We start from the raw sequence: 267,569 nt of genomic DNA, 5'->3' as shown, positions 1-267,569 counted from the left end.
ACAAAATCGGTGATGCTTTAGTGATCTCGCTAGCGATCTCGCTATGTGAGACGGGGGCTTTACTCCTTCACCATGTTTACATATGCCCTCACAGTGTTTGCTCCATTAATCCTCACTCTCCTTCGCTATCCCCAAACCCCAGCACCCTCTAACCAAATATTCATCTCCCCTTCCCTCTTTCCTCCCCACGTGACCTCCTCTGCTGACTTGCTCCTCAACCTAAAATCTGTGCTAATGAAACTTAAAACAAGCTGTCCACTCTCCTTCTCCCATCTGCTCTCCCTTTGTCTTCTCCTCACTGCTGGCAACATATCTCCCAATCCTAGACCCCTTCAGCTCATACCCCCTATTACTACCCCTTCCTACCGCTCCCTATCTAATAAGAACTACCACAATCTTTCCAATGTAAAACCCGTGCCATTGACAACCACCCCCCTGCTCCCTCTCTCTGGAGAACTTTGGAATGCCAGCTCCATCTGCAATAAGCTTCACTTGATTCATGACCTCTTTCTCTCTCGCAATCTTGCCTTCCTCGGCCTCACAGAAACCTTGCTGACACCCTCTGACACTGCCTCCCCTGCTGCTTTGTGTTACGGCAGCCTCCATTTCACCCACACTCCTTGCCCTGGCAACAGACATGGTGGAGGAGTGGGTCTTCTCCTTTCCTCCAACTGCACCTTCAACCCAATCTCACCTCTTCCCTCCCTAATCATCCCCTCTTTTGAAGTCCACTCTGTCCGCATCTACTCTCCCTCCAACCTCCAAGTGGCTGTCATATACCGACCTCCAGGCCCGACCACTGCCTTCACTGACCAATTCTCTACCTGGCTTCTTCACTTCCTTTCAACTGACATCCCCACTATCATCATGGGTGACTTCAACATCCCCACTGATACCCTTAGGTCAGCAGCCTCCAAACTGCTGTCCCTTACTTCATCCTTTGGACTTACTCAGTGGTCCTCATCAGCCACCCACACAGACGGACATACATTTGACCTGGTCTTCACCCACCTCTCTTTCTAACTTCACCACCTCCCCTCTCCCTCTATCCGACCACCATCTACTCACTTTCTCATCCCTGTTCTCTCCTGTCACCCATGTCCAGCAACATGCGCACCCCCGCAGAAATCTACCACTCGCATCCATATCCTCACTCCATGGCACAGACAGTGCCACTGCTTTCTACAATGCCACTCTCGCATCAGCTATTGACATGGTCGCCCCTCTCATTCATGGCAGAATGCGACGTACCAACAGACAACCCTGGCACAATAACACCACTAAAAAGCTCCGGCAAGTGTCCAGGATTACAGAGCGGCGTTGGAAGAAAACAAATTTGCAAGACGACTTCACTGCATTCAAACACGCAACACTCGCTTTCAAATCTGCCTTCACCTCTGCTAAACAGGCCTACTTCACAACCCTCGTATCTTCCCTAGCTTACAACCCCAAACAGTTATTAAAAACTTGTAACTCCCTCCTCCGCCCACCACTGCCCCCTCCAACCACCCTCATCTCTGCTGAGGACTTTGCCACACACATCAAAAATAAGATCAACCAAACAAGGCAAGTCTTCATTGTTCAACCACCACAACCTCTTTGTATACCAGACCAATGCCCAAACCCCATAACCTCCCTCTCCAACATCATTGAAGGGGAGCTTAATTGTCTCCTCTCCAAATTGCACCTTACAACCTGTCCTGTACACTCTACCCCATCCCACCTCCTCGCCAACCTCACCACCACACTTATCCCATCCCTAACCCACCTCTCAACCTATCACTAACTTCCGGTACCTTCCCTTCTGCTTTCAAAAATGCCAAAATCACGCTTATCTTTAAAAAGCCAACCCTCGACCCAACCACTATGTCCAGCTTTCACCCAATATCGCTGCTCCCATTCACTTCCAAACTCCTGGAGCTGCATGTGTGGTGCCCCCAGGAGTACGGTCGCCACAATGACCTTACCTCCCTCCTAGGGAGAGTGATATCATGCCTGGGAGCAAGGAAAGGATCTCTTTATCAGGTGGTTCCAACATACAACACAGTTCCTACTCCAGGCCAGCAGAGCGAGCTCTGAACCTAACTGCAGAGGAGCTGCTCTCTGTGGTCAGGAATAGGAAGTTAGGGAGTTGAAGTGTGGACAGGGAAGAGAGAGGACGTGGGAAGAGGAGCGGAGAGGATTAGAGCTAGAGCAGAGCTCATCTCCAGCTCAAGCGCAGAAATCCGGACGTCGGAGTCCGAGGTTGTGTGGATGCTAAAGGTCCCACAGCAGAAACCGGAGGAATAGAGGCTACAAATCCTCTGTTCCCAACTAAGACTAGACGACACAGCAGCACGTGTGTGAGCCGGAGATGCCATAGAGGTGCGGTCTTTGAAGGAGGCTACAGCTGCCTGTCATGCGAGTGGAGTTCTAAATAACGGACAAAAAGATGAACTTGAGTGGAGTTTACAACCGCAAGTACTTCAGAATAGCGCTAGCAAGGAGACCTTACAACCCACCTGTACAGAGAGATTCCCAAATTGCTTCCAGGCTGACCAACTCCTGTACCAATTGCAACTTGAACCCTGGACTGTACCTACAAAGCTCCATAAAAGGTAAAGGAAACTGCACTCTGTTGAGTCCTTTGACTTCTTCCTGCGTCACCTTCTCAGCTGTGCTACAATTCTTGCTCCACACTACATCACCATCTATTCCTCAACATCTTTCACCTGCCATGGGTCATAGCTCTACCTGTGGAGAACTTTACCACCTCTGCTGCATCACCATCAGTCCCAGTGGATCTGCACTGCAGTGCTGGTCACTATTGATCAGATACCACAGGTGGAGTCACGAACTCTTTACAAAAACTCTTTATTTTTCATTAACTTGTAAATACACCCCTTTTAATGGACGTCCAGGACCACGGACCGGGTCACTGCCGCTGTGACACTGCCCTTTTAAGAAGTGGCCCGTACCGAGTATCCCACTGCCCTGGTGGGCGCTCCACACGTCCACGCTGAACTTTCCTCCCACCTCTCATCTAACTTGCTCTTTGACAATCTACAATCTGGTTTCCTCCCCGCATCACTCCACTGAGACAGCCCTGACCAAAATTACAAACGACCTACTTACAGCCAAAGCAAAAGGACAATACTCTATACTCCTGCTTCTAGACCTGTCATCTGCTTTCGACACAGTTGACCACTGCCTCTTACTACAGATCCTCTCCTCATTTGGCATCAAAGACCTTGCCCTATCCTGGATCTCCTCATACCTTTCCAACTGCACATTCAGCATCTCCCATTCCACACTACCTCCTCATCCCACCCTCTCTTTGTTGGAGTCCCCCAAGGCTCTGTTCTAGGACCTCTATTCTTCTCAATCTATACACTTGGCCTCGGGCAGCTCATAAATCCCACGGATTCCAGTACCACCTTTATGCTGATGACTCTTAGATCTACCTCTCTGGCCCAGACGTCACCTGTCTGCTGTCCAGAATCCCAGAGTGTCTATCAGCCATATCCTCCTTCTCCTCTTGCTTCCTCGAGCTCAATGTGGACAAATCTGAACTCATCATCTTTCCTCCATGTCACAGATCTTCGTTACCTGACCTATCTATCACAATTAACGACATCAAGCTTTCCTCCATACCGGAAGTCCGCTGCCTTGGAGTAACCTTTGACTCTGCCTTGTCCTTCAAATCACACATCCAAGCACCTCTCCAGTCCATCCTTAACGCTCTCTCCTCACTACTCCTCCGCTTCTCCCCTCTGCAAATCTCTTCACTGGCTCCCATTCCCTCAGCGTATCCATTTCAAATTACTGACTGACCTACAAGGTCATCTATAACCTGTCTCCTCCATATGTCTCTAAACTAATCTCTCGATACCTTCCCTCACGTAATCTCCGGTCCTCCCAAGACCTCCTTCTCTCCTCCTCCACTTATTCGCTCCTCACCCAACCGCCTCCAAGACTTCTCCCGAATATCCCCATCCTCTGGAACTCTTTGCCCCATTATGTCCGACTATCAACCACATTCGGATCCTTCAGACGGAACCTGAAAACCCACCTCTTCAAGAAAGCTTACAGTCTGCAATGACCCCGCTACCTCATCACCACTACCAGGGATATCGCCTCAACCAACACCGGAACTACTGCAACCCACCAACCTACTGTCTCCTTCCCCACCATCTTGTAGAATGTAAGCCCGAAAGGGCAGGGTCTTCTTCCCTTTGTATCAGTCTGTCATTGTTAGTTTGTTTATTGTAAGTGATAACTGTAATTTGTATGTAACCCCTTCTCATGTACAGCACCATGGAATCAATGGTGCTATATAAATAAATAATAACGACTACTGTGTATGCCATGGTTGCAGCATTCGAGGACCCTGCACCTATCGCTCAGTTGAATGACATTGTGCTGGGGGTCACTAATAGTGTATGTGCCAAACCCCAACCACCACCACGTGAACAACGTTACTAAAGACCACCCAGCACATTTTCGTTCTATTCAGATTCCAATAGTTCACAAAGGCCAGGCCCCTCACCGAATGCAAGTTTTAATTCGGATCCAGCTCCCACATATGGGTATTGCTCGGACTATCAGTTTTTAAATTAAGAACACGTCTTTGGCATCTGGGGGTACAGAGACCTGTCCACAGCTTTTGCCCTGACACTCTGCAAACATGATATGGGTGCACACCATCGTTCTTGTGCCCACTCCATTCAAATTTTTCTAGTTGCATTGTTTCCTACCAAGTGTCATAAAGCCATAAAGGAGTTCAATGATTCAAAGTCTGCCACACAAAGTTTTGCATTGCCAACACAAGACCTGCTTAACCACCACCAAGAGACCAAACACCTTCTTGGAAGCAAGGCAACATTGTTGTTCTGTGGTTAAAGAATTTAGTTATTTGGCCAAAAGTTTTAACCCCTTAACTCCAGGAGCTTTTTTCGATTTTTCGTTTTCGTTTTTTGCTCCCCTTCTTTCCAGAGCCATAACTTTTTTATTTTTCGTCAATATGGCCAGGTGAGGGCTTATTTTTTGCGGGACAAGTTGTACTTTTAAATGACATCATTGGTTTTACCATGTCGTGTACTCGAAAACGGGAAAAAAAATTCCAAATGCGGTGAAATTGCAAAAAGAGTGCAATCCCACACTTGTTTTTTGCTTGGCTTTTTTGCTAGGTTCACTAAATGCTAAGTCTAACCTGCCATTATGATTCTCCAGGTCATTACGAGTTCATAGACACCAAAGATGTCTATGTTCTCTTTTATCTAAGTGGTGAAAAAAAATTCCAATGTTTGGCTAGTTTCACACTTGCTTTCTTTTGCAGCGCGTTTTTCCCGCAAAAAAACGCATTGAAAAAACGCATACAAAAGCATACAACTGTTGCGTTTTTTTCAAGCATTTTTATGAGCATGCATGAAAAAAACGCAGCGTTTTTAAGCGTTTGTATGCGTTTTTAGTGCGTTTTTACCGCGTTTGCGTTTTTTTCCAACATTTTTAGGTGGCCCCTCACACTACCCAAACCATGACTTTACTAACCCTAACCCTGACCCTAACCCTTAACCAAATCATACTTAACCCTAACCCAAACCCTAAACCCTAACTAACCCTAACCCTAACCCTGACCCTAACCCTGACCCTAACCCTGACCCTAACCCTTAACCAAACCATACTTAACCCTAACCCTGACCCAAACCCCAACCCTAACCCTGACCCTAACCCTAACCCTAAACCCCCTTAACTAACCCTAACTCTAACCCAAACCCCTAAATTCCATGGTTAAAAAAAAAAAACGCTGGTGCAAAAAAACGCATACATAAGCATGCCAATGCGCACATATGCGCACCCATAGGCTATAATGGCCATTTTTAGCGCAAAACGTGCGCATATGTGCGCATGCGCTTTTTTGCAGGGCCAAAAAATGCAACATGCTGCGTCTGGAAAATACCAACGCATACCCCAAAAAAACGCAGCGCATGAAAATCGCATACATGCGCATGGCAGCGCGCAGGTATGCGCACCCATGTTAAATATAGGGGAAAAAACGCATGCGCAGGTTAGCGTTTTTTTCCAGCGCTAAAAAACGCAAATGTGAAACCAGCCTTTGCTGAAAAAAAAAATTGCACAATTTTCTGAGACCCATAGCGTCTCCATTTTTTGTGATCTGGGGTCGGGTGAGGGTTTATTTTTTGTGTGCCAGGCTGACGTTCTTAATGATACCACTTTTGTGCAAATATGTTCTTTTGATCGCCCGTTATTGCATTTTAATGAAATGTCGCGGCGACCAAAAAACGTAATTCTGGCGTTTTTAATTTTTTTTCTTGCAACGCCGTTTAGCGATCGGGTTAATGCTTTTTTTTATTGATAGATCAGGCGATTCTGAAAGTGCCGATACCTAATATGTGTGATTTTTTTTTATTGTTTTATTTTGATTGGGGCGAAAGGGGGGTGATTTGAACTTTTAGGTTTTTAATTTTTTTTGTATTTTTAAACTTTTTTTTGTTACTTTTGGCATGCTTCAGTAGCCTCCATAGGAGGCTTGAAGCATGCACAACTCGATCGGCTCTACTACATATGGGCGATGAGCAGATTGCCCATATGTAGCAGATTTATTGCAGTGCTTTGAGCGCCGGCCACCGGGCGGCACTCAAAGTGATCTACCTGCAACAACCATAGAGGTCTCTATGAGACCTCTGGTAGTCAGGGCGACGTGTTGCCGACCCCGATCACGTGACGGGGGTTGGCGATGAGCTCACTTCCGGCCCGGAGGCCGGAAGTGCTATTTAAATGCACGTTGTCAGCTTTGACAGTGGGATTTAACTAGTTAATAGGCACGGGTGGATGGCGATTCCACTCGCGCCTATTGCGGGCACATGTCAGCTGTTTATAACAGCTGACATGTCGTGGCTTTGAGGTGGGCTTACCGCCGGAGCCCAACTCAAAGCAGGGGATCCTTACCGATGACGTACTATTCCGTATTATTGAAAAATAAATTACAATGTTTGTCATATTGTTTTTAGAATAGTTATATTTGAACAATTTTTTTATTTTTTTCTCACCATTAACATAAGGGGTATATACAAGGCCTCTTTCGCTGAATAACATACTTTTGCCACTACTCCAGATCATTTTATTACAGTGTTGGAGTGATGATACAAATGTATTTCCTGACCTAATGAACAGCCGCCATCTAAATATATTCCAGGTGACCTTCCCACCCTACACCACCATCTTTTGACCGATACTTGTTACTGAGCAGAATCAGTCACAATGCAACCTAAAATGGACGATAGCCATGTTCTAGCCTTATTATGGCTATCATAGACTTACATTAGGCCGGGGTCACACTTTTGAGTGTTGCGCTTGCCAAACTCGCAAGAGTCTCTCTCTCGTAGTGTACAGCTGCATGTATTTCTATGCTGCCGCACACTATGGTACCAAGAGCCGACGGCAGTGGCAGGTATTGATGCAAGTTTCTCACATCACACTCACAAGTGTGTTCCCGGCCTAAGATCATGGCCCACAGAGCTGAGGTGTCTGAGTCGGAGCCCATTTTGGTGAGTCGGAGTCATGGAAATTGAGGAGTCAGAGTTGTAGTGGGAGGTTTGCCTTACCGACTACACAGCCCTGATGGCCGGCATTATGGGCAGACATACCAGGCATCCGCCTAGGGCCACACCTCCTCCAGGGGCACCCATGGAGCCACTATGGGTCCCCAGAGTAAGAGGGTCACGGCACTGCTCCTCCCCCCACACACAATAGTGCATTTAAGTTATCGGCATCATAGAATCTGATACAGAAAGCAGTGATGGAGAGAGAGTCATGTGACGCTCCTTCTCCCATCATTCCTAAATAAAATCAAAAAATAATAATAAAAATAAAACACAAAAAAAATATACATTTGTTTTTTCAATACATGAAAATATAGTTAACATTTTGGTCCCAAACAAATAAACAATTTTCTTTGTTTTCTTCTTTTTGGTCAGTTTTCTTCCCTCCTCTGCTGGTCCAGCTGCACATCACCAACACAGGCATATTGCCAGTGGTCGGCACCTTCTGGACTCATAAAATAGTCAGTAAAGATTTCTCTCACACACGCACCAGAGTTGGATGGCCTTCCAAGACCCACATTGGGCCCTGGATTAAATACTGGCTTCTGTGACTCCACATCTATGTCAGTGCTGTACTCATGAGCATAGTTATAGAGTACACAGCATGCCTTAATCACAGCATCAACAGTGTCTGTATCCAACTGGATGGGTGTGTGAAAGATCCTCCACTGACTACTCATGATTCCAAAGGTGCATTCCACATATCTGTGTGCACGACTCAGCCGATAATAAAAATCCTCCGCTGGGCATCCAGGCCCCTTCGTGGGTGTGGGTACGGGTGCAGCAGGTTGTTCAGCGACCAAGGTTATTAGGGAACTGGGGGGTCTGCAATACCAAGACAGGTTATTACACTTGGGGTTATTTTATTTGGTTTGGAAAATAGAAGGCTTAGGGGTGATCTTATTACAATGTATAAATATATGAGGGTACAGTACAAAGACCTTTCTAATGATCTTTTTACTCTTAGACCTGTGACGGGGACAAGGGGGCATCCTCTACGTCTGGAGGAAAGAAGGTTTAAGCATACTCACAGAGGCGGATTCTTTACTGTAAGAGCAGTGAGACTATGGAACTCTCTGCCATATGATGTTGTAATGAGTGATTCACTACTAAAATTTAAGAAGGGACTGGATGTTTTTCTTGAAAAGTATAATATTACAGGGTATATACACTAGTTTCCTTAATATTGCGTTGATCCAGGGAGCTAGTCTGATTGCCGTATGTGGAGTCGGGAAGGAATTTTTTTCCCCAATGTGAAGCTTACTGTTTGCCACATGGGTTTTTTTGCCATCCTCTGGATCAACATGTTAGGGCAAGTTAGGATAGGATATGGGTTGAACTAGATGGACTTAAAGTCTCCCTTCAACCTTAATAACTATGTTACTATTAAGGGAAATGCCTCATCCAATACCAGTACAAAGGGCACTGGATGTGTGAAACCCAGCAAAGGTTGTGGGGCTGGAAACGTTCCGCAATCTTGAAGAATTTGCAGACCAATCTGTGATGTTCGCAACACCTGAGAGTCCCCATACTGCCATAGTAACCAACATCAATAGCAACAAATTTGTAATGTGCATCAACCACCATGACCACAGAAAAATACATCTTATAATTAAAGAAGCGTGATCCTGATCGTGGTGGCTGCTGAACCCTTAGGCTGAGTTCACACGTGGCTTTTTTTCGCGTTTCCGCGGCAGTTTTAACCTCGCGATTTTGCCGCGAAAAATAAGCATCCCATGCATTCCTATGGGATTCCGCAATGCTGTGCTAATGCTGCGGGTTTTTACCGCGGCGGAATCGCTTCGCGGTAAAAAACGCAGCATGCTCATTAATTTTGCGGAATCGCGGCGATCCCGCACCCATAGGAATGCATTGTTCTGCTTACTTTCCTCATGTGGCTGTGCACACCATGCGAAAAGTAAGCAGAACATTTGCGGATGGTACCCACGGTCCGGAGGAGAGGAGACTGTCCTCCGGGCTTTGGGTACCATATCCCTGTAAAAAATAGAATTTAAAATAAAAAATATTGTTATTCTCACCTTCCGACGTCCCGCGCAGCCTTCCCGCCTCTCTCCACGCTCCCGGTCCCAGTAAGCCATTGCGAGTGATGACGTCTGTTCTCGCGGGATCGCGAAGTCTCGCGGTCATTCGCACGTCATCGCGAATGACCGCGAGACGTTGCGATCCCGCGAGAACAGACGTCATTGCGGTAATTGTCGCAAAGGATTACTGGGACTGGGAGCGTGGAGATAGGCGGGAAGGCTGCGGCCTCAAAAGTAAAAAGTTGGTCACACTCGTCAAACACAATGTTTGACTAGTGTGACCAACCTGTCAATCAGTTCTCCAAGCGATGCTCCAGATCGCTTGGAAAACGCTAGCAATTCGGCAAGCCAATTACGCTTGCAAAATGCTAGCTTTTCCGCGGGAAAATCGCGAGAATTTAAAATGTGATTTTCCTGCGGAATGGAATTCCGGAATTCTCACGGTAATTTCTGCGAGAGTTCCGCTACGTGTGAACCCAGCCTTAGAGTATGTGCACACGCTGCGGATTATGCTGCGGATCCGCAGCGGATTTGGCCCTGCGGGTCCGCAGCAGATTCTGCTGCGTTGTTCAGTACCTTTATTTCCAATGGAAATAAAAAAATGCAGTGCACATGCTGCAAATTTTTCCGCGCGGTTTTGCTGCAGGTTACAATCTGCAGCATGTCAATTCTTTGTGCGGATTTCGCTGCGGTTTCACACCTATCCATTATGAGGTGTGAAACTGCAGGGCAAAACCGCAGATAAACCGCAGGACTTTTGTCCTGCGGATTTTTCATCAAAATCTGCACAACCTAAAAGCTACGTGTGCACTTACCCTTACATGTTTTCCATCAACAGCACCTATGCAGTTTGGGAAATTGGCCACTAACTGAAAGCCTGCTGCGACCTGCAGCCAAGTCTCTTCGGTGGGGGAAGGCATCACGATGGGCTGCAACTTCTGCCAGATCAGGTTACATGTGCACCTCACAATTTGAGAGATGGTGGATTTACCACCTCAAAATTGGACGTGTAGGGATGTATAGCTCTCTCCTTTGGCCAGAAATCTGCAAAGGAAAAGAAAAGATGATTAGAAATTTCACAAAAACATTAAACGGAACCCGTCATCATTTTTTGCCGCTATAAGATTTGCCACAGCCTTTCAGGGCTTATCTCCAACATTCTCTAATGCGGTCCATAAGCCCCCAGTCCAACAGGAAAGATAACAAAAATAATTTTTTGTATACTTACCTGCAGGGGGGTGGTCCAATCAGATGGGTGTTGCAGGTCATTGTCCGGCGCCTCACATCTTCTTGCAACGATGCCCTCCTGCTATCTTCATCGCTCTACTGCACAGCCTTTCTTATCTTCTTTGTTGCGGGCAGAGCATATTCATGCATGGCGCAGGCGCTGGGAAAAGTCTGAGAGGCTCGGCTCATGCACACCTCAGTACTTTGCTCTATCCTCATCAGGTCAGAAAGTACACCTGCACATTAGAGTGATGAAGCAAGCAGGAGGGTGGCGTCGCAAGAAGATAGGAGGCGCCAGACCTGTACCTGCGACACCCATCCCACCGGACAGCACCGTATGGCCCCACGGGTGAATATAATAAAAGTTATTTTTCTTAGCTTGCTTGTTGGACCAGAGAGTTAAATACTTTATTTAAACAATGCTGTAGATAAGCCCTGAAAGGCGGTGTCCGCATCTTATAGCGGCAAAAAATGCTGACAGGTTCCCTTTAAGCCGATTTCACGTCATGATATTAATGGTAATGGAAAAAACATTACCAGAGATATTCATGTCCGTGTAATACGTACGGAACACGTGTGGCAACCGTGTGGAGCCCATGTGCCGCATCATTACCACACGGATGACCGCCGGGGAAGAAGCGCTACAGTAAGCGCTGTTCCACAGCGGCAGGTGCTGAAGACGGATCTCTTTCTCCTCTGTTCACGCTGATTGCCGGCAAAGCAAGGGAGAATAATGAGAGAATCTTCAGTACCTGCTGCTGGGGAACAGCGTTTACTGTAGTGCTTCTTCACCGGCGCTGATGCGTGTCACATGGAGGACATCCATGTGTGTTCTCCGTGTGCGTGATGGTTTGTAGACCGTGCTGCGGAAAAAAAACATGTCAGTGTGTTTTGCACATGGACACACGGTCCGTGAAAACACACTAACATGTGCATAGACCCATTCATTTGAATGGGTCTACGTGTGTCAGTGTCTCCGGTTCATGTGAAAACTGTCACCACACATACCGCACACACTGACAGGCCTTAATGACATACAAACAAAAAAATATTTACCTACCGCAAGGTGATGAGCAGCCTTTCCTCAGCAGAGATGGCCTTCCTCATGACCGTATCCAAAAATGTAAGTTCAGATGACAAGATAATTAGAAGTCGGTCAAATGCCGGGATGCTTAGCCAGGAAAATTCCATGAATTTCTCAGGATATCTGTAAAAAAAATTGAAGTTAAAAAAAATTGTTAGGTAATATATGAATTTTTTTTGGAACACATTTTACATTGGAAATTATCTTTACATACGGTTAACTTACCAAATCTCTGCATAGCACATGAAAGTGCCCCTTCTCTGTTCGCTTTGCCACAAGTGCGTGCACCCACATCATGTTTGTGGTATGGTATGCTTTCCAAAATGGAGAATAAGAAGAGGTTGGACTAGGAAATGACATCACAATTTTTTTTCCATGAAAACTCAAACTTTTATTAATCAAATGAGTTGCCAAATGAATTTAGAATCTAGTCCAGACATTGATAAGGTTAAAAAAAAAAGATTTTTATTTGAAATAATAATTTTCTCCTTCAAAGTTTGCTGCAAAGGGTGCACTCTTTGACAAAAGCAATTACAGCATTGCAGACCTTTGGCATTCTAGCAGTTAATTTGCTGAGGTAATCTGGAGAAATTTCACCCCATGCTTCCAGAAGCCCCTCCCACAAGTTGGTTTGGCTTGATGGGCACTTTTTGTGTACCATATGGTCAAGCTGCTTCCACAACAGCTCAATGGGGTTGAGATCTGGTGACTGCGCTGGCCACTCCATTACAGATAGAATACCAGCTGCCTGCTTCTTCCCTAAATAGTTCTTGCATAATTTGGAGGTGTGCTTTGGGTCATTGTCCTGTTGTAGGATGAAATTGGCTCCAATCAAGCGCTGTCCACAGGGCATGGCATTGCACAATGGAGTGATAGCCTTCCTTATTCAAAATCCCTTTTACCTTGTACAAATCTCCCACTTTACCAGCACCAAAGCAACCCAAGACCATCACATTACCTTCACCATGCTTGACAGATGGAGTCAGGCACTCTTCCAGCATCTTTTCAGTTGTTCTGCGTCTCACAAATGTCTGTTTGATTCAAACACCTCAAACTTGAATTCGTCTGTCCATAACACTTTTTTCCAATCTTCCCCTGTCCAATGTCTGTGTTATTTTGCCCATATTAATCTTTTCCTTTTATTAGCCAGTCTCAGATATGGCTTTTTCTTTGCCACTCTGCCCTTAAGGCCAGCATCCCGGAGTCGCCTCTTCACTGTAGACATTGACACTGGCGTTTTGCATGTACTTTTTAGTGAAGCTGCCATTTGATGACCTGTGAGGTGTTGATTTCTCAAACTACAGACTCTAATGTACTTGTCTTGTTGCTCAGTTGTGCAGCGGGGCCTCCCACTTCTTTCTACTCTGGTTAGAGCCTGTTTGTGCTCTACTCTCAAGGGAGTAGTACACACCGTTGTAGGAAATCTTCAGTTTCTTGGCAATTTCTCGCATGGAATAGCCTTCATTTCTAAGAACAAGAATAGACTGTCGAGTTTCACATGAAAGTTCTTTTTTTCTGGCCATTTTGAGAGTTTAATGGAACCAATAAATGTAATGCTCCAGATTCTCAACTAGCTCAAAGGAAGGTCAGCTTTATAGCTTCTCTAATCAGCCAAACTGTTTTCAGCTGTGCTAACATACTTGCACAAGGGTTTTCAAGGGTATTCTAACTATCCATTAGCCTTCTTACACAGTTAGCAAACACAAAGTACCATAAGAACACTGGAGTGATGGTTGTTGGAAATGGGCCTCTATACACGTATGAAGATATTGCATTACAAACCAGATGTTTTCAACTAGAATTGTCATTTACCACATTAACAATGTATAGAGTGAATTTCTGAATCATTTAATGTTAGCTGCATTTGAAAAAACTGTGCTTTTCTTTAAAAAATAAGGAAATTTCAAAGTGACCCTAAACTTTTGAACGGTAGTGTATTATCTTTACTTAGCTTACAAAAATGCAGACAAATCCGCAGGAAAAAATGCATGAAAATACACACAAAAAATGCATCAAAACCGCATCAAAAATGCACTGAATTTTACATGTGTTTTCTGCCAAGAGATGCAAAAAATTCTGCGGGCAAATCTGCAATAGTGTGCACATACCCTAAGGGGGAGGAGGTCCTGTTACTGTGCAGGGCAACACTGTCGCCTTTTTTCTTCAACTGGCGTAGTGTAGAAGTTGGGGAAAAATGGGGAATGTGCTCTAGATAAACTGTGTTATTTTCTGTAACAAGTCATGGCTGGAAGAAGTGATGGCGGTCTATGCTGGATAAAGAAGCAACACAAAGATGAAAATATTCAAATAGAGATGTCACTGGTGAGTCAGTATGTTAGGCTAGTTTCACACTTGCTTTTTTTTGCAGCGCGTTTTTCCCGCAAAAAAACGCATTGGAAAAACGCATACAAAAGCATACAACTGCTGCGTTTTTTTCAAGCATTTTTATGAGCATGCATGAAAAAAACGCAGCGTTTTTAAGCGTTTGTATGCGTTTTTAGTGCGTTTTTACCGCGTTTGCGTTTTTTTCCAACATTTTTAGGTGGCCCCTCACACTACCCAAACCATGACTTTACTAACCCTAACCCTAACCCTGACCCTAACCCTGACCCTAACCCTTAACCAAATCATACTTAACCCTAACCCAAACCCTAAACCCTAACTAACCCTAACCCTGACCCTAACCCTAACCCTGACCCTAACCCTAACCCTGACCCTAACCCTTAACAAAACCATACTTAACCCTAATCCTGACCCTAACCCTGACCCTAACCCTTAACAAAACCATACTTAACCCTAACCCTGACCCTAACCCTAACCCTGACCCTAACCCTAACCCTGACCCTAACCCTTAACAAAACCATACTTAACCCTAACCCTGACCCTAACCCTGACCCTAACCCTGACCCTGACCCTAACCCTAACCCTAACCCTGACCCTAACCCTTAACAAAACCATACTTAACCCTAATCCTGACCCTAACCCTGACCCTAACCCTTAACAAAACCATACTTAACCCTAACCCTGACCCTAACCCTAACCCTGACCCTAACCCTGACCCTAACCCTGACCCTAACCCTTAACCAAACCATACTTAACCCTAATCCTGACCCTAACCCTGACCCTAATCCTTAACAAAACCATACTTAACCCTAACCCTGACCCTAACCCTGACCCTAACCCTGACCCTAACCCTGACCCTGACCCTAACCCTTAACAAAACCATACTTAACCCTAATCCTGACCCTAACCCTGACCCTAACCCTTAACCAAACCATACTTAACCCTAACCCTGACCCAAAACCCAACCCTAACCCTGACCCTGACCCTAACCCTAACCCTAAACCCCCTTAACTAACCCAAACTCTAACCCAAACCCCTAAATTCCATGGTTAAAAAAAAAAAACGCTTATGCAAAAAAACGCATACATGAGCATGCCAGTGCGCACATATGCGCATCCATAGGCTATAATGGCCATTTTAGCGCAAAACGTGCGCATATGTGCGCATGCGCTTTTTTGCAGGGCCAAAAAATGCAACATGCTGCGTCTGGAAAATCCAATCGCACACCCCAAAAAAACGCAGCGCATGAAAATCGCATACATGCGCTTACAAGCGCGCAGGTATGCGCACCCATGTTAAATATAGGGGAAAAAACGCATGCGCACATGTGCGTTTTTTTCCAGCGCTAAAAAACGCAAATGTGAAACCAGCCTTACCTGTACACTTACACTATACAGTATATACAGAGATTATGTGTATAATGTTACTGGTGATCCCTGTATTACCTGTACACTGACACTATAAACTATGTACAGAGCTCTTGTGTATAACCGCACTTATGATAATAATAGTATTGTGTTTTATTTTTAATGATCAGTATTGTAGTATTCAGTCACTATGTGGTGGTAATATGTGGTCTGGTCATGGTGTAACGGTATTTGTTCCTTGTATGTGGTATTATTAGTCATTTTAAAAAATGTATGTGACTCATTCCCTTAAAGAAAAATATAAAAAGAGTATTGGGTATTTTGACAAGTTTTTAATAGGTTATAGTAGAGTAGGGACCTGCCAAAAGAGTCTAACTTGTTCTGGTGACGGCTTAAAAAATCTTTTAACCAAAACAAAAGCTTCTGGCTATGTATGTGATATGGTGTTCGATGGGAACTGTTAGGCTGTGTTCACACACAGCGTTTTTTTAGCGGTTTTCACCGCGGTTTTCACTATAAAACCGCTAAAAATAAGCTTCCCAGTCATTTCTATGCATTTTGCACTTTTTATGCACATATCAATTTTTTACCGCAAAAAAAACGCATTGCGGTAAAAAACGCAGCATGCTCATTAATTTTGCGGATTTTTCCGCGGTTTTGGCTTCTTTCATGCGGTTTGAAACCGCTGCGGAAAAAAACGCATCAAAGCCGTGCAAAAAACACGCAAAAACCACCACGGAAAAATAGGTGCGGTTTCTGGGAAGGGATTCAGGTTTTTGAGCAGAAATTTTCTGCAACGTGTGCACTTAGCCTTAATGTGTGATTGGTGAGGATGTGGAGTAGAAGTGGCAGTTTTCCATGAGTGGGACTGTAGAAGGTTCGCGGGGTGAAAGCGGGGCTGGGGTGGAGACTGGTCGGAGTCTCAAGGGGGCCTGAAAACTTTGAAAGTATGTGGCCCTGAAATTCCTGGTGTAAGCCCTGTCTCCAGTATACCTTGTTTTCACTGGTGTGGGATATAGCATAGCATTCCTTTATCCCTTAGGATTATTGGTGTATTATGTGGGGTCCTCTATATTCATGGCTTATGTTAATTCTACGTACCATTGCTAGTAATAATTCTAAAAGATGATGTATTATTATGCTGTTATGTCTGTCTACCTTTTGATATGTCACCTTGGCCCTGGTTGTTTCATTGATATATTTTATATATATTTTTATGCTTGTACACCAATAAAAGCTGTTTTTATTTTAGGTGAGCACATCACTGGTGTATTCCTTTTTTTCTCCCTCATGTCAAGACTCAACATGAAGTGCAACAATTAAGGTTCCAACAGGTGAATCATGATCCTCAAGGTCTGCAGTCATGTCAGGTTCTCCACGGACTTGTGCACTTTCTGGAGCATATAACAAGTTGGCACAGTGAGCTTGTTACTATAAGAAATTCCTTAGTTAAAAAGTGACGTGCTGAAACCCATACACTGTGGTGATGATATATTAGGCTGCTTTTCTTTTTTTCTGCTTTACATGAGAAATGTCTTAGATGTTTGAGCAAGTCAATAGAGTTGCTCAAGGAGACTGATTTCTCTCTCTGGCATTATTGTAATAGAAATTTATGGTCAAGCAGCATTAATGCTACGAGTTTCAGGTGTTTATAGGAAACGCAAAGGGTTGCGTTATTTTACCACACACTGCATGTGTATAATTGAATAAAGCAACATCTTGCTTTTTCATTTGTGAGAGTGCTGCAGTCAAGTCATTTTTCACATGTTTTAAGAGACTTATCGGCAAAAACCTGACACTGTGTGCAAGATTACGATAACTCAGATGCAACTGATGCTCCTGGTGTTGTAATTGCTGTGCTGCTGAATGTTTGTGTTTTGTAGCTTGTAGGAACTTATCAATGACCTAAAAATGGCAATGGGAGAACCTGTGCACATGGTGAATCAGGATGGGGTTATTTTAACATAAGATGCCCATATCTGATAAACTTATGTATTATCATGATATCAGTAGACTGTTATATGAATACTATGTTAGGAGCTTTTTCCAATGTGCTGTTATTTTTCTATTATGATGCGGTGGCTACGTAGTTGACTGTTCCTTATTAATGAATTTAACAGTGTGATCGATAAAAAGCAGGTAAGATAATTGTAAACAAACACAATGTATTAATCTATTGAAGTGTGGTTGGCTTGCCATGAATCAGAAAACTATGCTGTGGCAATGCAACAATGTGCAATAATGGCCATTTTGACCAGGTAACTGTTATTGTCTGACTATAGTAAACTTATGACTCTTTTAAAGAAGCCGACAATCAGCAAACAAGCCTTGTTAGCGCATAAATAAGAATCATTTCAGAAGTTTTTCCACCATGTCACCCATAATCTTCAGCATGAGGGTGGAGTTGGGGGCAAATAGTCATCAGTACACGGCTGACATCATGTAAAAGGATTTTGATTAACCCCAAATAAAGTATAACTGTTCTATTCAGATTATCCTGACATTTTCTTAGTTGCATTGTACAGAAAAAGCCATTATCCATAAACAGCTTCCAACACAGCAAAGGGACTGCATTGTTGAAAGTTATCGGTCAGGAAGAGGATCCAAAAAAAATTTCTAAGGCATTAGATATACAGGGTGGGCCATTTATAAAGTTGCATCCAAAATGGCCAACTTCAAAATGACCGCCATGGTCACCACTAGTGTTGAGCATTCCGATACCGCAAATATCGGGTATCGGCCGATATTCGCTGTATCGGAATTCCGATACTGAGTTCCGATACTTTTAGCATATCGAATACCGGAATCGGAAGTTCCCATAATGCTATTAGCCAGTTTGATTTGATTCAGCCAATGACAATCCTCAGAAGTGTGGACACATCCTGTTAGGCATGTAGGCATGTTAACTAATGGCATGGCTGTGATTGGCTGCTGAAATGATGTCATGATGCACTATAAAAGCCGCCGCCATTTAGGGTTCACTCTGCTGTGAATTCAGTTAGGGACAGGCTGCTGTTCAAGACTCTGAGGGACAGTTAGAGATAGCGATTTTCAAAATCATATTGTGCTTTACCCAGGCTACATAATCAACCACTGTAGCTTTCTTTTGCCTTGCAACAGTGTTCACAGCTGTCTGCAAGGTCTGTGTGAGTGCAGCTCACGCTGTGTAGTGTGTCCTGCAGTCACCTCTGGTTGTAGGCCGCTCAGCGTGCGTCACTGCCTCATACATTTCTTTTATTGCTGCTCATTTTTCAATCTCCTATTAGTGTGCATCCATCCGTATCTATATTCGTTGGTTGCAAACACTATAGGAGTAGACAGCGGAGCCTCTCTGCAGCCTTTCAGTGCTAGTGCCCAGTTATTTGCACTGTTCACGGCTGTCTGAGAGGTCTCTGTGTGTGAGTGCAGCTCACGCTGTAGTGTGTCCTGCAGCTACATCTGGTTGTAGGCCGCTCAGCGTGCGTCACTGCCTCATACATATTTTTCTTTTACTGCAGCTCATTTTTCATTAAGTCTCCTATTAGTGTGCATCCATCCGTATCCATCTACATTGGTTGGTTGCAAACACTATATAGGAGTACATAGAGGAGCCTTTTTTCTGGCTTGTGCCCTGCAGTCGCAGCCAGATTAGTATTACCCTATTTTTTGGAGCCTCATCTTTTGCATTGTAGGTTACCTTCCTGCATTGTAATAGCTCCAAAAAGTTTGTGATACTATCGCTTTCAAATCTTTGGTCACATCCTTTTTGTTTTTTGAGAAAAAAAAAACAAAATAAAGTTCACCAAACACTCCATTTGACAGTTGTGTAGGCCAAATTAGCTCATATTAAAGTGTAGTCCACACACTTTATAAAATTAGTGTTTCTTATACCTGTTAGCAGCTGTTCAGGAAAAAGCACACTAAGCCCCCCTTTGTACTTTTCTGCCTATCTTTATCAGTCTACCAAGATGAAGAAGGCAGGGAGTAAGGCGCGTGGGCGTGGAGTTTCAGCAGGGAGAGGACGTGGGGATTCTGCAGGGAGAGGATGTGGGGATTCTGTGCCTGCTGTGGGCACCAGTGAGGCAGCATCCCCCAGTTTTACCAGGCAACAATCCTTTATGCGCAACTTTGTAGGACCTCGCCGTACCCCACTGCTGCGGGACGAACAAATTGAAGCCGTTGTCGGATAGATGGCAGCTAATGCATCGACTTCAATGACTTCCATGTACTCTCAGGGCCAGAGCACTGAAGAGCAACCATCTGTCTCTTCACCACCTGCCAAATTGCCCAGGCAGTCAGAGAGCCCTGTACAGGAGCCATCACAGTCTCTACTTCTGTTCTCTGAATCTGTTGGCTTGGAAAGAGGGGGCCAGCCAAGCAGCATTCAAGAATGTGAAGAAGAGGGAGTATGCAGTGATGCGCAACTGCTTTGTCCCTCTGAATCTGAAGAGGCGGGTGGGCCAGGGGCTATGATCAGCACACCTCAGTACGCATCAGATGATGACGAGACTCAGGTGCCACTTTCTGGTGCGTACGGTGCTGGCGAAACTACCCAGGAACAGGAAGGTGGTGGGAGCAGCTCTGAGGAAGAGATTCCCCGAACGGCCAAAACAGGAGGGAGAGGGAGGGGGCAGACTTGGTTGCCTGTAGCCTCCACTTCGGCACCCGTTAGGAGCATTCCTCTTCCAAAAGCCAAAACGGGCATGCCCAAGATTTGCAGTGTGTGGTCCTTTTTTGACACAGTTGCAGATTACATTTGCTTTGTCAAATGCAAGCTGTGTCATCAGAAAGTCAAAAGAGGGAAAAGTGTCAGCAACCTCAATACCACAAATATGTGGAAACATGTGCGGACCAAGCACATGGTGGAGTTACAAAGACACACTGAAGACGTAGGCCAACCTACAGCACCACCTACCACCTCTTCAGCTCGTGTTGTAGCTTCTTCCTCCAGCTCACACACAGCTGGTTTGGCTTCCTCACAGGATTGCCATGGAAGAACCTCTGGCACTATTGTCCAGAGACCCAGTGACATTCCACCCACAGCACCACGTTCCTGTTCATCCTCACACTCCCAGGCCACTCTACAGCCATCGGTAGCACAGGCATGGGAGAAAAGGCGGCCATACTTGGCAAACCATCCCCGAGCACAGGCTCTGAATGCTGACATTGCCAAATTACTGGCCCTTGAAATGCTCTCATTCAGGCTGGTGGAGACTGACACCTTCCGTAACTTCATGGCACTGGCAGCCCTACAATACAACGTGCCCAGCCACTTTTATTTCAGCAGGCAAGCCGTCCCTGCCCTGCAAAAGCATGTGGAGGGAAAAATTAAACATGCGCTACTAAACGCCGGCAGTAGCAAGGTCCACCTGACCACCGATGCGTGGACCAGTACCCATGGACAGGGACGATACCTTTCCCTCACTGCCCATTGGGTCAATGTTGTGGAGCCGGGTACAGATCTTGAGAGTGGTGCTGTACATGTTCTGCCAACTCCAAGGATTGCAGGAATCCAGGCTGTACACATAGACTCCTCCTCATACTCCAGTTCCTCAGAATCAGCGCTGCAGGAGCCTGTTACGACCGATATGAGCACAGCCGTGGCCAAACGTCAACAGGCCGTACTGAAATTAATTTCTTTGGGGAATCGAAGCCACACAGCGCAGGAGCTCTGGAATGCCATCAAGCAATCAAGCAGGAGAGCGACGTGTGGTTTATGCCAGCGAATCTCCAGCCAGGCTTGGTAGTGTGTGACAATGGCCGAAATCTGGTGGCAGCTCTGGGCCTAGGCAACCTCACTCACATCCCATGTCTGGCACATGTGCTCAACTTGGTCGTGCAGAGCTTTCTGAGGGACTATCCGGATCTTGATGCACTGCTGCACAAGGTCCGCATAGAGTGCGCTCACTTGTGGCGTTCCAGCAAGGCAAGATCGCGCACTGCAGCGCCGATTCCGCCTTCCGGAACATTGCATCATATGTGACCTACCCACCAGGTGGGTGGTGGGTTACATATGTTGGAGCAGTTGTGTGAGCAGCAGGCAGAAGTAATGGAGTACCAGCTGCATCAGGCGCAAACAAGTAGCACTGTGCGCCGGTCACACTTCAGCACCACTGAGTGGGCCTCTATGAAGGACATTTGCCTCGTTTTGCGTGCCTTCGCTGATTCCATGTGGATGGCGAGTGCAGATGATGCACTAGTCAGCATGACTGCCCCCCTTATCTGCCTGCTTCAAAAAAGCACTAAGGGAGGAGGTTTTGGAAGAGGTGGAGGATGAGAAGTCACAAATGCCATCTGCTTCTGGACAGTCTGTGCTACGTGGTTCCTCACAAAGGCCTAGGCAGGGGACACTTTGTGAGGAGGATGAGGAGGAATCAATAGAGGAGGAAGACATCTCTCCAGAGGAAGGAGGTACACAATGCTCTAGTCAGTATGTACAGCGAGGGTGGGGTGATGCAGAGATGACGCCTCAAGCAGGGAACAGCGTTTCTTGGGCAGTTGGGAGTCTGCAGCACATTGTTGATTTCATGCTGCAGTGCCTGAGAAACGACCGCCGCATCGCCCACATTCTCAACACGGCTGATTATTGGGTGTACACCCTCCTAGATCCTCACTACCGGGACAACTTACAAAGCCTCATAACACTGTTGAACCGGGAGCGTAAAATGCGGGAGTACCAAGAGACACTGGTGCATTCCATCATGTTCTCCATTCCACACAAGTGCAGTGCTGCTAGTGCTTTACAAAGCAGCTCTGTGCGTCGAGGCAGTGGAGGAAGCGCTGCACAAAGAGGGAGCAGAGGCAGCGCCTCAGCACAAGGCAAGACCAGTATGGCCCAAATGTGGCAAAGTTTTGTGTGCCCACCACAAATGTCTACACCATCACAGACGGCTCCAGTCAGCAGGAGGCAACGTTTCCGTCAGATGGTGACAGACTACATGTCTTGCCCTGTCAGTGTACTCCCAGACGGCTCTTCCCCCTTCAAGTTTTGGGTCTCTAAGCTGGATACATGGCCAGAGCTTAGCCAGTATGCATTGGAGGTGCTGGCTTGCCCTGCTGGCAGTGTATTATCGGATCGCGTCTTTAGTGCCGCAGGTGGTGTACTAACAGATCGTCGCACGCGACTATCCTCCGATAACGTTGACTGGCTTACTTTTCTTAAAATGAACAAGGCCTGGATCTCGCCAGAATTTGCCAGTCCTCTTCCAGAATAAATAATTGGTTGGCAACAGTATCCAGGTCTCCTGTTGTGTTCATGTTTCTACCACCTGAACTGTAATCCCTGGGCTTCAACACGTCAGTTGATCCCCTGATGTGTCCGGCAATGTCTCCTGCTCTGTCCACATTCCCACTACTAGTAATGGGAATGTGGAGAGAGCAGGAGACATTGCCGGACACACATCAGGGGATCAACTGACGTGACTGAGCCCCAGTAACACAGGAACAAGTGTGGATTGTGCAGACGCCACTTCTGAGCAGCAACTGGCGGTGTTGGAGGCCATGGGAAATACTAGAGACAGTGGAGCCAGAGGCCTAAGTGGAGCACGGTTACAATCAGTAGTAGTCTACAACCTATATAAAACTTGCTTCAACTAGGCCTCAGCCTGCTCCATGATTGATCCTGGGTTTCAACACAGCCAGTTGTTGCTCGGAAGTGCCGTCAGCACAGAGAAAAACATATGCTCCAGTGTTAGTGGGGTTCAGTAATGCTTGCTGCTCCCCTGCTGTGTGTACGGCAATATCTTCTGCTGCCTCCACATTCAAACTACATCACATATAAAACTTGCTTCAATTAGGCCTCAGCCTGCTCCATGATTGATCCTGGGCTTCAACACAGCCAGTTGTTGCTCGGAAGTGCCGTCTGCACAGAAAAAAACACATGCTCCAGTGTTAGTGGGGTTCAGTAATGCCTGCTGCTCCCCTGCTGTGTGTACGGCAATATCTCCTGCTGCCTCCACATTCAAACTACATCACATATAAAACTTGCTTCAATTAGGCCTCAGCCTGCTCCATGATTGATCCTGGGCTTCAACACAGCCAGTTGTTGCTCGGAAGTGCCGTCAGCACAGAGAAAAACACATGCTCCAGTGTTAGTGGGGTTCAGTAATGCTTGCTGCTCCCCTGCTGTGTGTACGGCAATATCTTCTGCTGCCTCCACATTCAAACTACATCACATATAAAACTTGCTTCAATTAGGCCTCAGCCTGCTCCATGATTGATCCTGGGCTTCAACACAGCCAGTTGTTGCTCGGAAGTGCCGTCTGCACAGAAAAAAACACATGCTCCAGTGTTAGTGGGGTTCAGTAATGCCTGCTGCTCCCCTGCTGTGTGTACGGCAATATCTCCTGCTGCCTCCACATTCAAACTACATCACATATAAAACTTGCTTCAATTAGGCCTCAGCCTGCTCCATGATTGATCCTGGGCTTCAACACAGCCAGTTGTTGCTCGGAAGTGCCGTCTGCACAGAGAAAAACACATGCTCCAGTGTTAGTGGGGTTCAGTAATGCCTGCTGCTCCCTTGCTGTATGTCCGGCAATGTCTACTGCTTCCTCCACATTCACACTACTACTGATTTCAAACTTGCTCCAATTAGGCCTCTGGCTCCACTGTCTCTAGTATTTCCCCTGGCCTCCAACACTGCCAGTTGCTGCTCAGAAGTGGCATCTGCACAATCCACACTTGTTCCTGTGTTACTGGGGTTCAGTAACGTCAGCTGAACTCCTGTTGTGTGTCCGGCAATGTCTCCTGCTCTGTCCACATTCCCACTACTAGTGGGACAGTGGAGCCAGAGGCCTAGTTGGAGCACGTTTAAAATCAGTAGTAGTCTACAACAGATATTAAACTTGATGAAATTAGGCCTCAGCCTACACCCTGATTGACCCTGGGCTCCAACATCTCCAGTTGCTGCTCAGCAGTGTCTTTGGCATGGGTACTCCCTGCTGCCCAGCCTGGTTCCAGCCCACCGGCTGTTTCCGGGAAGTGTCAATGTCACTTTGCCACCAATACGTTGTCCTGTCATGTTGCGGTCGGGTTAGCCGCGTCTATAGTGCCTGCAGTTTAGGTGCTTCCTATGTGGGCTGCGGGTTCTGGTAATAAAGGCTGGTTCCGTAGTGCCAATAGGACAAGCACCCCCTGTAAGGACTGTGAGTTTCGGTAACTGCGGCCGGCTCGCGGCCTTGCAACTTTGTTTTTCATGGGTACCTTCTGCTACCCATCGGGGTTCCAGTACCGTCAGCTGGTTCTCGGCAGTGCCTTTGGCTCAGGTGCCTCCTTCTCGGTATCCGAGTTCCAGCAACGTCTGCTGGTCCTTGGTAGTGCTTTCTAGCACAGGTACCTCCTGCTTAGACTCCGGGTTCCAGCACCGTCAGCTGGTCCTCGGTAGTGCCATTGGCTCTTGTTCCTTCTGCTGCCCCTCCGGGTTCCAGCACCGTCAGCTGGTCCTCGCTAGTTCCATTTGCTCTTGCAGCTTCTGCTACCCATCCGGGTTCCAGCACCGTCAACAGGTTCTCGGCAGTGCATTTGGCTGAGGTGCTTCCTTCTCGGTATCCGAGTTCCAGCAACGTCTGCGGGTCCTTGGTAGTGCTTTGTAGCACAGGTACCTCCTGCATAGACTCCGGGTTCCAGCACCGTCAGCTGGTCCTCGGTAGTGCCATTTGCTCTTTTTCCTCCTGCTTCCCCTCCGGGTTCCAGCACCGTCAGCTGGTCCTCGCTAGTTCCATTTGCTCTTGCAGCTTCTGCTACCCATCCGGGTTCCAGCACCGTCAGCTGGTTCTCGGCAGTGCCTTTGGCTTAGGTGCCTCCTTCTCGGTATCCGAGTTACAGCAACGTCTGCTGGTCCTTGGTAGTGCTTTCTATCACAGGTACCTCCTGCTTAGTAACCGTGTTCCAGCACCGTCAGCTGGTCCACGGTTGTGCCATTGGCTCTTGTTCCTTCTGCTGCCCCTCCGGGTTCCAGCACCGTCAGCTGGTCCTCGCTAGTTCCATTTGCTCTTGCAGCTTCTGCTACCCATCTGGGTTCCAGCACAGTCAGCTGGTCCTCACTAGTTCCATTTGCTCTTGTTCCTACTGCTACCAATCCGGGTTCCTGTACCGTCAGCTGGTTCTCAGCAGTTCCTCAGCCTTCTTGTACCTTCTGCTACTTTTCCAAGTTCAAGCTTGTGGAAATGGTTTTTGGTTCTCACTCTGGATCTCCCTGACGACGACCCTGAAGACGACAACCCTGAAGACCACACCAAAGACCAAAAAGATGACCCTGAAGAAGATGACCAAGAGGAAAAAGAACATGAAGACAACCACCAAGATGCAGAACAACAAGAGACAGAAGACCAAGAAGCAGAAGAACAAAAAGCAGAAGAACCAAAAGCAGAAGAACATTAAGCATAAGACTAAAAATCAGAGCAAAAGATATTATCTAAATTATAAGCAGAAGAAGACTAAGCAGTGTATGGGGGTGAGTCCGTTCCTCCTCGTGGTGCCCCTGGAAAATGCCTGCTGCTGCAGGCCAAACTGAACGCGGACAAATCCTGTTGTAAATCTTTTGTGACAGGCAGAACGGAAGGTGTAATCTTCAAACTTTTATAGGTAACAACTACAGGAATGCCTGTCACAAATAAGAATATGATGAAGAAGAATAGGAAGAAGATGAAGAAGTAGAATAGGAAGAAGAATCGTTGAATAAGAAGAATATGAATAATGTACAAAAAAAGAATAATAGGAATAAGGTGAAGAAGAAGAAGATGAATAAGATGAAGAAGAAGTTGATGAAAAAGATGCTGCTGCTGAGGTTCATGAAGGAGAAAGTGTGGGAGAAGTAAAAAAGAAGGTGAAGAGCATGGAAGTAGTGAAACATACATATCTGACAAAATATAAAAAAGGTTAACATAGTCAATATCTTTGTAACTCTTAAAGTCTTTAAAAAAAAAAAAATATTCCTGCTATTCCATTTGATTGGGCTAAACCTCTATGCCTTTAATGTCTCCTCCACCTCCCCCAATACATTCTACATTATTCTTAGTTGTTTTTCTTCATGTAGAATTAACCTACAAGGAAAAAAAGGGTTTTATTTAATTCCGATATTTCTGTCCCATTGACTTGAATGGGGCTTCTGGGATCGGAATCGGAGATACCCGATACTTTTTGGGTATCGGTCCGATCCAATCCGATCCGATATTTCACGATATCAGATGGTATCGCTCAACACTAGTCACCACCCATGTTGAAAAGTTTTCCCCCTCCCATGTACTAATGTGCCACAAACAGGAAGTTGATATCACCAACCATTCCCATTTTATTTAGGTGTATCCATATACAGTGTCTTGCGAAAGTATTCGGCCCCCTGGTACTTTTCAACCTTTTCCCACATATCATGCTTTAAACATAAAGATACCAAATGTAAATTTTTGGTGAAGAATCAACAAGTGGCACACAATTGTGAAGTTGAACGAAATTTATTGGTTATTTTAAATTTTTGTGGAAAGTCAAAAACTGAAAAATGGGGCATGCAATATTATTTGTCCCCTTTACTTTCAGTGCAGCAAACTCACTCCAGAAGTTCATTGTGGATCTCGGAATGTTTCAATGTTGGCTTAAATGACTAATGATGATAAATATAATCCACCTGAGTGTAATTAATTCTCTGTATAAATGCACCTGCTCTGTGATAGTCTCAGGGTTCTGTTTGAAGCACAGAGAGCATCATGAAGACCAAAGAACACAACAGGCAGGTCCGTGATACTGTTGTGGAGAAGTTTAAAGCCGGATTTGAATACAAAACGATTTCCAAAACTTTAACCCCTTAACGACCGCCGATACGCCTTTTAACGGCGGTAATTAAGGGTACTTAAACCACAGCGCCGTTAATTCACGGCGCTGTGATTTAAGTGAATAGCGCCCCCCAGTGTCGGATTTTCTCCGGGGTCTCGGCTGCCAGGGGTAGCCGAGACCCCAGAGAACATGAATCGGTCGGTTTTTACCGACCCCCGCTTTTGCGATCGCCGTTATTAACCCTATAACGGCGACCGCAAAAAAAAAAAAAAAGCCGCGATTTTACATTTAATTTCTCTTTCCTCTGATGTGATCGCACATCAGAGGATAGAGAAATAGGGTCCCTGATCCCCCCGGTCCCCTCCCGGTACCTCTCCCTTGTCCTCCGTCCCCTCCCGGTGGTCCCGCGCCCGCCGGCGTCATCCGATGGGCGCCGCCATCTTGAAAATGGCGGGTGCATGCGCAGTGCGCCCGCCGGGAATCTGCTGGCTCCGGCTGGCAGATTCCATTCATTATTTTGATCACTATGATAAACGATCATAGTGATCAAAATAATAAAAATAGTACATAACCCCCCCCGTTTATCACCCCCTTATATAGGCACACATAATGAAATAAAAAAAATATTTTTTTTTTCAGTTTTCCATAAGGGTTAGGGTTAGGCTAGGGTTAGGCTAGGGTTAGGCTAGGGTTAGGGTTGGGCTAGGGTTAAGGGTTAGGGTTGGGCTAGGGTTAGGGCTAGGGTTGGGCTAGGGTTGGGGTTAGGGCGAACTAGGATTAGGGTTAGAATTAGGATTAGGGATTAGGGTTGGGATTAGGGTTAGGGGTGTGTTGGGGTTAGGGTTGGAGCAAGAATTGAGGGGTTTCCACTATTTACCAACTTTGGGGGTGTAAAAAATCACTTTTGTGGAAATAAAAAAGACTTTATTTTCACGGCTCTGCGTTTATAAACTTTTGTGACGCGCTTGGGGGTTCAAAGTGCTCACCACACATCTAGATAAGTTCCTTAGGGGGTCTAATTTCCAAAATGGGGTCACTTGTGGGGGGTTTCCACTGTTTAGGCCCATCAGGGGCTCTGCAAACGCAACATGATGCCCGCAGACCATTCCATCAAAGTCTGCATTCCAAAATGGCACTCCTTCCCTTCCGAGTTCTCCCATGCGCCCAAACAGTGGTTCCCCCCCACATATGGGGTATCAGTGTACTCAGGACAAATCGCATAATAACTGTGGGGGTATGATTTCTCCTGTTACCCTTGTAAAAATAAAAATTTGGGCGCGAAAAGATCATTTTTGTGGAAAAAAAATGGATTTCTTATTTTCACGGCTCTACGTTATAAACTTCTGTGAAGCACTTGAAGGTTCAAAGTGCTCACCACACATCTAGATAAGTTCCTTCATGGGTCTAGTTTCCAAAATGGAGTCACTTGTTGGGGGTTTCCACTGTTTAGGCCCATCAGGGGCTCTGCAAACGCAACATGATGCCCGCAGACCATTCCATCAAAGTCTGCATTCCAAAATGGCACTCCTTCCCTTCCGAGCTCTTCCATGCGCCCAAACAGTGGTTCCTCCCCACATATGGGGTATCAGCGTACTCAGGACAAATCGCATAATAACTGTGGGGGTATGATTTCTCCTGTTACCCTTGTAAAAATAAAAATTTGGGGGTGAAAAGATCATTTTTGTGGAAAAAAAAATGGATTTCTTATTTTCACGGCTCTACGTTATAAACTTCTGTGAAGCACTTGAAGGTTCAAAGTGCTCACCACACATCTAGATAAGTTCCTTCATGGGTCTAGTTTCCAAAATGGAGTCACTTGTTGGGGGTTTCCACTGTTTAGGCCCATCAGGGGCTCTGCAAACGCAACATGATGCCCGCAGACCATTCCATCAAAGTCTGCATTCCAAAATGGCACTCCTTCCCTTCCAAGCTCTCCCATGCACCCAAACAGTGGTTCCTCCCCACATATGGGGTATCAGCGTACTCAGGACAAATCGCATAATAACTGTGGGGGTATGATTTCTCCTGTTACCCTTGTAAAAATAAAAATTTGGGGGCGAAAAGATCATTTTTGTGGAAAAAAAAATGGATTTCTTATTTTCACGGCTCTACGTTATAAACTTCTGTGAAGCACTTGAAGGTTCAAAGTGCTCAGCACACATCTAGATAAGTTCCTTAGGGGGTCTAATTTCCAAAATGGGGTCACTTGTGGGGGGTTTCCACTGTTTAGGCCCATCAGGGGCTCTGCAAACGCAACATGATGCCCGCAGACCATTCCATCAAAGTCTGCATTCCAAAATGGCACTCCTTCCCTTCCGAGCTCTCCCATGCGCCCAAACAGTGGTTCCCCCCACATATGGGGTATCCGTGTACTCAGGACAAATCGCATAATAACTGTGGGGGTATGATTTCTCCTGTTACCCTTGTAAAAATAAAAATTTGGGGGCGAAAAGATCATTTTTGTGGAAAAAAAAATGGATTTCTTATTTTCACGGCTCTACGTTATAAACTTCTGTGAAGCACTTGAAGGTTCAAAGTGCTCACCACACATCTAGATAAGTTCCTTAATGGGTCTAGTTTCCAAAATGGGGTCACTTGTTGGAGTTTTCCACTGTTTAGGCACATTAAGGGCTTTCCGAACGCAACATGGCATCCGATCTTAATTCCAGCCAATTCTGCGTTGAAAAAGTCAAACTGTGCTCCATCCCTTGCGAGCTCTGCCGTGTGCTGAAAAAGGGGTTTACCCCCACATATGGGGTATCGGCGTATTCAGGAGAAATTGTACAACAAATTTTGTGGTTGATTTTCTCTTTTAACACTTGTGAAAATAAAAAAAATTGGTTCTGAAGTAATTTTTTTCCAAAAAAAAGTTAAATGTTAATTTTTTCCATCCACATTGCTTTCATTCCTGTGAAGCACTTAAAGGGTTAATAAACTTCTTGAATGTGGTTTTGAGCACCTTGAGGGATCTAGTTTTTAGAATGGTGCCACTTTTGGGTATTTTCTGTCATGTACACCCCTCAAAATGACTTTAAATATGATGTGGTCCCTAAAAAAAATGGCTTTGTAAATTTTGTTGTAAAAATGAGAAATTGCTGGTCAACTTTTAACCCTTATAACTTCCTAACAAAAAAAAATTTTGCTTCCAAAATTGTGCTGATGTAAAGTAGACATGTGGGAAATGTTATTTATTAAGAAATTTATGTGACACATCTCTCTGATTAAAAGGGCATAAAAATTTAAAGTTTTAAAATTGCAAAATTTTAAATTTTTTTGCCATATTTCTGTTTTTTTCATAAATAAACACAAGACTTATCGAAGAAATTTTACCACTAACATGAAGTACAATATGTCACGAAAAAACAATCTCAGAATCAGCAGGATCCATTAAAGCGTTCCAGAGTTATAACCTCATAAAGGGACAGTGGTCAGAATTGTAAAAATTGGCCTGGTCATTAAGCTGCAAACTGGCTCTGTCGCTAAGGGGTTAAATATCCAAAGGAGCACTGTGCAAGCGATCATATTGCAATGCCACTGAAAATCTACCAAGACCCGGCCGTCCCTCTAACCTTTCATCACAAACAAGGAGAAGACTAATCAGAGATGCAGACAAGAGGCCCATGATCACTCTGGATGAACTGCAGAGATCTACAGCTGAGGTGTGACAGTCTGTCCATAGTACAACAATCAGTCATACACTGCACAAATCTGGCCTTTATGGAAGAGTGGCAAGAAGAAAGCCATTTCTCAAAGATATCCATAAAAAGTGTTGTTTAAAGTTTGCAACAAGCCACCTGGGAGACACACCAAATATGTGGAAGAAGGTGCTCTGGTCAAATGAAACCAAAATCAAACTTTTTGGCACCAATGCCAAACGATATGTTTGGCGTAAAGGCAACACAGCTCATCATCCTGAACACATCATCCCCACTGTCAAACATGGCAGTGGCAGCATCATGGTTTGGGCCTGCTTTTCTTCAGCAGGGACAGGGAAGACGGTTAAAAATGATGGGAAAATTGGATGGAGCCAAATACAGGGCCATTCTTGAAGAAAACCTGTTGGAGTCTGCAAAAGACCTGAGACTGGGATGGAGATTTGTCTTCCAACAAGACAATGATCCCAAACATAAAGCAAAATGTACAATGGAATGGTTCACAAATAAACATATCCAGGTGTTAGATTGGCCAAGTCAAAGTCCAGACGTGAATCCAATCGAGAATCTGTGGAAAGAGCTGAAAACTGCTGTTCACAAACGATCTCCATCAAACCTCACTGAGCTCGAGCTGTTTGCCAAGGAAGAATGGGCAAGAATTTCAGTCTCTCGATGTGCAAAACTGATAGAGACATACCCCAAGTGACTTGCAGCTGTAATCGCAGCAAAAGGTGGCGCAACAAAGAATTAAGTTAAAGGGGCCGAATAATATTGCAGCCCCACTTTCAGTTTTTGACTTTTCACAAAGTTTTAAAATAATCAATAAATTTTGTTCAACTTCACAATTTTGTTCCACTTGTTGATTCTTCACCAAAAATGTAAAATTTGGTATCTTTATGTTTGAAGCATGATATGTGGGAAAAGGTTGAAAAGTTCCAGGGGTCCGAATACTTTCGCAAGGCACTGTACATGGCCCACCCAGGTGTATCTATATAAATGGCCCACCCTGTACAATGGAAAACTGTGAAGATAGCTATTAAGAAGTGGCATAAATTTGGATCTATTAGTGATATTACTTAGAACTGAATGTCCCTAAAAAATAGATGAAAAGACTAGAAGTAAATTGGTCTTGGAGGCTGCCAAGAGGCCTATACCAATATCAAAGGAGCTGCAGGAATTTCCAGCAAGTAATGGTTTTGAGCTTCATATGACAACAACTTATCGTATTCTTCATATGTCTGTACTGTGGGGTAGAGTGGCAAAATAGAAGCCTTTTTTTTTTACAAAGAAAAATATACTTGCTCAGCTATGTTTTGCTAAAACCTAAATAATCTCTATCAAAAGCATGTGAGAAAATATGTTATGGCCTGGTTCCCAAATGTATCTTTGGACCAAACCAGCACTGTGCATCAACAAAAGAACACCATACCCACAGTGAAGCATGGTGGAGGCAGCATTATGCCTTGGGGCTGATTTTGGCAGTTCTAACTGGGCCTTTAGTCAAGGAGGAGGGAATTATGAACAGTTCCAAATATCTGTAAATTTTACAATAAAATCTTTAGGACTCTGTTAAAAGCTGAAGATGAATTTAATCTTTTTGCAAGACAGCGACCCTATGCATACCTTCAGAACAACAAAAGAGTGGCTTCTCCAGAATAGGATCAAAGTTTTAGAATTGCCCAGCCAAAGCACAGACCTCAATTCAATTGACAATTTGTATGTAACATAGTATTTAAGGTTGAAGGGAGACTTTAAGTCCATCTAGTTCAACCCATAGCCTAACATGTTGATCCAGAGAAAGGCAAAAACATCATGCGGCAAACACTAAGCTACATATTGGGGATAAAAATTCCTTCCCGACTCTACATACGGCAATCAGACTAGTTCCCTGGATCAATGCTCTATCAAGGAATCTAGTATATATACCCTGTAACATTATACTTTTCAAGAAAGGCATCCAGTCCCTTCTTAAATTTTAGTAGGGAATCACTCTTTACAACATCATACAGCAGAGAGTTCCTTGGTCTCACTGCTCTTACAGTAAAGAATTCGCGTCTGTGATTATGATTAAACCTTCTTTCCTCCAGACATAGAGGATGCCCCCTTGTCCCCATCACAGGTCTAAGAGTAAAAAGATCATTAGAAAGGTCTTTGTATTGTCCCCACATATATTTATACATTCTAATAAGTTCACCCCTAAGCCTTTGTTTTTACAAACTAAATAACCCCAAGTTTAATAACCTGTCTTGGTATTGCAGACCCCCTAGTGCCCTAATAACCTTGGTCGCTCTTCTCTGCACCCGCTCCAGTTCAGCTATGTCTTTCTTATACATCGTAGACCCGAACTGTGCACAGTATTTTAAGTATGGTTGCACTAGTAACTTGTATAGAGGTAAAATTATATTCTCCTCATGAGCATCTATGCCTCTTTTAATGCATCCTATTATTTTATTTGTCTTTACAGGAGCTGTCTGACACTGGCCACTAAATGTGAGTTTGTCGTCCACCCATACACCCAGGTCTTTTTCAGTGACAGTTTTGCCCAGTGTTTTACAATTAAGCACATAATTATACATCTTGTTCGTTCTACCCAAGTGCATGACCTTACATTTATCCCCATTAAGGCTCATTTGCCATTTATCAGCCCAAGCTTCTAGTTTACATAAATCTTCCTGTAATATAAAATTGTCCTCCTCTGTATTGATTACCCTGCAGAGTTTAGTGTCATCTGCAAATATTGAAATTCTACTCTCAATGCCCCCCTACAAGGTCATTAATAAATATGTTAAAAAGTGGGCCCAATAGTGACCCCTGTGGTACCCCACTACTAACCGAGACCCAGTCCGAGCATGCTCCATTAATAACCACCCTTTGTTTCCTATCCCTGAGCCAGCTCTTAACCCACTTAAACAAATTTTCCCCTATCCCCATTGTTCTCATTTTATGTATCAACCTTTTGTGTGGCACCGTATCAAAAGCTTTTGAAAAGTCCATGTACACCACGTCCACTGCATTCCCTTGGTCCAGTCCAGAACTTACCTCCTCATAAAAGCTTATCAGATTAGTCTGACAGGAATGGTCCCTCGTAAACCCATGTTGATATTGGGTCATGAGGTTATTCTTCTTCAGATACTCCAGTATAGTATCTCTTAGAATACCCTCCAGGATTTTACCCACCGTAGAGGTCAAGCTCACTGGCCTATAATTTCCAAGTTCAGTTTTTGCCCCCTTTTTGAATATTGGCACATTTGCTATACGCCAGTCCTGTGGTACAGACCCTGATATTATGGAATCTTCAAAGATTAAAAATAATGATCTATGACTGTACTTAATTCCTGCAGTACTCGGGGGTGTATCCCATCCGGGCCCGGGGATTTGTCAATTTTAGTGATTTTTAGATGCTGCCGTACTTCCTGCTGGGTTAAGCAGGTGACATTTAATGGAGAATTTTTATCCCTGATCATGTTATCTGTCATGGGATTTTCTTGTGTAAATACTGTTGAAAAATAGTCATTTAGCCTATTGGCTTTTTCCTCATCCACCATTTCACCCAGACTATTTTTAAGGGGACCAACACTATCATTTTTTAGTTTCTTACTACTTATGTGTCATGATCCAGGACGGGGTTTCGCTTTGGCCCGTCCTGGTCAGACAGGGGGTTAATTGTTTCTGCCTCTCTCTGGCAGAGGGCGGCTATTTCATGCTCACTGGACCTGGGCCTGGTGTCAGTTATACTCCTGCCCTCGGCTGAATTAGTTGACCTCTTGTGTACGTGTGCCTTGTGCCTGATAACTTGTTGCTTATTTGGTTGTGATCCGGTTCTGTCCCTGTTACGAGTTCTGCCTGTCCCTCTTGTACCTCATTGCCCTCTCGTGTATGACCTTTGGCTTTGTCTGACCTCCCATCTGTATATCCCTCCTGTACTGCACCGCCCGTATTGTGTATGACCTCCGTTTTGCCCGACTCTGAGTTTTCTACCATCTGTGAAAGCAGGACACTAAGCCCCGCCCCCTTGCAGTCACACGACCGTATGTCCTGTGCCTGCTTGCTAAAACTTCAGCCTTCAGGTCCTGTGCATCAGTACTTTCCGGCTGTTCCTGTCCCTGGGCCCCCTACAGTGCGGGTGAGTCCCTGCTCAGCGGAGGCTGTACGCCGGCGCTGTCAGGATCCTGACATTATGTAGTTAAAGAACATTTTGGGATTATTTTTACTTTCTCTGGCAATGAGTCACTCCGTCTCAATCTTTGCTGCCTTGATTTGCTTTTTTACAGAATTTATTTAATCTTCTGTATTTATTTAATGCCTCATCACTACCTACTTGCTTTAATTCTTTAAATGCTTTATTTTTATCTCTTATTGCCCCCCTTACAGCTTTATTTAGCCATAGTGGTTTCCTCCTATTTCTAGCATGCTTATTCCCATACGGTATATATTGTGTACAGGTCTTATTTAAACTTATTACATTTCTTTTCTATATGTTTCTTAACATTTTGTATGTACTTTGCAGGTGTGATACACACTTAACATGACATAGGGACAGAAGGAGATCACAAACCCTCTTTCGCACTGGCTGAAGTAGTAGAGGGCAAGTGATCTCAGTCTGCATCACAGCTACAGAAGTCTGCTTTTCGCATACAAGTTTTATCCGTATTTTTTCACAGATAGTGCTTGTACCTAGTATAGTCTATGGGGTTATTCACATGTCCAATTTTTAACAGACAGATTGGTCCAAGCAAAATAGCGGTGACATGACCAATTCTGATTAGAGTGGCGCCCCAAAATCGGCAATGCAATTCTAATGGTCCATAAATAAAAAAAAAAAGAAAAACAAACAGTAAGCTCTTGGATGCCATTTGAGTGTAATCTTCTAGATAAGAAATGCTTCAGAAACGTTTGTTTCTCATCTGAGAAAAACTGCTGAAACATGGACCAATCTAGTATGAAACGCTGATGAAAATCTGATGTGACTCTGAACTTACTCATTAATGAAATTTGAATCGATTTTCTCGTACAATAAAATCATTGACGTGTAAATGAGCCCTTAGGTTGAGAGTCAGGAGTGCTAGATGCAGTCAGCACTTCTTGCTTTAAACCCTAGTATCTCAGGAGTAGGACAAGTGTGACATTCCCTCATGGTGAAAAATTTCAATAAAAAGTATTAATAACAATAGTAATAATAATAAAAAGCTTAGATTTCCTGACAGCAAGTGTTGAAAAGAAAATATACCTACAACAAAAAAAAAATATATTGTAATAGTGTTGCAAGTAAGCCATATTTGTATGACGTTCATCGGAATGAGCTACATGCTGTAGAGATGGGAAGATTAAAGGAAATCTGTCACCAGGTTTTTCCTATGTTATCTGACAGTACCATAATGTACGAGCAGAGACCCTGATTCCAGCGATGTGTCACTTACTGGGCTGTGTTTTGCTGTTTCAATACAATCAGTGTTTTATCAGCAAAAGATCATGAGAGCACAAGCGGTTTTGTGCATCCTAGTCCAACCACATCGCCAGCACTGATTAGCAGCTTTCACTATACAACATACACAGAAACATGGAGTCTGCATTAACTGAGCTCTGCTAAATTTGCAGCAAAGAAAAGTGTGACTCTATCTGAACTTCTGCACCCAGTAAACTAATGCTGCATCACTGGAATTGGGGTCTGTAGGATAACATAGCAAAAACCTGCCTTTAAGAAAATACTCCTGCCCTAGGGCGGCACAAGTGGCTGTCATCACCACAGGGATTATATTTTTTTTCCTTTGAATTATCCGAAAGCAAATAACTTGTCTACCTTAGTCACCAGTCCACTTGTCACCATTTGGATGACAGATTTCTTACCTGTGTTATTATTCAATTTTGAAGGGTTATACTGCAGCTCCTAACAATTATCCTCGGTCTCCCAGAAATCCCAGGTCACAAACTCTTGGTAAGAATGTTATAGTTTCAGACTATTTTCTGCATATTTTTCAGATGAGCATTTCAAACTGGTTCTTCAGAGCCTTACTGTCATATATAGGTCTAAAGATGTCCATGTTAAAATAAAAAAAAAATGTTTAATATAATTATTATCATTATCACTTGCAACTACTGAAACCAGGGAAAAGAAGCATAAGGGTAGCAAAAAATCTGCTGCAAATACTGATGTGTTGGCAGGAAAAAAGGAACATAAAATACATGCGTTTTTGACACATTTTTGATATTTTGACGTGGTCTTTGAAGTGTTTTTCCCATTCATTAGTAAGAGTGAAATTTGCAACAAACGCTGAAATAGACATTGTGCAAGGATAAAATAAGCAACATGTGCATGGGACTTCAGGGATCTCATTCACTTTGCTGGTACTTGGACATCCGTCAGGTTTTTTGGCAAATCTGCACAGAAAAAACACGACAAAAGTGCACTGTGTGCACAGACCCTAGGGTTCAGCATACAACCAGTTCAGTCAATCCTCACTAACAAAGGTGGAGGCACTTTGCAGTTTGACATGCACTGCAGTTCTACTTTGAGCTGCAAAAATAAAACATAAATTCTTCCATGCCAGTTAACCTATTTGTAGAGATCACCATTGTTGTACACCTTTCTTCAGTCTCAATTTGTAAAATGGGTTCAATCTATCACCATGGATGACTAACTCCAATATCAGAGAGCTTGGTGTAACTGAGACGCTCAGGAGCAGGCTACTGTGACGCTCAGAAGCAGGCTACGTCCGAGAGTGGACCCTCTGGGTCGAGGCTCTGGAGCCCCCGGGCCGAGCGCAACAGGTGATGACCAACCCCTGTACAGGGATCGTTAGGGGCAAGACCACAGAGGTCAGGGCCGCGACAGCCGGTACCAGGAGGGACTGCTCGAAGGACGAGCAAGGCAAGAGACAAAACCAGGATAAGGAACAGAAGCTAGGGTACCGGAACCGAGGGTATCAGAGAGGGAAGGAACCAGGCAGCTATACCCGTAGGGACGGCAGGAGAAGGTACAGAAGTCGAGGGAGTGCAGAAGGGAAACCCCAGGTGTATGTGTGTGTATATATATATATATATATATATATATATATATGTGTGGGCATAAGACAGGGGAACCAAGAAGGAAGGAAACAGGGGCAAGTAAGACTGGCGGCAGGCTAGCAGAATACGGAGGAGAATGTACAGACAGGAGGGACGGAGGCAGGCAGGGAGGGTAGGAAACAGCACAGGAACAGGGAGACAACAGATATTAGCGCTAGGAATAGGAATGCAGGCCAGAGTAGTGCAGGATACCACACAATCACCAGGCGTCTTCCTCATAGGGAAGACGCCTGAAATACTTTAGGAGCAGGAAGTGCGTCCCCAGCCCTGCCCCTCAGTGATGCCCACAGACAGACGAAGAGAAGGGGCGGGCGCGACCTAAGACCGGCGCGAGTGCCAGCAGCAGGAGGGAAAACAGGACGGGAGCGTGGACGGACGGGGGCGCGCAGGTGAGGGTCGAAGGGCATGGCCGCCGATGTCACAGTAACTTTCGGTGTAACCGTCATGACATTGCACGGTGTGAGGTTTCTGGTGTTCAGACAATTTTTTACAAAATTTTTTCAAAACAACTGGTTTCTCATTTTGAACCAGAAAATTGATTCTACTCAATGTGAGTTCTCAGATGTCTCTCAAGAAGCCACTTCCGGTTAAAACATCTCCCACATTCTGAACATAAAAATGGCCTCTCTCCGGTGTGAGTTATTTGATGTCTCTCAAGGTGCTGTTTGGCTATAAAACGTTTCCCGCATTTTAAACATAAAAACGGCTTCTCTCCTGTGTGACTCTTTTGATGTTCAACAAGAATTGACTTTCTAGAAAAACATTTTCCACATTTCAAACACGAAAATGGTCTTTCTCCTGTGTGAGTTCTTTGGTGTTCTACAAGACTCCATTTCCTGGTGAAACGTTTATCACATTGCAAACATGCAAATAGTCTCTCATTTCTGTGCATTCTCACATGTGTGGAAAAGTTAGAGCTGGTTTTATATGGCCTCCCAAATTCAGAAAAAGTAAATGTTTGATCCTCACTATGGCTTGAATCTTGGATCGCAATCTGTGATTGGTCAGATGAAGGTTCCAAGTGGTGATGTTGGTTGGATGACAAATTTCTGCTGTGATAGACTGAGGGTATATTTGTGGTCATAAAGTCTGAAAAAGTATCGTAAGAGATCTCTTTAAGTTCTGCTTCATAATCTGGAAATAAGGGATGTCCGTCCGAGAGGATGACACAGTCATCTGCAGGAAGAAGAAGCAAATTTAACATACATGTTATAATAGAACAGATTTCATCACTACACGATAGGGGTGTTGGTGAATGGTAAAATGAGCAAGATGAACTCAGAACCTTACATTGGAAAATGTTGCGGCTCCAAATACACCAACTTCACAAACTAAAGACCTGCTTCATGAAAGGTGTATTTGCCAGAATTGTGCCATAAAAAAAACTATAAACATTGCAACATTTTCTAGAACTTTTGCAAAAAATGTAGCACCTTGATATGAATACCTAATCAGAGCGCCACATGAGGACCCCCCATAGGCTGCCCCGGAGCACGAGCATATCATTAACTCAAAACTGAAAATAAAGATTAAACAACCACAAGACGGATTTCATCACCCAGGTATCATTTTATTCAGTATAACGGAGCCGACCAGACACTGTCTGTAGGTTACTGTGCACAATCATGCTGACTGGTTCCCTTTAACATTTGCTATTGCATTGTGATAATAGTCCAGGCTGGGAGCTGGACACTGATCTGCCTGAGAATCTGCCTCCAGAGCTTATTATAAATATGAGGAGGTTACCAGTGTGAAACAATTAACTAACACAGAACAGGAGAACTGAACTTTGTCTTTTTCCAAACACAATTTTTGCAGCTCTCACAGCTCTGCTGCATTGCAACAATATTGCTACACTGTTGGCTTGTGAGATGGAAGCTGAAGCTGAGAGGATTACTACCTTGCTATGCTTCTATCTTAAACCTTGTCTGTTCCCTCTCCCACCCAAGGAGGTGTGAGGTTGAAGTGCATAGGATTACACTAACGAGACAGACAAGGGTAGACAGAAAGAAAACTACAATCATAAAAATATACTCACAAAACAACAGAGTGGAACACAGGTGAGGGATAGGTAGGAGAAACCAAATAGGAGAAGATGAAGATAAGCATGCAAACCAACTCCACGCAGAAATCTCCTGAACAACTCTCCCACCGCTTACTCCAAACACTGAATTTCTCCTCCCAAGTGACAGTGGCTAGTATATAGGGGAGTGGTCAACACAGAACACCTGAAGCAATTCAGGATGGTGAGCCCCAGGAGATCAACTGACCTGATTAACCCTTGCAATGACAGAGCTAGAGAAGCATCTGCACTGTTTAATAGGATAGTGAACCATTTCTAATCAGTATTGAAAAAAAGGAATTCCCTTTTCGGTGCTTCCGGAGGACAAGGATAATTCATAAAACATTTTTTATTAAAACACTTTACTGAGATAAAACAATGCGTTTCAGCCTGCAACAGCCTTCATCAGGTATGTTATGCATTTAATTTTTTTTTTCTGTTTTGGAAAAAAAGTTTATCTTTATAGACTAGTGGTGTTAACACATATGACAGGGGCGTGCCTCAATCAAATGAGGTTAACACCACACCCGTTAGGTCAGCATGATCTTGAATCAAATTGGTATCGCAAAAAAAGAGAAAAATTTCGGATATTTTTTATCCAAAAATTTTTTTGTCAAAATTTTGGATTGTTCTACATAATCTAAGTCTTCTGTATTACTTTTACGGATGCGCAAATATTGACTGAATGGTATGTTCAGCTTCCATTTGGAATAGAGTGCGCTCTGGAAATCCAAAAATTCATTGGAGTCTGTTTTTTTAAAAAAAGGTTTTAATTATATTTTTTTTTTTATCTGAGTGACTGATTTCTAGGTCTAAGTAATGGATTTGGGGAAACCCCTCTCCTCTTCAAATTCTAAGAATACATAAATCAACATCTCACTTGTGAGGGTGATTATGTCATATATACGTGAATACTTGTGCCTGCGGTCTCCAGTATGTGGGTCGCATCACACAGACCATGCGATCGCATATGAATGGCACAGGCACAACACTAAAAAAGGTTGTTTTTTTTTAAAGCACAGTCTGTCCAGACATCTCCTAGTCAAACATCACAAAAAAATTGACATAAAGGTAACCCCTGTAGAACAAATATCCCAGAATGACACAAATAGGATCCAAAAATTAAATAGAAAAGAGTCTTACTGGATTTTTCTATTAAAAACCTTATACCCTGATGGTCTTAATGAAACAGTGGAAAATGTATAGAGGGAATTATAACAGAGTGGGGAGAGAAAAGAAAAGATGAAAATATACACAATTTTTATCATAACAATCACAATTTCATGCTGCTATACATTTTCACATATTCACTGTTGTGCAATTTTTGCAATTGTCATTGTGGACTGTGTACATCTCTTTGTGTATGTGCTTTTTATTTCTGCGTATTTTTATATACCATTTTTAACCCCTTTCTGCCATGAGACGTACTATACCGTCCATGCGCCCTGGGCCTATTTGACCATAGACGGGATAGTACGTCATAGCGATCAGCCGCGCACACTGGTGGTGTGCGGCTGAGTATCGGCTGATTCTCACAGCTGACACCGGCACTAAGTGCCAGGAGGGGACAGAGACCGCTCCCGGCACTTTAACCCCCGGAACACTGCGATCAAACATGATCGCAGCGTTCCGGTGCCGGCAGAGGGGCAGTGCATGTCAGAAAGTCTCTCAGGTCAGTGTGCACTGATAGCTTCTATAGCATGCTGCTTCATCTGCATGCTATAGAAGCGATCAGCCTACAAAAAAATAAGTGTCACATAGTAGACCAAAGTGTAAAAGTTAAAATGAAGAATAAACTTTTTTTTAAATAATTGTAAAAATATTTAAAAAAAATAAAACTAAAAAAAAAACAATATTTATTCTACCAATAAATATTTGAATGAAAAAAATGTAAACAATAAAAGTACACATATTTGGTATCGACGCATCCGTAATGACCCGACCTATAAAACTGTCCCAGTAGTTTAACACCTTTATTGAACACCATAGAAAAAAAAACAGTTTGTTTTTAACCCCCTTATGACCTATGACGTGTAGGTATGTCATAGGTGGCCTCCCCCTCTTTGGATCTGGCTGCAAAAATGTGATCCCAAACCTTATGTAAACATTCCTAATAAAAGCTTCAACTCAATCCAGAAAAAAAGCAAGTCCCCACTCAGGTCTGTCATACGCTTCTTTCAGCACGGGTATTATACAAACGTGTGAAGGGGGCCCTACACAGTATATAGCAGGGGCACATTTATAAGATTCTCAGGACAAGAACAATTTTTTTTAACACATCCAGTTGTGGAACTTATGTGCATTTTTTCTAAATAGTATACATAAAATATGTGGTATTGCCACGTACATAAAAGTTATATCAAAATACAAATATAATAAACCCAAAATTCAAAAAAACAACAATTAAACTTTTTGGCTGCTTCAACTCTGCATAGAATGGCTGTTCAAAGTCATCAAAATGTCATATCTATTACAAAATAGTATGAATTAAAGATTTGGCTCGCCTTGCAAAAATAAGTTCTCGCACAGCTCTACTGACCAAAAAGTTAAAGTGTTACGGGTTTCGGAAAATGGTGACACAATCAAGAATTTTTTTTTTTTTTTTACAAATATCTGATTTTTTTTAACACTGAAAACTTGATGAGTTTGGTATCGCTGTAATGCTACTGGCGGGGAGAATCCTATTTCCAGGTCATTTTTATGAAACAATCACTGACCTCAGGGAGACCAGTCAAAGAAAACACTGCGGCAGCCGGCAAAGGCACTCAATCAGTGAAATCCTAGGTGCATTGCTCCCTGGGAAATACGAATATGCAAATGAAGTCCGTGGAGCCTCATTTAAGAGTCTCAAACATGGGACTAGCCAGATCTTCCTCCAGGGAAGGACCCAGCCAAGGAGTGGCTCCTTTTGGAAACTACCATTACCACCATATTAAGTGGCCCTTTAGGTCAATATCCAGCTCTGTACGAGTTTACAGATATGACAAGGGAAATACCAAGGCCAGGTATCCATCCACAGACAGCTGTTTTGGGGTGTTGCCCCTCATCAGTGTGGAGTAGGATTCTGGCTAGGTGGGAGCAATTAAAAACACATGTGACATGCACACATATGAACAAGTCGGTAAGACACTGTTCATACCACCCACTGACTCAAACACAAACAGAGAGCACAGAATGACAATTGTGCAGAAATATCCTGCAGTAAAACATATAACAGTAGTCAGCAAGTGCTGATGAAAAGATGATAACAAATACAATATTTAGTCGATACTTTTTTTTGCAAAAAAATGTATACCAAGCTGCTTCACCGCGTCAAGGTAACCCTATTGAAGCAGTCCCTATCTAATGTATTTAAAACCTGAACATGTGAACAGTGTCTAAATGAACAGGATGAAGATAGGCCGCTTCCTAGTATGGGCACGTGGTGTAAGCCAGCTCCTTATGTGCAAGTTACACAAGAGAGGGGTGGGGTCTCTCAAATCATACATAGGCACGGAAAAAACTGGATTAAAAACACATGTGACATGCACACATATGAACAAGTCGGTAAGACACGGTAAGTGTCTAAATGTTTTTAATCCAGTTTTTTCCGTGCCTATGCATGATTTGAGAGACCCCTCCCCTCTCTTGTGTGACATGCACATAAGGAGCTGACTTACACCACGTGCCCATACTAGGAAGCAGCCTATCTTCATCCTGTTCATTTAGACACTGTTCACATGTTCAGGTTTTAAATACATTAGATAAGGATTGCTTCAATAGGGTTACCTTGACGCGGTGAAGCAGCTTGGTATACATTTTTTTGCAAAAAAAGTATCGACTAAATACCCTGTATTTGTTATCATCTTTTCATCAGCACTTGCTGACTACTGCTATATGTTTTACTGCAGGATATTTCTGCACAATTGTCATTCTGTGCTCTCTGTTTGTGTTTGAGTCAGTGGGTGGTATGAACAGTGTCTTACCGACTTGTTCATGTGTGCATGTCACGTGTTTTTAATCCAGTTTTTTCCGTGCCTATGCATGATTTGAGAGACCCCACCCCTCTCTTGTGTGACATGCACATAAGGAGCTGGCTTACACCACGTGCCCATACTAGGAAGCGGCCTATCTTCATCCTGTTCATTTAGACACTTTCACATGTTCAGGTTTTAAATACATTAGATAGGGACTGCTTCAATAGGGTTACCTTGACGCGGTGAAGCAGCTTGGTATACATTTTGCAAAAAAAGTATCGACTAAATACCCTGTATTTGTTATCATCTTTTCATCAGCACTTGCTGACTACTGTTATATGTTTTACTGCAGGATATTTCTGCACAATTGTCATTCTGTGCGCTGTTTGTGTTTGAGTCAGTGGGTGGTATGAACAGTGTCTTACCAACTTGTTCATATGTGTGCATGTCACATGTGTTTTTAATCCAGTTTTTTCCGTGCCTATGCATGATTTGAGAGACCCCACCCCTCTCTTGTGTGACATGCACATAAGGAGCTGGCTTACTCCACGTGCCCATACTAGGAAGCGGCCTATCTTCATCCTGTTCATTTAGACACTGTTCACATGTTCAGGTTTTAAATACATTAGATAGGGACTGCTTCAATAGGGTTACCTTGACGCGGTGAAGCAGCTTGGTAAACATATTTTTTGCAAAAAAACGTATCGACTAAATACCCTGTATTTGTTATCTTTTCAACAGCACTTGCTGACTACTGTTATATGTTTTACTGCAGGATATTTCTGCACAATTGTCATTCTGTGCTCTCTGTTTGTAGGTGGGAGCAATGCCTAGTAGACCAACATCACCAAACAATCACTGACCTCAGGGAGACCAGTCAAAGAAAACACTGCGGCAGCCGGCAAAGGCGCTCAATCAGTGAAATCCTAGGTGCATTGCTCCCTGGGAAGCCAGAATCCTGCTCCACACTGATGAGGGGCAACACCCCGAAACAGCTGTCTGTGGATGGATACCTGGCCTTGGTATTTCCCTTGTCATATCTGTAAACTCGTAAAAAGCTGGATATTGACTTAAAGGGCCACTTAATATGGTGGTAATGGTGGTTTCCAAAAGGAGCCACTCCTTGGCTGGGTCCTTCCCTGGAGGAAGATCTGGCTAGTCCCGTGTTTGAGACTCTTAAATGAGGCTCCACGGACTTCATTTGCATATTTGTATCTCCCAGGGAGCAATGCACCTAGGATTTCACTGATTGAGTGCCTTTGCCGGCTGCCGCAGTGTTTTCTTTGACTGGTCTCCCTGAGGTCAGTGATTGTTTTGTGATGTTGGTCTACTAGGCATTGCTCCCACCTAGCCAGAATCCTACTCCACACTGATGAGGGGCAACACCCCAAAACAGCTGTCTGTGGATGGATACCTGGCCTTGGTATTTCCCTTGTCACATCTGTAAACTCGTAAAGAGCTGGATATTGACTTAAAGGGACACTTAATATGGTGGTAATGGTGGTTTCCGAAAGGAGCCACTCCTTGGCTGGGTCCTTCCCTGGAGGAAGATCTGGCTAGTCCCGTGTTTGAGACTCTTAAATGAGGCTCCACGGACTTCATTTGCAGGTCATTTTTATGACACAATGTACACCGTTAAAAGCAATTCCCCAAAATATTTTTTTTTTTTGTAATTTCACTATACTTGGATTTTTTTCCTTGTATTCCAGTACACTATGTGGTAAAATGAATGAGGTCATACAAAAGTACAACTTACAAAAGTCCTCATATGGCTATGGCAACAGAAAATTGATGGCTCTTGGAAGAAGAGGAGAAAAAAAATGAAAACGAAAAATGGAAATTAGCCATGTAAGGGAGGGGTTAATTATGTTATACTTTTAATTGACACGACTGTTTGCACTTTTTTGATTGAAGGTTTCATGAAGCTGAGTTGAGAGACTATGCTAGTTGTCATTTTTGTGTTGTAGTTGTCACCGCTAGGTTGAAGCTCAAAACTCTAAGGCTCTGTGCACACGCTGCGGATTCTGCTGCGGATCCGCAGCGGTTTTGGCCCTGCGGATCCGCAGCAGTTTCTGCTGCGGTTTACAGTACCATTAAAATCAATGAAAAACAAAAAACGCTGTGCACATGCTGCGGATGTTTCCACGCGGATTTGCTGCAGTTTCTAATCCGCAGCATGTCAATTCTTTGTGCGAATTCCGCAGCGGTTTTACACCTGCTCCATTGTACAGGTGTCAAACCGCAGGGCAAAACCGCAGGCTAATCCGCAGATAAACCGCAGGTCTTTTGACCTGCGGATTTATCTGCGGATTTTGCAAAATCCACACGGAAAAATCCGCAGGACAATCCACAACGTGTGCACGCACCCTAAAGGACTGAGTTCATCATTTGCATTTTTAAAATCACTTTTCCTTTCTACTATATGTTCTGCTAAAATGTTGCAAAGTTTGCATAAAAATTCCAGGTGTGCATAAAATTACTCCATGGGGGGAATAAACTACATTTGCTCAAAAAATTTGCAACAGTTTAAGAAGTGGCAAGTGATAAATCAGTCGAAAACATCTGGAAAACCCAAAACAATTCCTACAATGGCAAACAGTAAAAAAAAATGCAAACAGATAAAATAAACTTAAAGGGAACCTGTCACCCCACCGGGCGGTTTTAACTAAAAGAGCCACCTTCAGAAGCACTAAGGCTGCACTCTGTGAAGGTGGCTCTTCAGTTTCTGACCCCCAGTAACACCGAAATATTAACTTTTATAAATAGCTCCTCATACGTGTAATGCGTCCCATAGGTATGGTGTGTCCCCCTGAAGCAGCCGCCTCCCCGCCGTCTATCATGTCTCTGTAGCGTTTGGGCCCCACTTCCCATAGCCGTCCATCATGCCCCTGCTCTGCCGTCTGTGCCCCGCCTTCCATAGTCGTCCATCATCCCTGTTTTGCCTTTTGTGCCCCGCCTCCAACAGCCGTCCATCATGCTCCTGCTCTGCCGTCTGTGCCCCGCCTCCCATAGCCGTCCATAAGCCCCTGTGCTGCTGTCTGTGACTCGCCTGAAGATAGTTCTTTCAGATGGCTAAAAAAGCTAAATTTGCTTGATATATCTTTATATGCTTGAAGACATTGGTTAAGAGAAGCGATAAACTGATCAATGATAGGCAAGAACGTTTCTGTTCTGTATCTTTCGGAAGGGCTGAGTTGTGCGTCTTCCATATGGCCATAATCCAATGGATTGAGACACACATTTCGGCGCCTGTGTCAAATTATCATCTGAACATACTCAGATGAACCAGACAGCTCTTCGCCTTGTTTCTCATAAATTTTGAAGGAGTCACGCTTTGATGCAACATAGTTTTTTAAGCTGGTCCGTGACGCCACAGCAGTGTTTAGATCGAGTTTTGCGTGTTGTAGATTTTTACTAGTAGCATCTGTTCTTTGCAGGATATCATTCCAGAAGGTGGTGTTAATACCAATTTCAAACTGATTAATTTGTCTTAACAGTCCTTCTGCTTCACACCATACACAGCTTTTTTCTTCAAAGTCATCAGCAATCTGTTTAAGTACATCTTTAATCTGCTGATAGTCATGCTTAAGGGCCTTAGTAACGTCTGCTCTGCAGGACCAACGCGTTGTTGTGACACGTTTGAGAGTCAATGCAGTTGCTGAGTAAAAATATTTTTCAAAGCCTCAGTCAGGAGATGATGCCGATGCATTGAAACTGTGAAGAAGAGAAACAGCCTTTCAAGGAAGTCAAAAAAATGTACAGCACTCGAGCAGCTTTCTACAGTATTTTTAGCAACCAGATTTAAAGAGAGTGCCATACAAGGAATCCAGGATGCAAGATTTTTTTTCTCTCTCACTTTGGCTTGCAGGCCGTTGTATTTGCCACTCATTGCAGATGCATTGTCATAACTTTGACCACGGCAATTTCCCAGGTCTAGGTCATGTCTCTTCAAAAATTCCAACAAGGCATTGAACATGTCTTGAGCGCCATGGCCTTTGTTTGCCATGAATGTTACAAGAGTTCCACAGGGCCATCTTTCTCCATATACCTCAATACAAGGGTTAGTTGGTCAACGTGAGCTGCATCGGGTGTGGATTCCAAAGAGATGGAGTAGTATTTTGATTTGTTAACTCGAGAAATAATTTCTCTGAGGACTTGTTCTTCCATTACATTGATCATTTCTTCCAAAATTGTAGATAACAGGTAGTTTGCATGACCCTTGCCGCGATTGGCTTGAGCTTTGATATGCTGTGCAAGAAAGTCGTCGTACTGGGCGATGAGTTCAAGAATACCCAGAAAGTTTCCATTTCTCGGTGATCCAACCAATTTGTTATCTCCTCTAAATGCTAAGCCACACTCGGCAATAAACTGAATAATTACTACTCGTTTCAATGCTGACCTGACCTCCAATAATGCTCCTGAGCCTCGACCTGTTGTGTTAGCTCCGTATCAATTCGCCCAATCGCTTTTAACCTCATATTGAAAGCAATTGTAGAGTTCAGATGTTCCGATGACTTTTTATACGTTCTTGTGAATGTTTCCAATCACAGAATCCATAAGACGAAAGTTGAGAAGACTCAGATGCTGTAATAAAGCACATCAATTTGCACGTGAAGCAGTAAATACATCCTTTAGAGGGAGAGAAGCATAATCAGTTCCTCGTTATGACTTCTCCATTATGATTTTTACAACGGGAAAGCCCAAGTGTGCACATCCTTGGAATATTGCGGTCCTTTCTAGGTTGCTGAACCGAGTGTGCAATGAACAAACTTTCATTACAGTGCTGGATTGTTGATACACTCCTTTTCAGCCAGTAATCTCGCATCTGTTCCGAAATAATGGATGGCCAAAGTCCAATGTCATCGCCCCCTGGAGGGCCCTCAACTTCACCTTCATAAGATGTGCCACTAGCAGTCTCCTTTTCTTTATGTTCTTCAGTTGTACACATTACTATTTCAGCCTTTTCTTTGCCAGGATCAACAACTATTTCCACTGAAGCATTGTCAGGTTGATGAAATTCTATAAGGTCATTACTCCTTTCCGACACTTGCCTTGAATGAACAGTGAAGAACTTGTCCAATTTTGTTGTCTTCGCTATCTCTTCTGTTGATTTTATTGTTGCTTCTTTTGCCTTACGTCTTTTAGAAGCCCCAGACTCCCAAATTCTTGGGCGATGTCTGTGCCTATCTCCTTCACGATTGTCCATGATGGTAATCTAAAAGTAATAAAATGACCTTGTCAACCCTTGAAGTCCTGAAAAGGAATTAAAGATAAAAATATGTACATATGCATGTATGTATATTGTAGAAATTTGGGCTGTCTATATCAAAAACTGCTGCGGGGCTCTATATGTCAGACGCTGCACTTGGGCCGTATATGTATGAGAGGCTTTTGCTGGGCTGTATATGTATGAGAGGCTTCTGCTGGGCTGTATATATATGGGGCTGCTGCTGGGCTGTATATATATATATATATATGGGGCTACTGCTGGGCTGTATATATTAGAAGCTGCTGCTGGGCTAGTGGGCTGTATATATATGAGGGGCTGCTGTCAGGCTGTATATATCAGAGGCTGTTTACCTGGCTGTATATATCAGATGCTGTTGCTGTGCTGGCTGTATATAGAATAGAGGCTAAGAGGCTGTATAAAGTGTATACACTGCACTATACTGTAAACAGGTCCACACTATATACATGCAGTATACAGACACACTGTAATTCAGGATATAGTGTGGACCTGTATATACAGTATGGTACTGTGTAGGACAGGAGCTGCAAGAAAGATACACAGACACACACACTCACAGACAGATCATACTCACCCACCGTGACACTGTGAAGGCTGAACCACTTCATTCTGGATCTTCAGTGACTGAAGATCCAGAATGAAGTCCTGCCGCGCTCCGCGGTGGAGAACCCTCTTCTCGCGCCGACATTGTGGCTCCGCCTCCTTCCTCGAAGGTAGCTGAACTGAACAAACTCTCATCTGATCTAATCCGAGGGAGCGATATAGCTGAATAGGTAGCGCGGAGTGCCTAGAAGCTTCTGTTGGGATCGGAGAAGGCTGCAGCATGCCATAAGCTAAGCATTAGGTACAGGTACTAAGGAAGTCTGGCTAGCCAGGTCAGTGGATGCTGACGCAGGTGCCATGACTCAGCCACTCTGTGCCAGCCACTGAGATGTAGGACCGTAGCCAGGTCCCTACACTTTCAATAGTTTCTCTTTTGTTTCTTATCCTTAGAAACGGTTCACAGCAAAGAGAGATGTGTATTTTACATGTTTTGAGATATTTATCCCCATATTGGTGGGAGGCCCTTGGGCCCCCAACTAAATCTGGGCCTGAGAATGGCGATGTTAGCCAAGCGCTAAATTCAGATGAATTTCTGAATGATGTCCAGGGTAACCAAGCTCTCATATATTCGTATGAGTCCAAGTTCAGCCAACAGTCAGAGACTATGAGCTCTTCCATGTGAATAAGGTTATCTACCGTCTCAATCAATTCCAATTTAGAAGGAATGGTGCTTGATCTCCAATGTCTGGGGATAATCTGTGTCATTGCAGCTAAAATACTCTAAATAGTCCCTTTTTAATGGTAGAAATGGATATAGGGAATATTGATAGTAAAGCTGTTTCTGGAGCGTTCAGAAAGTTAGTGCAGAATAATTTATTGAAGAGATCAAACAATCCTGTCCACAATTTGGATATTCGGGGGGTAAGACCACTAAATATGGATCATATCACCTACAGTGGAGTCACATCTCCAACACTTATTTGTGATACATGTGATAAATGCGGTCTGGTGTCCTTTACCATCTGGAGGCGATCTTCTAATTAGTTTCCTGGATGTGACATGATAAATAATTTGTGAGTAAGAATGAAGGAATCAGAAGTACAGATGTTTATACCTAGCTCCTTCTTCCATTGGTCTTGATAGGGAACACGGATCCCCAGCACCTCATCCCTCTTCGGCAGCCCGCATAACAAAGAAATACAATGCAAAGGAAGTCTCTTCCCAATACAGATTTTTTTCAAAATCAGTTAAACGTCGGCTCCACGCTTCATGGCCAATAATTGAATAATATCGACTATGGATACGGCGGTACTCCATCCAAACCTGACCAGATGAACGCCCTGGTGTAATACGACTCTCTAAAGGTTTTAAGCCACTTGGGGAGACAACCTGTCTCATCTGGGACAATGGATTAGTGTGCCTAAGAAACGGAAACCACTATTATCCTGAGGATTACAGAGTATAGGAGACAACCAACAGACCTGGAGCAGATGATATTTTATATTTATTAATTCATTATCTTAAGCTCCTTGATCACCTCCAGGATCTCCTCCTCTCTGACTTCATCTTCCAAATCTTGGGACTGGGAGTCAGTTAGGGGTGGGGGAGAAAAGCAGTTCAAGTACTCTTTAATATTTTTATTTTCTATAGATATATTTTCTCTCTTTATATGATATAGAGAAGCATAATATGATCTAAATTCTTCCACGATATCCGAATGGGCACGAACCAACCCTTTAGTTGGGGAATTAATGGATTTGATATGTGAGGAAAAGACTTTGGAGTGAAGTGCCCGAGACAGCCACTTTCCACATTTACAGTGGTTACAGAAAGTATTCAGACCCCTTTAAATTTTTCACGCTTTGTTTCATTGCAGCCACTTGGTAAATTCAAAAGAGTTATTTTTTTTTCTCATTAATGTACACTCTGCACCCCATCTTGATTGGAAAACAGAAATGTAGAAATCTTTGCAAATTTATTAAAAAAGAAAAACTGAAATATCACATGGTCATAAGTATTCAGACCCTTTGCTCAGTATTGAGTAGAAGTACCTTTTTCAGATAGTACAGCCATGAACCTTCTTGGGAATGATGCAATATTTTTCACACCTGGACTTGGGGATCCTCTGCCATTCTTCCTTGCAGATCCTCTCCAGTTCCTTCAGGTTGTATGGTGAACGTTGGTGGACAGCCATTTTTAGGTTTCTCCAGAGATGCTCAATTGGGTTTAGGTCCGGGCTCTGACTTGGTCAGTCAAGAATGGTCACATAATTGTTCTGAAGCCACTCCTTTGTTATTTTACCTGTGTGCTTAGGGTCATCGTCTTGTTGGAAGGTGAACCTTCGGCCAAGTCTGAGGTCCAGAGCACTCAGGAAAAGGTTTTCATCCAGGATATCGCTATACTTGCCAGCATTCATGTTTCCTTCAATGGCAACCAGTCGTCCTGTCCCTGCAGCTGCAAAAAACCCCCATAGCATGATGCTGCCATCACCATGTTTCACTGTTGGGATTGTATTGGGCAAGTGATGAGCAGTGATTGGTTTTCTCCACACCTACCGCTTAGAATTATCACCATAAAGTTCTATCTTCATCTCATCAGACCAGAGAATCTTATTTTTCATAGTCTGGGAGTCCTTCATGTGTTTTTTTTTTTTTTTGCAAACTCTATGCAGGCTTTCATATGTTTGGCACTGAGGAGAGGCTTCTGTTGGGCCACTCTGCCATAAAGGACCAACTGGTGGAGGGCTGCAGTGATAGTTGACTTTGTGGAACGTTCTTCCATCCCCCTACTGCATCTGTGGAGCTCAGCCACAGTGATATTGGAGTTCTTCTTTACCTCTCTCACCAGGGCTCTTCTCCGACGATTGCTCAGTTTGGCTGGACAACCAGCTCTAGGAAGACTTCTGGTGTTTCCAAACTTCTTCCATTTAAGGACTGTGGAGGCCACTATGCTCTTAGGAACTTTGAGTACTACAGAAATTCTTTTGTAACCTTGGCCAGATCTGTGCCTTGCCACAATTCTGTCTCTGAGCTCCTTGGCCAGTTCCTTTGATCTCATGATTGTCTTTTAAGGCCCCGTTACATTTAGCGATGCACGAGCGATCCCGACCACGATATGACCCGGTCAGGATCGCTGGTGTATCGCTACATGGTCGCTAGTGAGCAGCCAAACAGGCAGATCTCACTAGCGATGCAGCAGCAGTCGGCGGTCGATACTTACCTGTCAGACGCGGCGATGATGACTTCTTTCGCCCGCGTCCATGGCTCGCGCGATCACCAATAACCAGCGGGGGAGCCGGTCGGAGGTGAGTGTCACATGTAGCGATATCGCTAGTGATATCGCTGCTGCGTCACAAAATCGGTGACACTTTAGCGATATCGCTATGTGTAAAAGGCCCTTTAGTCTGACATGCACTGTGAGGTCTTACAGAGACAGGTGTGTGCCTTTACAAATCAAGTTCTATCAGTTTAATTATGTTGTATAAAAAGGTGTGAGGTGCACCAAATAATCAATGGGTTCTATATATGAGGGTGCAAAAGCTTTGCATGGAGAGAACCATGAAATGTAAGAGAAAAAAAGACCAAGCAAAGAATGGCCTGCACACCAATTAAATCTGATAACACATAATAACCGTAGAAAAAAGCTTTATTGGAAACCACAGCACACGTGTTAAAAACAATTAAAAAGGACAAAGGAAGTCCATGTAACACCCCTGCATATAATAATCACATACAGCCATAATAGGTATAGAGCCCCTTTTGTACCATTAAGAGCACCGACAATGAAAAGCCATCACAATACACCATATGTGCAGAGTTTTTTCTGAGACATATGTAGTCTCCAAATTGATTCCTATATACCAGCCCAATGTACAAACTTTCCAGGACCACAATTCAGGAGCCTGCAAACAAATAAGGCTGTTAAGATGTAAGAGAAGTTGTAGCTACATACTCACTGAACCACCTAATGAGCAAAAACTCTGAAAGCCAGCTCAATATTGCCAGATGATGTGCTGGTGGATGGCCAGGCACCCATGAAGTCTGTGGATAGCCAAGGGAATAATGCCCATAGGCATCCAAAATAAAGCTAACACAGGGCTGAAGACATGGAGCAGGGGTGTATTGGTGTATTGTGATGGCTTTTCATTGTCGGTGCTCTTAATGATACAAAAGGGGCTCTATATCTATTATGGCTGTATGTGATTATTACATGCAGGGGTGTTACATGGACTTCCTTTGTCCTTTTTAATTGTTTTTAACACGTGTGTTGTGTTTTCCAATAAAGCATTTTTCTACGGTTATTATGTGTTATCAGATTTAATTGGTGTGCAGGCCATTCTTTGCTTGGTCTTTTTTCTCTTACACTATCAGTTTAATTAAACAAATCTGGACTCCAATGCAGGAGTAGAACCATCTCAAAGAGGATCACAAGGAAATGGACAACATGTGACTTAAATATGAGTGTCTGAGCAAAGGGTCTTAATATTTATGACCATGTGATATTTAAGTTTTTCTTTTTTAATGAATTTGCAAAAATGTCTACATTTCTTTTTTTTCAGTCAAGATGAGGTGCGGAGTGTACATTAATGAGAAAAAAAAGAACGTTTTTGAATTTACCAAATAGCTGCAATGAAAACAGTGAAAAATTTAAAGGGGTCCGAATACTCTCTGTACCCACTGTATTACCATATTCAAAATATCCTTTGTGAATTTTGTCACAAATGCTTAAGGATTTATGGTCTAATATTTGGAGAATTTGTTTCTGGGTATAAGATATCTCAGTCTTTGTATTATGAGAGGGCTTGGATTTATTTAGATTTTCCAATGAAGCTAAGGATGAAAGGAGTTTTTTTCAAGGTCTCCGCCTTTTCTTTTTTCGATTCTAGAACCAAGGGCTATGAAAATACCTCTTAGCATGCATTTCAAGGTTTCCCTTTTATGGTAGGACTAGTACTTTCATTTTTCTGGGTTTCTACAAATGTGGCTATGGTTTCTTCAATTCCTTTGGACCAAAATGGTCACATAATAAGTGATCATTAAGTCTCCATGAGAAATTTTTAGAAAGTTGTAATATTAGGTCCAAGGATCCCAGGACTGGGGTGTGATCAGACCACAAAAAAGATCCAATGGAACAGATGGAAGAGAGGCATCTAAGAGGGATTGCAATACGAATATATAGTCTATACGGCTATATGTGTTGTGTATGGAAAAGTGATGGCTGTAGTCTTTTAGGCCTGGATGGAGTACATGCCATAAATTTACCAGGTGAAGCCGTTGTAATTTTCTTTTGATTTTGCGCACCGCCTAAAAGGGAACAGATGACTTACCGAATGATAAATCAATTGAGGGATCTATAGGAATGTTGAGATCCCTGCCCAAAATGATACAGTACCCTCCAGCAAACCCATCCAGAGTCAGCAGTGTCTTCACACCAAATGAGCCCTGATCCCAGGATAGGAAACCTGGTTGAGTGTGCGGTGCTGGAGTTGTTCTGGAGATCTTGTGGTCCACGTGGAGCTGTAGGGCTACAGGATTCGGCAGAGCTGGGAGTAGTGTGGAGACTGCGACCAGCTGGGACCGGTGTCTTTCTGTCCTCGTGGAGCTCCGTGCCTGGTTTCAGCTGGGAGAGAGTGAAGCTGCTGGCTGCCTGCCAACTTTCCTACAACTTGTACCCATTTCCAGCATGCAGATGATCCCGGGATAGGAAAGCTGGTGGAGTGTGCGGTGCTGGAGATGTTCTGGAGATCTTGTGGTCCAGGTGGAGCTGAAGGGGTGAGCTGGGCAGGTTTGGACTGACTGTTGGCGTGTCTTGTTGCACCCATGCCCTCCCCCCCCAGCAGTGCTGGGAGCACCCTTTATGGAAAGTTGTACATTTAACTCTGCTAAGCTGTGACTGTTCAGTCTTTATAGCTACAGGCTGAGTGTAATCATGGCCACTGCACTCTGTAAACCTACTCTTATGATTTCAAGGGACGATTTATTATTCTGGAATTATCCGCAATTTCTCATGGACTCCCCTTTTTGGAGCATGATTGCTAATTCAACAATTGAGTACATAAAATCCATTACTTCTGTGAAACCTGTGGAGGTGTACTGCAAGAGAGGTAGGAGAGGAGGCGTCCTGGCACGCCTTCGGAGGAGAGGGTTCAGAACAGCTCTTCCTTCACTCCACTTGGCTAATGTCTGTTCCTTATCTAACAAAATGGAGGATCTGAGCTTACTTTGTAACATGAGATCTGATATGGCCAATTCAGCTGCTCTTTGTTTTACTGAGACCTGGTTGAATAAGACCATCCCTGATTGTAGTCTGGATCTACCTGGTTTTGTTATCTACAGAGCTGACCGTGATTGTGTAGCTTCAGGTAAACAAAGGGGGGGTGGGGTATGTCTCTACATCAACACTAGCTGGTGCTGTGATGTTAACATACTGGGAAAAGGTTGCTCTCCAGATCTAGAGTACCTTGCACTCAATTGTAGACCATTATACTCTCCAAGAGAGTTTTCATCTATGGTTCTGGTTGCAGTATATATTCCCCCTCAAGCATCTGTTAAAGCTGCTATTGGTGAATTAGCTTGCAAAATATCAGAATGGGAGGAAGGATCTCCAGAAGCATTTGTGATCGTAATGGGGGACTTTAACAAAGGAAAACTCAACCTGGATCTCCCCAAATTTACTCAACATATAAACTGCTTCACGAGAGAGAACAATACGCTTGATCACTGCTATACAGTCATAAAAGGGGCCTACAGGGCAGTGAGGAGAGCAGCAGTGGGCTTTTCAGATCATTGTCTAATTCATTTAATTCCAGCCTACAGGCAAAGGTTGAAAACATCCAAAGCTACAGTTTATACAAAGAAGACATGGTCTGAGGAGGCAAAATTGCAACTGCAAGCATGCTTTGAATGCACGGACTGGGAGGTATTCCAGGAAACATGCTCGGGTCTGGATGAATGGGTTGATGCAGTGTCCTCATATATCCGTTTTTGTGAAGACATGTTTATTCCATCCAAATCTGTCCACTTTCGGGGAAACAACAAGCCGTGGTTTACAAATAAAGTCAGGTTGATCCGTAAGAGAAAAGAGGAGGCTTATAAAGCAGGCGATATTACTGAATTCAAGAAACTTAGGAACTCGCTATCTAAAGAGATCAAGTTAGCCAAACACGAGTATGCAAAGATTCTGGAGGAAAGGTTCTCATCAAAAGATACTAGATCTGCATGGAGAGGATTAAGAGAGGTCACCAATTATAAAAGCCACCCCACTATAGTGAACCCCAGCAGAAGTCTGGCAGCAGAGTTAAATGAATTCTACTGCAGATTTGAGGCAAGCTCTACACACAGTGGCTATTCATCTCTAAGCTCCTCAGTCTGTTCATATAAAGATCATTCATTGTGCAACACCCAAGTAGTGATCTCCGAGGCAGAGGTGATACGCATCCTGAAGGGACTTAAGGTCAAAAAGGCACCTGGCCCTGATGGTGTATCTCCAATGTGTCTGAAAGTATGTGCTACCCAGCTTGCCCCTATACTGACAAATATATACAATGTGTCACTGAAAGAGTGCGTTGTACCTCAGTGTTGGAAAAATTCCACAATTATCCCTGTCCCCAAGAAAGTGGGATCCTCTGAGTTGAACGACTATAGACCAGTAGCACTCACATCTGTATGATGTCCCACCTGATAAAATTCACGCAGAAGCTATGGGACCCACTTCAGTTTGCCTATAAGGAGAATCGTTCGGCAAACGACACTGTCAATCTGGCACTGAAGTACATTTTGGATCATACAGATGAACTGCACTCATATGTCCGGATTCTTTTCATGGACTTTAGCTCAGCGTTCAATACCTTTGATCCGAATTTACTTCATAAGAAAATGGTAGCTCTTGGAGTCCCTCTCAACTTATGATTGTGGATTTATAACTTCCTGACAGCCAGGATACAGAGTGTAAAAGTTGGACCATTCACTTCGGACACCTTGGTCACAAACATCGGGGCACATCAGGGGTGTGTTTTGTCCCCGTTACTGTTTTCTCTCTATACGAATGATTGCATCTCTTCAGCAGACTCAGTAAAAATCTTGAAATTTGCCGATGATATGACACTGATTGGTCTCCTCAGGGGAAATGCTGAAGACTTGTATTGGAGTGAGGTGAAAAGAATATGTGACTGGTGTAAAGCCAATAATCTTGTACTCAACACTAAAAAAACTGCTGAGATGGTTGTGGATTTTAGGAAAGATCAACATGAGATACTTCCAATCTACATCCATGACGAAGTGGTTCTTAGGGTCACAGAGACCAAATTCCTTGGTGTTATCATCTCTCATGATATTAAATGGGGGAAAAACGTGGATGCTGTTATAAGAAAAGCACAACAGAGGATGTTCTTCCTGCGTCAGCTGAAAAGATATGGTTTGTCTAAGAATCTGCTGATCTTATTCTTTAACCCCTTCCTGACATCCGACGTACTATCCCGTCCACGGTACCCGGGCCCGTATGACCGTGGACGGGATAGTACGTCTACAGCGATCAGCGGCGCCCACGTGGTGAGCGCCGCTGATCGCGGCCGGGTGTCAGCTGATTATCACAGCTGACACCCGGCACTATGTGTCAGGGGCGGTCACGGACCGCCCCCGACACGTTAACCCCTTGCACACCGCGATCAAACATGATCGCGGTGTACCGGAAGTTAAAGGGAAGCATCGGCAGGGAGGGGGCTCCCTCCGTGCTTCCCTGAGCCCCCCACGGCAGCGCAATGTGCAGCGCTGCTGCGGGGGGCTCCTATCCTCCAGGCCCCCGAATCCAAGATGGCGACGGGGGCCTTCGGGGACCTGAGGAAGCTGGCTTCCTCAGTGCCTGCAAAGCGCAGGCAAGAGGAAGTCTGCTTCAATGCCTGTGACAGATTGCTGATCTGTCACAGTGATCTGTGATGTGACAGATCAGCGATCTGTCACAGGACAGTGATGTCCCACCTGGGACTATGTAATAAAGTAAAAAAAAAAATAAAAAAAAATGTAAAAATAAATTAAAAATCGCCAAATAAATTAGTAAAAAAAAAAAAAAAATATTCCCCAATAAATTCATTTTTTGAAAATAATAAAAAAAAAAACCCAATAAAAGTACACATAATAGGTATCGCCGCGTCCGTAATGACCCGCCCTATAAAACTGTCCCATTAGTTAACCCTTTTAGCGAACCCCTTAAAAAATAAAAATAAAAAACGAAGCAAAAAATAATGATTTATTATCATACCGCCAAACAAAAAGTGTAATAACGCGCGCTGAAAACGTCATCTTGTCCCGCAAAAAACGAGCCGCCACACAGCATCATCAGCGAAAAAATAAAAAAGTTATAGCTCACAGAATAAAGCGATGCAAAAATAATTATTTTTTATATAAAATAGTTTTCATTGCATAAAACCGACAAAAACATAAAAAAACGACCTAAATGAGGTATCGCTGTAACCGTACTGACCCGAAGAATAAAACCGCTTTATCAATTTTACCTCACGCGGAACGGTGTAAACGACCCCCCAAAAGAAATTCATGAAACGCTGGTTTTTGTTCATTCTGCGTCCCAAAAATAGGAATAAAAAGCGATCAAAAAATGTCACGTGCCCGAAAATGGTACCAATAAAAACGTCAACTCGTCCCGCAAAAAATAAGACCTCACATGACTCAGTGGGTCAAAATACGGAAAAATTATAGCTCTCAAAATGTGGTGATGCAAAAACTATTTTTACAATAAAAAGCGTCTTTTAGCGTGTGACAGCCGCCAAAAATAAAAACCGCCATAAATAGAAAATCAAACCCCCCCCGTTATCACCCCCTTAGTTAGGGAAAAATAATAAAACTAAAAAAAGTATTTATCTCCATTTTCCCGTTAGGGTAAGGCTGTGTGCACACGCTGCGGATTAGGTGCGGATTCATCCGCGCGGATTTTGTAAAATCCGCAGGTGAAACCGCAGGTCAAAAGACCTGCGGTTTTACCTGCAGATTGCTCTGCGGCTTTGTCCTGCGGTTTTTCATGTCCTCAATAGAGGAGATGGCAAACCGCAGGAGAATCCGCAGAAAGAATTGACATGTCAATTCTTTCTGCGGATTGAAAACCGCAGATAATCCGCGCGGAAAATTCCGCACCGTCTGCACTGCGGTTTTTGATTCCCATAGGGAATCATGGTACTGGGGTCCGCAGCAGCCAAAACCGCTGCGGAACCGCAGCAAAATCTGCAGCGTGTGCACACAGCCTTAGGGCTAGGGTTAGGGCTAGGGCTACGGCTAGGGTTAGGGCTAGGGTTAGGGTTAGGGTTAGGGCTAGGGTTAGGGTTAGGGTTAGGGCTAGGGTTAGGGCTAGGGTTAGGGCTAGGGCTAGGGTTCAGATTAGGGTTAGGGGTGTGTTGGGGTTAGGGTTGGAGTTATAATTGGGGGTTTCCACTGTTTGGGCACATCAGGGGCTCTCCAAATGCAACATGGCGTCTGATCTCAATTCCAGCCAATTCTGAGTTGAAAAAGTCAAATGGTGCTCCTTCCCTTCCAAGCTCTGCCATGCGCCCAAACAGTGTTTTACCCCCACATGTAGGGTATCAGCCTACTCAGGACAAATTGCAAAACAATTTTTGGGGTCCAATTTCTCCTGTTACCCTTAGGAAAATAAAAAATTGGGGGCAAAAATATCATTTTTGTGGAAAAAAAATGATTTTTTTATTTTCACGTCCGAGTGTTATAAACTTCTGTGAAGCACTTGGGGGTTCAAAGTGCTCACCACACATCTAGATAAGTTCCGTGGGGGGTCTAGTGTCCAAAATGGGGTCACTTGTGGGGAGTTTCAATAGTTTAGGTACATCAGGGGCTCTCCAAACGCACATGACATCCGCAGACCATTCCATCAAAGTCTGCATTCCAAAACGTCACTGCTTCCCTTCCGAGCCCCGACGTGTGTCCATACAGTAGTTTTCTCCCACATATGGGGCGTCAGCGTACTCAGGCCAAATTGGACAACAACTTTTGGGGTCCAATTTCTCCTGTTACCCTTGGGAAAATGAAAAAATTGCGGACTAATTGATCATGTTTCTGGAAAAAATACGATTTTTTTATTTTCATGCCCTGGCATTATAAACTTCTGTAAAGCCCTTGGGGGTTCAAAGTGCTCACCTCACATCTAGATAAGTTCCTTAGTGGGTCTAGTTTTCAAAATGGGGTCATTTGTGGGGGGTTTCCACTGTTTAGGTACATTAGGGGCTCTCCAAAGGCAACATGACACCTGCAGACCATTCCATCAAAGTCTGCATACCAAAACGTCACTACTTCCCTTCCGAGCCCCGACGTGTGCCCATACAGTAGTTTTCACCCACATATGGGGTATCAGCATACTCAGGACAAATTGGACAACAACTTTTGGGGTCCAATTTCTCCTGGTACCCTTGGGAAAATAAAAAAATGGTGACTAAAAGATCATGTTTGTGGAAAAAATACGAATTTTTTATTTTCACGCCCGAGCGTTATAAACTTCTGTGAAGCACTGGGGGGGTCAAAGTGCTCACCACACATCTAGATAAGTTCCTTGGGGGGTCTAGTTTACAAAATGGTGTCATTTGTGGGGGTTTTCCACTGTTTAGGTACATTAGGGGCTCTCCAAAGGCAACATGACACCCGCAGACCATTCCATCAAAGTCTGCATTCCAAAACGTCACTACTTCCCTTCCGAGCCCTGACGTGTGCCCATACAGTAGTTTTCTCCCACATATGGGGTATCAGCATACTCAGGACAAATTGGACAACAACTTTTGGGGTCCAATTTCTCCTGGTACCCTTGGGAAAATAAAAAAATGGTGACTAAAAGATCATGTTTGTGGAAAAAATACGAATTATTTATTTTCACGCCCGGGCATTATAAACTTCTGTGAAGCACTGGGGGGGTCAAAGTGCTCACCACACATCTAGATAAGTTCCTTAGGGGGTCTAGTTTCCAAAATGGTGTCATTTGTGGGGGGTTTCCACTGTTTTGGTACATCAGGAGTTTTCCAAACGCGACATGGTGTCCGATCTCAATTCCAGCCAAAAACGTCAAATGGCGCTGCTTCCCTTCCGAGCTCTGCCATGCGCCCAAATAGTGGTTTACCCCCACATGTGGGGTATCAGCGTACTCAGAACAAATTGCACAATAACTTTTATGGTCCTGTTACCCTTGGAAAAATAAGAATTGAGGGTGAAAAGATCATTTTTGTGGAAAAAATATGATTTTTTAATTGTATGGCTTTATGTTATAAACTTCTGTGAAGCCCATGGGGGTTCAAAGTTCTCACCACACATCTAGATAAGTTCCTTAGGGGGTCTAGTTTCCAAAATGGTGTCATTTGTGGGGGATTTCCACTGTTTTGGTACATCAGGGGTTTTCCAAATGCGACATGGTGTCCGATCGCAATTCCAGCCAAAAACGTCAAATGGCGCTGCTTCCCTTCCGAGCTCTGCCATGCGCCCAAATAGTGGTTTACCCCCACATGTGGGGTATCAGCGTACTCAGGACAAATTGCACAATAACTTTTAGGGTCCTGTTACCCTTGGAAAAATAAGAATTGAGGGTGAAAAGATCATTTTTGTGGAAAAAATATGATTTTTTAATTGTATGGCTGTATGTTATAAACTTCTGTGAAGCCCATGGGGGTTCAAAGTTCTCACCACACATCTAGATAAGTTCCTTAGGGGGTCTAGTTTCCAAAATGGTGTCATTTGTGGGGGGTTTCCACTGTTTTGGTACATCAGGGGTTTTCCAAACGCGACATGGTGTCCGATCTCAATTCCAGCCAAAAACGTCAAATGGCATTGCTTCCCTTCCGAGCTCTGCCATGCGCCCAAATAGTGGTTTACCCCCACATGTGGGGTATCAGCGTACTCAGGACAAATTGCACAATAACTTTTAGGGTCCTGTTACCCTTGGGAAAATAAAAATTGGGGTGAAAAGATCATTTTTGTGGAAAAAATATGATTTTTTAATTGTACCGCTGTACGTTATAAACTTCTGTAAAGCCCTTGTGGGTTCAAAGTTCTCACCACATATCTAGATAAGTTCCTTGGGGGGTCTAGTTTCCAAAATGGGGTCACTTGTAGGGGGTTTCCACTGTTTAGGTACATCAGGGACTCTCCAAACGTGACATGGCATCCGATCTGAATTCCAGCCAATTTTGCATTGAAAAAGTCAAACGGCGCTCCTTCCATTCTGAGCTCTGCCATGCGCCGAAACAGTCGTTCCCCCCCACAAATCAGGTATCAGCGTACTCAGGACAAATTGCACAATAACTTTTGCAGTCTAATTTCTCCTGTTACCCTTGGTAAAATAAAAAAAATTGAACCTGAAGTATTTTTTTTGTGAAAAAAAGTTAGATGTTCATTTCTTTTTAAATATTCAAAAAAATTCCTGTGACGCACCTAATGGGTTAATAAACTTCTTGAATGTGGTTTTGAGCACCTTAAGGGGTTCAGTTTTTAGAATGGTGTCACTTTTGGGTATTTTCTATCATATAGACCCCTCAAAGTGGCTTCAAATGTGATGTGGTCCTAAAAATAAAATGGTGTTGTAAAAATGAGAAATCGCTGGTCAACTTTTAACCCTTATAGCTTCCTAACAAAAAAAAATTTTGGTTCCAAAATTGTGCTGATGTAAAGTAAACATGTGGGAAATGTTACTTAGCAAGTTTTTTGTGTGCCGTATCTCTGTGATTTAAGGGCATAAAAATTCAAAGTTGGAAAATTGCGAAATTTTCAAAATTTTTGCCAAATTTCCATTTTTTTCACAAATAAACGCAAGTTATTTGAATGAAATATTACCACTAACATGAAGTACAATATGTCACGAGAAAACAATGTCAGAATCACTGGGATCAATGGAAGCGTTCCAGAGTTATGACCTCATAAAGGTACAGTGGTCAGAATTGTAAAAATTGGCCCGGTCATGAACGTGCAAACCACCCTTGGGGGTGAAGGGGTTAATGCTGTCATCAGATCTGTGATTTGTTCCTCTCTGATAGTCTGGTATGGGGGAGCCACTGCGCATGACAAACGCCGCTTACAAAGGACTTTCAGAACAGCAGAGAGAATTATAGGTTCCCCCCTGCCTAAAATCCAGGATCTTTATGATAAGAGTATTCGATCCCACGCATTGAAAATTTCATCCGATCCCTCTCACCCGGGACACTCCTCATTCCAACTACTCCCTTCAGGACGTCGCTTCAGAGTCCCCAAATGCAGCACCAACCGCCATATGAACAGCTTCTATCCACTCTCTGTTCAACAATTAAATCGTCATGTGTAGACTATATACTGTATCTGTCTTGTTAGATGTTACTTGTTGTATCTGTTGTTATATATTATGTTGCCTCTTTGCCACAAAGAATTCCTTGTATATATGTAATATGTACTTGGCGATAATAAATTTGATTGATTGATTGATCAGAGTTTGGAAAATAAGTGTTACCAATGATAAAGATCTTATTGGCGATGGAGAGCTTTAAAAATATGTATCTGCTGTAGGGATTCGCTCTGGTAGGTAATGGCAGGGCTGCAGTAACGAGGCAACACACAGGCTTAAGGTCAAATTTCAGTGGTTTAATGTCACTTTGCAAACAGCAGGTTAACAGAAAATAAGGGAAAAACATAAATGTACTCCAGCTTGGAGAACCACTGGTCCCAGACTCACCCCTTGTACAGGACGGGCTTAACTAAGCGGCTGCCAGGTCCTGTGCCATTCCCAGGGTTGTTGGGAGTCTTGCTGCTATAGTCCTGCAGCACGGGGATCCTGTGTACAAGTTCAGGCTAAGTCCAGCCAAGTTCCTGTAACTTCCAGACACACACTCACCATGTGCCAAACACCAACCTCCATTAAATAGCCCATAACCCCTCCCACAGGTGAGGTAGACATCACATGGGCTGATCACGTGACCATGACATCATCGCAGGTCCTGTCTTTAGGGAAAAATCCGGCCAAACATTAACCTGCTGGGAGAAATGTATCTCCCGTCCAGTAAAACACCCTTTACTGTACCACACTGCCCTCTATGTCAATCTTTTAGTGTATAAGCTGGGTATGTAGAGATTTATGAAGGGCAATAGGGACTCCCTTAATATTATTGGATGGGTTAGTGGAATGTGACCTGTCATGAAAATATGAACCATTTTCCAGGGGCTCGAGTACACTTCCAGAACTTTCCGCTGCAACTACTGGGACACACAAGCTGCCCTCCCCCATTAGGTTTGTACCGTACACACAAGCTGCAGCGTCCAACCCTCTCCTTCTCTCCCTGTCAGCACTGTGTAATTCTATCTCCCTCTTTCCCTCCTCCCTCAGGAATGTGTATGTGATTCCCCTCACTCTTCCCTCGGGAATATGATCGGAAACCAGCCTTTATCTAAAAGCACACGGTTACTTTGTGTATCTCAGATCAAATATAATGCCGCAGAATATTTATAGAAGCAGGAAGTTTATAATTCTGGAAAATGCAGTGTTAGAGCTATCCACCGGTGGAAGCTTTGGTGCCTATCCGGAATAGAGAAAAGGGTTCCCGCCGTCCACTAGCCCGCAGGTAGTTTATGTTTGGTATCAATAGAAAGCTCATGCTGTAATAAGAAAAATTATAGTCCTGCCGTCATCCTACGACCCTCGCGGACAGAGTTATAACACTTATGAATCTTAGTGACTTTTGAAAAGGGGAGTACTTTTCATAGCTCCGCCCACCCAGTGAGGTCACCCTGGGAAAATTATAAGGATAGGAGGCTCATTCAGGCTGCTGTTCAGTCCTTGGGGAGATAGCATATACCTTCCCTGCTGTGGACTGAATCCTGGTCCTTGGGAACTCCCCTCCCCCTCTCCCACATGACGTGCCAGTGACTGAGATATGTAAGTCACTTCTTTTAATCCATGTTATTTTGTAATTGCCTGTATATATTGTAATTGTCTTGTTTGTAACATCTTTTTATATTTTTGTAAACACTGCCTATCATTTCTGGAGTTAAACTATAAAAATTTACTAGCTTCATTTTCCTTGCTCTAAACGTATTGCCACGTCCTCTGGGCTAAATTCATGCTACTGTTGGGTTGGTTCCTGACTCGATATTGATTTTAATATCAGAACTAGTAGCTGGTGGCAGAAAAGTGTGTCCTGGGGTATTTGGGGAGACTGTGGCAGTGACGGACAGAGGTTATTATGTGTGTATTACCCACCTGAGACTGGGGACATACATATTGCCCTCCCTGCAGAGTGCCCAATAGCCAATACATGACCAGGCAGCCCTTCTGGCAACTACTTATCCTAGGTGCAGTTCCCTGACTGACCTGAGGGTAAGGGGACGCCAGAGAGCTGCAAGGTCCAAACCAGGAACTGAAGGAGGGATCTTGAAATTGGATCCCTGACATGAACCATACGGTGTACTATTTGTTGTTGCATTTAGGTGTTGAAGAACATTCAAAATGTGTTTCTTGAATGATAGCTATGGCGATCCTCTTTTTATGTAAAGGATATAAAATCTGGTTTCGTTTTGTGGGACTGTTAAATCCTCTGATATTGAAGGAGACAAAGCTTAATTTAGCCATTCAATCGTAATGTTATGTGGAAGGAGAAGGAGGCGGAAGACAAAGACAGATAAAAAAAGTACAGGGAAGACCAACAATTGTGTAAGATACAGGATGACAAATCTCCAAATACAGTTCTAAATTACCCTGTCCTAACTGGACAGTGTGAGACCTGTTAGATAGGTCCAAATACCTAAGTGGGAAAGAGGAAGCCATAGGAGGAAGAAGCATCCTTCTGTGATCCATATTACTCTTAAAATCATGGAATCAGTATACCTGACAGCCAGGAATGTAGAGGAAGGAAAATAAGAGAAGATAAGGGAAAGGAGTGTCACGATCCATTTTTGGATCAATATTAGATCTGGATCCTCAGATATAACCATTTTTCCTTTCAAGCCATCGGGGGTTAAGGTCAGTTTTTGCCCCCAGTGGCCGCTGGTGTTACTACAATTGTAGTTGGTCTGCTGATGGGTTTTTGCCCCGGTGGCCGCTGGTGTTACTACAACTGTCGTTGGTCGGCTGCTGGATTTTTCCCCCCCAGTGGCCCCTGGTGTTACTACACGTTTAATTAGCCAGCAGTGACCACCCCACCTACTTCCTATAAAAGGTCGTCAGGTGCTCCAGATCACTGTTGGTAATACTGGTCATTTCCTAACCAACCTTGGTGAAGACTGGATCTACCTGGTACAGAGGGGGTTCAGCTTATCTGGAGCAGTGGTGATGCTGCTGGATGTTGATCGGGTGCCTTAATCTGCTGTTGGGAGCATTGGCAGCAGAAAAAGCTAAGTTTTGGTTTTTAGTTGCTTTAACCCTGTGGTGTCTGTTTTATGAGGAATCAACCTCTCCAGAGTCATGTGGGGGACATCAGATTCTCTGTTAGTTCCATACGGCGGCGAGACATGTGGTGTGAGCCTGAAGATGAAGCTGTTTCCCATTCATCCCATGGGACCAAGGGAGGAAGCAAAGTTAATGCTGGCCAGTCCGTAATGTAAATCTGCGGCAAATTAAATGTTGCCAAAATATTTGTGAGATCCCCCAGATTCTTGAATACTGCAGAGCGTCCATATTTCCTGGCCAATAGTTGAAATGGGAAACCCCAGCAGTATATGATCCCTTGTTCCCTGAGAGGTTGGGTGAGAGGGCACAATGCTCTGAAGAGCTGGACAGTGCGCAGTGCAAGACCTGGGAAAATCTGAACACAATCCATGAACTTAATATTTTGTTTGGCTCTTACAGACTGTAAAATGTTCTCCTTTACTCTGAAAAAATGTACTCTGCAGACAATATCTCTTGGTCTTAAAGGGAATCTGTCACCAATTTTTTTGACTATCAGTTGCGGCCATCGCCATCAGGGGCTTATCTACAGCATTCTGCATTTAACGCATCCATAACACAGCGGCACTAACGCTATGTAGCAGATGCATTAACGCACCCATTGGCTGCCATTCTTGTAACGCATCCTAAGCAGCACATACAAGGCCTCCTCACCATGCAAAAACACAGAGTGAAACAGCCCCAGCTGCCTTAAATCAGACCATCCAAGACCTGGACTGGAGGTAAGTGAGCAGCCGATCCCACTCTTTCAGCTGCTCGTAAAACACTTTACAATATTAAACACCTCTCAGCACTAAGTATGCTGGAGCCTGCTTCTCTGGGTCCTACATCACCGAGGCTTGGCACCTCAGGAACACATAACTCCCATCCACAACCTGTCCAGCTGCCACATTACTATATATATATATATATATATATATATATATATATATATATATATATATATATATATATATATATATATATCTTTTTTTTTAAATTATGCTCGTAAATAAATGAAATGAATATTACGCACCTGGGATGGTTTCTACATGCAATATTTCATCTTTACACGTCTGGTCTGTCCATAAATACATATCACTTTCTTTTATAAATTCAGCGTTTTTATTATTCATCTCTTCACTCTGATTTACCATATGAAAAAATTGAGAAGTCTATGAGAGAAGACCAGACATTACATAATTACAAACAGGATTATAGTCCTTATTTCAATCTACCTGACAAGCCAGTGGGACATGAAGATTTTCCTCTGGAGTATAGTGAGAATAATGAGGACAGTGATATCTTGCCAGCATTGTTTTACTTCTGGACTCATCTAGAAGAGAAGACGTACAACGGCTCAGTATGGAATTTGGACTGGTTGTAAAATAAGGATCAGCAATGTCCCCATGCATTGTCAAAGACAGAGTCCCCTATCTAAGATCGGTGATAAACAGATCCAACAATGGGGGAAGAAAAACTTCTTGAAATTCCCTGTACATCTCCCGGGGAATGCCATGTAGCCCAGGAGTTTTCTTTTAGGGTATCTGTTATCACCTCTAAAGTAACTGACCGCCCCAGATCTCCTATCTGCACCTTTGCAATACGTAGAACAGAAATGATTTGCAGGTATTGTTCCACTTTATCAACAGTATATTATACATTGCCCTGGATGCGTGCAAAGCTCCAGAATATTAAGCAAATTTCTGACATATTTCTACATTGTCATATTATAATCTGCTCACATAGTAGTAGTAGACAAATATGGGATTCTATGATTATTTTTGCCAGCCATCTGCCTGCTCCCCCCTGATCTATGAATCCATCTCCCTTCCTATTGTTATAGGATTTATGGATTTATGGGCATTTTCAATGAGTAAACAGTTCTATTTCATTTGCATCGCTTCCCATTTCCGTTCCCATCTACAGATCAATATGCCTCAATATTCAGGGTTTGCGAAGATAGGGAACACTACTAATTTCTCTAATTATAGCAACAAGCCATCAACCCATCTAAAAAAAAATAGTCTTTCCATCATAAGTTAAAACGAATATTCATTTTTTCTGTATTTTAATGGCATAGTCAGGCAATGCCATAATTCACATTAAACTTGAGTGGTTCTATAGCTCTAAGGAATTTCAACAGCACATCATCCTTTGGAGATATCGACCACACCAGAAAGGCCTTTGGATGACTGGCCAAAATGTCCGCAGCCAGATTCAGAAGACTTCAAATTCTTAGCCTCTTCATACAATGGTTTGAATACATTTTACAGAATTATATCATGTTTTGCAGGGAAGCCAATCAATGGGGTACACAATTTTCATTGAGTTAGATCGGACACTTGTTTTGACTAACTTTTTGCTCAGGAATCCAAAAGTGACCCCAGTTTTTCTCTATTACAACAGCTTTATAAGCTATAGGATACCTTATTTTGTCTCCAAAACCATACAAAATGTATATACATTGGAAAATAATGCAAAAAAAAAAATAACCAGAATGTAATGTTTATTTTAAGCTATTTTATTGATACAAAGGACATAATGTTACTGTAAGTCAAATTCTGTGCAAGTAGTAAAGGTAGGCAGCAGTTATGGTAAAAATTTACGCTTGTAACTTTTCCTGCAGCGTTCAATATGTGGACAATGTCATCTGATGCTTCAGCAATATTCAGCCATCATATGTACAATACATCCAATCTATCCCGATACCGTCCCTCCATGACCTTCACATCTTGGTGGAATCATTCATCTTACTCATCATTGAGTGCATCAAGGTTTCCAGGGAAGTTGACAAGATGGCTATGCAAAAAATGCACCTTGATGCTGACGTTGCAACCAAGCATTTTGTAGCTCTCAGAGAGATTCTGGACAATATTGGTGAAACTGTTTGCTCATGTACTTCCAAGATGTCCTTGACAAGGTCTTTAAATGATAAAAAATTTTTTTTAAATAATTGCAAAAATATTAAAAAAAAATAAAAAATAATAAAAAATCAATATTTATTATATCAATAAATATTTGAATGAAAAAAAATCTAAACAATAAAAGTACACATATTTGGTATCGCCGCATCTGTAACAACCCGACCTATAAAACTGTCCCACTAGTTAACCCCTTTAGTGAACTCCATGAAAAAAAAAGCAAAAGAACAATGCTTTCTCATCATACCGCCGAACAAAAAGTGGAATAAAACGCAATCAAAAAGACGGATATAAATAATCATGGTACCACTGAAAACGTCATCTTGTCCCACAAAAAAACGAGCCACCATACAGCATCATCAGCGAAAAAATAAAAAAGTTATAGCTGTCAGAATAAAGTGATGCAAAAATAATTATTTTTTCTATAAAAGAGCTTTTGTTATATAAAAGCACCAAAACATAAAAAAATTATATAAATGATTTATCGCCGTCATCATACTGACCGGAAGAATGAAAATACCTTATCAATTTTACCACACACGGAACGGTGTAAACGCCGACCACCCAAATAAATTCATGAATTGCTGATTTTTGCTAATTGTCTCTCCCAAAAATCGGAATAGAAAGTGATAAAAAATGTCATGTGTCCGAAAATGAAACCAATAAAAACGTCAGCTCGTCCCACAAAAAAACAAGACCTCACATGACTCTGTGGTACAAAATATGGAAAAATTATAGCTCTCAAAATGTGGTGATGCAAAAACTATTTTTTTGCAACATAAAGCGTTTTTTAGCGTGTGACAGCTGCCAAACATAAAAACCCGCTATAACGTCCTGATATTTCCGGTATCGAAGATATCAGTGTTCGTGTGTGTAATACTTACGGCATACGTGTGGCATGTGTACTTGCCACTTGATACTTGTCTATTGCACTTAAACACACGGGCTGATGACCGGATCATGCAGCTTTATATGAAAATCCCTATTATAATTGCCAGACCTGAATTAACAAGCATTTTTCACCTACTGTGTCCCCCCATTTCCTTGTAGATTGTAAGCTTGCGAGCAGGGACCTCACTCCTAATGTCACTGTTTGAATTGTCTTAACTTGTATTGAATTTATTGTCTGTACATGTCCCCGCTTAATTGTAAAGTGCTGCGGAATATGTTGGCGCTATATAAATAAAAATTATTATTATTATTATTATGTGTGTGCTGCATCAGTACCACACGGACGGGTGCCAGGGAAGAAGCATTGCAGTAAGCGCTGTTCCCCGGCGCCAGGTGCTGAACACGGCTCTCGTCATTTTCCCCTGCTCTGCCGGTGATCGGCGCGAGCAGGGGAGAATGATGAGTTACATTTAATCCCTTAACCACCGCCGATTCTCCTTTTAACAGCGGCAGTTACGAATACTTAAAGCACAGCGCAGCTTTTTATTGGCGCTGAGGTTTAAGGTTATATCGCCCCCAGTGTCGGAATTTCTCCAGGGTCTCGGTTGGCAGGGGTAGCCGAGACCCCAGAGAACATGATTCGGGTCGGTTTTTACTGACCCTGGTGTTGCGATCACTGTTATTAGCGATATAACGGCGATTGCAAAAAAAGACAGATTTTCCATTTAATTTCTTTCTTTTCTGATGTGATCGCACATCAGGGGAGAAAGAAATAGGGTCCCCCGATCACCCCCCCGGCACCTCCGTTGTCCGTGCAGGCCCCCCTGAAGTTCCCCGGCTTCTTCTTCTGGGGAGAAAATAGCGGGCGCAAGCGCAGTGCACCCGCCGAGATCGGCCGGCAACCAGCAACAATAGGAGATTTTTTCCTATTGGTTCATTTTGATCACTGTGATAGACCCTATCGCAGTGATCAAAATAAAAAATAGTAAATCAGACCCCCTTTATCACCCCCTTAGTTAGGGAAAAATAATAAAATAAAAAAATGTATTTCCATTTTCCCATAAGGGTTAGAGTTGGGCTAAAGTTAGGGTTGGAGCTAAAGTTAGGGTTAGGGTTGGGGCTAGAATTGAGATTAGGGTTAGGGTTGGGATTAGGGGTGTGTTAGGGTTATGGTTAGGGCTGAGATAAAGGTTAGGGGTGTGTTGGGGTTAGGGTTGGAGTTAGAATTGGGGGGTTTCCACTGTTTAGGCACATCAGGGGCTCTCCAAACACGACATGGCGTCCGATCTCAATTCCAGCCAACTCTGTGTTGAAAAAGTCAAATGGTGCTCCTTTCCTTCCGAGCTCTGCCATGGACAACAACTTCTGGGGTTCAATTTCTCCTGTTACCATGGTGAAAATGAAAAACTGGGGGCGAAAAGATTTTTGTGAAAAAAATATGATTTTTATTTTTACGGCTCTACATTATAAACTTCTGTGAAGCACTTGGGAGCTCAAAGTGCTCACCATACATCTAGATAAGTTCCTTAGGGGGCCTAGTTTCCAAATTGGGGTCACTTTTGGGGAGTTTCCACTGTTTAGGCACATCAGAGGCTCTCTAAATGAGACATGGCGTCTGATCTCATTTCCAGCCAATTTTGCGTTGAAAAAGTAAAACAGCGCTCCTTCCCTTCCGAGCTCTGCCATGCCCCCAAACAGTGGTTTACCCCCACATATGGGGTATCAGTGTACTCAGGACAAATTGCACAACAGCTTTTGGGGTCCAAATTCTCCTGTTACCCTTGGTAAAATAAAAAAAATTGGATCTGAGTTAATTTTTTTGTGAAAAAAAGTTAAATGTTGACCTTAATTCATGGACGGTGAAAGAGTTCTCATGGTTCGGTAGAGTAAATATATTAAAAATGAACATTTTACCTAGACTGCTTTACCTTTTTCAAACTATCCCGACAAGAATCGCTTTAAATTTTTGGAAACAGCTACATAGTAGCTTTTGTAAGTTCGTCTGGCCTACTGGTCGTCCACGTGTTCGTGGTGATATATTAGTCAGGTCTAAATGGCTGGGGGGCCTCGGTCTTCCGGATTATTGAAAATACTACATGGCCGCAGTCCATGCCAGAATACTTGATTATTTTCACCATCAACATGGGAAGCTTTGTGATCATATAGCACAAACTATGTGTCCAAGGGCATTAACTACAGTACACTCCCCTGGAACCCACATTCCTCAGTCCTTAAACCCTCTCAACAATCCTACAGCACATACTGTACAATCCTATCCCTACGTCGAGACAATAAGAAGATCTCTCTAATTGACCCACAGGGCCCATTATACCCAATCTCAGACAATCCCACCTTGTTACCGGGGCTATCTTCCAATCAATTTCTGGGTTGAAGTAAATATCACCCTCTTCACTTTGCTCATGTACTATCTAACGCATCTTTAATACACCTCAACGAGATATTTCTGGACTGCTCTATCCCTCCAAGAGCCGACTATGACTATAGAAAATTGCAACATTTCTACTTCCATGTTAGAAAACATAGGCAGCTCAATAGGGATCTTACAAATTTTGAAAAATTGTGCCTGTCATCATCTCCACCTTGCATTCCATCTCATTGCTTTATAAACACCTAATAGCCCATATTACAACTGTCAAACCACCCTATTGCGATGCATGGGAAAGAGAACTGGGCAAATCTTTTGAAGACTCACAATGGGCTAAATGTTTTCAATATGCTCACAAAACGTAAATTGCAACCAAAGCTCAAGAGACCTCCTTAAAGATCATCCCTAGATGGTACCGGGTTTGGTATTACTTCATAAGTGGTTTCCCACAGTATCAAATAGATGCTGGAGATGTGTAGTGGAAGAGGGGACGATGACACACATTTGTTGGAGCTGTCCCACAATAAGAGGTTTCTGGACTCAGGTAATTCAGACTACTAAAAAAAATGACTAGTCTCTCTGTGCCCGACTCTCCTGAATGTCTTTTGCTCTTTATGATCCCAGCTAGTCTCACCAGATACAAAAAAATCTTTAATAAGCTACCTTATACAGGCTGCTAAAATTATCATTCCTCGTCACTGGAAAAGTACTTCTTCACCTACTCTGGAGGAGCGGTTCTGTGAAATAGCCCTTCTAAATAGGTTGGAATATTTGATTGCCCAATACCCCACTGACTGTTATAGATACTTTGAGACTTGGAGAGACTGGATGGAATTCCAGGAATCCGATGCCTACCGTCTTCCATCAGACTGATGTGACCCACCCTCTTCCCCGATGCGTCTCTTCTATGTTTGGATTGTGCTCCGCGTTGGTTCATGCCTGGCAGCTCTATGTATGGTTTCCATTGGACTTTAGTAACTTCATAATTGTAGTACTGATGGCTTAAAATGTTCCATTCCCTCCTTTTTCTTCCTATAACTTGATGTTTTATTGGACATTACACTTATATTCTCTGAAATATTGAAGTTGATATTGTCCTAGTTATTGTTTTTTTTGCATTTTTGTAATTTAAAATTTAACCTTTCAATAAAAATTTAATTTTGAAAAAAGGTTAAATGTGGTCAAAAAAGTGACTTCAAATGTGATGTGGTCCACCCACCTGGCTATCCGTAGCCTTTGAAGCAGCTAAACCCTTCTTGGGCTCCTCAGGAAACACGGATAAATTGTCTGACTTAAGGAAGGACGCCGTCCTCGAGACATATCTTCTCAGAACTCTGACTACGTTCAGAGTGTGAAGGGCTTGTTCCACTCTGTGGACTGGTGCTGGACAAAACAGGAAGCTCAGCGAGACATCTTGAAGCAGTTCAAAGGGGTCTCCTGTAAGACCCCCAGGACCAAGTTAAGGTCCCAAGGATCTAATAGCATGCGATAGGGAGGTACCACATCTGCAACCCCTTGGATGAAAGTTTTTACTTGTAGTTTTGTCGCAAATCCTATGCTGGAATAAGACCGATATGGCCGAGATCTGGGAACTGAGCGCCTGGCCTGGGTCCAGACCGGTTTGAAGGAAGTCTAAAATGGTGGGAATGGATAAGACAAGGGGTGACCATCCATGATCTTTGCACCATGGAAAAAGGTTTTCCAGATATACTGATAGATGTGTACCGACGCCGGCTTACAAGCACTACTCATTGTGGAATCGACCTGTTGTGAGCATCCAGCTGGGCAAATCGGACCCTGAGAGAGCAGATCTGGGAACGTCAGCGATGAGATGCACCAACTTCGCGAACCAGTCAAGAGCAACCAGGATTACTGGAACCCCTTCCGCCTTGATTTTCCTGAGGACCCTCGGAAGCAGCGGAAGCGGTGGAAAGACATACGGAAGACGGAACTGGGACCACGGAATAACCAGTGCATCCACTCCGATGGCTCTTGGATATCGAGACCAAGCTATGAAGTGGGCACCTTGGCATTCAGTCTGGACGCCATCAGATTAACAATCGGGATACCCCAGTGAAGACAGATCTGTTGAAAAACTTCTGGATGACGTTCCCACTCCCATGAGACCCTGACAGCTGTCCCAAGCCACCAGAAGAGCATGCTGTAGGGGACGGAGGTGCAGTTGAGCGAAGAGGACTGCTTCCATTGCCGCCACCATTTTTCTCAAAACTCTCATGGCAAACCGGATAGAATGAGGGGACAAGTGACAAAGTGTGCGATTTCCTTGTTGAAGGGCTAGAGCCTTGACTCGAGGGAGAATCACCAACCCTCGTGAGTGTCCAGGATCATCCCCAAAAAAGAGATCTGCTGGACTGGAACTGGGGAAGATTTGTTTAAGTTGATCAGAAAGCCCAGGCGAGAAAGGGTATCGCAAGTGATACGAACGGACTCTGCGCAGTTCTGGAAGGACGGTCCCTTGACTAGGTCATCCAGGTAGGGCAGAACGACCACGCCCTGACTTTAGTGAATGCTCTGGGAGCTGTAGTGAGGCCGAAGGGCAAAGCCATGAACTGAAAATGCTGTTTGCGAATGGCGAAGGGCAAGAATTTCTGGTGAGGGGGAAAAATCAGAATGTGGAAGTCACTGGATGCCAGAAACTCCCCTTTTTTCCACTGAGGCAATGACTGGAGAGACTGCATCCGAAAATGGCGGACCTTGACAAACTTGTTTAGAAGTTTGAGGTCCAGGATGGATCTTACCTTTCCGTCTTTTTTTGGGACCACAAATAGGTTCGAGAAGAACCCCTTGAACCTTTCGTTTTCTGGGACCTGCACAATGACTCCATCTTGATGCAGTGAATCTATGGCTCGAGAAAAAGCCCTTGCCCTCCTGGAGAACAGGAAAGGAAGAACCGTGTTGCAGGCCAAGAGGAAAAATCGATTTTGTATCCAGAGGACACCAGGTCTCTGACCCATTCGTCATGGACGACGGAAAGCCAGACCTGACGAAACAGAAATAGACGTCCGCCTGCCTTGCTGGTACCGACCGGATAACAACAGGAGTCATAGGGCGGAAAATCTCTGGGACCTATGTCCCTTAGATCTAGACTGCTTTGGGCGACCCTTAAAGGGACGCCTATGCCTCTGCTGGGGAAGAAATTTGCTCTTCCCTCCTGTAGCATCCAAAAGAAGCTGATCCAACTTCTCACTGAATAAACGGCCACTCTGGTAAGGGAGGGATATCAGAGACTTTTTGGACGCAGAGTATGCTTTCCATTCTCTGAGCCATAAACCCTTCTGATCGTTATGGCATTAGCTGCTGACAGCGTCGCACAACTAGCCGCATCCAAAGAGGCGTGAACCACATAGTCTCACTCTCGAGAGATTTGACGAGTTGTAATTTTTATTGGTACCATTTTCGGGCACATGACATTTTTTGATCGCTTTTTATTCCAATTTTTGTGAGTCAGAATGAACAAAAAAAAGCAATTCATGAATATTTTTTTTTTTTTTTTTTTCGGGGGGGGGGGGGGGGGTTGGGGGACGTTTATACCGTTCCGCGTGTGGTTAAGTTGATATAGCAGTTTTAACCTTCGGGTCAGTACGATGACAGCGATACCTAATTTATATCATTTTTTTGTGTTTTGTCGCTTTTATACGATAAAAACTATTTTATATAAAAAATAATTATTTTTGAATCACTTTATTCTGAGAGCTATAACTTTTGATTTTTTAAATTATTTTTTTAAAAATATTTTTACTTTTTTTATTTCATTGTTACTTTTACACTTTGTCCCACTATGAGACTCATTTTGTGCAGACTGATCGCTTCTATAACATGCAGATCTGCATGCTATAGAAGCTGTCAGCGCTGCAGTTTCTATTACCCTGACCTGAGAGACTTCCTGGTCATCACTGCGCATGACAGGAAGTCTCTCAGGTCTGGAGACCCGGATGTCGTCATGATATCAGGTCTCCATGGCAGCAATCGGGACCCAGGCTGCGGGGTCTCCGATCCAAAGGCAGCAGGGCACATGGACGGAATAGTACGTCCACTGGCAGAAAGGCGTTAAAAAACGCAGCAAAAACTAAGTAAAACCTGCTTTCTGTAAACAGGTTAAACTTTGCATTTAAAAAGCTGCAAAAACGCTAGGTGTGCACATATCTTGAACGTTTCCTCTTACCTGGTGATGTGATGAGCTGGGGTTTCTCCATCATGACCTCCTTGTACAGATCCTTGTGACCTTCTATGTACTCCCACTCCTCCATGGAGAAATAGACGGAGACATCCTGACACCTTATAGGAACCTGACACACAGAATGTTATACTCATCACTCAAGCATCTTACTTGAGGTCACTGTGTAATGTTCCAACATTCTCAACAATACTCACCTCTCCAGTCAGCAGCTGAATAATGGTGTTGGCGAGTTCTCTGATTTTGTGACCATTGCTCCTCTCATCTATCAACGAGCGACATGCAGACTCTCTAGATGGTCTCTGGTTCTTGTGCCAGATTTCTGACACATAGTGATGCCCGGTAGAGGCCACACAGTCACCAGAAGTCTTCTTCACCACTATGCAATCCTGAATAAAGGAAGACCTACAGTAAATCTACATACACATTACCATAATCCTTCACCTATCTAGCTGTGATCCCCCCCCCCCAACATCTTGTTACATTGTCCCAAAACTCCGCACCTCTCCAGCCAGCAGGCAGATAATCTCCAGAGCGAGGTTTAATATGTTCTCAGTTATTTTGCTCCTTCCTACATCTAGATCATTGGTCACGGAGACAACCATTGTCTTTTAATTTTAAGAAAACTACTTGGAGACTTCAGTGGGTGGAATCCTATGCTGCAAGAACAGATGTGAAATAATTAAGGAGTAAAGCAATAAACGGAAACAAATCATTCTATATTTACCATAAAGTTCAATGCGTCACAAAAAAAGATCTCACAATCACACCACAGGATGCAGACAGCTGTGAGGTGGCCGCTGGCTCATTCTTCCATTAGGGTATGTTTCCCTGGTCAGGATTTGCTGCAGATGTTACAGCATAGTGGAGGGGATTTTATGAAATCCCATCTCCACTATGCAGGCACAGATGCCTCCGGCTTCCCTGCATATACGCACATGCGGCGCTTCTTTATAGACCGCAGCTTGTCTATCTTGCGGAGACAAATAGCCCTATTTTATGAATAGGATGTGGCGATTCCACGTGGTTCAATGAACACAGGCGGAATCACCGTATGTACAACAGGGGGCAGAGCTTTGGGCGGAGCCGGGTATCCACAGCCTTCAAAGCGCTGCCAATCCGGAACGTTGAGACATACCCTTATTCAGGCGTGATGACATTGCTACATTGCATCTGCCCTGCAGTGCCTCAGTACTCACAGCAAATACAGGAGCAGAGGACTGGGGGAATGGGAGCAAGGATTTTTTTTCCAAATGTGTGGAAGTATCATACTATTTTTGAGCAGTGTATAGGCTCATACTGTATATTGGGGGGCGGTGTGTGGTCTTATACTGTACATAGGAGGCTGTGTGTGGTCTCAATAGGGGGCTGTGTGGTTTCATACTGTATATTGGGGGACTGTGTGGTTTTATACTGTATATAGGGGTACTGTGTGTGGTCTCATACTGTATATGGGGGTTGTGTGTGGCCTCATACTGTATATGGGGTTGTGTGGTCTTATACTGTATATAGGGGGCAGTGTGTGGTCTCAAACTGTATATAGTTCCCACATTTTTTTTTTATTTAACCATGTTTTAGCACAAACACATATACCACAACATACGTTTACCCATACCTTATTGGCACAAGTAACTAAATGTTTCAATGAGACATGTGTGCAAATATAAGGCATAATAAAATTAAAATTATATAAAAATATTGTAACCAAGTTTGTCTTGTTACCTACCACCTCCTTGCATGTGACTATTTCTACTAATGGTGACATACATATATTTTTTTATGATGACTAAAAATGCGATTTCAGCAACAGTATTTATACTCATTAAATAACTTATTGAAAATACCGCACTACTGCCACTATTCAATTTGGATGCCCAAGTGCTACAGAACACACCAAAGCTTAACCAATCTTAAAGAGGTTGGCCACTACATCACACACACAGCAAAGTGCATTTTTTGCACACAAGCAAGGGCATGTGTCATTGCCTGTGTATGTCACATGTCCTTGCCCTATAAGACCCAGAAATTTTCCTCGTCGCCGCCATTTCCTCAGTGCTGCAGCTCTGTGTCAGACGGCAATGCTGCTGCTGTGGGCGCTATACAGTGTCAGTTAGTCAGCCAGATAGCGAGCGAATTTCAAGTTAGAGAGATAGGTTTAGGGAGTAGGGACTAGTTTTAATATCAGCCCTTTTGAGGGCTAGTTCATAGAAGTAGGGACAAGTTGTAATATCAGTCCTTTTGAAGGCTAGGTTAGAGTAGTTCATAGCACTTTTTGCCAGGCAGGTCTGTGCCAGTGCTGTGCAAGTGTTTTTCACAGCATCTGGCCAAATCTAGCTCAGCCAATCCTTTGGGGCTAGTAGTGTAGCACTGCTGTGAAGAAAGCTACACCACCTGTCTTTAGTAGCCAATTTTTTACTGCATCTAGCCCAGGCAATCTGTTATGAGCTCATTTTCTGCTCCACCAGTTGAGAGTTCTCCTTCCGTTCTCCCTCTGGTGGTGACAGGAGGTAGTGAGGTTGGTTTAAGTGGTAGTGATCTGCCACTTGATGAAGAGGATAACGATTGGATCTCTCGAGTATCAGACTGGATATAAGACAGCCGACGCCCTATCCTGGTGCTGGTGATTCAGTCTGCTTCTCAGGTCTTGGACTTCAGCTCTCTTCCAGTCTTCTCAAGTTAAGTTTGTTTTTTGCTAATGTTCACACTTGCGCTTGTTGGTCAATTCAGTTTCTTGTGTGGTCAGCTTGCCCCTGCTGGGGCTATGCTGAACTTCCACTCCTATTTATCTGTATTTGCCAATTTGCCTTTTTGTCCCTAATTAGATTGGCCTCTTTTTGCTCTGTTTCAGAATATTTCAGAGTGCTGATATAGTGGGAGAAGTCTAGTGACTTCAGGGTTAATTTTGCTATCAGACGTGTTGGACATTATTTTGGTAGGGTTTTTTTGGCAGATTGCAGACAGTGGCTTTCCTTTCCTGTCCTTTCTAGTTAGTCGGGCCCCATCGTTTGCTCAGCCTATTTTCCTGCCTTTGTTTGTGTTTTCATCTTGCTTCACCGTCAATACATGTGGGGGGCTGTCTTTCCTTTGGGGTCTGCTCTGGGGCAGTTAGTTTTCCTCTTTTCCTGCTTTAGGCTTATGTAGCTCTCCGGTTGTGACGAGGCATCTAGGACCATTGTAGGAACGCTCCATGACTGCTGCTAGTTGTGTGGTTAAGATCAGGGATCTGCAATCTGCATAGTTACCAACCTCTCTGGTTTTCTGAGACTTGGCTTGTTGTTTTTTTCCTCCTCGGTGACCCGTTCATATCAGCAATCCTTTTGGGCTAGTAGCAGTGTCTGGTAGTCAGTGGTGTAGCCCACCTGTGAATCAAGGTACATCGCCTGTGTATCTAACAACAATTTTTAACTGCATCTAGCCCAGGCAATCCTTTTGGGCTAGTAGCAGTGTCTGGTAATGACAAAAAAAACTGACGGCACATCTAGAACTAGTCTGAATAGGTGCATACCAAAAAAAAGCTTACAAATCAAATAAAGAAATGGTTGCACTCAATTGCATTAAGGTATATCAAATATGAAATATATGTAAGCTGTTTTTGGTATGCACCTATTCAGACTAGTTCTAGATATGCCGTGTTTTTTCTGTCATTTTGGCCAAATTTTGTGCTAAGTATCTCATGTTTTTTCTAGATTACAAAAGCCATTATGCTATTCGTACTTCATAAATTTCATATTTGATATGCCTTAATGCAATTGAGTGCAACCATTTCTTTATTTATTTATTTTATTTTAACTGCATCTAGCCCAGGCAATCCTTTTTGTGCCAACAACTACAATTAGTTAACCTCCAAAATGAGAGGCAAAAGGCCTGCTGCTGGTGTAAAGGGGAATAGACGTGTTGGAAAGGGAAAAAAAGGTTTGTGTCCGTGGTGGTAGGTGGTAAAGCAACAGTAACATCTGCAGAAGAAAGACTAAGATGTCTATTTCTTTTCGTGGACAATCTGAAATGATCCCTTTCTTATGGACACGACCATCGCTACCAATTATAGATGAGGCACAAAAAGAGCAGGTGCTTGAATCGATATCAAGCGCTCCATCAAGTGGGCTCTCCTCCACCTCAACATCACAAACACTCCAGTCCTCAGAGGTGTCACCCCAATCGCACTTGCTTCCTCACAGCTCCCAAGTCTCCTGCCGCCCATCTGAGTATGGGGTAACACAGATGGTTGAGTCTGCAGAGCTGTTCACTCATACTATAGCCTGGGAATCAGAGGTCTTCTCCAAAGCTTCTGTGAGTCCAGACAAGGAAATGATTTGCACTGATGCCCAGAAGCCTTGTGAGTCGGATCCAGGCCCAGAAGAAGAAGGTTCTGAGCATAATGTAGACCTCACTCCCAAACAGTAACTCCTGTTGGTGGAGACAATGAGGAAGATACTGATGAGACTGATACCTGATTGGAACGACAACTTCACTTTTCGGTCAGGGCAGGAAGAGGTTGGCTCTGAGGATGACGGGTGTGAGAACACACACAGGGTGATGATGACGAGGTTGGAGATCCCACTTACTGTCAACCCACAGTCAGCCAGTCGATGAGGTCAGCAGAGGAGGTGGATGAGGATGCTAGTGACGACGAGGTTAGGTTGTGCCTTCCTGGCCAGAGACGGAGCACTGGAAGCACGTCAACAACTGCATCCTCAGCCACAACTCTGCCTCTGAGCAGAAGTCGTGGTGGCTCTTCAGGTCACATGGGCTCTAAGCCTCTAAGTCTTGCCTAACCTGGGCCTTTTTTGAGATCGCAAAGGATGACCCAACTCATGTTATCTGTAAGATTTGTCACCAAAAGTAGAGGCCAAAAAATCAATAGATTGAGTACTTCATGCATGAACCGTCACATGGATATGAAGCATAAGTCGCAGTGGGAAGCTCACTGTGCTACAATACCGCCTAGCGGGCCGGGCCAACCACCGTCTGCCCCATCAAGTGCATCCGTGTTTTCTTCATCGTCTGTGGGGACAGCAGTCACACATGCTTTTGGATGCAGACCTTCCACCTCTTTACCCACAACAGCCAGTGTGATTGAGAGGTCGTCAGTTCTTTTGGTGTTGAGTGCTCTCCGACATCGAGAGCACCACCTTTGGATGAAGGCAACATATCTCCGCCTGCACCTCCCTCACAGACCAGCAGTTTGCCGGAGACACCCTACTCAACCCCGTCTCAGCACAGCAGCCAGCCCTCGGTCCCTCAGATGTGGACAAGTAAAAGGCCATTTCCTCCTAGCCATGACAAAGCTAAGAGGTTGAATTTCACCATCTGCAAGCTGTTGGCTACAGAAATGCTGCCTTTCCGCCGGGTGGACACAGAGGATTTTCGAGACCTTATGTCCGTCGCAGTGCCCCAGTACCAGATGCCCAGTCGCCACTACTCAAAGAAAGCTGCGCCTGCACTACACCAGTATGTCGCACACAACATCACCGCTTCCTTGAGAAACTCTGTGTGTGACAGGGTGCATTTCACCACAGACACTTGGACGAGTAAGCATGAACAGGGGAGTTATATGTCGGTGACTGGGCACTGGGTAACTATGGTGACAGCAGGAGAAGGGGCTGTGGTACACGAGTTGTGCGTCAATCCTCTGTATGTAGAAGTTCCTCCACTGCTTCTGCCTCCTCAACCTCGTCTCGGTCCTCCACCTGCACCCAAAGCCTGTCTGGTAATGCCACCCGCGTTCTAACTGCGCAGAAGGAATCCTGCACACCTCCTTACTATGTTGGCAGCAGGGCTCAACGACATCAGGCGGTGTTTACGTTGAAATGTCTGGGAAATGCGAGTCACACTGCTGAGGAGTTGTGGTCAGCTCTGGAGACCGAGTTTCATCAATGATTGTCTCCACTGAACCTGCAGCCCTTCACCGGGGCAAAGTGACACACTTGCCTTGTATGGCTCATGACGTGAACCTGGTTGTCCTGCAATTTTTAGCCCACTATCCCGGCCTAGATGGGCTTCTGCAGAGGGCACGGTCGCTGTGTGCTCACTTCCGCCATTCGCATCCAGCAGCTCAACGACTTGCATCTCTAGAGAAGTCGTTCGGCCTGCCAGTTCACTGGCTGAAATGTGATGTGCCGACACGATGGAATTCAACTCTGCACATGTTGCAGCACCGACGAGCCCTGGTGCAATACGTTATGACGCATAGCCTGGGCCAACGAGATCCAAAGGTGGGGCAAATCACGCTGCTGGAGTGGTCTCAGATCAAGGACCTATGCACCCTTCTGACAGTTTTGAAATGGCAACGAAGATGTTTAGTGCTGACGATGCCATTATCAGCATGACTATTCCGGTCATTTACATGCTGGAGCACACTTTAAACAGTATTCGGAGTCAGGTGGTGGGACAAGAGGAGGGGGAGGAAGTACAGGAGTCGTATGAGGAAGGGATAACAAGTTCTCCAAGTTCCAGACGGTCGGCAGCAACAAGGCAGCAGGCATAGGAGGGTGGGGGAGAGGGATTAACGAGGGCGCATGGTAGCAGCCAAACTGTTGAGGAAGGTGCAGGAGCTGAGGAACAAATGGAGGACAAACTGGCGATGAGCATGGAAGACTCATCAGATGAGGGAGACCTTGATCACATTTTTGTTGTGTGAGGTTGGGGGGAGAGGGCAGAGGAAGGAAGCATGATTCTTACCTCGCCGCCACCAACACAACAAGGACTTGGTCCTCCTGGATGCGCAAGACACATGAGTGCCTTCTTGCTGCACTACCCTCGGATTGTCAGAATTTGAAGTAATGCCGACTACTGGGTTGTCACACTCTTAGGTCCCCGGTACATGAGTAAATTTGCCGAAATAATTCCTGCCATAGAAAGGGATTCATGCATGCAGGAGTATCAGCGGAAGCTGTTACAGAATCTTAGATCTGCTTTTCCACAAAACACCAGTGGTGCACATAGTGAATCTCACAGGAGTATCTCCAAGTGAACATCGATGCCATGACTGTGGAACTGGACCCTTGCTCATTTTGGGCTTCCAATCTGGAAAAATGGCCTGAGCTCGCCACTCACGCCTTGGAGATCTTGTTGTGCCCCGCAGCCAACGTTCTCTCTGAACGTGTCTTCAGCGCTGCTGGTGGTGTGCTGACAGGTAAGCGCACTCGGCTGTCCAGTGACAATGTAGACAGACTAACGTTCATCAAGATGAACAAGTCATGGATCCTCAAGGACTTTTCTACCCCTGTGTAATCCTGGGGAGACTAAAGGCTTGTGGATTTTTGAATGTGCTGCATGAAAGTCACCATTTTAAGCTTGCAACTCTGGGGCAATTGATGCCACTTAAGTGGTGTCTGTGCCCAAATTTTTGGAAAAAATGGAGACTCTTGTTGGAGTCCCCTTGCTGTGTTTTACATGATTTTAGAAGGGCATGACATGCCTATATCTGTGACTCCTCCTCCTTTTACTCCTCCACCTCTTTTCTTTTCACATGACTATATGTACTTGTCACTTTTCCATGTGTTTGTTGTGTCTTCTGAGTAGTTTGTCAGCTTTTGGACACCTTTGAAGGTGTTTTCTATGTGTCTGTATGTGTTTGTCTGCCATTGCTTTCAATGGTGTTCGACGAACATTCGACGAACACACCCCCAATTCGACGAATCAAATTCGAACACTAGGGTGGTGGCTCATCTCTACTTCTGAGTACGGCTTGTCCTTCACCTGAGAACACTACCGGATTCTCGAGTTGACGGATGGGAGTCCTACACCGACTCTTCATAGCTTGCAACATGAACTTTCCAGCCGAACCGAAGCCTCCACTTACCACGAATACAGTCACAGTCATCTGTGGAGAGATAATACTCATGCCAAGTGCAGCCTTTCCCACTGGCCAAGGTTTTGGAATTTACGTTTCACTTCACAAAGACTGTCAGGATGTTCTGCACAACTGCAGTGATACCGCAATCCTATGTCACGACTGGGTTCTGGATTCTGCTTAGTCTGCCAAACAAGGTCGACCATCACATATTCTGCAAGGATAGCTGCCTCAACAGGCTAGCGAACGGATGGTCTTTGAAAGGACAGGGCCAGACGTGACAGTTTCCTCACACACGTTACCTGTCTGGTCTGCTCCTGGAATCTGGGAAGGGAAGTTTTAGCAGGAGGTTCTGGGGTTGGCTCATCAAAGAAAATACAGAAGGCCAAAAGGAAGGTCTGCAGGTCAAAGGTGATATAAGCACCTTTCTTCCATAGGGGAATGAGTTAGACATCAGGAATCCAACCGTGACACAATCTGAAAAAAATTGCTGGCTGAAAACTTCAAATTGCTGTATGCACTGCTCCAGGGACCACGGCACTGCTTCGAATCCCCATATTAGCTAGGAGGATCAGACAGGACGGGTTCCATTATGGGTGCAAAAGTTTTAGATTGACTAGACGTCAGTTTCCAGTCAGGCACCAAGTGTCAGAAAATGGTTCAAAATGTTTTCCTGGCTCTCTAGCTGGTGTCTCAGCTGACGACAGCTTCGAGAGGACTGAGGATCAGCGGGCCCATGGCCAAACAAATTGTTGCTGTCATGGCTGGGCCGAGCAGACTGTTACATAAAGCTGTGGCGCACGTGGATTTGTGGACCCACTGTTCCACAGGACCGGGCCTACCCAGAAAGACCTACCTTGTTGTTCACTGGAGCCTCTAGTAGTGGTGTCAGGCTTGTGCAGCAGATAGCCACCAGGTACCACTCCTAGACAGAACCCGATACTGCAGCTGCTGACCCCAGGAGTCAGGTACGCTGACACATCTTTAGGGTTTAGTTCAGACACGTCTAAGATTCAGGATCAGTGTTAGGCCATTCATGGACCAGGAAACAGAGTTCATGCACTGGCAGCACTGGGACCAGGGGACAATGTTCAGGCACTGACCGCTTAGGAACCAGGGGAGAGGGTTCAGGCACTTGCTGTTCTGCGACCAGGGGACAAGGTTCAGGCACTGGCCGCTCCAGGACCAGGGGATGAGGTTAAGGTCCTGGCTGCTCCAGAACCAGTGATACAGGTTCAGGACACTTACCGCAGCGGGACCAGGGGACTTCACAACTCAATAGCAGTACATCTAACTAATGATGCACTACGTTGCTTGGAGACTCCTTAGGGGAGAGGGAGGTTTTTTTTTTACAAGATGCCTCCAAGCCATTGGCTAGGAGCCATCTTGCAGGTATACTACTTACGATAAGCGCCTCTCAGCAGCAGTCCGTCACGGGTGTGTCACGTCCCGATCGCAGGTACTCGTTAGGATCCGTCAATCGTTTACCTTGAATTGAAGTGGATTTACTTTAATTCGGTGTTGAAAGGGTTAATGAGCCTTTCCTTTCTGGCTGTCAACTTGGAACTTGAGTACTCAGCTGCAGCACCTTGTGACCACTCCCTTCCTCTACAAAACCCCACTGCTAGCTTCAATCCTTAACAGTTATAGTTCATCTATACTGACCTCTTTGAAGGAGCCGGTTTCTGTAGAACCTAAGGTGTTTGTTACAGTAGAAGCAATGAAGTTTCTTGTTGGTGAAGTAGATGGGTGCTATTTGTTGTGTCTTTTCCCATTGTTTTCTGCACCTTCTTCGCGTTTTCTTTTGTAGTAGCGGGACTAGTGTCTCGCTGGCATAAACACTAGACAGGGTAAGTTCAGGGCCAGCGAGGGCCTAGACACGTGATTGCGCACGAGGGGGGGTGGAAACTAGATTGTAAGCCCCAATGGGGACAGTGCCGATAATGTCTGTAAACCACTGTGGAATTAATGGTGCTATATACACACATGGTCAAAATTGTTGGTACCTCTCACTAATGACAGAAAAACCCAAAATGGTCACAGAAATAACTTGAATCTGACAAAAGTAATAATGAAAAAAAAATTATGAAAATGAACAAATGAAAGTCAGACATTTTTTCAACCATGCTTCCAAATAATTTAAAAAAATAAAATAAAACTCATGAAATAGACCTGGACAGAAATGATGGTACCCTTAACTTAATATTTTGTTGCACAATTTTCTCTAGAATCCCTTGATAGTCTTGAGATTTCATTGCACCCTGCACAGATTCTAGACACCCTGTGTCATATGCAGCAAAGCAGTCCCAGAACATAACAGAGCCTCCTTCATGTTTCACAGTAGGGACAGTGTGCTTTTCTTGATATGCTTCATTTTTCCATTTGTGAACCTATAGCTGATGTGCCTTGCCAAAAAGTTCCATTTTTGTCTCATCTGTCCATAGGACAGTCTCCCAAAACCTTTATGGCTTGTCAACATACAGCTTGGCAAATTTTAGTCTTGCTTTTTTATGATTGTTTTTCAACAATGGTGTTGTCAGGAACACCGCACTGTACTTGCTCACTGAGCCAGTGTGCGCGTGTCCTGAGTGTCAGGATCCTGTCAGCGCCGGCGTGCAGCCTCCGCTGAGCAGGGACTCACCCGCACTGTAGGGGTACCGGGGTCAGGTACAGCCAGAAAGTACTGATGCACAGGAACTGTGGATGCTGAAGTTTAGCAAGCAGACATGGGACCTACGGTCATGTGACTGCAAGGGGGCGGGGCTTAGCGTCCTGCTTAGTGAGATGGAAAGACACTATACAGAATTACTCTGAGTCAGGCAAAACGGGGTTCATACACAGAGATAGCCGTAACGTACCAAGGATGAGACAGTGCGGATAGTCAGGGCCAAGCAATGTCAAAACCAAACAGACATAGAAGGTACCAAGCAGAATCCAAAGCAATATCCAGAGAACAGACCGAGTCATACACAGATTATCAAGCAACCAGAACACAGCAAAAACACATTCAGGGGTCACCACACTATGCCAAGGGCAAGAGTATAACTGACAGGGATGGGAGCGTCCTGAGGCTATAAGAAGCCTCTCCCAGAACCAGGGAGAGGCCACAATCATAGCCCCAGGTGTGCAGGTAAGCCTGCACCGGGATCACAACCTTTAACCCCAGAAATGCCAGTCATCAGCACTGGTTCTAGACATTAACCCCACGTGTGCGAGTCAAACCCGCACTGAGATCATGACAGTACCCCCCTCTCAACGGGGGGCCTCTGGACCCCCAGGCCTGCCCGGGTACTTAGCATGGAAAGCCCGCACCAGGCGATCAGCATGCATCAACCGGGCCGGTACCCAGGACCTGTCTTCCGGTCCATACCCCTTCCAATGAACCAGGTACTGTACCGACCGCCGTACCAACCTGGAATCTACGATATGACCAACCTCGTACTCCACCTGCCCCTCGACCAAAACAGGAGAAGCAGCAGACTCGGAGTCTCCCCGAACTGCTTCAAAAGGTTTCAGTAGAGATTTGTGGAAGACGTTAGGGATCTTGAAAGAGGGTGGAAGGCACAGCCTACTCGCCACTGGATTGATTTTTTTCCACAATCTTGTATGGGCCAATGAATTTGGGCCCCAACTTGGCTGAAGGAACCTTCAACTTAATGTTTCGAGTGGAGAGCCAAACCTTGTCTCCAACCTGAAACGTGGGCCCTAGTGTTCGTTTCCTGTCCGTGAAAAACTTATACCTGCCCTGAGACCTAGATATACTCCACTGAACTTCTGCCCACGTATTCTGTAATCGCTGAACATAGCCCTCAGCCCCGGGACACCCCGAGTCCAGACGAGAAAACTCACTAAAATGAGGACTGAACCCATAATTGATCAAAAAAGGAGTCATACCCGTGGAATGACTCACCCGACTATTGAAGGCAAATTCAGCCAACGGCAGTGCATCGCACCAGTCATTCTGTCTAGCAGAGGTTAGACACCTGAGGATCTGTTTCAGGGACTGGTTAGTGTGCTCCGTCTGACCATTGCTCTCAGGATGGTATGCAGACGAAAAGGACAGAGACATCCCTAATTTTTTGCAGAAAGCACGCCAAAACTTAGCCACAAACTGCACACCACGATCAGACACCACATTCAGGGGTACCCCATGCAACCGGATCACATGCTGCACAAACAACCTGGACAACGTCTCAGCTGACGGTAGTGCGGACAGGGTTACAAAATGAGCCTGCTTAGAAAACCTGTCCACCACTATCTATACCACTGTATTACCCTTAAATGGAGGGAGATTGGTAACAAAATCCATGGATAAGTTAGTCCATGGTCTTTCAGGCACTGCCAAGGGCATCAGCTCCCCTGCCGGCCGGCTATGAGAGCTTTTAGAACGAGCACAGACCCCACAACCAGCAATGAATTATTTTACGTCCAAACCAAGGGTAGGCCACTAAACGATCCTAGCCACCGCCAGACGTGTGGCTGAAATACCAGGGTGAGCACTCAGCTTGGATTCATGGAACTCCTGCAAGAGTTTCAGGCGAAGTTGCTCTGGGACAAACAACTTCCCCTCCGGCTTGGCCGCCGGGGCCCGCGACTGGGCCCCCTGAATCTCCCGTTCCAATTCAGATCAGACCTCTGTTATCACAACCCCAGGGTGAAGAATGGAGGACGGTGGCTCAGGGGGAGACACCAGCTGAAAACTGCGCGATAAGGCGTCAGCCTTGACATTCTTAGACCCTGGATGAAATGTAATCGTAAACTGAAAACGGGGGAAAAAAAAAAGTGACCAACGGGCCTGTCTGGGCGTTAGTCTTTTAGCAGACTCAATGTATGACAAATTTTTGTGATCCGTGATCACCGTAACCGGGTGATTGGCCCCCTCCAAAAAGTGCCTCCATTCTTCAAACGCCAATTTGACCGCAAGAAGCTCTCTATTGCCTACGTCGTAATTTCTTTCCGCAGCAGAGAGCTTCTTGGAAAAGAAAGCACATGGCCTGAGGTTGGTTAGAGTGGCAGGCCCTTGGGACACTGCCCCCACCCCCACCTCAGAGGCGTCCACTTCCACGACGAATGGTTTGGACGGATCTGGCTGTACTAACACAGGAGCAGACATAAAGCTTTTCATGGTCGCAAAGGCCTCTTTTGCGAGCGAGGACCAGTTTCTCACATCCGCACCTTTACAAGTAAGATCTGTGAGTGGTTTGACCACCTGTGAAAACCCCCGAATAAATTTGCGGTAATAATTGGCGAACCCCAAGAAGCGCTGAAGACCCTTAAGGTCTCGGGGTTGCACCCAATCCGCAATGGCCTGCACCTTCTTGGGGTCCATGCGAAAACCCTCACAGGACACAATTAATCCCAAAAAAGACAATTCTTGAACAAAAAACACACATTTCTCTAATTTGGCATACAGATGATTTTCCCTCAGTCTTTGGAGAATGGTTCGTACATGATTCAGATGAGATTGACTGTCGTGTGAGTATATCAGAATATTGTCTAAGTAAATGACAACAAAACAACCAATGAGATCCGAGAATACCACGTTGATGAAATTCTGAAATATGGCTGGGGCATTGGTAAGACCAAACGGCATGACTAAATTTTCAAACAGTCCCTCGGTCGTGAGGAATGCGGTTTTCCATTCATCCCCCTCCCGGACCCTTATCAAAGTATATGCCCCCCGAATATCCAGTTTGGAGAACCATTTTGCCCCTGAAAGTTGGTTACACAAGTCGGGAATCAACGGAAGGGGGTACGTATTTCGCACAGTAATCTTGTTCAGCTCACGAAAATCGAGGCAGGGACGTAAACCACCATCTTTTTTCTTAACAAAAAAAAACCCTGTCGCCACAGGTGAGACTGAGGGACGTATGTGTCCTTTGCGAAGACTCTCAGCAATGTAATCTTTCATGGCCAAGCGCTCAGGGCCAGATAAATTAAACAGACGGGCTTTAGGCAATTTAGCCCCCGGGACTAACTTGATAGCGCAGTCAAAGGGTCTATGTGGCGACAACGTCTCGGCCTCGCTTTCAAAGAACACATCTTCGAATTCTTTCAGGTACTCCGGAATACCTTCCAGCTCGACAGATGACACAGATACAGATTTATCAGGTTCAACCAATAGTGCAGACTTATCACATAACATCGAATCATTAAACCCCCACTGAACAATCTCCCCCGTTTTCCAGTTAATGACTGGGTTATGGCGCTGTAACCAGGGCATGCCCAACACCAATCCTGCTGGTAGATTGTCCAGAACCAAACAACTTAATTTTTCCACATGGGTAGCGCCCACTTTGAGTGAAAACAAGTCAGACATAAAGAGAATTCCCTCTTTAGTGAGGGGGGAGGAGTCAACGGCCACCACTTTGATCGGAACCTTAAGTCTAACTGTCCCTATCTTACAGCGTGTGACCAACTGGGAGTCAATGAGATTGATGGATGATCCGCAGTCCACAAAAGCTGTAGAGGGAAAACAACAATCGTCCACTAACAGTTCCACATGAAGCAACACCTTAGAAAACGAGGAAAAGGGTACCTGAGTCTCCCCGCTGACTACCCAGACCTAGTCGTTTCCCGTCGACCGGGTTGAGGATGGACAATCAGGACACTCCATTTTCCAATGTCCCGTTTTACCACAGTAGAAGCATAACTGCTTTTCTCTCCGGCGTTGTCTCTCCTTTTCCTTCAGGGAGAGAGCCCCTAGATCCATGGGTACAGAAACAGTCTCTTTTCCACTAGGGAACAATGGAGTCTCCGCCTGCATCACCCCCCTGGCCCACAGCCTGCGGTCCATCCGGACGGCCTGGGTCATGGCGTCCTCGAGAGTGTTAGGTGGGGGATGTAATGCCAAGGCATCCTGTAACCGCTCGGACAAGCCTCTGCGAAAGAGTCCTCGGAGTGCGTCGTCGTCCCAAGAGACCTCTGCGGCCCAGCGGCGGAATTCTGTGCAAAACCACTCAGCCGAGTGTTTCCCCTGACAGACACTCATCACCATGTCCTCTGCCAATCGCACTCGGTCCGGCTCATCATATATGTGCCCGAGGGCCTCAAAAAACGCATTCACAGACACTCTCTCAGGGGCAGTGGGAGGAAGGGAGAAAGCCCAAGCTTGTGGGGACCCTCTTAACAGAGACATAATGACCCCTACCTTCTGACTTTCGTCCCCAGAGGAACGTGGCCTCAAACTAAAGAAGAGTTTGCACCCCTCCATGAAGAACCTGAACTCCTTTTTGTTCCCAGAAAAAAAAGCAGGCAGTTTAACAGGTGGTTCTGGGGACACCAAAACAACATCACTCGCCCCAGCCCCCAGAGACCCAGCAGCTAAAGACCACCGCACTGTCTCAGAAACCTGCTGCTGAGAACGAGCCAGAGCTTGCTGCTCCAGAGATAAACCCTGAAACTTCTGACTCAGATTTTTCATTTGCTCAGCAAGAGATTGTATGGGATCCATATTTCTCAGCAGAGAAAAAAAAACAAAAAAAAAACTTAATGGTCAGTTATAATGTCAGGAACACCGCACTGTACTTGCTCACTGAGCCAGTGCACGTGTCCTGAGTGTCAGGATCCTGTCAGCACCGGCGTGCAGCCTCCGCTGAGCAGGGACTCACCCGCACTGTAAGGGTACCGGGGTCAGGTACAGCCAGAAAGTACCGATGCACAGGACCTGTGGATGCTGAAGTTTAGCAAGCAGACACGGGACCTACGGTCATGTGACTGTAAGGGGGCGGGGCTTAGCATCCTGCTTAGTGAGATGGAAAGACACTATGCAGAATTACTCAGAGTCAGGCAAAACGGGGTTCATACACAGAGATAGCCGTAACGTACCAAGGATGAGACAGTGCAGATAGTCAGGGCCAAGCAGCAGTCAAAACCAAAAAGACATAGAAGGTACCAAGCAGAATCCAAAGCAATATCCAGAGAACAGACCGAGTCATACACAGATTATCAAGCAACCAGAACACAGCAAAAACACACTCAGGGGTCACCACACTATCCCAAGGGCAAGAGTATAACTGACAGGGATGGGAGCGTCCTGAGGCTATAAGAAGCCTCTCCCAGAACCAGGGAGAGGCCACAATCATAGCCCCAGGTGTGCAGGTAAGCCTGCACCGGGATCACAACCTTTAACCCCAGAAATGCCAGTCATCAGCACTGGTTCCAGACATTAACCCCACGTGTGCGAGTCAAACCCACACTGAGATCATGACAGGTGTCCTCCTTGGTCGTCTTCCATGAAGTCCACTTTGGCTCATACAACGACGGATGGTGGGATCTGACACTGATGTTCCTTGAGCTTGAAGTTCATTTTTACTCTGTTTATAAGTTTTTTTGGTCTCTTGTTACCATTCGTATTATCCGTCTCTTTGATTTGTCATCAATTTTCCTCCTATGGCCACGTCCAAGGAGGTTGACTACAGTCCTATGGATCTTAAATTTCTGAATAACATGTGCAACTGTAGCCACAGGAACATCAAGCTGCTTGGAGATGGTCTTAGAACTTTTACCTGTAACATGTTTGTCTATAATTTTCTTTCTAATCTCCTGAGAAAACTCTTTCCTTCACTTCCTCTGGTCCAAGTTGAGTGCGATACACATCTTGTCACCAAACAGCACAGTGAGTATCTGTAGCCCTCTATACAGGCCCACTCACTGATTCCAAGATTGAAGACACCTGTGATGCTAATTAGTGGACAAACCTTGAATTAACATGTCCCTTTTGTTACATTATTTTCAGGGGTACCCTCATTTCTGTCAAGGCCTATTTCATGAGTTTTATCTTGGAAGCATGGTTGAAAAGCAATGTCTGACTTTCATGTGTTCACTTTCATAGATTTTTTTATTTATTATTACTTTTGTCAGATTCAAGTTATTTCTGTGACCATTGTGGATTTTTCTGTCATTAAACAAGGGGTACCAACAATTTTGACCATGTGTATACTTTGTTGGGAGGTGTCATACCCCAGGTCACATAGCCGCCCGTTGCCCCATGACCACCGAGCCAATGAACTGCAGCATAGGACAGCACTTTTTGTATTCTGCATATCTTGCCTGCAGTGCTGTCCCCCAACCAGGCGAGGGACCGCAGGCATGCCCCGTATCAGTGAACAGAGTGCAAATGACTGGTCTGTTGGACTCGGGGAGTTTAGTAACCCTATTGAGGGACACAATTCCTCATCTGCCGATTCCTGGGAAGATGGTGGGCATCCGTTGTATCTATGGCAACACTTAAGACTACCCTGTGGCCCGAGTGGTCATAGATACAAACTGTGGCACAGAGTCCCATGCAGTGAACGTAGTCAAGGACCTAAACATTCTTGTTATAGTAGGGTGGGACTTGTGGGAAAAGGGAGGACATCTGGTTGCCCGCACAACAGCAAGTTAGCTCCTAAAGAAACCTTGTTGCAGGTTCGCAGCTTGTCACGCTCGCGCCTTGGCTAAGTGGCGCGAGCCAGGGGGTTGTGGCCCCACTGTGCCACAAAACAGACTACCCTGGAAGGGGCGTAACTACGGCAGCTACCTCGGTCTTCACTGGAGCCTCTGATGGTGAGGTCAGGCTTGTGCGGCAGGTAGCTGCCGGGTGCCACTCCAGGGTGGTGTCTGGCTGTGGCTGCTGATCCCACTCGGGAACAGGACACCTGGACAGGTGCGAGTGACAAGCAGGCTGAGACACAGGGCAAGCCGGCACGGCTTGGAGACACAGGACAGGCGGGCACGGCTTGGAGACACAGGACAGGCGGGCACGGCTTGGAGACACAGGACAGGCGGGCACGGCTTGGAGACACAGGACAGGCGGGTACGGCTTGGAGACACAGGACAGGCGGGTACGGCTTGGAGACACAGGACAGACTGGCGTGGTATGAGAAGGGGCAGGTGGACCTGTTCACACAGCAGGTGCAGGCAGGAGGGAGTGGTGTATGTTGGAACAGGATTTGGACCTGTTCACACAGGAGGTGCAGGTATGGATATAGGCAGGAGTGTGGAGTAGGCAAAGCCGCAGGAGTGCGGAGTAGGCTGGGCGGCAAGGGAGCTGTGCAGGCAGAGCGGCTAGGGAGCCGTGCAGGCAGAGCGGCTAGGGAGCATGCAGGTAGAGCTGCAAGGGTGCAGATGCACAGATAGAGCTGCAAGGGTGCAGATTCACAAACAGAGCTGCATGGTGCAGATGCACAGACAGGGCTGCAAGGGTGCAGATGCACAGACAGGGCTGCAAGGGTGCAGATGCACAGACAGGGCTGCAAGGGTGCAGATGCACAGACAGGGCTGCAAGGGTGCAGATGCACAGACAGGGCTGCAAGGGTGCAGATGCACAGACAGGGCTGCAAGGGTGCAGATGCACAGACAGGGCTGCAAGGGTGCAGATGCACAGACAGGGCTGCAAGGGTGCAGATGCACAGACAGGGAGGACACAAGGAAAGATACAGCAAGGAAGGAAGCCACGGACAAGGAGAAAGGGAGACTAAGGTAGGACAGAGTACAGACAAGGTACTGGAACCAAGACTCAAGGGCCAGGATATTCAGCCTCCTGGCAGGCAGACAAGGTACAAGGCAAGACAAGAAGTATTCCTCCAGAGAAGGAGGAAATACACAGAACGGGGCCTGGCTTCCTCAGCAGCAAGTTACTAACTGAGATTAGACATTGCTCAGGCAATGTTTCAGTGGGTGTGGCAGATCTAAATAGTCAAGGTCTCTAGGTGATTGGTCAGGGACAGATTACACAGGTGCACCCTGACTGCATAAGAACCAGATAGTTCTGACGCCGCCCCCCCTATACACACATAGCCAGGAAACATACAGGAGAGCAGAGGCAAAGAGCACAGGACTGGCAACAGACAGAATTCACAGCATGACCCGGAGCAGTGAGTAAGTTGATGTGTGGGGGATGGGAGGCCATGCAGTGACACCAGCAGGGTTGTTACACAGCTGACGGGTTTCCCTTTTGTGTGCTTGATTGCAATGAGGATGAAGCAACATCCTTGGAGGCCAACAGCCCTGAGCTGGAAGAGTCCGGGGGAAACTTTGGAAACGCCCAAATCAAAGATGTATCTCTAAGAGGGACGTTTGATAATGTGATGGTACTTAATGGTGATGCTCAAGAGTCGAGGGCTGACACCCGATACCCGTATTTTGCAGTGAATGGGGAGTTACTATATTGGGTCACCAAGCTGAAAGGGGAGGCAACAGAGCAGTTACTAGTGCACTAGTGCCAGGCCCTTACAGTCACATGGTGTTAGCTATGGCCCATACTCATGTGTGAGGTGGTCATCTTGGGGTAAATAAAACCCTGGAATGTATCCTCCAGGGGATCCACTGGACCAGTTGAGAGAGAAATCGTGAATTTTTGTAGGTCCTGTCCCACCTGTCAAATGACCTCCTGATGGCTCATTGAGGTTCCATTTGATCACGTAACCATGGATCTAGTGGGACCCCTTGTTAACACCTTTGAGACAAAGCCTGTTTTCACCTTAATGACCGGACCAATTTTTACAATTCTGACCACTGCCCCTTTATGAGGTAATAACTCTGGAACACTTCAACAGATCTCGGTGATTCTGAGATTGCTTTCTCGTGACATTTTTCTTTATGATAGCGGTAAAATTTCTTTGATATGAGACTTGCATTTATTTGCAAAAAAACGGAAATTTGGCTAAAATTTTTAAATTTTCAATTGTTTAATTTTTATGCCCTTAAATCAGAGAGTCATATCGCATAAAATAGTTAATAAATAACATTTCCCACATGTCTACTTTATATCAGCACAATTTTGGAACCAAATTTTTTTTGTTAGGAAGTTATAAGGGTTAAAAGTTGACCAGCGATTTTTCATTTTTTCAACAAATTTTACAAAACCATTTTTTTTTAGGGACCACATCACATTTGAAGTCACTTTAACCCCTTTCTGACATCTGACATACTATCCTGTCCACGGTACTCGGGCCCCTATGACTAGGGACGCAATAGTACGTCATCGCGATCAGCGGCGCCCCCGGGACGTCCACTCGTCCCGCAAAAAATAAGACCTCATATGACTCGGTGGGTCAAAATACGGAAAAATTATAGCTCTGAAAATGTAGTGATGCAAAAACTATTTTTAAAATAAAAAGCGTCTTTTAGCGTGCGACAGCTGGCAAACATAAAAACCCGCCATAAATAGTAAATCAAACCCCCCCATTATCACCCCCTTAGTCAGAGAAAAATAATAAAATAAAAAAAAAAAATGTATTTATTTCCATTTTCCCATTAGGGTTAGGGCTAGGTATAGGGCTAGGGTTGAGATTAGGCTTAGGAGTGTGTTGGGGTTAGCGTTGGAGTTAGAATTGGGGGGTTTCCACTGTTTGGGCACATCAGGTGCTCTCCAAACGCAATATGGCGTCTAATCTCAATTCCAGCTAATTCTGCATTGAAAAGGTCAAACGGTGCTCCTTCCCTTCCAAGCTCTGCCATGCGCCCAGTGGTTTACCCCCACATATGGGGTATCAGCCTACTCAGGACAAATTGTGCAACAACTTTTGGGATCCAATTTCTCCTGTTACTCTTGGGAAAAAAAAATATCATTTTTGTGGAAAAAAAATATGATTTTTTATTTTTATGGCTCTAAGTTATAAACTTCTGTGAAGCACTTGGGGTTCAAAGTGCTCACCACACATCTAAATAAGTTCCTTGGGGGGTCTAGTTTCCAAAATAGGGTCATTTGTGGGGGTTTCAACAGATTAGGCACATCAGAGGCTCTCCACACGTGACATGTCACCCACAGACCATTCCATCAAAGTCTGCATTCCAAAACATCACTACTTCCCTTCCGAGCTCCGACGTGTGCCCATACAGTAGTTTTCTCCCACATATGGGATGTCAAAGAAGCAAAAACAGGGCGCATCCACTGTGTGAAACCTTTAAAACACAATTGTAATGGTGAGGCAAGGAGAGACTCACCTGATAGGGTTGTGAAACTTCAGTCACAACACCTACAAACACATGAATCAGCTGCTGCAGTCTGCACAGGGTCCAAGGACTTGTAAGTGAAGATGGCTTTAAGGTGCAATGATACACTGCGCTGCTGTAGGTATAATTCAAGGAAATTTATTGGTGCCAACGCGTTTCCTGAGCTGTCCCAGCTCACTTCATCAGGGCATGATACAAGCATGCAATGCAGGAGTTTATATACAATCCAAAATGGAAAAAAAAAAAGGGGGCAGGACAAGTAACTGCCACATCAGCAAGGCAATGGTATAAAACACATTAAAATAATTGTATTTTAATAGAATATATTAAAACAGCATACAATAAGAATACATACTCAAGAACAATAAAAAAGAAAATGTATACATTTCTTTTGAAATAGACACGGGGGATCACGGAGTCCAATAAAAAAGTAGTTAAAACCATCCTCAAGGAGTCTAGAACACAGTTCCAAAGTTGAGAGTGTATGGTGTTTTAATCCACATGACCATGGTGACTAGTGAGGAATGGGGTATGATTTTTCGGATCAATGTTAAGATCAATCTATTCACTTCCAGAATAAAGAGTAAATCCAAAGAGATGTACCCTGAATAACGGATAAAAAAAAAATGATTAAGGGCACTTATATAAAAAAAAAATATATATACAGTGGGGCAGAAAAGTATTTAGTCAGTCAGCAATAGTGCAAGTTCCACCACTTAAAAAGATGAGAGGCGTCTGTAATTTACATCATAGGTAGACCTCAACTATGGGAGACAAACTGAGAAAAAAAAATCCAGAAAATCACATTGTCTGTTTTTTTTTCATTTTATTTGCATATTATGGTGGAAAATAAGTATTTGGTCAGAAACAAGCAATCAAGATTTCTGGCTCTCACAGACCTGTAACTTCTTCTTTAAGAGTCTCCTCTTTCCTCCACTCATTACATGTAGTAATGGCACCTGTTTAAACTTGTTATCAGTATAAAAAGACACCTGTGCACACCCTCAAACAGTCTGACTCCAAACTCCACTATGGTGAAGACCAAAGAGCTGTCAAAGGACACCAGAAACAAAATTGTAGCCCTGCACCAGGCTGGGAAGATTGAATCTGCAATAGCCAACCAGCTTGGAGTGAAGAAATCAACTGTGGGAGCAATAATTAGAAAATCGAAGACATACAAGACCACTGATAATCTCCCTCGATCTGGTGCTCCACGCAAAATCCCACCCCGTGGGGTCAGAATGATCACAAGAACGGTGAGCAAAAATCCCAGAACCACGCGGGGGGACCTAGTGAATGAACTGCAGAGAGCTGGGACCAATGTAACAAGGCCTACCATAAGTAACACACTACGCCACCATGGACTCAGATCCTGCAGTGCCAGACGTGTCCCACTGCTTAAGCCTGTACATGTCCGGGCCCGTCTGAAGTTTGCTAGAGAGCATTTGGATGATCCAGAGGAGTTTTGGGAGAATGTCCTATGGTCTGATGAAACCAAACTGGAACTGTTTGGTAGAAACACAACTTGTCGTGTTTGGAGGAAAAAGAATACTGAGTTGCATCCATCAAACACCATACCTACTGTAAAGCATGGTGGTGGAAACATCATGCTTTGGGGCTGTTTCTCTGCAAAGGGGCCAGGACGACTGATCCGGGTACATGAAAGAATGAATGGGGCCATGTATCGTGAGATTTTGAGTGCAAACCTCCTTCCATCAGCAAGGGCATTAAAGATGAAACGTGGCTGGGTCTTTCAACATGACAATGATCCAAAGCACACCGCCAGGGCAACGAAGGAGTGGCTTCGTAAGAAGCATTTCAAGGTCCTGGAGTGGCCTAGCCAGTCTCCAGATCTCAACCCTATAGAAAACCTTTGGAGGGAGTTGAAAGTCCGTGTTGCCAAGCGAAAAGCCAAAAACATCACTGCTCTAGAGGAGATCTGCATGGAGGAATGGGCCAACATACCAACAACAGTGTGTGGCAACCTTGTGAAGACTTACAGAAAACGTTTGACCTCTGTCATTGCCAACAAAGGATATATCACAAAGTATTGAGATGAAATTTTGTTTCTGACCAAATACTTATTTTCCACCATAATATGCAAATAAAATGAAACAAAAACAGACAATGTGATTTTCTGGATTTTTTTTCTCAGTTTGTCTCCCATAGTTGAGGTCTACCTATGATGTAAATTACAGACGTCTCTCATCTTTTTAAGTGGTGGAACTTGCACTATTGCTGACTGACTAAGTACTTTTTTGCCCCACTGTATATATACCGATTGTAAAAAAGAAAAAAAATATTGTGTGGAATGGAAGGATAAAACAAGATGGTCAGGCTAAGCATCCCCATGGAGGGGGATCCCATGGGGATGCTTAGCCTGACCATCTTGTTTATCCTTCCATTCCACACATTTGTTACACACAGAAAGCTCTCTCTTTTAACTGTAGTATTCTCTTCAAGCTTCTGACACTTCCTTGAAGCTCGTGTTAGCGCCATCTAGTGCCTCTTTATAATACTACAACCCCCCTTTTTTACATTATTACCATGTTTTTATGATTTAATATATTTAATATTAAAACACTACTGCACTTTATTTCAATATTTTTTTTTCTTTTTTACAATCGGTATATATATATATTTTTTTTATATAAGTGCCCTTAATCATTTTTTTTTTATCCGTTATTCAGGGTACATCTCTTTGGATTTACTCTTTATTCTGGAAGTGAATAGATTGATCTTAACATTGATCTGAAAAATCATACCCCATTCCTCACTAGTCACCATGGTCATGTGGATTAAAACACCATACACTCTCAACTTTGGAACTGTGTTCTAGACTCCTTGAGGATGGTTTTAACTACTTTTTTATTGGACCCCGTGATCCCCCGTGTCTATTTCAAAAGAAATATATACATTTTCTTTTTCATTGTTCTTGAGTATGTATTCTTATTATATGCTGTTTTAATATATTCTATTAAAATACAATTATTTTAATGTGTTTTATACCATTGCCTTGCTGATGTGGCAGTTACTTGTCCTGCCCCCTTTTTTTTTTTTTTTTTTTTTCCATTTTGGATTGTATATAAACTCCTGCTTGTATCATGCCCTGATGAAGTGAGCTGGGACAGCTCAGGAAACGCGTAGGCACCAATAAATTTCCTTGAATTATACCTACAGCAGCGCAGTGTATCATTGCACCTTAAAGCCATCTTCACATATGGGATATCAGCGTACTCAGGACAAACTGGACAACAGCTTTTGGGGTCCAATTTCTCCTGTTACCCTGGGGAAAATAAAAAAATTGGGGACTAAAATATCATGTTTGTGGAAAAAATATGATTTTTTTATTTTCACGCCCGGGAGTTATAAACTTCTGTGAAGACTTGGGGGTTCAAAGTGCTCACCACACATCTACATAAGTTCCTTGAAGGGGTCTAGTTTCCAAAATGGTGCCATTTGTGGGGAGTTTCCACTGTTTTGGCACATCAGGAACTTTCCAAACGCGACATGGCGTCCGATCCCAATTCCAGCCAAAAAAGTCAAATGGCGCTACTTCCCTTCCGAGCTCTGCCATGCGCCCAAATAGTGGTTTACCCCCCACGTGTGGGGTATCAGCATACTCAGGACAAATTGCACAATAACTTTTGGGGTCCTGTTACCCTTGGGAAAATAAAAATTGGGGGTGAAAAGATCATTTTTGTGGAAAAAATATGATTTTTTAATTTTACGGCTGTACATTATAAACTTCTGTGAAGCCCTTGGGGGTTCAAAGTGCTCACCACATATCTAGATAAGTTCCTTGGGGGGTCTAGTTTCCAAAATGGGGTCACTTGTGGGGGGTTTCCACTGTTTAGGCACATCAGGAGCTCTCCAAACGTGACATGGCGTCCAATCTGAATTCCAGCCAATTTTGCAATGAAAAAGTCAAACGGCGCTCTGTTATGAACTGGTCACCGAGGAGGATGGCAGGAATAGGCTAGGCCACCAGGAAACCAGAAAGGTTGGTAACTTAGCAGATTGCAGACCCCTAATCCTAACAACACAACTAGCAGTATCGGAGGAACGTACCTACGATGCTCTAGACGCCTCGGCACAGCCGGAGAGCTAACTAAGCGTAAAGCAAGAAAGGTGAAATCGAAACTGCCCCGGAGTAGAACCCCAAAGGAATAGATAGCTCCCAAACATATATTGTCGGTGAGACAAGATGAGACACAAACACAGGCAGAAAATAGACTGTGCAAATGATGGGGCCCAAACTGTCTAGATAAGATAGGACAGGAAAGACACTGACTGCAATCATGCAAAAATCCTAAAAAACCAACACGTCTGATGTACAAAAAACACTAAGGTCTCACCTCTCCCCCACTATATCAGCATTCTGGTGTGAACTGGCAGCAAAGCAATAGAGACTAATATAACAGGGGACTGAACAAACTGACACAAGCTGTAACATATGGAGCGGGGTCCAGCACTGCCCCAGCAGGGAGCACGCTGAACCCTCACAGCAAAGCAGAAAAAAGGCAAAAGCAGATCAGATGCAAAGGATTAGCAAATTAACCACTTAAATGAAAAATGCAGGATCAGGCAGGAGACAGCAGACCTCTAAATGCACAGAAAGAAACAAATCACCAGGAGCAACTGAGGAAGCCTGCTCACTTAAATACACCCAATCAGTAATCCCTGACTTCCAATCATCGTCGTCAGGTGGCAGACTTCTGTCAACCCGGCCAGCTCCACTACCCGCAGTAACCACCAGAGGGAGCCCCGACTCAGAAGTACGAGAATTCACAACAGTGCTCCTTCCCTTCTGAGCTCTGCCATGCGCTGAAACAGTGGTTTCCCCCCCACATATCAGGTATCAGCGTACTCAGGACAAATTGCACAATAACTTTTGCAGTCCAATTTTTCCTGTTACCCTTGGTAAAATAAAAAAATTGGACCTGAAGTAATTTTTTTTGTGAAAAAAAAGTTAAAATGTTCATTTTTTTTAAACATTCAAAAAACTCCTGTGAAGCACCTGAAGGATTAATAAACTTCTTGAATCTGGTTTTGAGCACCTTGTGGGGTGCAGTTTTTAGAATGGTGTCACTTTTGGGTATTTTCTATCATATAGACCCCTCAAAGTGACTTCAAATGTGATGTGGTCCCTAAAAATAAAATGGAGTTGTAAAAATGAGAAATTGCTGGTCAACTTTTAACTCTTAGAACTTCCTAACAAAAAAAAAAATTTTGGTTCCCAAATTGTGCTGATGTAAAGTAAACATGTGGGAAATGTTACTTATTAAGTTTATTGTGTGCCATATCTCTGTGATTTAAGGGCATAAAAATTCAAAGATGGAAAATTGCGAAAATTTTCAAAATTTTTCCCAAATTTCCGTTTGTTTCCACAAATAAACGCAAGTTATATCAATGAAATTTTACCACTAACATTAAGTACAATATGTCACGAGAAAACTGTCAGAATCACCGGGATCCATGGAAGCGTTCCAGAATTATTACCTCATAAAGGGACAGTGGTCAGAATTGTAAAAATTGGCCCGGTCATGAACGTGCAAACCACCCTTGGGGGGTAAAGGGATTAAGGGATATATATGAAAGAAAATACCCAAAAGTGATACCATTCTCAATACTGCACCCCTCAAGGTGCTCAAAACCACATTTAACAACTTTATTAACCCTTCAAGTGCTTCACAGGAGCTGAATCAACATGGAAGAAAAAAATGAACATTAACTTATTAGTCACAAAAATTATCTTTTAGCAACTTTTTTTTTATTTTCAAAAGTTTAAAAAGAGAAAATATACTTTAATGATTGCATTGTTAACGTTGTTATTTATGACTTGTGTTTTGAAACTGTTAAACTGTAAAGCACTGCGGAATATGTTGGCGATATATACAGATTATTATTATAATAGTCTGCTAAAGTTGTTGAGCAATTTCTCATGAGTACGCAAATATCCCATAGGTGGGGGAAAATCACTGTTTGGGCGTACGGCAAGGCTTGGAATGGAATGAGTGATGTTTTGGATTGCAGACTTTGATGGAATGGTCTGCGGGCGTCATGTTGCGTTTGCAGAGCCCCTGATGTGCCTAAACAGTGAAAATCTCCCACAAGTGACACCATTTTTGGAACCTAGACTTCCCAAGGAATTTATTTAGATATGTGGTGAGCACTGTGAGCCTCCAAGTACCTCACAGAAAATTATAACGTTGAGTCGTGAAAAAAAAAAATCACATTTTTCCCATGATCTTTTAGCCCCGATTTTTTTCTTATTTTCCCTAGGGTAATAGCAGAAAATAGACTGAGAAAGTTGTTGTGCCTTTTCTCCCGAGTATGCCGATACCACATACGTGGGGGAAACTACTGTTTGGGCGCACAGCAGGGCTTGGCATGGAAGGAGTGAGGTTTTGGATTGCAGACTTTGATGGAATGGTCTACGGGTGTCATTTTGCATTTGCAGAGCCCCTGATGTACCTAAACAGTGGAAATCCTCCACAAGCGACCCCATTTTGGAAACTACACCCCTGATGGAATTTATCTAGAGGCATAGTTTTATAGTAATGATTATAATGCTTTTGGTTTTACTGTTGTATGAATTTATAATGTGGTATTATGTGTAAGATGTGCGGGGTACATCAGATCATAAAAGTGTGTTGTGTCATCTGGGTTTAAACCCCCAAGAACACCATCCCAACCATGAAGCATGGTGTTAGCGCCGCTCCCGCTGCCATACTCACCGCTCCTGCTTCTGCCCCGACTCTCTCCTCTGACGCGTCCTGCCCGCGCGCCTCCGCTCTCCTTGCTTACCGGCGGCCGGCGTCCCGACGTTCTCCTCCACTTCCCTCGGCCGCGCGCACTGTGCCTCTGCGCACGCGCCGGAGGGATAAGCCGCACGCTCCTACCGGCAGCCACCTGTCTGCCGTGACCTGACCCGGACCGGCCCCCCGACCTATCAGAGGCCACCACCAGGTATTTCAGGCCGCCCTCCCTTAGTGGAGGCGCCTGACTATTGAGTTGCCTCTCGGTTGTCTAGGCCGCGCTCCCTGCTGCTTGTTCCTTGCTAGCTGAGCTCTAGTTTATTCCTTTTGTCTTGTGCCTCCTGTTAGTTACTGTGTCTTCTGCCTGTGTCCTCAGTGTTCCTCTGTTCCTCCGGTCCGTTCCTCCTGCCTAACCCCTGTGTCTCCTTCCTTTTCAGTTCGCCTCTTCCTGGACCCCCGCCTTCCTCCGTCCTTCTTCCTCTTCCGCAGCCTCTGGACCCTGGTCACCCTGGTTCCTCTCTGGACCTTCCTCTGTTCCTCATCACTTGTTCACCCTCCTGAGCCGACCCCTGGTCCTGGCTGCCGTGGCGCTAGAACTTCCCGAGTCTGTTCCCTAACGGTCCCTGTATAGGGGTCGGTCCACTTGGTGCGCTCGCTCGGGGAGAGCTCGGCGCCACGGTCCAGTGGGTCCACTCTCGTCACCTGTGTCCACAGCGTAACAGTATAGTCAGGCCATGGACCCCGCCGGGGCCGCTACCCAAAAGGAGTTGGTTTTCCTTAGGGAGAACCAGACCCGTATTATGTCTTTCATGAAGACCATGGATTCCCGCTTGTCGGCCTTGCAGGCCGCTGATCCTGGTAACGCCTCCCAACTGGCCAGTCTCCAGCAGGAGCTGGTTCAACAACGGGACACCCAATCCCATATTCTTTCGTATATGGCTTCGGTCGACGATCGGCTGCTTTCCCTTCAATCGGCCGCCGGACGCGATTCGTCCCGCAGTTCAGATCCCGGACCCTCTCCGCCTCCCAGGCTTGGTAGACCGCCTCGGTATGGCGGCGACCCCAAGTTGTGCAGAGGCTTCTTGAATCAGTGCAGGTTGCACTTCGAACTCCTGCCCCAACAATACCCCACCGATCGGGCCAAGGTTGCCTTCATTGTCTCCCATTTGGAGGGAGAGGCACTCTCCTGGGTAAATCCCCTGTGGGAGCGGGACGATCTCGTGGTCTCCAGTCTCCAGACCTTCACTGACACATTCCGTAGGGTCTTTGACGAGCCCGGACGGTTGGCTTCCGCCACGGAGTCTCTTTTTTGCCTCTCCCAGGGCGCTCTTACGGTCGGACAATACGCCATCCGGTTCCGTACCTTGGCCTCCGAGGTGGGGTGGAATAACGAGGCTTTGGTTGGGGCCTTCTGGCGTGGCCTCTCAGGCAAAATTAAAGATGAGCTGGCAGGGCGAGACACCCCAACCTCCTTGGAGGATTTAATTTTGTTGGCCACACGCATCGACCTTCGGTTCCAGGAACGCGCTAGAGAGACTGCTAGGGACAGGAGACCGCTGAGACCATCTGCTTCTTTTCACAGGCCGTCCAGTCCACATCCGCCTGGGGCATCCTCCAGTCCGGCGTCTGAGCCAATGCAGGTGGATCGGGTCAAGTTGGCAGAACGGCGCCGTAAGGAGAGAATGATGGAGGGTCTGTGCCTGTATTGCGGCAGCGCGTCTCACTTCCTACGCTTCTGTCCTGAGAGACCGGGAAACTCCTCCACCTAGGGCAGGTAAGAGAGGCCGATCTAGGTGTGTCTCACTCCTCTCACCCCCTTACCCTTTCAGTTCAGTTGGTTTTGGGTCAGAGACGTGGTTCGGAGGTGGCCTATGTGGACTCGGGCGCGGCAGGGAACTTCATTAGGTTGAAGGAGGTAAAGAAGTATCAGATTCCTGTGATCTCCCTGAAGACTCCACGTGTCATCGCCTCAGTAGATGGTAGACCCCTACGTGAATCCGTGTTCCTGGTAACAGAGGAGGTGTGTCTGCAAATTGGGGCCTTGCACCAGGAGCGGATCGCTTTCTACGTCCTTCCCAACCTTTCCCATGCTGTGCTGCTAGGTCTTCCGTGGCTTAGGACTCATGAACCTGTCTTGGATTGGCGTTCCGGTGAGGTCCTCCGCTGGGGGCATCCCTGCCAAGAGAAGTGTCTGGGGCCTGTCCGCCCGGCTAACCCTCCACCAGCCTCCTCGGGTCCCGAGGCTCTACCAGCCGCATACTGGGCATTCTCTGACGTATTTGACAAGAAGGAGGCAGAGGTTCTTCCCCCGCATCGCCCGTATGACTGCCCTATTGATCTGCGACCCGGGACCACTCCGCCCCGAGGGCGAATTTATCCCTTGTCCCCTGCAGAGACTACGGCCATGTCCGAGTATATTCGTGAGAATTTAGCTCGAGGGTTCATACGGAAATCTTCTTCCCCGGCCGGAGCCGGGTTTTTCTTTGTAAAGAAGAAAGACGGTTCTCTCCGTCCTTGTATTGATTTCCGGGGCCTGAACGACATTACTGTGAAGAACAAATATCCGTTGCCTCTCATTCCTGAACTCTTTGACCGGTTACGGGGAGCCCGCATTTTCTCTAAGTTGGATCTACGCGGGGCTTACAACCTCATCCGCATTCGCCCTGGTGACGAATGGAAGACCGCCTTTAACACCCGGGACGGGCATTACGAATACCTGGTTATGCCCTTCGGTCTCTGCAACGCTCCCGCGGTCTTTCAGGAGTTTGTCAATGATATCTTCCGAGACTTGTTGTACTCCTGCGTGGTGGTGTATCTGGACGACATCCTTATTTTTTCCCCGGATCTGGCGTCCCATAGGAGGAGTGTTCGTCTGGTCTTACAACGTCTGCGGGAGAATCGCCTCTACGCGAAGCTTGAGAAGTGTCTCTTTGAGCAGTCTTCCTTGCCTTTCTTGGGCTACATCGTTTCAGATTCTGGGCTGGAGATGGATCCTGAGAAACTGTCGGCTATTCTTCGATGGCCTCGCCCTGTGGGGGTCAAGGCGATTCAAAGGTTCCTCGGCTTCGCCAACTATTACCGTCAATTTGTGCCACATTTTTTGTCCATCATCAAACCCATCTCCAGTCTCACTCGCAAGAGCGTCAACTCCTCGTCCTGGCCTCCGGAGGCTGAAGAGGCCTTTTCCTGCCTGAAGCAAGCCTTCGCGACCGCACCTGTTCTACACCGACCCGAGGCTAGTAAGCCATTCATCCTGGAGGTAGACGCCTCTTCCACCGGAGCAGGTGCAGTGCTCTCACAGAGGTCCCCGTCTGGCCGCCTGATTACCTGCGGGTTCTTTTCAAAGGCCTTCTCGCCGGCTGAGTGTAACTACGCCATCGGGGATCGCGAGCTGTTGGCCATAAAGTTGGCGCTCGAGGAGTGGCGTTACCTCCTTGAGGGCTCGGTCCATCCGTTTACCATCTTTACCGACCACAAGAACCTTGCATATCTCCAGTCAGCCCAGAGACTTAACCCTCGGCAGGCCAGATGGTCCCTCTTCTTTGGTCGGTTCGATTTTGAATTGCGTTTCCGTCCCGGGCCAAAGAACATCAAGGCGGACGCATTGTCCCGGTCTCTGCAACCCTCTGATCTGATGGAGGAACCAACTCACATTATCGATCCCGCTAAGATCATCACTGTGGCCCCGGTGAGACTGATTACTCCTCCCCCCGGCAAGACCTACGTCCCTGATGCTGAAAGAGAAAAGGTACTGCATTGGGGACATTCCTCTAAAGTTTCCGGACATGTCGGAGTCAAGAAGACATTTGAGCTCATCGCTCGTTTTTACTGGTGGCCCTCACTCCGCCAGGATGTGACAGACTTCACGGCCTCCTGTCCCTCTTGCGCCAAGGTCAAGATTCCTAGGCGACCACCCGCTGGCCTTCTGCTTCCTCTCCCGATTCCTTCGGTTCCATGGCAACATATTGGTTTGGATTTCATCACGGATCTGCCTAAGTCTTCCGGATCTACGACTATCCTGGTAGCTGTCGACCGCTTCTCCAAGATGGCCCATTTTGTTCCTCTACCTGCGCTGCCCTCCGCTCCAGAGTTGGCGAAGATTTTTATCCAGCACATCTTCCGCCTCCACGGCTTTCCACAGCATATTGTTTCCGATCGAGGGGTACAGTTCACCTCTCGGTTTTGGAGGGCCTTGTGTAAACTTCTAGAGATAAAACTGGACTTTTCATCTGCATACCATCCCCAGTCCAATGGTCAGGTTGAACGCGTTAATCAGGCACTAGCGTCTTACTTACGGCAGTTCTCTAACGCTCATCAGGATAACTGGGTCCATCTACTTCCCTGGGCAGAGTTCTCCTACAATAACCATCCCAGCGAGTCATCAGCCAAGTCTCCATTTTTCGTAGTCTTTGGCATGCACCCTGGTGTTCCTCTACCTTTGTCCGGTTCCTCCGGTGTGCCTGCAGCCGACTCCCTGACCCAAGAGTTCTCTAGGATCTGGTCCGAAACTAAGGAGGCCCTCCGGAGGTCTGGGGAACGCATGAAGAGGCACGCTGACAAAAGACGCTTGGATGCTCCAAACTACCTCCCAGGTCAACAAGTTTGGTTGTCGGCCAAGTACATTAGGCTAAAGCTCCCTTCCTACAAGTTGGGACCACGCTACATTGGGCCTTTCAAGATTCTCAAACGTCTGAACAACGTATCTTACAAACTGGAGTTGCCTGCGTCGCTTCGGGTTCCCAACTCCTTCCACGTCTCTCTCCTTAAACCGGTTGTCCTGAATCGGTTTCACCCGGCCCCGAACCTTTCTCCTCTTCCTGTTACGTCTGATGACGTCTTCGAGGTAAAAGACATCCTGGCCTCGAAAAAAGTTAGAGGTAAAACCTTTTTTTTGATCGACTGGAAGGGTTTTGGTCCCGAGGAGAGATCCTCGGAGCCGCAGGAGAATATCAATGCTCCACGCATTCTTAAGAGGTTTTTAGCCAGACGCAGTGGAGGGGAGTGTAAGAGAGGGGGTACTGTTAGCGCCGCTCCCGCTGCCATACTCACCGCTCCTGCTTCTGCCCCGACTCTCTCCTCTGACGCGTCCTGCGCGCGCGCCTCCGCTCTCCTTGCTTTCCGGCGGCCGGCGTCCCGACGTTCTCCTCCACTTCCCTCGGCCGCGCGCACTGTGCCTCTGCGCACGCGCCGGAGGGATAAGCCGCACGCTCCTACCGGCAGCCACCTGTCTGCCGTGACCTGACCCGGACCGGCCCCCCGACCTATCAGAGGCCACCACCAGGTATTTCAGGCCGCCCTCCCTTAGTGGAGGCGCCTGACTATTGAGTTGCCTCTCGGTTGTCTAGGCCGCGCTCCCTGCTGCTTGTTCCTTGCTAGCTGAGCTCTAGTTTATTCCTTTTGTCTTGTGCCTCCTGTTAGTTACTGTGTCTTCTGCCTGTGTCCTCAGTGTTCCTCTGTTCCTCCGGTCCGTTCCTCCTGCCTAACCCCTGTGTCTCCTTCCTTTTCAGTTCGCCTCTTCCTGGACCCCCACCTTCCTCCGTCCTTCTTCCTCTTCCGCAGCCTCTGGACCCTGGTCACCCTGGTTCCTCTCTGGACCTTCCTCTGTTCCTCATCACTTGTTCACCCTCCTGAGCCGACCCCTGGTCCTGGCTGCCGTGGCGCTAGAACTTCCCGAGTCTGTTCCCTAACAGTCCCTGTATAGGGGTCGGTCCACTTGGTGCGCTCGCTCGGGGAGAGCTCGGCGCCACGGTCCAGTGGGTCCACTCTCGTCACCTGTGTCCACAGCGTAACACATGGTAGGGGAAACAGCATACTTTGGGGGTGCTTTTCTGCAAAGTGGACAGGAGGACTACACCGTATTGAAGGTAGGATGGATGGGGGTTATGCATCACTAGAGTTTGGCCAACAAACTCCTTCTCTCAGTAAAAGTATTCAAGATGAGTCATGGCTGGGTCTTCTAGCCAATGACCCAAAACACACAGCCAGGGCAACTAAGGAGTGGCTCTTTAAGAAGCATTTCAAGATACTGGAGTTGCCTAGCCAGTCTCCAGACCTGAACCCAAAAGAAAATCTTTGGAGGGAGCTGAAACTCAATGCTGCCCAGCAACAACTCCGAAAACCTGAAAGATCTGGAGAAGATCTGTATGGAGGAGTGTGCCCAAATCCCTGCTGCAGTGTGTGCAAACTTGGTCAAGAATTACAGGAAACATCTGACCTCTGTAATTGCAAACAAAGGTTTTTGTACCAAATATTACGGTAAGTTCAGTTTTTCTATTGTACCAAATATTTATTTCATGCAATAACATGAAAATTAATAAAGGAAAATTATACAATGTGATTTTCTGGTTTTTATTTTTAGATTCTGTCTCTCACAGATGAAGTGTACCTACGATAAAAATGACAGACCTCTTCATTCTTTTCAGGTGGGAAAACGTGCAAAATCGGCATTGTATCAAATACCATATATATTCGAGCATAAGCCGACCCCCTAATTTTGCCACAAAAAACTGGGAAAACTTAGTGACTCGAGTATAAGCCTAGGGTGGAAAATGCAGCAGCTACTGGTAAATTTAAAAAATAAAAATAGATACCAATAAAAGTAAAATTAATTGAGACATCAGTAGGTTAAATGTTTTTGAATTTCCATATTGAATCAGGAGCCCCACATAATGCTCCATACAGTTCATGATAGCCCCATAAGATGCTCCATAGAATAATATGACCCCATATGCTGCTCCATAAAGGTTATGGCCCCATAAGATGCTCCATAGAATAGGCCCCATTTGCTGCCCCCCCATAAGATGCTCCATAGATTATGCCCCCATATGGTACCCCCATAAGATGCTCCATAGATAATGCCCCCATATGCTGCTCCTATAAGATGCTCCATAGATTATGCCCCAATATGCTGCCCCCATAAGATGCTCTATAGATTATGCCCCCATATGCTTCCCCTATAACATACTCCATAGATTATTCCCCCATAAGATGCTCCATAGATTATGCCCCTATATGCTGCCCCTATAAGATGCTCCATAGATTATGCCCCCATATGCTACCCCCATAAGATGCTCCATAGATTATGCCCCCATATGCTGCCCCTATAAGATGCTCCATAGATTATGCCCCAATATGCTGCCCCCATAAGATGCTCCATAGATTATGCCCCCATATGCTTCCCCTATAACATACTCCATAGATTATTCCCCCATAAGATGCTCCATAGATTATGCCCCTTATATGCTGCCCCTATAAGATGCTCCATAGATTATGCCCCAATATGCTGCCCCCATAAGATGCTCCATAGATTATGCCCCCATATGCTGCCCCCATAAGATGCTCCATAGATTATGCCCCATGTGCTGCCGCTGCTGCATTTAAAAATAAAACAATGACATACTCACCTCTCCGTCGCTGGGGCCAGGTGCCGGTGTCACTGCTGGCACCTGAGATATTCACCTGTCCCCCGGTCCATCGCTGCTTGCTGCTGTCTGGCACGTCATCTGTCAGTGACGTTCAGACCGCAGGGGGCGCGGCACGCACTAACCACGTCACCATGCCCTCTGCTGTCTGAATGTCACTGACAGATGTGCCAGACAGCAGAAAGCAGCGATGGACCCCGGACAGGTGAGTATCGCTATACTTACCCGTCCTGGCACAGTCTCTGCAGCCCCCAGCTTCTCCACAATCTCCCTTCCTGCCTTCAGGGGTCAAGTGGTACCGCTCATTACATTCATGAATATGCGCATATTCATGAATGTAATGAGCGGTACCATGTGACCGCTGAAGGAAGGAAGATCACGGAGAAGCTGGGGGCTGCAGAGACCGTGCCAGGATTTTAAGAATGACCTGACACCCCTACCCCCCCTCCGACCCCTGGTGTATATGACTCGAATATAAGCCGAGAAGGGTGCTTTCAGCCCCAAAAAATGGGCTGAAAATCTCGGCTTATATTCGAGTATACAGTACAGACCAAAAGTTTGGACACACCTTCTCATTCAAAGAGTTTTCTTTATTTTCATGACTATGAAAACTGTAGATTCACTCTGAAGGCATCAAAACTATGAATTAACACATGTGGAATAATATAATTAACAAAAAAGTGTGAAACAACTGAAAATATGTCTTATATTCTAGGTTCTTCAAAGTTGCCACCTTTTGCTTTGATTACTGCTTGGCACACTCTTGGCATTGTCTTGATGAGCTTCAAGAGGTAGTCACCGGAAATGGTCTACCAACAAGAGTTCCCAGAGATGCTTAGCACTTGTTGGCCCTTTTGCCTTCACTCTGCGGTCCAGCTTGTCACGCCACTTCCGCATACTCACCCGGCCTCCGCTCCCACGCCGCAGCCCCCCGCCGCCCGACAGCCACGGCGTTCCCTTCTGACAGGCTCGTGGCCGACACGGTCTCTGCATGCAATGCGCATGCGCCACAGGCCGCGCCTCCCTCCTGTTACTCGTGCTCCGGCAATGCCCTGACCCAGAAGCACCTACGGACCAATGGCAGACCTGACAGGGCCATATCAGGCCGCTCTCCCCTGAGGGAGGCGCCTGATCGTTGTGTTTGCTAGCACACTGGGCCCTGTTTCCTCGTGTGCTCTTTGCAGTCTCACAGTCCTGCCTTCCGTGGTCCCTGCAGTAGCCCCGCAGTCCGGTGCTCCGTGGGTCCAGCTATCTACACTCCAGTCCTGCCTCCGGCGTTCCTGCTCCACCCTGCTATTCTCACTCCAGTCCTTCAGTCCTACTCCAGTCCTGCCTCCGGTGTTGCTGCTCCATCCTGCTATCCACACTCCAGTCCTTCAGTCCTACTCCAATCCTGCCTCCCATGTTCCTGCTCCGTCCTGTTGTCTATGCTCCAGTCCTGCAGTCCTACTCCGGTCTAGTCTCCAGTGATCCCGCTCTGTTGTCTACACTTCAGTCCCGCATTCCAACTCCAGTCCGTCCTGCCTCAGGTGATCCTGCTCCACCCTGCTATCCACACTTCAGTCCTACTCCAGTCCTACCTCCGGTGTTGCTGCTCCATCCTGCTATCCACACTCCAGTCCTTCAGTCCTACTCCAGTCCTGCCTCCCGTGTTCCTGCTCCGTCCTGTTGTCTATGCTCCAGTCCTGCAGTCCTACTCCAGTCTAGTCTCCAGTGATCCCGCTCTGTTGTCTACACTTCAGTCCCGCATTCCTACTCCAGTCCGTCCTGAGCCGCCCCTCTCAGTACCGGCTATCGTGGTACCCGAACCCCTGGGGCCTGCTCCTAACGATCCCTAGCCATATTATGGATAACAATCCCATTAATGTAAACATAACAATCCTTTGATACACAGAAGGAGACATATAAAGGGATTTAAATATAGGATATATATAGACAATCGCAAAGAATATATATAGGTGATCACAAAGGAAAAGAGGCGATCAACAAAGTCCAAAAGACTAATGTTAATGAAACATATAAAATGAATCTTTATTACAATAAGAACAGGAAAAACAAGACAGGGAAATGAGTCAAATATGACCATGGCGGCAAGCAGGCGACCAAGTGGGGCATACATGGAGTACAAGGACCAAGTAGGGACAAAGGTACCAAACATATAACTATGATGACATAATTAAAAGCATATAGTACCTATTCCAAAAAAAAATATATATAGCCAAACAGGATAAGTATATAAATATTGCAGAGTAATATGTAGTAAAAAGTCCTATTACCTGTTTGGATAGTATGTAGCGGTCCACCCCAGTTCGACCCCCCCCAATGCACGTTTCGGCAGATGGCCTTTCTCAAGGGGTAAAGGGGAAAGGGAAGTGAAAGGTATTTAAGATAGAGTCGACCAATCAGCTTAGAAAGTCAAACATATGTGATCAATCACCAATAATACATGCATACCAAGGTTCCTCCCAATGATGGCGCCCGTTGCCATGACTACAATACAACAAACAGCTCTAAAATGTGCCACCCATCTAGATATTCACATACAGGCCAATTTGGAAGAAAAGGGACATTCGACAAACTCAACCAAAGTTTTTTAATATGATGAAATCCGCTGCTATTATGTAGAAAAAAGATGCCGCAATAGCCCTATACTAGTGGCGTGTCACAACCTGCGCCCCGTCCAGTTAAGATGACATTATCATTAATACGGTCACATGATCAACGCTGAATCACAATCTGCGCCCCGTCCAGTTTAAATGAGGACAGCGCGGTCATGTGACCTCTATTCCAAGTCAGAAACTCCTCCCCCAACTGAGTCAACGGCGCATCCACTCATGATGACGCGCGCATCGCCCTGGCAACCATGACAGCGGGCGGCGGCGGCATCACCCCTCCGTGACGTCACCAAGTGTGACTGATCACGGACAGTAACATGCCGAGAGACACCCGGCGTGAGGGAGACAGCGGCGTGCGTGCAGAGTAGGCGCCGGTCATTCGCCTGAAGCTAGTAACAGACCTAACAGGAGCTAGTGACCATAAAAGGGACGGAGAAACAGAGTGCATACCCCCTAGATAATCAACATAGATTGTATCAATCATGTCCATGTACGCAATGAGTAGGCTAGATATAAAGCTATAAACGATAGTACATCTGTATACAACACAGCATATAGTGTCGCAGTTAGTAACATGAGGAGATATTGATGCTTATATCCCTTAAATGATGCAATAAGGGGAAATTTATAATATATATATCACCTCATAATACACATCAGAACGGCAAAACCAAAAAAGCAACAAATCATAACATAGAATCATAGAATTGTAGTGTTGGAAGGGACCTCCTGGGCCATCTGGTCCAACCCCCTGCTCAAAGCAGGATTCGCTAAATCATCCCAGTCAGATGTCTGTCCAGCCTCTGTTTGAAGACTTCCATTGAAGGAGAACTCACCACTTCTCGTGGCAGCCTGTTCCACTCATTGATCACTCTAACTGTCAAAAAGTTTTTTCTAATATCTAATCTGTGTCTCCTCCCATTCAGTTTCATCCCATTGCTTCTAGTCTTTCCTTGTGCAAATGAGAATAAAGTTGATCCTTCTACAATGTGACAGCCCTTTAGATATTTGTAGACAGCTATTAAGTCTCCTCTCAGTCTTCTCTTTTGCAAACTAAACATTCCCAAATCCTGCAACCTTTCCTCATAAGACAGGGTTTGCAGACCGGTCACCATTCTGGTCGCTCTTTTCTGAACTTGCTCCAGTTTGTTGATGTCTTTTTTAAAATGTGGTGCACAAAACTGGACACAATATTCCAGATGAGATCTGACCAAAGAGGAGTAGAGGGAAATAATGACTTCACGTGATCTAGACTGTATGCTTCTGTTAATACATCCTAGAATTGCATTTGCCTTTTTTGCTGCTGCATCACACTGTTGACTCATATTCAGTCTGTGATCTATTAGTATACCCAAGTCTTTTTCACATGTGCTGTCACTTAGCCCTATTCCTCCCATTCTATATATGCTTTTTTCATTTTTATTGCCCAGATGTAGTACTTTGCATTTCTCCCTGTTAAAAACCATTCTGTTAGTTGCTGCCCACTTCTCCAGTTTATTTAAATCTTTTTGAATCCTCTCTCTCTCTTCTCTAGTATTAGCTATCCCTCCTAGCTTTGTGTCATCAGCAAATTTAATCAGTTTACCCTCAATTCCTTCATCTAAATCGTTGATAAAGATGTTGAACAATACAGGGCCCAGGACAGAGCCCTGTGGTACCCCACTTGAGACATTCTTCCAACTGGATGTGCAGCCATTTACGACCACTCTTTGGGTCCGATCACTAAGCCAGTTATGAATCCACCTAACAGTTGCCTTGTCCATTCCATACGTAGTCATTTTTTCAATAAGGATTGTATGAGAGACTTTGTCAAATGCTTTGCTGAAGTCAAGATATACTATATCTACAGCATTTCCTTGATCCACCCAATCAGTGATACCGTCATAGAAGGAAATTAAGTTAGTCTGACATGACTTATTAGTTAGAAACCCATGCTGACTCTGTTTAATCACTTCATTCTTATCCAGGTATTGACATACATGTTGTTTAATAATTTGTTCAAAGATCTTTCCTGGTATAGAAGTCAGACTCACCGGCCTATAGTTGCCTGGGTCCACCTTCTTCCCCTTTTTGAAGATAGGAACAACATTTGCTCTTCTCCAGTCTTCTGGGACTTCTCCTGTTCTCCAAGAATTTTCAAAGATTATGGAGAGGGGTTCAAAAATTTCTTCTGCTATCTCCTTCAGTACTCTGGGGTGTAATTCATCTGGACCTGAAGACTTGAATTCATTTAGGTTAGCTAAGTGTTTCCTCACTATCTTTCTGTTTATAGATATCCTGGATTCTTCTATTCCCTTAATAGGACAGTGAATAACAGTTGATGTTACATTTCCTTTCTGAGAGAAAACAGATGCAAAATAGGAATTTAAAAGTTCAGCCTTCTCAACATCCTGACTTACCATTTCATCATTTTCATCCTGTAAAAATCCTATAGCATCTTTGACTTTTCTTTTACTTTTGACATATCCCCAAAATCCTTTATTATTGCTTTTGACATCTCTTGCAAGCCTCAATTCATTTTCAGCTTTAGATAATCTGATTTGTGCCCTGCAGGTTCTGCAGACAGCATTATATTCTTCTTTAGATATGCCTCCCTCTTTCCATTTTATAAACATTTTTTTCTTCTTTTTTAGCATGTGCTTAAGTTCTGTGTTCATCCATCCTGGTTTCCTTAAATGCTTCCTATTCTTCCCTCTTTTCGGAATTGTTAACAACTGTGCTTTGAGAATTTCATTTTTCAAGATTTCCCATCCTTCCTGGACATTTTTGTCTTTAAGGATATCCAGCCATTGGATCCCTCCAATTCTCTTTCTGAATCCCTTAAAATCTGCCTTTCTGAAATCTAACCTTGACGTCTGAGTCTTCACAGGTCTTCCGCCTCTAGTTATCCAAAATTCTAAAATAGCATGGTCGCTACCTCCTAGGGTCCCAGCCACTTTTACCTCCTCAACCATTTCCTCCCTGTTTATAAGGATTAGATCCAAGTTAGCAGTTCCCCTTGTTTTCTCCCTTACCTTTTGGAAGATAAAGTTGTCAGCAAGAGAGGATAAGAATTTCCTTGACCTGTTAGTTTTGCCTGAGAGAGATTCCCAACAAATGTCTGGATAGTTGAAATCTCCCATGACAACTATGTCATATTTTTTGGAGAACTTGGCCATTTGATGCATAAAGAGTTCATCCATATCTTCAGCTTGCACAGGCGGCCTGTAGTAAATGCCTACAATGGTGTCCTTTCCATTGTTCTGTCCTTGTATTCTTACCCAAACAGTTTCCACAGAACTCCCAGTCTCTGAAGCTTCAATATCTGTGCAGATATACGTGTTTCTAACATACAATGCGACACCCCCTCCTCGTTTATCAAGTCTGTTTCTTGCAAATAAGTTGTATCCTTCTAGTCTTGTATTCTGTATCCTTCTAGTCTTGTATTAAATATAACATTGATTATATAGAAAACCATAAGAATGGTACAATAATGCATCACTGCATTATATAAACTTCATAGCAGAAGATTGTTGCGTTCTTCATCTTCACATGTTGATGTGCCAGAAAGATAATCTAATCACACAAAAGGATTAGCCATCAGGGATATCCAACAGATAGAAACCTTGGTACCCAAAGTTGACAAAGGAAGACTCTAGAAATGTTAAAAACAACAACATTAAGACTAAAAAAAATATAAAAGACACGCCACAAGCTACACATGATCATATGAGCCGAAAAAAAATTTTTGTTTATAAAAATGGAGCAAAGCTAATAGCCTCGTTTAGTCCCTTCTGATGTACAGTATCTAACAACCAAATCCAGCGTGTTTCACGTTGAAAAAGTCTCTGGGTTAGGTTACCTCCACGGTCTCCCGGATTAATAATATCAATACCGCGAACCCGGAGTAACGATCCATCACAGTCATGTTTAAGTTTGAAATGCCGGGGTATCGTCCTAAGTGTGGCCGGGTCCTCATGGCCGGCTGCCGCCTGTATACCCAAAACGTGCTCACGAACACGTGTCTTCAATTGCCGTGTGGTCATACCTATATATATAAGGTTACATGGACATAACGCAAAATATATAACATACCGTGAAGTACACATTATGCGATCACGGATATTAAATGTCCTAGTCCCTGATGAATTGAAGAACGTGTCCGTTTGCACAACGTTGGGGCAGGCGACACAGCGGCCACAGGGAGCACAGCCACACCTAGGACGACCCAACCTCAGAAAACTTTGTTTGGCTTCGGGTTGATAATGGCTATGAACTAAATAGTCCTTAAGATTCATTGAACGGCGAATAGTGACACTTGGTTTTGACGGAATAAGTTGGTTAAGAATAGGGTCAGTCTGAAGTATGGGCCAGGCTCTTTGAAGGCAACCTTTCATTCTTTCAAATTGTGCATGGTAGTTTGTGATAAATCTAATCTTATTATTGGTCTTAACTTCCCTCTTCTTATATAACAATGACTGACGTGTAGACCATCTTGCACGATTATAAGCTCTCTTGATGGATCGCCTGCTATATCCTCTCTCAAGGAACCTATCTGAAAGATCCTGAGCTTGAGATACAAAATCCTGATCATTGGAGCAGATCCTGCGTAGACGCAGGAATTGCCCTGTGGGAATTGAATTGATCAATGATTTAGGGTGAGCAGAGGACGCGTGGAGCAGCAAGTTGTAAGAAGTTTCTTTCCTAAATATTCCCGTCTGGAGTATATTGTCAACATCACGCCAGACATTGACATCCAAGAAGCTCACCTTGGTCATATCATGCTGATATGTAATGTGAATATTCATATCATTCGAGTTAATTCCCTCCATAAATTTAGATAGTTGTAACTCATTCCCCTGCCAGACCATGAATATGTCGTCGATGTACCGCACCCAAAAGGGGATGCGGTCCATCGACTGACATTGGTCAGACAGGGGGAGGTCCCTCTCCCACAGCCCCAGGAACAGGTTGGCATAGGATGGGGCAAAAGATGCCCCCATTGCTGTCCCCTGGAGCTGCAGGTAGAAGGACCCCTGTTATGAATGAGTCACCGTAGGAGGCAGACACAAAAATAGAAGCTATGTCCAGAAAACCAGAGAAGTTGGCAACTATCAGATTGCAGACCCCTGAACCTATCAACACAACTAGCAGTAGCCGTGGGGGGTTCCTACGGTGCCCTAGACCCCTCGATCACAGCCGGAGAGCTAAATAGTCTAAAGACAGAAAAGGAAATCTAAACTGCCCCAGAGCAGACCCAAAAGTAAAAGGCAGCCCCCAACATATAATGACGGTGAAGCAAGATGAAAAAACACTCACACAGATAGAAAGATAGGCTGAGCAAACGATGGGGCCCAAGCTAAACTAAACAGGACAGGAAAGGACGGTTGCTGTCTGCAATCTGCCAAAAACCCTATCAAAGAAATAAGCCAGCAGCTGATATGGAAAAAGACCCTGAAGCAGCTAGGCTTCAAAAACTATATCAGCACTCCGGCATTTTCAGAAGACAGAGCTAAAGGAATTCAGCTCACCCCAGCAGGGAAAGGCAGAAATCCAGAAAAACAAAGCAAACAAAGTCAAAGCACAAATGCAAAAAGCAGCGCAGAAAAACTTAGCTTTAGAAGAGCAGGAATTCAGACTGGTCTCCAAGGATCCCACAGAGAAATCACCCGCAGGGCAGGAGGGCGTCGGCAGCCTTATATCCAGTCCGTAACTCCACTCAGCCAGTCATCATCATTAGGCTCAGGTGCCTGATAATCAGGCTCACTACCTTTCCTTACCAGAAGAGGGAGTTCATCGGGCCTCAGTAGTGAAGGGGAAAATGAACTCACAACAGACCCCATAAAAGTAAAAAAATTATGGGTCAGGGAAAACTCAAGCAACTCAATGACCAAGGAAACAATCTCTCCAGGTAAGTTGGACATATTAAGGAAATATATTGTGGCTGCCAGTCCATCTTCATGCCTTATGCTGGTGTACAGGGACTCAATGTCACCTGTCACCAGCATAGTATCACTCCCAACATGAAGCCCATCCGCCCTCTTAAGAAATTCACCCGTATCAAGTAGAAAAGAGGGCAGGCTTTCCACCAAGGGTTGCAGTTTAGAGTCAATCCAGCGATTAGTTGCCAGAGCCGGAAATAATTGGACGTCCGGGGGGGGGCATCCAGCCACTTGTGTATTTTGGGCAATAAGTAAACCGTTGCAATCGTAGGTTCTTGTACCTGCATTGCAACAGCCAGTTCCTTAGTGACAACCCCATTTTCTACTGCTGTGTTAAGAATTTTATTCAACTGTGTCACAAAGGATACCAAAGGGTTAAATGTCAAACGTTTGTAACATGTTTTGTTGTTTGTCTAAATGCCTCCTTCTCATAGAGGGATTTAGGCCATATTACAACGTTTCCCCCTTTGTCAGCTGGCTTTAACACAACGTCAGGAAGCCCCCTCAGGACGTCCAATCTCCTGCGCTCATCTCGGCTGAGATATCCCTGCCTAGACCTCCAGGAATGTTCATAAAGTCCTTAGTCACTAATGATCCCTGTATAGGGGTCGGCTCCACCTGGCAGCTCGCCCGGGCCCCTCGGTGCCACGGTCCAGAGGGTCCACTCCTGGAGATTTGTCTCCTGACCAGCTGTGGTAACACAGCTCACCCCAAACCATCTCGATTGGGTTCAGGTCTGGTGACTGTGGAGGCCAGGTCATCTGGCGTAGCACCCCATCACTCTCCTTCTTGGTCAAATAGCCCTTACCCAGCCTGGAGGTGTGTTTGGGGTCATCGCCCTGTTGAAAAATAAATGATGGTCCAACTAAACGCAAACCGGATGGAATAGCATGCCGCTGCAAGATGCTGTGGTAGCCATGCTGGTTCAGTATGCCTTCAATTTTGAATAAATCCCCAACAGTGTCACCAGCAAAGCACCCCAACACCATCACATCTCCTCCTCCATGCTTCACGGTGGGAACCAGGCATGTAGAGTCCATCCGTTCACCTTTTCTGCGCCGCACAAAGACACGGTGGTTGGAACCAAAGATGTCAAATCTGGACTCATCAGACCAAAGCACAGATTTCCATTGGTCCAATGTCCATTCCTTGTGTTCTTTAGCCCAAACAAGTCTCTTCTGCTTGTTGCCTGTCCTTGGCAGTGGTTTCCTAGCAGCTATTTTACCATGAAGGCCTGCTGCACAAAGTCTCCTCTTAACGGTTGTTGTAGAGATGTGTCTGCTGCTAGAACTCTGTGTGGCATTGACCTGGTCTCTAATCTGAGCTGCTTTTTAACCTGCGATTTCTGAGGCTGGTGACTCGGATGAACTTATCCTCCGCAGCAGAAGTGACTCTTGGTCTTCCTTTCCTGGGGCGGTCCTCATGTGGGCCAGTTTCTTTGTAGCGCTTGATGGTTCTTGCCACTGCACTTGGTGACACGTTCAAAGTTTTCCCAATTTTTCGGACTAACTGACCTTCATTTCTTAAAGTAATGATGGCCACTCGTTTTTCTTTACTTAGCTGCTTTTTTCTTACCATAATACAAATTCTAACAGTCTATTCAGTAGGACTATCAGCTGTGTATCCACCATACTTCTGCACAACACAACTGATGGGCCCAACCCCATTTATAAGGCAAGAAATCCCACTTATTAAACCTGACAGGGCACACCTGTGAAGTGAAAACCATTTCCGGTGACTACCTCTTGAAGCTCATCAAGAGAATGCCAAGAGTGTGCCAAGCAGTAATCAAAGCAAAAGGTGGCTACTTTGAAGAACCTAGAATATAAGACATATTTTCAGTTGATTCACACTTTTTTGTTAATTATATAATTCCACATGTGGCAATTCATAGTTTTGATGCCTTCAGAGTGAATCTACAATTTTCATAGTCATGAAGATAAAGAAAACTCTTTGAATGAGGTGTGTCCAAACTTTTGGTCTGTACTGTATACGGTACTTATTTTCCCCATTATATTAAATCAATATTTGCTGTTTGACACTATGGTTGGATGAATGTTTCTTCTACTGAAATAGCACTGGAGGATTATTCCCCTGGATGCTGTGTATCGTGAAGGAGCTGAAGTCGTTCTATGGTGGTTTTAAATGGAGATATCTATTGTATGGGACCTCTGAACAGGTGAGAAGAACACAGCCGGTCGTTTGTGAGTGAACACTAAGGGTGTGTGCAGACGCTGCGGAATCCACTGCGGATTAATCCGCACGGATTTTGCAAAAACCGCAGATAAAACCGCAGGTCAAAAGACCTGCGGATTATCTGCGGTTTAGCCTGCGGTTTGGTCCTGCAGTTTCACCATCTCCACAATGGTGGAGATAGGAACCCGCTGCGGATTCCGCAGAAAGAATTGACATGTCAATTCTTTCTGCGGTTTCAAAACCGCAGGAAATCCGCGCGGATTATTCCGCACGTCTACACAGCGGTTTTTGTTTACCATTCATTTGAATGGTACTGTACACCGCAGCTAAAACTGCTGCGGGTCCGCAGCGGCCAAAACCGCTGCGGAAACCGCAGCGTGTGCACATACCCTAAGGCTATGTGCCCACGTATGCAGAAATTTCCTGACCAAAACCTGATTCCTTCCCAGGAAATCCGCATTTTTATTTTTCGTGTTTTTGTCGCTTTTTTTGCGCGTTTTTTTCCGGAGCATCCACATTCTCATTGAATATGGTTGTAAATGCGTTTTTTTCAGCAAAATTAATGAACATGCTGCGTTTTTTTCCGCGATGCGTTTTTTTTGCGGAAAAAAATGCATCATGTGCACAAAAAATGCGGAATGCATTATAAGAATGGGATGCTTAATGTGTGCATTTTTTAAGTGTTTTTGCATAGAAAAAACGCTTAAACGCGAAAACCGCTTACGTGGGCACACAGCCTAAATCTTTATTACCTTATTATGTTTTGAGTGGTCCAACATTATCTTTTTGGGACTTTTCCATTGAGCACTTTTCAAGGCTATTGTGTACTTGCTCCATAAAAGAACATATGAAATACATACAAAGTTATGAAGCGGTCACGTTGGATGTGTCCTGATCATAGGGGTGTGGCTGCTACTTGTTCTGGCCCGCAGGTAGATTCCCAATGGTCTGCAATGCCTGAGTTTTTCGGCTGACGGTCTCTTAATTCTTTCATAGAGTGTGCACACCACACACAGCGTTTACTACTGAAAACAGCTACGGCGTGTGCAACGCTAGAATACATCAGTGTCAGAATGATCTTTGTCGATGGAGTTAGCCTGTGATGTGCACAACAGTCGCAGTGCATCCTATAAGATGTATTTACAGCACACTCAGTTTCTCCTATATAATAATAATAATCTTTATTTTTATATAGTGCTAACATATTCCGCAGCGCTTTAGTTTGCACACATTATCATCACTGTCCCCGATTGGGCTCACAATCTAAATTACCTAATGTGCTGGAATTTGGGAGGAAACCGGAGAACCTGGAGGAAACCCACGCAAACATGCAGAGAACATACTCCTTGCAGATGTTGTCCTTGGTGGGATTCGAACCCAGGACTCCAGCGCTGCAAGGCTGCAGTGCTATCCACCGAGCCACCGTGCTGCCCATGAGGTACAGTTATGATCGAAAGTGTTGCCACCCTTGAAAAGGTTGCAAAAAAAAGGAATGTATTTCACCCAGAAAATTATTGTAATTACATGCTTATTTCCTTTGTGTGTATTGGACCAACTAGAGAGAAAAAAACAAATTGGTCATGATTTCACACAAGATTTAAAAAATGGGCCAGCCAAAATTGTTAGCACCCTCAACATAATATTTGGTTGTACATCCTTTGGAATAAATATCTGCAATGTCGCTTCTTACATCTCTCAACTGGAATTTTGGACCACTTTTCTTTTACAAACTACCCAGGTCTCTCATATTTCAATGGTGCCTTCTCCCAACAGCAATGTCAAGGCCTCTCCATAGGTGATCAATGGGATTTAGATCCAGACTCATTGCTGGCCACTTCAGAACTCTCCACAGCTTTGTTTCCTTCCATTTCTGGGTGCTTCTTGAGGTATGTTTGAGGTCATTGTCCTCCTGGAAGACCCATGACCTAGGATGCAAACCCAGCTTTCTGACACTGGGTACTACACTGCGACTCAAAATCATTTGGTAACCTTCGGATTTCATGATGCCTTGCACACAAAGCACCCAGTGCCAAAACCTACAGCACAGCTTAAATTTCTTTGGAACTTGTTTGGGGCTTATCCACCACCCAGACTATCCTGCGTTGCAACCTTTCATCAACTTTTCTCTGCTAGCCAGGGAGATTAGCTATAGTGCCATGGGTTGTAAACTTATTGCTTATATTGCTCACCATGGACAAATGAATATTAAGATCTCTGGAGATGGATTTGCAACCCTATGATTGTTGATACTGTTCAATAATTTTGGTTCTCAAATTCTCAGGTAGTTCTCGTCTCCTTGTTCTGTTCTCCATGCCTAGTTTGGCACACACAGACACACAATGCAAAAATTGAGTCACCTGTTCCCCTTTTGATCTAGTTTCAGGTGAGATCTTCATATTGCCCATACCTGTTACTTGCCACAAGTGAGTTTGAACGAGCATCACATGCTTGAAACAAAAGTTCTTTACCCACAATTTTGGAAAGGTGATAGAAATTTTGTCTGGTCCATTTTTGGGGTTTTGTGTGAAATTATATCCAATTGTCCATTTTTCAGGGTTTCTTTGTGTGTGTGTTGTTCCAATACACACAAGATATTAACATGTGAGTAACAAAACGTGCAATTGCAATAAATTTCTGGGAGAAATGCTTAATTTTCTAGAAAAATTCCAAAGGTGCCAACACTTTCCACCATGACTGTATATACTGCAGTCTTGATGTCTGCTATGTTATGTACAGTGGGGAAAAAAGTATTTAGTCAGTCAGCAATAGTGCAAGTTCCACCACTTAAAAAGATGAAAGGCGTCTGTAATTTACATCATAGGTAGACCTCAACTATGGGAGACAAACTGAGAAAAAAAAAATCCAGAAAATCACATTGTCTGTTTTTTTTTTCATTTTATTTGCATATTATGGTGGAAAATAAGTATTTGGTCAGAAACAAGCAATCAAGATTTCTGGCTCTCACAGACCTGTAACTTCTTCTTTAAGAGTCTCCTCTTTCCTCCACTCATTACCTGTAGTAATGGCACCTGTTTAAACTTGTTATCAGTATAAAAAGACACCTGTGCACACCCTCAAACAGTCTGACTCCAAACTCCACTATGGTGAAGACCAAAGAGCTGTCAAAGGACACCAGAAACAAAATTGTAGCCCTGCACCAGGCTGGGAAGACTGAATCTGCAATAGCCAACCAGCTTGGAGTGAAGAAATCAACTGTGGGAGCAATAATTAGAAAATGGAAGACATACAAGACCACTGATAATCTCCCTCGCTCTGGTGCTCCACGCAAAATCCCACCCCGTGGGGTCAGAATGATCACAAGAACGGTGAGCAAAAATCCCAGAACCACGCGGGGGGACCTAGTGAATGAACTGCAGAGAGCTGGGACCAATGTAACAAGGCCTACCATAAGTAACACACTACACCACAATGGACTCAGATCCTGCAGTGCCAGACGTGTCCCACTGCTTAAGCCTGTACATGTCCGGGCCCGTCTGAAGTTTGCTAGAGAGCATTTGGATGATCCAGAGGAGTTTTGGGAGAATGTCCTATGGTCTGATGAAACCAAACTGGAACTGTTTGGTAGAAACACAACTTGTCGTGTTTGGAGGAAAAAGAATACTGAGTTGCATCCATCAAACACCATACCTACTGTAAAGCATGGTGGTGGAAACATCATGCTTTGGGGCTGTTTCTCTGCAAAGGGGCCAGGACGACTGATCCGGGTACATGAAAGAATGAATGGGGCCATGTATCGTGAGATTTTGAGTGCAAACCTCCTTCCATCAGCAAGGGCATTGAAGATGAAACGTGGCTGGGTCTTTCAACATGACAATGATCCAAAGCACACCGCCAGGGCAACGAAGGAGTGGCTTCGTAAGAAGCATTTCAAGGTCCTGGAGTGGCCTAGCCAGTCTCCAGATCTCAACCCTATAGAAAACCTTTGGAGGGAGTTGAAAGTCCGTGTTGCCAAGCGAAAAGCCAAAAACATCACTGCTCTAGAGGAGATCTGCATGGAGGAATGGGCCAACATACCAACAACAGTGTGTGGCAACCTTGTGAAGACTTACAGAAAACGTTTGACCTCTGTCATTGCCAACAAAGGATATATCACAAAGTATTGAGATGAAATTTTGTTTCTGACCAAATACTTATTTTCCACCATAATATGCAAATAAAATGAAAAAAAAAAACAGACAATGTGATTTTCTGGATTTTTTTTTCTCAGTTTGTCTCCCATAGTTGAGGTCTACCTATGATGTAAATTACAGACGCCTCTCATCTTTTTAAGTGGTGTTACTTGCACTATTGCTGACTGACTAAATACTTTTTTTCCCCACTGTATATACAGCAGTCTCTGTGTCTCCTATGTGATGTACAGTGCTGTGCAAATTAATTGGGACAAAGTATTTTTTTTTTAAGTAAAATCGTAAGTTGGTTACCAGTCAGTGATTCATACCAGTTTTAACTGCTTTGAACAGGTGTGAGTGCCTGTGGTGTGAGTGCCTGTTCAAAGCAGTTGAAACTGGTATCCTATATGATGTATACAACAAACCTGACAGTGCTTGAGTTTAAATGTTACATGAGCAGTGATGAAGTGCCCTATCAACATGATGTCATTGCTTCAGCTGATACAAAGATGTTGGAGAAACGTCAGAAAGCTGGAGCTAAACTGAGGGAGGGGATCTTTTATTTGAGTTTGTGGTTTGAAAGCAATGCTTTTTGGACCAGTTTTCTTAAATTGCAAATTAAGCACTACACGCTCACAGTACGCAGACCGGCACGGAGCCGCACTACACGCTCACAGTACGCAGAGCGGCACGGAGCCGCACTACACGCGCACACCGGCACGGAGCCGCACTACACGCGCACAGTATGCACACCGGCACGGAGCCGCACTACACGCGCACAGTACACACACCGGCACGGCGCCGCACTACACGCGCACAGTACACACACCGGCACGGAGCCGCACTACACGCGCACAGTACACACACCGGCACGGAGCAGCATTACATGCGCACAGTACACACACCGGCACGGAGCCGCACTACACGCGCACAGTACACACCGGCACGGAGCAGCATTACACGCGCACAGTAACACACCGGCACGGAGCCGCACTACACGCGCACAGTACACACACCGGCACGGAGCCGCACTACACGCGCACAGTACACACACCGGCATACACATTAACTTACTTTTCTCAGTTCAGATTTGTTTTTTATTCATTTCATTGTGCATTCAGTGCATATATGGGTGTGACCGCCCTCTTTCTGAGCTGGGAAAGCCATCCAGTCTGGCCTAAGCTGTTACAAGTGGTTCAGCCGCTCGACCCTTATTCACATTCACGCCACTTGGCAAGTGAAAAGGTTTTAAATACTAGAGTAGGGACTGTCCCACAAGGGTTGCCGTGACGTGGCGGGATGGCTTGTACATTATTTTGATCAAAATTATGTTTACTAAATACCCTTATTATTATTATTATTATTATTATTACCTTTATGCATTATTTGCAGTATATTTTTTACTTTTAGTTCAGGATATTTGTGTTTTTTGCTTTTTGTTTTCTCTGGTTAATGGTCATGTGTTAATATGCACTTACATTGTGCATACACATTAACTTACTTTTCTCAGTTCAGATTTGTTTTTTATTCATTTCATTGTGCATTCAGTGCATATATGGGTGTGACCGCCCTCTTTCTGAGCTGGGAAAGCCATCCAGTCTGGCCTAAGCTGTTACAAGTGGTTCAGCCGCTCGACCCTTATTCACATTCACGCCACTTAGCAAGTGAAAAGGTTTTAAATACTAGAGTAGGGACTGTCCCACAAGGGTTGCCGTGACGTGGCGGGATGGCTTGTACATTATTTTGATCAAAATTATGTTTACTAAATACCCTTATTATTATTATTATATTTATGCATTATTTGCAGTATATTTTTTACTTTTAGTTCAGGATATTTGTGTTTTTTGCTTTTTGTTTTCTCTGGTTAATGGTCATGTGTTAATATGCACTTACATTGTGCATACACATTAACTTACTTTTCTCAGTTCAGATTTGTTTTTTATTCATTTCATTGTGCATTCAGTGCATATATGGGTGTGACCGCCCTCTTTCTGAGCTGGGAAAGCCATCCAGTCTGGCCTAAGCTGTTACAAGTGGTTCAGCCGCTCGACCCTTATTCACATTCACGCCACTTGGCAAGTGAAAAGGTTTTAAATACTAGAGTAGGGACTGTCCCACAAGGGTTGCCGTGACGTGGCGGGATGGCTTGTACATTATTTTGATCAAAATTATGTTTACTAAATACCATTATTATTATTATTATTATTATTACCTTTATGCATTATTTGCAGTATATTTTTTACTTTTAGTTCAGGATATTTGTGTTTTTTGCTTTTTGTTTTCTCTGGTTAATGGTCATGTGTTAATATGCACTTACATTGTGCATACACATTAACTTACTTTTCTCAGTTCAGATTTGTTTTTTATTCATTTTTTGTTTTTTATACAGTACACACACCGGCACGGAGAAGCATTACATGCGCACAGTACACACACCGGCACGGAGCCGCACTACACTCGCACAGTACACACCGGCACGGAGCAGCATTACACGCGCACAGTAACACACCGGCACGGAGCCGCACTACACGAGCACAGTACACACACCGGCACGGAGCCGCATTACACAGACCTGCACTACACGCGCACAGTACACAGACCTGCACGGAGCCGCACTACACGCGCACAGTACACAGACCTGCACGGAGCCGCACTACACGCGCACAGTACGCACACCGGCACGGAGCCGCACTACACACGCACAGTACGCACACCGGCACGGAGCCGCACTACATGCGCACACCGACACGGAGCCGCACTACACGCACACAGTACGCACACTGGCACGGAGCCGCACTACATAAGCACAGTACGCACACCGGCACGGAGCAGCATTACCCGCGCACAGTAACACACCGGCACGGAGCCGCACTACACGCTCACAGTACACACACCGGCACGGAGCCGCATTACACAGACCTGCACTACATGCGCACAGTACACAGACCGACATGGAGCCGCACTACACGCGCACAGTACGCACACCGGCACGGAGCCACACTACACACGCACAGTATGCACACCGGCACGGAGCCGCATTACACGCACACACCGGCACGGAGCTGCACTACACGCCCACACCGGCACGGAGCCGCACTACACGCGCACAGTACGCACACCGGCACGGAGCCGCACTACACGCGCAGAGCACGCACACCGGCACGGAGCCGCACTACACGCGCACAGTACGCACACCGGCACGGAGCCGCACTACACGCGCACAGTATGCACACCGGCACGGAGCCGCACTACACGCGCACAGTATGCACACCGGCACGGAGCCGCACTACACGCGCACAGTATGCACACCGGCACGGAGCCGCACTACACGCGCACAGTATGCACACCGGCACGGAGCCGCACTACACGCGCACAGTACACACACCGGCACGGAGCCGCACTACACACGCACAGTACACAGACGCACACCGGCACAGTGCCGCACTACATGCTCACATGACACACACCGGCACGGAGCCGCACTACACGCGCACAGTACACACACCAGCACGGAGCACCATTACATGCACACAGAACACACACCGGCACGGAGCCGCACTACACTCGCACAGTACACACCGGCACGGAGCAGCATTACACGCGAACAGTATGCACACCGGCACGGAGCCGCACTACACGCGCACAGTACGCACACCGGCACGGAGCCGCACTACACGCGCACAGTATGCACACCGGCACGGAGCCGCACTACACACGCACAGTACGCACACCAGCACGGAGCCGCACTACACGCGCACAGTACGCACACCGGCACGGAGCCGCACTACACGCGCACAGTACGCACACCGGCACGGAGCAGCATTACACGCGCACAGTACGCACACCGGCACGGAGCAGCATTACACGCGCACAGTACGCACACCGGCACGGAGCCGCACTACACGCGCACAGTATGCACACTGGCACGGAGCCGCACTACACGCGCACACCGGCACGGAGCCGCACTACACGCGCACAGTACGCACACCGGCACGGAGCCGCACTACACGCGCACAGTACGCACACCGGCACGGAGCCGCACTACACGCGCACAGTACGCACACCGGCACGGAGCAGCACTACACGCGCACAGTACGCACACCGGCACGGAGCAGCATTACACGCGCACAGTACGCACACCGGCACGGAGCCGCACTACACGCGCACAGTACACAGACCTTAACGGAGCCGCACTACACGCGCACAGTACGCACACCGGCACGGAGCCGCACTACACGCACACAGTACGCACACCGGCACGGAGCCGCACTACACGCGCACACCGGCACGGAGCCGCACTACACGCGCACAGTACGCACACCGGCACGGAGCCGCACTACACGCGCACAGTACGCACACCGGCACGGAGCCGCACTACACGCGCACACCGGCACGGAGCCGCACTACACGCGCACATCGGCACGGAGCCGCACTACACGCGCACACCGGCACGGAGCCGCACTACACGCGCACATCGGCACGGAGCCGCACTACACGCGCACAGTATGCACACCGGCACGGAGCCGCACTACACGCGCACACAGGCACGGAGCCGCACTACACGCGCACAGTACGCACACCGGCACGGAGCCGCACTACACGCGCACAGTACGCACACCGGCACGGAGCCGCACTACACGCGCACAGTACGCACACCGGCACGGAGCAGCATTACACTCGCACAGTACGCACACCGGCACGGAGCAGTATTACACGCGCACAGTACGCACACCGGCACGGAGCAGCATTACACGCGCACAGTACGCACACCGGCACGGAGCCGCACTACACGCGCACAGTATGCACACTGGCACGGAGCCACACTACACGCGCACACCGGCACGGAGCCGCACTACACGCGCACAGTACGCACACCGGCACGGAGCCGCACTACACGCACACAGTACGCACATCGGCACGGAGCCGCACTACACGCGCACAGTATGCACACCGGCACGGAGCCGCACTACACGCTCACACCGGCACGGAGCCGCACTACACGCGCACAGTACGCACACCGGCACGGAGCCGCACTACACGCACACAGTACGCACAGCGGCACGGAGCCGCACTACACGCGCACAGCGGCACGGAGCCGCACTACACGCGCACAGCGGCACGGAGCCGCACTACACGCGCACAGCGGCACGGAGCCGCACTACACGCGCACAGCGGCACGGAGCCGCACTACACGCGCACAGCGGCACGGAGCCGCACTACACGCGCACAGCGGCACGGAGCCGCACTACACGCGCACAGTATGCACACCGGCATGGAGCCGCACTACACGCGCACAGTACGCACACCGGCACGGAGCCGCACTACACGCGCACAGTACGCACACCGGCACGGAGCCGCATTACACACGCACAGTACGCACACCGGCACGGAGCCGCACTACACGCGCACAGTATGCACACCGGCACGGAGCCGCACTACACGCGCACACCGGCACGGAGCCGCACTACACGCGCACAGTACGCACACCGGCACGGAGCCGCACTACACGCGCACAGTACGCACACCGGCACGGAGCAGCACTACACGCGCACAGTACGCACACCGGCACGGAGCAGCACTACACGCGCACAGTACGCACACCGGCACGGAGCAGCACTACACGCGCACAGTACGCACACCGGCACGGAGCAGCACTACACGCGCACAGTACGCACACCGGCACGGAGCAGCACTACACGCGCACAGTACGCACACCGGCACGGAGCAGCACTACACGCGCACAGTACGCACACCGGCACGGAGCAGCACTACACGCGCACAGTACGCACACCGGCACGGAGCAGCACTACACGCGCACAGTACGCACACCGGCACGGAGCAGCACTACACGCGCACAGTACGCACACCGGCACGGAGCAGCATTACATGCGCACAGTACGCACACCGGCACGGAGCAGCATTACATGCGCATAGTACACACACCGGCACGGAGCAGCATTACATGCGCACAGTACGCACACCGGCACGGAGCCACACTACACGCGCACAGTATGCTCACCGGCACGGAGCAGCATTACATGCACACAGTACGCACACCGGCACGGAGCAGCATTACATGCGCATAGTACGCACACCGGCACGGAGCAGCATTACACGCGCACAGTACGCACACCGGCACGGAGCAGCATTACATGCGCACTGTACGCACACCGGCACGGAGCAGCATTACATGCGCACAGTACGCACACCGGCACGGAGCAGCATTACATGCGCATAGTACACACACCGGCACGGAGCAGCATTACATGCGCACAGTACGCACACCGGCACGGAGCCACACTACACGCGCACAGTATGCTCACCGGCACGGAGCAGCATTACATGCGCACAGTACGCACACCGGCACGGAGCAGCACTACACGCGCACAGTACGCACACCGGCACGGAGCAGCATTACACGCGCACAGTACGCACACCGGCACGGAGCAGCATTACATGCGCACTGTACGCACACCGGCACGGAGCAGCATTACATGCGCACAGTACGCACACCGGCACGGAGCAGCATTACATGCGCACAGTACGCACACCGGCACGGAGCCGCACTACACGCGCACAGTACGCACACCGGCACGGAGCAGCATTACATGCGCACAGTACGCACACCGGCACGGAGCAGCATTACATGCGCACAGTACGCACACCGGCACGGAGCAGCATTACATGCGCACAGTACGCACACCGGCACGGAGCAGCATTACATGCGCACAGTACACACACCGGCACGGAGCAGCATTACATGCGCACAGTACGCACACCGGCACGGAGCAGCATTACATGCGCACAGTACGCACACCGGCACGGAGCCGCACTACACGCGCACAGTACGCTCACCGGCACGGAGCAGCATTACATGCGCACAGTACGCACACCGGCACGGAGCAGCATTACATGCGCATAGTACACACACCGGCACGGAGCAGCATTACATGCGCACAGTACGCACACCGGCACGGAGCCACACTACACGCGCACAGTATGCTCACCGGCACGGAGCAGCATTACATGCGCACAGTACGCACACCGGCACGGAGCAGCATTACATGCGCATAGTACGCACACCGGCACGGAGCAGCATTACATGCGCACAGTACGCACACCGGCACGGAGCAGCATTACATGCGCACAGTACGCACACCGGCACGGAGCCGCACTACACGCGCACAGTACGCTCACCGGCACGGAGCAGCATTACATGCGCACAGTACGCACACCGGCACGGAGCAGCATTACATGCGCATAGTACGCACACCGGCACGGAGCAGCATTACATGCGCACAGTACGCACACCGGCACGGAGCAGCATTACATGCGCACAGTACGCACACCGGCACGGAGCCGCACTACACGCGCACAGTACGCTCACCGGCACGGAGCAGCACTCCTTCCATGACAAAGCCCTAGTGCACACAAAAGCAAAGTGGGAGAGCGACATGTAATTCTAGTGTTGAAACCTACCTGATCATGTGGTTCAGACTCTTCCCGCACATGTGACTGATCACATGATCATGACATCATCACAGGTCCTTCAGCTGCTGACAGCCATTGTGTGCATAGCAGCACTTGTCCTGTCAGAATGGGGCTGCTGCTGCAGTAAGGCATGACGTCACGGGAAGGGGCGGAGTCTCCTAGTGCAGCGCTCACACCAAATTCTTCAGAATTGCGATTCCGCATCGGTTGACACCAGCAGTGGCTATGACTGAAGGCCCCCATATACACGGCGGTTGAGCCTAGACTGTATGGGCTCCTTCCAGGTATATTTTTTACAAACCAATATAAATGTTGTTAAGTATCAAAAGACAATAAAAAACACAACTGTATGACGCCCCCGGAAATGACATCATACCTGGAGGGAGCCCGTCTAGTGTAGCGTTTACCTCAGTGTGAGGCAGGCTTGTACTGTGGTGAGGTGTGAGCTGGGGTCGGGGCCTGCGGTGTGCACGCTATGGCTGTGCTGGCCTCCTGCCTGTAGGTGGCAGCACCGTCATCAGTCCTCTTTACATACATTGTCTGTTCCTCATGTATTGCGGTGCTTTCTGTGGTAACTGCACCCTGCCACTATAGGAATATTCCCTGCGATCCACCACCAGTGCTTGGCTGTGGTCTCAGTAGGGTTCCCTGGCAGCCATAGAGTAGATGATTGAAAACTATTTTGGTTTTATAATATGTTTGTTAATTATTTTTCTCATTTTTAACCATTTACCCCCCCCCCCAGCCTTCTTCACTCCCCTGACCGGGCCAATTTTTACAATTCTGACCACTGTCCCTTTGAGGTAATAACTCTGGAATGCTTCCATGGATCCCGGTGATTCTGACACTGTTTTCTCGTGACATATTGTACTTCGTGATATTTGTGAAAAAATTGGAAATTTGTCGAAAATGTGGCAATTTTCAAACTTTTCATATTAATGCCCTTAACCCCTTCATGACCCAGCCTATTTTGATCTTAATGACCTGGCCATTTTTATTAATTCTGACCAGTGTCCCTTTATGAGGTAATAACACAAACGCTTCAACGCATCCTAGCGATTCTGAGATTGTTTTCTCGTGACATATTGGGCTTCATGTTAGTGGTAAATTTAGGTCAATAATTTTTGCATTTATTTGTGAAAATTTCCCATTTTTATTCTGTTAAACCAGAGAGTTACGTGACACAAAATGGTTACTAAATAACATTTCCCACATGTCTACTTTACATCAGCACAATTTTTTAAACAAATTTTTTTTTTTGATAGGACATTATAAGTATTAAAACTTGACCAGCGATTTCTCATTTTTACAACAAAATTTACAAAACCACTTTTTTCAGGGTCCACATCACATCTAAAGTCAGTTTGAGGGGTCTATATGACAGAAAATACCCAAAAGTGACATCATTGTAAAAACTGCACCCCTCAAGGTGCACAAACCACGTTCAAGAAGTTTATTAACCCTTCAGGTGTTTCACAGAGGCAGCAGCAATATGGAAGGAAAAAATGAGTAACTTTTTAGTCACAAAAAATGATCTTTTAGCAACAATTTTTTTATTTTCCCAAGGGCAAAAGTAGAAAGTGGACCCCAAAAGTTGTTGTTCATTTTGTCCTCAGTACGCTGAAACCCTATAGGTGGGGGGAAACCTACTGTTTGGGTGTACGGCAGGGCTCAGAAGGCAAGGAGTGCCATTTGACTTTTTGAATGGAAAATTAGCTCCAATCGTTAGCTAACACCATGTCGTGTTTGGAGAGCCCCTGTGTACCTAAACTTTGGAGCTCCCCCAAAAGTGACCCCATTTTGGAAATTAGACCCCCCAATAAACTTATCTAGATGCATAGTGAGCACTTTGAACCCCCAGGTGCTTCACATATTGATCCGTAAAAATGAAAAAGTACTTTTTTTTCACAAAAATTTTCTTTTAGCCTCAATTTTTTCATTTTCACATGTGCAACGGGATAAAATGGATCCTAAAATTTGTTGGGCAATTTCTCCCGAGTGCACCGATACCTCATATGTGGTCATAAACCACTGTTTGGGTGCACAGCAGATCTCGGAAGGGAAGGAGCGCCATTTGACTTTTTGAATGGAAAATTAGCTCCAATTGATAGTGGACACCATGTCGCGTATGGAGAGCCCCTGATGTGCCTAAACATTGTAGCTCCCCCACAAGTGACCCCATTTTGGAAACTAGACCATCCAAGGAACTTATCTAGATGTGTGGTGAGCACTTTGAACCCCCAAGTGCTTCACAGAAGTTTATAACGCAGAGCCATGAAAATAAAAGTTTTTTATTTTCCAAAGGGTAACAGGAGAAATTAGACCCCAAAATTTGTTGTGCAATTTTTCCTGAGTACGCTGATACCCCATATGTTGGGGTAAACCACTGTTTGGGCACACGTCGGGGTTTGGAAGGGATGGAGCACCGTTTGACTTTTTGAACAGTGGAAACCCCTCAGTTCTAACTCTAACCTCAACACACCCCTAACCACAACCCTAACCCCAACACAACCCTATTCCCAACCCTAACCCTAACCACAAGCCTAACCCCCAACACACCCCTAGCACTAATCTTAACCCTAATTCCAACTCTAACCCTAATTCTAACCCTAAGACTAATGAAAAAGTAAAAAATAAATATATTTTCTTTGTTTCATTATTTTTCCCTATCTATGGGGGTGATAAAGGGGGGTTTATTTACTATTTTTTTTATTTTGATCACTCTGATAGGGTCTATCACAGTGATCAAAATGTACCTGGAATGAATGAATCTGCCGGCCGGCAGATTCGTTGGGCGCATGCGCCCGCCATTTTGGAACTCAAGAGGTACCGGGGGGAGGGGGTTAATCGGAAGGCGAGGGGAGGGGGAGCAAATACTGAAGGCGGCGGCAGATCGCCCCGGTTTCAGTCAGGGGGGGGGCAGATCACGGTCTCCAGCCACGGCCGATGATATTGCAGCATCGGCCATGGCTGGATTGTAATATTACACCAAGGGTCATATACGAAATTAAATATTCCAATCGCTCTGATTGGCTGTTTCACTTTCAATAGCCAATCAGAGCGATCGTAGCCATAGGGGGGCAAAGCCACCCCCCCCGGGGTGAAGTACAAGGCATCCTGTACCTGCGGATTGGGTGACCTTTCAGTGACCCCGGTCACCTGACCCGCAGAAACGCGATTTCTGCCACGACGCCTACGTAGGCGTCACAGGTCATAATAGCACAAATTTTCATGTCGCCTACGTATGCGTAATTGGTCGGGAAGGGGTTAAATCAGTGTTGTCACACAAAATAGTTAAGGCAGGGTTCACATTGCATTATGGGCAATCCGCTAACGGGATCCCTTAGATAGCGGCGCTAACGCTATCTAACGGATCCGTTAGCGCACCCATTGCCCGCAATGATACTACCGCATGCCAAAATCGGCATGCGTTAGCAAGTAAGCGTTATATCATGACGCAGCCTTGAACGCTGCTTGCAGCGTTTTTGGGTGCGTTGGCAGTAACGCACAGCGAACGGACCCGTTCGCTGTGCATAGGACGGTATGGGCTAACGCATGGTAGCGCTTGGTACCGGAGCGCTACCATGCGTTAACGCGTACCGTTAGCGCAAGGTGCTAAAAGATGTAAAAAATGACATCAGCGTTAGCGCATCCGTTTAACGGATCCGTTAAACGGATGCCCTAATGCAATGTGAACCTAGCCTAATAAATAACATTTCCCACATGTCTACATCAGCACAATTTTGGAAACAATTTTTTTTTAGGACGTTATAAGGGTTAAAAGTTTTCCAGCGATTTCTCATTTTTCCATAAAAATTTACAAAACCATTTTTTTAGGAACCACTTCACAGACAGAAAATACCCAATAATGACTCCATTCTAAATACTTCACCCCACAAGGTGCTCAGAAGGAATTAATGGAATATGGAAGGGAAAAAAAATGGACATTTAACTTTTTTCTCAAACAATTTAATTCAATTTTTTTGTTATTTTCACAAGGGTAGCAAGAGAAAATGTACCCCAAAATCTGTTGTGCAATTTCTGCAGAGTATAGCAATACCACACATATGAGAACAAAACTAATGGTTTGGAGCACAACAGGGCTTGGAAGGGAAGGAGCGACATTGAACTTTTGGAGCACAAAATAGACTGTAATCTTTATCGGACCCCATCTCGCAATTGGGGAGCCCCTGATGTGCCAAAACAGTGGAAACGCCCCACAAGTGACCCAATTTTGTAAGCTAGAACCCACATGGAATGTATTCAGATGTGTAATGAACACCTTGAACCCTCAGGTGCTTCACAGAAGTTTGTATATCCAAAAGTTTGGACACACCTTCTCATTCAAAGAGTTTTCTTTATTTCCATGACTGTGAAAATTGTAGCTTCACTCTGAAGGCATCAAAACTATGAATTAACACATGTGGAATTATATAACCAACGAAAACGTGTGAAACAACTGAAAATGTGTCTTATATTCTAGGTTCTTCAAAGTAGCCACCTTTTGCTTTGATTACTGCTTTGCACACTCTTGGCATTCTCTTGATGAGCTTCAAGAGGTAGTCACCGGAAATGGTTTTCACTTCACAGGTGTGCCCTGTCAGGTGTAATAAGTCGGATATCTTGCCTTATAAATGGGGTTTGGACCATCAGTTGTGTTGTGCAGAAGTCTGGTGGATACACAGCTGATAGTCCTACTGAATAGACTGTTAGAATTTGTATTATGGCAAGAAAAGTCGTAGTTACTCACCGGTTAACGGTATTTTTCGGAGTCCATGACAGCACCACCTGAGAGAGGGGATCCGCCCTTTAGGAACAGGAAACCTACAGATACAAAAAGGCGGCACCTATCCCACGCATCAGTTGGATTACAGAGCACAAGAGGACCACAATGGTTAATAGCATAATTTATCTACAATACTTTACACGACTATTTAAATTACCCATGTACATATAAGGGGAAGAAGAGCACAACCAAAATTTAAACGAAAGGGAGGGAATATACGGGTGCTGTCATGGACTCCGAAAAATACCATTAACCGGTGAGTAACTACGACATTATTCGGTCGTCCATGACAGCACCACCTGAGAGAATTACAGAGAGTAATAACTATTTAGGGAGGGACTACAGCCTGCTGTACCCTTAAACCAAAAGAGAGGTCTGTGGAAGCACCCAAGTCTAGCCTATAATGACTATAAAAGGTGCTCGGAGAGGACCAAGTAGCCGCCTTACATATCTGGTCGATGGAGACTTCTGATCTCTCGGCCCACGAGGTCGCCATGGCTCTGGTGGAATGCGCCCTCAGCTTCCCGGGTGGCGACCTGCCTTTTGAGGTGTATGCTATTGAAATCGCCTCTCTAATCCACCTAGCTAGTGTGCTTTTTGACACTCTACAACCTTTCCTAGGGCCTTGATGGGAGACAAACAGGGCATTATCTTTTCTCCAGGGATCGGTAACTGCCAGATATTCTATGAGGCATCTCCTAACATCTAGGGTGTGTAGTTTCTCTTCCTTCTCATTAGCTGGATTAGGGAGGAAGGATGGAAGGACTATTTCCTGTGTCCTGTGAAAGCTAGAAACTACCTTAGGTAAGTACTCCGGATCAGGTCTGAGTGTTACCCTATCGTCCTTAAACTGTATATAAGGAGGACGCCTAGATAATGCCTGGATGTCGCTTACTCTACGAGCTGAGGTTAGAGCTACCAGGAAGGCTACTTTAAGGGACAGGTTTTTTATGGAAGCTGATGAAATAGGTTCGAATGGAGCCTCTGTCATAGCCGTGAGGACTAGGTTTAAGTCCCACGGCATGAACCTATCTTTCACTATTGGCCTGGATCTACCTGCTGCCTTAATGAATCTACTGATCCAGTAATTACCCGCGATGTTGCAGCTAAAGAGGGCCCCCAAGGCTAATACCTGTACTTTAAGGGTACTAGTGGAAAGCCCCATATCCAGACCTTTCTGAAGAAACTCTAAGATCTGGTTTATAGGTGCTGAACCCCCAGCGACTATTCCGGAGTTCTGAAGGAATCTCTTCCAAATCCTGACATAGATTTTGGTAGTGATGATTTTTCTACTTTTAAGTAGAGTGTTGATCAGGTCTGGGGAGAAGCCTTTTTCTCTTAGCAATGTCCGCTCAAACTCCACGCCGGCAGAAGTAGGCCAGCCACCTGAGGATAGAAGACTGGGCCCTGGGATAGGAGATCCGGGATGTCCGGAAGGACCCAAGGCTCGGACACCGACATGGTCCTGAGGCATGAGAACCATGCCCTCCTGGGCCAAAATGGAGCGATAACTATAACCCTTGCTCTGTCCCTCCTGATTTTTCTCATCACCAGGGGTAGTAGTGATAGGGGAGGGAAGGCGTATGCTAGCCTGAAGTCCCACTTTTTCAGAAAGGCATCTACCGCCAGGGGGTTCTCTCTGGGATTTAGGGAGCAGAACTGCCTTAATTTTCTGTTTTCCATGGTAGCGAAGAGATCTATCTCTGGTTGTCCCCATTTTTGTACAATTGTAAGCTCCACGAGCAGGGTCGTCTTATTTCGCTTTAATTATTGTATTGTTAACGTTGTTACTTATGACTGTTGTGTTTGAAACTGTTCAACTGTAAAGCGCTGCGGAATATGTTGGCGCTATATAAATAAAGATTATTATTATTATTATTATTATTATTACAATCAGGTCGAAGATGGAAGTTTTTAGGGACCATTCTCCTTGCCGTAGTAGATTGCGGCTTAAGAAATCTGCTGTGATATTTTCTTTCCCTTTTATATGTAGAGCTGTTAAAGATAGAAAATGCTGCTCTGCTAGCTGGAACAACCTTTCTGCCACATTCATCAGGGGTTTGGAACGAGTCCCGCCTTGGTGGTTGATATAAGCTGCGGTGACCTGATTGTCGGAGAGCACTGGCACATGATGGCCCTGTAGATACCCAAGTAATCTCTTAGCTGCCTGTTCTACTGCTGTCAACTCTTTCAGGTTGAACTATAAAAAAGGGGGAAACAGAAGCGCACAATAGGGTCTTATCCAATTATATAAACGTTTCACAGATATGGATCCACTCACCTGGTTCAGTTGTGTGAAACACAACAACCATAAACACAAATGGGTAGGATCTGATGAACTGCAGCAATCAGCCGGTCACTTGAATTGCATATATAGGAAGAAAAGAAAAAGAAGAAATCCGGCTTTCAGGATCGCGCTGTTCCAATCCAAAGTTCACAAGAAGTAAATCCAAGGACCAAGCAGTGATTAATAACTTCCTTTTTATTCCATAGACTCTACGCGTTTCGTGTACACACTGTACACTTCCTCAGGAGCAAAAGTTAACTTTTGCTCCTGAGGAAGTGTACAGTGTGTACACGAAACGCGTAGAGTCTATGGAATAAAAAGGAAGTTATTAATCACCGCTTGGTCCTTGGATTTACTTCTTGTGAACTTTGGATTGGAACAGCGCGATCCTGAAAGCAGGATTTCTTCTTTTTCTTTTCTTCCTATATATGCAACTCTTTCAGGTTAGATGACATCTCTATCTGATGATGCTCCCATAGGCCCTGGACCAGAATCTCACCCATATGAGCCCCCCACCCGGAAGGGCTAGCATCCGTGGTGATTATGCGGGATATGTCATACTCCCAGGGAACCCCTCTGGATAAATTATCCTTGTCTAGCCACCACTCTAGGGACTCCCTTGTGTTCCGGGACAAGGTTAGCTGGCCCTCTAAGTAACCCCCGAGCATTCTTTGATGTACTAAAACCTCGCCCTGTAGTGTTCTTGAATGGAACTGGGCCCACTGGACAGCCGGGATACAGGATGAAAGAGAACCCAGAAGGGACATGGCTCTCCTGAGGGACATGGTAGGGTTATTGGAAGCGTTCAGGACCTGATAGTGTAGGCGAACAAGCTTCTCCGGAGGCAGACGGCATTCCTGTTTCTCAGAATCTAGGATCAAGCCGAAGAATTGTTGGACTCTCACCGGTTGTAACCGAGATTTTTTAATGTTAAGCAGCCAACCTAACCGCTCTAAGGCAGACATTGCCCTTTGTAGCTGTTCCATACAATGTTTCGCTGTTTTCCCTACAATCAGGAAGTCATCTAAGTAGGGAACTACTAGAATGTCTGATTCACGTAGATGGGCCATAACTTCCGCTACCACTTTAGTAAATACTCGGGGAGCGACTGCCACCCCAAAGGGGAAGGCCGCATATTGGAAATGCTGAACTGACCCATCTAACTGAACCGCCACTCTGAGGAAACGCTGATGAGCTGTATGAATGGGTATATGGTAGTAAGCATCTTTTAAATCTAACACTACCATAAAACAATTTTTAAGCAGCATTTTTATTGATGAATTAATTGTCTCCATCTTAAACGGGCGTATGACCAGGAATTCGTTGAGGGACTTAAGATTTATTATAGTCCTAAAAGAGCTGTCTGGCTTGCGGACCAGGAACAGAGGGGAGTAGAAACCTTTCCCCCTTTCTCCTTCTGGAATCATAGTTAGGACCTTCTTGCGGCAAAGATCATGAACCTCGGCCTCCAGGGCAGCTTGTTCTGATGTGGAAGTCCTGAGTGGGGTGACCTTAAATCGATCTTGGGGGACCCGGGTGAATTCTAGTCGTAGACCCGCAGCTATCACCCCCAGTATCCAGCTACTACTAGAAATCATAGACCAGGCTGGGTAGAAGGCAGCTAGTCTCCCCCCTACTGGAGCAGCTAGTCATTGGGGCGGCTTTTTAGTGTCACGGGCTGGACCTTCCTGGCGCCCCCACCTCCGAACATGAAACCTGTACCTCTCTGTTATGATTGAGTCACCGTAGGAGGCAAAAACAGAAATGCTAGCTAAGTCCAGAAAACCAGAGAAGTTGGCAGCTATCGGATTGCAGACCCCTGAACTTATCAACACAACTAGCAGTAGCCGTGGGGGGTTCCTGCGATGCCCTAGATCCCTCGATCACAGCCGGAGAAATAAATAGGCCTAAAGAAAGAAAGGGGAAATCTAAACTGCCCCAGAGCAGGCCCCAAAGCAATAGGCAGCCCCCCACAAATAATGACGGTGAAGCAAGATGAAAACACTAACACAGACAGAAAGATAGGCTGAGCAAAGACGGGGCCCAAACTAACTACATAGGAAAGGACAGGAAGGCTGCTGTCTGCAATCTGTGAAAAACCCTATGAAAATAAGAGCCAACAGACTGACAGTGAAAAAGGCCCTGAAGACGCTAGGCTTCAAAAAGCTATGTCAGTACTCAGGCATATACTGAAGACAGAGCTATAGGCACAAGGGGAATCAGCTCACCCCAGTAGGGAATGGCAGAATCCAGAAAAGCAAGGAAAACAAAAACAAAACACAAATGCAACAGGCAAAGCAAAAAACTTAGCTTTAGGAGAGCAGGAATCAGACTGGTGTCCTAGAAGTCCACAGAGAAATCAACCGCAGGGCAGAAGGGCGTCGTCCGCCTTATATCCAGTCAGAGACTCCACTCAGCCAGTCATCATTAGTCTCAGATGCCTGATAATCAGGCTCACTACCCTTCCTTACCAGAAGAGGGAGTTCCTCGGGCCTCAGTGTTGAAGGGAAAAATGAACTCACAACACCTCTCCTTCTCTTGTCATCCCATCTGCCCTGGTCCCTGGACGGCCTTCTACGGAAATATTCTTTCCTAGTGAAGGGACGTCTATAAGAAGGGTTCGGCAGACTGGGGAACTTCTTTTTATCATCCCCGGCTTTCTCTAAAAGTTCATCCAAAACGGGGCCAAACAGATATTCCCCCTCACATGGAATGGAGCAGAGACGTGACCTGGCCTGGATATCTCCTGGCCAGCATTTTAACCAGAGAGCCCTTCGTGCTGCGTTAGATAAACCCGCGGTACTAGCCGCCATTCTCGCAGAGTCTGCTGAGGCATCAGCCAAAAAAGCAGCAGCACTTTGGATGATTGGTAGAGTTTTTCGAATGGATGCTCTTGAGGCTCCGTCCTTCAGTTGGGAATCCAGTTGATCTAGCCAGACCATCATGGATCTGACCGTACATGTGGAAGCTATCGCTGGTCTTAAAGTGCCTGCTGACATCTCCCATGTTCCCTTTAGAAAGGAATCCGCTTTTTTTATCCAGCGGGTCTTTTAAGAAGGCCATGTCATCGAATGGTATGGAGGATTTTTTGGAGGCTTTGGCTACTGCCGCGTCCAGCTTAGGGGCCTTATCCCATCTGTTTACCACTGAGTCATCAAACGGGTACCTCCGCTTGAAGGCAGGTGGCAAGGAGCCCCTTTTTTCAGGTCTTTTCCATTCCCTATCTATCAGGCTCTGGACTTTGTCATTTAATGGAAAGGCCCTGCGCTTTCTGGGATCTAGACCCCCGAACATCACGTCCTGTGCGGAAAGTTCTGGTTTTGCGTCTGCTACCCCCATGTGGACCTTATTGCTTTAACCAGCCTATCCATTTGATCTAAGGGGAAGCAGAATTGGCTCGAGTCTTCCTCTGAAGAAGACGAAGTGGAGGCCGGGGAATCTGAGGAGTCATCGATCCTAGGGGCGGCCGAGGACTCCGAACCTGAGAGACTAAATTCTCTTCCCTTAGAAGAATCCCTTTTAGATAGGGCCTTCATCTCCGACCTGATAATCTCCCTCAGGCTTGTGGTGAAGTCTGGCGTTTCTTCCGCTACCTGTATGGACGGGGGAGAGTGTAAGGGCCTGTCAATCTACCCCTGGGCCCCCGTCCCTATCCAACCCCTACCGTTTGTCGCACGCATGGCTGACACAACTTTTTAGGGTGGCCGTCTGGCAAGGGGCAACTACAGAGGGCACATTCCCTGTGCTTCTGTTTTCCCGTAGCTTTCCTCCCCTGCGGAAAAAAACATAAGGTAATACTGCATCAGGGTACATTCACGGAGATCTCAGCTATGCAAATGAGACAGATCACAGAGGGAGGCAGGAGGATCCTTTATTCTGGAGGAACGTCTGTGGCTCTGTTCGCTCGGACGTTTGTTTCTTCTGCTGGCCACTCGCATGAGGCTTCACCGTGGCCTGTTTCTGTGGGCGCTCCTGCACCTCGTCCTGCTGCTCTATGGGGGCTTCTGCGTCTCCATTGCTGGGCCTTCAGAAGCACCCCAGCAGCGTCACCTCCTGTCTTCTAAGGTCTCCCAGTGTCCGGGTCAGCAGGGTTCTGGCGCGGCACCTCCCACCCGGGACCCCCCCGCCTGTACCGGCCACCCCCCCCGGGCACCGCGCGCCACCCCGGATCGCTGTGCACATGCGGCGCACACTGGAAAGCCAGCCGGCACCCGACTTCCGGTTTCGGCGTTCCCGGCCCCGCCCCTTCCGCCACGTCACTTCCGCCGCTCATCTGAGACCGCGGGAGCGCGCGGAAGGAGCCGGCACGGCGCCCCCAGCTCCGGTATGCCCGCAGCCCCACGTGCGCCGACCTGCACCCGCCGACCGGTGCAACCGCCGCCCGGACAGGAGAGGGGGACCGGACCCCGGGAGGAACGCACCAGGAGGGGCCCGGGGCATACATACTTCCTGGTGCCGGTACTATGGAGGCGGCTGTCCACCGGACCCTGTGCTCCACCTGCTCCGACCACTGCTGTGGCGACCTACCCGGCCCCACCGTGGCGCTTCCAGGGACCCGAACATGACCGAGGTAGGAGATCCCCCGCTACCTGGGTCGGTCAGCCGGCCTGGGAATCCCTCTACGACTCCATGACGGACGATCTGAAGGAAGTCCCGTCCTCTAGGAACAGGAAACCAACTGATGCGTGGGAGAGGTGCCGCCTTTTTGTATCTGTAGGTCTCCTGTTCCTAAAGGGCGGAACCCCTCTCAGGTGGTGCTGTCATGGACGACCGAATAAAAAGCAGCTTAGTAAATTAAAACGAGTGGCCATCATTACTTTAAGAAAGGAAAGTCAGTCAGTCCAAAAAATTGGGAAAACTTTGAAAGTGTCCCCAAGTGCAGTGGCAAAAACCATCAGGTGCTACAAAGAAACTGGCTCACATGAGGACCGCCCCAGGAAAGGAAGACCAAGAGTCACCTCTGCTGCAGAGGATAAGTTCATCCGAGTCACCAGCCTCAGAAATCGCAGGTTAACAGCAGCTCAGATTAGAGACCAGGTCAATGCCACACAGAGTTCTAACAGCAGACACATGTCTACAACAACTGTTAAGAGGAGACTTTGTGCAGGAGGCCTTCATGGTAAAATAGCTGCTAGGAAACCACTGCTAAGGACAGGCAAGAAGCAGAAGAAACTTGTTTGGGCCAAAGAACACAAGGAATGAACATTAGACCAGTGGAAATCTGTGCTTTGGTCTGATGAGTCCAAATTTGAGATCTTTGGTTCCAACCACCGTGTCTTTGTGCGATGGAGAAAAGATGAACGGATGGTCTCTACATGCCTGGTTCCCACCGTGAAGCATGGAGGAGGAGGTGTGATGGTGTGGGGGTGCTTTGCTGGTGACTTTGTTGGGGATTTATTCAAAATTGAAGGCATACTGAACCAGCATGGCTACCACAGCATCTTGCAGCGGCATGCTATTCCATCCGCTTTGCGTTTAGTTGGACCATCATTTATTTTTCAACAGAACGATGACCCCAAACACACCTCCAGGCTGTGTAAGGGCTATTTGACCAAGAGGGAGAGTGATGGGGTGCTACGCCACATGACCTGGCCTCCACAGTCACCAGACCTGAACCCAATCCAGATGGTTTGGGGTGAACTGGACCACAGAGTGAAGGCAAAAGGGCCAACAAGTGCTAAGCATCTCTGGGAACTCCTTCAAGACTGTTGGAAGACCATTTCCGGTGACTACCTCTTGAAGATCATCAAGAGAATGCCAAGAGTGTGCAAAGCAGTAATCAAAGCAAAAGGTGGCTACTTGGAAGAACCTAGAATATAAGACGTATTTTCAGTTGTTTCACACTTTTTTGTTAATTAATTCCACATGTGTTAATTCATCGTTTTGATGCCTGCAGAGTGAATCTACAATTTTCATAGTCATGAAAATAAAGAAATCTCTTTGAATGTGAAGGTGTGTCCAAACTTTTGGTCTGTACTGTATATATATATACACTCACTGGCCACTTTATTAGGTACACCTGTCCAACTGTGTGTTAAGACTTAATTTCTAATCAGCCAATCACATGGCGGCAACTCAGTGCATTTAGGCATGTAGACATGGTCAAGACAATCTCCTGCAGTTCAAACCGAGCATCAGTATGGGGAAGAAAGGTGATTTGAGTGCCTTTGAACGTGGCATGATTGTTGGTGCCAGAAGGGCTGGTCTGAGTATTTCAGAAACTGCTGATCTACTGGGATTTTCACGCACAACCATCTCTAGGGTTTACAGAGAATGGTCCGAAAAAGAAAAAAAATCCAGTGAGCGGCAGTTCTGTGGCCGGAAATGCCTTGTTGATGCCAGAGGTCAGAGGAGAATGGGCATACTGGTTCGAGCTGATAGAAAGGCAACAGTGACTCAAATTGCCACCCGTTACAACCAAGGTAGGCAGAAGAGCATCTCTCAACGCACAGTGCGTCGAACTTTGAGGCAGATGGGCTACAGCAGCAGAAGACCACACTGGGTACCACTCCTCTCAGCTAAGAACAGGAAACTGAGGCTACAATTTGCACAAGCTCATCGAAATTGGACAGTAGAAGATTGGAAAAACGTTGCCTGGTCTGATGAGTCTCGATTTCTGCTGCGACATTCGGATGGTAGGGTCAGAATTTGGCGTAAACAACATGAAAGCATGGATCCATCCAGCCTTGTATCAACGGTTCAGGCTGGTGGTGGTGGTGTCATGGTGTGGGGAATTTTTTCTTGGCACTCTTTGGGCCCCTTGGTACCAATTGAGCATCGTTGCAACGCCACAGCCTACCTGAGTATTGTTGCTGACCATGTCCATCCCTTTATGACCACAATGTACCCAACATCTGATGGCTACTTTCAGCAGGATAATGCGCCATGTCATAAAGCTCGAATCATCTCAGATTGGTTTCTTGAACATGACAATGAGTTCACTGTACTCAAATGGCCTCCTCAGTCACCAGATCTCAATCCAATAGAGCATCTTTGGGATGTGGTGGAACGGGAGATTCGCATCAGGGATGTGCAGCCGACAAATCTGCGCCAACTGTGTGATGCCATCATGTCAATATGGTCCAAAATCTCTGAGGAATGCTTCCAGCACCTTGTTGAATCTCTGCCACGAAGAATTGAGGCAGTTCTGAAGGCAAAAGGGGGTCCAACCCGTTACTAGCATGGTGTACCTAATAAAGTGGCCAGTGAGTGTATGTATATATATATATATATATATATATATATAGTGATGCAGTGACACCTGTGACAGCTAGGGGGCGCTGTATGGGTCATGCACACAGGCATATCCATTATGGTAATGGAGAAACAAGAACGACTGGATGGTAGATGACTGATATGTATCACAAGTGTGGGTGCCTTGTGATGGAAGCTGGAACATGTGTTGATCAGCAGAGGTACTGCTGAGTGTTTGTTACTATGTATCAGGGAAAAGCTTCCAGGGGACTTGGTGAGATGGGTGGGACCAGTCACCTACAAACCCACCCAGGGGCATGTGTCTGAATGCCCAATGTAAAGCCTGTATGTGTGTGGCTGGGTGTTTGAATAGGACCTGCGATGAGGTCATAGCCATGTGATCTGGTGGGACCATATAAGATGACCAGGGTAGGTCACATGGAGGAGAGTGTGTACCTGAATTGTTCAGGGTGGAAGGTCCTGGAAGGTCTAGGTGTTGGAAAGTGTGCTGCCTTCCTGAATAGCACCTGCTGCGACCTTGGACCTGGTGAGGCCGGTGTGTTGGGTGTCCCTGGCAGTAGGGACAGATCCCTGAATAGCACCCGGTGAAGCGTGAATGTTGAACGGTCTCAGGAGGGGACAGATGTCCTGAATAGCACCCGCGGAGGCCCTGGACCTGGTGAGGCCGGTGTGTTGGGAGACCCAAAGGAGTAGGGTCGGATCCCTGAATAGCACCTGGACCGGCCACGTGTTTGAGCAGAGTCTGTGACGGCCTGCGTTTGGGGAAGCTATTGCCCGGCTGTGGTTCTGGAACCGTGGGGCGGACTAGTGAATAAGGCACTGTTATGAATGGTTCACCGAGGAGGAAAACAAGACCAAGCCAAGTCACAGAAAACCAGAGAGGTTGGTAACTACGCGGATTGCAGACCCCTGATCCTAACCACACAACTAACAGCAGCCGTGGAGCGTACCTACGATGATTCTAGACGCCTCGTCACAGCCAGAGGACTAAATAAGCCTAAAGCAAGAAAAGGGGAAATCTAAAACTGCCCCAGAGCAGACCCCAAAGGAATAGACAGCCCCCACATATGTATTGACGGTGAGACAAGATGAAAACACGAACACAGGTAGGAAAATAGGCTGAGCAAACGATGGGGCCCACACTAGCTAGAAAGGACAGGAAAGGAAAGATACTGTCTGCAATCACGCCAAAAAACCCTGCAAAAATGTCCAACACTTCTGATAGCAAAAAATACCCTGAAGTCACTAGACTTCTCCCACTATATCAGCACTCTGGCATATTCTGAGAACAGAGCAAAAAGAGGCCAATCTAATAAGGGACAAAAAGGAAACTGGCACATACAGTGACATAATAGTGGAAATTCAGCACAGTCCCAGCCAGGGCTGGCTGACCACACAAAAAACAGAATTGACCAAATCAAATGTGAACGTTAGCAAAGACGACTTAGCTTGAGAAGGCAGGAACTGAGCTGGAAACTAAGACCTCAGGAGGCAGGAAAAAATCACCAGCATGGAAATAGGGAGTCGGCTGTCTTAAATCCAGTCTGAGACTCCAGATGTCCACTCCTCTTCCTCATTATCAGGTGGCAGGTCTCTGTTAATTAGATCAGCTTCACTACCTCCTGCCACCACCAGAGGAAGCCCGGAAAGAGATCTCACAACTCCTCTGTCAGCACAACCAGCTCCCTCACCAGAAACCAGAGGCAGACCAGAAAATGAGTTCACAACAAGGCACTGTCCGGATCGGTGATCCCAGTGCGGCCGCTTCCCCGGGAAAAAGGACTAACCAAGAGTCGGCATATGGAGCAGGAGCTCCTCAGAGGTAACCCCCAAAAGGGGGAAATAACTGTGTTGAGGCTGTAGAGCCTGTTACTGGACATGTCACAGCCAGTGTGGCCTCAGAACTGAGAGAGCGGAGCTCTAATGTGAACACTGATCTATCTGATACAAGACTGCTTTCTTTGTGTTGCCTTATATGGTTTATGCTGTTCAATAAACCACATAGACTGTTTAACGGAAAGTGTTCCTGTGTGACGTGAATGTGCAGCCAAGTGAGTGTCCCCCAATACACTCAGTAAGCGTATAAAGGGAACACTTAAACAACAAAATGTAACTCCAGGTCAGTCATACTTCTGTGAATTCAACACTGATTGTGATTCAGTTTCTCCTGCCGTTGTGCCAATGGAATAAACAGCAGGTAGAAATGATAGGAAGGTCACTAACATCCATGTGACTGCTCAGTAAGAGTGTCTAGTGTTCCCTTTATTTTTTTGAGCAGTATATATAAACGTCCACAGATGGGGGTTGTGCTCACAGCCCAACACCGTGCAGGACGCTTGGCATTTGCCACAGAACACTAGGATTGGCAAATTCGCCACTGGCACCCTGTGCTCTTCTCAGATGAAAGCAAGTTCACACTGAGCACATGTGACAGATGTGACAGAGTCTGGAGACGCCGTGGAGAGCGATCTGCTGCCTGCAACATCCTTCAGCATGACCGGTTTGGCAGTGGGTCAGTAATGGTGTAGGGTGGCATTTCTTTGGAGGGCCGCACGGTGTTGGGCTGTGATCACAACTCCCATTTGTGGACGTTGGGTACTCAGACCATCATCATGGAATCAGTTTCTAACCGTTTGTGCACACTCATGCACATTTGTGGCCTGCTGGAGGTCATTTTGCAGGGCTCTGGCAGTGCTCTTCCTGTTCAGTGTAGTCCTGCTGCTGGGTTGTTGCCCTCCTACAGCCCCCTCCACGTCTCGTGGTGTACTGGCATGTCTTCTGGTAGCACCTCCAGCCTCTGGACACTACGCTGACAGACGCTGCAAACCTTCTTGCCACAGCTCGCATTGTTGTGCCATCCTGGATGAGCTGCACTACCTGAGCCACTTGTGTGGGTTGCAGAGTCCGTCTCATGCTACCACAAATGTGAAAGCACATCCAGCATTTAAAAGTGACCAAAACATCAGCCAGAAAACATTGGTACTGAGATGTGGTCTGTGGTCCCCACATGCAGAACCACTCCTTTACTGAGGGTGTCTTGATAATTGCCAATAATTTCCATCTGTTGTCTATCTCATTTGCACAACAGCATGTGAAATTGATTGTCAATCAGTGTTGCTTCCTAAGTGGACAGTTTGATTTCACAGAAGTTTGATTTACTTGGAGTTATATTCTGTTGTTTAAATGTTCCCTTTATTTTTTGATCAGTATATATATATATATATATATATCCGTGTATAAGCCGACCCCCCTAATTTTGCCACAAAAACTGGGAAAACTTATTGACTCACGTATAAGCCTAGGGTTAAATGGTGGTCCAAGAAGATGCTCCATAGATAAAACCCCCCATATGCTGCTGCACAAGGGTTAATGCTGGCCCAAGAAGAAATAAATACCCCCCATATGCTTCTCCACAAGGGTTAATGCTGGCCCAAGAAGATGCTCCATAAATACCCCCCATATGCTGCTGCACAAGGGTTAATGCTGCCCCATAAATACCCCCATATGCTGCTCCACAAGGGTTAATGCTGCCCCATAAATTCCCCCCACATGCTGCTCCACAAGGGTTAATGCTGCCCCATAAATACCCCCCATATACTGCTCCATAGGATGCTCCATAAATACCCCTTATTTGCTGCTGCTATAAAAAAAAAAATGACATATTCACTTCTCCATCACTGGGGGCCAGGTGCCGGTGTCCTGAGCCCCTGGCAGTGGCGATATTCACCTGTCCCCGTTCCAAGCCGTGTACCGCTGTGTCTCCCAGATCTCTGCATTGACAGCAGAGGACGCACACTGACTATGTCAACGCGCCCTCTGCCGTCACAGCAGGAGGACACAGAGACACAGCGGTGCACGGCTTGGAACGGGGAAAGGTGAATATCACTCTGCCCCCTTCATACTTACCCCTCCTAGCGCAAGGTCTTCTCTGCAGTGGCAGCCTCTGCTTCTCCCTCTGCCGTCTGCTTCCTGCATTCAGCTGGTCACGTGGTACTGCTCATTAAACTCATAAATATGCACAGAGAAGTGCCAGGAGAGGTGAGTATGGTCTCTGACCCCCCCCCCGCTCCCCCTCCCCGCTCCCCCTCCCCCGCCTACCCCCCGGTATATGACTCGTGTATAAGCCGAGAGGGGGACTTTCAGCCCAAAAAAATGGGCTGAAAATCTCGGCTTATACACGAGTATATATGGTGTGTGTATATATATATATATATATATATATATATATATAAATAATGTGTTAAAATAATCAATTTTTTTCCACAAAAATGTTCTTTTAGCTCAAAATTTTGTATTTTCATAAGGATAGCAGGAGAAAATTAACCCCAAAGTATGTTGTGCAGTTTCTTCTAACTACTCAGATACCCCATGTGTGGTTGAAAACTACTTTTTAGGCACAGTGCAAAACTTAGAAGGGAAGAAGAACCATATTCGAGTACAAATTTTGCTGAAATGATTTGAGGGTGCCATGTCACATTAACAGAGACCCTGAGGTAACAGAACCCCACATAAGTAACCTCATTTTACAAGTTACACACCACAATGAATTCATCTAGGGGTGCAGAGATCATACTGACACCACATGTGCCTCACAGAATTTTATACTATTGGGCAATGAAGACAGAATAATTACATTTTTACCACTAAAATGTTGTTTTAGCCCCTAGTTTTTATTTTTTCCAAGTGCTAATAGCACAAAATGGACCTTTGTTTGTTGTAAAAATTTCTTCTGACTGCGCCAATACCCTACATGTAATCTGGAAATACTTTTTAGGCACAGTGAAAAGCTCAGAAGGGACGGAGTGCCATATTATAGTGCAGATTTTACTGCTATGGTTTGCGGGTGCCATGACCTACTGAGGTGCCAGAACAGGAGAAACCCCCATAAGTGACCCCATTTTATAAACTATAACTTCATCAAAGATTACAATAATCATATTGAAACCACAGGTGTGTCACAGAATATTATACTATTGAGCAGTGCCGAAAATATAATTACTTAATTTTTAACACCAAAATTTTGTTTTATACCCAGATTTTACTTTTTTTTTTTTTTTACCGGGAAACGGGTAAAAATGGCACTATAATTTGTGTCTTAATTTCTGCTGAATGTAGAAATACCCCATATGTGGCTGTACAGCACTGCTTAGCCATACGGAGAGACTCATGAGGGACGGAGTACTATTTGCCTCCTGGAGCACATATTTTGCTAGAATAGTTTGCGTACACCATATACAGAGGCCCTAAGTGCTAGGAAATCAAAATACCCCTGAAGTGACCGAATTTTGTAAATTATACATGTCACGATAATGTATAAAATGACGTATGATTTTCCTTGTTATCACACCTACTGGAACATTTCAAGACTTCACACACACTCTCACATACGCTGCAGATGTGACCCCCCCTCGCAGCCCCTGCACTAGGGGATATCTTTCCCTGGCTTGCCTGTAACACTACACTCCCTCACTCCCTCCTCCCCCCTAAGGAATGTTAATTAGTAGAGAGAATTTCCTTTGTCTGTCCAACATGTGCTCGGAGACTAAAATGGATTTGGTTTAGGATCTAACTATTCAACATAACACAACGTGAGTTTATGGTAGAAATATGACAGATACATATTTGGGACGTGCTTTGATAGAGCTTTCCTACCGCACCTTTTGCTAAATTATAGCACCAAAAGAACCTGAGAAATGGATTTCTCCTGAACAGAGTGGAATAGCTAGTCCGAGTTTGGAGTCATTCGGAAGCTAATTTCAATATAAGATGAATGATGGGTCTGCCGTTATTCTGCTAGGTTCTCAAGCCAAGTTATGATTATTATAAGTTTTCTCACCAAAATGTGCCCCCTGGCACCTAGGGGAGGGTGTAGGTAAGCCAGCCCCTTTAGTGATGTCACAAGCCCAGAAGTATAAGTTACTGCCAGGCAGCCCAGCAGTCAGTCTTGCCTGGGAAGCTGTTGCCCCAAGACCCTCAATGCTTTGTGACATTTGGCTTCTCCCATCAGCATGGTTTGCCTGAGCTGATCTAAGCAACACGTGAGTGTGTTGTTCTGTTTTAATCCCCTTTTTATTTGTAATCACTTTGTACATACTTTTAATTGTCTCATCTTGTAAAATCTTTTTATATCTTCTGTAAACACTGCCTATCTTTTTGGAGTAAAATATAAAATTACTAGTTCATCTCCATGTTCTATACTTTATGTCCATGTGCCAAAAGCGCTAATTACGCTACTAATTTGGGTTGGCTTCGTACCTCTTTAATTATTATTAATTAAGAAATCGGAAGCTGGTGGCAGTGAAGTGTGTTCTGGGCTAGGTGGGCAAGCTGGCAGTGACGGAAGGGGTTTTATAAGCTGATTGTTTGGCTGCAGCCAGAGCATTTATAATTCCCTCGCTGCAGCGTGCCAAATAGCCAGTGCACAAGTGGCATGTCCGGTGGCTAATTATCCTAGGTGCAGTTCCCTGACTGACCTGAGGGTAAGGGGGGTGGCGGAGAGCTGCAAGTTCCAAAGCAGAACCAAAAAGTGGGATATACTTAAATCCCGGCAGTTTGTAACACAGTGTTGGCAGCGGTGGGATAACTAAAATAAGCCCCCTGCGGTAAATTGATAGGTCAAGACTAGCTTGCTGTTTTTATCACATTGTGGCAGCGGTGGGATTACTAAGATAAGCCCCCCTGCACATGTGATAGCCGTGTGCTGGCCAAAGGTCATACTCTTTTTCCTGGCAGTACCCCGTTGGGAATTTATCTACAGGTTTTGTAATGATTTTGACTCCATGGATGTTTTCCGGATAAATCAGCAATGGATGTTGCTGAGTGAAAATTGCAAACTGCCAATGTATTCCCCATTACGTTGTAGAGACTAGTACACTGTAGTGACCAGTACATTATGCCCAGCTCATGCTTCTGGAAACACAGCCGTAAATTAGGCAGGCTCTCATCGCTATAGAAATGCAAAACATGTGGTCACTAAATGTGATTTAGGCACACTGGAGCTCAGAAGGGAGGGAGGGCACTTGAATTTCGGAGCACAGAGTTTGCTAAGTTTCTTTTGGGGGGCAAGGAGCCATTTCACTTTCCAGAGCCTTTGTACTACCAGTAACATGGAAGCTCCCTATATTTCCATTAACAGATGATGGACCTGAGTGGGGACTTGCTGTTTTGTGCGTTAATTTGAAGCTTTTATTGGGATCATTTTACATACTATTTTTAGTCACATTTATCCTGCGCTCTATGCTGAGCACTTACATTAAAATTTCCACCTAAATCTCTGAGTTTCGTGATTCAGATGAAAACCCCAAGGGATCCATTCACTATAATGAGGCAGCATAGTTACTCTGGTCCCTGTTCAGTGGTGTCCTTTTCAGAAGTGCAGAAAACTGTGATCGACCGTACTTTTATGCCTGCCTAAAAAGATGGACATCTGCCTGATCTTAGGCCAGACGGCATCCACAGTTCCTCCATTCCTCTTGCCTCACTAGGGAATCTTCTGCCGGGGGTCCCATCTGAATCAGGTCTTTCAGAAAGTTACATGGAAACTCTGATGTACTGTGTTCAGTGGGAGGCAGAATGAACAAATCAACAGTAGATGAAAATTTGTTTTAAGCACGGTGGCTCAGTGGATAGCACTGCAGCCTTGCAGCGCTGGATTCCTGGGTTCGAATCCCACCAAGGACAACATCTGCAAGGAGTTTGTATGTTCTCCCCGTGTTTGCGTGGGTTTCTTCTCACATTCCAAAGACATTCTGATATTGAATCTAGATTGTGAGCCCCATCGGGGACAGTGATGATAATGTGTGCAAACTGTAAAGTGCTGCGGAATATGTTAGCGCTATATAAAAATAAAGATTATTTTATTATCATTTAAGGAAATATATAGTCAATAAGGGAAATCCTAACAGCAGTAGAGTTACGTTTAGTTGATAAAAGCGTGAAATTGCATACACCAGTATTGTAAGCACAAAGGGGCTTTGCTGGAGGTGTCTAACCTGGCACCTTAGCTTCTGGATCCAGAGCTTCAAGGAGATTAGCAAAAGGTCTGTGCTAGGCAGAATATTTCCTACTGTCTGTATAGGGGGACACAAGATATTTGAAATGCCACAGTTTAGCCCATCATCCTCTCACTAACCGCATCTTTTAAGAGTGCCAATCCAGATCATCCTGGAAATATGAGCCTATGGTCAGGACTATAAAAATCTGAGTGTTCACATGTGAAGGCTGCATATACAGATATGCTCCATAATTCACTTCTCCTTCCCTCAAGGAAAACAAACGATAACTGCTGACGATGTTTAGATATTTCTCAGTTTTTATTTTATAGCTGTTTTGCATATACACTACCTTTCAAAAGTTTGGGGTCACTTAGAAATTTCCTTATTTTTCAAAAGAAAAGCACAGTTTTTTCCAATGAAGCTAATATTAAATGATTCAGAAATTAACAATGTATAGTGTATGTGGTAAATGACTATTCTAGCTGCAATTGTCTAGTTTGTAATGCAATATGTTCAATAACCATCACTCCAGTGTTCTTATGGTACTTTGTGGTTGCTAACTGTGTAAGAAGGCTAATGGATGGTTAGAATACCCTTGAAAACCCTTGTGCAAGTATGTTAGCACAGCTGAAAACAGTTTGGCTGATTAGAGAAGCTATAAACTTGACCTCCCTTTAAGCTAGTTGAGAATCTGGAGCATTACATTTGTTGGTTCCATGAAACTCAAAATGGCCAGAGAAAAAGAACTTTCATGTGAAACTCAACAGTCTATTCTTGTTCTTATAAATGAAGTCTATTCCATGCGAGAAATTGCTAAGAAACTGAAGATTTCCTACAATGGTGTGTACTACTCCCTTCAGAGGAGAGCACAAACAGGCTCTAACCAGAGTAGAAAGAGAAGTGGGAGGCCCCGCTGCACAACTGAGCACCAAGACAAGTATATTAGAGTCTGTAGTTTGAGAAATCGACGTCTCACAGGTCCTCAACTGGCAGCTTCATTAAATAGTACACGCAAAATGCCAGTGTCAAGGTCTACAGTGAAGAGTCGACTCCGGGATGCTGGCCTTCAGGGCAGAGTGGCAAAGAAAAAGCCATATCTGAGACTGGCTAATAAAAGAAGAAGATTAATATGGGCAAAAGAGCACAGATATTGGACAGAGGAAGATTAGTAAACAGTGTTATGGACAGACGAATCCAAGTTTGAGATGTTTGGATCACACAGAAGAACATTTGTGAGACGCAGAACAACTGAAAAGATTCTGGAAGAGTGCTTGACGCCATCTGTCAAGTAAAGTGGAGGTAATGTATGGTATGAGGTTGCTTTGGTGCTGGTAAAGTGGGCGATTTGTACAAGGTAAAGGGGATTTTGAATAAGGAAGGCTATCACTCCATTTTGCAAAGCCATGCCATGCCCTGTGTACAGCGATTGATTGGAGCCAATTTCATCCTACAACAGGGCAATGACCCAAATCACACCTCCAAATTATGGAAGAACTATTTAGGGAAGAAGCAGGCAGCTGGTATTCTATCTGTATTGGAGTGGCGAGCACAGTCACCAGATCTCAACCCCATTGAGCTGTTGTGGGAGCAGCTTGACCGTATGGTACACAAAAAGTGCCCATCAAGCCAAACCAACTTGTGGGAGGGGCTTCTTGAACCATGGGCTGAAATTTCTCCAGATTACCTCAGCAAATTAACTGCTAGAATGCCAAAGGTCTGCAATGCTGTAATTGCTGCAAAGGGAGCATTCTTTGACAAAAGCAAAGTTTGAAGGATTAAATTATTTCAAATAAAAATCTTTTTTTTAACCTTGTTAATGTCTGGACTAGATTTTAAATTCATTTGGCAACTCATTTGATTAATAAAAGTATGAGTTTTCATGGAAAACACAAAATTGTCTGGGTGACACCAAACTTTTGAACGGTAGTGTATGTGTGTTTTATGTTAAATATTTATTGTAAGTACTGTATATTTTATATTAAGTCTTAAAATCTTTAATAAGTTTGATGCTTGTATGCCCTAAAAGAATCTATAGTACTTTAGAGAGTGACCTTTTGATTGTCTTACAGTAACATATTATGGGGACTTATCACACTGTGTGTTTGATGAGTGGTAGCAGCGCTACGTAATCGGAGTGTGCCAAATGTGTTGGGGTGTGATTTATGCTCATTTCATAGCCTAAAACAGAGATTGAGAGCTATATTGAGTGAGAGGAGACAAATTAACCTGTGCAAGCGCACTCCAAGTCACATGCTGAGAAGTGTGTACGTGACAAATTAGTTTTATTTTTTATGCCGTCTCTCAAAATGGCACCGGCCGTACCTTCGCAGTAGCAGCTATCAGTGCCCTTTTGCTAGAGAGTAAAAGAAAAGATGGCGTCAGCCACGCCTGCTCAGTAGCGTATAACGGCAATCCAATAGATGCGGCGCCATCTGGAGGAGACTTTTTTTTCTTCTCTATCAAGTTGGCGCCTCCTGCACAGTAACAGCTATCGGCGATTGCCAATAGCTGCCACTGCGCAGGCGCCATCTTGGAGGAGGCAATTTCTTTCTCTAGCAAGTTGGCGCCACCTGCATAGTAGCAGCTATTCGATCGCCGATAGCTGCTACTGTGCAGGCACGGCCATCTTCATTTTGAGACACTTTTTTTTAAAATGAATTTATTTATAGCATCAAATAAAAGAATTTACTGCATATTATATGTGCGATCATGCTGCAGCACAAGCTCTGGCGCCTGCCTGCTGCAGGTGATTTTTTTTTCTCAATATATGTAATATTCATTATGTAAAATAGCGGGCAGGTCACTGAGGGATCAGTGACCTGTTATAAGCCATACAGATGAATATGTAAGCAGAGCACCACATGAAGACCCCCACAGGCCACTCCAGAGCGCGACAATCTCTAACTCAAAACTGAAACTAAAGATTAAACAACAACCACAAGACAAATTTCATTACCCCAGGTATCATTTTAATAAGTATAATGGCGCCGACCTGACACTGAAAGTTACAGTACACAATCCTGCTGACAGGTTCCCTTTAATCAAGTTGAAGATTAAATGATCAGAGATGAGTGAATGTGCTTGGATAATGCCTTATCCGAGCATGCTCGGGTGTTATCCGAGTATCTTATAGTGCTCGTATATTATGTTCGCGTCCCCATGGCTACATGGTTTGCGGCTGTCAGAGAGCCTCAGCACATGCAGAGATTACCTGTTTGTAAGGGAATCCCCAATGGTGTTGATGGTTAATGGGCAAATGGAAAAGTTTTGGCAGCTTGTATGGTTGGTAACTAGTAGCACTACATTTTGAAAGTATTATAGCATGTAAAACCTTTTTTGTAGCGAGACAGCAGTCTTTCATTTCTTGTTTGAGTAGTTGAAACTAAAAGAGAAAGAGCGCAATAGGGTCTTACCCAAGTAAAATGGATATAAATCAAGCTATTATACTCACCAATAACAGGAGAGTTTCAGGCACAAAGGAATAGAGGTCAAGCTGCTGCACATCCAAATGACCACTCAGTGACCATAAATCATCAGATTTACAAAGAAAGAATTTTTGGATTTAAACGTGCGCTGCTAGACAAACGACTCCTTGCAGATTGTATACTTATATACTTTTAATTCCCAACGCGTTTCGAAGTTAACACTTCTTCCTCAGGGGATGATATGTACAGACAGCCAAAGTAGTTCCCGGTTTTATACAGACAAAGTTCAAAAATTGGCGCCAAAGGTCACATGTTACAGGGAGAAGATGTCAAAGGTCATCAGTATTAAAAAATGTATAAAGGATTGTTTAAAACTATATTGTTTCCACCATAATAAATTCTCTTGAAACATTTATTTACAGATCACTTGAAAAAAAGAGAGAGAAGAAAGAAAAAAGAAAAATAAAGAATATAAAAATATGAGAGGATAGACCTGTATTAGAACTGAAAAAAGAAGAGGCCGAAAAGGGCAGCAGACAAGAAATCAGACCACCATCCTACGTGAGCAGACTAATGAAAATGACAAAGGAAGAAAAAGGATAATGAATATATGTACATATACTGTATGTATAAGAAACGATTTTTATTTAATATTAAATAAAATAATAAAAATGTTTAATATATATAAAAAAGTGTAGTTGCGTACTGATTACTTAGTAAAAATGTATGCATATATAAATAAAATGATGATTATTGGGAAAAAAAAATTATATTTTTGTTATGTATATACTATATGAATATTTTAAAAGTATGTTAATTAGACAGTTATTATTAATGAATTGATAAAAGGTAAAATAATAAAAAAAGGGGGTTCATCATATGCTGATAAAAAATTATAATTATAGGCACATGTAAAAAACACTTGGTGATGTTGATTTAGTAAAAAACTAAGACGATCAGTGGCTCACAGAAAAAGGAGAAAGCTCCCAAAGGAAGGGAGCAACACAGGGACGACGGATCGCATCCAAGAAGGAGAGAGACCAGAGGAACCGCACCTGTCCAGACCGCAGGACGGTATATAAGTGTTGATATAGAGAAACAGAGAGAGAAGCTTTTTTTTAAAACATTAGAGCTGAAGAAAGCATTTAGGGATTAGGGGTTATAACCATAAAGCAGCAGAAAGTCGCACCGACAAAAGATAAATCAATTAGATAAGATCAGCAGAAAGTCGCACTGACAGAGGAATAAAACAATCAAATGAGATCAGCAGAAAGTCACACTGAAAAAAACGCTAACAAGATAAAAAATGAATAAAAATATATAGATCCAAAAAATCTCCTTTCTATTCAATAGACAGAATAGGACTATTGAATAGAAAGGAGATTTTTTGGATCTATATATTTTTATTCATTTTTTATCTTGTTAGCGTTTTTTTCAGTGTGACTTTCTGCTGATCTCATTTGATTGTTTTATTCCTCTGTCAGTGCGACTTTCTGCTGATCTTATCTAATTGATTTATCTTTTGTCGGTGCGACTTTCTGCTGCTTTATGGTTATAACCCCTAATCCCTAAATGCTTTCTTCAGCTCTAATGTTTTAAAAAAGAGCTTCTCTCTCTGTTTCTCTATATCAACACTTATATACCGTCCTGCGGTCTGGACAGGTGCGGTTCCTCTGGTCTCTTTCCTTCTTGGATGTGATCCATCGTCCCTGTGTTGCTCCCTTCCTTTGGGAGCTTTCTCCTTTTTCTGTGAGCCACTGATCGTCTTAGTTTTTTACTAAATCAACATCACCAAGTGTTTTTTACATGTGCCTATAATTATAATTTTTTATCAGCATATGATGAACCCCCTTTTTTTATTATTTTACCTTTTATCAATTCATTAATAATAACTGTCTAATTAACATACTTTTAAAATATTCATATAGTATATACATAACAAAAATATAATTTTTTTTCCCAATAATCATCATTTTATTTATATATGCATACATTTTTACTAAGTAATCAGTACGCAACTACACTTTTTTATATATATTAAACATTTTTATTATTTTATTTAATATTAAATAAAAATCGTTTCTTATACATATATGTACATATATTCATTATCCTTTTTCTTCCTTTGTCATTTTCATTAGTCTGCTCACGTAGGATGGTGGTCTGATTTCTTGTCTGCTGCCCTTTTCGGCCTCTTCTTTTTTCAGTTCTAATACAGGTCTATCCTCTCATATTTTTATATTCTTTATTTTTCTTTTTTCTTTCTTCTCTCTCTTTTTTTCAAGTGATCTGTAAATAAATGTTTCAAGAGAATTTATTATGGTGGAAACAATATAGTTTTAAACAATCCTTTATACATTTTTTAATACTGATGACCTTTGACATCTTCTCCCTGTAACATGTGACCTTTGGCGCCAATTTTTGAACTTTGTCTGTATAAAACCGGGAACTACTTTGGCTGTCTGTACATATCATCCCCTGAGGAAGAAGTGTTATCTTCGAAACGCGTTGGGAATTAAAAGTATATAAGTATACAATCTGCAAGGAGTCGTTTGTCTAGCAGCGCACGTTTAAATCCAAAAATTCTTTCTTTGTAAATCTGATTTCTTGTTTGAGGGCATTTCATCCATTTTTCCTTGGAAAATTCTTCTTTGTTCATATTAGGGGACTGTGGGGGCCATTGTAAAACCTTCATCTTGTGCCTTTGGAGCTAGTCTATTGCGGATTTTGACTTGTGTTTGGGATAATTATCCATTTGTAGAAGCCATACTCTTTTCAACTTCAGCTCTTTTACAGATGGTGTTATGTTTGCATCAAGAGTTTGTTGAAATTTCATTGAATCCATTCTTCCCTCTACCTGTGAAATGTGGCTGCAACACAACCCCAAAGTATAATTTATCCACTTACATGTTTAATGGTTGTTGAGATGTTCTTTTCCTGAATTTCTGTTCCCTTTTTTCTCTACACATACCTTTGATCATTGTGGCCAAAGAGTTCTATTTTAACCTCATCGGTCCACAGGACTTGTTTCCAAAATGCATCAGGCTTGTTTAGATGTTCTTTTGCATTCTTGTGATGCTTTTATGGTGAGCACGTAGGAGAGGGTTTCTTCTGATGACTCTTCCATGATGGCCATATTTGTGTAGGTGTCTCTGAACAGCAGAATAATATACTACAACTCCAGAGTCTGGTAAATCTTTCTAAGGCCGGGGTCACACTAGCGATGAATACAGACGAGTGCTATGCGATAACATTCGGACCAGTATTCATCTATGGGGCAGCTCCCATCAGCATTTTTTCTCTCGGCCTTTTTCAACGTGCAAGTGAAATCGCAGCATGCTGCGATTGTCTCCGACACTCGCCAAGTCTCGGATCGCTCGCACCCATATAAGCCTATGGGTGCAAGTGAGACAACGCACGTCACTCTATCATCTGAGTGATGTCCAATATAAGTTGACCCCGGCAATGGAGGAGATGGAGAAATTCATTTCTCCGCCTCCTCCGCAGCTGTGCTACGATACTCTCTGTGCAATAGGCTTGGAGCACAGACGCATGACACTCGGCTCCTGCTCGCAGCAGAGCAGGAGCCGAGGGTCATTAGCATATCACATCTGATGCTCTAGCATCGGATGCCATACACTAGTCTGACCCCGGCCTAAAGGTCTTTTGCAGTCAAGCAGTGGTTCTGATTTGCCTCTCTAGCAATCCTACAAGCAGCTCACTGAAATTTAGCTTGGTCTTCCAGACCTTATCTTGACCTCCAATGTTCCTGTTAACTGTCTTTTCTTAATTTAAATTCTAATTGAGGAAGGGGAAACTTGAAACTGCTTTGCTTTCTTTTTATAGCCTTCTGCTGCTTTGTGGGCCTCCAACATTTTCATTTTCAAAGTGCTAGGCAGCTGCTTAGAAGAAACCATGGCTTCAGTTTTTGGCAAAAGGTTAGAAGAGGCTGGGTTTTTATAACACTAGGAAATGTGCATCACATGGCCTTTCCTAACAATGATCACGAACAAGCCATAACCATAACATGTTAATTAATGTTTGAAACCTTGGTCAAAGCTATCTCAGCAGACAAATCTCCAAGGGTGCCCCAATTTTTGCATCAGACCATTTTCTTTTTTGTAATTTTTAAAATGTAAAAGATGAAAATACAGTATTTATATTTTTTTTGCTTAAAATACAAAGGAAATGTGTCTTTAACTTTAGTGCTTTTAGAGATCATTTCATCTTCAACTTACTTAACTATTCACAATAACAGTAATTTTGATCAGGGGCTCCCAAACGTTTGCATGCCACTGTATGTGAAATAATAAGAAATGACGCAAGGAAAAAGTATTGAACACATGAAGAAATAGAGGTGCAAAAAGCCACATCACAAGCCGAAATATCTCGGTAATTAGAAAGCAATTCTGCCCTACTTAGTGAAAAATAGTATCAGCTAGGGATGAGCGAGCAATGAAATGCACCGATTCTCTTTGTAGTATAGCTTGGAGAGTCTCCCAATGAGTTAAAACTTGAATTAACCATAGGCAGTGACACAGATAGTCACATTTATTGATAGGTACCCAGCCACTGCGGGGTTCCAGTATGCAGATGGACACATAGCCTTATATATATTTTTTGTAGTATCCTTCGTACCACTAGCTACAATCTAATTCTTTCTCCCCTGATGAATCCCCAGGACTGGGGAGGAAACGCGTAGGGAGATTCATTACCTTATTTTATTGTGATGGTGGATTGTCCATAGCAGGGTTCACTTGGGGCCTGTCCTTGTCAGGGCAGGAGCATTGAAAGGGGCACGACACAGAGTTAGGGAAAGAACCTCATATCCCCTACCCCTCCCTTCCCTATGGACTGATCAATCCTGAGAAAGCACACGGAGGAACCTGCTATGGATTTATGTCTGTTCCTATTGGTGAGATCAAACCAATTTTTATAATTGAGCACTGGTTTGCACGAGCACATTATTTATGTGATTTTTTTTGTGTGTGTCATGTTTTCTTGTCCATTTTTACTTTAGTGATTAAAAGTTAAGTTTTAACTCATTGGGAGACTCTCCGAGCTATATTCCATTGTTATCCCCGAGGGTACTTTAACAGTGTGGGTCACACCACACCTCAGCTGATAGTACGGATGCTCGTTACTTGAACCAAGCAATTCTTAATTCTCCAGTCCTCGTTTAGTATAATGGCAGTCAATGGGGATTCCAAACATTTTTCCAGCAGATCCATCAAGGAGGTCTGGGGGGGCAGTGAAAATGTTGAAATGGATAGAAAAGTGCTGAATGCAATGGGAACAGCATGGGGAAAACCCCTGGAAGCATCTCTGACTCCCAAGTTTGCTACTGAGAACAATTATGTCACACTTTAACGCCACTTTAAGGACGGACAATAAAACATTAAAAATCGAAGAGAAATTAGTTTACAGGAAAAAAATGTCAAGTAACATTCTTTCCTGTATAATGACTTATAGATAAGGCAACATTTAAAAAGGATTTAAAAATAAGTAAGCCAAAATTGAAATTTTTATTAAAAAATTTGAAATTTCTGTGTAATTTATGAAGAAAACAAGAACTGCAAAAAATTTGATGGAAGAGGAACTTGGATGCACCCTGTATTAGACCTAAACGAGGCCCTCATACACGTTCTGTTGAAATTGTCATGTAGTGTAGTTGTACTCCTAGACTCATAAAGGTTATGCACTAATTACAAATCCTGCCAAAAATTATAAGCAGGGTCATCCGTACACCCTTGAAGGCACCAACTGTAGTGCCTCATTCAAATATTGTGAATAGAGTTGAGCGATACCAGCCGATACTTGAAAATATCGGATCGGAATGGATCGGCCGATCTTAAAAAAAAATATCGGTATCGCCGATTCCGATACCGGGAACCAATGCAAGTCAATGGGGCCAAAATATCGGAATTAAAAAAAACCCTTTCTTTCCTTGTAGGTTAATTCTACATGAAGAAAAACAACTAAGAATAATGTAGAATGTATTGTGGGAGGTGAAGGAGACATTAAAGCCATAGAGTTTTAGCCCAATCAAAAGGAGTAGCAGGAATTAAACTTTTTTTTTAAAGACGTTAGGAGTTACAAAGATGTTGACTATGTTAGCCTCATTTATATTTTGCCAGACATGTATGTCTTCTTCTTCTTTCTTCTTCTTTCTTATTCTTCTTCCCTTTTTTACCTTCTTCTTCTTCTTCTTATTCCTTTTTTTACATTCTTCTTCTTCTTCCTTTTTTTACATTCTTCTACTTCCTTTTTTTACATTCTTCTTCTTCTTCCTTTTTTTACATTCTTCTTATTCCTTTTTTTACATTCTTCTTCTTCTTCCTTTTTTAAATTCTTCTACTTCCTTTTCTTACATTCTTCATATTCTTCTTATTCAACAATTATTATTCTACATATTCAACTTCTTCATCTTCTTCCTATTCTTCTTCATCATATTCTTGTTTGTGTCAGGCATTCCTGTAGTTGTTATCTAGAAAAGTTAGAAGTTTACACCTTCCGTTCTGCCTGTCACAAAAGATTTACAACAGGATTTGTCCGCGTTCAGTTTGGCCTGCAGCAGCAGGCCTTTTCCAGGGGCACCACGAGGAGGAACGGACTCACCCCCATACACTGCTTAGTCTTCTTCTGCTTATAAATAAGATAATATCATTTGCTCAGAGTATTAGTCTTATGCTTAATGTTCTTCTGCTTTGTTTTTTTTATGCTTCTTTGTCTTCTCTCTCTTGTTGTTCTGCATCTTGGTGGTTGTCTTCCTGTTCTTTGTCCTCTTGAACCAGCTGACGGTACTGGCACCCGGAGGGGCAGCAGAAGGAACAAGAGCCAATGGCACTACCGAGGACCAGCTGACGGTGCTGGAACCCGGTTACTAAGCAGGAGGTACCTGTGCTACAAAGCACTACCAAGGACCAGCAGACGTTGCCGGAACTCGGATACCGAGATGGAGGCACCTAGGCCAAAGGCTCTGACGAGAACCAGCTGACGGTGCTGGAACCCGGAGGGGTAGCATAAGCTGCAAGAGCAAATGGAAATAGCGAGGACCAGCTGACAGTGCTGGCACCCGGAGGGGCAGCAGAAGGAATAAGAGCCAATGGCACAACCGAGGACCAGCTGACGGTGCTGGAACCCGGTTACTAAGCAGGAGGTACCTGTGCTACAAAGCACTACCAAGGACCAGCAGACGTTGCCGGAACTCGGATACCGAGATGGAGGCACCTAGGCCAAAGGCTCTGACGAGAACCAGCTGACGGTGCTGGAACCCGGAGGGGTATCAGAAGTTACCCCTGAAAAGCAAAGTTGGCATGCCGCAAGCTGGCCGCAGTTACCGAATCACACAGTCCTACAGGGGGTGCTTGTCCTACTGGCACTATGGAACAAGCCTTTCTTACCAGAACCCGCAGTCCACATAGGAAGCACCTAAACTGCTGGCACCCTAGCCTCGGCTAACCCAACCGCAACACGACATGGCAACTTGGGGTGGCAAACTGACATTGACACTTCCCGGAAACAGCAGGCAGGGCTGGAACCAAGCTGGGCAGGAGGGAGTACCCGTGCCAAAGTCAGTTATGAGCAGCAACTGGCGATGTTGGAGCCCAGGACAAGCACTTAGCAGGCTGAGGCCTGATGTGCTGTCAATTGGGAGGCAGCAGGACAGATTGCCATCAAAACAGCAGGGGAACAGCTGACGTTACTGAACCCCACAAACACAGGAGCTAGTGTTTTACTCTGTGAAGACGGCACTTCCGAGCAACAACTGGCTGTGTTGAAGCCCAGGGACAAGCACGGAGCAGGCTGAGGCTGCATTGAAGAAATTTTAAGATCGGTTGTAGACTACTAATTTTAACCAAGCTCCACTTAGGCCTGTGGCTTCACTGATTTTCGTATTTCCCCTGTCCTCCAACCCCGCCAGTTACAGCTCCGAAGTGGCGTCTGCACAATCCACACTTGTTCCTGTGTTACAGGTGTTCAGTCCGGTCAGTTAATCCCCTGATGTGTGTCCGGCAATGTCGCCTGCTCTGTCCACATTCCCATATGGGAATGTGGACAGAGCAGGCGACATTGCCGGACACACATCAGGGGATTAACTGGCCGGACTGAACACCTGTAACACAGGAACAAGTGTGGATTGTGCAGACGCCACTTCGGAGCTGTAACTGGCAGGGTTGGAGGACAGGGGAAATACGAGAGACAGTGGAGCCACAGGCCTAATTGGAGCACGGTTAAAAATCAGTAGTGGTACGACTGTGTAGGCAGCAGGAGACTTTGCCATCTACACAGCAGGGGATCAGCTGACGTTACTGAACCCCACTGAGACACGGGAGCAAGTGTCTCTTTCCGTGTGGACGGCACTTCCGAACTACAACTGGCTGTGTTGAAGCCCAGGAAATTGGAGGGTGTAGGCAGAGGCCTACTGTATTTTGAATGAGGTGACAGCAGGAGAGACTGCCATCCACACAGCAGGGGATCAGCTGACGTTACTGAACCCCACTGAGACACGGGAGCAAGTATCTCTTTCCGTGTGGACGGCACTTCCGAACTACAACTGGCTGTGTTGAAGCCCAGGAAATTGGAGGGTGTAGGCAGAGGCCTACTGTATTTTGAATGAGGTGACAGCAGGAGAGACTGCCATCCACACAGCAGGGGATCAGCTGACGTTACTGAACCCCACTGAGACACGGGAGCAAGTATCTCTTTCCGTGTGGACGGCACTTCCGAACTACAACTGGCTGTGTTGAAGCCCAGGAAATTGGAGGGTGTAGGCAGAGGCCTACTGTATTTTGAATGAGGTGACAGCAGGAGAGACTGCCATCCACACAGCAGGGGATCAGCTGACGTTACTGAACCCCACTGAGACACGGGAGCAAGTATCTCTTTCCGTGTGGACGGCACTTCCGAACTACAACTGGCTGTGTTGAAGCCCAGGAAATAGGAGGGTGTAGGCAGAGGCCTACTGTATTTTGAATGAGGTGACAGCAGGAGAGACTGCCATCCACACAGCAGGGGATCAGCTGACGTTACTGAACCCCACTGAGACACGGGAGCAAGTATCTCTTTCCGTGTGGACGGCACTTCCGAACTACAACTGGCTGTGTTGAAGCCCAGGAAATTGGAGGGTGTAGGCAGAGGCCTACTGTATTTTGAATGAGGTGACAGCAGGAGAGACTGCCATCCACACAGCAGGGGATCAGCTGACGTTACTGAACCCCACTGAGACACGGGAGCAAGTATCTCTTTCCGTGTGGACGGCACTTCCGAACTACAACTGGCTGTGTTGAAGCCCAGGAAATTGGAGGGTGTAGGCAGAGGCCTACTGTATTTTGAATGAGGTGACAGCAGGAGAGACTGCCATCCACACAGCAGGGGATCAGCTGACGTTACTGAACCCCACTGAGACACGGGAGCAAGTATCTCTTTCCGTGTGGACGGCACTTCCGAACTACAACTGGCTGTGTTGAAGCCCAGGAAATTGGAGGGTGTAGGCAGAGGCCTACTGTATTTTGAATGAGGTGACAGCAGGAGAGACTGCCATCCACACAGCAGGGGATCAGCTGACGTTACTGAACCCCACTGAGACACGGGAGCAAGTATCTCTTTCCGTGTGGACGGCACTTCCGAACTACAACTGGCTGTGTTGAAGCCCAGGAAATTGGAGGGTGTAGGCAGAGGCCTACTGTATTTTGAATGAGGTGACAGCAGGAGAGACTGCCATCCACACAGCAGGGGATCAGCTGACGTTACTGAACCCCACTGAGACACGGGAGCAAGTATCTCTTTCCGTGTGGACGGCACTTCCGAACTACAACTGGCTGTGTTGAAGCCCAGGAAATAGGAGGGTGTAGGCAGAGGCCTACTGTATTTTGAATGAGGTGACAGCAGGAGAGACTGCCATCCACACAGCAGGGGATCAGCTGACGTTACTGAACCCCACTGAGACACGGGAGAAAGTATCTCTTTCCATGTGGACGGCACTTCCGAGCTACAACTGGCTGAGTTGAAGCCCAGGAAATAGGAGGGTGTAGGCAGAGGCCTACTGTCTTTGGAATGCGGAGACAGCAGGAGAGACTGCCATCTCCACAGCAGGGGAACAGCTGGCATTGCTGAACCCCACTAACACTTGAACGAATGTGTTTGGCTCTGTGGAGATGACACTTCTGAACACCAACTGACGCTGTTGGAGCCCAGGATTAGGCGAGGAGCAGGCTGGGGCCTGGTGTTTTTGGCAGGTGAAGGCAGCAGGAGACTTGCCATCTCCACAGCAGGGGAACAGCTGGCAGTGCTGAAACCCACTAACACTCTAACGAATGTGTTTGGCTCTGTGGAGACGACACTTCTGAACACCAACTGACGCTGTTGGAGCCCAGGATTAGGCGAGGAGCAGGCTGGGGCCTACTGGATTTTGGCAGGTGAAGGCAGCAGGAGACTTGCCATCTCCACAGCAGGGGAACAGCTGGCAGTGCTGAACCCCACTAACACTTGAACGAATGTGTTTGGCTCTGTGGAGACGACACTTCTGAACACCAACTGACGCTGTTGGAGCCCAGGATTAGGCGAGGAGCAGGCTGGGGCCTGTTGTTTTTGGCAGGTGAAGGCAGCAGGAGACTTGCCATCTCCACAGCAGGGGAACAGCTGGCAGTGCTGAAACCCACTAACACTCGAACGAATGTGTTTGGCTCTGTGGAGACGACACTTCTGAACACCAACTGACGCTGTTGGAGCCCAGGATTAGGCGTGGAGCAGGCTGGGGCCTACTGGATTTTGGCAGGTGAAGGCAGCAGGAGACTTGCCATCTCCACAGCAGGGGAACAGCTGGCAGTGATGAAACCCACTAACACTCTAACGAATGTGTTTGGCTCTGTGGAGACGACACTTCTGAACACCAACTGATGCTGTTGGAGCCCAGGATTAGGCGAGGAGCAGGCTGGGGCCTACTGGATTTTGGCAGGTGAAGGCAGCAGGAGACTTGCCATCTCCACAGCAGGGGAACAGCTGGCAGTGCTGAACCCCACTAACACTTGAACGAATGTGTTTGGCTCTGTGCAGACGACACTTCTGAACACCAACTGACGCTGTTGGAGCCCAGGATTAGGCGAGGAGCAGGCTGGGGCCTGTTGTTTTTGGCAGGTGAAGGCAGCAGGAGACTTGCCATCTCCACAGCAGGGGAACAGCTGGCATTGCTGAACCCCACTAACACTTGAACGAATGTGTTTGGCTCTGTGGAGACGACACTTCTGAACACCAACTGACGCTGTTGGAGCCCAGGATTAGGCGAGGAGCAGGCTGGGGCCTACTGGATTTTGGCAGGTGAAGGCAGCAGGAGACTTGCCATCTCCACAGCAGGGGAACAGCTGGCAGTGCTGAACCCCACTAACACTTGAACGAATGTGTTTGGCTCTGTGGAGACGACACTTCTGAACACCAACTGACGCTGTTGGAGCCCAGGATTAGGCGAGGAGCAGGCTGGGGCCTGTTGTTTTTGGCAGGTGAAGGCAGCAGGAGACTTGCCATCTCCACAGCAGGGGAACAGCTGGCAGTGCTGAAACCCACTAACACTCGAACGAATGTGTTTGGCTCTGTGGAGACGACACTTCTGAACACCAACTGACGCTGTTGGAGCCCAGGATTAGGCGTGGAGCAGGCTGGGGCCTACTGGATTTTGGCAGGTGAAGGCAGCAGGAGACTTGCCATCTCCCCAGCAGGGGAACAGCTGGCAGTGCTGAACCCCACTAACACTTGAACGAATGTGTTTGGCTCTGTGGAGACGACACTTCTGAACACCAACTGACGCTGTTGGAGCCCAGGATTAGGCGAGGAGCAGGCTGGGGCCTGTTGTTTTTGGCAGGTGAAGGCAGCAGGAGACTTGCCATCTCCACAGCAGGGGAACAGCTGGCAGTGCTGAAACCCACTAACACTCTAACGAATGTGTTTGGCTCTGTGGAGACGACACTTCTGAACACCAACTGACACTGTTGGAGCCCAGGATTACGCATGCCGCATGCAGAGGCCAATGGGCAGCGGTTTTTATGGAGGTTGTGGACTACTACTGATTCTAACCATGCTCCACTTAGGCCTCTGGCTCCACTGTCTCTACTATTTACCCTGGCCTCCAACCCCGCCAGCTACATCTCTGAAGTGGCATCAGCACAATCTACACTTGTTCCTGTGTTACTGGTGCTCAGTCCCGTCAGTTGATCCCCTGATGTTTGTCCGGCAAGTTCGCCAGCTCTGTCCTCATTCCCACTACTGGTTATGGGAATGTGGACAGAGCAGGAGACCTTGCCGGACACACATCAGGGGATAAACTGATGGGACTGAGCCACAGGAACACAGGAACAAGTGTAGATTGTGCTGACGCCACTTCAGAGATGTAGATGGCGGGGTTGGAGGTCAGGGGAAATAGTAGAGACAGTGGAGCCAGAGACCTAAGTTGGGCACGGTTAAAAATCAGTAGTGGTTTGAATGTTGATGGAGCTGGTGACTTTGCCGTCCACACAGCAGGGGATCAGCTGGCATTACTGAACCCCACTAACACAGGAGCTAGTGTGTTTCTCTGTGCAGACGACACATCTGAGCGACAACTGGCTGTGTTGAAGCACAGGGATTATAGTTCAGGTGGTAGAAAAATGAACACACCAGCAGACCTGGATACAGTTGCCAACCACTAATTTAGTCTGTAAGAGGAATGGCAAAGTCTTTGGAGATCCAGGCCTTGTTCATTTTCAGAAAAGTCAGCCGGTCAACATTATCGGAAGATAGTCGCGTGCGACGGTCTGTTAGTACACCACCTGCGGCACTAAAGACACGTTCCGATAATACACTGGCAGCAGGGCAAGCCAGCACCTCCAATGCATACTGGCTAAGCTCTGGCCATGTATCCAGCTTAGAGACCCAAAACTTGAAGGGGGAAGAGCCATCTGGGAGTACAGCGACAGGGCAAGACATGTAGTCTGACACCATCTGACGGAAGCGTTGCCTCCTGCTGACTCGAGGCGTCGCTGATGGTGTAGACAATTGTGGTGGACACACAAAACTTTGCCACATTTGGGCCATAGTGGTCTTGCCTTGTGCTGCGGCGCTGCCTCTGCTCCCTCTTTGTGCAGAGTTTCCTCCACTGCCTCGACGCACAGAGCTGCTTTTTAAAGCACTAGCAACAATGCTGTCGGGTGGAATGGAAAACATTATGGACTGGACCAGTGACTCTTCGTACTCCCGCATTTTACGCTCCCGGTTCAACGTTGGTATGAGCCTTTGTACGCTGTCCCGGTAGCGAGGATCTAGGAGGGTGTACACCCAATAATCAGCCGAGACGAGAATGTGGGCGATGCGGCGGTCGTTTCTCAGGCACTGCAGCATGAAATCAACCATGTGCTGCAGACTCCCAACTGCCAAAGAACCGCTGTCCCCTGTTTGAGGCGTGACCTTGGCCTGCTCTGCATCACCCCACCCTCGCTGTACATACTGAGTAGAGGTTTGTGTACCTCCCTCCTCTGGAGAGATGTCTTCCTCCTCCATCGACTCCTCCTCATCCTCCTCACAAAGTGTCCCCTGCTTAGGCCTTTGTGAGGAAACACGTAGCGCAGACTGTCCAGAAGCAGATGGCATTTGGGACTCCTCATCCTCCACCTCTTCCGAAACCTCATCCCTTAGTGCTTGCAGTGTTTGTTGAAGCAGGCAGATAAGGGGGACAGTCATGCTGACTAGTGCATCATCTGCACTCGCCATCCGCGTGGATTCATCGAAGGCACGCAAAACGAGGCAGATGTCCTTCATAGAGGCCCACTCAATGGTGCTGAAGTGTGAACGGCGCACAGTGCGACTTGTTTGCGCCTGATGCAGCTGGTACTCCATGACTGCTGCCTGCTGCTCACACAACCGCTCCAACATATGTAACGTTGAATTCCACCGGGTGGGTAGGTCACATATGATGCGATGTTCCGGAAGGCCAAATCGTCGCTGCAGAGCAGCGAGGCGCGATCTTGCCGTGCTGGAACGTCGCAAGTGAGCGCACTCTATGCGGACCTTGTGCAACAGTGCATCAAGATCCGGATAGTCCCTCAGAAAGCTCTGCACGACCAAGTTAAGAACATGTGCCAGACATGGGATGTGTGTGAGGTTGCCTAGGCCAAGAGCTGCCACCAGATTTCAGCCATTGTCACACACTACCAAGCCCGGCTGGAGATTCGCTGGCCCAAACCACACATCGCTCTCCAGCTTGATAGCATTCCAGAGCTCCTGCGCTGTGTGGCTTCGATTCCCCAAAGAAATTAATTTGAGTACAGCCTGTTGACGTTTGGCCACGGCTGTGCTCATATCGGTCGTAACAGGCTCCTGCTCTGCTGTTTCTGAGGAACTTGAGTAGGAGGAGGAGTCTATGTGTACAGACTGGAGTCCTGCAATCCGTGGCGTTGGAAGAACACGTACAGCGCCACTCTCCAGATCCGTACCCGGCTCCACAACATTGACCCAGTGGGCAGTGAGGGAAAGGTATCGTCCCTGTCCATGGTTACTGGTCCACGCATCGGTGGTCAGGTGGACCTTGCTACTAACGGCGTTTAGTAGCACATGTTTTATTTTGCCCTCAACATGTTTCTGCAGGGCAGGGACGGCTCGCCTGCTGAAATAAAAGCGACTGGGCACGTTGTATTGGGGGACTGCCAATGCCATTAAGTCCCGGAAGGTGTCAGTGTCCACCAGCCTGAATGACAGCATTTCAACTGCCAGAAGTTTGGCAATGCCAGCATTCAGAGACTGTGCTCGGGGATGGTTTGCCGAGTAAGGGCGCCTTTTATCCCATGCCTGTGCTACCGATGGCTGTGATGGATGGGAACGTGCTGCTATGGGTGTAATCTGACAGGGTCTCCAGACAACAGTGGCAGAGGTTCTTCCTTGGCGATCCTGTGAGGAAGCCGAAACAGCAGTGTGTGAACTGGAGGAAGAGGCCCCAACACGAACTGAAGAGGTGGTAGGTGGTGCTGTACGTTGGCCTACGTCTTCAGGGTGTCTCTGCAACTCCAACTCGTGCTTGGTGCGCACATGTTTCCACATATTTGTGGTATTGAGGTTGCTGACATTTCTCCCTCTTTTGACTCTCTGATGACACAGCTTGCATTTGACAAAGCAAATGTCATCTGCAACTGTGTCAAAAAAGGACCACGCACTGCAACTCTTGGGAGCGCCCGGTTTGCCTTTGGAATGAGGAATGCTCCTAACGGGTGCCGAAGTGGAGGGTACAGGCAACCAAGTCTTCCCCCTCCCTCTGCCTCCTGTTTTGGCCGGTAGGGGAATCTCTTCCTCCGAGCTGCTCCCACCACCTTCCTGTTCCTCACGCCATGATGGGTCAAGGACCTCATCATCTTCCCTCCCCTCTTCAAACAGCTGCTTCTCCGGGGTTGTCTCGCCAGCACCGTACGCACCAGAAAGTGGCAACTGAGTCTCGTCATCATCTGATGCGTACTGAGGTGTGCTGACCATAGGCACTGGCCCACTCGCCTCTTCAGATTCAGAGGGACAAAGAAGTTGCGCATCACTGCATACTCCCTCTTCTTCACATTCAGGAATGCTGCTTGGCTGGCCCCCTCTTTCCAAGCCAACAGATTCCAAGAACAGAAGTAGAGACTGTGATGGCTCCTGTCCATGTCTCTCTGACTGCCTGGGCACTTTGGCAGGTGGTGAAGAGACAGATGGTTGCTCTTCGGTGCTCTGACCCTGAGAGGATGCGGAAGTAATTGAAGTCGATGCGTTAGCTGCCATCCATCCGACAACGGCTTCAATTTGTTCCTCCCGCAGCAGTGGGGTACGTTGAGGTCCTACAAAGCTGCGCATAAAGGACTGTTGCCTGCTAAAACTGGGGGATGCTGATCCACTGGTGCCCGCAGCAGGCCCAGAATCCCCACGTCCTCTACCTGTAGAATCCCCACGTCCTCTCCCTGCAGAATCCCCACGTCCTCTCCCTGCTGAAACTCCACGCCCACGCGCCTTACTCCCTGCCTTCTTCATCTTGCAAGACTGCTTAAGATAGGCAGAAAAGTACAAAGGGGGGCCTTAGTGTGCTTATTCCTGAACAGCTGGTTACAGGTACAAGAAACACTAATTTTATGAAGTGTGTGTGTGTGGACTACACTTTAATAGGAGCTGATGTGGCCTACACAAGTTCCAAATGTAGTGTTTGGTGAACTTTTTTTGTGGTTTCTTTGTTGGAAACAAACTCAAAGTATGTGAACAAAGAATTTAAACTGATAGTATCACCAACTTTTTGGAGCTATTACAATGCAGGCAGGTAACCTACAATGCAAAAGATGAGGCTCCAAAAAAATTGGGTAATACTAATCTGGCTGCGCCGGCAGGGCACAAGCCAGAAAAAAAGGCTCCTCTATCTACTCCTATATAGTGTTTGCAACCAACCAATGTTGATGGATACGGATGGATGCACACTAATAGGAGAAGAAAAAATGAGCTGCACTCAAAGACAAATATGTGTGAGGCAGTGACGCACGTTGAGCGTCCTACAACCAGACGTAGCTGCAGGACACTCTACTCAGCGTGAGCTGCACTCACACACAGTCAGAGACCTCTCAGACAGCCGTCAACAGTGCAGCTAAGTGGGCACTGGCACTGACAGGCTGCAGAAAGGCTCCGCTGTGTACTCCTATATAGTGTTTGCAACCACCGTAGATGGAGACGGATGGATGCACACTAATAGAAGAAAAAATGAGCTGCACTCAAATAAAAATATGTGTGAGGCACTGACGCATGCTGAGCGTCCTACAGCCAGACGTAGCTGCAGGACACACTACTCAGCGTGAGCTGCACTCACACACAGTCAGAGACCTCTCAGACAGCCGTGAACAGTGCAGCAAAGTGGACACTAGCACTGAAAGGCTGCAGAAAGGCTCCGCTGTCTACTACTAGTGTTTGCAACCAACGTATATGGATACAGATGGAAGCACACTAGATTGAAATTATGTAAAAAATGCAGCTCAAAAAATAAAAGATGTATGAGGCAGCAGTGATCACACTGGGTGGCCTACAGCCTGACGTGGCTGCAGGACCCACTCCACAGCGTGAGCTGCACTCACACAGCCCTTGCAGACAGCTGTGAACACTGCTGCTAGGGCAAAGAAGGCTACAGTGGTGGTTTATGTAGCCTGGGTAAAGCACTAGATGTTTGGTGGAATTGCTATTTCTAACTGTCCCTCACAGTCTTCTACAGCAGCCTGTCCCTAACTGAATTCACAGCAGAGTGACCAGAAATGGCGGCTGCGGTGGCTTTTATAGTGCATCATGACATCATTTCGGCAGCCAATCACAGCCATGCCAATAGTTAACATGCCTACATGCCTAACAGGATGTGCCCACACTTCGGAGGATTCCCATTGGCTTAATCAAAGCAAGCAGGCTCATAGCATGATGGGAACTTCCGATTCCGATTCCGGAATCCGATATGACAAAAGTATCGGAAGTCCGTATCGGAATTCCGATACCGCTAATATCGGCCGATACCCGATACTTGCGGTATCGGAATGCTCAACACTAATTGTGAACAAAGTGTAGTTGTGGTACTCCTACACTCATAAAAGCTCTGCACACAGTACAAAACCTGTCAAAAATGACAAGTAGGGTCATGCATACACCCTTCAAGGCACTAACTGGAGTACCTCATTGAAATATTGTGAACAAAAGTGTAGTAGTGGTATTCTGCTGCTCACAAAGCCTTGAAAGCATGTGCATTGTGGAGTTCCAGCGCAGTCGGTAAGATGGCACTTGCATGCGCTGCAACAGTACTGCCAAAGCCACGGCAGCTGTATCTGACTGGTAGAAATGGGCACTGACGCGGCGTACCTTGACGAGAAGATCTGCCAAATCTGGGAAGGTTTTCAGAAACCGCTGAACTACCAAGTTGAGCATGTGGACGAAGCATGGTACGTGTGTGACCTTGCTAAGCTTCACAACCACTACCAGCTTACGGCCATTATCACACACTAGATGGTGGCCTGATTCTAACACATCGGGTATTCTAGAATATGTATGCAGTTTATTTTTGAAGATTTAATAATAATGCAATAATGCACCCTCCAATCCTGATATGTATGGTTCTCTCACCCCCAATCCTGATATGCATTCTACCCCTCACCCCCCTATCCTGGTATGCATGGTCCCCTCACCCCCCAATCCTGGAATGCATGGTCCTCTCACCCCCCAATCCTGGAATGCATGGTCCCCTCACCCCCCTTTCGTGGTATGCATGGTCCCCTCACCCCCCCTTTGCTGGTATGCATGGTGCTCTCGCCCCCCAATCCTGGAATGCATGGTGCTCTCACCCCCCAATCCTGGTATGCATGGTCCTCTCACCCCCCAATCCTGGTATGCATGGTCCTCTTACCCCCTTTCGGGGTATGCATGTTCCCCTCACCCCCCAATCCTGGAATGCATGGTCCTCTCACCCCCCAATCCTGGTATGCATGGTCCTCTCACCCCTCTTTCCTGGTATGCATGGTCCTCTTACCCCCATTTGGGGGTATGCATGGTCCCCTCACCCCCCAATCCTGGTATGCATGGTCCCCTCACCCCCCAATCCTGGAATGCATGGTCTCCTCACCCCCCTTTCCTGGTATGCATGGTCCTCTTACCCCCTTTCGGGGTATGCATGGTCCCCTCACCCCCCAATCCTGGAATGCATGGTCGTCTCACCCCCCAATCCTGGTATGCATGGTCCTCTCACCCCTCTTTCCTGGTATGCATGGTCCTCTTACCCCCCTTTCAGGGTATGCATGGTCCCCTCACCCCCCAATCCTGGTATGCATGGTCCCCTCATCCCCCCCTTTGCTGGTATGCATGGTCCCCTCACCCCCCAGTCCTGGAATGCATGGTCCTCTCACCCCCCTTTCCTGGTATGCATGGTCCCTTCACCCCCCTTTCGTGGTATGCATGGTCTCCTCACCCCCCCTTTGCTGGTATGCATGGTGCTCTCACTCCCCAATCCTGGAATGCATGGTGCTCTCACTCCCCAATCCTGGAATGCATGGTGCTCTCACCCCCCAATCCTGGAATGCATGGTGCTCTCACCCCCCAATCCTTGAATGCATGGTGCTCTCACCCCCCAATCCTGGTATGCATGGTCCTCTCACCCCCCCAATCCTGTTATGCATGGTCCTCTTACCCCCCTTTCGGGGTATGCATGGTCCCCTCACCCCTCAATCCTGGTATGCATGGTCCCCTCATCCCCTTTCTGTGTAGCCGCGACCAATCAGCGTCTCGGCCCTCTAGCATGTAAAAAAATATTCACAAATTAAAAAAATGTTATTCTCACCTTCCGACGGCCTCCGATCTTCTTTCCACGCGCCCGGCCTCACATTCCCAGTAATGCTTTGCGGCTTAGACCACTGATGACGTCACGTTCTCGCGAGAGTGACGTCATCAGCGGTCTAAGCTGCAAAGCATTACTGGGAACGTGAGGCCGGGCGCGTGGAAAGAAGTTCGAAGGCCGTCGGAAGGTGAGAATAACATTTTTTTTATTTTAATTCTCTTTTGTACAGATTAAGGCCTGCGCCCGATTGAGTGCTGCACCCGACTGCGCCTGCCGCTGATTGGTCATGGCCGCGACCAATCAGCGGCAGGCGCAGCTTACCAATACAAACAGCTGTGCCTGTTGTTGATTGGTTGCGGCCTTGCGGCCGCAACCAGTCAGCGACCCGCGATTTTGGTTACAGACAGACAGACATGATAAGACGATTATATATATATATATATATATATATATAGATGATTTCATTGTGAAGAGAAAGGAAAAATAGGAGGGCACTCACCGTTCATGTGAATCAAATCACTTTATTTCACATACACAAGGCATCGGCATAGGCACGGGAGCAATGTGCTGGAAGACGGACAACAGCCGTTTCGCACTCAATACGCTTCAACAGGTCCTATGCTCAGAATACAGGTAATGCAAATAAAACACATGTGTGAATAATAACTCCTCCCCTTCACCTGAGCATGTCTTGTGACTCCTCTACCAAAAAAACTGTTTAATGAAAAAAACAAAAAACAAAAAAACAAGAAGATAAAAAACATTTCCCTCTACAGCACTATAATACAATTAAAAAAATAAAAAAACCTCTTTTAAAATTTTTTCTTTTTTTTCCTTTATATTAAATATTCAAAGGAATACAGCCATATCTACCTTTTCATTTAACCCTAATGGACCTGTGGCTTTAGCAGAGGCGTATCTAGGCTTTCTGGCACCCGGGGCAAGAATTCGGTTCGGCGCCCCCCCCCCCCCCCCCCCCGCCCAAGTACATATGTGACTTGCACACTTAGCCATGTACCCTCGAGCTGCTCTCCCTAATGCTCTCAATGTTCAGTAAAAAACTGAGAGAAGCAGGAAGAGAAGCTCGTTGTCACAGGACCATACCTATGAAAATAGCATATGAGTGAAGTGTCCATGTGATGACTACTGCAACCTGCAGAGCTGAATCCTGACATTGCAGCTTCTGAATTCTCACAACGAATGCACTGCACACTTTTAGGATTCTCCCTTGCCGATGTACAGTCATGTCAGCACAAGCATGTGATTTCTATACTTCTGGCCACATTCCGACTAGACGTGCCCGGCCTCGCTCTGTTCATTTTCATTGAGTGAGGCCACACATGTCTAGTCAGCATGTGACCGCATGTATGTAAATTACCGGTATGAGAGAATCCTGACAGCGTTCAGTGAGCTCTGTGAGAATTCAGAAGTCTGCAGTCACATAGAATGACTCCAGACTCAGCATAAGCCTGGACAAACCCTTTAATGTTCCTAACAAATAAAAACATGAGAATAAGTCAGTAGCACAAATAACATTTACATCCAGGTACCTTATAGATGACGTCGTCTCTGCAGTCAGTCTCCTTTTCTTCTAGACCCCATGATGAGTTTTCTCATCCACATCTCGTCTCTGTAGACTTCCATCTTCTCTGGTCTTCTGCAGCAAATCTCCACACGACGCCCTTAAAGATAGAAGTGTCATTATAATGCCCCTAAATAAAAATATCTGCAATATACTGTGGCCTCACACTATTCCTCTCTAGCATCCCACCTGTTCACCATACTGTCTCCTCATATATTTACCCCCTCACTCTCTATACTGTCTGCTCACACATATCCCTGACTCCCCATACTGTGTCCACATACATTAACCCATTCGCTCCCCATACTGTCTGCACCAATCCCCCATATTGTTTCCTCATACATACTCTTCATTTTGTGTCCTCAAATCTCCCCACACATTAAATCCCCCAATCCCCCACACACATTAAGTACCCCCCATCCCCACTCCAAATCCCCCCCCACACATTAAATAACCCCCCATCCCCACTCCAAATCCCCCCACACATTAACCCAATCCCCACTCATTAACTCCCATCAGCACTCCAAATCCCCCACCCCCACTCCAAATACCCCCACACATTAACCCCAACCCCACTCATTAACGCCCCCACACATTAACCCCCATACCCATTCATTAACCCCCGCACACATTAACCCAATCCCCACTCATTAACCCCATCACCACTCCAAATCCCCCCACACATTAAATAACCATCTCCACTCCAAATACCCCCACACATTAACCCCCATCCCCATTCATTAACCCCCATCCCCACATTAACGCCCCCACACATTAACCCCCATCCCCATTCATTAACCCCCGCACACATTAACCCAATCCCCACTCATTAACCCCCATCACATTAAATAACCCCCATCTCCACTCCAAATCCCCCCACACATTAACCCCATGGCATCCCCACTCATTAACCCCCACACACATTAACCCCCATCCCCACTCATTAACCCCCATCACATTAAATAACCCCCATCTCCACTCCAAATCCCCCCACACATTAACCCCATGGCATCCCCACTCATTAACCCCCACACACATTAACCCCCATCCCCACTCATTAACCCCCATCCCCACTCTAAATACCCCCACACTTTAACCGCCATCCCCTCTACAAATCCCCCCCATCTCCACTCATTAACTCCCCCTCATCTCCCATCTTCGGTGGTTCTTCAGCTCCACAGAGGAGCACACTTACCAACAGCGTTTGCTTTGGGCGCCGGGGAGTGACGTCAGCAGCGTGATCACATGACCTGATCACGATGCTGACGTCGCTCTGGCCCGGCGGTCAGAGCTTCATTTGTACTGGCGTCTGTATAGACGCCAGTACAATTGTTCCCTGGGAGCCGGCACGCGCTCCTTCCCTGCGCCGGCTGTCAGCTTGACAGCTGACACAGAGAACCGCCGACTCTCTGGCCAGGGGGGCGGCAGAACGCAGCCGCCAGGGAGGACATTGCGGACCGCTGCATTAGGCGGCCCGACTGCGCCCCCCTGCTGGCTGCGCCCGGGGCAACTGCCCCGGCTGCCCCCCCCTAGATACGCCACTGGGCTTTAGTGCGGAGAATCCATCTAGCTTCAACCTGCAAAAGACGCTTATCATGATTCCCTCCATATTGCGGTGCAGAAACTCCTTCAATACCAGCAAAACGCAGTGCCTCCGCATTTCCACCATGGAATTTTGTCATGTGTTCTATAAGTCTGGGGACTCCTTTTCCTGTGGTAATTGAATTAAAATGTTCTCTAAACCTGATGTAAAGAGGCCGAATTGTTTTGCCAATGTAGAAAAAACCGCATGGGCAAAATAGGACACAAACCACAAAGGCAGTTTTAGATGAGATAAATTCTTTTACCTCGTGATACTCAGATCCCATTTTTACAGTTTTTCCACTCAGCTTAAAGGGGCACCAAGGACAATCCTTGCACTTGTAGTTCCCTACTGGACTACTGGATTCCAACCAATTGTTCCGTTTATCCTGATATCTATTTTTTTACCAGCAAATCTCGGAGATTAGTGCTCCGTTTACTTGCAAACAGGGGACCTCTGCCGACCACATCCAATAAATCTCTATCACCTTCCAAAAGATGCCAGTTCTGTCTGATTACAGTTCTAATATGTCTGTTCATAGATTTAAAGGTAAAACTAAACACAAAACGTTTTTCTTTTTGCTTTCTGCTCTGATTATTAGTGATCACTAAATCATTAACCCTTGATATAGCTGAGTCTAAAATAGACACAGGGTAACCTCTCTGTCTGAATCTGCTGTGTAGTTCACCTGCTTGTTTGCGAAAACCCTCCTCATGGCTATTGAATTTTTTAAGTCTAAGAAATTGACTGAAAGGTAGGGAATTTTTGGCATAGTAAGGGTGTGCACTATTATAATGCAAGAGAGAATTAGTTGCTGACGGTTTGCGAAAAATTTCCGTGCACAAAATTCCACTTTCCAATGATAATCTGACATCCAAAAAATCTATCTGGGAACCCCCAAAATGAGATGTAAATTTCATGTTCATACAATTATGCAAATTCAGAAATTCCACAAATGAATCAAAATCTGTTCTGGAGCCATCCCAAACTATAAAAATATCGTCCACATAACGGATGAAAAGTTTTATATGTTTCAAAAAAAAGATTAGTAGTTGCATATATCACTTTTTCTTCTAAGACCGCTAAAAATAGATTAGCAAATGTACACGCGACGGGCGTACCCATCGCTGTGCCTTCTATCTGCCTATACCAACTATTGTCAAATTGAAACACATTGTGGGTAAGAATAAATTTAAGGCCATCAGTAATAAAATTAATGGTCTCTGGATCTTTTCCAGAGCTCTGCAAAACCTGTCTTACTGAATCGACCCCACTTTCATGGGGGATTCTGGTATACAAGCTTTCAACATCTATAGAGGCCATCTGAAAATTTTCCTGCCAACAAATTTCCTTTATCACCGCAACAAAATCTTTAGAGTCTTTAATGTAGGAAGGAATCTCTTTTAGAAGGGGTCACAATAACCAATCTATATATTGGGATAGGGGCTCAGTGAGGGATCCTATCCCCGACACTATGGGGCGGCCAGGGGAATTAGAACCAGACTTGTGTATTTTCGGGATGTAATACCAATGAGCCTTCCGTGGATACTCAGAAAATAATTTTTCAGCTTTCCGTTTAGACAGCACATTACCCTCCACCTGTATATAGATGACCATGCCTGTTTGTAAGTTCAGCGGTGAGAGCCACAGATCTGTCTGGTCTGTTATTCCTTTCAATAATTCTGCTGCGGTGTTCAGTTTGTCTCCTAGACAAATTAGCTTCAGGAGAGCCTGTTGCTGCTTCGCTGAGACAGTGCTGCAGAGCTTCCAGCTGATGTGGACCAGGTACTCTGAGATAACACATCGGAGATGGAGGATGAGTGGGTGGAGGAACTAGTGTAGGAGGTTTAGGAAACCCTGATAGAATTAGGGCCAGCAATCTTCAGCAGTGGCAGCATATGTGTCATGCCAAGGTGGGACTCTGCCCCGGCCTCCACAATGTTCAACCAGTGTGCCGTCTGGTAAAAGTACTCTTCCTGGCTACAAGCATTTGTACATTTGTTTTTAGTTAAATGGACAATCCCAGTAAGGGCATGGGTGATGTTCCTGGTCATGTGCTGGTACAAGACGGGGACGCCATTTCATGAGAAATAGTGGCAGCTGAGGACCGAGTACTGAGGGACGGCTGCCGCCATGAGTTGGCTTAAATCCTCCATGTCTACAAGCCTTAACTGCCAGAGTTCCATGGCAAGCATCCTGGAAATGTGCCCATTTAGCATTTAGGCCTGTGGGTGGGTAGTTGGGAACTTTCTTTTTCGTTCCAAGCCCTGAGGTAGGGACAGCTGAATGCTGTGCTGTGAGAAGGATTTGGCTGATGATGGTGTCTCAGAATGTGCAAGGAAAGGTGCAGGATGGTAGTCATATGCACCAGTGTCTTGGATAATGGATTGGCAAGCACCTAGCACAGGGGAAGAGGCATCAGTGTCACCTGCTGACACCAACTGTGGACCCAGACATTCGGCCCACCAAGTGCTTATATTACATGTGTCTGATCATGTTGATGGTGGTAAGGCTCTTAGTGGTCAGGCCCCTGCTGATCTTCGCATTGGCACAGGTTGCAAATGACCTTTTTTGTCTCAAAACTCTCTTTAAAAAAGACCCAGACTGGGGAACACCTGGCTCTTTGACAGAGAAATTCACTAGTATTTGTGCTTGGTGGAACAGTTACCCACTTTCTCCCTCTGGCCACTCCACTGCCTCTTCCTGCCTATTTCGGTGCTGCTGATCCCTCCCACTTTCCCACTTAGCACTGTTGGCCTTGCTCTGCATGCCAGCTTCCCAGGTTGGGTCTTCCACCACCTCACGCTGGTCCCACCGGCAACTGTGTCTCAACATCATCTATCTCCTTAGATGAAATTTACCATTCCTCACAGTCATCTTCTTGTGACTGCGGCTGCTCTAAGTTTTGTGCATCACTAAACAGCATGTCCTCCTGTCTCTCTTGAAACATGCAGGATGAGAGACCACAATCAAGAAGCGATGATGTAAAGAGCTCCACGTGTTCTTGAATGTCCAAGAGTGTCCTTGCAGGGTCGGACTGGCCCACCTAAGAACCAGAGGATTCTCCCTCCAATGGGCCCAGGCACTGACATCTGCTGGCATACAGGGCTGGCGTTAGAGGCAGGCAGACTAGGCAGCTGCTTAAGGCCCTCACTGCCCCAGGGGCCTCCAGCCAGTGGCGTGTCACTAATAGCGGCACATCAAGTAGCTGCTATGGGGCCCGTGAGTCAGGGGGGACCGGCTGGTGCCAGCGGAGCAGCAGCGGCAGAGCAGCGGGAGACAGGAGCCGGCTTCTGCGGCTACAGTCTGTGTCCGTTGCTAAAGAAAAATTGATATTCACTGCTCCTATACTCTTTCCCACCTCTATGCACTGAAGCTGGCACTGAGAGATGGGAGGGACTACACGAGTGAAGATCAGTGAATATTCATTTCAATAGCGGGCAGTGTTAGCCGCAGCCGTCGGCTCCTGCAGCGGCTGGGCAATGACGTTTGTCCACTACTAAAAAGAATGAATATTCACTGCTCTCCACTCCCATAGGTGTGGTGAGCAGTGAATATTCATTGATCTTTAATAGCGGGCAGTGTAGTCGCAGCCGCCTGCTTCCTGCAGCTGTCATGGGTGTGTCATATGCTACTGACAGTCGCTATGCATCTGACTGCAGAAGGTCTTTGCATTTGGCATTGCAGATGCCTTCTTAATCTTTCTGACTTTTGGACCCAGTGGCAACCTCCCTCCATCTCTAATTGACACACCAGGATCTGGGTGTTTGCAAAATCTTAACCTGTTCAGGGATTCACCTCTGGTGCTGTTGGAGGACGTTTGGACGCTGGTAATGAGGGGGCCATGCATACCAGGACAGAGAGTGGGGGCATGCATACCAGGATAGGGATGAGGGAACCATGCATTCCAGGCAGGGGATGAGGGGACCATGCATACCAGGCTGGGAATGAGGGGGCCATGCATACCAGGATGGGGATGAGGGGGCCATGGGTACCCAGATGGGGATGAGGGGGTCTATGCATACCAGAATGGGGATGAGGGGTCTATGCACACCAGGATGGGGATGAGGGGGCCATGCATACCAGAATGGGGAAGGGTGGGCCATGCATACCAGGATGGGGATGAGGGGGGTGTGCATACCAGGATGGGGATGAGTGGGCCATGCGTACCAGGATGGAGATGAAGGGCCATGCGTACCAGGATGGGGATAATGGGGCCATGCGTACCATTATGGGGATGATGGGGCCATACATACCAGGATGAAGATGAGAGAGCCATGCATACCTGGATGGGGATGAGGGGACCATACACACCAGGATGGGGATGAGGGAACAATGCATACCAGGATAGGGATTGGGGCCATTCATACAAGGATAGGGATGAGAATGGGGATGAGGGTGCCATGCATACCAGAATAGGGATGAAGGGACAATATATACCAGGATAAGGATGGGGGCCATGCATAGCAGGATGGTGATGAGGGGGTCATACTAGGATAGGGATAAGGGGACTATGTATACTTGGATTGGGGGCATATACAGATGCTTCTCACAAAATTAGAATATCATCAAAACGTTAATTTATTTCAGTTCTTTAATACAAAAAGTGAAACTAATACATTATATATAGTCATTACAAACAGAGTGATCTCTTTCAAGTGGTTATTTCTGTTTATGTTGATGATTATGGCTTACAGCCAAATGAATACCCAAAATTCATTATCTCAGTAAATTAGAATAATTAACAAAAACACCTGCAAAGGCTTCCTAAGCATTTAAAAAGGTCCCTTAGTCTGTTTCAGTAGGCTCCACAATCATGGGGAAGACTGCTGACTTGACAGATGTCCAGAAGGCAGTCATTGATACACTCCACAAGGAGGTTAAGCCACAAAAGGTCATTGCTAAAGAAGCTGACTGTTCACAGAGTGCTGTATCCAAGCAAGCATATTAATGGAAAACATCCAAATATAGTTGTTCTGTCTCCGACATAATTAATGACTCTTGAACTGCCTAGTTTGATAACATACAATGATTGCTGTATGTACAGAGTGTTCAGATTTCCATAGTTTAATGTTTAGTGTTTTTGGCTCCATCCAGTGGCCAAAGTTATAACCGTATGATATTATGCATTGTGCTTCCTGTATTTTCATTCCCTCCAATTCACAAGGTATCCTGGGTAGTTTGCAAAGTACCATGGTCTATTCCAGCCCCCTTTTTCTCTTCAGTCGGCCATTTCTATCAAGTCTGCATACTGGAAGCACCTCATCGCTCTACTCCCCCTGCGTTAGCATCGCCGGTACGTGACATGTTCCCTCTATACATCCCTGTCTCCTACATTAGTCAGCTTAGTTAGTTCCCCCCGTTCAGCTAGTAGTGCAGATTGTGTATGCCTATGTATATTGTGTATTCCTATGAACACAGCACTGATTCTATGTATCTGTTTTGTATTGCAGTTTCACCATGTATATATACCTACGTTCAATAAACCACAGATTCAACTACAGTCTCCCTTATTGGACCCCGGTATAGCGGTTTAGCTGCTTGTTAAGCTATATGAATCCTGTTCATTTAGTGAAGACATGACAATAGTGCTGCCTAGATATGTGGCACTTCCAAATGCAAATATAAATAAAAAAAGGAATAGGAAGCTATATGCCATAAAATTACAACATTTTATTGAGATAAAATATTAAAAAAGATTTAAAAAGGATAATATAGGGACAACTAATGCAAAATGTGCCACATTTTAAAGGTTAATGTGCCTTCAATAGATAAAATTAGAGTTCCTAACATAAATTGAACTATGAATAAGCCTAAATGCAAGCAATACATGTATATAAGGAGTTAAGGGAAACTTCCAGAGATAGATATAATAGGCTGAACAGTTGAACTTAGTCAAGGGTAATTAAAAGATATTCACATAGCACTTACAAAAAATATATGCATAGTGACAAATCACTAAAATTGTCCTCAAATCCATACAATAAAGGTGGTTGCGTGTTCTGAGGGTAAATAGAAGAACAGGCTTATGAGTACAAAGCACAAGTATGTCAACAGATGGAAAAATCAATGGGACACAGATTACAGAGGGCAAATAAAAAAGTATGCTGGCACATTTTCAATAAGTGGCGGCGACACCCCAATGCACGTTTCGCATTTAGCTTTATCTTAGGGGAAGTATACACACTTTTTGGAGATGAAAATTTAATTTTCCAGCAGGACTTGGCACCTGTCCGCACTGCAAAAGTACCAATACCTGGTGTAAAAACAATAGTATCATTGTGATTGATTGGCCAGCAAACTCACCTGACCTTAACCACATAAAGAATCTATGAGGTATTGTCAAGAAGATGATGAGAGACACCAGACCCAACAATGCAGACAAGCTGAAGACTGCTATCAAAGCAACCTGGGCTTCGATAACACCTCAGCAGTGCCACAGGATAATCTCCTCCATAACATGCCGCATTGATGTAGTAATTGATGCAAAAGGAGCTCCGACCAAGTATTGAGTGCATTTACTGAACATACATTTCAGTAGGCCAACATTTCGGATTTTAAAATCATTTTTTAAGCTGGTGTTATAAAGTATTCTTGTTTATTGAGATGATGACTTTTGGGTTTTCACTGGCTGTAAGCCATAATCATCAACATTAACAAAAATAAACACTTGAAATAGATCACTCTGTTTGTAATGATGCTATATATAATATCTGAATTTCACTTTTTGTATTGAAGAACTGAAACAAATAAACTTTTTAATTATATTATAATTTTGTGAGAAGCACCTGTATATACCAGGATGAGGGATATTAGTACAGAATTGACCACATTTTACTTTAATTTTTTTCTATTTTCCTCCTCTAAAGCCTAGGTGCGTCTTATGGTCCAGTGCATATGGTCTGAAAAATACGGTATATATCAGTTAGCGAGTGAGTACTTGGTGACCATAATACTGTAGGACTGCATTATATTCTATGTGGGGGTTGTATTATATTCTATGAAATGGGCTACATTATATTTTATGAGGGGGTCTCCATTATACTTTATGAGAGCTGTATTATATTCTATGAGTGGGCTACATTATATTCTATGAGGGGGCAACATTATATTCTATGAGGAGACTGTATTATATTCTTGGAGGGGCTGCATTATATTCTGTGGAGTGGCTGCATTATATTCTGAGGGGGATGCATTATACTATATGAGGAAAGCGTTATATTCTATGGAGGGCTGCATTATACTATATGAGGGGGATGCATTATACTTTCTGGAAGCTGTATTATATTCTTTGGGGGCTGCATTATACTCTGAGGGGGCTACATTATACTGTATGAGGGGGGCTGCATTATACTTTATGGAAGTTGCATTATATTCTTTGGGGGCTACATTATATTCTATGAGGGGGCTGTGTTATATTCTATGGGGACTGCATTATCTTCTATGGGGGGTGGCTGCATTATACTCTATGGGGTGGCTGCATTTTATGCTATGGGGTGGCTGCATTATACTGTATGAGGTGGCTGAATTATAATCTATGATGTGGCTGCACTGTAATTTATGGGGTGGTTGCATTATACTCTATCAAGGGCTATGGGGTGCATTATACTCTTTCGGACTATGAGCAGTGCATTGCACTATATGGGACCTGTATTGAGGGCTATGGGGAATGCATTATACTATATGAAGAACTATGAGGTGCATTATACTATGGGGAGTGCATTGTACTACATGGAGGACTATGAGGAGTGTATTATACTATATGGAGGACTAAGGAGTATATTTTAATATATGGAGGACTATGGGGTGCATTATACTATGGGAAGTGCATTGTATTACATGGAAGACTATGGGTGTGCATTATACTATATGGAGGACTATGAAAAGTGTATTATACTATATGGAGGACATGGTGAGTGTATTTTACTATATGGAACACTATGGGGAGTGCATTATACTATATGGAGGATTATGGGAAGTGTATTATGCTATATGGGGACTATGGGGAGTGTATTGTACTATATGGAGGACTATGGAAAGTGTATTATGCTATATGGAGGACTATGGGGAGTGCATTATACTATATAGAGGACTATGGGGAGTGTATTATACTAAACTTGGTTATACCGGAACAAAAATCATTGTTCTCAGCAGCACATCGCCTGGTGAAAACTGCAGATATGTTGCTGATAATATGATACTGTATGGGGACAGATTGATCTACTAGTGATCATTTTGTCCCCATCATTGTTCCTCAACCGGTGTGAAAGGCCGGGAAACAAGAGTCGAATGGCTTTAAAAATGTGGATCACACTCCTTTAGTGGCCTGAAATCAGCACATGTAAATACAGCCAAAATGGTTGTGTGATGGTGCAATATGGTAGCATTTGGGGCCCCATTTTAATCTCTTGCCCAGGGCTCCACTTTGCCTAAAATTGGCTCTGATGGCATAGTAAACATGAGTCACGTGTGCCAGCAATATGCATTCCGACCGCTCTCACCGGTTGTTAACTGGGAGGAGCAGTGACATAAAAAGTCAGAACGTAAGAGAACTCTATCTTATCACGGTCAGGAGGAGTAAAAACCTCAGAGATCATCTGGTTAGGAGCCACTATGTGGTTCCCCAGAAGAGTCTGTTCGGGGTCAGGAAAAAAGAGATGGCGCTGTTTCCCTTGTGGGAACTGCTTAGCCTGTAAATTACATAATATTATAAGAGCAAAGTCGTTTACAACTGCTGATGGTACCAGGGAATATACCATCACCCACTACATTTCTTGTACCACCTCCTACATTGTTTATTTTGCACAATGTCCCTGCTCTAAAATTTATGTCGGCCTGACTTCAAGGGAATTACCTGTTAGAGTGAGGGAACACGTGAAGGACATTCTTGCGATGAGGGAGGTGGGCGACCTCTCGCTATTAAAGACCATACCTTGACATTTTAGGTTCACCATGATTCTGACCCATGTGGCCTCAAAATTAGAGGTATTGATAGGATACATGGGGGTATAAGGGGTGGAAATGTGAAACAGATTTTGGCACAATCCAAAACGAGGTGGATTGTGGAATTGGGCACTATGGCCCCCATGGGACTAAATGAAAAACGTAGTTTTGCTCCATTTCTTTAATATTTCTGCTTGTTTTAAACTTTTTCGTTGTCTTGTTCATATTTTTTAATCTTTTTTTCTATTATCCCTTCACTCTAGTAAATACATTTTCCGTATTTGTCTTGGTTTGAAATATGGCTCCGCTCACTCACCCTGGAACATCTGGGACATATGGCTGTACTTGGAATGCAGGCGGGGTTATGAAAAGGACGTTTCCCAATTGTATGGAATTTCCTGTACATCATTTTTGTAATTTTGTATGTTTGATTAGTCATATATCAAGGCCGACATACTGCAATATTGTAAGTTTTAATTGTTTTTTTGATTAATTTGATGTATCTTTTTGTAATATTTTCTTGTAATGCTCTGTGTGGTTGAACTTGGTAAAATCATGTAGTGCCTCTCTTTAATAAGGGGCACTCTGTATTTGATTAAGTATATGTATATGATCATCTGTAAGCACGTCCGTAAAGGTTTATGAGCATTAACTGTGGTATTCATCAATATATTGAGTCCCCCCTGCGTAACCCCTTAATTATATATTGCTCCGCTAACATTGCATCTTAAAAATACTGCTTGTGATATATTTCTTTTGCGCATGCGCGGCTTCTTTGGGGAGATTTCTCCATATATAGGGCTTCAACAACATGGTGGTGCGCATGCGCACTGCGCCCGAGTCTCCTGCTTCTGTCCCAAGGCCTCTTTCACTGATGGCAGGCGAATGTGATGTCATGGAGGATTTCCTCCCCGCACGCTGGAGCTGAGTGCCGGACGCTGTTGCACCTGAGACTCGGGGGTGGCGGTGCCATGCACGACATACCATTGGCCCGTGAGTTAGCACTTATGCCATATAAACCAGACACTTTCTGAGGCATGACATGCACACTCCCCTGTGAAAAAGCTGAACGCAAAACGCGTGTCGGGCATCTGTGGTACTGTGGACCATTATGGATATGTGTCTTGGTTTACATGTCTGCTGATATATCCTTTTTTTGGCACTAGGCACTTTAAAATGATTATTATGGAATGGATTTACTTCAGGTATACTGATGTGTTGGTTCTTATATAGACTTCACATGATCCCATAGCTTGTATTCATTCCCTTTATCACCTCTTGTGCAGTTTACTCAGGTAAAATTCCTTTCCTCTCTATATGTGCTATGATGTCATTTCATGACTTTGACAATTTTTAGATGAATTGTATTATGAAAAAAATTTATACTTCTTTATCACTCGGGGCTTAGTTCAACTAAGGCTGAAATACCCGGGGCCCCTGTGATGTCCCTTTAACTAGGGGAAACCCTGTCTGACCCTCAACCCAGGGTTTTTGCTGATGGTGCAAATGCCTGAGCCTCCAACCTTTCCTTATCTCCTGCTCAGCCCTGCACTTAACCCTCCACCCAGTGAGGAGACACACCACCAAAGCCCCCACACAAATAATGACAGACAGGGAGAACTTAAACTGCACTGCACCGCACGCACACAGGAATATACAGTAATGTGAACAGGGCACAACTAAACACAAATATGGGAAGGAGAAAGGATAACAACGGATCATACGCCACCAGATACGAATCTCTCTCTCTTCAACACCTCCACTCCAGACCGGAACCACTTGGTATGAAACACAAGCTATAATCGGCGACGCCCATAGGCCAGCATGACTATTTAAAGACTGTGGGCGTGACTAAACATCCAACCTGGTCTCCAGCAAGATTAACCCCCGAGAGCCTTAAGATCAAGCCGGCGCCACTGAGGCTATAGTGGACGGAGGTGGAACTACCTCTGCCTGCCGGACGCTGTGGTGTGAATAGCGTCCGACATGACATTACCCCGTCTTCTACGAGGGACCCCCGGACCCTCAAGACTCATAGGACCCGGCTTGTCCGGATGACGATGGTGAAAGGAACTGACCAGCCGATCCGCAAGTATGTCTGAGGCTGGAACCCAAGACCTCTCCGGACCATACCCCCGCCAGTGCACCAAATACTGAAGAGTACGGCGTACTACTCGAGAGTCCACTACCTTGGCGACCTCAAACTCTAAATCGCCATCCACCATGACCAGAGGTGGCATCGGCGTCGTGTCCACCAAGCCTACCACCTTTTTCAATAAAGCCCTGTGAAACACGTTGTGTATCTTGTACACCGCAGGAAGTTCCAACCGATAAGCCACTGGGTTAATAATGGCAGAAATCCTAAAAGGCCCAATAAACCTTGGACCCAGTTTTAAAGATGGAATTTTGAGTTTTATGTTCTTCGTCGCTAACCACACCCATTCACCCACACACAGGTCCGGACCTGGCACGTGTCTACTGTCAGCCACCCGTTTGTACCTAGCACTCATGCTCAACAAACGCTGTTTCACCCTCCTCCAGACCGATGACAATTGGGCTCCTAGCTGGTCCTCCTCCGGGACGCCCCCCGAGTCACCCTGACGTAAGGTACAAAACTGACCGTAAACACAAAAGAACGGAGACTCTCCCGATGACTCTTGGCGGTGATTATTTAACGCGAATTCGGCCAGAGGAAGGAAAGTAGACCACTCCTCCTGGTTGTCGGACACAAAGCATCATAAATACTGCTCTAGATTTTGGTTCATGCGCTCAGTTTGTCCATTAGACTGTGGATGAAACGCCGGTGAATGTGACAACTTGATCCCCAAACGTGAGCAAAAAGCTTTCCAAAACCTCGCCACAAATTGCGTACCCCTATCAGATACTATGTCCGACGGAACTCCGTGGAGTCTGACCACCTCCTGCACAAATACCTGAGCCAATGTCTTTGCATTGGGCAATGAAGACAACGCCACAAAATGCGCCAACTTTGAAAAACGGTCAACCACCACCAGGATGACCGTGTTCCCCGCCGAGGCTGGCAAGTCAGTGATGAAATCCATGGAGATTTCTGTCCATGGCCTATTGGGTACCCCCAGAGGCTGTAGCGTGCCAGCAGGACGGGTTCGGGGTGACTTAGCCCTAGCGCACGTGATGCAAGCTGCCACGTATGAGACCACGTCCTCCCGGATTTTGGGCCACCAGAAACGACGCGATACCAGCTCTAAGGTGCCCTTCACCCCTGGATGACCAGCCAGTACCGAGTCGTGGTGTTCCTTCAACACCTTAAGCCGAAGATGCAGGGGTACAAATGATTTGTTGGCGGGAAGTCCTGGCAGTACCTCCTCTTGGGCCTCGGCAATCTCCGCCTCTACCTCAGTCGTGAGAGCCGAGACCACTACCCCTTCCTGGAGGATGGGTACTGGCTCTTCCCGAGGTTCTCCCCCCGGAAAACACCTAGACAAAGCATCCGCCTTGGTGTTTTTAGCCCCAGGATGGTAAGTCACCAGGAAATTGAAACGAGTAAAAAACAATGCCCAGCGGGCCTGCCTAGGAGACAGACGCTTGGCCGACTCCAGATAGAGCAGATTCTTATGGTCGGTGATGACTGTGACCTGGTGAGCCACCCCCTCCAAGAAGTGTCGCCATTCCTCAAAAGCCAATTTGATGGCCAACAACTCCCTGTTGCCGATATCATAATTCCGTTCGGCCGGCGACAGCTTCTTGGAGAAGTAGGCGCATGGATGCATCTCGCTCAAGGACGAGCCTTGAGACAGTACTGCCCCCACTCCCACCTCCGCCGCATCAACCTCCACCACAAAAGGTTTAGACACGTCCGGTTGCACCAGAATGGGGGCTGAAGCAAAACTATTCTTCAGACGCTCAAATGCCGTATAGCCACCTCAGGCCAGCTAGCCAGATCGGCACCTTTTTTTGTCATGTCCGTGAGCGGTTTGGCGATAGTCAAAAAGTGTTTTATAAATTTCCTATAATAATTCGCAAACCCAAGGAACCGCTGGAGTGCTTTCAGACTCTCCGGCCTCTCCCATTGCAGCACCGCTTGCACCTTCGCAGTGTCCATTTTAAACCCGGCTGTGGACACAATATATCCCAAAAAGGGCAACTCCTGAACGAAAAATAAACATTTTTCCAGCTTAGCATAGAGCTTATTTTCCCGGAGCAACTGTAACACCTGCCTGACATGCTCCAAATGAGTGTCCCGATCGCTCGAATAAATGAGGATATCATCCAGGTATACAATCACAAATCTCCCCAGGACATGAGCAAATACATCATTAATAAAATGTTGGAAAACAGCAGGCGCGGTTGTCAACCCAAATGGCATAACCAGACTCTCAAAATGACCCTCAGGAGTGTTAAACGCCGTCTTCCACTCATCCCCCTGACGGACCCTTATGAGGTTATACGCCCCCCTGAGGTCCAGCTTGGAAAACCATTTCGCCCCCGCTACCTGATTGAACAAATCCGGGATCAACGGCATTGGGTAGGGATCACGGATAGTAATCTGGTTTAACTCCCGGAAATCCAGACACGGGCGTAACCCCCATCTTTCTTCTTAATGAAGAAAAACCCCGCTGCTACTGGCGAGGACGAAGGCCGGATGTGTCCTTTGCTCAGACTCTCCGCGATGTAGTCTTTCAGAGCTTGTCTCTCAGGACCAGAAATATTAAACATCCTGGCCTTAGGTAATTTGGCCCCGGGTGTTAACCTAATCACACAGTCATAGGCTCGATGTGGAGGCAGTTCTGAGCAACCCCTCTCAGAGAATACATCCGCGAAATCCTGCAAAGTCTCCGGCAGGCTGGGCGTCACACATGTGGCCAAGCAATTGTCTTGGCAGAAACCACTCCATTGGACTATGTCCTGAGTTTTCCAATCAATTACCGGGTTGTGCCTGGACAACCATGGAAAACCCAGGACCATTTGTGCTGGGAGGTTACGGAGGAACCTACATGTAACCGACTCAGAATGTAGGACCCCAATGTGGAGTTTCACCTCTGCCACAAACTCCGTAATCTCCCCTTGTGGGAGGGGAACAGCATTAATGGTAACCACCTGTATGGGGTGAGGAAGTCTTTCGATCTTAAACCCGGCGGTGTGTGCAAACTCCTCATCTATGAGATTGGTGGCGGAACCGCTATCCACAAACACTGATATTGGTAGCTCTCGGCCCACGATAATAACCTTGGCAGGGAGCATACATTGAGATACCATCATGGAGGATATGCATACGCTCAGTTGGGCCTCCTCCATACCCTCTTAGCTTAACAGTTTTCCGCCGGTGTGACCCTCTTAGGTAGTACAGGGCAAACGTTAACATAATGACCTCTTTTACCACAGTAGAAACATGCTCCGGGCTTCCGGAATCCCGGAACGGGACGCTTAACCTGTGCCACGCCAGCAATCTGCATAGGTTCAGTGGACTCATCTACTTCAACCACACTTGCACCTCTGCTTTCCCCCAGAGGTAGCATCTCCTGTGCCCCCTGACGAAAACGGCGATCAATACGTATCACCAAACTCATGGCAGACTCCAACGATGCCGGAGTCTCATACATCAGGAGGGCTTGTTTAACCTTCCCTGATACCCCATGAATAAACTGGCTCCGCAGTGCTGGGTCATTCCATTGTGTGTCTACGGCCCAACGGCGAAATTCCGAACAATAGTCCTCTGCCAAGCGCTTCCCCTGGCGGAGGGCGCGGATTTTAGATTCCGCTAGAGCCAATCTGTCAGGATCATCGTAAATGAGCCCGAGGGCAGAAAAAACATTATCGACAGAATGAAATGTAGCAGAGTCAGCTGGTAAGGAAAATGCCCATGCTTGGGGGTCACCACTCAGTAATGACAACACCAGCCCTACCCGCTGAGCCTCATTACCTGAGGAGATAGGGCGCATGCGGAAGTATAACTTGCAGGCCTCCCGAAATACGACAAATTTGCTGCGATCCCCTGAAAATCGTTCTGGCAGCGGGATCTTCGGCTCTGCACCGATACCTGCAGATGCCGTTTGCACCTTTGCTACTACCAGGCCCTGCTGCTGAACTGCCCCTTTCAACTCGGAGACCTGTAAGGACAGCGCCGCCAACTGGCGGGTTATGGAATCTAAGGGATCCATGGTCTCCTGAAAAATGTGGGCCGATTATAATGTCACGCGGGGCTTAGTTCAACTAAGGCTGAAATACCCGGGGCCCCTGTGATGTCCCTTTAACTAGGGGAAACCCTGTCTGACCCTCAACCCAGGGTTTTTGCTGATGGTGCAAATGCCTGAGCCTCCAACCTTTCCTTATCTCCTGCTCAGCCCTGCACTTAACCCTCCACCCTCCACCCAGTGAGGAGACACACCACCAAAGCCCCCACACAAATAATGACAGACAGGGAGAACTTAAACTGCACTGCGCCACACGCACACAGGAATATACAGTAATGTGAACAGGGCACAACTAAGCACAAATATGGGAAGGAGAAAGGATAACAACGGATCATACGCCACCAGATACAAATCTCTCTCTCTTCAACACCTCCACTCCAGACCGGAACCACTTGGTATGAAACACAAGCTATAATCGGCGACGCCCATAGGCCAGCATGACTATTTAAAGACCGTGGGCGTGACTAAACATCCAACCTGGTCTCCAGCAAGATTAACCCCCGAGAGCCTGAAGATCAAGCCGGCGCCACTGAGGCTATAGTGGACGGAGGTGGAACTACCTCTGCCTGCCGGATGCTGTGGTGTGAATAGCGTCCGACATGACATCTTGTAAGTGGTGTGTTCTGGATACTCTGTATCCATTTATGAGGTAGCTATAGGTTTACACACCCCTATATTTCTCATGCATTTTGGGAGTTTCTTCTATGGTGAAGGTTCCTGTATACTTGCAGTAATATGTTTTTGGACATTTTTGTAGTCATAACCTTTAACATCTGTACAGGCATCTGTTCTTACAACAGGGTCCAGTAGATTGCTTCCACAGAAGGACTGCTGTCCAGAGGAACAAACCAGGGCAAGAGAATTGTCTGGTAGCCAGGTCAGAACCAGGAAGCTGGTATAGGGACAAAATTACCAAGCAGGAGAATAGTCCATTAACGAGCCGAGGTAAAAAATCAGGAATGTACGCTGGGAATATACTATACATCCCTTGGCAAAAATTATGGAATCACCAACCTTGGAGGGTGTTCAGTCACTTGTTTAATTTTGTAGAAAAAAAGCAGATCACAGACATGGCACAAAACTAAAGTCATTTCAAATGGCAACTTTCTGGCTTTAAGAAACACTAAACGAAATCAAGAACAAAAAATGTGGTAGTCAGTAATGGTTACTTTTTTAAACCAATTAAATTATGGAATCACTCAATTCTGAGGGAATAAATTATGGAATCATGAAAAACAAACCAAGGCCGGTGATTCTATAATTTTTGCCAGGGGTTGTAGGAAGACACAAGTAAGTCATATTATGCAGGAGAACTCTGCGCCGCCCGGCGTCAGAAACGGAGACATATGTCACAGCTACACCTAACTTAACTACACCAGTATCTCTTATTAAATCAGATTGCTAATAGCTGATATTACATCCTAATTATAGCTCCTCTTGATTTATTCAGCATTGCGTATAGGCGCCACATGCAGAAATTCTCATACATGCACACCTTGGCTGCTATCAATGTGGTTACTAATGATTGTCTGAGGAATGTTATGCCACATTGAATGCACTTAGGCAAATCATCAAGATCCACCGCTGACAGCTCCCTTCACATTTGTCCACCAATGAAATCCCACATGTGCTCAGTGGGAGAGAAGTTTGGAGACGTTGCAGGCCATGGTATCTGGTATAGGCCATGCAGACTGCTAACTGTAATGCAAGAATCATGCAACCAGGCATTCTCTGGTTGATAAACTGTTCCTGGGACAGTTTCACGTTCCCTCGTGAAGACTTCTTCATAGCAATCCCCATATGATCTCCATATCAGTCCCCAGCTATTATTGCATCAATGACAAAAGTGGGACTCATCGCTGAAGAGGACAGACCTGCCATATTGCACTGCACCCTAATGGCTTTTGAGAGTGGTTGCGTGAGGTCAATGTAACACCCGTAGCTGGACATCTGGCTCATAGCCCAATATCATGCAAAAGCCAACTGATGTTTTATGTAGTCACTGACACCTTAGGCTTGGTATGATGTCTAATTTGCAGTAAAAAAATGGATCACTAAGTGCCATTCTTTGAATCTGATGGGTAACGGAGAGGTGTGAAGAGGACTTCACAAGAGAACGTCACACCAGTCTTACTCCCACAATTATGGTGTAGGGTGGCACAATGTTCAGTAACCAGACTCCTCTAGTCTTTATTCCAGGTAAAGAAACATCTTGTTGTTACATTTGATTTGAGTTGGAGGTGGAACCAGTGATACGGTCATTTCTTCAGAGTGTCCCTGGAGCCATTATTCAACACAACAATGCCAGACCACATGTTGCTCGCGCTACTGTAAGCAGTGTGTGTTGCCTACATGTCTTACCAGGGCCTCTGTAATTCTCTCCCGTTGAGCACATCTGGGTTGTCATTGGTCAACAGTTGTAAGCGGAGGTGCTAGCAGTGGATCTTGATTATTTTCCCAAATACATTCAGCATGAAAAAGCATTCCTCAGACACCCTTTTGCACAATAGGATGTTTTCACAGTCCTGCCCAAGCCAATTTTTTAAATTGTGGTCAGTGTCACTTTATGAGGTAATAACTCTATAATGCTTCAATATATTCCAGTGATTCAGCGACTGTTTTTTCATGACACTTTGTGCTTCATGTTAGTGGTAAATTGTGGTTGAAACGATTTGTTTATTTCTGAAAATATTACAAAAAATGTGAAGATTTTCAATTTTAAAATTTTGAATTTTTATGCCTCGTACTACCTTGGGATTTCCCATTTTTGTGTTTTCATTTTTTGCTCCACTTCCTCCCAGAGCCATAACTTTTTATCTTTCTGTCAATATGATCATATGAAGGCTTGTTTTTGTGGAATGAGTTGTACTTTTGAACAACACCATTGATTCTACCACATAGTATACTGGAAAACGGGAAAAAATTCCAAGTGCGGTGAAATTGAAAAAAAAAAAAAAAAAGCTCAATTCTATAATTATTTATTTTTACCATGTTCACTAAATGCTAAAAGTGACTTGCCATTATGATTCTCCAGATCATTACAAGTTTGCATGTACCAAACATGTATAGGTTCTTTTTTAACCCCTTAGTGACAGAGCCATTTACAGCTAAATGACCAGGCCAATTTTTACAATTCTGACCACTGTCACTTTATGAGGTTATAACTCTGGAACGCTTTAACGGATCCCGCTGATTCTGAGACTGTTTTTTCGTGACATATTGTACTTCATGTTAGTGGTAAAATTTCTTCGATATAAAATGGAAATATGGCAAAAATTTTGAAAATTTTGCAATTTGAAAACTTTAAATTTTTATGCCCTTAAATCAGAGAGATGTCACATAAATTTCTTTATAAATAACATTTCCCACATGTCTACTTTAGTCAGCACAATTTTGGAAACAATTTTTTTTGTTAGGAAGGTATAAGGGTTAAAAATTGACCAGCGATTTCTCATTTTTACAACAAAATTTACAAAACCATTTTTTTTAGGGTCCACATCATATTTAAAGTCATTTTGAGGGGTGTACATGACAGAAAATACTCAAAAGTGACACCATCCTAAAAACTAGACCCCTCAAGGTGCTCAAAACCACATTCAAGAAGTTTATTAACCCTTTACGTGCTTCACAGGAACTAAAGCAATGTGGAAGGAAAAAATTAACATTTAACTTTTTTTTGCAAAAAATTTACTTCAGAACCAAATTTTTTTCACAAGTGGTAAAAGAGAAAATAAATCACAAAATTTGTTGTGTTATTTCTCCTGAATACGCCAATACCCCATATGTGGGGGTAAACCACTTTTTCAGCGCACGGCAGAGCTCGCAAGGGAAGGAGCGCCGTTTGACTTTTTCAACACAGAATTGGCTGCAATTGAGATCAGATGCCATGTTGCGTTCAGAGAGCCCCTAATTTTCCTAAACAGTGGAAACCCCCAACAAGTGATTCCATTTTGGAAACTAGACCCCTTAAGGAACTTATCTAGATGTATGGTGAGCATTTTGAACCTTCAAGTGCTTCACAGAAGTTTATAACGTAGAGCCGTGAAAATAAAAAATCTTTTTTTTCCACAAAGATGATCTTTTCGCCCCCAAATTTTTATTTTCACAAGGGTAACAGGAGAAATCATACCCCCACAGTTGTACGATTTGTCCTGAGTACGCTGATACCCCATATGTGGGGGTAAACCACTGTTTGGGCACACGGCAGAGCTCAGAAGCGAAGGAGTACCGTTTGACTTTTTCACTGCAGAATTGGCTGGAATTGAGATTGGATGCCATGTTGCTTTTGGAGAACCCCTGATGTGCCTAAACAGTGAAAAAAAACCACAAGTGACACCATTTTGGAAACTAGACCCCTGAAGGAGCTTATCTAGATATGTGGTGAGCACTTTGAACCCCCAAGTGATTCACAGAAGTTTATAACGCAGAGCCGTGAAAATCAAGTCTTTTTTTTCCACAAAAGTGATTTTTTTTAGCCCCCAATTTTTTTTTTCCCCCAACGGTAACAGGAGAAATTAGACCCCCAAAGTTAGTAAATAGTGGAAACCCCTCAATTCTTGCTCCAACCCTAACCCCAACCCTAATCCTAATTCGCACTAACCCTAATTCTAACCCTAGCCCTAATCCTAGCCCTAACCCTAATTCTAACCCTAGCCCTAACCCTAATGGAAAAATAAAAAAAAAATATTTTCTTTACTTCATTATGTATGCCTATCTAAGGGGGTGATAAACGGGGAGGCTATTTACTATTTTTTTTATTTTGATCACTATGATAGTTTATCATAGTGATCAAAATGAATGAATGGAATCTGCTGGCCGGAGCATGCAGATTCCCGGAGGGTGCACTGCGCATGCGCCCGCTAATTTTCTCCGGATCCAAGATGGCGGCGCCAACCGAAGGGGACAGAGGACCACTGGGAGGTACGGGGGGGGGGATCGGGGACCTTACTTCTCTCTCCTCTGATGTGCGATCACATCAGAGGAAAGAAGTTATATGCAAAATCGCGGCTTTTTTTGCGGTTGCCGTTATAGGGTTTATAACGGCGATCGCAAAAGCGGGGTCGGTAAAAACCGACCCGATTCATGTTCTCTGGGGTCTCGGCTACCCCCGGCAGCCGAGAGCCCGGAGAAAATCCGACACTGGGGGCGCTATTTACTTTCTCCACAGCGCCGTGAATTAACGGCGCTGTGGTTTAAGTACCCTTAATTACCGCCGTTAAAAGGCTTATCGGCGGTCGTTAAGGGGTTAATTTAGCTGGTGAAAAAACAATCCAAAATCTGCAAAAAAAAAAAAAAAAAAGCGCCATTTTTCGAGACCTGTAGCATTTTCATTTTTCAGGATCTGGGGCTCAGTGAGGTCTTATTTTTTCCTGAGGTGATGTTTTTATTGATACCATTTGGGGGTAGATACGATGTTTTGATCGCGTGTTATTGCAATGTGGAAGTGACCAAACAAACATAGTTTTGCAGTTTAGATTTTTTTCTCATTATGCCGTTTCCTATCAGATTAATTATTTTTATATTTTGATAGATCAGGCGTTTCTGAATGTAGCTATGCAAGATATGTTTATTTTTTATTTTGTTTTTATTGTTGGCATCAAGTGTCAGCAGCGGTCGATCAGTGGGCACTGGTGGGCTACAGCCTTCACATGAAACTGAACTGTGAAGGCTGCAGTGGTCATGTGACATCAATGTCACACGGCCACTGGGAAATATAGAGCTGACATCGCTGGAAAGGTGCCATTCTTAGGGTGCCGTCACACTAAACGATGCACCAGCGATCCCGACAACAATACGATCTTGTCAGGATCACTGGTGCCTCGCTACATGATCGCTGGTGAGCTGTGAAACAGGCAGATCTCACCAGCGATCAGGACCAGCATGGACGCAGGTATCCAAGGTAAATATCAGGTAACTAAGCGCGCGCGCGTCTCTTAGTTACCCTCTGTGTACCTTGGATACTTCCGCGCTCACGCTGGGAGCTGATATCCAAGGTAAATATCGGGTAACTAAGTGACGCGCGTGCTTAGTTACCTGATATTTACCTTGGATACCAGCGCGAGCATGCAGGTATCCAAGGTACACAGCGGGTAACTAAGCGCACGCTTTGCTTAGTTACCCGCTGTGTACCTTGGATACCAGCTCCCAGCGTCTGCTTGCAGCGCTGGGAGCTCGCTGATCGTTAGTCTCCCAACGATCAAAAAATGGCCCAGGACATTCCTGCACGATCAGCGATACCCGGCGGGGGGCCGGTCGCTGAGGCATGTCACACACAGCGATATTGCTGGCGAGATCGCTGTTACGTCACAAAATCCGCGATCTCGCTAGTGATCTCGCTGTGTGTGACGGGGCCTTTAGAGTTGAGTGGAAGATGATTGTTGTTGTGTTTTTTTTTTTTTTATTTTAAATATGGCACTTAAGAAGTTAAAGGGAACCTGTCAGGTCAGATAACACCATTAACCTACAGATAAAAGATTAATTTGCAAATTAATAGCGTTATGAAGGTAGCTGGCCATAGTACATAAAGCGCAGCTGTTAGTCAGGATTTTTCTCTCTCCATCCAACCTCAGGTATGGTTATGTGGCGCCCCTGAGGCTGAGTCGCCACAGAGGTACTGCACCTCCTCCTGAGGTGTGGTACCCCACCATCCAGGTAAGTTGGAGGCTCCTGACCACGCTCCAACACCTGCATCCCACACAACAGAGTAGTTCAGCAAAGCCACATTGCGGCTCCCTGCTTGGAGTGTAGCAGAGCACCTTTGGTGGCTCCCTGCTTGGAACACTAAATGTGCTGGGAGGCGGGTGGAGTTAGAATACATAAAAGAGTGGGAAGGTTAAGAATTTCAGTGAGTTCGAGGTCAGTCAGTCAGAGAGAGACACTCAGAGAGGAGTGAGGAAAGGAGATCCCTGGAAGAGGGATGGAGAAAGGAGGTGCTGCAGCAGATCTCAGTGACCTGGGTATGCTGGCACGGGAAAGGAAAGAAGGAGAAAGACATTGAACCGAAACCTGATCTTCCATAGGAAGGAAAGACTAGTACAGAACGTAGGAGTAAAAGGGAACAAGAGGACGTGGGTTAGAGGAAGAACCCTGCCTAGAAGTTCTAAGCGCAAGGCCGGGGCCCGGTCCCCGAGGTTGTATGGACACTAATGGTTCTACAGCAGACACCGGTGGAGTAGTGGGCTGTAAATGCACTACTCCCATCTAAGACTTGGGGGCACAACAGCAACATTGATAGTGAGCCAGGACTCAGGAGTGAGGAGTCCCCGAAGCAGGCTACAGCTGTCTGCCGTACAATTAGAGTTCTTGGGAACATCTGTCAGGAGGCACTCCAGTGTAACTCAGTACTAGGAGTACTTCACACCAAAGGCGCTATAAGAGGAGACGTTCAGAAAGGCACATGTTGGCGGAGTGTTGGAAGGGAGCATTCCATCTGGCCTGGAGGTTGACTGAGTCCCTGACCCGGAGGACACGGCACGGAAGCAGGCACCTGTGTGTACTACAGACTGAGTAAAGCTTTGGAATGACAAGCCCTGGTGTCCTCCATTCATTCTCGCGCCAACGCACCCAGCACCGCTACATCTGGGTACCAGCTTCTACACCGCTTGCGCCTCTCCTCTACCCCGACATCTACACTGCCCTGGGGCTACAGCTCCACCTGTGGGGAGCTTCACCATCTTGGCTGCAACACACCACCAGCCCCAGAGGACCTGCATGCAGTGTCGGCCCAACATCTCACTTGCCGAACACCACAGGTGGCGTCACAAACTATTCCATTAACTACATTCCACCATTCAATCTCCCCCATTTTACATTGGGCGTCCAGGGCCACGGACCGGGTCACCGCCGCTGTGACACATCCCGCTGACACCGGCCCGGTACCGAGTACCCCACAGCCCTGGGAGGGCGACCCAGTTATAGCTGAGGTACCTAAAGATGGGAGAAATAATTCAGAGAGACACAGAGTGCTTGTCTTTCCAAAATAATCTCTGTTTATTCAATCAAAAGGATGATCTTTTATAGGACAAGATGAAAGGGAAACAAGGCTTACACAATAATTTGGCAAAATATGGGTTATACAATGGGTTGTCAAACACATCCTGGGATACAAGACAGGTTATATGAGAGAATATGGGGTGGGCTTTCCTTATGTCAACGTATCCTGGTTCAGGAGTTGAAGTTCTCAAGAGAATTTGGGCGGAATCCACAGAATTTTTGGGTGGTTATACTATGTCATTATAGTTTTATTTTAGAAACAACAATATGTCCTCGACAATTTCTGGGAATTGAAGGGACAAACCATCAGGCCATAAAAATATCTACACGTAGACAGATGATAACTGAGAACATAGGTCATTCTTCCATAATACTATTTTCTTGCATTTTATTCAGCTTAGGAGATAGAAATTAACCATTTCTTTCACACAGCAGCCAGGAGAAAATGAACTTTATTTCTACTAGGAGTCAAAAGCTGGGAGAAAAAGTAAATTTTCTCACAGGTGCTGCGCTTTCAGTACTGTAGCTGGGCACCTTCATAATGCTATTATGATAGGTTTCCTTTAAGACGCGGTCCAAATCCCTTTTAAGTGTAAGACTAAAAGGGATTTAAGGTACCGTATATTTTGCAGACTTTCATAAATATGATATTGGTAACTTGAATTTTATGTCAAGTGTATATGAAATTACTCTTCAGTGGCAGATATTTATTTGTTCATTTTTTTTTCAATTCTGTAGAGTCAAATTCTCTGGATTGATAAGAGGAAACTGACGGCACACATTGAATGAGGTTTAACACAGATAAGTGTAAGGTTATGCACATGGGAAGGAGAAACAGATGCTACAATTACTTACTTACAATTTCTGCACCAGCATAGAAGAGGGTTCTTCACGGTAAGAGCAGTGAGGCTCTGGAATTCTCTTCCTGAGGAAGTAGTGATGGCCAACTCACTGAATGAATTTAAGAAAGGAATGGATGCTTTTCTTGTGTGTAACGGTATAGAAGGTTACGAATAACATAATATTATAGGTAGATGGTTGACCCAGCTTAGGGGAAGGAATTTTTTTCCCTATGGAGAAAATTGGCTTCTACTCTGTGGGTTTTTTCCTTCCCCAGGATCAACAATGCAGAACAGCTGCACTAAAAATAGGCTGAACTAGATGGACATAAGGTCTTCCTTCAGCCTTCAAAACTATGTTACTATGAAGCTGGCAGCAATGGTCAGGATTTAGCGCTTTCCCACCATATGACCCCTGACTGAGCCCTCTCCCTTGTATCACCCCTGACTACATCCCCTCCCCGTATCATCCCTGCTGAATCCCCTTGCCCCGGAATCACCCTGACTGAGCCCCTGTATCACCCCTGACTGTGCCACCTCCCCCTACTGTAAACCACCCCTGACAGCCCTCTCCCACTATATCACCCCTGACTGCACCCCCTCCTCCTATATCACCCCTGACTGCATCCCCTCCTCTTATATCACCCCTGACTGCACCCCCTCCTCCTGTATCACCCCTGACTGCACCCCTTCACCCCTGAATCACCCTGACTGAGCCCCTCTACCCCTGACTGCTCCACCTCCCCCTGTATCACCCGTGACTGAGCCCCTCTTCCCCTGTATTACCCCTGATTGACTGTGTCCCCTCCCTCTGTATCCCCCTGACTGAACCCCCTTAACCTGTATCACCCCTGGCTTTGCCACCTTCCTCTGTATCACACCTGATTGAGCCTCTCTCCCCCTTTATCACCCCTGACTAAAACTTTTCTTTCCCTACTACTAACAAAATGAGGCGCTTCATAAAAAGTTATGGCCTTATAGGTGGCAGAGAGATTTCTGTAAAAAGTGTATGGGGTAATGTGAGGGAAAGCTCTTTCAATATTACTCCTATGTCAAACATAAGTGATTTAGGACTCCCAACACTATAAGATGGGACATTCACATAATGTATTTGCTATAGAAATCAAACAGCAAATTAACAGTGGAAATATCCACACTGATATTGTGCAGATATTGCTGCATTTGCTACTGTGTAATGTTGCACCTTTACCACTGACCTGATCCTTTGTATTGCAAAGGATGAAATCGGTGGTAACTATCCACAGCATAAATTGAGACATTGTTCATGTTAAATCTGCATCTGTCAATTCATGCTGCAGATTTTCTCAGCGTATAGATGAGATGTCATAAAATTCCCTCCACTACACTGGTGCTGTAACACATTGGCCTAGTGGTTAATTAACACCAGGGGACATTTATCTTTGAGTTTGAACCAAAATGTGGACGCCAACCCCTGCTATATCATTAAGACTTGTACTACCTTATGTTAGAGTGCGTTGCGAAAGTATTTTGCTCCCTGGAACTTTTCAACCTTTTCCCACATACAGTTGTGGCCAAAAGTATTGACACCCCTGCAATTCTGTCAGATAATACTCAGTTTCTTCCTGAAAATGATTGCAATCACAAATTCTTTGGTATTATTATCTTCATTTCATTTGTCTTAAATGAAAAAACAAAAGAGAATGAAGCAAAAAGCAAAACATTGATCATTTCACACAAAACTCCAAAAATGGGCCAGACAAAAGTATTGGCACCCTCAGCCTAATACTTGGTTGCACAAGCTTTAGCTAAAATAACTGCGACCAACCGCTTCCGGTAACCATCAATGAGTTTCTTACAATGCTCTGCTGGAATTTTAGACCATTCTTCTTTGGCAAACTGCTCCAGGTCCCTGATATTTGAAGGGTGCCTTCTCCAAACTGCCATTTTTAGATCTCTCCATAGGTGTTCTATGGGATTCAGGTCTGGACTCATTGCTGGCCACCTTAGAAGTCTCCAGTGCTTTCTCTCAAACCATTTTCTAGTGCTTTTTGAAGTGTGTTTTGGGTCATTGTCCTGCTGGAAGACCCATGACCTCTGAGGGAGACCCAGCTTTCTCACACTGGGCCCTACATTATGCTGCAAAATTTGTTGGTAGTCTTCAGACTTCATAATGCCATGCACACGGTCAAGCAGTCCAGTACCAGAGGCAGCAAAGCAACCCCAAAACATCATGGAACCTCCGCCATGTTTGACTGTAGGGACCGTATTCTTTTCTTTGAATGCCTCTTTTTTTCTCCTGTAAACTCTATGTTGATGCCTTTGCCCAAAAGCTCTACTTTTGTCTCATCTGACCAGAGAACATTCTTCCAAAACGTTTTAGGCTTTTTCAGGTAAGTTTTGGCAAACTCCAGCCTGGCTTTTTTATGTCTCGGGGTAAGAAGTGGGGTCTTCCTGGGTCTCCTACCATACAGTCCCTTTTCATTCAGACGCAGACGGATAGTACGTGTTGACACTGTTGTACCCTCGGACTGCAGGGCAGCTTGAACTTGTTTGGATGTTAGTCGAGGTTCTTTATCCAACATCCGCACAATCTTGCGTTGAAATCTCTTGTAAATTTTTCTTTTCCGTCCACATCTAGGGAGGTTAGCCACAGTGCCATGGGCTTTAAACTTCTTGATGACACTGCGCACGGTAGACAGGAACATTCAGGTCTTTGGAGATGGACTTGTAGCCTTGAGATTGCTCATGCTTCCTCACAATTTGGTTTCTCAAGTCCTCAGACAGTTCTTTGGTCTTCTTTCTTTTCTCCATGCTCAATGTGGTACACACAAGGACACAGGATAGAGGTTGAGTCAACTTTAATCCATGTCAACTGGCTGCAAGTGTGATTTTGTTATTGCCAACACCTGTTAGGTGCCACAGGTAAGTTACAGGTGCTGTTAATTACACAGATTAGAGAAGCATCACATGATTTTTCGAACAGTGTCAATACTTTTGTCCACCCTCTTTTTTATGTTTGGTGTGGAATTATATCCAATTTGGCTTTAGGACAATTCTTTTTGTGTTTTTTCATTTAAGACAAATTAAATGAAGATAATAATAACAAAGAATTTGTGTTTGCAATCATTGTCCGTAAGACAACAATCAGTCATACACTGCACAAATCTGGCCTTTATGGAAGAGTGGCAAGAAGAAAGCCATTTCTCAAAGATATCCATAAAAAGTGTTGTTTAAAGTTTGCAACAAGCCACCTGGAAGACACACCAAACATGTGGAAGAAGGTGCTCTGGTCAGATGAAACCAAAATCAAACTTTTTGGCAACAATGCCAACCGATATGTTTGGCGTAAAGGCAACACAGCTCATCACCCTGAACACTCCATCCCCACTGTCAAACATGGTGGTGGCAGCATCATGGTTTGGGCCTGCTTTTCTTCAGCAGGGACAGGGAAGATGGTTAAAATTGATGGGAAGATGGATGAAGCCAAATACAGGACCATTCTTGAAGAAAACCTGTTGGAGTCTGCAAAAGACCTGAGACTGGGATGGAGATTTGTCTTCCAACAAGACAATGATCCCAAACATAAAGCAAAATCTACAATAGAATGGTTCACAAATAAACGTATCCAGGTGTTAGAATGGCCAAGTTATAGTCCAGACCTGAATCCCATCGAGAATCTGTGGAAAGAGCTGAAAACTGCTGTTCACAAACGATCTCCATCAAACCTCAATGAGCTTGAGCTGTTTGCCAAGGAAGAATGGGGAAGAATTTCAGTCTGTCAATGTACAAAACTGATAGAGACATACCCCAAGCGACTTTCAGCTGTAATCGCAGCAAAAGATGGCGCAACAAAGTATTAATCAATAAATTTCGTTCAGCTTCACAATTGTGTTCCACTTGTTGTTGATTCTTCACCAAAAATTTACATTTGGTATCTTTATGTTTGAAGCATGATATGTGGGAAAAGGTTGAAAAGTTCCAGGGAGTCGAATACTTTCGCAAAGGCACTGTATGCCCTGATATTAGCGTGTTATATTGCACAGTTGGTGGTCTTGTATTTATTTCTGTGTATCTACATAGTAGGCCCCAAGAATGATTTTCTCTGGTGGGCCCAAGGTTCCGCAGTCCGACGCAGGCTGTGAATTTTTGGGACTAGGAATTCCTTACTCTTTTTAAGACCTGTCAATGAATGGAAACATTTTTATTTATATCCGGGGCTGAACACTTGTAGTGAAATATTGCAGTACAAGCATTCATTTGTATGTATCTATGTATGTATATACAAATATACACAATCACTGCACAGTAACGCTTCTCCTGTCCTGTAATGTAATTCTACGTATCTCCTTTGGCTCCTATTCTGGTCATTTTGGGGTGTGGTCTTTAGGGAGTGTGGTCTCTAGGGGGCATGTCAAATGTCCGTAAAAATTTTAGGCCATCAGTGAATTTGAGTCCAATTGTCCAAATTGTTTAGGAGGCTAGCAATCCTGCCTGCCTCACCTCAGACTGCAGACTGGGAGACACTATCAGGTGACTGGTGTAACAGGAGCCGATTATCAATGAACTACTCATCCCCTCCATCTGGGACATTACAGCAGTGTGCTGCGCCATGCTTCATCAGCCAGTCTTCTGATATTAGCTGTTTCTCTCCATAGAACAAGGGGTGTAGCCATGCCTCCTCTTCTCAGACTGGCTTTTAATCCCCAGAGTACCCCTTTAAAGGTGATTCTCAATTTTTCATTTTTCCAACCAAATTAACAAAACCATTTTTATGGAACACCTCACAGTTGAAGTGACTTTGAGGGGCCTATGTGACAGAAAATACCCTCAAGTAACACCATTTTAAAAAATGCACACCTCAAAGTGCAGAAAATCACATTGAAGAAGTTTATTAATTTTTTAGGTGCTTCACAAGAATTAAAGCAATGTGGAAGGAAAAAAATGCACATTTGATTTTTTCCCACAGAAATATTCCTTTATCCAAAGTTTTGCATACTCACAAGGATAACAGGAGAAATTTGTTGTGCAATTTCTCCAGAGTACATCAATACCCCATCTGTGGAGGAAAATTACTTGGAAGGAAAGGAGCACCATTTGACTTTTAGAGCACAAAATTGTTTGGAATAGATTGTGGACATCATGATGCTTTTGCAGAGCTCCTAATGTGCCTAAACAGTGGTAACCCCCGACCAGTGACCCCATTTTGGAAACTATGTAAAAGGAAGTCCGGGCTGTGGGTGCTGACAGAGCACCGGGTCTGTAACTGCTGGGGCCGAGCCTCTTGTTGCAGAGAGGAAGGAAATTGTGGACAGAGAGACCCATGACCTGCCAAGAGGTGGCGTGGTAAGCGAGAGGGAGATAAGGGGTTTTGCGCAGGAAGCGAGAGAGAGTTCCCACCAGAGAGAAGCGCAGACCTGCTTTGTGTTGTGAGTAGCTTTAGTTCACGCTGTAGAAGAAGGGGAGGGTGCAGGAGGGACCGGAGGGTGTCGTCGGGCATGCAGGGCAGAGCACGCCGAGCTGGAGATTGTTGTGCGAGAGTTCTGACTGCAGAGCATGCCAAGCGTAAGATTGTTGTGAAAGGCTCCTGGCTTTGGAGAGCAGCATAATGGACTAGGGGCTCAATGGGTCAGACCGGTGACTGCCCGTTGCTGCCAGAAGAGGGTAGACTGATCTGTTAGGTGGGGAAGTCTGAAGACTTCAGCACCCGCCTCAGCCAGCTTCCATCCCAGAGGAAGTGACAAGCATCTGAATCATGCTAAGTGAAGCAGACATATGCATATACTGTCTCCTTAAGTTGCCCTGTTCTCTGTGTAGTTCTTAGTTTAAGATCTGATTTACCTCTTGTTGCTCCTTGCAAGGAGATTCCTCCCTGTAATAATTAAATCAGACCACTGTTAGCCTTGCTCCGTGCCTCTGTGTCGCTGCATCCAATTACCTGTGTTACAACTACACCCTTCAAGGAATTTATCTAGAGGTGCTTTAACCCCAAAGTCTTCATTTTCACAAGGTAGCAGTAGAAAATGGACGCAAAAATTTGTTGTGTAGTTTCTCCCAAATACTCCGGTACCCCATGTGTAGTGTAAAACTACTGTTTGTGTGCATGGCCAGGCTTGGAAGGGAAGGAATGCCATTTTGGCTGGAATAAAAGACACTAAAGGAGTGAAGAGCACAAATAGGGTCTTATTATTGCACTCACCTGATGTATCTTTATAATAGAGCATAGACACTCATCAGAGTTGGTAGCTGCTGTAGATCCACAGGTCAAACTGGTGACCAATTCATAGTGTTAAAATTTGTGTATACCGTCCGCACTGCTGCCTCAATAAAAATCCAGGCAGGTTGAAGAAAAATATTTTTTATGCGCAGTGCAAAGCTCAGAAAAGGTGTATCATATTGGAGTTCAGAATTTTCTGTAATGGTTTGAGGGTGCCATGTTACAATGACAGAGCCCATGACATGTCAGAAAAGCAGCCCCCCCATAAGTGACCCCCACTTTATAAATATATTAATCAAACTCCTATTTAAAATAAAGGGGAACGAAGAGATCCATAGTTAAAATATGAATTTTATTAAATATAAAATTAAAACAAACAAAAGATTAAAAAAAGCAGAATGCCTCACATAGGACAGTGCCAACTCCAGAATAAGTATTAGAACAAAACCGTTGGCACAATCCTGGTAACCGGAGGTGGTGCACAAGTAGGATCCCAATCCGTGAACTTCAATTTATATAGACTTGGCACACACCAAAAAGATTCTGATGCAGAAAGGTGGTTTTAATGAATTGCAGTACATACATACAGACGTTTCGGTCTAGGACCTTCATCAATGTACAATAAGTTGTACTGTACTGTGAGCTCTTAGTGACTGGGCTTTAAGGGAGACACCAATACTGCAAGGAGGCACCTGCGGCCGTCCCACATGGTTCTATATAACAAGTGGACGCAGTATCCGCCGCGAATCCTCGCGGCGGATACTGCGTCCACTTGTTACATAGAACCACGTGGGACGGCCGCAGGTGCCTCCTTGCAGTATTGGTGTCTCCCTTAAAGCCCAGTCACTAAGAGCTCACAGTACAACGTATTGTACATTGATGAAGGTCCTAGACCGAAACGTCTGTATGTATGTACTGCAATTCATTAAAACCACCTTTCTGCATCAGAATCTTTTTGGTGTGTGCCAAGTCTATATAAATTGAACTCCAGAATAAGGACCAGACTCCTATCTTATATATAAATACCAAGTGATTAAATAATCTCCATACTAGATCCAAGAAATTACAATGGTAAAAAATTACCAGTGAATACAATGATAAATTCAAAATGCAAAATATGGTAATAGATTATAAAAGCAAATTTGGCCTAATATGGAGAAAACAATCACAGTGTCTATTATTATAAATTATTAGAAAAAGGTGTTTGCTAAAATAAGCAAAAAAAGAATGACATCTATACTCCTAAGCTCCCTATAGCACTAAGGTTGTGATCAAAATAATGGTCCACGCACCAAGGTTGTTATAAATATAATGATGACACTAAATAGTGCTGATAAGCCAAGGTAGTCGCAATATGGTGACGGACCCTAAATATGATAATGCTCAAAACATATGGCCCATTGCGCCACTGGATTCTTCCTGGGGGCGTACTTTATAAAGTACACCCCTAAATGAATTCATCTAGGGGTGCAGTGATCATATTGACTACACATGTATGTCACAGAATGTTATACCATCACACAGTGAAGAAAAAATAATTACATTTTTACCACAAAACCTTTGTTTTAGCCCCAGATTTTACATTTTCACTAGGGCAAATGGGCAAAAGTAGCACCAAAATTTGTCAAACAGCTTCTGCTGAATGTTGCAATACCCCACATGTGGCTGTACAGTAGGGCTTAGCCTTATAGCGAGACTCGGGAAGAATGGATCGCTATTTTAATTTTGGAGAATACATTTTCCTAGAATAGTTTGCAGACTCCATATAGAGAGCCCTTAAGTGCCAGAAGAGTAGAATCCCCCGCAAATGACCCCATTTTGGAAATTACACCCGTCTGAGTATTTATCTACAGGTGTAATGCCGGTTTTGACTCCATTTGTGATTTTCTGAAACAATCAGCAGTGAATATTGCAAACTGCTATTGTAGTACTCGCATCTTGTAGTGCCCAGTATGTTTTATTGTCCATACATTGTGCCTAGGTCATGTTTCTGGGGACACACATCCCTTAAATTATGCTGGCTTTCATCGTCACAGAGATGCCAAACATGTGGACGTTGAATGTGGTTTAGTCATACCGTGGGGTTCGGAAGGGAGAGGGGCATTTGAATTTGTAAGTGGAGACTTTGCTTGATTTCTTTTTTTTTTTTTTTTGGAGGGGAGCAGCTTGTTTTTGCTGGAAAAGATTGTTTTCAGCTATACCATTTTTATTTACATTTCACTTTTTGATGAAAAAATTTTGCTTTTTGCCATGTATTTTTTACAGTGTTCACTGAAGGGGTTAAAAAGTGAAACTTTTTTTTTACTTCTTTACTAACAGGTGTCTGAAATTTGGCATCTGGCCTGTAGTCTAATGGGTCGCCCTCGCTCGCCCAGGGCAGCAGGGTACTCGGTATCGGGCCGGTGTCAAGGCGGGAATGTGTCACAGCAGCGGTGACCCGGTCCGTGGCCCTGGGCGCCCAATATCAATGGCGGTGATGTTAATGGTGTTAAAGTTTATATGAAGAGTTCGTGACGCCACCCGTGGTGTTTGGCAAGTAAGATGGTAAGCCAACGCTGCATACAGATCCGCTGGGACTGATGGTGTGGTGCAGCAGAGATGGTGTAGCTCCCCACAGGTGGAGCTGTAGTCCCAGGGCAGTGTAGGTGCAATGGGTGAGGAGAGGCGCAGAATGGTATGGATGCTGGTACCCAGGTGTAGTAGTGCGGGAATAACTGGAGGGCACCAGAGTATGCGGTTCCAAAGCTTTACTCACTGTTTGCAGTTCACACAACTGCCTGCCTCCGTACTGTGTTCTCCAGGTCAGGGCTCCAGCCAACCTCCAGGCAGGATAGGATTCTCCCTTCCACACTCCGCCAACATGTACCTTACTGAACGACTCCTCCAATGCGCCTTTAGGTGCGAAGCACTCCAGTACTTAGTTACCCTGGAATGCCTCTCTCTAGGTGTTCCTAGTCTTTACTTGTATAACAGACAGCTGTAGCCTGCTTTGGGTACTCCACTCTGCGTCCCGGCTCTCTATTCAGTTGCTGTTGTGTCCCAAGTCTATGATGGGAGTAAGGCGTTAGCGGCTCACTACTCCTCCGGTGTCTGTTGCCGGACATAAAGATCCAATCAACCTCGGGGACCGGGCCCCAGCCTTTGAGCTCTCTGGACTGGAAGGGTTCTCTCTCTTTCTCAACCTGCTTCCCACCGTCCTTCTGTTCTCCTTCATTCCGATTTGTTCTCTCTCTTTTATGGAAGGTTAGGTTAGCAATCTTATCAGTCTCTTTCTCTGGTCTTTCTCGTGCCAGCAGCCCAGATCACTGGGACCTGCTGCAGCACGTCCCTCAGACACCCATCTTCTCTCTTCTCTCTCCTCTAACCAACTAACTACTTTCACTCTTCCCACTCGTTTGTATCATCTTACTCCACCCGCCTCCCAGCACATCTCGTGTTACGAAGCAGGGTTCCACGAGGGGTGCTCTGCTAACCCCCAGCATAAAGCTGTTAGGTGGCCCCACTGAACTATCCTGTGTGTGGAATGCAGGTGTGGAGCGTGGTCAGGAGTTCCCACCTTACCTGGATGGTGGGGCACTACACCTTAGGAGAAGGTGCAGTACCTCTGTGGCAACTGAAGCCTCAGGGGCGCCACACTAACACATCAAGTCTGAATTTGGAGGTCTGATTTGGCTTAAAGGGGTCATCGTGGTGTCATAAAAAATGGTAACTTGAATTCCAAATGACCTCTAAGGTGACTGTCATCCATTTTTACTATACGTTTTCATTGTTTTGTCTTCTGAAAAATGTATATTTTAACAATCTAAGAAAAGTCATGTCCTTACCAAGCTAACGAGTTCCTATCACAAAATCTAAAATATTGGCGTGAATGATGAACTATGGCTGTAATGTTTTCTGTGTTAGATTCCTGTAAGGTGTCAGGATGTTGCGGTGTATTTCTCCATGAAGGAGTGGGAGTATTTAGAAGGACACAAGGATCAGTACAAAGGAGTCATGATGGAAAATCACCAGTCGCTCACATCACACGGTAAGAGGAGACTTTAACCCCTTCCTGACATTAGACGTACTATCCCGTCCATGGGACCCGGGCCCCTATGCCCATGGACGGGATAGTACGTCTACCGCGATCAGCGGCGCCCACGTGGTGAGCGCCGCTGGTCGCGGCCGGGTGTCAGCTGATTATCACAGCTGTCACCCGGCACAATGTGTCAGGGGCGTCACGGCCCGCCCCCGACACGTTAACCCCTTGCACACCGCGATCAAACATGATCGCGGTGTACCGGGAGTTAAAGGGAAGCATCGGCAGGGAGGGGGCTCCCTCCGTGCTTCCCTGAGCCCCCCAAGGCAGCGCAATGTGCAGCGCTGCTGCCGGGGGCTCCTTTCCTGCAGGCCCCCGAATCCAAGATGGCGACGGGGGCCTTCGGGGGCCTGCAGGAAGCTGGCTTCCTCAGTGCCTGCAAAGCGCAGGCATGAGGAAGCCTTCTGCAGTGCCTGTGACAGATCGCTGATCTGTCACAGTGATCTGTGATGTGACAGATCAGCGATCTGTCACAGGACAGTGATGTCCCACCTGGGACTATTTAATAAAGTAAAAAAAAAAATAAAAAAAAGTGTTAAAATAAATTTAAAAAAATCGCCAAATAAATTAGAAAAAAAAAAATATTCCCCCAAATAAATCCATTTTTTAGAAATAAAAAAAAAAACAATAAAAGTACACATATTAGGTATCGCCGCGTCCGTAATGACCCGCCCTATAAAACTGTCCCATTAGTTAACCCCTTTAGCGAACCCCTTAAAAAATAAAAATAAAAAACAAAGCAAAAAATAATGATTTATTATCATACCGCCAAACAAAAAGTGTAATAACGCGCGATCAAAAAGACGCATATAAATATCCATGGTACCGCTGAAAACGTCATCTTGTCCTGCAAAAAACGAGCCACCACACAGCATCATCCGCAAAAAAATAAAAAAGTTATAGCTCGCAGATTAAAGCGATGCAAAAATAATTATTTTTTATATAAAATAGTTTTCAATACATAAAACCGACAAAACATAAAAAAAACCTAAACAAGGTATCTCTGTAAGCGTACTGACCCGAAGAATAAAACCGCTTTATCAATTTTATCGCACGAGGAACGGTGTAAACGCACCCCCCCAAAAGAAATTCATGAAACGCTGGTTTTTGTTCATTCTGCGTCCCAAAAATCGGAATAAAAAGCGATCAAAAAATGTCACGTGCCCGAAAATGGTACCAATAAAAACGTCAACTCGTCCCGCAAAAAATAAGACCTCACATAACTCGGTGGGTCAAAATACGGAAAAATTAGAGCTCTCAATATGTGGTGATGCAAAAACTATTTTACAATAAAAAGCGTCTTTTAGCGTGTGACAGCCGCCAAACATAAAAACCGCCATAAATAGTAAATCAAACCCCCCATTATCACCCCCTTAGTTAGGGAAAAATAATAAAATAAAAACAATGTATTTATTTCCATTTTTCCATTAGGGTTAGGGTTAGGGCTAGGGTTAGGGTTAGGGTAGGGTTAGGGCTAGGGTTAGGGTTAGGGCTAGGGTTAGGGTTAAGGCTGAGATTAGGGTTAGGGGTGTGTTGGGGTTCGGGTTGGAGTTAGAATTGGGGGTTTCCACTGTTTGGGCACATCATGTGCTCTCCAAATGCAACATAGCGTCTGATCTCAATTCCAGCCAATTCTGAGTTGAAAAAGTCAAATGGTGCTCCTTCCCTTCCAAGCTCTGCCATGCGCCCAAACAGTGTTTTACCCCCACATGTAGGGTATCAGCCTACTCAGGTCAAATTGCAAAACAATTTTTGGGGTCCAATTTCTCCTGTTACCCTTAGGAAAATAAAAAATTGGGGGCAAAAATATCATTTTTGTGGAAAAAAAGGATTTTTTTATTTTCACGCCTGAGCGTTATAAACTTCTGTGAAGCACTTGGGGGTTCAAAGTGCTCACCACACATCTAGATAAGTTCCGTGGGGGGCCTAGTGTCGAAAATGGGGTCACTTGTGGGGAGATTCAATAGTTTAGGTACATCAGGGGCTCTCCAAACGCACATGACACCCGCAGACCATTCCATCAAAGTCTGCATTCCAAAATGTCACTGCTTCCCTTCCGAGCCCCGACGTGTGTCCATACAGTAGTTTTCTCCCACATATGGGGTGTCAGCGTACTCATGACAAATTGGACAACAACTTTTGGGGTCCAATTTCTCCTGTTACCCTTGGGAAAATAAAAAAATTGGGGACTAATTGATCATGTTTGTGGAAAAAATACGATTTTTTTATTTTCATGCCCGGGCATTATAAACTTCTGTGAAGCCCTTGGGGGTTCAAAGTGCTCACCACACATCTAGATAAGTTCCTTAGGGGGTCTCGTTTCCAAAATGGGGTCAATTGTGGGGGTTTCCACTGTTTAGGTTCATTAGGGGCTCTCCAAAGGCAACATGACACCCGCAGACCATTCCGTCAAAGTCTGCATTCCAAAATGTCACTACTTCCCTTCCGAGCCCCGACGTTTGCCCATACAGTAGTTTTCTCCCACATATGGGGTATCAGCATACTCAGGACAAATTGGGCAACAACTTTTGGGGTCCAATTTCTCCTGGTACCCTTGGGAAAATAAAAAAATGGTGACTAAAAGATCATGTTTGTGGAAAAAATACAAATTTTCTATTTTCACGCCCGGGCGTTATAAACTTCTGTGAAGCACTGGGGGGTTCAAAGTGCTCACCACACATCTAGATAAGTTCCTTGGGGGGTCTAGTTTACAAAATGGTGTCATTTGTGGGGGGCTTCCACTGTTTAGGTACATCAGGGGTTTTCCAATCGCCACATGGTGTCCGATCTCAATTCCAGCCAAAAATGTCAAATGGCGCTGCTTCCCTTCCGAGCTCTGCCATGCGCCCAAATAGTGGTTTACCCCCACATGTGGGGTATCAGCGTACTCAGGACAAATTGCACAATAACTTTTAGGGTCCTGTTACCCTTGGGAAAATAAAAATTGGGGTGAAAAGATCATTTTTGTGGAAAAAATATGATTTTTTAATTGTACCGCTGTACGTTATAAACTTCTGTAAAGCCCTTGTGGGTTCAAAGTTCTCACCACATATCTAGATAAGTTCCTTGGGGGGTCTAGTTTCCAAAATGGGGTCACTTGTAGGGGGTTTCCACTGTTTAGGTACATCAGGGACTCTCCAAACGTGACATGGTGTCCGATCTGAATTCCAGCCAATTTTGCATTGAAATAGTCAAATGGCGCTCCCTCCATTCTGAGCTCTGCCATGCGCCGAAACAGTCGTTCCTCCCCACATATCAGGTATCAGCGTACTCAGGACAAATTGCACAATAACTTTTGCAGTCCAATTTCTCCTGTTACCCTTGGTAAAATAAAAAAAATTGAACCTGAAGTATTTTTTTTGTGAAAAAAAGTTAGATGTTCATTTTTTTTTAAATATTCAAAAAAATTCCTGTGACACACCTAAAGGGTTAATAAACTTCTTGAATGTGTTTTTGAGCACCTTAAGGGGTGCAGTTTTTAGAATGGTGTCACTTTTGGGTATTTTCTATCATATAGACCCCTCAAAGTGACCTCAAATGTGATGTGGTCCTAAAAATAAAATGGTGTTGTAAAAATGAGAAATCGCTGGTCAACTTTTAACCCTTATAACTTCCTAACAAAAAAAAATTTTGGTTCCAAAATTGTGCTGATGTAAAGTAAACATGTGGGAAATGTTAGTTATCAAGTTTTTTGTGTGCTGTATCTCTGTGATTTAAGGGCATAAAAATTCAAAGTTGGAAAATTGCAAAATTTTAAAAATTTTCGCCAAATTTCCGTTTTTCTCACAAATAAACGCAAGTTATTTGAATGAAATTTTACCACTGACATGAAGTACAATATGTCACGAGAAAACAATGTCAGAATCACTGGGATCCATGGAAGCGTTCCAGAGTTATGACCTCATAAAGGTACAGTGGTCAGAATTGTAAAAATTGGCCCGGTCATGAACGTGCAAACCACCCTTGGGGGTGAAGGGGTTAATCAATTGTAAAGTGGATATAATCTTATTTAGCCACTGATTTGTCTCCTCCATTAGAAGAGTGCAGTAAGAAAAATCTAACCGTGAAGTGTCCGAATCATCATCATTCACATCACAGTTGTCTAGAGGAAAATCATTATGTTGTACTGGATCATCAGGTAGGTTAGCGCTATGGAAATCCTCTACAGTGGATACGGAAAGTATTCAGACCCCTTTAAATTTTTCACTCTTTGTTTCATTGCAGCCATTTGGTAAATTAAAAAAAAGTTCATTTTATTCTCATTACTGTACACTCTGCACCCCATCTTGACTGAAAAAAGCAGAAATGTAGACATTTTTGCAAATTTATTGTAAAAGAAAAACTGAAATATCACATGGTCTTAAGTATTCAGACCCTTTGCTCAGACCCTCCTTGAGATGGTTCTATTGCTTCATTGGCGTCCAGCTGTGTTTATTTAACTGATAGGACTTGATTTGTAAAGGCTTCATGTCATCCCCCGAGGAAGAAGTGATAGACACTTCGAAACGCGTTGGGAATTACACAGTTAAAACTTTTCATGGTGTACGACTGAACCTTGTCAAGCAGCGCACAGTAAGTCCGAAAAATATCTTATCCATAAGGATTCACATTGGCGGTCACGGAGTGGACCTTCGGGCGTGCAGCAGCTGACAGTCGATTTATGTGATCTCTTATTTCCCCTGGAAAAGGTGAGTGAATTTCTTTTCATTCCTTCCTAACACCACCCGGATAAGACCCTATTGCGCTTTCTTATTTCCTTCAGCCTCTTTTATACTATGTGCCAAAAATCAGACCATATGTAGGGCGGTCTGGTGAATAGTATATTAACCATCAAGCCCCAGCCATGTATACCTACATACAATGCAAAGTGCAGCAACACAGATATATAAATCCAACACTAAGTGCCAAAAATCAGAGCGTATGTAGGGTGGTCTGGTGACCAGTATACTAACCATCAAGCCCCAGCCAGGTCTACCTACTAACAGTAAAGTGCATAGTGCAAACACGAAAACATACAACCTTATTGAGTGCAGATCCCCGACACGCGTTTCGCTCTAGCTTCGTCTCAGGGGGGTGAGTATTAGACTACTGGGATTTCCATGGTGACTACTCCAGATTGAAAAGTTCTCTTTGGGAAACAGGAAAGAAGATGAAACCGTGTGGAACATTGTTATGTTTCCATGTAATCTCTCTTTTTGAGCATAGTGAATGTAATACATGTAATATATTTTGTAGCATATATTTCAGCGCACACAATGTTTGTGTATTAGTAATTTTGTATAGTTGATGTATATTCTCTTTGTGTATCCCTAGAGGGTATAATTGCTTAGATGCTATTTTATACATATGAGGATAGTGTGGGTATTATGTACCCAAAGTAGGGCCTAATACATTGGGAGCTGTCGCTTTACATATTTAGATATATATACTCTTTTTCCCATATAGCATTATACTAAGCTTGTGTGTCTGGTTAATACTTGTGGGCCTGGATGCACACCGTGCTCTATATATATTTTTTACATTTTTTGTTAGTCTTATACATAGTTATGTGTACATATGTATGCGTTTTTTTCATATATCTTAAGTTTTAAGTACCACTGCAGAATAAAAAAGACACTGTGCACTGATCTTATCTATGTTTATACTCTTAAGCGCGGTGTGCACACATGTGGATGCGGTTTTCTGGCTCTCACTCTGTGGCATCGTCCGCCTGGCCTGCTTGTGTGGCTTCTCTATCCTGACACGGTGGATGGGGGCGTGGCCAAGCAGCTGACGGCGAGGTCACGTGGTGAGGTGTGTTACCATGGGGGCAAGGCGTCCTGAGCGGTTTCCTGCTTCCTCCCTGTTCTGACGTGTCAGACGGGGGAGTGGCGGAGCTGTGGGCGGGCGCGCCCCATGGCGGCGTCACACGCCAGATACTGCAGGCCTGTGAGGTAATTATCCCAGACCAAGGGGCTATTTAAGGACACACAAGACCTATAGCCATATTACTCACCCCCTGAGACAAAGCTAGAGCGAAACGCGCGTCGGGGATCTGCGCTCAATAAGGTTGTATGTTTTCGTGTATGCACTATTCACTTTACTGTTAGTAGGTAGACCTGGCTGGGGCTTGATGGTTAGTATACTGGTCACCAGACCGCCCTACATATGCTCTGATTTTTGGCACTTAGTGTTGGATTTATATATCTGTTTTGCTGCACTTTGCATTGTATGTAAGTATAGCTGGCTGGGGCTTGATGGTTAATATACTATTCACCTGACCGCCCTACATATGCTCTGATTTTTGGCACATAGTTTGAGACCTATATAGCTGTACCGCTGCACTTTGCAATCTATGTACCTTTTAGATAACATTATAGGTCTCTCTCTCTTTTGTAATCTTTATGATACATGTATATTGAGAGCCATTTTTTCATTTACATCTATATATGCATGGAGCACTAGAAACTCTGAGTGATTAGTTACACTCTACCTTGAGTGTTATGATGAGTCACCGAAGGAGGAAAAAACAAAATACCAGCTAAGTCCAGAAAAACCAGAGAGGTTGGCAGCTATCGGATTGCAGACCCCTGAACCTATCCACAACAACTAGCAGTAGTCGTGGGGGGTTCCTACGGTGCCCTAGACCCCTCGATCACAGCCGGAGAGCTACATAGCCTAAAGACAGAAAGGGGAAAAACTAAACTGCCTCAGAGCAGACCCCAAAGCAATAGGCAGCCCCCAACATATAATGACGGTGAAGCAAGATGAAAACACTAACACAGATAGAAAGATAAGTTGAGCAAATGATGGGGCCCAAGCTAACTACATAGGACAGGATAGGAAATCTGCTGTCTGCCATCCGCAAAAGCCCTATCAAAATGAGCCAACCGACTGATAGGAAAAACTGGCCCTGAAGTCGCTAGGCTTCAAAAGACTATATCAGCACTCAGGTATATTCTGAAGACAGAGCAAAAGATCAACAGATCAAAGACAAAAATGGAATTCAGCTCACCCCCGGCTGGGGATGGCAGAACTCCCAAAAAACAAGGCAAAACAAAAACAAAACTGAAGAGTACAAAGCAGAGCAGAAAAACTTAGCTTTGAGACGCAGGAATCAGACTGGTCTCCAAGAATCCAGCAGGAAAATCACCAGCCAGGAAGAAGGGCGTCGGCAGCCTTATATCCAGTCCTCAATTCCAGCCACCCAGTTATCATCTAGCTGCCCAGGTGTTTGGTAATCAGTCTCACTACCTTCCTTCACCAGAGGAGGGAGTTCATCAGACCTCAATGATGAAGGGAAACATGAACTCACAACACTTGAGCATTGTTGTGGGTTACTACTTATTTGAGAGATATTTTTTCACTGGGATTATATTAGTGCAAACTGGTGTGGATATTGTGTCATTTATAGAGTTCTTTATAGACAAACATTAAGTGGAGCATTTATGCACGTTTGCAGCCATTACAATATGTCTATATCCATGTACTGTACGCTCTGCTGAGGTGTTTGACATGAGGCAATATATGCTCATTACTTATTGGGTGGCATTGGACATGTATCTACTTTTAGTGTTTTTATGATTGATATTGATATGATTGTTATAATAAAGGCTATTGATTTTATGGTATTACTTCTCTTTTCGTTTTGGATTTTTTGATGTATAGAAGTTCCATTAATTTAGGCCCTATTCCTTTGGATTTTGCTTTTTTCAAACTATAATATAGCTTACCTACATGAGCAGAATTCAGAAAGGTGCTGCACGGTATGGGCACGCTGGGCAAAATGGCTTTTTATGTGCATGTAGGTATTGTTCACATGATCAGGTTTTAAATACATTAGATAGGACTGCTCCGAGAAGGGTTACCGTGACGTGGTGGAGTGGCTTGGTATATATTTTTTGCAAAAAACGTATCAGCTAAATACCCTGTTTTTGTTATCATCTCTTACTAGCACTTGCTGCTTACTGTTACATATATTTTGCAACAGAGTATTCATGCACGTTTGTCACACTGTGTTTTTTCTGCGTCTCAGTCTTCGGGTGGTGTGAACAGTTTCTTACTGACCTGTTCATTTTTGTGCATGTCTCATGTGTTCTTAATCCATTTATTTTTTGCTTATGCAAGCTTTGGGAGATCCCCACCTCTCTCTTGTGGGACATGCACATAAAAAGCCATTTTGCCCAGCGTGCCCATACCGTGCAGCACCTTTCTGAATCCTGCTCCTGTAGGTATTGTTCACATGATCAGGTTTTAAATACATTAGATAGGACTGCTCCGAGAAGGGTTACCGTGACGTGGTGGAGTGGCTTGGTATACATTTTTTGCAAAAAACATATCAAATAAATACCCTGTTTTTGTTATCTCTTACTAGCACTTGCTGCTTACTGTTACATACAGTATATTTTGCAACAGAGTATTCATGCACGTTTGTCATACTGTGTTTTTTCTGTGTCTCAGTCTTCAGGTGGTGTGAACAGTTTCTTACTGACCTGTTCATTAAGTCTTGGCCGAACCGTGAGTTCCTGTTAATGGGAGAGGTAACTATCAACCAAATGATCTTTTGACCGATATGTAATATGAATGGGGGCTTAGGTGTGAAAAACACTACCAGTAAACATAGCCCACGGTTGTTTTCTCTCTCCCAGGATGCACAATGTACTAACTTACTCTTCTAATCTTATGTTTCCACAGATAATTCATCGACGACCCTTTAATTACACGGTCGACCGGTTCGCTTTTGGAGTCATAATCTTCCAAATGGCCCCAGGATGTCACCCGTTTTGCGATGGTCATTGTTTTCGAGGGATTGCCCGTTCAGTGGCACATGATAAACCTTACTATCCATACACCATGGATTCTCAGATCAAGGATGTCATAGCGAGAGTGAGTAAATAGACACTTATACCTGGAGACATAGGAAGGATAGACCAGTCATGAGTTTTGATAATACACCGTACATTTCATCACCACTGTGTTGGGTATTTCAGCTTTATCCAATAGACGGAATTGGGAGAATGCTGGAGCCCCGGGACAGCTTCTCCTATATAACAGTGTTTTTATCTACAGGCCAATATACAATAAAGAGGCTGCGGCGCTCATCAAAACCTCTTCACACAGCTAATCATCAGGATTATTGGGTATCGGCCCCTGAATGATCGAGTTCTGATGGCCTATCCTGTACTGTCCTATCCTGTACTGTCCTATCCTATCCTGTCCTATCATCTACTTGCCTATCGTATCCTATCCTGTCCTATCCTGTACTGTCCTATCGTATCCTGTTATGAATGGATCACCGAGGAGGGGAGCAGGTACAGGCTAAGCCACAGAAAACCAGAGAGGTTGGTACCTAAGCGCATTGCAGACCCCTGATCCTATCCACACAACTAGCAGTAGCCGTGGAGCGTACCTACGATGATCCTAGACGCCTCGGCACAGCTGGAGAGCTAACTAAGCCTAAAGCAAGAAAGGGGAAATCTAAACTGCCCCAGAGCAGACCCCAAAGGAATTGATAGCCCCCAAACATATATTGTCGGTGAGACAAGTTGAAAACACAAACACAGGCAGGAAAATAGACTGAGCAAATGATGGGGCCCACACTGACCAGACAGGACAGGAAAGGAAAGACACTGTCTGAAAGCAGAGCAAAAAGAGACCAATCTAACAGGGGATAAAGCAAACTGGCACAAGCAGTAACATATGGGCGGTGATTCAGCACAGCCCCAGCCGGAGCTGGCTGACCAGCACCAAGAAGAGATGGATAAAACCAGATCAAATGCAAACAGAATAGCAAATAAACCACTTAGCTGAACATGCAGGGACAGAGCTGGAGAAATCAGACCTCAGGAGGAACAGGAAGCAAATCACCAGCAGGGATAGAGGGAGTCGGCTGTCTTAAATCCCAATCTGAAACCCCAGATCTCCAATCGTCATCATCATTATCAGGTGGCAAGCCTCTGTCAATCAGATCAGCTCCACTACCTTTAGTAATAACCCGAGGGAGGCCAGAAAGCAAATTCACAACAGTACCCCCCTGGAGGAGGGGTCACCGAACCCTCATCCATGCCACCAGGTCGATCAGGATAATCCCGGTGAAAAGCATGAACCAATCTTTCGGCATGAATGTCAGTAGCAGAGACCCAAGAATTATCCTCCTCGCCATAACCCTTCCATCTGACCAAGTACTGGAGTCTCCGTCTAGCCAAACGAGAATCCAATATTTTCTCTACCTCATACACCAAATTGCCTTTAACCAATACAGGGTCATGAGGCGCCGCCATAGGATCTACTGGCTCCACAAACCTCTTCAACAAAGATTTATGAAACACGTTATGGATCTTAAATGTAACTGGAAGAGCCAATTGGAAAGAAACGGGATTAAGGATCTCCAAAATCTTATAAGGTCCAATGAATCTTGGCTTGAATTTTGGAGACGCAACCTTCATAGGAATATTCTTTGAAGACGACCAAACCATATCACCCACTTTAAACCGGGGACCAATGGTCCTATGTCGGTTGGAAAACCGTTGGGCTTTTTCCTGAGAGTGGGACAACTTATCTACCACTTGGGCAGGCTGAAGATTCCACTTGCCCTGAAGAAAATCGAGGATGAAACCCAAAGTTACAGAAAAAGGGCGACATCAAAGTGGCAGAACTATCTCTATTGTTTAGCGCGAATTTGGCCAAGGGCAAAAATGAGACCCAGTCATCCTGATCAGCAGATATGAAACATCTCAAATAGAACTCCAAAGTCTGGTTTGTTCTCTCAGTCTGCCCATTGGTCTGATGATGAAATGCAGAGGAGAAAGATAACAATTCCCAGTTTGGAACAAAAAGTTCTCCAAAATCTGGAAACAAACTGGACTCCTCTGTCCGACACAATGTTCTCAGGAATCCCGTGCAACCGAACCACCTGTTGTAAAAACAAGGGCACCAACTCAGAAGATGGCAACTTTGGGAGTGGTACAAGATGGACCATCTTAGAAAATCTATCACAAATCACCCAGATAACAGTCATTCTCTGAGAGACAGGAAGATTGGAAATAAAATCCATTGAGATATGGGTCCATGGCCTCCTGGGCACCAGCAGGGGCATAAACAACCCACTAGAACGAGAACAGGGCTTGGACTGAGAACAAGTCCCACAAGAATGCACAAAATTCCTGATATCACGAGATAAGGCAGGCCACCAAAAAGACCGACTCACCAAATCTCTGGTTCCAAAAATACCTGGATGACCAGCCAACGCGGAGCAATGAATTTCAGACATTACTCTTTTCCTCCACTGGTCAGGGACATACAATTTTCCCATAGGGCAACGTTCAGGTTTGTCCTCCTGAAATTCCTCCAGGGCACGTCTCAAATCAGGTGAAATAGCAGAAAGAATGGTAGTAGGCTCAGTCACATCAAGAGAATCCGCAAAGAAACTCCTAGAAAGGGGTGTACGCCTTAACATTCTTAGTACCCGGAAGAAAAGAGACCACAAAAAAGTGTGAAAAACAAGGCCCACCTAGCCTGTCTAGGATTCAAGCGTTTGGCTGATTCAAGATAAATCAAATTCTTGTGGTCGGTGAGGACCACAACTTGATGTCTAGCTCCCTCCAACCAATGTCTCCACTCTTCAAATGCACATTTCATGGACAACAATTCCCGATTCCCCACGTCATAGTTGTGTTGAGATGGGGAAAATTTTCGAGAAAAGAAGGAACAGGGATTCAATCTTAGAAGTCATCGGATCTTTTTGGGACAAAATGGCTCCTGCACCAATCTCAGAAGCATCTATCTCCACCTGAAATGGGAGTGAGACATCAGGTTGCCGTAGAACCGGAGCAGAAGTGAATCTCTGCTTAAGCTCCTGCAATGCCGAGACTGCCTCTGGACACCAATTCACCACATCAGCGCCCTTTTTGGTCAAATCAGTCTGTGGTTTAACAATACCAGAAAAACTACCTATAAATTTACGGTAGAAATTAGCAAAACCCAAAAACTTCTGGAGAGCCTTCAAAGAAGTGGGCTGAACCCAATCATAAATGGCCTGTATCTTGGCCGGGTTCATTTCAATAGCAGTCGGTGACAAAATGAATCCCAAAAATGAAATCCTCTGTACACCAAAAAGGCATGTCGATCCCTTAACATACAGAGAATTTTCCCTCAAAATCCGGAACACAGTCCGGTCATGTTCCACATGAGAATCCCAATCACTGGAAAAGATCAAAATATCATCCAGATAAATGATCAAAAACTTATCCACAAAGTCCCAGAAAATATCGTTCATAAAAGATTGGAAGACAGAAGGGGCATTAGTGAGCCCAAAAGGCATCACCAGGTACTCAAAATGTCCCTCCGGAGTATTAAACGCCGTCTTGCATTCATCCCCGTGCTTGATACAAATAAGATTATACGCCCCCCTGAGGTCAAGCTTGGTAAACCAACAGGCAATTTTAACTCTGGAAAATAAATCAGAAATCAGGGGTAACGGGTACTGATATTTAAGAGTGATTTTGTTAAGGGAACGATAGTCAATACATGGCCTTAATGAACCATCTTTTTTGGCCACAAAAAAACCCAGCACCTAAAAGTGAAGAGGATGGTCTAATATGACCCTTCTCCAACAACTCCTTGATATAAGATCGCATAGCATCATGTTTGGGTACCGATAAATTGAAAAGCCAACCCTTGGGAAATTTACACCCGGGCATTAACTCAATTGCACAGTTATAACTCCTATGAGGAGGCAAAGACGTAGACTTACTCTCACTAAATACATTAGAAAAATCAGCCAAATAGTCAGGAATATCATGAGACTGGGGAGAGGTGGAGAAATCAGGAGTGTCACTAAGAACACACTGACAACCCCAACTCACCACAGACACAGATTTCCAATCCAAAACAGGATTATGAGTTTGCAACCAAGGAAAACCCAGAACAATAGTATCATGCAAATTGTGCAACACCAAAAATTTACAATTTTCTTGGTGGTCCGGGGCGACCCGCATTATCACCTGGGTCCAAAATTGGAGTTTATTCTCCGCCAAAGGAGTAGCATCACTACCCCTCAAAGGGATAGGAGTCCGCAGGGGTATCATGGAAAAACCACAACGTTTAGCAAAGTCCAAATCCATCAGATTCAAAGCTGCTCTTGAATCTACAAAAGCCTTAGCGGAAAATGTAGACAAGGAGCAGATCAGGGTAATCGCCAAAAGAAACTTAGGCTGTACACTGCCCACCGCAAATGTGTGAGCAAAACGCTTTTCTCGTTTAGGGCAGACAGAAATAGAATGAGAGGTGTCTCCACAGAAAAAACAAAGCTTATTACGGCTTCTAAACTCCTGACGTTGCACCCTAGACAAAACCCTATCACATTGCATGGTGTTATGAATGGGTCACCGAGGAGAAAAAAACAGCACAACCTAAGTCTCAGAAAACCAGAGAGGTTGGTAACTATGCAGATTGCAGATCCCTGATCTTAACCACACAACTAGCAGCAGTCGTGGAGCGTACCTACGATGATCCTAGACGCCTCGTCACAACCGGAGAGCTAAATAAGCCTAAAGCAGGAAAAGAGGAAAACTAATTGCCCCAGAGCAGACCCCAAAGGGAAGACAGCCCCCCACATGTATTGACGGTGAAACAAGATGAAAACACAAAGGCAGGAAAATAGGCTGAGTAAACAATGGGGCCAAACTATCTAGAAAGGACAGGAAAGGAAAGACACTGTCTGCAATCTGCCAAAAACCCTACCAAAATAATGTCCAACACTTCTGATAGCAAAATTAACCCTGAAGTCACTAGACTTCTCCCACTATATCAGCACTCTGAATTATTATTAGACAGAGCAAAAAGAGGCCAATCTAATAAGGGACAAAAAGGCAAATTGGCAAATACAGATAAATAAGAGTGGAAATTCAGCACAGCCCCAGCCGGGGCTGGCTGACCACACAAAAAACTGAATTGACCAACAAGAGCAAGTGTGAACATTAGCAAAAACAAACTTAACTTGAGAAGACTTGAACAGAGCTGAAGTCCAAGACCTGAAAAGCAGACTGAATCACCAGCACCAGGATAGGGTGTCGGCTGTCTTATATCCAGTCTGATACTCCAGAGATCCAATCGTTATCCTCATCAGGTGGCAGATCACTACCAATTAAGCCAACCTCACTACCTCCTGTCACCACCAGAGGGAGAACGGAAGGAGAACTCTCAACTGGTGGAGCAGAAAATGAGTTCAGAACAGTACCCCCCCTTGAGGAGGGGTCACCGAACCCTCATCCATGCCACCAGGCCGATCAGGATGGGCCCGGTGAAAAGCACGAACCAATTTATTGGCATGAATATCAGAGGCAGAGACCCAAGAATTATCCTCCTGGGCATAACCCTTCCATTTGACCAAATACTGGAGTCTCTGTCTAACCAAACGAGAATCCAATATTTTTTCTACCCTATATTCCACATTGCCTTTAACCAATACAGGGTCAGGAGGTGCCGTCACAGGAACTACTGGCTCAACAAACCTCTTCAACAGTGATTTGTGAAATACGTTATGGATTTTGAACGTAACTGGAAGAGCCAATCGAAAAGAAACAGGATTAAGAATCTCCAAAATCTTATAAGGTCCAATAAATCTTGGCTTACATTTTGGAGATGCACAACCTTCATAGGAATATTCCTAGACGACAACCAAACCATATCACCCACTTTAAACCAGGGACCAATGGTCCTATGCCGGTTGGAAAAATGCTGGGCCTTTTCCTGAGAGAGTGACAACTTATCCACCACTTGGTCCCATATCTGCTGCATTCTCACAACCACAGTGTCCACACCTGGGCAGGATGAAGATTCCACTTGCCCTGAAGAGAATCGAGGATGAAACCCAAAATTACAGAAAAAGGGTGACATCAAAGTGGCAGAACTAGCTCTATTGTTCAGCGCAAACTTAGCCAAGGGCAAAAATGAGACCCAATCATCTTGATCAGCAGATATAAAACATCTTAAATAAGACTCCAGGGTCTGGTTTGTTCTCTCAGTCTGCCCATTGGTCTGGGGATGAAACGCAGAGGAGAAGGATAACTGAATTCCCAGATTGGAACAAAAGGCTTTCCAGAATCTGGAAACAAACTGGACCCCTCTATCGGACACAATGTTCTCACGAATCCCGTGTAACTGAACCACCTGTTGTAAAAACAAGGGTATCAACTCAGCGGAAGATGGCAACTTTGGGAGTGGTAGAACATGGACCATCTTCGAAAATCTATCACAAATCACCCAGATAACAGTCATTCTCTGAGAGACAGGAAGATCATAAATAAAATCCATTGAGATATGGGTCCATGGCCTCCTGGGCACCGGCAGGGGCATCAGCAACCCACTAGAACGAGAACAGGGTTTAGACCGAGAACAAGTCCCACAGGACTGTACAAAATTCCTGACATCACGAGATAAGGCAGGCCACCAAAACGACCGACTCACCAAATCTCTGGTACCAAAAATACCTGGATGACCAGCCAATGCGGAGCAATGGACTTCAGACATCACTCTCTTTCTCCACTGGTCAGGAACATACAATCTTCCCATAGGGCAATGCTCAGGTTTATCCTCCTGAAATTCCTCCAGAGCGCGTCTCAAATCGGGCGAAATGGCAGAAAGAACTACCCCCTCACCTTGGATAGTAGTAGGCTCAGCCACATTAAGAGAATCAGCAAAGAAACTCCTAGAAAGGGCATCTGCCTTAACATTCTTAGTGCCCGGAAGAAAGGAGACCACAAAATTAAAACGCGTGAAAAACAAGGCCCATCTAGCCTGTCTAGGATTCAAGCGTTTGGCCGACTCCAGATAAATCAGATTCTTGTGATCGGTGAGGACCACAAATTGATGTCTATCTCCCTCCAACCAATGTCTCCACTCCTCAAATGCCCATTTCATGGCCAACAATTCCCGATTCCCCATGTCATAGTTGCATTCAGATGGGGAGAACTTTCGAGAAAAGAAGGCACAGGGATTCATCTTAGAAGTCACAGGGTCTTTTTGGGACAAAACAGCTCCTGCACCAATCTCAGAAGCGTCTACCTCCACTTGAAATGGAAGTGAGACATCAGGTTGCTATAAAACTGGAGGTGAAGTAAATCTCTGCTTAAGCTCCTGAAATGCTGAGACAGCCTCAGGAGACCAATTCAGCACATCAGCTCCCTTCTTGGTCAGATCACTCAGTGGTTTGACAATACTAGAAAAATTTCCTATAAATTTACGATAGAAATTAGCAAAACCCAAAAACTTCTGGAGAGCCTTCAAAGAAGTAGGCTGAACCCAATCATAAATGGCCTGTACCTTGGCCGGGTCCATTTCAATAGTCGATGGAGACAAGAAAAATCCCAAAAATGAAATCCTCTGTACACCAAAGAGGCATTTCGATCACTTAACAAACAGGGAATTCTCCCTCAAAATCCGGAACACAGTCCGGACATGTTCCACATGGGAATCCCAATCACTAGAAAAGATCAAAATATCATCCAGATAGATGATCAAAAACTTATCCACAAAGTCTTGGAAAATATCATTCATAAAGGACTGGAAGACAGAAGGGGCATTAGAGAGCCCAAAAGGCATCACCAGGTACTCAAAATGTCCCTCCGGAGTATTAAACGCCGTCTTCCATTCATCCCCATGCTTGATGCGAATAAGATTATACGCCCCCCTGAGGTCAAGCTTAGTAAACCAGCAGGCACTCTTAACTCTGGAAAATAAACCAGACATCAGAGGTAACGGGTACTGATATTTAACCGTCATCTTGTTAAGGGAACGATAATACACGGTCTTAATGAACCATCTTTCTTGGCTACAAAAAAACAGCGCCTAAAGGTGACGAGGATGGTCTAATATGACCCTTCTCCAACGACTCCTTAATATAGGCTCGCATAGCATCATGTTCAGGTACAGAAAAGTTGAAAAGCTGACCCTTGGGAAATTTACACCCAGGCATCAACTCAATTGCACAGTCATAACTCCTATGAGGAGGCAAAGACGCAGACTTACTCTCACTAAATACATCAGAGAAATCAGCCAGTTAATCAGGAATATCATGAGACTGAGGACAGGTGGAGAAAATAGGAGCGTTCCTAAGAACACACTGACAACCCCAACTCACCACAGACACAGATTTCCAATCCAAAACTGGGTTATGAGTTTGCAACCAGGGGAACCACAGATCAATAGTATCATGCAAATTATGCAGCACCAAAAATATACAATTTTCTTGGTGGTCTGGGGCAACTCGCATTATCACCTGGCTCCAAAACTTAGGTTTATTCTCCGCCAAAGGAGTGGCATCAATACCCCTCAAAGGAATAGGCGTCTGCAGAGGCATCATGGACAAACCACAACGTTTAGCTAAGTCCAAATCCATCAGAGAGGAGCAGATCAGAGTAATTGCCAAAAGGAACTTAGGTTGTACACTGCCCACAGCAAATGTGTGTGTAAAATGTTTCTCTTGTTTAGGGCAGACAGAAATAGTATGAGAGGCGTCTCCACAGAAAAAAACACAGCTTATTACGCCTTCTAAACTCCTGACGTTGCGCCCTAGACAGCACCCCATCACATTGCATAGGTTCAGACATTTGTTCAAAAGGTGGAAGCGCCTCCCGTGTAGTTTTACGTTCACGTAAACGCCGATCAACTTGAATGGCTAATGACATAGAGCCATCCAGACCAGAGGGAACAGGAAATCCCACCATAACATCTTTTACGGTCTCTGATAAACCTTTCCGAAAGAGAGCTGCCAATGCACTATCATTCCATGTAGTAAGGACCGCCCACTTTTGGAATTTTTGACAGTATAACTCTGCAGGATCCTGACCATGGTTTAATGCCAACAGGGTTCTCTCAGCTTGATCAACGGCATTAGGTTCACCATACAACAACCCCAAGGCTTGAAAAAAATGCATCCACGTTAGTCAGAATAGGATTTTCAGGTGTCAGAGAAAAAGCCCAATCCTGGGGATTGCTGCACAGCAAGGAGATGACAATTTTAACCTGCTGCACAGAGCTCCCCGATGAGTTAGGCTTCAAGGCAAGAAATAATTTACAATTATTCTTAAAATTCATAAATTTAGACCGATCCCCAGAAAACACATCAGGAGTAGGGATCTTGGGTTCAGCAGCATGTGACTGAATGAGGTAGGTGGAAATTCCCTGTACTTCAGCAGCAAGTTGCTCCACACGATCAGACAGTTGCTTAATCTCCATTAGGAGAAAAAAAATCCTCCTATGGCCCCAGAGAAAAAGAGGAAAAAATATAAAAAAAAACAATTTTTTAAACAATTTTTTCCTGCTTTTGAGTACCCTAGAATCTGCGATATGGCTGGTGATTCTGTTATGAATGGGTCACCGAGGAGAAAAAAACAACACAAGCTAAGTCTCAGAAAACCAGGGAGGTTGGTAACTATGCAGATTGCAGATCCCTGATCTTAACCACACAACTAGCAGCAGTCGTGGAGCGTACCTACGATGATCCTAGATGCCTCGTCACAACCGGAGAGCTAAATAAGCCTAAAGCAGGAAAAGAGGAAAACTAACTGCCCCAGAGCAGACCCCAAAGGGAAGACAGCCCCCCACATATATTGATGGTGAATCAAGATGAAAACACAAACAAAGGCAGGAAAATATGCTGAGCAAACGATAGGGCCAAACTATCTAGAAAGGACAGGAAAGGAAAGACACTGTCTGCAATCTGCCAAAAACCCTACCAAAATAATGTCCAACACTTCTGATAGCAAAATTAACCCTGAAGTAACTAGACTTCTCCCACTATATCACTCTGCAGAATCCTGACCCTGGTTCAATGCCAAAAAGGTTTTCTCAGCTTGATCAATAGCATTAGGTTCATCATACAACAACCCCCAAGACTTGAAAAAACGCGTTCACATTAGCCAGAATAGGATCTCCGGGTGTCAAAGAAAAGGCCCAAATCCTGGGGATCACCGCGCAGCAGGGAAATTACAATTTTAACCAGCTACACAGAGCTCCCCAATGAGTTAGGTTTCAAAGCAAAAAATAGTTTACAATTATTCTGAAAATTCAAAAATTTAGACCGATCCCCAAAAAACACATCAGGAGTAGGGATTTTTGGTTCAACAGCAGATGATTGAGCGAGATAGGCAGAAATTCCCCGCACTTCAGCAGCGAGCTGCTCAACATGATCAGGCAATTGCTTAGTCTCCATTTAGAGGAAAAAAAAATCTCCTGCAGCCCCAGAAAAAAGGAAAAAATAAATAAAAAAATCCTGACTTTTTTTTAAAAATTCTTTCATTCTTTGGAGTACCCTAGAGTCTACAGTTAGGCTGGTGATTCTGTTATGAATGGGTCACCGAGGAGGAGAGCAGGTCCAGGCTAAGCCACAGAAAATCAGAGAGGTTGATACCTAAGCGGATTGCAGACCCCTGATCCTATCCACACAACTAGCAGTAGCCGTGGAGCATACCTACGATGATCCTAGATGCCACAGCACAGCCGGAGAGCTAAGTAAGCCTAAAGCAAGAAAGGGGAAATCTAAACTGCCCCAGAGCAGACCCCAAAGGAATAGCTAGCCCCCAAACATATATTGTCAGTGAGACAAGATGAAAACACAAACACAGGCAGGAAAATAGACTGTGCAAATGATGGGGCCCACACTGAACAGGAAAGGAAAGACACTGTCTGTAATCACGCAAAAAACCCTGCAAAAAGTCCAACACGTCTGATGCAAAAATCACTGAAGTCACACGACTTCACCCCCCACTATATCAGCACTCTGGTATATTCTGAAAGCAGAGCAAAAAGAGCCCAATCTAACGGGATAAAACAAACTGGCACAAGCAGTAACATATGGACGGTGATTCAGCACAGCCCCAGCCGGAGCTGGCTGACCAGCACTAAGAAGAGATAGACAAAACCAGATCAAATGCAAACAGTATAGCAAATAAACCACTTAGCTGAACCATGCAGGGACAGAGCTGGAGAAATCAGACCTCAGAAGGAACAGGAAGCAAATCACCATCAGGGATAGAGGGAGTCGGCTGTCTTAAATCCCAATTTGGAACCCCAGATCTCCAATCATCATCATTATCAGATCAGCTCCATTACCTCCAGTAACCACCAGAGGAAGCCCAGAAAGAGAACTCGCAACCCCTCTGTCGATCTGACCAGCTCCACTACCTTCAGTAATAACCAGAGGGAGGCCAGAAAGCGAATTCACAACAGTATCCTGTCCTGTATTATCATATCCTGTGCTATCGTATTTGTTTCTAGCAATGGTTGTTTTAATAAATTAATCTTTCTAGAAGACAATGAGAAAGCAATTCTGTAACTGCTATTTTTTCTGAGTTTATTTATATTATTACTTGTGATATAATAATGGTTCTTTATACAGTATATTTGCAGCTCTTGTGTAAATCACCAAAGAAGAGGCAGGTTCTTTGCAGAAATCTAAAAGGGCATCCACTCTTCTCACCCATAAACTGGGAGGAATTAGAGGTTGGAAGGTCATGTCCACCATTTACAATGACACCTATAAGTGCACAGCATTATTTTATTATAATGTCACCTCCTCGTCTGTGTAATGTGATAATATGTGTAAGAAATACTTAAATAATGAGTAGCAATCCTACATAGTGTAGGCAAGAATGTTTTTATCCTCCCCTGCTGGTAAATGGGTGGAATTACAGTATGGGACAGGATGGACAGGCTTTTACATATTTCTCAAATGTGTAATTATTGTCCCCAATTCTTCAGAAGGCCACTTAGTGAATAACTTGGATTCGTTAGGCTTCGTTCACACTGTGCTTTTTTTTGCAGCAGAGCCATAATCTCTCAACATTTTTAGGGAAAACCACAAAAAAGTATGCATTTTTGTTGATACTGCATCTAAAGCACCCAATGTGTTTGCAATGTGTGAACACAGCTTTATGGTGCAGTTGTAGCAGATGTGGATATCACAGATTGCCAGGTAGCACCAGTAGTTGACTTGTTCTCAAGCTGCAGGTAAGGCCTCTTTCACACTTCCGTTTTTGACAATCAGTCAAGATCCGCCAATTTTGAAAAAAAAACGGATCCGCCATTTTTCTTTGCGGATCCGTTTTTTTCCCCATTGACTTTCATTATTGGCGGATCCTGACTGATTGCCATCCGTTGCATCCGTTTTTGTGAGGATCCGTCACAATGTTAGTGTCCGTCAACATCCTCAAACGGAGCTTGCAACGTTTTTTTGGCCGGCGGATCCTCCAGACACTGAATTAACCCCGAATTCTTTCTGGGTGCCGGACCAAAAAAAAAATCTTCTCTCTCTCTCTCCCCTTCCCCGCCAGCGGTTCCTTTAAATTTCCTCATTTCCTCACATCAGTTGAGAACGGATCCGCTTGTCTGCCTTTTGGGCGGATTTTAACTGATGCAAATAACTGAAGTGTGAAAGAGGCCTTACAATGCATCATGGAGATTAGCGGTAATCTGCACATGGTTACCATGGCTCATCCACAATCTGTAAAGGTGCCCTTAGGAGGGGACGGATATAGAGTTTGTACTCCCCGTGTCTGTGTGGGTTTTCTCTGGGTCCTCTAGTTTCCTCCCACAATTCAAAACATACTGATAGGAGAAAAAAATAAAATGATTAACTATTGAACATCATCATCCTGTGTCTTGTGTATTTCTGTATTTATTATCAGTATGTGTTATATAGAAAGGTAGTAATACTGCACATTGTCATGACTTTCATAGACTGTCATGACTTTCATAGACTATTACTTAAACTCTACATTACATTCCTGGAAGAATTAATTGATGTCCATAGTGGTATAAAACATGAATTTCGGAATAAGTACTGTATATACTCGAGTATAAGTCGATCCGAGTATAAGCCGAGGTCTAGGATTAGAAGTATTGGGATCCATTTCTAACAGGATACAAAAAAGACTTTAAAAAAAGAAATCCATACCATAGCTAAAAAATAAATTCTCAAAATATGGTATGTACTGTATATCCAAGACCAGAGATATACTGGTACGTGTACTCAGCAATGCTTGGGCAGAGTAATACTCCATACAGTTTTTTGGTGGGCCCATATAATGCTCCATAAAGTTCATGATAGCCCCATAAGATGCTCCATAGAATAATATGCCCCATATAATGCATAAAAGGTTAATGATGGCCCCATAAGATGCTCCATAGAATAATATGCCCCATATAATGCTGCATAAAGGGTTAATGATGGCACCATAAGATGCTCCATAGAATAATATGACCTAATAAATGCTAGAAGAGGATGATGGTGAACAAAGGTATATAATGGTAGTATATACGGGATACTAAATAATACACCATATTGGGCCACAATTACGGCTAGCATCCCATAACCATAAACACCATGGACATTAATAGACCAGTTATTAAAGACAATATGAAAAAGGGGGAGGAACAAGTCCAAAACAACAACCATAGGTCGAATAAGATTGCTTTATTAGTGGACAGGCAGAAAACAATAAAACATGCTAAAATACCAGAAAACCACCACAATACTATGTACAGGGGCACAATGGACCATTAGTGTTGAGCATTCCCATACTGCAATATCAGGTATCGGCCGATATTCGCGGTATCGGAGTTCCGATACTGAGTTCCGATACTTTTAGAATATCGAATACCGGAATCGGAAGTTCCCATAATGCAATGAGCCAGTTTGATTTTATTCAGCCAATGAGGAATCCTAAGAAGTGTGGGCACATCCTGTTATGCATGTTAACTAATGGCATGGCTGTGATTGGCTGCTGAAATGATGTCATTATGCACTATAAAAGCCGCCACCGCTATTTTGGGTTCACTGTGCTATGAATTTACTTAGGGACAGGACGCTGCTGTTCTGACTGAGGGACAGTTTGAGCTAGCGATTTGCTTTATTGTGCTTTACCCAGGCTACTTTAGCAACCGCTGTGTGGGAAGCTTTCTTTTGCCTTGCAGCGCTGTTCACGGCTGTCTGCGAGGTCTCTGTGTGTGAGTGCAGCTCACGCTGTAGTGTGTTCTGCAGCCACCTCCGGTTGTAGTCCGCTCAGCGTGCGTCACTGCCTCATACATTGTCCTTTTTTGCATTAGTGCTGCTCATTTTTCCTGATTTCTCCTATTAGTGTGGTTCCATCTGTATCCAGCTAGATTGCTTGAAAACACTATATAGGAGTATATAGAGGAGTTTTTCTGCAGCCTTGCAGCGCTGTTCATGGCTGTCTGCGAGGTCTCTGTCTGTGAGTGCAGCTCACGCTGTAGTGTGTTCTGCAGCCACCTCGGGTTGTAGTCCGCTCAGCATGCGTCACTGCCTCATAAATTGTCCTTTTTTGCATTAGTGCTGCTCATTTTTCCAGATTTCTCCTATTAGTGTGGTTCCATCCATATCCAGCTAGAATATTTGCAAATACTATACAGGAGTAGATAGAGGAGCCTTTCTGCTGGCTTGTGCCCTGCAGCCCCAGCCAGATTAGTATTAGCCTATTTTTTGGAGCCTCATCTATTGCATTGTCGTAATAGCTACAAAAGGCTTGTGATACTATCGGTTTTACATCTTTGGGCACATCCAGTGTCTTTTTGTGAAAAAAAAAAGTTAATAAAGTTCACCAAACACTTCACTTTACAGTTGTGTAGGCCACATTAGCTCATATTAAAGTCTAGTCCACACTTTATAAAATTAGTGTTTCTTATACCTGTTAGCAGCTGTTCATGTATAAGCACACTAAACCCTTAGTACTTTTCTGCCTATATCAGTCTACCAAGATGAAGAAGGCAGGGAGTAAGGCACGAGGTCGTGGAGTTTCTGCAGGGAGAGGACGTGGGCATTTTGCGCTGGCTGCGGGCATCAGTGACTCCGCATCCCCCAATTTTACCAGGGAACAGTCCTTTATGCGCAGGTTTGTAAGAGCTCGCCGTACCCCACTGCTGCGGGACGAACAAATTGAAGCCGTTGTCAGATGGATGGCAGCTAACGCATCGACTTCAATTAGTTCCAGATCCTCTCAGGTCCAGAGCACTCAAGAGCACCCATCTGTCTCTTCACCACCTGCCAAATTGCCCAGGCAGTCAGAGAGCCCTGGACAGGAGCCATCTCTACTTCTGTTCTCTGAATCTGTTGGCTTGGAAAGAGGGGGCCAGCCAAGCAGCATTCGAAAATTTGAAGAGGTAGTATGCAGTGATGCGCAACAGCTTTGCCTCTCTGAATCTGAAGAGGCGGGTGGGCCAGTGCCTAAGGTCAGCACACTTCAGTACGCATCTGATGATGAGACTCAGGTGCCACTTTCTGGTGCATACTGTGCTGTTGAGACTACCCAGGAGAAGCAGTCATTTGAAGAGGGTAGTGTAGATGATGAGGTCCTTGACCCATCATGGCGTGAGGTACAGGAAGGTGATGGGAGCAGCTCTGAAGAAGAGATTCCCCGAACGGCCAAAAAAGGAGGGAGAGGGAGGGGGCATACTCGGTTGCCTGTAGCCTCCACTTCGGCACCCATTAGGAGCATGCCTCTTCCAAAGCCCAAAACGGGCGCTCCCAAGACTTGCTGTGCCTGGTCCTTTTTTGACACAATTGCAGATGACATTTGCTTTGTCAAATGCAAGCTGTGTAATCAGAAAGTGAAAAGAGGGAAAAGTGTCAGCAACCTCAATACCACAGATATGTGGAAACGTGCGAACCAAGCACGTGGTGGAGTTACAAAGACACACTGAAGACCTAGGCCAACCTACAGCGCCACCTACCACCTCTTCAGCTCGTGTTGTAGCCTCTTCCTCCAGCTCACACACAGCTGGTTCGGCTTCCTCACAGGATCGCCATGGAAGAACCTCTGGCACTGTTGTACAGAGACACAGTGTCATTCCACCCACAGCACCACGTTCCTTGTCATCCTCACACTCCCTGGCCAGTCTACAGCCATCGGTAGCACAGGCATGAGAGAAAAGGTGCCCATTCTCGGCAAACCACCTCCGAGCACAGGCTCTGAACACTGGCATTGCAAAACTACTGTCCCTTGAAATGCTCTCATTCAGGCTGGTGGAGACTGACACCTTCCGTAACTTCATGGCATTGGCAGTCCCACAATACAACGTGCCCAGCCGCTTTTATTTCAGCAGGCAAGCCGTCCCTGCCCTGCAAACGCAATTGGAGGGAAAAATTAAACATGCGCTACTAAACGCCGTCAGTAGCAAGGTCCACCTGACCACCGATGCGTGGACCAGTAACCATGGACAGGGACGATATCTTTCCCTCACTGCCCATTGGGTAAATGTTGTGGAGCCGGGTACAGATCTTGAGAGTGGCGCTGTACGTGTTCTGCCAACTACGAGGATTGCAGGAATCCAGTCTGTGCACATTGACTCCTCATACTCGTTCCTCTGAATCAGCGCTGCAGGAGCAGTCACAGTCTACCTTCACATGGACCCTTATGAACGCTTATCTGTTACGACCAATATGAGCACAGCCGTGGCCAAACGTCAACAGGCCGTATTGAAATAATTTCTTTGGGGAATCGAAGCCACACAGCGCAGGAGCTCTGGAATGCCATCAAGCAGGAGAGCGATGTGTGGTTTATGCCAGCGAATCTCCAGCCAGGCATGGTAGTGTGTGACAATGGCCGAAATCTGGTGGCAGCTCTGGCCTAGGCAACCTCAGTCACATCCCATGTCTGGCACATGTGCTCAACTTGGTCATGCAGAGTTTTTTGAGGGACTATCCGGATGCACTGCTGCACAAGGTCCGCATAGAGTGCGCTCACTTGTGGCGTTCCAGCATGGCAAGATCGCGCATTGCAGCTCTGCAGCGCCGATTCCGCCTTCCGGAACATCGCATCACATGTGACCTACCCACCAGGTGGAATTCAACGTTACATATGTTGGAGAGGTTGTGTGAGCAGCAGGCAGCAGTAATGGAGTACCAGCTGCATCAGGCGCCAACAAGTCGCACTGCGCGCCGTTCACACTTCACCACCACTGAGTGGGCCTCTATGAAGGACATCTGCCACGTTTTGCGTGCCTTCGATGATTCCACGCGGATGGCGAGTGCAGATGATGCACTAGTCAGCATGACTATCCCCCTTATCTGCCTGCTTGAAAAAACAATGCAAGCACTAAGGGAAGAGGTTGTGGAAGAGGTGGAGGATGAGGAGTCACAAATGCCATCTGCTTCTGGACAGTCTGCGCAACGTGGTTCCTCACAAAGGCCTAGGCAGGGGACACTTTGTGAGGAGGATGAGGAGGAAGACATCTGTCCAGAGGAGGGAGGTACACAATGCTCTAGTAGTCAGTATGTAGAGCGAGGGTGGGGTGATGCAGAGCAGGCAGAGGTGACGCCTCAAGCAGGGGACAGCGTTTCTTGGCCAGATGGCAGTCTGCAGCACATGGTTGATTTCATGCTGCAGTGCCTGAGAAACGACCGCCGCATCGCCCACATTCTCAACACGGCTGATTATTGGGTGTACACCCTCCTAGAGCCTCGCTACCGGGACAACTTACAAAGCCTCATAACACCGTTGAATCGGGAGTACCAAGACACACTGGTGCATTCCATCATGTTCTCCATTCCACCCGAGAGCAGTGCTGCTAGTGCTTTACAAAGCAGCTCAGTGCGTCGAGGCAGTGGAGTAAGCTCTGCACAAAGAGGGAGCAGAAGCATCGCCTCAGCACAAAGCAAGACCAGTATGGCCCAAATGTGGCAAAGTTTTGTGTCCCCGCCACAAATGTCTACACCATCACAGATGGCTCCAGTCAGCAGGAGGCAACGTTTCCGTCAGTTGGTGACAGACTACATATCTTGCCCTCTCAGTGTTCTCCCACACGGCTCTTCCCCCGGCTTACTTTTCTGAAAATGAACAAGGCCTGGATCTCGCAGGAATTTGCCAGTCCTCTTCCAGATTAAATAATTGGTTGGCAACAGTATCCAGGTCTCCTGTTGTGTTCATGTTTCTACCACCTGAACTGTAATCCCTGGGCTCCAACACTGCCAGTTGCTGCTCAGAAGTGCCGCCTGCACAGTCAACACTTGCTCCTGTGTTATTGGGTTTCAGTAACGTCAGCTGATCCCCTGCTGTGTGTCCGGCAATTTCGCCTGCTCTGTCCACATTCACACTACTACAGATATTAAACTTGCTCCAATTAGGCCTCTGGCTACACTCTGTTTCTACTGTAATCCCTGGGCTCCAACACCACCAGTTGTTGTTCAGAAGTGTCTTTGACACGTGTACTCCCTCCTGCCCAGCCTGGTTCCAGCACGCCAGCTGTTTCCAGGTAGTGTCAACGTCACTTTGCCTCCAATACGTTGTCCTGTCATGTTACGGTCGGGTTAGCCGACTCTATGGTGCCTGCAGCTTAGGTGCTTCCTATATGGGCTGCGGGATCTGGCAATGAAGGCTGGTTCCGTAGTGCCAATAGGACAAGCTCCCCCTGTAGGACTGTGGGTTTCGGTAACTCCGGCCGGCTTGCGGCCATGCAACTTTTTTTTTCATTTGTACCTTCTGCTGCCTGAGTTCCAGTACCATTAGCTGGTTCTTTGGAAGTCAATCTTGAATATGTCCCCCTGGGTTCCAGTAACGTCAGCTGGTTCCAGGCAGAGCCTTTGGCTTAGGTGCCTCCTTCTCGGTATCTGAGTTCCACCATCGTCTGCTGGTCCTTGGTAGTGCTTTCTTGCACAGGTACCTCCTGCTTACTAACCGAGTTCCAGTACCATCAGCTGGTCCTCGGTAGTTCCATTGGCTCTTGTACCTTCTGCTACCCATCTAGGTTCCAGTACCGTCAGCTGGTTCTCAGCAGTTCCTCAGCCTTCTTGTACCTTCTGCTACATTTCCAAGTTCAAGCTTTTTGAAATGGCTTTTGGTAATCACTCTGGATCTCCCTGACGACGACGACCCTGAAGACCACCCCGAAGAAGATGACGACCCCGAAAACGACGACCCTGAAGACCACCCCGAAGAATTTAAAAAATTAAAAAAAAATTAATTCCTGTTATTCCATTTGATTGGACTAAACCTCTATGCCTTTCATGTCTCCTCCACCTCCCCCAATACATTCTACATTATTCTTAGTTGTTTTCCTTCATGTAGAATTAACCTACAAGGAAAGTAAGGGTTTATTTTCATTCCGATATTTGTGTCCCATTGACTTGCATTGGTTTCCGGTATCGGAATCGGCGATATCCGATCCGATATTTCCTGATATCGGAAGGTATCGCTCAACACTATGGACCATACATGCTGAATATGTATGTTACACCAGGTTCCTGTCCTGGCTCTGTGCCCCGGTCTGCTGCTGCCCCCCATCCAAGGCACTCACCTCGTGCCTTGCGCGCTGTTCCTATGCAGCAGCCGGCTCCCTGTGTGTCCCACGCTGCTTCTCAGCATTCAGTTCTCTTCCCTTCCCCCACCTCCTGGCGTCCCGTCGGCAGGCCTGCAGTCAAAGCTATTAGGGCATGAGCGTGCGCTCTCCAGGCTTCTTAAAGGGACAGTGCGCATTTTTTTAAAAAAAAAACATTATCTAATAGCAGCGCACTGGCTGCTATATCTAAGAGCAAAAAGCTTGAGGGTGTCACGTCGCCATCAGACTCGGGGCCTGCTGTTCCGCCCTCAGCCACGAGGAGGTGATGGACGGTCACGCTGCCCGTGGGCTCGGGGGCTGCGGTCCGGGCCTCGACCACCAGGAGGTGCCGGACTGACACATCGCCGTCGAGCTCAGGGCCTGCTGTTCCCGCCTCGGCCATTGGGAGGCACCGTGGTTCGCGCCTGAGGGATGGCAGCAACAGTGAAAGGGTTCCTGCGCAGGCGTCTAGTGGACGCAGACTCCGCTCCGCTGTCTGTCATGAAGGGGTTTGTGCATCATCATCGGGTCTGGTCCTGGGGGCGGTTCTGATGACATCAGCAGTCCGGGAGCCTGTGAGGGATGACCTGATCCCTCAAATACTTCGGGACTGGTCTTGCAAGCCGCCGGATATATTCTTGGTTCCCCTACGTGTTACTTTGTGATTGCCTATCGTTAACTCTGACCCCAGCCTGAATTTCTGACTACTCTATTGCCTGCCGTTTTTGTACCTTGCATTTCTCCCGATTACTGACGCTGACCTTGGCCTGGATTCCTGACCCCCCTCTACTGCCTGACGATTTTGTACCTCCGCTACTCTCCCGGTTTGTGACCTCTGCCTGGACTCTCGACTCTGCCTGCCGTTTCTGTACCTCCACTGCTCGCCTGGTTTCCGACTTCATTTTTGGCTCCCTCACTGCTTTTCTATTGCGACCGTTCTGCTCTGGCACTCTGCTCCTGTTCAGACAGCGCTTCCTGGGCTCTGCAGTAAATCCAGATCCCTGTATAGGGGTAAAGGGTGTCGGTGCTACTCGGGGCGCTGTCTTTCTGCAGCCCAGACTTGCAGACGGACGTAACAGAGGGCACTACAAACTATCTACAGGGGACTGCTGTCCACACACCTAATGAAGCAGAACACAAAGAAGAGAATAAGTGTGTAAAATGGACGCAATCAACCCCAAAATCAACAAAATATAACATAATATATTTCAAAATAGTAAATTTTTATTATTAGCATACAAAAGAGAAACACACAAATGACAGGAATGGGATTAAAACCAATTAAAAAGGCCAAGACAAATTAGCCATAAATGACACTCCAAAAAAAACAGGTTCTAAAGTGGGAACCTGATATTTACCACCTCCAATGTGCTGGGCAAAGACCTACAAAATAATGATGCATGGAAATGTGAATACATACATGAAAGAAGACCTATATTCACAGCGGTGCCCAAACAATTTGCAACATCCCTAATCTGGGAAATGTGCTACACATTAACAATAAACACCTTTGCGGTAACCTATTTCTAAATCAAAGAAGGTTCCACACCATGGCAAATAGAAAAGTTATCTTTATTAATAACAATACATTCCAAAAGTTAAAAAGAAGGTGCTAGACCATAAAGAGAGACAACACAATCATAGACAGTACATTTCGCTATGCTAATGTATTCCCATACGTTGAATTCCAACAAAATTGACATGTTTAGGGATCGGCACGGTTTTACTATCTATTACTTAAATGAGCTGGCTATCCACAGACATATCCCGCTATATGGGGGTATCATACCCTCCTAAATTCCTTCAGTCAGATATCCATAAAAAACCCCACGTGACCAGTATCATGCAATAAACGTGAACATCATAGCATACCATGTACTCAAGATGCTTCCTGGAACGTCCCTCATGCCCCGATGCGCGTTTCGCTATGCTTCATCAAGGAGGCGTGTCTTGGCAGGGGGCTAACCCACTTAAATATTAGTTCAGTTCCCGTGATTGGTCAGTGATATCAAGTGGCACCTGATTTAAAAACTAATTCCGCTCCTTAAACACATATCGCGCCTGCGCGCACACATCAAGTGTCTGCCCACGTGAGCTTATCAACATAAACAGCAACTGCGCCTGCGCGCACAGACTCCTATGCTCAGACTAAACCCAGTCACATGACTCCCTTCAGCCAATAGGAATACAGTCAGTAGTCACATGGTCCAAACCGGAAAGGTCCTATTCCCGAATATGTACTCAAACCTGATCCGGCCTCGTGACTCCCTTCAGCCAATAGGAGTACATCAGATGGTCATATGGTCCACACAAAGTAGGTCCTATTCCCATACATGTTAAAAATAATATGGATCATTGCGCCTGCGTGTTTTAATCTAAGCAGGCACATCAAGCATATATATAAGTGGCCAGGAGAGTATTCCAATGCGCGCTAGAAACAGCCCATTGCGTCCATGTACTCCGAAATCCCACATTGGTCTGAAACCGGCATAATCGGCGCATGCTCGAGATTCATTGAGATACGTCAACCAATGGGAGAAATACCCAGCGGTCATGTGGTCCATATACAGCCAGGTACATAACTGTCCCAGTCGTCATGGAAACACCATTGACACGCCGCACATTCCTCAGGACATCTCAAAATCCCAGCATGCGCACCGCCTCCATCAATGACCAACATAAAATGTTATAAAAAAGAGTATATGACACATCTCTTAAATGAAAATGTTAGTAGATAATATCATAAAGTGCTCCTAACAGTTTGATCTTCATGGAGCACCATAGCAAATTCCATATAATCCAATACCGTAGGTAATACATTAAATATGTTATAACCAACCCTATTACTTTACATCAAGGTCTATCACCATGCCACGAGTTATTCATATAAAAGAGAAAGAGGACCAAAATTCCTATTTGACCTACCCCAAAAATGGATCACAGGCGTACCAGATGCAAAAAAATGTAAATGAAAATGAAATAAACCCACAAACTCCCCAATTGCCATATAATATAATAATCATGTTGTCATGGGACAAAAACACCACATTACCAGCCCAAATCCATGTGAATAATTCACCAATAATTTAAATATTTATTACTATTAACAATCCGACTTAAAAGCAGATATAATACATTATTGGGTTAATCTAACAAAGGGGTAATGTCACCGTACAATCGAATGGTGACATTAACCCTTTGTTAGATTAACCCAATCGCCACCACTGTAGGGCAATGGGAAACCCACGCATTTTTTATCAACGAATTAACCCCTTAAAATAACAACTACAACTCCCAAATTTGGCACACACGCCCTCATCTAATTATTAGTCAGGGACATATAAAAAAACATGAAATGAAATGCTTTACTGAATGTAAACCATGTGTCATTTCATGTCGGGTTGGGGAATGACTTGACAAAAGTCGGCAATTTAATTAGCGGCTATTCTGCTATGAAGAACTCTGTGAAATATAAATATATATATGTTTGTCACAATGACATTGTCGTAGCTGCTTTTGTTCTGACCAAGCGTCAGCTGTCCAGATCACCAGTGAGTCCGAATTGTGAGGTTTTTCACCCTTTCTGTTGCAAGCGCTTGGAGACAAAGAGACTTCAACACACAAGCCGTGGTCAAATCACTTTATCTGACGTAATGAAATACAAGACATGTTTTTATACCATTTACAACAATATGTGACTCTATGGAGCTCATTTGGCCCCCACCATCACCTCAGGGTTGTACCTTGTTTACAATATACCCAGAACACGTTGTTGAGAACAAATATGATAGCAAGTATAGTTTCCTTGAAGACAGAGACTACTAGTCTACATAAGAATTATTCTAGCAATAATAAGGCAAAAGGCAATTGAAGTCTTAAAGGCATTTAAAGGGATATAAAAGCAAACCATTAACTCTTCTATATCAATTTCCCCCTTTTGTAAATGGTATAACCTTTGCCACAGGGCCAGCTGATGTCCACAAAGGAGCTACTGTCTCATGGGTCTAGTACCCATAAGGGGGCATCCTACCTGCTTCGCCCATCCACCCTCAGTGTGGACACTCTCTTTCCCCATCAGCAATGGCCACCTGGGGTCTATGATACACTACAGAAGGTTCAGCCTTAGATTCTTTTTTTCACACATACATTATTCAGTAGCTTAAGTAATACATATATTAGCACTTTTACAGCTACATAAAATAATAAGCAAAACAACAAAATTTGCATACAAGTCTGTACAATGCTAAAAAAAAAAAATCCATCCTGCTAAGTTATTAAACCAATTTGCTGGATTTAGGAAAGAGAATGTGTTACCCCACCAGGAGTCTCTGTTTGCACTGTGTTGCTTTAACCATTGGTCTCTAAGTTCACCTATTTTGTCTATAGTGGCCCAGATCTGGAGATTGCCAGCAGGGTCGATATAATTACAACAGGCGGGACCAATTATCTGACACATTCCTCCTTCTTTTGCGGTCAGGTAATCCAGTACTATAGTATGCTGGTTAGTAACTACGATTAATTGTCTCTGTATTGTATTAGTTTCATTAAGAACTTCAAGAATCTGGAAAATCTGATCATCCAGGTAGTCGGTAGCTTCCACTAATTTATCCCACATTTGGGTTATAAAGGGGTATATTAGCATACTACTGAATATTTTATTTATTATCCCCATTTCTACTAGATGCGGCCTACCATTTGGCTTATTGTCTGCAGCCCTTCTATACGAGCTGTGAATTGGGACTGCTGCTGTGTCTATTTTACTATGAGGAACTATGAAAGTGGCTGGTGTCAGTTTAGCAAGAGTGCAGACCCCTCTTATGTCTGGGCTCACCCACCTGTAGGCACGATGTCCGCAAACCAAGAATACTCCATCAGGGAGAACACAAACGTGACCAGGGGTCTGTATACATTGGTATAAACTCAAAAGTTCTGACCTACTGTAGGCTTATGGGCACACCAAGTATTATTCATTTGTTTTCCACTTATACCAGATGTCCATTTACCCCTTTCTTTCCTTATTATTTTACCCGTAGATGATTTACAGCCTTCAACACCATCTTGGTACACCGTATCATTAACCTGTGTTTGATCGCGAGTGTATATGCAGAAGCAATTATTGTCCTCACCACAGGTGTCTGCTCCAGTGTGTTGAAGACTGAACTACAGTCCATTATTGGGAATAGGGTCTGAGTGAGGGATTTCAGTTCTCCTCCTGGCGACCATATTTCCGACATCTGAGTCATATTCCCGCCACCACATTTGTACCTTTAGGCCGCGTTATATTAAACTGAAACCAGGGATTAGCGGCCCATTCTTCTATAGCCAATGAGGCAGATATATCATGGGGCACACCTAGATTGAGTCCAAGTCTCATTGTGTATGCAGTGTGGGGTTAATACCTCCCATGGCTCCAGAGGTAAAGCTAAGTACGGCATAGTCCTCGCAGATACAGGGCTGTGTGTACAGATCCAACAGTCTTTCGGTTTCTGTCCTTCCATGTCCTTTATAAGAAGAGCATGATGCCGAATACGTTTGTTGTCCCAATCAGCATTTAAGATTTTGTCCTGTGTCTCTGTAGAGTGCAGTAATCTTGTCACTGCCAGCAAGGTGATGAGGAGTACAGTCATTCTGCTGTTGACAGGACCTTCTTGCAGTGACTGGCGTGGATCCAGGTGGGCTTTCCCTCAAGTTTTACTGAAGTGGATGTGGTCAGCTGGACTTGGAAGGGGCCGTCAAATCGTGGGTCCAGGCTCCTTCTCACGTGTCTGCGTATAACCACCCAATCACCTGGATTCAGCTGATGCACATCTGCACTGACATTAGGATCTGGGATGGAGGAGAACACATGTTTATGCACCACATTAAGTCTTTCCTGCAAGGCCTGGACGTAGGCTGTCATAGCACCGTGTTGCATTTGTAGCACCTGTGGGAAGTACAGACCAGTCTTTGGTGCACTACCAACAGGACTTCAGAAGGAGACAAGCCTGTGTTTCTATTTGGAGTGTGTCTGACTGAAAAGAGTGCAAGAGGCAAGCACTCTACCCAGCTCTTTCCTGTGTCTGCCATGGCCTTTTGAATTTTCAGCTTAAATGTCCCATTTAGTCTTTCCACTTTCCCACTACTTTGTGGCCTATATGGTGTATGAAACGTTTGCTGTACACCCGGGGCCTTCATGACTTCCCTCATTATTTCTCCCGTGAAGTGTGTACCCCTATCTGTTTCTGTGGCTTCTGGGACACCATACCTGCAGATCAGTTCTTTCATCAGTTTGTCTGTAGTCATTTTAGCATTTGCACATTTTACCGGATAGGCTTCCGGCCAACCAAAGAAGAGATCTACACATACTAGGATATTTGCATACACTCCTACCTTGGTAGCTGTATGTCGTCAATCTGCAGTCTCTGAAACGGGTAGAGAGGCCTAGATGTCGCTTTCTTAGGGACTTTTACTGTTTTACCTGGATTGTGCTGTGCACAGATGAGGCATGATTGTACAAGTTTCGCGGCTGCGTAACTGAAACCAGGAGCGATCCAGAAGGCATCTACCATGGCACACGTGACTTTTTGAGGTGTGAGTGGGGCCATGTGCTGCTTGCGCCATGATTGGGAACAGGGACTTTGGTGGGCACAATTTATCCTTATTCTCCCATACTCCATTTGAGTTCAGCTCAGCTCCCAGTCTCCCCCGGTGTACCTTCTCTGTTTGGGCAGCCTTTTGCCAGAGGGATTTCAGGACATCTAGACCCAATGTGGCTGGAATACGCTGACTCCCCGCCACCATCCACTGCTCTCTCTAGGCCGCCTTGTGCTACTTTAGCAGCCTCATTCACCCTTCTGTTGCCCTCTACCTCCACGGAGTAACCTTTGTGTGTGCTTTTACCTTGACAATGCCAACCTGGACTGGTAACATCAATGCCTCCATCAATTGTTTCACCAGCTCTGCATTTTTAATGGGCTTCAAATCTGTGAAAATATTAGCGACTTTACCTGCAGCGACTCTACACGCCTCAGTGAGTGCCTTCAACTCTGCCTCCTGCGCCGACATGTGAGGAGAGAGTGCTTCCGCTCGGATTACCTCATGTGAGGATACTACTGCATATCCAGTGTAGAATCGTCCATCCTGGTGGTATCTGCAGCCATCTACAAAAAAGAAACTCAAAGTCTGCATTAGGAACAGGTTTTTCATGAACGTGTGCAAACCCAACTGTCTCCTGACTCATCAGTTCTATGCAGACATGTTCATGTGTCATGTCAAAGTATCCTTCCTCACTCACTAATACGGTCACCAATTCCCCCTTTTCTGAATCCACAGGCAGGAGGGTGGCTGGATTCAGAATGTTACATCTTTTGAGGGTGACATACTCAGGAATTAGTAGAGCACACTCAAGTCGGAGCTGTCTGGCCATAGACAGATGTTTTGGTTGAACTTGTACGAGTATGGCATGGATGTCATGTGGGGAATAGATTGTCAAAAGAAACGTCAGTGTGATCTCACATGCCTTTCCTAGTAGTAGTGCAGCTGCTCCTACCGCACAGACACAATCAATTTTGTGTGAGGCCCTGGGTCTGATGACAAGCAGCCATAAAGTGGTTGGAATATTTGTGAAGCGGACCTTATCCAAGGCCTACTGTAGGTCACTAAACCTAGGAAAGTGCATAGATGCTGATGTGACCTGGGTAGAGGGAGATCTTGAATTGCCTGTTTCCTGTCAGGTGTCTGGTACCTTCGGCAATATAATGTCCCAACAAATGTCACCTTTTGTTTGTAATACTGTAATTTGTCACGTGAGACCTTGCAACCCTTAGGGTCATCCACGTACTGTAATAGTACAATCAGCGGATGAGGTGATTGGCACTACTCAAGGATCCCTGCCATTGCTGCTGAATAGATGGCAGGGGATTTCTTTCCCCCTTTGTGGGAGGACTGTCCAACAATATTGTTCACCTTTATGAGTAAAGGAAAAAGATACTGACAGTCAGGGTGCAGGGGTACAGAGAAAAATGCACCTGCTAAATCAATGACTGTGAAACATTTTGACATTACTGGGATCTGTGACAGTATTGTGTGTGTGTGTTAGGGATGATTGAGGTCACACTCACTGTATCATCATTAATAGCCCTTAAGTCATGAACCTTTCAGTAAGTGTCAGCAAACCCTTGAGTCCTTTTTTTCCTAATGGGACACAAAGTGGTGTCGCAGGGGGAAGATCTTTGCAGTCCAGGGGGGGGTTTCTTTGCACCAGAACCCCTGCCTTAACATACTCTCTAATATCTCTGCTCGGGGCAATTGATTTGGCTAGGCTCAAGGGGTATTGCTTAAAACAAGGAGGAATGGTTCCTTTTTTTTTTTTTTTTTTTTTCAATTTAATCATGACGGGGGAATGGGCAACCGACCCACATCATTTTTCCCCCCTTGCCCAAACAGTGTCTGGCACCTGTCCCATTTCCTCATCCTCAGGCATTTTGGTGTCAGGTGTTAGTTTCACCGCTTTTGTCATATACACCATTGCCGCAATCTTACACAAATGTTTATCTGAGAGGGGACTTGTGACTGTAATACCCTCAGGAGAGTACTGTATGATGGCCGGGATCGCACTCAGCACATCTGCTCCCAGTAAATTAATAGGGGTATTGTCACTAGCAATAAGTTTTGTAAGTACCACAATTCCAGCACCTCACTGTTTCTATGTCTTTAGGTCCCTTATTATGTCTCCACTTTTTTCCTTGTGCTCCAGCATGCATGACAGGTCGTCTTATTGTCCTTGTTTGCTCAACTTCTTTAGCTACCTTAAGGAGGTCTTTTCGGATCTAAATATCTCCATTCAGGTCTGGCTGCCTGTACTGCATCTCGTAAGTCTTTGTTCATACCGTCAATGAATGCATTCCCCAGTATTCTAACATCAAGTGGGTTTATGCAAATGTACCCCATGTCTGCCCATTTCAGCTGTAACTGTCCAAAGTACATCTCTACCCTCTCTCCTTTTTGCTGTGTCACATTAGTCAGGAGTACGGACTGCTCTGATTGTTCCACTGTAGCCCATTGTCTTAATGACTCACAGTATGTCTCCCCAGATCGTGTAGATTTATCATCCATGCCCCAAGCCTGATTCTTTGTCACATCTGTGTGTGTCTTAATTATATGTCTTAGTGCGTCACCTGCCTTTAAACTCACCAACCTCTCTAGGTCTGCCCAGGTACACTTATATGTCTGCTGTATTTCCTTTATGTGTCTGTAAAATGGGAATGATTGGTCTTCAGGGTCAGGCAACTGCTTCAACAAAGCTAGCTGGTCAGAGGGGCTCCAGGGATATTACACTTGCATCTTTCTTATTCTAGTCGCACTTCTAGGTCCTGATGTCTACTGTCAGCTTACTCCTCGAAGGTCAATGTCCCCACTATCCACATTATTATGTCAGCTTCTTATGATCTTGTCTGGATAGGATTTAGCGCAACTCGCTTAGGTCAATAGCACAGGTCACACAAGTAGCTATTCAGTCTGGGTTTGTCTGAGTCTGACCACAGTGTTTACAAGTCCATCTGTTTTGTCTGGGTCTCTGGTTAAATTTTGTCAATCAAAACATTCATAATACACCTTCCATACTGCTGCACATTCATTCTCAAGCATCATTTATTCACTTGCTATTTTCTTCCCTTGTCTGTGCCTTTTTGTACATCCAAACATTCACACTCTGGTATTTTTGCCTTTTTAAATATTGGTCCAACCTGTTTCACTGCTTCCTTTCTTCTCTGTCTTTAACAATTTGCATAGCTGTCTTGGATCTCATTGGGGGCACCGACTGTACACAGAAAAAGTTTGCCATGGCTTCAACCTTTTTCTGCCGACAGCTCACCTTTCTTCTGAAATGCCCTCCCAGTGTGCCTGGACCTCTGTCTTACAGGCCAGACTTAGCAAGTCAGAGAGAGCCTGCCAAGGTGTAGCGGGAAGGCTCTCTGCCTCTCACCCACTAGATCAGCTGACTAGATAGGAATAGGCCTTTTTCCTTCTAGCCCAGCTCCATGGACTGTGGGAAGGCTACTTCAACTTAGACAGTTCACCTTTCTTCTGAAATGCCCTTCTGTGTGTCTGGACCTCTGTCTTACAGCCCACACAGAGCAAGTCAGAGTGAGCCTGTCAAGGTATATCCAGAGGGCTCCTCGCCCTCGCCTCTCACCCACAACAAAAAACCCGCTGACTAAAGTAAGAAGGCCTCTGACCTACTTTATCAGCCGTACAGTCGGCTACCTCCTCCGTTGATACACAATTTGCTATACAAATCAATCACACAACTAGAAGCAGGTTCAAACACATTAATGACCAAACAATCACTTACAATTACCAAACAATCACAATTACCAAACAATCACTTATAATGACTAAACAATCACTTACAATTACCAAACAATCACTTACAATTTTCTTCTAAATTAGGCACCATATTTTACATTTAACTTCCAACTTCAATTAAGTACTGTTGCTTTAAAATGCCCATCTTTCAGCGCGTACCTTACGGATAGAATTACAGAGAATTTTGAGCACAGCTCACACTCAGCAGAGATAAGAGCGAAGGGAGAAGAAAAACTGCGCAGCGGCATCATTCCCCCCTCCCATCAGAATGCAGCGTCGTCCTTCACAGAATTCCGTAGTTCTTTAGACTTATCAAAATCAATTTCTACAAAGAAACTCAAAATCACGGGATTTCACTGTAAGAGCAGATAACTGTATAATGAGATTAACCATGCCTTGCCCTTTTTCTGGCCAAATGCATTCAGGAAACTTTACAATGTAATGCCACATATAACACGAGCTATATCATTACTCAATTCATTCAGTCTCTGATGTAGATTTGAAATTTCTATAACGCATCTGTCCGGGATTCCACCACAACTAGAAAGGTAACAATCTCTTGACACAAAAATGTCATTCAGAGGTTCTCATAGACATACATACAAGGATTCACACAGCCTGCCTATCTTGGACCTTGGATTTAACACCTTAACCTACAGCAGTGTCCACTGACACTCTGAGAACACCAAAGCCAACTTTTTTAAACAACAAGAATCAATGAAAACCAAACCAACGTCAGAAGGTCCAAAACAACCAAAAACCACAGCCCTATACAAAATACAGCCTCATATGATTTACTGTCAATCAAAAACAACAACAACTGCACAGAGTCTATCCCAGACTTTGTGCTACACAGTACACCAGTACACAACCAGTTAGTATATTAGTATATTGCCAGAACAGTTTAACAGATAATACAGATGACAATTATTATCTTATTACTCTATTATTCAACTCTCATACAGACATACTCACCACTCACTGGTGATGTGGGTTCTTTTGAACCGTGTTTGTACAGTCTTACCCAGAGATATGTAGACATCCTTAGAAAGGTTGCAGATGCAGAATCAATGTAAGAATAAATGTTCTCACCTGCTGCAGCCTGGATTCTGCATTTTCAACCTCCCAGGAAGCTCCCACATACGGATTCCGAATAGGCTGGTTTCCACGGTCCCTGTTGGGCGTCAAAAACTGTCGTAGCTACTTTTGTTCTGACCAAGCGTCAGCTGTCCAGATCAGCTGTGCTCTCTTCTTGGGGTGCCTTTCTTCCCCCGTCCACTTACCTGGTTTTACCATCTGTATGCCATACAGTTAACTTCCATGCTTTAGGGTTGTTTTAAATAGCCTCTGTTTATTTTTTTTTTTTTTTCGCATTTGCACATGCATTTTGCCATGCTCTTTGTCAGTCCAAATGGTTACAAGGCGTTATATTTTCTAGTCCAATATTTCAGGTTACGCCTTGTTCAAAAGCGTCACTCATTTACAAATATATTCTTGCTCTAGAAGTGCAAATTGCCTCTTCAGAAAGAAAGAGGACTTTTACTCTACAGCGCCACCTATTGGTAGTAGCGATCCTACAAGTCACAATCAACCCTTTAACGAGTCTTGTAGTATGACTTAGGATACAAGCCAAATCAGAATCTCAATTTGCAGACACGGTGTTTCGAGCTGTTGGCTCTCGTCAGTGCAAAGTATGAGATCTGATTTGGCAAGGTGAGAGGCTCTGGACTAGGGTCTAAGAAGTAAGGTTTCTCCTTGCGGAGAGTGACATGCCAGCTGTGGCTTGTCAAGGTAAGGAGACTTATTCGCCGTGCAATGCTCCTCTGGGAAAATAATATGCAAATTGCCTCTTCAGAAAGAAAGAGGACTTTTACTCTACAGCGCCACCTATTGGTAGTAGCGATCCTACAAGTCACAATCAACCCTTTAACGAGTCTTGTAGTATGACTTAGGATACAAGCCAAATCAGAATCTCAATTTGCAGACACGGTGTTTCGAGCTGTTGGCTCTCGTCAGTGCAAAGTATGAGATCTGATTTGGCAAGGTGAGAGGCTCTGGACTAGGGTCTAAGAAGTAAGGTTTGCTCTAGAAGTGTCATTCATTTATAAACAATATTTGCACATCTATTCATCCATGAGGTGTGTGTATGTCTTTTGCTACACATGTGTATTAATCTCATTTTGGACATTTGTGCACATATATGACCTTTTTCTTTGTCTTTATATGGTATTATTTGTTAGCGATGGATTCACAGTGCACTGCCATCATTGTTTCTATGGCGCATGCGCATAATTCAACCCCCCGTTATCATCTATCGCAGGCTATTTATGCATCTCATCACATTAGCGCGGTCATGCCCGCCAGGTTTTGATCTTTTTTGCACCAGCGCCATCTTTTTGATGCTACACTATTGGCTATATGTCATTATAGGGTGTCTGCCTTTTTTACATATGCACGGTCATTCCTGTTTGGCATCCATTTGTCACTGCGCCATATTTGACTCTTAGGCTTTGGTCTTGATTTACCTTCGGCGCCTGCGCACTTGTCTTTTTCTGGATGCCAGCCCCTTGGTTACCGAACAAGCTGTGGTCTCTTTTTTCTACACATGCGCAGTTATGCCTGCACAGCATTCAGTCAAACTGCGCCTGCGCCGTCTCCTGACTCCTAGGTTTCAGTTTCCGATCTAACCTCGGCGCCTGCGCATTAGTTATTTCCGGACGCCAGTTCCATGAACGCCGAACTAGCCTACCATATGTAAGTAATCGGTTTTAATTTTGTGGCCTATAAAAAAGACGCCGCCTGTGACTGGGGCTCACCTCCATCTCCCCTGAGGAAGCCACGCTAGAGGTGGCGATACGCGTGGGGTACTACCCCCCTCCTGTTATTAGATCTTGTGGGTATTTGGCCTCACTTTAAGACCTTTATACGTTTTACCTTTATGGGGTCTGCAATCTACAGGCATTCTGTGCATTTGTATGTTTCTTATTTTAGAGACATTCTAGCCTTCTTTTGAGGTTATAGTGATTTCTTGTGCATGTATTTTTCATTTTGCATACGGTTATGTATTCTTGGAGGCTTCTTCGTTTCCTTGGAGGCACCATATTTTATGGATGATCTAGATAGCCTACTTTGGGAACTGCAAACCATGTACTGGGTCTATACCCTTTTGTGAAAATCATCTTCTCAATAACAAGGGTCTTTGCATTCACAGTTATTTGTGGTTATCTGCAATTAAGTTCATTTGTTTAGTCTCCATGATATGCAAATTGTTTGCATTTTGTGTATTCTATGCCTTGTTATGCTACACCATTACATCTAGCATTCGGTTCATACAGGTCTTTTTTCATGTATGTATTCACATTTCCATGCATCATTATTTTGTAGGTCTTTGCCCAGCACATTGGAGGGGGTAAATATCAGGTTCCCACTTTAGAACCTGTTTTTTTGGAGTGTCATTCATGGCTAATTTGTCTTGGCCTTTTTAATTGGTTTTAATCCCATTCCTGTCACTTGTGTGTTTCTCTTTTGTATGCTAATAATAAAAATTTGCTATTTTTGACATATATTATGTTATATTTTGTTGATTTTGGGGTTGATCTCGTCCATTTTACACACTTCTCTTCTTTGTGTTTTGGCTGCTATATCTGGCCTCTCCTCCATAGGGAGAGAGCCGGAGCAACGAGTATCAATCATTGCTACATCCGGTTCTGTTGCTAATTGGTCTGCGCTGTGTTAAGCAGTCTCTGTGCATATTCTCATGCTGTCCGTCTCCACAGAAATATCTGAATCCTGTTAACCCTGTCATACCTGCAACCATCTGGACAAACGCCATCCAAGTCCGAGGACTGTGTCAAGGTTACTGGAGCCAGCATATCTACCATCTACCCGGATCCAGGACCCGCCTCACTACGGACTCTGCTGTCATTTCTGTTATCCCTTTTGGTCCCACTAGGACAGCTGCCACGTGTCCGGGGTCTAACTGGAGGTAGCACCTATGTCCCCCGGGTATTCCATTCTGGTCCTGTCTGAGGGACTTTACTACGGGTACCCGGGGCTCACTTGTTATGCCCCCTTCGGAGCCCCCCCGGACCGTGGTCCCGAGGTTCCACTTTAAAAATAAAAAACGAATGTGAACTTCACCATTTCTGCCTCCGCTTCCATTCGTTACAATGTATTTATAAGCATAGCAAACAAATACATGTATCATATCAAAGCCATGAGGATATATAACAGGCGACATGCAGTAAAGATACATAGCCTGTATGGCACATTAAGCAGAGAAATAAATGGATAATAACTGCCATAAGCACGTCACCTGGTAGGAGCAAGTACCAGCATGCAGGAGGTCCCTGTGCCCGCCCCAGCACGCGTTTCGGGAGCGCAGTTAAGAGCAAGCAGGCAATGTACAAAATGGACACAAACCGGAACAACATCTGAAAGTCGACCCGGAAGTCAACGTCTGCTGCCATGGCAACACACCAACACATCGCTCGGGCACAGTGAAGACAGAACCGTGACGTCAGAACCACTTGGGGCCCCACGTGATCGGACGCCCATAGACAACGGCTCAGAGGGAAGTGAGGGCATTGCACAGGCGCAGAACGGATGGAATACAAGAACGGCATATTACAAATGGGCAATGAAAACGACATACCATACATATGTAGAAGAATCAGATATAAATATTTAGAGTATTACAAGGCATCGGCAATTCATGATCATGTAAAATATAGTAACATGAGAAGGGTTTAATAACACCCACACATTTAAAACACACAAAATACCACATATATACAAAAACGCAATGGGCTATATTATCAGAGAAGGACATAGGTACTAGCATGTGACATGCATGACATGTGGACATACGCCCATAATATAGATAAATATATGCATAGATCACTATATGTGATGCACAAGTAACAGTACATACATTAAATACAATTAATTAAATGTGTGACAAAGAATTTTTTTGATTTATATATATAGAAAATTCCTTTACAACATTATTTCAATTGTCACCACAAAAATAAATGCTGCTCAAGAGGTGGCATCTATGCATCAGAAACCATGTAGAATGACTATATATAGACAATACAGAATATGGATATTTGAAAAATACTATTGTCACAGTTATAGTATACCCATATGTCCAATTGGGTAAAAAGCATATTGTTCAACCCTTTCTTTTCATCTGTAAACCAGCAGAAACGGTTCCATCCGGCCCAGCCCAAGTAAAGGACGTAAATTAAAAATGAAATATTTAGACAAAACAATAAAAAAAGAGATTAAAACCCAAATAAAAGAAAAAAGTGGAGGAGAACCAGCAAGCACACAGACCAATAATCAGAGATAGAGGGCAAAGCTTAAATTTTCATTTAACCCATGAGGATGCACAGTTCTAAGTGTCCAGATCCATCTAGATTCAAGGAGTGCAAGTCGGGTGGACGATTTACCACCCCGTATGCCCACATCAATTGCATCTATACCTCTGAAGCGTATAAGCTTACTATTACTGCCATGGTGCAGTTTGAAGTGTCGTGGAAGTGTCTTCAATGTGTAGGCATCCATGTGATCATCTGATGCCTCAATGCCCAAAACATGTTCACGTATACGAACCTTTAATTGTCGTGACGTTGGCTCTATATATATTAAGCCACATGGGCATGTGGCATAATAAATAACATAACGTGTGTTACACGTAATAGATTTTTTTAATTTTATACACTTTATTTCCACTAGAGTCCAAAAAGATAGTGGCACGATCCATGTTCGGGCAAGCGACGCAGTGACCACAAAGAAAACATCCAAAAATGTAGTTTTTTGTTCACCTATATATAGACTTCATGTGAGGTGATCCCTTAGATTCCTAGCACGTCTAAAAGACATAAGCGGTCTTTCAGGTAATATTTTGGATATTACTGAATCCACTTGAAGAATAGGCCATGATTTCTGAAGGGCCTCGTGGACCTTAGTTGCTTGGGAATTATAGTTAGTCATGAATCTGATCTGATTATCATTAATGGAAGGTACTTTCTTCCTATTATACAAAAGAGATGGGCGGGAGCAAGACCTAGCTCTATTGTAAGCTTTTTTTTTTATAGAGCGTCGGCTGTAGCCACAATTTAAAAACCGTGTCTTGAGTTCATTGGCCTGCTTTTCGAAGTCAGAATCTGAGGAACAAATCTACCATAAATGGAGGAATTGTACCACAGGAACTGCCCTGATGACATGTACGGGATGACAGGACAAGGCATGTAAAAGTGAATTTGTCGCCGTAGGCTTGTGTTCCGGTTTGTGTCCTTTTTATACATTGCCTCCTTGCTCTTAACCACGCCCCCAGAGGAAGGTGCTTCCGAAACGCGTGCTGGGGCCGGCGCAGGGACCTCCTGCATGCTGGCACTTGCTTCCACCAGGTGACGTGTTTATGGCAGTTACTATCCATTTATTTCTCTGCTTAATATATATGCCATACAGGCTATCCTCATGGCTTTGCTATGATACATGTATTTGTTTTCTATGCTTATATATACATATCCGGCATATATGGTCCATTGTGCCCCTGTAATAGTATTGTGGTGGTTTTCTGGTATTTTAGCATGTTTTATTGTTTTTTGCCTGTACACTAATAAAGCAATCTTATTCGACCTATGGTTGTTGTTTTGGACTTGTTCCTCCCCCCTTTTTCCCATATAATGCTGCATAGAAGGTTAATGAAGGCCTCATAAGTTGTCCATATATAATGCTGCTGCAGTTAAAAAAAAAAAAAAAAAAGACAGACCTCTCGTCGCTGGCTCTCTGCAGTTACTGTTCAGTCAGAGGGTATGCACTAACCATGTCATTGCGCCCTCTGACCTGAACGTCACAGCCAGAGGACCCGGAAGAGACAGTGTGGTGGTGGAACGGGGACAGGTGAATATCGCAAGTCCCAGGGGCTTGCGCCAGTGGCGACACTGGCACCTGACCCCCATAGCGCACCGGTGTCCCCGCCTGCTCAGGTCACCGTCACCTGGCCCCCCATAGTGCACCAATGTCCCCGCCTGCTCAGGACCCCAGCATTTGTCCCGCTGCCAACGCCGACCCTGTCAGCAACCACCGGGACACAGAAAGAGGCTGCTAGAAGATAGGAACAACATTTGCTCTTCTCCAGTCTTCTAGGACTTCTTCTGTTGTCCAAGAATTTTCAAAGATTAAGGAGAGTGGTTCAAACATTTCTTTTGCTATCTCCTTCAGTACTCTGGGGTGTAATTCATCTGGACCTGGAGACTTGAATTCATGTTAGCTAAGTGTTTCCTCACTATCTTTCTGTTTATAGATATCCTGGATTCTTCTATTCCTTTAATAGGACAGTGAAGATTAGTTGATGTTACATTTCCTTTCTGAGAGAAAACAAATGCAAAACAGAAATTTAAAAGTTCGGCATTCTCAACATCCTTTCTTACCATTTCATCATTTTCATCCTGTAAAAATACTATAGCATCTTTGACTTTTCTTTTACTTTTGACATACCCCCAAAATCCTTTTTTATTGCAAGCCTTAATTCATTGTCAGCTTTAGATAATCTGATTTGTATCCTGCAGACATCATTATATACTTCTTTATACCTCCCTCTTTCCATTTGATAAACATTTCTTTCTTGCCTTTTAGCATGTTCTGTGTTCATCCATCCTGGTTGCCTTAAATGTTTCGTATTCTTCTGTTATAATAATTGTAATAAAGTCCTTTCTTTTATGTGTATATGTATGCATATATACACTGTGTTCCAAATTATTATGCAAATGATATTTTTCCATGATTTTCCTAAATAGTCGGTACAAATGACAGTCAGTCTAATAAAAGTCATCACCTGTTAGAGTATACATCAAATTTTATTGAAGAAACCTCCCAATGATAACAGTATAATCTCCAAAATGAATAAAAACTCAAATTGCACTGTTCCAAATTATTAGGCACAGTAGAATTTCTAATCATTTGATATGTTTTAAAGAACTGAAAATGTTCATTTGTGGAATTTGCAGCATTAGGAGGTCACATTCACTGAACAAAAAAACTATTTAACTCCAAAACATCCTAACAGGCCAAGTTATATGTTAACATAGGAACCCTTCTTTGATATCACCTTCACAATTCTTGCATCCACTGAACTTGTGAGTTTTTGGAGAGTTTCTGCTTGTATTTCTTTGCATGAAGTCAGAATAGCCTCCCAGAGCTGCTGTTTTGATGTGAACTGCCTCCCACCCTCATAGATCTTTTGCTTGATGATACTCCAAAGGTTCGCTATAGGGTTGAGGTCAGGGGAAGATGGTGGCCACACCATGAGTTTATCTCCTTTTATGCCCATAGCAGCCAATGGCTCAGAGGTATTCTTTGCAGCATGAGATGGTGCATTGTCATTTATGAAGATGATTTTGCTCCTGAAGGCACGGTTCTGCTTTTTATACCATGGAAGACAGCTGTCAGTCAGAAACTCGATATACTTTGCATAGGTCATTTTCACACCTTCAGGAACCTTAAAGAGCCCTACCAGCTGTTTCCCCATGATTCCGGCCCAAAACATGACTCTTCCACCTCCTTGCTGATGTCGCAGCCTTGTTGGGACATAGTGGCCATCCACTACTCCATCCATCTGGACCATCCAGGGTTGCTCGACACTCATCAGTAAACAAGACTGTATGAAAATTAGTCTTCTTGTATGTCTGGGCCCACTGCTACCATTTCTGCTTGTGAACACTGTTTAGGGGTGGCTGAATAGTAGGTTTATGCACCACATCAAGCCTTTGAAGGATCCTACACCTTGAGGTTCGTGGGACTCCAGAGGCACCAGCAGCTTTAAAAGCTTTAAATGTTTGCTGGTTTGTAATGGCTTTTTAGCAGCCGCTCTCTTAATCCGATGAACTTGCCTGGCAGAAACCTTCCTCATTCTGCCTTTATCAGCACAAACATGTCTGTGCTCAGAATCAACCACAAATCTCTTAACAGTACGATGATCACGTTTAAATTTTTGGGAAATATCTAATGTTTTCATCTCTTGACCAAGGCATTGCACTATTTGATGCTTTTCAGCAGCAGAGAGATCTTTTTTCTTTCCTAAATTCCTTGAAACCTGTGCCCTGCTTAATAATGTGGAACATCATTCTTAAGTAGTTTTCCTTTAATTGGGCTCACCTGGTAAACTAATTATCACAGGCATTTGAGATTGATTTCAGTGATCCAAAGAGCCCTGATACACAATACCATCTATGAGTTTATTTGAAAAACAAAAAATTACATCTTTATGACACTTAAATCCAATTTGCATAATAATTTGGAACACAGTGTATATGTATGTGTGTGTGTATATATATATATACATACATACATGTGTGTGAGTATATATAGACACACATGATTGCATATGCCATTTATTTTGCCTAGACTTTGAAACTCTTTTTAGCTTATGTATTGTGAACATATGGGTGTTACCTTTGGGTGTTACTTTTTGTAAGGCTGAGTTCACACGTGGCGTTTTTTTCGCGTTTCCGCGGCGGTATTAACCGCGCGATTTTGCCGCGAAAACGCGAAAAATAAGCATCCCATGCATTCCTATGGGATTCCGCAATGCTGTGCTAATGCTGCGGTTTTTACCGCGGCGGAATCGCTTCGCGGTAAAAACCGCAGCATGCTCATTAATTTGCGGAATCGTGGCGATCCCGCACCCATAGGAATGCATTGTTCCGCTTACTTCCCGCATGTGGCTGTGCACACCATGCGGAAAGTAAGCAGAACATTTGCGGATGGTACCCACGGTCCGGAGGAGAGGAGACTGTCCTCCGGGCTCTGGGTACCATATCCCTGTAAAAAATAGAATTTAAAAATAAAAAATATTGTTATTCTCACCCTCTGACGTCCCACGCAGCCTTCCTGCTTCTCTCCACGCTCTCGTTCCCAGCAGTCCTTTGCGAAAATGCCCGCGATGGCGTCCGTTCTCGCGGGATCGCGAAGTCTCGCGGTCATCGCGAATTTCCGCGAGAACGGACGTCATCGCGGGCATTTTCGCAAAGGATTACTGGGAACGCCTGCGCGGGACGCCGGAGGGTAAGAATAACACCATTTTTTATTTACATTCTATCTTTTACTACTGATGCTGCATAGGCTGCCTCAGTAGTAAAAAATTGGTCACACTCGTCAAACACTATGTTTGACGAGTGTGACCAACCTGTCAATCAGTTCTCCAAGCGATGCTACAGATCGCTTGGAAAACGCTAGCATTTTGCAAGCTAAATACGCTTGCAAAATGCTAGTTTTTCCGCGGGAAAATCGCGGGAATTTAAAATGCGATATTCCCGCGGAATGGAATTCCGGAATTCTCGCGGTAATTTCCGCGAGAGTTCCGGTACGTGTGCACTTAGCCTGAACGTTAGCTGGCTTTCCTTATCTTGCGTGACTTCTCTGGTAACGTAGATAAGGATTGATAACAGCTACGCTTATTCTAATTGCATGTACTATTTTTCTTGCAAACGCAGTATGTTTCTACACCCTCCTCTTGTGCTATTTAAACTCTAAGAATATGTATTGAAGTTAGACAGAGGACGGCCCACAGCTAGTGTGGCTGTCATTCTCTCTCTCCATGCCGGCATGACCAAATAAAGAAACTTCTAACTTATTCAGGTCTGGACGATTTCTAATTGGAACATAAAAAATCCCTGACATCTTCCCTCTTTTTGGAATTGTCAACGATTGCGCTTTGAGAATCTCATTTTTCAAGATTTCCCATCTTTTCTGGACATTTTTTTCCTTAAGGATTTCCAGCCATTGGATCTCTCCGATTCTCTTTCTGAGTCCCTTAAAATCTGCCTTTCTGAAATCTAACCTTGAAGTCTGAGTCATCAGAAGTCTTCCTCCTCTAGTTATCCAAAATTATAAAACAGCATGGTTGCTACCTCCTAGGGTCCCAGCCACTACCATTTCCTCCATGTTTATAAGGATTAGATCAAAGGTAGCAGATCCCTTTCTTTTCTCTTCTACCTTTTGGAAGATAAAGTTGTCAGCAAGAGAGGATAAGAATTTGCTTGACCTGTTAGTTTTGCCTGAGAGAGATTCTCAACAAATGTCTGGATAGTTGAAATCTCCCATGATCACTGTGTCATATTTTTTGGAGAACTTGGCCATTTGATTCATAAACAGTTCATCCATATCTTCAGCTTGAACAGGTGGCTTGAAGCAAATGCCTACAATAGTGTCCTTGCCGTTGTTCTCTCCTTGTATTCTTACCCAAACAGTTTCCGCAGAACTCCCAGTCTCTCAAGCGTCAATCTCTGTGCAGATATGTGCTTTTCTAACATACGATGCGACACCTCCTCTTCTTTTATCAAGTCTGTTTCTTGCAAATAAGTTGTACCCTTCTAGCCCTGAATTCCAATCATGTGTATCGTCCCACCAAGTTTCAGTGATTCCAATGACATATTTTTTCTCCTGTGTTAGTAGTTCCAATTCTCCTTGTTTGTTGCCCATGCTTTGCACATTTGTATGGAAACATTTTCGTTTGTGATTGGTTTCTCTTCCTCCAATATTTTTA

General features: G+C 45.2%; 1 protein-coding gene and 1 long non-coding RNA gene across 2 annotated transcripts; one reads left to right on the top strand and one right to left on the bottom strand.

Annotated features, from left to right (window-relative positions):
- Positions 1–37,101: 37,101 nt before the first annotated feature.
- LOC141069564 (uncharacterized) lies at positions 37,102–135,166 on the bottom strand. Its single transcript, XM_073559234.1, has 7 exons — positions 134,951–135,166; positions 78,203–78,358; positions 77,897–78,088; positions 77,688–77,811; positions 68,542–68,639; positions 68,340–68,448; positions 37,102–39,300 (listed from the first exon to the last, which is right to left on the bottom strand). The coding sequence occupies exons 2-7, from the start codon at positions 78,302–78,304 to the stop codon at positions 38,666–38,668; spliced, it is 1,260 nt and encodes a 419-aa protein (XP_073415335.1). The 5' UTR covers positions 78,305–78,358; positions 134,951–135,166; the 3' UTR covers positions 37,102–38,665.
- An 85,980-nt stretch (positions 135,167–221,146) lies between these two features.
- LOC141069566 (uncharacterized) lies at positions 221,147–260,157 on the top strand. The gene is made up of 4 exons (XR_012226594.1): positions 221,147–222,054; positions 225,806–225,885; positions 226,040–226,231; positions 259,792–260,157. It is a non-coding gene; the product is annotated as an uncharacterized lncRNA (long non-coding RNA).
- Positions 260,158–267,569: the final 7,412 nt, after the last annotated feature.

Source organism: Dendrobates tinctorius, unplaced genomic scaffold (genome assembly GCF_039654945.1).
Source record: "Dendrobates tinctorius isolate UK_male_01 unplaced genomic scaffold, ASM3965494v1 ptg000266l, whole genome shotgun sequence".
NCBI classification, from domain to species: domain Eukaryota; kingdom Metazoa; phylum Chordata; class Amphibia; order Anura; family Dendrobatidae; genus Dendrobates; species Dendrobates tinctorius.
The sequence above is the reverse complement of the archived record's forward strand: the minus strand, read 5'-3'. Positions and strand labels throughout refer to the sequence as shown.

Excerpts from the sequence above, each read along its gene's own strand:
- LOC141069564 (XM_073559234.1), bottom strand. The coding sequence starts at position 78,304 with ATGGTTGTCTCCGTGACCAATGATCTAGATGTAGGAAGGAGCAAAATA. Across the intron at positions 78,089-78,202 it reads TCTGCCTGCTGGCTGGAGAG|GATTGCATAGTGGTGAAGAA; the intron begins GTGCGGAGTTTT and ends TCCTTTATTCAG. Across the intron at positions 39,301-68,339 it reads GCATGTAGAAACCATCCCAG|ATGACTGTGTCATCCTCTCG; the intron begins GTGCGTAATATT and ends TTCTTCCTGCAG.